The sequence below is a fragment of the Phascolarctos cinereus genome, unplaced genomic scaffold, assembly GCF_003287225.1.
Source record: "Phascolarctos cinereus isolate Bilbo 61053 unplaced genomic scaffold, phaCin_HiC Scaffold_2;HRSCAF=192, whole genome shotgun sequence".
Taxonomy (NCBI): domain Eukaryota; kingdom Metazoa; phylum Chordata; class Mammalia; order Diprotodontia; family Phascolarctidae; genus Phascolarctos; species Phascolarctos cinereus.
In genome coordinates this window covers 70,494,476-70,776,558 of record NW_027555625.1, presented here as the reverse complement: position 1 = coordinate 70,776,558, position 282,083 = coordinate 70,494,476, and the positions used below count along the sequence as shown (strand labels likewise).

The 282,083-nt window shown below is 38.1% G+C and overlaps 1 long non-coding RNA gene and 1 pseudogene across 1 annotated transcript; both read left to right on the top strand.

Moving 5' to 3' along the window:
- Positions 1 to 38,953: 38,953 nt before the first annotated feature.
- LOC110192156 (uncharacterized) lies at positions 38,954 to 167,885 on the top strand. Its single transcript, XR_013484541.1, has 6 exons — positions 38,954 to 39,476; positions 95,929 to 96,131; positions 96,686 to 96,803; positions 114,070 to 114,372; positions 115,941 to 116,051; positions 166,926 to 167,885. It is a non-coding gene; the product is annotated as an uncharacterized LOC110192156 (long non-coding RNA).
- Positions 110,155 to 112,207, top strand: LOC110192155 (small ribosomal subunit protein uS19 pseudogene; annotated as a pseudogene).
- Positions 167,886 to 282,083: the final 114,198 nt, after the last annotated feature.

Genomic DNA, 282,083 nt, shown 5'->3' with positions numbered 1-282,083 from the left:
ATATATGTTCCTTATTAGCATTTTTTTTTGTCCTTTCCAATTCAAAAGTCATTGTCTTAGGAAAAGAAAACAGACGCAAAATGAGAGTTCTATCTTCTTTCCATCAGTTATATCCTCTCCCAATAAATTTAGGATGAAAATCTCTGTTATCTTTAGCTTTCCTCAGCAGCCTTGGCTCATAATGATGAGCTTTAAAATTCTTGGCACTTTTCTTACTGAACTGTGCCATATTTCTGTGTTTATTCTTTATTTGTCCTTGCTTCCAGATGCCTTTTTAAAAATCTAAGTTTGTTGTTGCATTCCTCATGAAGTCACATCAGTCTCCATAGACACCTCTCTTTTTTCCTCTTTGTTGAAACGATTTATTTTCATGTCTTTGGAATTTGATTATTCAGAGTTTCCCAATTCCTCTTGATGTGATTTCCCTTTGAGATGTCAGGCCAAAGAATACTATGTATCCTTCCTCTGAACTCTTAGAAATATATTCTTCAAAAATCTAAGATACATGCTAGATTTTTCCCCAGATTTTCTCTTTTTTTTCTATCACAAAATCTCAAATACAGGGTACATTCTCCCTATTGTCCCAATTATTTCTACCTTAGTAACCAGCAGCCTCTTTATTAGTTAAAAAAAAACTGATCCAAAATAGAATATTTGCTCCTCAGTTCCTCTACATTTGAAATATGGGATTATCATGAAAGCAATTTGGGAAATGCTTAGTGTCTGTTTTGGGCAGATGTCGAAACAATTAAACTACCCAATTACTATAACACCAATGCTCTTTGCCAGGATTCTGATTTGTTTCTCAGTCTCCTAATCTATTTCCTCTTTCTGTCCAGGTGGTCTCTAGTTTATCCTAATAACATCATATTTGTTTCTTCCCTACTTTGATTCCTGGATTTTTTTGTATACATATTATTTCTTACTATACTAATATTAGTTTGTCTTCTTCATTAACTACTATTGTCCTTGTTATCTTGAGGAACAAGTACGAACTCCTCTATTAAAACTTTTATGATATCCCCCCAAGCTGTTTCCAGACTTATACATTATTCCCTTTAATTCATTCTATAGTACAGTCAAATTGTTCTTCTTGATATTCATTACAAAAATATTCCATGTAAGATCTTTGTGCTTTTTCATTGCCTGTCCTTCATGCTCTGAATGGAATCCTTCACCTTAGAATCCATTCTTTCCTTCAAAACTCAATTCAAGCACCCTCTTCTTTAGGAAGCCCTTCCTGATTCTCCCAAGTTCCCAGTAACCTTCTCCCCAGTCTTGCAATTTTACTTTGCATATATTTAGTATGTAGTTCAGGCTATGTGTCTATGAGCTACTTACCCAATTCCTATCTGTACTGGCAAGTTGGTTACCCAGAAGGTAGTTACTACTTCAAAGTTCTAGGGATGTAATTCCAAGAATCATGAGTCCCCACCAGTATGTTTACCCCCATTAACTTTTGGATTATATAATTTAGCCAGATGGACTTAGTTTTTCTTTATTATATTTTATATATATTTTACTAAATGTTTCCTAATTACATGTAAAACAGTTTTAACCATTGATTTCTCAAAGTTTTGAGTTCCAAATTTTCTCCCTCCTTCCTTCCTTTCCCCCCCCCTTGAAAAGGCAAGCAATTTGATGCCAATTATATATATGAAGTTATGCAAAGTATATTTCCATATTAACCATGTTGTAAGAAAGTTTTTTTTAAGTATGCTTCAATCAGCACTTGAGTTTATCAGTTCTCTTTCTCTGAAGGTGGATAGCATTTTTCATCATGAATTCTTTGGAATTGTCTTGGATGATTGTCCTGATCAGAGTAGCTAATTCTTTAAGAGTTGATCATCTTTACAATATTGTTATTACTGTATACAATGTTCTCCTAACTTCACTTTGCATCAATTCATGTAAGTCTTCCCAGGTTTTTTCTGAAACCATCCAGCTCATCATTTCTTAAAGCATAACAGTATCACTATTTATTCAGTCATTCCCAAACTGGTGAACAGCCGTTCCATGTCCAATTCTTTGCCACCATGAAAAAAAGAACTGCTATAAATATTTTTGTACAAATAGGTCCTTCTCCCTTTTTAAAAAATATCTTTGAGAAATAGACCTAGGAGTGGTATTTCTGGGTCAAAGGGTATGCGCAGTGTTGTAGCCCTTTGGGCATAGTTTCAAATTATTCCACGCGATGGTGGATTAGTACACATCTCCACCAATAAGGCATTAGTGTCCCATTTTTTTCTCATATCCCCTCCAGTATTTGTCATTTTCCTTTTCTATCATAGGAGCCAATATGATAGGTATAAGGAAGTATCTCAGAGTGGTTTTAATTTGCATTTCTTTAATCAATAGTGATTTGGAGCATTTTTTTATGTATCTGTTGCTAGCTTTGATTTCTTCTTCTGAAAACTATTTATGTCCTTTGACTATTTATCATTTGGAGAATGGTAAATATATATATACATATATATGTATATATGTGTGTATATATATATGTATACATATATGTATATATATACATGTATACATATATATGTATATATGTGTGTGTATATATATATATATATACATATATTATAAATTTGACTCTGTTCCCTATATATTTAAAGAGACCTTTGTTAGAAGAACTTAATATAATTTTTTTTCTCAGTTTCTCATTTTCTTTCAAATTTTGGCTGTTACTTCCCATGATCCTATCTCTTGTTTGATCATTCTCATTCTTTGATTCTTCCCTTATCCATAGATCTGACAGGTATGTTTTTTCAATGGTCTTCTAATTTCCTTGTGATAGTGCCCTTCATGTCTAAATCATTCATCCATTTTGACCTTATCTTGGTATAAGGTGTGAGATGTTGGTCTATGCCTAGTTTCTGCCAAATTGCTTTCCAGTTTTCCCAGCAATTTTTGTCAATTGCCCAAAAAGTTTTTATCTTTAAGTTTATCAAACACTAAATTGTTACCATCATGCAGTGCTTTGCATTGTAATCTATTCCACTGATCTACCTCTCTATTTCTTATTCAGTGCCAGATTGTCTTCGTTATTACTGCTTTGTAATACAGTTTGAAATCTGGTACTGCTAGGCCACGTTCCTTCACATTTTTTTTTCTATTCCCCTGATACTTGATATTCTTGGCCTTTTGTTTTTCCAGGTGATTTTTTTTCCTATCTGTATAATACATATGTATATATAAATTATATATATAATATATATATATATATATATATATAAATTATATATATATATTTATATATATTATATATATATATAAATTATATATATATATATATATATGTATATATATATATATATATATATATATATATATATATATATATATATATATATATATATACACATACATATGTAGTTTGATTGGCATGGCACCGAAAAAAGGAATTAACAGGTAGAATTGTCATTTTTATTATATTTGCCTCTGACCACTGCCTTTCTCTCCACCTTTTCTTTTATCACCCCTCATTTCTCTTATCCCTTTCCCCTCCTACTTCCCTATTGGGTAAGGTAGATTTCTATACCCAATTGAGTGTTTTTCTAATAAGATATTTCACATTTTCTTGGGGTTTTTTCCCCCATTCTTTTCACCTTGTTTTATTGCCTCTTGTTGTCCCACGGACTCATTATCTTTCACTCATCCAATTCTAATTTTTAAGTAATTATTTTCTTCAGTGAGTTTTTGTAGATCTTTTCCCATTTGGCCAATTCTGTTTTTTAAAGGATTTTTTTCTTCAGTGTTTTCTCTGTGTATGTGTGTGTGAGTGTGTGCACGTGCGCACGCCTCTTTAACCAAACCGTTAATTGTCTTTTCCTAATTCTCTTCCCTTGCTCTTATTTCTTTAATTTTTTTCTTCTGCCACTCCGATTTTAAAAATCTTTTTTTTAGCTCTTCCAGGGATTCTTATTGGGCTTGTGTCCAGTTCACTTTTTTTTTTTGAGGCTTTGCTTGTAGGTATTTTGACTTCATTATCTTGTGAGTTTCTGTCTTGATCTTCCCTGTCACCACGGTAGTAGTTTTTTGTGGTCAGATTCTTTTTGTTGTTGTTGTTTTCTCATTTTTTTTACTCTATTGCTTTCTTTCTTTTTTTAAAAAACAATATCTAGCGTATTTCTTGACTTTGAATTTATATTAAAGTTAACCTCTGTTCCCACCATGGGGAAGGTGGAATGGGCACAAGCCCAAGCTTCAGGCTTTTTCATATTACTATTTTTAGTTCTTGGGGTTTGGGAGTTTTCAGTGCTTCCAAAGAAGTGTGATCTGGGGAGAGGTGTAGTCATTGCTCTCCTGGTCTTTGCTCTGGTCCTTACCCAAGAAGGGCCTTTGATCTTTTGGGACTACAATTCCTATTCCTAAGGGCCCCTAAAGTGCTCCTCTTCACCCTTGATTTGTGACACAGAAATGAATATAGGCAATTAAGTTGTCAAATAGTACCCAGTCTTGAGTCCAGTGTAGCATAGGGGCCCAATGCAATCTCTTTCTGACCCTTTGCCAAGTTCCCTTACCACCTTTAAAACTCCTGATGCAGGTGCTGTTGCTATCACTTAGTTCTACCACTATTGTTACATCCATGTGGGCTCCAAGCCACTCTCAACTCCCATCTCACGGATCTCTCCTTCCAACTTCCTAAGTTGTCTTTAGGTAGAAGGAATGTCTCACCCTATCCTTTGGTTGGCTCTGCCACTCCAGATTTCTATCACCATTTTAAAGTTGTTTGGAGGGGAATGTTGGGAGAGTTCAGCTCTCTCTTCTATTCCACCATCTTAGCTCCCACCATGGATTCTATCTGAGGAGTTTGGCTATACTGCTCTCTCCTCTAGGATAACAAGGCAAAAGAATGCCCAGGTCTCAGATTCTGCTTCTATATACAAGTGCCCACCGAGTATGATGAAGTCTACTCAACCAATCTCAACAGACCTTTGTAGGGCTATTTTCTTTTATATGATGGCTTTCACTTCTTCCAAATGCATTAAAAATGTTTCACATCTATTTTGATGCCTTTTATTGATTGATTCAATATAGGTTGAAACAATAAACTGATAAAGCCATTGGGAAAAGCATCTTAAATAGAGGTGGGGGTGATTAATTCAATAAACCTACATTCTTACATATATGTATTTATATATGTATGCACAAATATATACTCTATATACACATATATAAACATACATGTTTATAAATATATGTATACATACATGCATTTTTTTCTTCTGAGTTAGAACGTATGTTCCTTGAAGGCAGGAACAGTTTCATTTTTGTCTTATATCTCTAGTGCCTACATATAGTAAGCATTTAATAAATTTCTTCTCAACTCAATCAGTCAACAAACATCTATTCTGTAGTGTGCTAAGCACTGGAGATACAAAGAAAGGCCAAAAAACAGTTCCTTTTCTCAGGAAGCTTATAGTCTAATGGTAGATTCAACATGCCAGCAACCATGCACAAAAGAAATATATACAAGATAAATTGGAGATAATCAGTAGAAGGAAGGCACTGGCATTACAGGGGATTGGGAATGGATTCTTATAGAAGGTGAGATTTTAACTACAACAAAGTAAAACAGGGACAGAAGAAGATGGAGGAGAGAATTCCACACATGGGAGATATGTCAGGCAATGGAAGATGGAGTGTTCTGTCCAAATAATTGCAAGGCTTATTCCTCGGAACACCACTATGCTTTATTTATACTTTTCCTTGGAAAACTACTCATGTTTTCAAGTATCACCTCCAAAATATGTCTTACACATACGAAATGTTTGAGGACTGAATGAATGAATGAATGCATTTAGATCACCAAGGTCCCTTCCAATTGCAATATCCCATGATTCTGTGAATCCTAACATGAAGTTTAGATTGTGTCTGCATGGGTAAGTTAAAATGGAGAATTACAGTCAAAACAGAGGTTAAAAATTTCATAGAAACATTTCTTTTTTCCCTGAATAATGTACGTGTGCCCTTAATTGTCTGTTTCATTTTTCTATATGAATCTCTCCCAGCCCTTACACTATTCCACCAACACAAAGAAGCCATTAGATACAGTATAGTATAGTGCAGAAAAAAAGAATCTAAGAAAATTTCTGTATATATCTTGCTTCCAGTGCTATACCAATAAATATTTAACAATCTGCTCTCTGAGGGAAAGAAAATGCATGACACACTTTTATATTCAATCTGCATTACTAACACTTTTTCTACCATTTTCTTAAAATACAGACAATCAATAAAACAAAACAAAAAAGAATCAAGCTCTGATTTGTAGCATTTACCAATTTCCAAAGCAGCTAAGGTAGCACAGTGGTTAAAATGCCAGGCCTGAAGTCAGGAAGACTTGTCTTACTGAGTTCAAATTTGGCCTCAGACACTTATTAACTGTGTGACCTTGGGCAAGTCACTTAACCCTGTTTGCTTCAGTTTCCTCATCGGTAAAATGACCTGAATAAGCAAATGGCAAACCACTTCAAAATCTTTGCCATGAAAAGCCCAAATGGGGTCACAAAGAGTCAGACACAGCTGAAATGAGTAAATAAGCAACAAAAGTTTAAATGCCCACACTGAAATTTTAAAAATTGAGCTTTCACAAACTGGTAAGAGTTGGCTTCAGCACCATGGCCTCCTTCTACCATTTTCTAGGTATGTGACCTTGAGCAAGTCACTGAAACAGTTTCAATGTTTTCATCTGTAAAATGAAGTTAATAACACTTCTATCTCTGCTCAAAGTTTCTTCCGAGGATCAAATGAAAACATGATGTGCAATATAAGCTATTATTATTTCTGAGAACTCTTCAAAGATGCCCTCAATTCTGATCATTATGGTTTTGGTGAAAACAATAATGGATCTAGAGACAGTGGACATCATTGTGCAGTTAAAAAAAAAAGCTAGCTTTGTAAGCAGAGAAACTAGTTTTGAATCCTGGTTTCATCACAACTTTCTAGCACACTCCACCTCCCTGGACCTCATTTCCTCATCTATAAAATAAGGAGTTCAAACTGCTGTAGATTATTTCTAAAGTCCCTTCTACATCTAAATCTATGTTTCAGTGACTTGGAGTTGAAACTCAGATTTGCTAATTATTAACTGTGTGACCTTGGTCTAGTCACTTCTCTCCGTGACAATATCTTTACTTATAAAATTAGGAACATACTAGATGAGCTCTAAAGCACCTTCCAATTCCAATTGCCATGATTTATTAAACTCTATAATGGAACTACTCTGGGGGTGATTAAATGGCTTCCAAAGCATTGGATTGGTCCTACTATTGTACAGGTCCTGGAGAGGGGTTGGTTTGTTATCACGTCATCTGATTAGGAAGGAGTAGACCCCCTGAAAGAATAACAGATACTAGAGTGTGCTAAAGAGTGCTCAGATCTAGAAGGAAAAAAAAATTCCATGCAGAAAATCACTTCGATTCTGCTGAAGCCACCGTATCTAGTACCTGCTGTACTTCATCTGTCTGCTGATGGCCTCCCTAGTGGGTTCAACAACCCTGAAAAATTAGAATTGGCTCAATTCGACCAACTCAGCAGTGCATGAGTACCAAGGGGCTTTTTCCTTTTTATTTGACTTGCAGGAAACCAACTTCAATGAGATTTTATAGTCTCTTGAAGCCTAGGGACCTTTTTTTTTTTCCTCCTTTCATACTTTTGTCTTATAAATTCCTGGTAAAACCATAGAACAAAAAAAATTGATAAATTCCAAACAGTTTGAGTTCATTCATTTACAATAACCTGATTGAGGGTGCTGGCCACAGCTCATTCTTAATGATTTTGTTCTAATTAGTATTTATAATTGTTATCTGAATTCCAGTGCTTTACAGTTAGAATGTGGAATTTATTTACTGATTCATGTGTGAACAAAATGACATGAAATATAAACATTGTGCAGATGCACACACATACTTTTTAATATTTCTTTCACATTGTTTGATTTTGATCCATTTTTTTCTCTTTTTTTGATTCATGCTGTGATAATGAGCCTTCTAAATTGCTATTTGTAATAAATTTTGAGTAAGATTATTCACTTTCCTTGGTACTTTTTATTTTCTGCAGCAAGTGGGGGACCCTACCGAGAACTACAAACTGAGAGAAACAAACAATTCTGAGAAAAACAGACCTCCAGAGCTTTTGGAAGGGGATAGGATTGACAGTTTGAAAGGTTTCAAGTGTGCCAGTGGCCATCTTAGCATGCCCCACATTCAGAGAAGGAAAAATATAACTCCAGATGCTGATTGTCAACAAACTCCTTCGTTCCCAGGGAATGTTTTCATGATGTTTTGGTTATAATTATTGTTGAGTTACTTGTTGTTGTTGTTTTTTTCTTTAGCCTGAGTTATGTGTTAGAGAATTTTTGAGTGTGGCCAGGGATCTCAGATCACCTCTGGTTGGTAGCAAGAGCCTTTAAAGATCATCTTGTTCAATCCCTTCATTTTATAAATGAGAAAACTGAAAATGTAGGAGAGGCAAGGACTTGCCCAGAGTCTTTCAATAAGCAAGAAAATTAGTGCTCCTCTTCTCCCATGCTTTCTTTCTTTCCAATCAACTTATTTACCTGCTTCACCTTCAACTCCACCCTCATAATCTCCTTTACTATTCCCTGTTGGCAGTACTTAATAAAAGTTTATTGACTGACTTACTAACTGGCTAAAAATTAAAAATTATGCGTGTGGGGGTATGACATTTAAGTAAACATTTTCTTGCTCTTTCATCTATCTGAGGCTCAGTTTTCTTCTCTGTAAAATGGGAATAAAAGTAGCAACTAACTCATGGGGTCTTTGTGAGGACTAAATGAGATAGTATCTGTGAAGTACTTTGCAGATCTTAAAACACTATATAAATTCAAGTCATAACACCTCACATTTTTATAGAAGTTTAAGATTTTCAAAGCAGGTTTCCTCATACTAACCCTGGATGGTAGGGAGTATGGGTATTATTATCCCAATTTTAAACATTAGAAAACTGAAACTCAAAGAGAAGCCAGACAGAGCAATATATTTATTCAATGTCAGAAAACCTAGAGAATACTTCTATCCTACTTATAGCCTTTTCCTTATTAGAAATCCCTTATAATGCTTATTTTTTCCCCATATGTACATGAGGGTAATTGGAGATTATTTAACCTTTTTCACTCAATGAGCCTATTCTCATAATATTAGTTGATTTGTCAGTCCGCTGACCAGTAAAGTTGGCATAGACCAGCATTTAAAATAATAGCTAGAGATTGAGGTTTTCAAAGTGCTTTGCATGTACTATCTCTTTCAGCCTCACAAAAACCCTGGGAGGTAGGAGCTATTATTATTCTTGTTTTCCAGATGAAGAAACTGTAGCAGGCAAAGACTGAGTCACCTGCCTAGGGGTACATAGCTATTAAGTATCTGAGATCACATTTGAACTCATATCTTCCTGACTCCTGGCGTGGTGTGCTATCTACTCTACCACCTAGCTTCCATAAGCAAAGTAAATAAATGGAATCTGAGAATGTGAGATGTGTTGCCTTGACATGTCAGAAAAACCTCCACTTTTAGGCCCCTTTTACTAATTTGTGACTTCCTGCCCAGACTCCATTTCAGGAAAGCATCACCCAAGTTCCATTTACTTTACAATCACTGGACTTCTTTTTCTTGGCCTTACCCCTATGCAGTTACCTGTCTCACCTCCCGGCTTTTCAGACCCCTTTTATGTGTTGTCTTGCCCCATAGAATGCAAATTCCTTAAGGGTAGAGGCTATCTCACTTGCCTGTATGTGGCTCACAGCTAGAGCAGAGTCTGGAACATGAGCACTTAATAATGCTCTGTTGTCTCTGTCTCTGTCTCTGTCTATCTGTCTCTCTGTCTGACTCTCTATCTATCTATCCATGCACTCACCCTTCCATCCATCCATCTATTATAAAAGGATACAGAGACAAGAAATAATGACACATCTTTTACTCACTCTACAAAACCGTAAAAACCACTTGCTTATTCAGTGAAATTTATATCATTACTTAGCATTCGCCAACATTGTTGGCTGTGATAGGACTTTTGAAAGGGTTGAACTAGATGATCTTTAAGTCTCTGTTGGCTTTGACATCTATGATGATAACCATAAGGAATCACAGAATGATAGAGCTGGAAGAGACATTATAGATTACCTTGCCAAAACCATTATTTTTACAGAAGTAGAAACTGTGGCTCAGATGTGGAAAATTACTTGCCTAAAGTCACCTAGCTATAAAGCTCACAGAGTTGTCATGAAGATTATGTGGGAGACAGTGTTTAAATTGCTTTACAACCATAAAGGGCTATGTCCATATTGTTGTTATTTTCACACTGCATACATAAAAACCTAATTTGAACTATGAACATAAGCTACTTCAAAGAAGGAACCGGTTACCTTCGGAAGCTACAATTACTCTGCCAGAATACTGCTTCCTTGTTTTTATGCTGAAGCTGAATCGACATGACAAACATTTGTCTGAAGATACATTACATATGGTTGTGAGCACACGTATTTGAATATGAATAAAAATTATTCTCCGGGGGCCATTATTTTTCCAAATGCCTGGGCCTAATTTTTTTTTTAAAGACAAAGCCTTTATGAAAGGGTCAGCCACCTGTAACTGCTTCCTCTTGAATGTCTTCTTTATTTCTTAGCTAGCACTACAGTGAGAGAAATGCATATATCGATTCATTTGATGAAATAAAATTTAGAAATTCTTATTTATTTCCTCATCTGTGGGATAGATTTGGACTGTGTTATCTCTAAATTCATTACCAACTCCAGCATTTTTGGTTCTGTGTTCTAAGATTCTGTGTTCTAAGGTCCCTTTCTTAATTTTTTTCAATGATGAAACATTCATTTTTTCTCTCTCACCACTTTCCAAATTAAAAAATAAAAATAAAGAAGCAAATATAGAACCTCTGTGTTACATAAACACAGCCAAGCAAAACATATTCCCATATTGGTCATGTCTATAAATTATCTTTTATTCTATATATAGAAACATAAAATGTCAAGAATCTCAAGGAAAATAATTTTTTAAAGTGAGAGCAAAGCTGTTCTAGTAGTGCCCAATCTCAATTTTACTACAAAGTAGCAATTCTCATAATAATTTGGTGTTGGTTAAATAAATAGATTGATCAATGCAGCAAATTAACAAACCTAATAGCTTTGAGTTCAATAAGCACAGAGATTCCAACTATTGGCATAAGAACTTGCTATTTGATAAAAATTCCCAGGAAAACACGACAATAATATATAAGAGACTGGGTTTAGACCAACCACTATCTCATACTTCCTACCAAGATAAGATCTAAGTGACCTAAAAATAAAATATCATATCATACACAAAATTAGAGAAACATGAAAGAAATGATCAGATCTGAGATCCCTTCCTACTCTGACATTCTATGTTGTAAAGTATTGTGATGCATTAGCATGTTATGATCTAACATTCTATGTGCTACAGTGTACTATAGTATATACATACAGTGTAGACAGGACTAGGCACAAGAAGCAGTTTAGCTTGTGGCTTGAAAAAAATAAAATTAGGGCTGAGCATCCTACCATACTCTTATAATATAGTTTAGGTTCTCAACGACTCCTTTATTTTATGGAGAAACACACACACACACACACACACACACACACACACACACACACACACACACACACACACACCCTACCTGTAAATGTTTTATTCCTTTGGGAAAAAGTTAAATGAAAGGAATAATAAGATAATTTGTCTAGCACCTGAAAGTCTGAAGGGGGTCTAAAGGAAGTAGAAGCACTATATAACTCTAAGTTATTATAGAACTTGGAGGAAATAATACATTTGGAAATGCAGGTGATTGATGAATAAAACATCACAAATCAAGCTGGCTGCAACTACATTTTGGCTTAATCCTGCTGGTTTAATTGGTTCATTGCATCCCAGCTTTTTTTTTTTGTTATCTGATGCTGTTTTCATATGGGGTGGTTAGATGCACATTATTCATGGAAAAAAAAATATAACATCATCCTGACAACATATAACTGGTGATAGAATTGTTGCTTACTACAATAATTCTGTTTTGTGGAAAGATAATCCTCCACCACCACCACCCCCAAAAAAAACTAATAAAATAAATAAAACTTTTAGCACTCAATTTAGAGTCAAGACTTCTATTCAAGTATCGAGTTCTCTGTCCAATCCAATCTAACCCAATTTAATGCAATCCAATATATGCATAAGGCACTGTGTTAGGCATTGGGAATACAAAGATAAGTGTGGTTGACTTTGTGACATTTCCTCTCACTGAGCCTCAATTTCCACATCAGCAAGATCTATGTGGTTCAAAGGATGTATACAAAGATAGTGGGAAAAGGAGTTAGAAGATCTGCATTCTGTTCAAGGCTTTTCTACTAACTGGCTGTGTACATGTCATAGGCTTCAATTCAATACCACAAAGCTAGATTATGTGCCTAATTTGTAAAGCTAATGAGCTTTACAGGGATACAAAACCAAAAAAAAAAATGTAGCTCCTCCTGTATATTCCCCCTCAAATTCAGAATCTGAAATATAGTGGACAAGTTACTTAACCACTCAGTGCCATACAGTATTCTGTCAAATTTAAATAGAAAAAGATGGCCATTAAAGCACACATAAGGATCTTTGCTTGCATATGGACTTAGAAAACAACATATTTGTTTAGTAGTTTTTCAGTTGTGTTATGACTCTTCATGATCACATTCGGGGTTTTCTTGGCAAAGACATCAGAGTGTGGGTTGTCATTTCCTTCTGCAGTTCATTTTACAGATAAGGAAGCTGAGGCAAACAGCATCAAGTGACTTGCCCAGGGTCACACAGCTAGTAAGTGACTGAGGCTAGATTTGAACTCACTAAGATGAGTCTTCCTGACTCAAGGCCTGGCACTCTATCCACCACACTACCATTATCTATATTTTATTATATTTTGATTTATTTTGATAATTATTTCCCAATTACTTTCTGCTCTGGGCATCTCTCTGAGATTATTAGATGGAGAAAAGGTGGTTACTTGCATTGGTAGAGAGAATTTTCTTCCTGAGGAGTTACCTATTAAAAAAAATCACAGGTATAATTCTTAGCCCCTCTTATTAATAATTAGGGCATCAGAAAAGATTATGGGTAGTAGCGGCACCTGGCATGAGTTTTGGAGGAAGTGAAGGCTTCTAAGTGGCAGAAGTGAGGAAGGAGAATATTGCCAGCTTGGGAGACAACTTGTGTGAACTCCTGGTGTCAGGAGATGGACTGAGTTCAGGGAACAGCAAATAGAACAGTTTGTCTGGATCACAGAGGACAGAAGGGGTTATCATGTGATGTAATTCTAGAAGGATATCTTGGAACCTTATTGTTAAAGATTTTAAATGCCAACTTATATACTTGAGGCAACAGGGAGCCACTCAAAATTTTTTGAGCAAGAACTAGTATTAAAAAAATTTGTCCACAGTGTAGGGGATGGGTTGAAAACAGGAGAAATTTGAGAGAGGGATATCAATAGGAAGATATTATATTAGATCTAGCAAGAGATGATGAAGGCTGAACAAATTTAATTAGCTGAAATTGTGCCTAAACAAATTCAGTTGGGTGTGTTGTGTCTGTGTCTCTGTGTACGTGTATATATGTGTGTGTGAGAGAGAGAGAAAGAGAGACAGAGACAGAGACAGAAAAAGAGACAGAGACAGTGAGAGAGAAACATAAAGATAGAGACAAAGAGAGAGACAGAAACAGACATAATGACAGACATAGAGACAGAGAGAAAGAAGAGAAGGGAGAGAAGAAGATGAAAGCACAGAGTATTCCCACCAAGGATATTGGAAATGATGGGGCATAGCAATGCAGAAAACTACCAAACATGTAAAGGAGAGTCCCAGAGGGTCGTCCCAGAGAATTCCAGTCCCCTCGATCTGATGGGGTATAAGGGCAAAGTGATAATCTAGAAAGGCTGTCAGAGCAATAGCTCTGCCTTAGAAAAATATACATTATGATTCAAGAGAATAATAGAATGAGGTAAAGGACAGTAGTCACTAAGAAAAAACAGAAGCTGTCATTCCTGGGAAGGAAATATACTGATCTTTTATTCCCCAAAGGTATCCATCATTCAACCAACCAAATTATGAAGGATTTATTATGGACTAGGCATTGTGCTATTCAATGGGAATAGTTTTCTTTCTTTTTTAAGTAAATTTTATGTATTTCATTATTTTCCAATTGCATCTTGAATTCCAATTACATGCTAAAAATTACAAAATTTTTAACATTATTTTCTTTCAAAATTTGAATTCCAAATTATCTCCTTCTCTCCTACCTTTTCAAAAGGCAAAAAATATGATATTGGTTATACATATGAAGTCATGCAAAACATATTTTTATATTATTCATGATTCAAAAGAAAACACACATACATACAAACAAGAAGAATAAGATTTAGAAAAATATGCTTCCATCAGGACTGAGAGTTCATCAGTTCTCTCTCTCTAGAGGTAGATAGCATTTTCATCCTGGGTCCATTGGAATTTTCTTAGATCATTGTCTTTCATAGTTGATATCTTTACATTGTGGTTGTTACTGTGCATAATGTTCTCTTGGTTCTGCTCACTTCACTTTACATCACTTCATATGAGTCTTCTGAGGTTTTTTTGAAACCATCCTGCTTGTCATTTCTCATAGTACAATAGTATTCCATCACAATCATATATCACAACTTGTTTAGCCATTTCCCAATTGATGGACATCCCTTCAATTTCCAATTCTTTGCCACCACAAAAAGAGCTGCTGTCAATATGTTTGTACATGTGGATCCTTTTCTCTTTTTTTTTTATGTCTTTGGGATACAGCCCTGGAAGTGCTGTTGCTGGGTCAAAGGGTATGCACAGTTTTATAGCGCTTTGGCTATAGTTCCAATTTGTTCTCCAGGATGGTTGGACTAGTTCACAACTCCATCATCAGAACATTAGTGTGCCAATTTTTCTACATCCCTTCCAGGATTTGTCATTTTCCTCTTCTGTTGTATTAGCTAATCTGATAAGTGTGAGTTGGTAAAACAGAGTTGTTTCAATTTGTATTTTCCTAAACAACAGTGATTTAGAATGTTTTTAATATAATTATAAATAACTTTGATTTCTTCTTCTGAAAACTACCTATTCATATCCTTTGACTATTTATCAGTTGGGGAATGGCTCATATTTTTTTTTTTATAAATTTGACTCAGTTCTTTATTTAAAAAATTAGGTCTTTATCAGAAAAAAAAATACTTGCTATATTTTTTTGTTTCCTGTTTTCCTTCTAATTTTGGCTGCATTCATTTGTCAGTACAAAAACTTTTTAATTAAATGTTATCAGAATCATCCATTTTACTTCTGATGAACCTCTCTATCTTTTATTTTGTCATAAACTTCTCCTTTATCCATAGATATGACAGGTACATTTTCCATGCTCCTCTAATTTACTTATGATTGCACTCTTTATGTCTAAATCTTTTATCCATTTTGACCTTATCTTGGTATATGGCATGAGATGTTAGTCTATTCCTAGTTTCTGCCAAACAGCTTTCCAGTTTTCCCAGCAATTTTTGTCAAATGGTGATTTCTTGCCTCAAAAGCTTTGATCTTTGGATTTATCAGACACTAGATTACTACAGTCATTTGCTACTGTATATTGTGTATTCTATTCCCCTGATTAACCACTCTATTTCTTAGCCAATACCAGATTGTTTTGATGGTTACTGATTTGTAATATAGTTTGAAATATGGTACTAATAGGCTCCCTCCTTTCACATCTTTTTTCATTGATTCTCAATGGGAATGTTTTGTATTAATAAAGTCCCTGTTCCCATGGAGCTTACATTCTAATGAGAAGACAACATAGACATAATCAGTACATACAAGATGGAGAGTAGAAGAAAGGTAGTCTTAAAAAGGAAGGTATTAGCAATTTCAGATGCCATGAATGGTTTCCTATGGAATACGGTGCTTTATCTTAAAAGAAGTCAGGGATTTTACAAGAGAAAGAGGGAGAGCATTGCGTGAATGTAGGATGGCTAGAGTAAAGGCGTGGATATGGAAAATGAAGCATAGAGTATGAGAAATAAGCAGGCTAATATGAAATACAATATAAATGTGAAATATGTATATGTGATAACAAATTCAAGGTTATGATCATCTCTTTGTATAGATGGAGTAGAGTACAAGATTAGGTCATGGTAGTTGTAGGAATTGAAGAATTGTAAATTTATCATATTTAAGGGAATAACCACATATTTGCTGAATTCCCTTAGAATGGGGGCAGCATCTTGGATGGAGAAGAAAACTGCATGCCAGTATCCTAGAGTAAAACTCCATTTGCCTCATTCTAAGTATAGGTGTAGAAATTTGGCCAATGAGTTGATGCCTTTCCTACTTAGCCATGTCATTATACCTGGAAGAATTGAGGCATTGTAGAAACACATAAATTTTCTTTCGAACAAATAAAAATGGAAACGCTTTTTCTCCTCTTGTATGGGCTACATTTTTCCATAGGAGAAAAGTGTGATATTTTAATGTCAGCTGGCCCTCACACCTGCAGAAATTATAAGCTTCATCATAAATCTCTTGGCATGTGTCTGTCATAACAAAGCAGTTTGAAGTGTTTTCCCTGTCTCATTAATAATAAGTGAGTGACAATAACATACTACTAGTTTACATTGCTGTCCCTCAAAATAAATAGCCATCCCCTCAACTCATGATGAAACTCAACCCATAGGAAGAAACAGCTGATAGGGGTTTTTTTTCTTTCTTTTCTTCTTTCCTCATAGCCAATACATTTCTGACAAACTGGTTCTTGCAAAGTACAGCAGGTGCTGGAATGTCATCCTTCCCAGGAGATTGTTTTACAGCACCTCCCCAGGCTGGATTTTCTTCTCATTTCCTCTCTACTCATCCATCATCCAAGTGCAGTCTACAGGGCACATTCTTGGAATGTTGTGAGACTTGAGTTCTAGGTATGGCTCTGCCACCAAAAAGTTCTGTGGCCTTGGCCGAGTTGCAAGCCATCTCTGATATTCAGTTTCCCCATCTATGAAATATAGAAGTTGGGTTAGATTACCTATGATCTCTTTTCAGTGCTAATATTCCTCAAGTGTTTTCAAGATCCCTTCCTTTTCTAACATTCTACATCCAAGTTGTATAATGCTCTATTATTTTAGTACTGCTCAACGATTTGATGTTTGAAAGACATTGTTAAGTGGCAAAGTTAAGGCTCAATAATCTAGCCTCTGAAGGAAAAAAGCATTTCATGTGTGTATTTTATTGAAATTGATTGTTCTTTAAACAACTTAGAATGCTCTCCCTCCTTACCTCTGACTACTGAGTTCCCTGGCTGCCTTTAAGTCCCAACTAAAATTCCACTGTCTACAGGAAGCCTAACCTGGCCCCTCTTAATTCCAGAGCCTTCCCTCTTTCAATTATTTCCTATTTATCCTGTGCTTAGTTTGCTTTGTATACCTTTGTTCCAATGTTTCCTCTCCTATTAGATTGTAAGCTCCTTGAAGGCAGAGACTTTCTTTTGCCTCCTTTTGAATCCTTAGTGCTTAGCACTGTGCCTGGCACATAATAGAGGCTTAATAAATGTTTATCCAATGAATTAAATGAGTGAATGAACATTAATAATAATTTGTTTTACGTTTTTAAAAATCTGCACAGCTGGGAAAACTGGAAAAGAGTATGGCAGAAACTAGGCAAAATAAAGCAAAATCTCATATTATATACCAAAATAAAGTCAAAATGGGTACATGATTTAGATATAAAGTCTGATACTATAAGCAAACTGGGAGAGCAAGGAATAGATTGCCTGTTAGATTTATGGAGAAAAGAAGAATTTATTACCAAACAAGGGCTAGAGAACATTATGAAATGCAAATTGGATAATTTTGACTACATTAAATTGAAAAGGTTTTGCACAAACAAAGCCAATGCAACCAAGATTAGGAGGGAGGCAGAAAACTGGCAAAGAATTTTTACACTGTCCCTGATAAGGGCCTCATTTCTAAAATATATAGAGAACTAAGTCAAATTTATAAGAATACAAGTCATTCTCCAATTGATAAATGGTCAAAGGATATGAACAGGCCATTTTCAGATGAAGAAATTAATAGCTATCTATAGTGATATGAAAAAATGCTCTAAATCACTATTGATTAGGGAAATGAAAATCAAAACAACTCTGAGGTACCACATCACACCTATCAGATTGGCTAACATGACAAAACAGGAAAATAAGAAGATGTGGAGAAATTGGGACACTAATGCATTGTTGGGGAGTTGTGAACTGATCCAACCATTCTGGAGAGCAGTTTGGAACTATGCCCAAAGGGCTATAAAAATGTGCATACCCTTTGACCTAGCAATAGCACTTCTAGGGCTGTATCCCAAAGAGATCATCAAAAAGAGAAAAGGACCCACACATACAAAAATATTTATAGCAGCCCTTTGTGTAGTGGCAAAGAATTTGAATTTCAGGGGATGCCCATCAATTGGAAAATGGCTGAACAAGTTGTGGTATAGGAATGTAATGGAATACTATTGTGCTATAAGAAATGATGAGCAGGAGGACTTCAGAAAAACCTTGAAAGACGTGTATGGACTGATGTTGAGGGAAGTGAGCAGAACCAGGAGAACTTTGTACACAGTAACAGCCACATTATGCGATGACTAATTCTGATAGACTTAGCCCTTCTCAGCAATGCAAGGATCTAAGACATCTCCAAAGGTCTACATAGTTATTTGCTGTGTTGCCCCATATAAAGGCTATCAAGTGAATCTTGGGCTGAGCTTCCTCTTCCGTAAAATGGGGAGAGGAAAAGTTAATATTTGACCTATCTATGTCACAGGATTGTTGTGAGGAATGTGTTTTGAAAGCCCTGAAGTGTTATAGAAACATGAAGTATTATTATGATGCAAGATCATAATTATGATAATAAAGTAGCATCTTATGCCATACTATAGTAATATCCTGAGGGGGATTAGTGAGATCTAGTTCTGTTTGCCATGAAGTGGCCCAAAATGCTGTTAATTTTGAGTTTCCCTGTTTGATTTTGAGTTTTTCTCTTTGGGCCCTCACTATCAATCAATCAATTAGCATATATTTATTAGATACTTAATTAGTGCTTGGCATGGTGCTAAGTATTGATTATACAAATACAATGATTGGAATCATTCCTCCCTAAAAAGATCTTATATTCTAATGGGAGACACAAAAAATATATATGTATATACATTTCACTCTCATATATATGTACGTATATATGTATGTGTGTATACATACATATATGTGCTCATATAAAATAAATGCAAAGAGATCAATACAAAAGTTATCAGTATGTGGGCATGCAGAAACCACTTCCCCAAGCACACATCGTACACCTGAGGCTTCCTAAGTTGTTGCTTGCGAGTTATAATTAGGAAACTAGATAACATGTTTAAATTGTGAGCAAAGTAACTAGTTCTAAGTAAGAAAAATTAGAAGAGATAGACATATTAGTATGTTTGAAATACTTAAGATCCATTAGAGCAATGACATTTAGACTATTTCTTCCTTAAGTCTTGGTTAAAGCTACAGACCTTCAGATATCCCAAGTACGATCACTGTTGTGGAACCTCTGGAGCCTTATTTATGCTTGATTGCCTTTGAAAGTAATGCTTTATTGTTAGTAAATTACATCATAGAAAGTAATTTGGGTTATTCTCAGGAATTAAAATCTACGTGAGGGAGAAGGGAATCCACAAGAAAAGGTCTGGACATAAATGTTGTTATTTCTGTCTCTAGAGATTCAGAAATTAGGAATCAATCCATTTCCCTCTCCAGGCATTCAATCACACTCTTCTCATGAACCCTGAGGAAAGCAAAATCAATTCCAGGAACATTTTTTTGAGCTTTCAATATTGAAGACATATGGGAAGATCCATAAATAGGGGTGACATGGAACCAAAATTATTAGTGCTTGTCAAGAGAAAACAATAATGTGATTGCATGTAAGAAACAGGAAATACAGTCTAGCAAGTAGATAAATTTTCCTCAAATTTCTTTCCCCTAATCCCACCCATAAGGAATAACAGAGTTCTTTCTTTTTATTTCAATTCTAATATTTTTGTCCTAAGTAAAATTATTTCAGAGATATCAGGAACATTTACTTATGGTATTATTATCCAAAGAAAAAAAGTTGTAAGCATGTTAGAGAGTCAGGAGAACTTGGTTTAAACAATAACTATCTGTGTGATGCTGGGCAAATTATGTCACCTTTCTAAGTCTCTGCTTTTCTATCTGTAAAATGGGAATGATGGTGCTTTTACTAAGCTTCTCACAAGGTAACTTTGAAAAAAAGCTCTTTAAAAATCTGAAGGTTCTCCCAAAAGGTTTTCAAGCCCCTTTTGCTAAAGACATGCCTCCCTCAAACCCACAATTAGTCATACCAATGCTTTTCTCTAACTAAAATAAGTGCATTCAATTCAATGATAAGTCAACGTCTGCATGCACATACACACACACACACACACACACACACACACACACACACACCCCATATGTTCTTTTAGATTCATTGTCATATTTAACTTGTGTAAGGTCAATATAACCCATTTCATCATTGATGGACAGCCATAGAAGTAAAAGAGCAAATCTAGGATTATGACTCATTTAATGGATCTTTTTTTTAAACCAAGTAATGTGGGTGGCACTCTTAATACAATCCATGCATGAGCTTTTTGATCTGAATCCTGCCACTCTCTCCTATGATTAAGTGGTTTCACATTTATTTGCTAAATTTGGTGATTGGGAGAGACATTTCTCTCAATTTTCCATTGTGTTTATAGCTCAGACTATTCATCATTACGGCATTCTGTGTCCTGCATGGTTCAAGTAGTTGATACTGGCAAATTTTACTGCCCAACTAACAAAGGGGATAACATTTTCAAAGTGCTTAGCACAGTGCCTGGCACATAATATGTGCTTAATAAATGCTTATTTCCTCTCTTCCCCCTTCCTCTTAACTTTAGGGTGTTTAGCCTGAGGGAGATAGTAATGGTAACATATGATTTGGGTTTTCAAATCATTGACCTTGGGACTTCATGCCCGAAAGTAGCTCCCAACAAAGATCTTCATTCAAAACCTGCTCTGCAACTTCCAGTCCTTGGAAGTTACTTGGGTCAACAAAAACTCAAGTGTCTTGATCAGAACCACACAACCTGTATGTGCCAGAAGTGAGTTTGGAACCTGTGTGTTCTTGTCTCTAAGGCCAGCTAGGACTAGTATCTGTGGATAGAAATTAATGGATGCTAGTTGTTACTCAGGACACCTTTCAAATTGTTTTGTATTTAGTTTCGATGTGTTTTGTACATAGTTAACTGTATGCATAAGCCCCTGGTAGATCAGGGACTTACTGATTTTTGTCTTTGTATCCTCAGTGTCCAGCACCTAAGAAATCCTCCATAAGTGTTTGTTGAATCAAATTGAGCAAAAGAAAGAATTTCCTGACTTTTCAAGTTGGCCAAGAGTGTAATTTTTCTGCAAGAGTTACATCTCCCTTTCTCAAGGTCATAGGATCACAGACTTGGAGGTATAAAGAACTTTGTCATTAGCTAGTGTATCCCTTTGAGAAAACTGAGGCCTAGAGAGATGAAATGCCTGTCTCCAGGATCAGGAGGAGTAGTTAGCACAGAAAATGATAATAGCTTCCATTTCTATAAGAAATGTAGTATTTAAGCATGAACACTACTTCACAAATTATTATCTCATTTGATTATCATAACAATATTGAGAGATTAGTGTTATTATCATCTCCATTTTACATTTGAGGAAACTGAGGCAAATAGAGGCTAATAACTTGACCAAGGTCACAAAGCTAGTTAAGTGTCTGAATCTAGATTTGAACGCAGGTCTTCCTTTCTCTAGGTCTAGCTCTCTATCCACTGTGCCATCCAACTGCCCAGGAGTAAAATTTAGGTCCTCTCTACCCTTGATCTAGCATTCATTCTTTCCGTTGCATCTCACTATGGCTTAGTCAGTGCCTAGATGACTAATTGTTGAGGAATTAATATAGGGTCCATGGTGATCCGAACCGTTTATCCTCATAATCTAACAGGCAGGGGGAGGTTGAAGATGAGCTAGCCTCTCTGATCCCTTCACATTCTGGAAGCATACTCTTTTGGAAAGAGTGTTGGATTGGGAGTCAGAAGAAGTAGGTTTGAATCCTATTTCTGTGGTCTTACTCACTAGGTGCTATAGGGTAAGTCACTTAAAATCCCTGGACCCATGTCTTCATTTGTAAAGAAGGAGACTGGGCTAGATGATGTCCTATAAGGTCACTTTTAGTTCTACATTTATGATCCTATAATGCTATTATATATGAAGGACCATGTAAGTAATAGTTTGGCTTTAGGTTGAATCTTTCTGATGAATGAATGACATATATGCCCACATACATACACACACACACACACACACACACACACACACATACACACCCTAGTCTGATCAAGAGAACTGATTGAAACTGCCTGCCTACAGCCATCCAGTATTTTGTCTATTCATTTGTTGTTCTTGTGTTCGGTTGTGTTCAATCCACTGTGACCTCATGGACCATACTGTCCATAGGGTTTTCTTGGCAAAGATACTGGAGTGGTTTGCCATTTCCTTCTCCAGTGGATTAAGGCAAACAGGTTAAGCGCTTTGCTCAGGGTCACACAGCTACTAAATATCTGAGGCAGCATTTGAACTCCCTTCTTTCAGACTCCAGGTCCAGGGGTCTATGCACTGAGACACCTAGCTGACTCCTAGGCAAACAGAGGTTAAGAGACTTGCTCAAGGTCACACAGCTAGTCAGAAAAATGGATAATGATGTCAAAAGTGTTGGAGATGAATTGTTTTTATTCAGCATTTAGATTATGTCTAACTCTGTTTTCAACTCCATGGAACAAGATGCCCCCAACAGGCATACCACATGGTGTTCCCATCCCCTCTCTACTGCTTCCTTTTGTATTTTGTCTCCTCAACATTGCATTATAAACTGCTTGGGCAGAGATTGTTTCTCTTTTTATTAATTGTATTCCCAGTGCTTAGCACAGTGCCTGAAACACAGTAGGCACTTAAAATGTTTATTGGATTGGATTATTGCATCAGATTGCACAAATACTGATCACTTAGGGACTAGAAGATTATTTGTGAGTGGATCCTGAAGCCTGGAATTCTATCGAGCCAGAATTCATGTCAGTAAGGGAAAATAACACACGCCTATGGGTGTGTACACACACAAACACACACACACACACAGAGATACACATATATACACACACTTTTAACATTCCTGAATTTTTCTTTTTTTCTGTAAAAACATTTAATCCAGATTTACAATCACCATTTTATTTTCTAATCATTTTTACATTGGTATAAGGAGTAAGTCTTGGAGTCTTAATTAGATTCCTGCTCTGTCCCTCAACTTTTCTTCTCACAGTAATGAGTCCTAAGGTTTTTAAAAAAGTCTTCCAGAACATGCTGTAATAGAAAGATATATATTTTAAATGACATTTAATCCACTCTCTTGATCACTTCTGACAAACAAGGCTTTCCTTTCTTAAAAACTTCTTTAATAAACAAGGCAGCTTTGTCCTTCTGGAGAATGATAAATGCTTAACTCACGGAATGAATGAAAGGAATGATTCAGCCTAACTACTTAAAGATAAGACAGATACACCTTTGATTATATTGTTAAAGGAAAGGGTTTTACTGGGCGCTAAGAAGGATTAAATAACTAGGAAAATCTCTCTTCTTTATCAAACACTGGGCACATTCCAGGTCAATACTACAGGTCATTAACAGAGCTCAATAGATCAAGTTGTGTTTTCTAATCTATATTATTCTTCTTGTCTCCATATCGAAGATTTGTTATTATATTCCTTTCTCAGGGTACATTTCTGCTTAACTTGCATCACCTCTGACTTTAATTGAGTTCAGAGGTAGAACCACATAGCTTATAGAGAAATGATTCCACTCAAGGACTTAGAAATTTTATTTTATTTACAATGAAATACAAAGTCAATTGCTGTTAATTTCAAATAGTGTCCAATTCAAATCACAGTGGGATTTGGCTGAGGCACTACTTAGAGATATCCCCTGGTCCCAATCCCTGTAGGGATGGTCCTCCATGGGAGAAATGATATGACCTATATTTATAAACTAGCTTGCTTTAGAGTAAAGCATCATAACCAGGTCATGCCTCAGAGAAGCTCACACATTCCTATCAACTGCATCCAACATGACTTTATTAATGCTTCTGAGTGCCTCCAAATCCAATTCTACCTAATCCCTTCTCCTGTCTGCTTTGTCCTACGTTCTTTGGAATAGCTGTAGAAACCATCCTGAAATTATATATGTTCATTTAAGTGCTCATCTTTCTGTGCCCTCTGATCAGATCACCAATTTCAGATTTACTTAGAACAATAAATTAAAATGCAATTGTATGAATAACTTGACCATTGCCCACTCTATCAACCAATTTTCTGAGAATTTGATTAAGCTTGAAATAAATATATTGAAATACTAGTGAAGAATACTGAGTCTGAGGATATGTATAAAAAGCATTTATATTATAATGAAGAGTTTTGCTTCTAGAGACTTTAGCATGCTAAACTGTTTGGTGATTTTAAAAGTATATAAAATTTTGATTAACTATATCTTGGACTTATTTTCAATATCTCTTATAAACAAGGTAAGGTGGGATAGAGAAAAATAAGTAGTTTATCTCCATAAGTACTGACTTGAGGATATCTGTCATTTTTGTAATGGAAGAATTTATCTTTTTTTAGCATGGGAGAATTTATCTTTTCCAGCTATGAACTTTTTTTTACCTCTTTTTGATTAAGTGCAAAATCATGGGTGGTTAAAGAAAGCTCGGTAATCAAATAATAACACATTAAAGTGGTGCTTGGTGGTTTAATGGATCCCAGGATTTAGAGATAGGAGGTCCTTTAGAGGATAATCCAGTCCAATACCCTCATTTTACAGATAAAGAAACTGAGCCCCAGATCGGTGAAGTGACAATTTAAATGGTAAGACAAGTATCCAAATGCATACTTCTTGTTCCAGATTCATTTCCCTTTCTACATAGTGAGATGTCTTACTTATTTCATCTGATCGTCCCATCAGCTAGTGGCACAGTGGGTAGAGTGCTGGGCCATTTTAGGAAGACCTGAATTTAATGTGGCCTCAAACACTTACTAGCTAGGTGTCCCTGGGCAAGTCACTTTACCTCTGCCTGCCTCAGTTTCATCAACTATAAAATTAAAATAATAATTGTACCTACCTATAAAGGTTGTTGTGAGAATCAAATAAAATAATATTTGTTAAAAATAGTAAATAAAAGTTAATTTCAAAAATAATTTAGGCCAGTGCCTGGAAATTAGTAGGTGCTATATAAATGTTTACTATTCCCTCTTCTGCCTCCCATCAAGCTTAGGAGGAAGATACTACAATTCTTTTCATATCCATATAACATGAGGAAATAGAGGCACAGAAATGTTAAATGACTTGACTAAGGCTCATAACTCTCCTGAATCACTGCCTTGTCATGGTGGAGGGGCTTTGTGCAGCTCAATGAAACTATGAGCTATGCCTTACAGAATTACCCAAGATGAAAAGGTCATAGTGGAGAGTTCTGACTCAGTAAAACAATTATCTAAACGTAAACTTCTTATTCCACTGGAGAAGGAAATGGCAAACTGCTTCAACATCTTTGCCAATGAAACCTCATGGACAGTATCAAAATGATAGAAGATGTGACACCAGAAGATGAGCCCCATGGGTCAGAAGGTGTCCAACATATTACTGGAGAAGTGCAGAGGACAACTACAAGTAGTTCCAGAAAGAATAAAATGTCTGAGCCAAAGCTAAAAGGAAATTGAGCTATGGATGTGTCTGGTGATGAAAAGGAAGTCCGATGTTGTAAGATCATTATTGCATAGGAACCTGGAATGTAAAATCTAAGAACCAAGGGAAGTTGGATGTGGTCAAACAGGAAATGACACTTGGGTATCAGTGAACTTAAATGGATAGGAATGGGTAAATTTAATTAAGTGATTATTGCATATATTATTGTGGGCAAGAATCCCTTGGAAAAAATGGAGTCCTCATAGTCAATAAAATGGTGAGAAAAGCAGTTCTGGGGTATATTCTCAAAAATGACAGAATGATATCTGTTTGAATACAAGGAAAATCATTCAACATCATGGTAATACAAGTCTGTGCTCCAACCACTGATGCCAAAGAGGCCAAGGTTGATCAGTTCTATGGATACCTACATCATCTTCCAAAAATAATACCAAAAAAAGAGGATTGGAATGCTAAAGTAGGAAATCAAAAGATAATTGGAATAACAGATAAGTTTGGCCTTGGAGTACAAAATGAATCAGGGCAGAGATTAATAGAGTTTTGTCAAGATGATTCACTGGTCAAAGCAAATACTCTTTTTCAACAACCAAAAGGTGACATTATACATGGACATCACCAGATAGAAAATCTAAAAATCAGATTGATTACATATTTTGCAGTCAAAGGTAGAAAAATTCTATTCAGTCAGTTAAAATAAAACTGGGAGCTGACTAGCTCAGATCATAAATCAGAAAAATTAAAGAAAATGGGGAAAACCATCAGACCATATATGTATGACATTATAAATATGAAGTAGAAGTGATTAATAAATTTAAGGGATTAGATCTAGTAGATAGAGTAGCAAAAAAAACTATGGACAAAGGTTCAAAATATCATACAGGATGCAGAAATAAACAAAAAAATATAACAAAGAAAAAGAAGAGCAAGAAAGCAAAATGGCTGTCTGATGAGGCTTTACAAGTAGCTAAGGGAAGAAGAAAGCAAAAGGTAAAGGAGAAAAGATATACTCAACTGAATTTAGAATTCCAGAGTATTGCAAGGAGAGAGAAGGTTTTCTTAAATGAGCAATGCAAAGAAATAGAAGAAAACAATAGAATGATAAAAACAAGAGATCTCTTCAAGAAAATTGGAGATATCAAGGGAATGTTTCATTCAAAAATGGGCATGATAAAAGAAAAAATGGTAGGGACTTAACAGAAGTAGAAGAGATTAAGAAGAGGTGGCAAGAATACACAGAAAAACTATACAAGAAAAATCTTAACATTGCCAATAACTATGGTGTGTTTACTGATCTAGAGCCAGACATCCTGGAGAATGAAGTCCAATGGGCCTTAGGAATCATTGCTAAAAATAAGGTTAGTAGAGGCGATGTAATTCCAATTGAGCTGTTTAAAATCCTAAAGATGATGCTGTTAAAATGCTGTCCTCAATATCCCAGCAAATTTGGAAAACTCAACAATGGCTACTGGATGGAAAAATCAGTTTCCATCCTAATCTTAAAAAAGGTCAATGCCAAAGAATGTTCAAATTACCAAACAATTACACTCATTTTACATGCCAGAAATCTTATACTATCTAGACTTCAGCAATATATTAACCAAGAATAACCAGGAAAGCAGTCTGGTTTTCAAAGAGGCAAAAGAACTATAGATTCAAACGCCAACATTTATCAAATTATGGAGAAAGCAAGGGAGTTCCAGAAAAAAAAAATCTACTTCTGCTTCATTGACTACACTAAAGCCTTTGACTATGTGGATCACAACAAAATGTGGCAAGTCCTCAAAGAGGTGTAAGTACCAGATCATCTTACTAATCTCTTGAGGAACCTTCATGCAGGTTAAGAAACAACAGTTAGAACCGAACATGAAACAATTGATCGGCTTAAGACTGGAAAAAATGTACAAGGCTGTGTACTGTCACTTTATGGATTTAACTCATACGGAGAATATATCATGCCAAATGCCAGGTTGGATGAATCAAAAGCCAGAATTATGGTTGCTGGGAGAAACATCAACCATCTGACATTATGCAGCTGATACTACTCTGATGTCAGAAAGTGAAGAATTAAGACACCTCTTGAAGAGGGTGAAAGAGGAGAGTGTAAAAGCTGGCTTGAAGCTTAACATCAAAAAAACTAAGATCTTGGCAACTGCTCCTATCACTTCCTGGCAAATAGAGGGAGAAGAAATGGAAGCACTGTCAGATTTTATATTCTTGGGCTCAAAGATCACTGAAGATAGAGACTGAAGCCATGAAATTAAAAGCTGCTTGCCCCTTGGAAGGAAAGCTATGGAAAATCTGGACAGCATACTAAAAGGAAAAGACATCATTATGCCGACAAAGGTCCTTATAGTCAAAGCTATGTTTTTGTTTCTTGCTGGCCTGTAAGTAAAATTGAGCTCTCAGAATCAAAGTTTTTAAATTGTGGTGCTGGAGAAGACTTTTGAGAGTCCCTTGAACCACAAGGAGATCAAATTGATCAATAATTAAATTAATTGAGACTATTAATTGATAGGTCAAATATTGAGGCTGAAGCTTAAATACTTTGGCCACATAATGAGAAGACAAGACTCATTTGGAAAACCTCTGATATTGGGCAAGATTAAAAGGCAAAAGGAAGAAGAGGACAGCAGAGAATTGGATGGATAGTGTCATTGAAGCAATGAATTTGGACAGATACTGAGAGATAATGGAAGATAGAAGCACTTGGCATGCTGTGGTCCACAGAATCATGAAGAGTCAGACATGACTGAATGAATGAACAACAAAGGATCATACAGCTACTAAGTAGTAGGGCCAGAATTTGAAATTATCATCTTGGCTATCTCCCTGCCATGCCAACCACGCTACTGCTACTGCTAAGCTCCTCAAGGGTGGAACTCATACCTTGGAGCTGTTCTGCCCTGATTGGTAAGACCCCATTTTGTCTATGCAGACCCCAGACAATCTGACTATGCTCCAGCTTGGCCATCATTCTGCCATAATACTCTGCTACTACTGCCACAGAACCCTCTAAATAGTACTTCTAAATATCATATCTTGGTAATAATCCACTGGACTTTGGAACTCCTGCCCTGGGGCCTGGCTGTACTTGTGGATGAGAGCCTACTATGTCTAGCAGATCCCAGATCCCCCTGCCTCTCTTCCCCCTAGGCGTTTTCCCCACCATGCATTCTGCATGCTTCCTTCAGCCCCAGCTTTCCACCAACATATTTCTTTGAAAACAGCATCAATCAGATTTATTACTGCTTTTTGGAAAGGGCATGACAGTGGACTATTCTTGGACTCCCTTCACCAATCCTGTGACTTTCCAGAAGAAAGCACTCTTCCCTAGCCACCACTCTCATATGTGTGTTGCCTCTATTAAATATAAGCTCCATGGGGGCAGAGGCCTTTGTATTTGTACTGTAGGTGTTTAATATAATGCCAGTGATATAGTAAGATGTTACTGAATTCTTTTTTTCCCCCATTCATTTATCCTAAATCAATATCTATTTTTCTTTCTATATACTGCTACCTCCCAGTATGAAACTTATTTGAAAAATTCCTTTACTCACGTGGACAACTATATAAAGGAGGTAATAATATTTTTTTTAATTGGGAAGCAACTTAATATCAAAAAGGAAATATTTCAAAGGCAGTACATCAATTATTGCTAAATGTTACTTTTTAAATTACATTTTATTTTTTAATTAAAAGAAATATATTTTCCTCCCATATCTACCCCAATGAAAACAAAAAGAAAATCTTTGTAACAAATATGCTTATTCAAGCAAAACAAATTCCTTCATTACCCTGCCAAATATCTATGTATCAATCTGCAGCCTGAGTCCAATATCTCTCTGTCTAGAGGCAAATAACATACTTCATAATCATTCCTCTAGAATTATGAATGGTCATTGTGTTAAAGATCTTACAGATTTTAAAGTTGTTTAGCTTTATAATGTTGTTATTGTATAAACTGTTCTCATTCTGCTCATTTCATCCTTCATCAATTGACAAAAATCCTCAGAACTGGTCATTTTATAATACTAATGTTGTAGTGTAAATCATTCTGGTCCTGCTCATTTCAGTATGAATCAGTTCATATAAGTCTTTTCATCTTTCTTTGAAATCATCTTTTTTCCTCATTTCTTACAATATCATATTACTCCATTATATCCACAGGATACAATTGTTCAGCCATTCCTCAATCGAAGGACATACACTTAGTTTCCATTTTTTTCTTTATCAATAATGAATATCTCTCTGATATCATCTCCCTTTCAAATCTGAAAGAAGGAGATAGAGAGAGGCAGAGAGAAATAGCAACAGAGAAGAAAAGGGTCAGAGAGACTAAGAACATTTGCTAAGCATTTTCTATATTTCAGACACTGTACTAACTGCCAGAAAGGCAAATATAAGCAAGAAAGACAGTTCCTAACCTCAAGGTGCTTATATTCTAATGGGGGAAGATAACATATAAATGGGAGGTAGAAACGGGGTAGGAAGGAAAGGGTACCTGCATGGTCCAGGTAGACAATTACCAATCAGGGAAGAAGAACATTGTGGGGCTAATATGTCTCCAAAATGGCAAGGAAGATAATAATAGCTAACATTTATTCATATGGTGCCTACTGTGTGCCAGGAGGTAGGTGCTATTATTATCCTTATTTGACAATTGAGGAAGCTGAAGCAAACAGAAGTTAAATGATTTGTCCAGGTCACACAGCCAGTAAGTGTCTGTGGCTGGGTTTTGAACTCAAATCTTCCTAACTCCAAGCCTAGTATTCTATGAACTGTGCCACTTGGATGCCCTAGCCAAAAAGAGAAAGTCCAGAGAGTAGAGTTGGGAGTAAAGCAGTGTATGGCTGGGGTCCCTTCAGAAATAGTGTGCTAGACAGTCAGCCACCAATCAGGAGAGCAAAGCCTCAGGGAAGAAGTTTACCCATGGTGGCAAGGAAGCTGGCAAAGAGAAGGGAAAAATAAAGTCTGAAGAGTACTGACAAGAGTGAGATGATCAGGTAAACTTCAGCCTATATTCCTATATAAAGAGTAAGAATGGAAATAGGTATTTAATGAATAATTTTCCCAGCAGGGTTTACTCCGTAAAGTGTTGCCTGACACCAACACTAAATACTCAACTTATTGTAGTCATCCTCCTGCTCCACTTACTGTATTTATACATTTAAAACCCATTTGTTCAATGTGATTTCAACAAGCAGAGGGATTTGGGATTTTCTGTCTTAAATGCCTAAGCATTGTGGGGAAATGGATCCTGAAGTTTCTTTTTTTGCTAGATGATAGAGAGTTTGCTAAAGGATTGCTGGAATCATGTCTGAATATAAAGCATTAATTGTAAACTATTTCTATTGGAAAGATTCTCCTTAAAGCAGTGCTAGGAATGGTTGGCCAATAGCCCTCATTAGATAGCTGATTAAGTGTCACATTATAGGACACTGGGCAGTGATAGATAAGGGAACAGTATAAAAAGGAACTGAAAAAGAACACTACAAAAGAACTGAATTGGAAAAGAAATGGCAAAGCAGTGAAAGATAGGTCAAAATATGATAATTTCCTTAATAGTTGGAGTTTCTAAGAGCCTGAGGTTAAGAAGCCAGGAAATCAAGCGAAAAACTTCATGGGATCATTGACAAGATCTTGAAACCAAAGGGACTTATGTCTCAGCTAAAAGTATTCTTAGACATTCCTATGAACCATACATATTATGAAGATTACTAATGGACTAAATCAGCCAGAATCAGTGGTACAAGTCTAAGATAATGGCAAGGTTTTGTTTCAAATTGGGTGTGAGTCCTGGATCAAAGCACAAATCAATCATTTGACCATGGTCAAGTCATTTTATCTTTCTAAGCTTCAATTTCATTATTGGTAAATTGGCATAATTCTTGGCACCACCTGAGTCAGAGAAATGTTGTAAGGAGAAGGTAAAACATAGAAAAACTTAAAAATGTGAGTTTTTATTGTTAGTGCCTTTACTATAAAATAACTTGAAGCTACAAGAGGTAATTTTATGAGAGGGTTCCCTGTTGTTCCTAGGAAAAAATACAGAATCTTCTACTTTGCCTTTAAAGCCCTTCAATGGTTGGTCCATTTTATGTTCCGGTCAAAGCAGACTATTTGTTGTTCCACAAACTAGCTTTCCAATTTCCCACCTCTGTACCTTTTCTTAGGCTGTCCTTCACACCTATAAGGAAAGAACTTTGAAAATATGTTGGAAATAGAAGATAATGGAAATAGGAGATAATGTTTGCAGGTTTTTGGTTTTTTTTCCCATTAAGATCCTCCTCTAAGGTACTAGAGACATGGACGTGATTCTGGATTCTTAATGGCTATGCCAAGGAAATAGGATCTAGCACTTTTTGCTAAACTAGAAAGGCTTTTAAGACCAGGCAGTGAGGTGGTACAGTGGATAAAATACTGGGACCTAGAGACAGGAAGATCTGAAGTCAAGTCTTGCCTCACACTCTCACTATCTGTGTGAATCTAGACAAGTCAGTAATGTCTGTCTGTCTCAGGTTCGTTATATGTGCAGTGAGGATGACGATAGCACCTAGGATTGTACAGCACTTTGCAAATCTTAAAGCACTATGTACATGCTATATACCCAATTCTCATCTGTGGCTCCAAGAAGTTGTAACATACACAATTGCACCCAGATGGACCAAATCAGGTTGAGGATAACCGACAGGCCTCAAACCTGTCAGTGGGTGAGGGGGATGTCTACCCCAAGCATCTGAAGGCTTCCTCTGACAGAATGGGAGGACCAGAATAATTTATTCCAACGGCCATGAAGGTGGCTAAAGCAAACACTGTAGATCACCTAGAGCTTGGTTAGATATCAAAGACACCATGGTTATCCACTGCCTCAGTCATCTTGACTTTTGTCTTGCCACCGGACTTTTATGACTCTGGAAGAGAGAGTGAGGCTGCTGATTTTGCTCCTCTGCTTCACTTAAATCTAATTCACACTCAAGTCAAGACATCACCCATGGCATCATGATGTCATCATCATGTCCTCTTTGAAAAGGAAGGGCAAATAAAAGCGTAGGCATTTAGGTATTACTAATTAACAATGTATCTTTTGTCCAAGGACTAACAGTTGGGAGGATCTCATTACTAGGCTGCCCACAGAGTGATTAGTTTTCTCTGCCACAGCAATTCTCATATGCTGTGAAGTTTCAGAGGGCTTTACAATCTGCATTGATTTAGAGACTATATAAAAAGACAAAATTAATAGTCATTAGTACATTCATTTATAATTAGCATTATAATTATTCAAAAATTTGAAGGCTTATCACAAATATGACAGTAGAGGGATTTTACTTTTTCTTTGTAGCTATGGACAGGAGATCAGAGATCAAAGGATAAAAGTTATAAGGAGGGAGATTCTGGTTCAATATAAGAAATTAAGAGGAATATAATATAGTGTAAAGAAGATTGGATTTGGAGTCCAAGTGACTGGGCATAGGCCTTGGAAACTCCACCCCACCCCTACTTCCCCAGAACTTTCCTACATGGCCCTGGCATTCACCTGAGGCTATAATCCTCTCACCCATCCTTACATTGTGGCTTTGACCCTGCCCCAATCTCCAATTCTCTGTTACCTCTAACCTAGCCCAGCCCTTCATTGTCTGTTACCTCCAGATCTTCCCCAGCCACATCCCCCCCCTTAATTCCATCTATTACCTCCCAGTCACCCCAAACTACTTGGCCTCCTAGATCACATCCAGATCTTCCCATAGTCTTCTGTATAAAAGGTCCATCTTGCCTCCACTAAAGTATTCAGATTCCTTAAAGAGTCTGGCCCTCCTGTCAATACAAGCATCACAAATTCATGGATTCTTAAAATCTTGCCCACCTCATTAGGTGTTTTAATAAAACTTGTCTCTGAATGAAAGAAGGCTTAAGTCTGATTCCTTCAAGTCATGACCCATGTTTTCTGCCCTTGAATTCTGAGGTTCCCAGCACCCCAGCACTCAAACACAAGGACCTAGGTTTAAATACTGACTTTTTTCTATTTATTCAATAGTAACTTTGGAGGAAGGCACTCTGTTTCCATTGCCTTATTTGCAAAAAGAGACAGGTGGACTAGATTTCAAAAAGTCCTTCAAAGTCTAAGTACCATGATAACCTTTATGATATGATAGGTTCCTATATTTTGAACCAAAAGAGACCTAGAGATTATTTAAAAGGCAAAAGAGGAGAGTGAAAAAGAGAGTGTTGAGTTTGGAATCAGGAAACCTAACTTTGAATTCTACTTACTGGCCCTGTGATGAAGAGCAAATTATTTAATTTGCATCTCATCCACCTTATCTATAGAGTAGAATTAATAATTGTTTCACTATCTTAAAGCACTACAAAAATGTGAAATTTTCATCCAGCCCAACCCCCTCATTTTACTGATTAAAATAATAGACTCAGAGAGATTCAGAGACTCCCGTAGGTTACACAGCTGGTTGATTAATTATATAACCAATGGCAGGTAAATAGAAAGATAAGAAATACAATTGAGGATACCCTGTTAAAACACATACTCTTCACACAGGTGTGGGTGGGTGTTATGACAGGAAGGATATCCCTATAATAATGAGTTCTATATGAAATCTAAATATAGTCATTACTTGTAAAAACAAATAAATAAAAACACTAGGGAGTTGCAAGGTTTTTTTCCCCTGATGTTAAAAAAAAAGTGCCATAAACACAGAAACAAACCTAAAAGCACCTGTTCCATGGTCACTGTTTCTAGGCAGCTTTCCCGAAAAAGAAACGCATCAGTGATACCTGCTTGTGTCATGTACTCACTAGGCAATATCCAAACAAGGCAGATGGAAATTTCTCCAATAGTCACTACTACAGTAAAACATACACATGGGTACTGTCTATACCAATCTTTGTTAAAAGATTACATAAATTTGGAGAACAAACATTTTCACTTTACAGCTATAAGACTTCATAATCGTAGAAACTCAGAATGATACTAATTATTTAGCCATATTCAAATAACAAGTCCCATCTAATTATTTTGGGGATTGTATAGATACCACCTTGTTCCCTTTTATTTTTTGTTAATTGCAAATACAAATTATAGATATGAAGATGTGTCCTAGTTTTACTTCCACAAAGCTAAAGATATAAAAGGGGAAAAGACAGATATTGAAGTGTAAGGGAAAAGGTCTTCAGACAAGCTTGAATAGCTCAATTGAATATGAAGAGGCCAGCCAGACAATAAGCTTTTCTCTAGGGTATAGACTGCATTAGCATATTTGTACTTAGCCACTTATCTGCATAACACTCTGAAAAGAGTCCAAGAAGAGAAGTGTTATTGGCTGAACTAAGACTGATCATCTGTCAGCCAAGAAAACATTTAGTAAATGCCTACTATGTTCCCGGCACTGTGCTAAGTAGTAGGGATACAAAGAAAGGCAAAAGGTAACCCTGCCCTTGAGGAGTTCACAGTCTAATGGGGAAGAAAACATGCAAACAACTGTACAAAAAACAATATACAGGACAAATAGGAAATAATCAAAAGAGGCAAGGCACCCAAAATTAAGAGAAATTCAGAAAAGCATCCTGTGGAAGGTGAGATTTAAGCTAGGACTTGAAGGAACCCAGAAGGTGAATATGAGAAGGGAAAACAACCACCAAAAGCCAAGGAAGAGTCCCTAACTTAGAGGACTGGCCACAAACCAGGAAAGGTTATCAAACAGGAGAGGCTAGACATCTTCCCATTTGGAGATGACAAATTCGATTTAAGGGTGTAAGGGGGAAAAAAAGAGGCAAGGCTTCTGCCAAACATAGGGTAAAGGTTATCACTGTAGTTGAAAGAGCCAGCCAAAGAGAATACTGTAACAATAGATGAAGAGAACATTACAACACAGCCAAAGCTACTGCCTTAAGGGGGGTGAGAGATCACAACCGCCCACTGAAGAACAATCCCAGGCAGTCCATTGAATTGAAGTTTCCAGCAGAGATACTGTGTCCTGAGAAGAGCCTGAGAACTGAGGAACTTGCCTGGCCCAGCTGGGTGACAACGTTGCTTCCCCACCAAGTTTACTAGCCATTCAGCTGCTAAGTGACCACCTATCAGAGCTCTGCAGCAAGGCTGAAAAACCAGCCTCGTCCTGCTGAACAACAGCCAATGTGGAGCTAGAGGTTATACCTACCCCTGAATCCACCAGAATTGTAGCTACTCCTGAAACTGCAGCAGTCTGTATATATTCCTTGTCCAAACTGACCTCTGCAGGGTTTCAGGACAACCAAGCCCGGGGCAAAATTAACTCAAACTTCCCTGGATCTGTTCCACATTGGTCTAGCTCACAATAAGTGTGTTTAGTGGTGTAGGAGGGTGTGTTTGAGTGTGTTGGAGGGTGGGGTGTTAACTCAAGCTGACCTAGGTGTATTAGTATTCTACCACACAAAGCAATAATACATCCAAAGAATAAACAAAATGTGAAAGAATTTCTAGAGGCAAAGTTCTCTTGGGGATCTAGCATCTGAGCTGGGCTTAAAAGGAAGATAGCAGTTCTTTGAGGCAGAGATACAATGAATACATTCCTAACAAGAGGGACCACTTTTAACAAATTTCACTTTTTCACAGGTCTTTCACAACCATTAGATGTTCTCATTGAAGAAGGGTAAGTGCTATCATTTATTTGACTGTTGTTTTTCAGTTGTTTCACTCATGTCCAACTCTTTGTGGACCCAATTTGGGGTTTTCTTGGCAAAGATACTGGAGTGGTTTGCCATTTACTTTTTTAGCTCATTTAATAGAAGGGGAACTGAGGCATACAGGGTTAAGTGACTTGCCCAGGGTCACACAGCTAGTATGTGTCTGAGGCTGGATTTGACTTTGGGAAGATGAGTCTTCCTGACTTCAGGCCCAGCACTCTGTCCATTGTGCCACCTAGCTGTCCAAGTGCTATGATAGTCTTCAATATTTCAAGAATCCCTCATTATGGCTACAACTTTCACCAATGCTAACCAAAAATGCTCTTCTATGCTTTGGTAGACCACTTCATGATTTGTGGTGGATGAAATATTTCATTACTCAGTAATCAATCCTCTGGCAATGAGTCTCTTCCATTTTAGCTATGTTGACCCTCTGGAGACAGACCACCCCAGCCCTGCCCATGAAGCTCTATTAGGTTCATACCTTAGTGTGGTGGAGTAACGACCAGAACCTTGGTTCAGAGCACCTGGTTTCAAAACTCCATTTGCCGTTTACTCTTTTCTCATGACTAAGTCATTTCCCTCCTGGGGACTGTTCCTTCAGTTATAAAATGAGGCAATCAAACTATATCATAGGATCATAGCATCACAAATTTTGAATGAGAAGGGACCTTGGAGGCCATCTGATCCAAACTCCTTATTTTTCAGATAAGGAAATTATTACACAGGTAGTAAGTGAGAAAGCTAGAACCTGAAACTAAATCATCAGATTCCAAATTCAATGTTTTTTTCTGTTTTTTTTTTTCATCACCCCTATGAGAGATTGCAATTCTTTTGGTTTAGTCTTCTGGAACTTACTGTGACCTTCATACTTAAACAAAGCATCAGAAAAGGGCATTAGTGAGGCAGCTAAGTGGATAGAGCACCAGCTCTTGAGTCAGTAGGACCTGAATTCAAATCTTGCCTCAAACACTTACTAGTTGTGTGACCATGGGCAAGTTACTTAACCCCAATTGCCTCTTCTGCCCCCCCCAAAAAAAGAAAAAGACATTGGCAGAAAACATTCAATTTAAAGATGAGGAAAAATAAGCCCAGGAAGGCTGTTACTTATTCAAGGTCGCAAAATTACGATAAGTCTTAGTCTGGTACTCTGCACACCTGGTACCATGCTGTCTTTGTAACATGGTGTAACATTGTCATCTTCTTGACTCATAAGTTGTTTGTCGTCAGCATGATAAAGACTGTAAACATATCATAGAGTTTGAGGCAACTCCAAAATCTTTCATTGGTGAGGAAGGCCCTTTGAAATGTGAAAAGTAGAGTTCCCCAGAGTAAATAACTCTACGCTCACAAAGATTCAAAATAAATGTACTAGTAAACTTGGCATCTATTTTTCTCCATAGAGAAGCTGTGAAATGTTTAACAGTCAACATCTCTTCGAATGTTTGGAATGTCTACCAAGCGTGGCTGTACCTATCTGGCAGAATTAGACCTCAGAAGGAATTAGCTTTGCAAACACCAGCCAGGAAATGTGCTGGTTTTAAGTGCTTATGGTGCAGGCATCTTTATACTGGCTAATTCAGAGTGTCACCAGAGCAAATTTAAAGGAGCAGGTAAATTAATTCATTTCCAGCCCAGAGCCAACTTTCGGTCTGGTTTTCCCTGGATGTTTGTATCTGAAAACCCTCTGAGGTTTCCAGCACAAGAAAGTCTATTAATTTTCCATGTACTTGTTGACGAAAAAGCTATCAGGATTATGGGTTGAATATTTCGAGTGTAGGAAAAGTAAGGGATGCAATTAATCTCTGTGAACTAAAATATACCTCTTTTCATTAATCTTTTATTGTAAATGAGCAAAGTAATTGAACCAGTACCACACTGTCAGAATGAATGCAATGCCAGTGGGATATGCATGAGAGAGCACATACTGATTGAGTATTAAATATCTAACGGCAATAATTTATGGTTCATTACCGCTTTTTGGAGTTTCTTAGTTGCATAGTGCTTGAATTTTAAGTAGTCAGACTTTCCGGGGAAACTGCTTTCAGATGCTGAAGGCTGTAAATGCACAAAACCCTCAGACAATCTACTTAATTTGGATAGTTTCATACTTAGTTGAACCAGGCTTCATGTTGAAGATTTGCAGTTTGGCATGATTTTATTCAGTATAGAATGACAGCTATTTCAGGCACCATCCATCTTATTCTCTCCTCCCCTTCAAGGTTATGTATGAGATGGTCTGGGGTGACTACTGCAAAGAGTGATAGGCAGGGATGTATTCATGCATGGACCTTCAACTCCCTGCACATTCTGTAAATTCCATTCCAAAGAGTTGGTTGCCATAGTCAAGAAGGCAGGTCAGTTGATCTATGGGGGAGGATGGCAGGAGCTGTTGCAGATGTCCCTAATCAGGACACCACCCTCTCTCCCATTTCAACACTTCTCATAAACAGTAGTTAAAATCAGGAAAAGCCTGAAGCCCTGGGGAGTTGTCAGACTGGCTTATTATGTAGTCCTTATTACAGGGGGTAAGCTGAGCATTTTAGAAGGAGGGATAATAAGAGAACCAGGTGAGATCATTGTTTTTCTTTTTCTTTTCTTTTTTTTGTTTATTTTTTTTGAGGGGGGTAGATCAGTACAGTTCTGGAGAGTCTAGCTATATGGGTGACTTCACCTGTGTGTCTGTTTGTGGCACCTTTGTTGTGTGTGTCCATGGGAGACGCTTATTCATTGGAGTATGCAGTGAGCTGCCTGAGATTATAGACATAGAGAGCACCAAAAGACTGAAAAATGATGACTCTGGAGGACAAAGTCAATTACAGCTACATCACTGGCACCATCTTCTGAGTTCTTCACTATTCTCTTAGGCCATCAACTGTCAAGGTATGTGGGAGACTTGCCTTCAGTGGTCTAGATACTCTTAAAGAATTGTCAACTTTGACAAAACTTTAGCTTTGACTCATCCTATTTGTCTCTAATTGTATCCTACGATCCCCTGGGATACATTTTTGTTTCACATGAAAATGGAAATTTTTCCTCACTGGTAACAAAATGTGGTCGATTATAGCAACAGTTTCAAAAATATGTATTTTGGAATCCAAGATTGGTTCTATTCAGACCTCATGGCGTTTCAAAACAAACAATGGAAATAAAAACTACACAAACCTTAAATCTGGAGCGTAAAGTAGCTGAGGTTGTTTATTCTGCTGTTGGACTCTTTTTTTTTTAATCCAGCCATTCTAGTTATATTGCTGCATCCTGAGGTTCAGCTGGTATTTTAGGCAAAGTTTAGATTTCTTTTTCATAATTGTGATACCCCCTCCTCCTATGAATTCAAACCATCAACACCACATAATTTTTCCTATAGCATACTTTCATATAGAATGAGGTGATATACACTTAGCTATATAATAAGATCCGAATTTGAACCTGGCACTTAGCACAATGCCTGGCACATATAAGGCATCTAATAATCACTAGTTTATTGAGTGAGTAATCTGTCTTTTTTTTCTCCACCAGAAATATGAGAAAGACAATCTTTCACTTTATTTTCCTTTACAATTTTAATACAATCTGAGCTCTGCCTAATGCCTTTAATTCATTACAAAAAGGTATCACATTAGGTGAAATAGTATGATAGAGGCAGTTTGTGTGGTACATAAAACTGAATTGAGACAATAGGGGTAGGGGCTGAGGGTTGTGCTGTATAGTTAGGGGAACTGAATTCTGTTCCTCAGAGTTAATCCTGAGAGGAATTAAGACTTCATTTTAATACTGACGGATCAGAGGGTTAGGGAGTAAGGACTGGTCTAATCTCAGGCTGACCTTACAGTAGTCTGCTGAAGTTTATTATGTTTTAACAATGTTATTGTTATTAAAAATAAAAGTGCATTAAAAGCTTTAACGTTTCTAGAATGATTTGCATATAAGCCACCAGGAAGAGTAATAGAGTGTTGGCACTGGAGTTAAGAAGACCTGAGTTCAGATTCTGCCCTAGATATTTACTAAATGTGTGACCTTGGGAAACCATTTAACCTCGCTTAGCTTGAGTTTTCTCATCTTTAAAATAGGTGTAATAAATAATAAATAAAAAATAAAACAGAGATAATAATAGTGCCTACTCACAAGGCCATTATGTGGATCAAATGAAATAATATTATTATGCCTATATTATTGCCTATATAGTATGTCTATATCTTTCAGGGGTGGGGAATCTGCAGCCTGGGAAACACATGTGGCCCTCTAGGTCCTCCAGTGCAGCCCCACATGTGGTCCCGAGGCTGCAGGTTCCCCAACCCTGCATCATTACCATCTGGTCATTATTATTAATATATTATCTGGTCTTGAAAGCCAGGCAGAAGAGTTTGAACTTTATGTAGCATGAAACAACAAAAGCAATAACAAAATAATTCATTTTATAGGTTTTTACAGTTTTAAAACACCAACTTTCCTTCTAATAGCATTATGGGTTAGACAGAGCAAGTGTTGTTGTTGATACTTTACAGATGAAGAAACCGAGGCTCAGAGAGTTGAGGGAATTATATTAACTCTAAAATCACATTATCTCTCTGGGTATCTGTTTCTTAATGTGTAAAAAAGGAGTGGGGTGGACTCTTAAGGTTCCATCTATCAATCAAAACATTTGTTAAGCACCTACTATACATCAGGGACTGTGTTAAGCTCTGGGGATATAAAACAGGCTCTGCTCCCAAGGAGTCTGTAATCTCTAAATCCTATGATCATGTATATTTCACCTTGTAATACATTTCTGTCACAACCTACCTGTTAGGGGCAAAGATATCACTGTAGAATATATATGTGTGTATGTATATATGTGTATGTGTATGTATATATAGACATACACATATACACATACCTATGCACATACACACACACACACACACACACACACACACACACACACACACAGATAGCAGAATTGAGATTTAAATTCAGGTCTTCTTGACCCCAATGCTCTATCTACCCTCTACTAGTCAGGGTGACAATATATGGAATATGCCTATTCTTTCTTTTCTTATAAAACTTAAATCCTTTTATGTTACAGTGTTTCTAACCTAAGGTCTCAGTCAATTATAAAAGTGTAACCTTTTTTTCATTAGCCTCATGTAAAGGACAGATGATGCGGGGGATGGGGAAACTGCAGAGAAGAAAATAAGTCTCATAAATAATAACCAAAGGTCAAACACCAGAAAGGATCAAAGAACTGTCTTTAGATGATGTGCTGCACATCATTCTAGACGTCATAAATGATACATTTTATCTGGTGAATTATGTCCAGTCTGTCATAACAGAAGACAGAATGAATTTGCCATTTGTCTTAAGACAGATTAATCCTTTTCCAATGGAAAAAATAATAAAACTAATTGAGAGAAAATTAGTCATGCTCTCAGTGCACATCAGTCAGAAGCCCTGAAGCCCATAGCCCTAGTGAGAGCTGTAACAAGAGCTGGATAAATAACTAACACTAGCTCTAATAGCTAACTCATGGAGATGCTGCAGAGGCAAGGGAAATGTGCTTAAAAATCAATGCAGCTAGAATAAGAAGAGATATTGTCAAGTTGGGGGTAAAATCTTTGTACCAAATATCTCAGATAAAATGCTGATGTCTAAAGCCAGAGAGAATTCACATGAATAGATGAGCCATTCAGCAGTAAATAAGTGCTTGAAGTTTATGACCAAGTCGTTTTTCCAAAGACAACATGAAAAGTAACAACAACCGTATGAAAAACTAATTTAAATTATAGATAATAAGAAAAATTCAAATTAAAACAACTCACCTCATGCCAGTGAAATGGGGGGGAGGGAATGAGAAATGAGAAAAATTGTAAATTATTAAGAGTTATAGGAACAGAGTCTCACTAACACCCTGTTGCTGGAGTTATGAATTGGTTCTGACTATTGCGGAAAATAATTTGAAATTATGTGAAGCAAGCTATCAAACTGTTTATACCAGCTTTGGCCTAGCATATACCCCTTCTTGTGGCTGTTAAGTCATTTCACCTATCTGACTCTCACACCACCTATATTGTATTTTAAGTGAAAGGGATAAATCACAGGAAAATAATCTTTTATCAGGATTAAAAACAACCCTCACAATGGCTGTATAGAGGTCAATGCAAAGAGACCAATCCCCTATCTCCTTTCTACCTCCAGCAACAATCAGCTTCAAGGATCACCCTGGCATTTAGAATCCTGACCTAGAATCAAGTAAGAGTTTCAATCAGCAAAGACAGATTTAAGTATATTCATTATACTGTACTGATTAAAGCAGGATAATGAACTCAGGCAATTTTAGGCGGATTCCAACCAACAAGAGTAGATGTAAAAAGTAGTCTATGGCGAGCCCTTGCATAAATGGATGATTAAATAAACCAGAACACAGTGCCCAAGACAGAGCCAGGACAAGGTTTCAAAACTGAGCCCTCTGTTTGAATCTGTTCACTGTGTGCTTTGAACAAACTTCCCTGTGAGGTAGAGGTTTCATAAAATGAATCTCTTTGGGCCACAGAGAACAGAATGTTCTGGGATGCAAACTCTCATTACGCTTACCTTCTTTATCCCCTACAAAACATCTTTTTACCTCAGGCAGCCTGACCCTTGTGCTGAACATTCTGGCTTATTAGGGATCATTGAGTTCATATAACATAGTTAATATAGATCAAATTAGAATCTAATTCAAAACATGTAAGATGTACATATATAAGGTATTTAAAATAACCATTATTTCTTTAAATACAATTTACACACTAACACATATACATAAATACATAATATATGTATTAGATGTGTTATATATACATATATGAATACAGAGTTAAATCTGTATATTATAAAGTACTCCAGAAACATTATTTGTCAGATATTCAGCACTTCCCCAATGTATCATGCTGCCTCTAATAATGGAAAGACATTCCAAAGAAGATTTTAAATAAACAAAACTTTCTCACTATTAGTGCTGTCCGAAAGTGGGACGTTTTGCTTTGCACGGTAGTCAATTGTAACTCCCTAGAGATTTTCCAGCAAAGATTTGTTGACCAGTTTATCAGTAATGTTGTAGAAAGTATTTGTGGGTAAAGTATAAGTTGGGCTAGATGGCCTCTGAGATTTCTTCTAACACTGAGATTCTGTGATCCTTAATACCTTGGGCCCACTGAGTATTGTTAAAGATTTATGCAAAACTGAATAGAACCTTCCTGTGGAAGACTTATTGGATTGCTTTTTCCTTTTAAGGATATTTTTCTCTACTCAGTCAACAAGCATTTATTAAGTACTTATTAAGGCCCAGACACTATGATAAGCACTAAGGATGAAAAGAAAGGAAGGGGTGGGGGAGAAGTATATTACAACAAAACTCCCGAAAATAGTCCTTGGTCCCAAGCTCACTGTGCAATGGGGGAGACAATATAAAAGCAAATATGTACAGACAAAACATATGCAGTTGATAATTACAGCAGGAAGGAGCTAATATTAAGTTGGACCAAGAGTGGCTTCTTGCAGAAGGTGAGGTTTTAGCTGGGACTTGAAAGAAGCCAGGAAAACCAGGAGATGGAGATATTATCAAGATGAAAATGAGCTAAATAGAGGGAGTGTGACTTAGTGTATAGTGAACTAACCTTGAAGCCAGGAAAACCTGGGTTCAAGTCTTAGCTCTGACCATATTGGCAATGTGACTCCAAATAAGTCATTTAAGCTCTCAGTAAACAAGACAACCCTCTGAGACTACAAAAGGCAGACCCACATTGGTAGAGGGAGCTCCTCACTCATTAGTTCTCCATGACAATGAAATCACAGATCCAGTCTCAATAGGTTAGGTAAAATCTGCCTTTTTCATTTATTGTTCTTAGTCTTTCCCTCTGAGGCCAAGCAGAACAAATTTAAGCCGTCTTCCAAAGAACAAGTCTCGAAAACCTTGATGAAGATGATTATATCTTCCCTGACTCTTCCCCCCCGCCTTTTTTTTCAAGCAAGGTAATCAGGGTTAAGTGACTTGCCATAGCTAGGGAGTATCATGTGTCCGAGCCGGAATTTGAACTCAGGTCTCCCTGACTCCAGGGCCAGTGCTCTATCCACTGTGCCACTTAACTGCCCCTAGCCTCTTCTCTTTTCAAAGATAAAGTAGAATCATAACATCAAAGGTTTTAAGTTGGAATGAAGCTTAAAGGTGAATTAGTTCTACTGCTTCATTTTACAGATAAGGTACTGGGTCCCAGGGTAGGCAAGTAACTTCCTCGATTCAATGAGGAATGAGGATTTGAATACAGGTCTTCTGACTCCAACTTTAGGGACCCAAATTCAAAAAACAAACACTATATCATATTTCTCCTATTGATGTATAACCCCATGAACGAAGGTTCCAAATCTTTGGGGCCTTCTTAGGTTCTCACCCCCTTGGCTCAAAGATTTGTAATAACAATATCATGCCCAATTATCTTTGCTGACTTTGTTAATCCCATTGTAGCTTAGCTTCTAATTTTAGCATCTATTTCCTTTTCTCCCTTCCTATCCTCATAGTTCCGCATTTCATATGATATTTCATTATCTGAGTTGGTTTGTGAGTCATCACAGCTCTGTAACAGAATGGACCATCATGATGGATGTCCACTAGCTTTATAAAAACATATTTCCTTTGTAACACAGCGTATTCTACGTCCTTTAAAACATTCTTTTGGGAAGGGATCCACAGGCTTCACTAGATGGTCAAAAGGTCTATGACACAAAAAGGTCAAGAATTCCTGACTCAGAATATTTCACTAGCCTCCTTTCCATTTCTAAATCTGTGAGCTTATGATTCTTTGAATCTAATTGGTCTCTTTGCTTCAAACCTTTCCTTCTTCAAGCTGTCCAAGATACCAGTTTCCTCCCAGTCACTTAGGTTGATAATTTTGGTGTCACTTTTCAAGTCTTACCACTTTTACCTTCAAATCATTTCCCCTCTATGTTCTCTTCTCTCCAGTCACAGTTAAGGCTATTTAGGCTCTTATCACTACTCACCTCGTATATTACAATAGCTTTCTCTTTGGCCTCCCTGCCACAAGTCTCTCTCCACTACAAGCCATACTCCATTCACTAGCCAGAGGGATATTCCTAAAGTGCAGGTTTGACCATGTCATTATTTCCTCCCCCATGTCAATAAACTTGAGTAGCTTTCAAGTGACTTCCAAGATAAAATACAAAGTATTCTCTTTTGCATTAAAAAGCTTTCAAAACCTGACCCCTTCCTGCCTTTTTAGTCTTATCATACCTTACTCCTTCTTCTACGTACTCTGAAATGCAGCCACACATGTCCTCTTGTTGTACTTAGAACATGAAACAGCACCTCCTGAATCCTCGCCTTTTAAATAAGTATCACTGGTACCTTTAATATAATCCCTCCTCACCTTTACCTCCTGACTTCCATTGTTGTTGCTGTCATTCAGTTATTTTTCAGTCATGTCTGACTCTTTGTGACCCCATTTGGGATTTTCTTGGCAAAGATACTGGAATGGTTTGCCATTTCCTTTTCTAGCTCATTTTACAGATGAGGAAACTGAGGTACGCAGGTTTAATGACTTGCCCAGAGTCACACAGCAAGTGTCCAAAGTCACATTTGAACTCAGGACGACGAGTCTTTCTCTCCAGGCCCAACATTGCATCCATTGCACCACCTAGCTGCTTTCCATGACTTCCATAGCTTCTTTTAGTATCCAACTCAAATCTCACGTTCTGCAAACAGTCTTATTCTCCATCTCTATATCCTTGTAGACATGTTGCCCATGCCAAGAATATACTCCCTATTCAATTCTGCTGCATAGAATCCATAGCTTCCTTCAAAGAACAACTCAAATACAATCTTCTCACCCCAGTTTCTAGTTCCTTCTCTCATAAATTCATTTGTATATATTTTATATTTAATAATAATCTATCCTTATGTGTGTGTTGTTTGCCTCAGGCAAGCTCTGAGTAGATACTATATTGTTTTTGTGTTTGGATCTTCACAACAACCTTGTGAGGTAGGTATGTAGGTAGGTTGGTGCTATGTGTCCCAATCTTACAATTCAAGAAACTGAGGCAGACAGAGGTTCAGTGACTTATCAAAAATCACAGCTAGTAAATGTCTGAGGTAGGATTTGAACTCAGATCTTCCTAGCTCCAGGCCTAGTGCTTTAGCCATGGCCTATAACTATGAGTGCTATAACTTCACTCTCATGTAATGTCTAAGCTATGTCACTCCCCCTACTCCTGACCCAACAAAACAAAAGGAAACAAAGACGATAAATGAACATCATATATATATAAAGTATATGTACAAATATGCATACATATGTATGTGTGTATGTATCAGTGTTCCCATTACTTCAAAAATTAAAACAATCCTAGTAAGAACACAGGCATCCCTAAAATGTACAAAAACACTATCCCTTCCCTTCCAGCAGTGTACCATGACCTTTCTCCTGTAGCAAAAGATAATCTGTTGCCTAAATTCTAATGAGAGCCTGACTATTATGTCATTCTCAATTCCTCCCAAAGCTGAATACATAAAGACTATATGTTAAAAAGAAATTGTGTGTTAGGGGGCCAGCATAACTTTAGACATAATTGAAAGTCTAATTTTCAATTAAATGCTAGCATACATGTTCATCCTGAAGGTTTCTTGGCATTAAAGGACCCGAGCATCTGGTATGACTCTTGGGCCAAATACAGACACTGAGATGAGGGCTATTGAAATTTGATAAATACCGATTTCATTTGAACCAGTGCATTTGGTTATGAAACACTATCATTTCTCTATGGGCTCTTTTTGTTCTTAGATGCCATTTGTGTTTAGAAAATGAGAGATTAAACGAAGTCTGCCAGAGGTCCATTCTGACCTCTTTCCAGGTCCACAGTTAGGGAAATTAAGGATATACTCTATATAATTCAAAGTCACAACTTGCTCCCACCCTCATTATCTAGCCTCATCAAAAGGAAATAAATTTGAGCTTTAACTATCCAGATAATTGTCTCAATTTCCCATCATACTTTCTATGTGTAGATGCAAGCCTTCTTGCTCAAAAAGGATTTTTTTTCCATTTCTCTTTTCAGTATTCTGACAACCTATTCATGTACTTGTTGGGCAGGTAGGCTTCTTTTCTAACTACAAATCTATGCTTATCTTCCCTTCAACTATTAGAGATCTACTTTTATTCCCCCAACGAGCATTTTTCAGTCTCCATCAGGCATTTCTTTATTAAGTCAACACTATGAGTCAGAGTTTGCACTTTTGGCTCATATGGTAACTTTTATAGACACAATTGAACCTTAGTTTTTTTTCCTTAATTGATATATTTACTAAGATCTAAAGTCTAATCTTGCTATAGAGATATGCATATCAAAGAGAATCTCCCATTTCAGAGGACAAAATTTCACTCTTTACCCTTTTATATTTTCCCTAGTAAAGCAGGCTTTGATATAGTTACCATTAGACAAGGGTCTGCCGAAGTTAATTCTGAACGATATTGAAAGGTCAGTGCACAAACTTAGCACTCATATTTTCATGCAGATAACACATGTGAACTAGCTGTTTCTTCCATTTAACATACAGTGACCTTGTCTTTGGATTTAATGAAGAAATTATACATGCTGTAGTTACCTATTTAACAAATGCCTCAGAATTGAAGGTATATCAAAGTGAAATGTCACCAGGAGAAGATGGTGGCAGCCTAACCATCTGGTACAAAGAAAACCAGAGCTATCAAGCCACTGACCTGTGGAGTCTTCGTGGTGGCATGTGCTAAGGGCTCATGAGAGGATAGCGACTGGCAGGAGGAGGGTGGCTGCCATGTTGCCAAAGGGTGCCCAGTGTATGATGGCCTCAATAATGCAAATCCATTTGCAGTATGTGTCCTTTGACATCCTGTACAAAATGCCCAGAATGTGTTACCCAATAGGATCAGATGAAACTGGGGAAAACCAGGGAGAGTACCTATTATCTTAATTACTGTCAGACCTGTTTGATCTGGTCTTGATATACCCATATGGCTGAGTGTTCAAAGGACTTCAGTAGTCGGCCACTCTCCTAATAAGCCCTGTTAATTTGGTAATGTGAATGCCTCTTTGATTGTGACAACAGAGGTTTCAAATCCACTCAAATTAAAATAGGCTAACCTTATTAAAACTTCTGAATCACAGGTTGCTTCTGAGAGCTCATACAGTGGAGGGAAGGAGAAAGGAGAGGGGAGGGGATTGAAGGTGAGGAGAGTAACCACATAATCTATGATTTGGGATCCTCGTGAGAAAATAGCATTGATGATGAAGCACCAATCTATAAATATCAATCTGTAAAGATGCATCGAAGACTACTCATTTTTCTGAAATGAAGAACCAGGGGAAACGGAAAATGAGCATAGCTAACTAAACATGTATGTAGCCATGCTCAAGGTAGTTCTCTCCCATAAAAGGTTAGATGTACAAGGGCTGAATTGCTCTTGAGAGGGGCCTGACTTGTATAGTCTTTTTTTTTTACACACACTGGATCATTGTTTCCACCCAGGAATTCCAGGGAAAATATCCTTTAAAAAGCTGAGGTCTGGCTCATTTCTAGGAGCTCTACAAAACAGGATCCCTTCTAGGAAAGTTTCTCAATGTGTAAAGTGTATATCAGATGAAGGATATCTATTTCCTCTACCATTAAATAAATGGTTAATATACAAAAGAGCCATAAACTGGCATTAGCAAAAATCAAAAACAAACTTGAAGCATAAAATAATAATTTATTACCGTTATTATAATATCCCTGAAAGGTAAAGTCATTTTAGGGGACTGCTACACAGAGATTTCTTTCAGACCTGCACTCTGAGAAACTCAAAATATCTTCATCTTTTGGACAGTAGGGACAGGGCTGAGGCTTTATTAGTCCATTCTGCTGGAGATGAGGAGTCATTTTCTCTCCTGTGAGAAATGGTGTAAACTCAAGAATCATCCCTCGACTCCACGAAATACCCAAGGATGGAAATGTCTTTTTTTTTTTTGGATTTCAGGTTGTTGGTTGTGAATTTGTATGTAGAAGAAAAGACAGAAGAAGACGGAAGACAAAGACAGAAGAAGGCAGTCAGGGACTCAGGCTTGCTTGGGCAAATAAATGTTGATTATCATTGTCAAATGCTCAGATTGCTAGGTACCATTGCTGCTGGAGTTGGGAGTGGGGCAGGTAAGGGAAAGAAATCTTTCCCCCTTCATTACTGGGAGTCTAAAGGAGAGGGAAGATGGATGCACTCCCTCCTTTCCCCAAAAGGCATGTCCCAAAGTGAAGTGAAACCTTTTCCCTCACTCCTCTTATAGCTTAACAAGGGTAGTTTTTTTTTCAAAAGACCCCATCCTCTATGATGCCCATCAGCCAACCTATTTGACCCATCTCCCAATGATAGGGACCAATAAGTAATTGTTATAGCATCTCAGCAAAGAATAAAGGCATGTCTTTTAGGACAGAGCAGTGTGCATGTCCGACTTTGGTCATCACCTCTGTTACATGTAATTCCCAATGTTTTCTATAATTCAGTGTAAGCCAAGAAGCATTTGTTTGATACCTATTATGTTAAAAAAAAAAAAAGCCTGGCTAAGTGCTCAGGCTATTAAACAAAAAAAGCATCTGACCTCAAGATACTTGCATTGTAAAAAGGATGACTGGTACCATAAAAATCCAAATGGCAGATGATTCATGTCAACTTCATTCATTCCATTTGGACCCCTAAAACATTTACTAAGGACTTAACAGAAGCAAGGCATTGTGCTGGTTTTTCAAGATACTGAAATGAATAAAATATGGTCTCTGCCTTCAGGGTGTCTATATAGAAGCCAAAACATTTCCCCCTATTAGTATATACCAATATGCAATATGTATTTTAATGGCTAAAAACACGTAGGGAGTGTATATGGTGGTAACTGAACGACCCCAGTGTTTCACTAGTCTCCATGAAATAATCTATGAGAAAATGTTCACAGGAGTTCTTAATTCGGGGTTCATAAACTTGTCTTTAAAAATTTCATAAGAGGGGCAGCTAGGTGGCAAAGTGGATAGAGCCCTGAAGTCAGGAGAACCTGAGTTCAAATCCAGCCTCAGACCAATCACTCAACACTTACTAGATGTGTGACCCTGGGCAAGTCACTTAACCCTAATTGCCTAAAAAACAAAAACAAAAACAAATTTCAAAAGAATGAAAAAAAGTAATTATATATGTACAAAATATGATGTGTTAATAAAGCACATGTAGCTATGTTATATTAATTTATATAAGTATATTAATGTGCTATTAAGACATATATTTGTTTCCTATTTATAGAATATATAATTGGTTTACTTTTAATTCTATGTATTTTATTTTAAAATATTATTGTAAGAATAGGCTCATATACTTCACCAGATTGCCAAAGGACCCCATAACTCTTCCCCCCAAAAAAAAGATTAAGGACTCCTTTTTCAAGAAAGTTTCCAGTGCATTGGGTGATCCTCAAGAGGGGATTTCTGGAAAGACATCGATAAGATTTACAGAGGATAAGGAGGTGTGATCAGATCCAGAGCCAGATTGATAAAAAAGACCACACATTCACTGACATATTGAAGTATGAATGGGTCATGTAGTCATAGCCATTTAGAGTTATGAGTCCTCTAAGATCATCTGGACCAGCTTCCTCAATTTACAGAGGCCCAGAGAGATTATGGTCCTGTTGCTAGTTGGTTTCAGACTCAAGACAAGGAACTGAATCTCCTAGCTGCCTCTTCAATGCTCTTTCCACTTCACCTGCATGTACTTCTTCTACAGTTATACCTCCCTAGCTGCTCACTCTATTCCTGAACACTTTCCTCATTTCCTCCCAGATCTAGCCACTTTCTGCACTGTCCTCTACTCTCACTGACAAACCTCCTTCGGGAATTTTTCCTTGTATAAACTCTCTGGCAATCATGTTAACCTTCTACCTGCTGAACTGCATGGGGTGGGGGAAGGAGGGAATAGGGGAAAGAGGATTGAAATTGGAGAAGAAAATGGGAAATTAGGATATCAATCCCTTTATAAACCCCTGCAAAGCATTCAGATTAATGCCTGAAATGAGGAAGCTCTCTTGACAAGTCACTGTGGGAACTCCTGCCTATAGGTATTTAGAAGCAGTTGCTATGTCTCCAAGTTACCACAGAGTGGCAGTGTTTTAGAGCATAACTAATGTCAGCATTAGTGTTATGTGTTTCCTGCCTTGAGCCTTTCTATTTTTTTTGTTTAAATTGTGATTCTTAACTTTTCCACTAAATTCCTCTCCCATTAGAACTATCCCAATTCCATTCCACAAGTACAGACAACGATTTCTACTTAAAGTCACTGATAAAGAGAAGTGGCTAGAAAGTGCAGCTCAACCTAATAGAAGTCAGGGGAAATTGAGTTTTTCCTTCCCACTTTTAGAGACAGAAAGAGTAAGGGCTGATTTTTCTTTGCTGCTAGTTCTTTGGCAAAGCCTAAACTCTAGGGGGTTCTCAGTGCATGACAATGTGTCTTAAACAGGCTAAAGTTTAATCCTGGTAAGCTGTGGAAGAGGCAGAAACACAGGGGAAAACACATTTCTTTGTTCATTTGTCTAGTGTAGGTGGAGGAGGTGGGGTAGAGGGAGGAAAGTCCAAACCCCAACCCCATACAGAAAGATTCTCTTTCTCGAAAATAAAATTAATTACATTTGCCGTTATATACAGAAAGGACAGTCCCAGGAAAGATAATCCAAAAGACATTTTCAAGGAGATATTTTATTGTTGCCCAGTCATGTCTTACTCTTCATGACTCCATTTGGGATTTTCTTGGCAAAGTTACTAGAATGGTTTGCCATTTCCTTCTCCAGCTCATTTTACAGATGAAGAAACTGAAGCAAAGAGGATTAAGTGACTTGCCCAGGGTCATACTGCTAACTATTAGTGTCTGAGGTTAGATTTGAACTTAGGTCTTTCTGACTCCAGGCCCAGGGCTCTATCCACTGTGCCACCTAGCTGCCCTAAGGAGGTATCTAGGTTCTTTTAATTAGCAAACAGACATGCAAAAGTAATTTATAATAGATAGAAAGGTCAGTGCAGAACCTCCATCCCCAAAATGTTGTTGCCATGTTTTAGAACCTCAAGCTGAGAGACATGGTCTGATGAAATTTTATTTTCTGATTTTCCCCATTAAAATCCTAACTGATCATAGTGTGGAAATGACCTTGGACTTGTCAAAGGTATAAACACTAGCAGGTACTTCCTACCAAGGTGGAAAGGGATGGAACCCAGTGCAAGCAATTAAATCATACCAGAACCAGGCTCATTATCAGAATGTCAGCAATCATGGGATGATTTTCTTCAGCCATAGTAACTTATTAGGATACAGAGAGATCTCAATTTATTTCAATAGATAGATCTCCCACACTGATGAAATTATGGATTTTCTTGATGATTTGAAATGAGTTAATTTATTTATAGGAATAGTTTTAGAATACAATTAAAAAAAACTAAATTGAGTTTATCCATACATGTAATGAACTGTTTTTGTTGAAAATGATAAAATGACAAAAAATGCAATATTTGGGTAAAAAAAAATAAGTATTGGATAATACTGTATTTACCTTGCCATTTTCATGATCCATCTTGCACTGAAAATGGAGATGGAGTGTTCTGTTCATAGCTGTTTGAAGAATTCAGTGCCAACTTTAATGTTAATAACCACAGGGCAGGATTTGAAGACTTTGTGGCCAGAAACTTGGAAGCCCCTTGTTCTGATCCTCTCCTACCCATGCTATGTTAGTAAAACTCACTATTTGGTATACATATACGGTTATAGATGTATATGTTTAGTGCACATCTTTTTATTTAAATTTTTTTTTTAAATCGACAACCATTTACCCTCATTCCTACCTCCTGTACTACTGAGGGGGGAAAAGAAAGAAAAACAAAACTCTCATAACAAATATGTATAAGTAAAGCAAATGACTATATTGGCTATACATGTGTTTTGTGAATAATTGCAACATTTCTTCAGTTTGTAAGTATCCATCTTCTGTAGTTCTCAGTCTTTTGTCATGCAAACATTCACAAGTATTTATAACTATACGTATGCATATGCACATTATACTATACAACACTATTTTACTATGTTATACTATTGTCATGTTATATTACATCATGTTATATTATATCATATTGTAATATAATCATATACATATATATATATATATTTAATGTTTACTTGATTCATTTTAATTCAGTTATTATTTGAAGAAAAGATTTACGGATTTTTTAAATGTTTATGGGGGAACAAAAGGAAAGAATATTTTAATTTGCAATGCAATTAGAAAACCCAAAAATATAGTAACTATTTCTTACAGAATAAGAAACTCAAATTATGATTTAGATTTTATGTCAAATGAAAAAATAAAGCTACTTTTATTTTTTTAATGTGATGCAGAAATATTCAGGCTCAAATTATTTGGAACTTGCATCTAAATTTTCAATTTTTATAATTATGCTTATAAATGGCATTTAAGTGTGTGGAAACCTGAATGCTAGCTACATATTAGAGACATTTTCATCTTCTATTAGTTATTTAAGGGTTCATGTGGTTCTTAACTGCATAATTTGAACTTCTGGCCTGATTTAAAAGTTCATCTTTCTTAAAGGGGTAGGGAGAAAAATTACATATCACTATTGCTACTAATTAAATCAGCTCCTAATGTGAGCAGGGCTAAATGGCTGGATTTGAATCTAGGTTTTCCTGACTGTAAGCCTAACATTGTTATCACTACAGCTGGCACATTGTCTTCATTTAATAAGTAATCATTAAACTGAATTGAATTTTTACCACCTTGAAACCTCTTCCATATGTAGGCTGATAATGTACCTTACCCCAACCTCACCTTAGAAGTAACTCTTCACTTCCCCCAAATCTTTCTTCCTCTGGTAAAAGTTTTGTTGTTGTTGAATCATTTCAAACTCTTCGTGACCCCTTTTGGGGTTTTCTTGGCAAAGATCCTGGAGTGGTTTGCCCTCTCTTTCTCCAGTTTATTTTACAGATGAGGAACTGAGGCAAACAGGACTACCCAGCTAGTAAGTATCAGAGCCCTAATTTGAACTCAGGTCCTTATGATTCCAGGGCTGCACTCTATCTACTCAGCCACCTAACTGCACTTCTGGTAAACGATGGCTTGGGGTAAATGATCATCTCAGTCCAACACAGGTTGCATGGGCCTGGGCAAGACATTTAACCTGTACTTGTATCCTTCATGGTCACTTATGTCCTCTGGGTCACTTGCTGGTAGCAATCTGCATTTGTGGAAGGAGTTCTCACATTACAGGAAACTATAGATCCTTCCAATATGCCTGTATATCAGACAACCAAGTGGCTCAGTGGATAGAACACTTGGGCTTGAAGTGAGGAAGACATTGTCTTTATTAGGTTGAAATGAGATAATATTTTTTAAAGTACTTAGCACAATACCTAGCTTACAGTAGGCACTTAATAAATGTTTATTCCATTCCAATCCCCCCCCCCATCAGGTGGCACAGCAGGTAGAGCTGCAGGGCTGGAAGTCAGGAAGACAAGATTTTTAATCTTGTCTCATGTACTCACTCAGTAGCTATGTGACTCTGGGCAAGTCCCTTTAACCTCTCTCTCTCTCTCTCATTTGTTTCATCTGCAAAACGGGGATAATAGTACTTAACTGACAAGATCGTTTTGAGGATCAAATAAGACATCATGAATAAAATGCTTCATGAAACTTAAAGCGCTATATAAATGCTAGCTATTGTATCTTCTAGACACATAAAACTGTGCAACCGTCATTGAAAGATGTCATGCTCCAAATCAGAAAGGGCTCTTCAACACTGAAATTTTGCCAGACACTTTTATGAGTTTTAATAAATTGTAATCTATGAGGCTCTATTAATACCCTGGCTTCCTCAAATTGTTTTCTTGATCTTGTACCAAATGTTTTCTTAAAAGTCAAACCAAGTAGCAGCTAGATTTCACAGTGAGGAGAGCACTGGACCTGGAGATTAGAAGATTCAAGTTCAAATCCTCCTTCAGACACTAGCTTTGTGTCATTGGTTTAAGTCACTTACCTTCTGTTTGCCTTAGTTTTTTCATCTGCAAAATGGGGTTGTGACAATAAAATGATACACTATTTGTAAAAGTTCTTTGCAAACCTTGAATCACTGTATAAATACTACTGTGATTATTACTATGATTATTATTATAATTAATATAAAGGAACAAACATTCTTTATGTACCTATTATATGCCAGATACTGTGTTAAGTGCTTTACAAAAATCGTCTCATTTTATTGTTATCTCTTACCTGAGATGTTTTTTCAACCCTTGCCCACCTCTGCTCTACTCTTGAATTAAATATATTTAGAGACATGGAATTTTAGGGCTGGAAAGGGAAACCTTAGAGACTATCTAGCCCAAAATCTTCCTTTTACATTTTATTTAAATACAATTTAAATCTCTGTACTGGCTATTTTTTGGAAGCATACTCAAATTTTAAATAATCATCTAGTCTTTCCTTGTTTCTCCTCTGAGTTTTGGTGGGGGGGGAGGAAATCAGGCTGGCCTTGTATTTGAACTCTATTTTCTTACAACTTTGACATTTTCCCTTTTTCTTCAAAAGATTAATAGGATCCTTTTTTGCCCTGAAATACCCCTTATCTTCTTCATAAACTTGATTAACATTTGCAAATATTCCCTTATGTTCTTTGGTCAATAACTTTTTGAAATTCCCTTTATTCTTTCTGTGTTGGTTCAAGTTTCTTTCCATCAGTTTATCCACGAAAAGTAGATTTAAAGAATGAGTCCCACATTTCAGAGACTTAAAACTGTCACTATTTTCATCGTCCAAGATGATTAATAGTCTTCCTTTTCCTTGATGTCTCTGTTTCCCTGGGCATATTTCTGTCTAATTCTTACAGCTGTGAAATTTCCATTCCTAGAAAACATCAAGGAAAAAAATGCTTCTTCCTAGGTGAAATAAAAGACATCCTTATTAAGGCTGTAAATTATTCTGGGAACATTTATTTGCATTCCTTTCTCTTACAAGAAATTCCTGTCTTTGAGATTATCTCCTTGCTTTTGGATTCATGTTCAAAAACTTCTGAAAAAGTTATAGGTTATGGGGAGAGTCTTATGTACTATTCAGTATCTAATGTAAGCGTCCAAGTAACTTTTATCTGTATGGTTTATATTTATGTTCTGTTTTAAAAGCTGATTTATCTTAAAGGGGTAGGCAAAACTCACACATAGCATTACTTCTCTTAGGTATATCCACTGCTGATGTTGGCATAGGTGAGAGGAGCTAATTGGTTGTTAAAACCTCACCTTACCTGGGATGTCATATATTTTTAATGTCCTATCCTTTACAACCACTACACTACTCAGCTACCATGTCCTACACGAAGCCTTCCCTGAATGACAAAGGCTTATATAGAATCATAGAAAATGAAGCCTGGGAGGCACTTTAGTTATCCTTTAGTCTAAATGCTTCTTTTTAATGATGAGGAAACTGAGTCCTAGAAAAATGAGCGACTTGTCCAAGATCATTGAGCTTATAATGGAATAAGTATCCAAACCTAGGGCTTCTGGCCTTTATGATTTTATTCTATCTTTGTAGTATCCCTAGAGCTTAGCATAATTCCTGGCATATAATAAGCATTTAATAAATACTTAACTGATTTATTAATTCCTATTATACTACCGTAAGGTACAGTGTTCTTTCCAGTATGCTAAAGAAGAACATTGTTGCCTTACTTTTGTGATGTTTAAAAAGTTTGAGGGAAATAATTTCTGGGTAATTAATCCTTTTTATTAATAATGCTAGCATTTTATTAGTAAAATAGGTCAGTGGCATTCTTGAATGCCAAAGACAATCATGGCAGCAGGCTCACGGCTTATATGCCCTTGGAAAAGTGAGTATTCCTGAGGGTGGCAATCAACTCTGATTTGTTAACAATTAAAAAGAGGATGAATATTACCAGGAGAAGTGGGCTCATTCCAACGAGGGGCTGAGAGAGCGATATCATGTCGCTCTCGGACAAAGAATGTATCTCTACACCGAGACTACCTCTGTAAGACAAAGGATCTAGAAAACAAGGGGCAGAAATTCACCTAAGATTAAAAGTTTAAACTAGTTGGGTGGAATAGCAATACCCAGAAGAAGGAGAATGTTAATCCAGTCTTCTTTCACCCCTGCCCTTGAGAGATTGGGTTTTGGACAAGGAACTAGGACCAGGGATAAAAGCTTGAGTCTCCTTACTTTTAATAATTGATTATTAATATGAGAGAGAAATAATCATTTCTCCCACTTTGCCTTTTTCTCCATCTCCAGAATGTCATTTCCTGAAAAGCAAAGAAAGAATGTGCTCAATTTCCCAAAGATTCATAGAACATTCTGGAAAACAGAAAATACAACGATAAAAAGAAAGAAGGGAAAATGTATCTATGTTTGCTTAATTTTTAAAAAATGTAAATTCAGGCAAGAATGTCATCTTGTGTTTAATCTTTCCTGCCATACACCACTCAAGACTTTTATGGGTTTTCAATAAATATTAATTAAGATAAAGAAGATGATGAACAGCCATGTTCCTTTTGAAAGAACCATCATGACGGTTCTCCCATTTGTAAAGAAAGATATCCCATTTGTAATAATAAGGGCACATAGTTCAGAATCTTTGCTCCTGAAGCAAACTCAGAGTTCAGCTTACACATTCCCTATCCTATTACATGTGTCGAAACACCTCTGCACATTAATCTTATTTTATTGAGCTTATTCCACTGCTCCAAATATTCTGTTTTCTGTCTTCTTTATATGTTAGAAATACTCACCTGGGCTTTCTTCCATACAATTATTTTAGACTTTTATATTCACATTTAAACTTTAATATTCAAGCAAGACAACAGAAAAGTAATCCCCATACAATTGTACTGTAATTTTGTCTCTGCTACTATTTTTGATTTTCTCTTAGGCAGAATAACGGTAATCGGCCACTAGGAAATAACTAGTTTTGCAATCCTTGGCTGCCTCACAACCTTATCCCTTTAGAGATAAACAAGGCTAGAATTGGAAGAGTCAGTAACCTACCTTAAAATTCATTCAACAAATATTTATGGAGTAGTGAATTGAGCAAGGCCTGGTGCTCAGAAATGGGTGACAAAAAGGTGAATAATACATGGTCCTCATGGTCCTAACTGAGCTTACCATCCATCTCGCAAATTATACGTGGTCAAGAAAAGAGACCTCTCATATCACTTGACAAGGAAACTCTAAGGCACAATGGAAAGAACAGAAACACTCACTCATCAGTCTGATTGGCCATGGACATAGAGGCAATGACTCAATTCAGGAAATGACTCAAGGAGTGCGGCCCTTGTGGCAGGAAAAGGATTTATGACAGAGTTAAACTATAATCAAACCCTAGCCATCAAGAGTCCAACTACAGAGAGGGCTTGATAAGTAGAGAGAGTACAGTGATGCCATGAAGTACAGGAGTTGTTAATTGCCTACGTATGCTCTATATGTATGTCTCATTAACATTGTATCCCATTCACGCCCTCCCATTCTCCCATGGATGCCATGTGTGTTTATGGGAAAGTGTGCTCCTGATTTATTGGGGATGGGGGATGGTTTGTGGCTCCATCTCAGTAAATGCCTTCACATTGAGCTAAATAGCCTCCTACCCAATTCTGAAAACATTTTGTAAACTATCAAAAAGTTAACCAAGGGAGGATTGCTCAGCAAAGATACAGCATTTATTCAGTTGGGTCTAGCTTCTCAGCCTCTGCATTGGTAAAGACTGCTATTCAAAACTAAGGAAAGGTCATTCCTACTTCCTCATGTGATTACTTTTTAAACTTAGGAAGCTAGTTACTTAATGGATAGAGTGCTGGGCCTAGGGTCAGGAAACCCTGAATTCAAATCCAGCCTCAGAAACTTATATCTGGGTGACCCAGGACAAGTCACTTCCTTTTTTTTTTTCTTTTGCTTTTTGGTGAGGCAGTTGGGGTTAAGTGACTTGCCCAGAGTCACACAGCTGGTGAGTGTTATGTGTCTGAGGCTGAATTTGAACTCAGGTCCTTTTGACCTCAGGGATGGTGCTCTATCCACTGAGCCACCTAACTGCTCCCATTTGCCTTAGCTTCCTTAATTGTAAAATGGGGATAATAATAGTGTCTCCTTCTCAGAGTAGTCATGAGGACCAAATAAAATAATAATTATACAATATTTAGCACATAAATTTATTATTAATATTTTATTGTTGCTATTACTTAGGCCACCAGTATGCCAATATCACTTGAGTCAATTAAGTCTCAAATGTATATTTTAAAACCTTTAAAGGGCAGGTGGACGGGGAGGGGAAACTGGAGCTAGCCTAATTTGTTGTTGTTGCTACTGTATAGTTGTTTTCAGTCATGTAGGATTCTTTGTGATTCCTTTTGGGGTTTTCTTGGCAAAGATACTGGAGTAGTTTGCCATTTCCTTCTCCTCCTGCTCATTTTACAGATGAGAAAACTGAGGCAAACAGGGTGAAGTGATTTGCCCAGGGTCACACAACTAGTAAATGTCTCAGGCCATATTTTAACTCAGGACTTCCTGATTCCAGGCCCAGAGCTCTATCCACTGCACTACCCCGCTGCCTAGCCATCTAACCTAGTTTACATGGCAGTATTTCTCATCACAAGTTCTGAGCAATAATTCAAGGCAGAACATAATAAATAAAATAAGACTGATATGAAGTTCTAGGGGAATTGAGAGGAGAGATTGGTAGCATCCAGTTGGAAGAAACAAGGGGACATCACGAAGGAGGTGCCATTTGAGCTTAGCTTTAAAAGATGGGTAACTAGGAAATAAACAAGAAGAACTGACTTAGGGTAAGAATTGGAGGAGGGAGGCAAGGAAACACAGGGCATGTTCAGATGAATAGGTCATTTTTTTTCCCTATAGTTTTGAATGGGTGAAGAGGAGTAAGTAGAGCTATTGCTGAAAGAAAGAGGAGGAGGGGGATAGGGAAGAGGCCTACAAAGCAGTATTTATGGAGAATGAATGATTTGGTAGCCAGTGATGGCCCTAGGGTTGTTGGTGCCCCAGGCAAAATAAACATTTGTTACTTTAAGATATACTATTTCTTTCAGATGTACGATGTTTGGCTCTGCTTAACATATGGACCTCCAGGCTATAGCCTTGGCTTGACAGAGCCTTGGGCTAGCCCTCCAAGCCCCTATGTGAAGTATGAGGGGAAGCTGGAAATAAGGAACATATAAGCCAAAATAAATCCCCTCCCTTTTGGGAGATTTGTTTTCTTTTTGTATCTCAAACAATTTTTTTAACCTATGATAAATATAAAAATATAAAAATCCATTCTGGGGGTGGGGGAGCAGGCAAGAATATAACTTTTGTGTAGGTAAATTTTCCTCTAAGAGTTTAGTATGTTTTTCCTTGATACATTTTTTTTTATCTATCCAATATAAGAAATAACTTGTTGAAAGGTTTCATACATGAATAGATAAGACACATGGGGTAATTGATAGAGTCCCAGAATTAAAGACAGCAAGACATGAACTGTAATTCTGCCTCAGATACTTTCTAGTTGCATGACCCTGAGTAAGTCATTAACTTCTCTCAATCTCATTTCTTCATTCTAAAAAATGGGAAGAATAATAGCACCTCCTAGTTGTTGTGAGGATCAAATTGTTAGAGTTAAACAGGCTTATGTTTCCACAGGTAGGATAATGCAGAGATTTAAAGAACAACAGCTCCAGGAAGTAGTACACTGTAGGTGGGCTCAGGCTTAGCCAATAAAAAGTAAGCTGATGGTTCCATGAAGACCCCCAAATCAAGATAAGGGTCAAGCCAGCTCAGACCAGTTAGGGTCAACCTGAGGACACCTGAAAAATGTTAGTGTGCCTGCTTAATGAACTTCATTACTATTATCTGACACACCCCGCATAAAATTAGAGCCTCATTAATGAGTCATGGGACATATGACCAAGGGAGAGGGAACATACTTGAGCATATCAAGGGGAAACACATAAGGAAAGGTGTAACCTGGGAACGGATGGACCAATCCCGGCCTGGGAGGTTTTGGGCTGAATTCAACTGCATAAAAGCACACTTGCCCTTGCACTCAGGGCCCACCCCTCCTGAAGAGGGGTGGAGCCTGCTTCTGGCCAGAAAAGTCTAAATCCTCTGGACTTTCTTTGTAATAAATTTTCTTGATACTAAATTTTTGGTGTCAAGCCTATTTCTACCAAAATGAAAAAAAAAGCATATGTACATAAATGTATGTGCATTATACATTTATGTGCATATAAATATATACATATTGTGCATATATGTGTATAGCATGTATGTATACATCTTATTGTGTGTATATATATATATATATAGCATGTACATGAAAAGCTTTCCTTCATATACATATATACAAAGTTTGAAAAGCTATGCATATATGTATATGTCTGTATAAATGGATGTATTCATACGTACACCCATAGATGCTATATACACATGTATAACTTTTCAAACTTCAAAGCACTATATAAATATTAGCTTTTTAAAAAACTGATTATTACAATACTTAACTCTGGTGCAGTGAAAGGAAGATCTGGGTTCAAATTCCAGTTCTGCCATTTACTATCTGCATTGCCTTAGGCCACTAGGTTTTTTGTTTGCCATAGTCTTCATCTGTAAAATAAGATAAATAAAGTAAATGACCCATAATTCTCCCTCCAGCATTAAATCTAGGATCTTCTAATCCTAAATAAAGAAATAAAGTATTGAGATTGCATACTGTGTTGAGTCAACTATCCACTCACATGGATTACAATCCCTCCTAGTAGATAATAAACTCATTGAGGGCTGGAACTATTCCTTATCTTTGTATTGACAGTACTTAGCACTGTGTCTAAGTGCCTAGTACTACTAAGTGCTTAGTAAATACTTGTTGGCCTGAATTAAATTGAAAACAAATTGATTTTCTGGTGGCCAACCTTAGGTGAAGAGCCTCCTTTCACACTGATCCTTATTCTTCAATGGCTGATGCATTTCCTGTATTCATATCCATATTTGAAGCCTTTATGCCTTTCTTCTTTGCTCCAGATAAAAATTCTGAGGTTCTACCATGGAACCCTGGCCTACCTTTGATAGTCTACCAGAGATCTGTCTTATCTAACAGGAGCAATTTCTGTGCTAACCAGAAAGATGCTGGGTGTCCTGTCAGACAAATCAAGCCATAAAGCTATTCTTAAATATTTATTTTGTAAATAGGAAACACAGTGAGCAGCCTTCTACTGTGACGTTTTATTGCCAGGTTTAGTTTAACCAAAGCTACCATTACAACTTGACTGAATGAAACAGCAAACACTTTTATACATTGGAGTTCAGTCTGAGTGAGTTCACCTGCCTGGTATAAAATGCATTTTCTATTAGTTTGTGTGGCCATCAAGACTATAAAAGGATTAACAGTCATCCCAGTAGAACGCTCACCCACTGTCACTCTCAGCTTATTATGTGGGAAGGAAGAACAAAAAATTCATAGTAACAATGCATTTTTAATAGAATCTCAAGCTGGCCTTCTCATAAAGAGCTGTGGCTAAATACAGATGTGGCTGCTGGGAGATTGTATATAGGTGGGCTGGCTGAACAAAAACAAGGCAGGGGGACATTTATCCAACACAAATATGTGGGTTTCTCAGGTATAAAACCTATTGATTTGCTACTGTGTTACGAGATCTGTTTTCTCAGAGTGCTACCTAAACTTCCTGCACAAAACACTTTCTGGAAAGCAGCACAGCAGATAATCAAACAGTAATGTTGGAGAGGAAGGAGGATGTGTAGGAGGAAAGATTAATTCACAGGGTATTATTGCAGAGACAAATGATAACATCACCAGAAAGCAAGAGAGCTAAGTTATAAATGTGATATGATAAAATAATGGAATATTTAGAATTTTTTTCCCCAGTCCATTTGGGCCTGAACTTAATCCTCTCAGCTGTCCCCACTTATACCCTACAGGTCTGGAATACATTGCAACACCCATTTTGCTTGTAGTGGCTATATTTTTCTATTCACAGACTCCTCAAACCAGCTAAGGACCAATCTCCAAGCAGCATCTGAGGTGATAAGCCATGCATGAGTGCAGAGGACCAGGTTGCTCATTCATAAGCTAATTGTTCAATAAACAATTGTTCAAGATACAATGCTTTTCAGTGGGGGGGGGGACCTTTTGAATTCATTTTCATGGCTGCCTCACAGTATCCTCGAGGATCCAGACAAATTAGGTACCCTTTAATCCCAACATTGCTGAGGGCTCTGAAAGCAGAACCAATTCAAATGTGGAACAGCTTCCAAAAGAAATTTACTGTTTCTAGTTGGTTGACATACATTTATCTATCAGTCTATTTATTTATTCATTCATGGGGTTTTGTTGATTTGTTAGGCTGGTAATTTTGTCTAGTGTCTGTTAATCATGGAAGTCAATGGATTCTGAAAAAACAAAACATGACACTCATACCTGCTCAATAGCTCTTGCCCCTCAAGACCCTCCCTCTGACTGGAGGAGGACATAGAAAAGAGCTCTTCCAGATTTTCCATTTAAAGAGGGCACCCAAGGTAGCCATCTCATCATTTCTCAACTAGCTTTAATCTGGACTTCATCATATAGAGGGGACATCTGCTACACAACATCCCTGACTACAAGTCCTCTGGCTTCTAACAGCTTCACTTAGTCAATAAACATTACTAAATGCCTACTAAGTTCCAGGTACTGTGCGAAGCAGTGGAGATACAAAGAAAGCCAAAGGATAATCCCTGCTCTCAAAGATGACCCAGTCTCATGACATGAAAATGACCAAGTATGACTATGTCAAGGTAGCTGGTGACGCAGTGGACAGAGCACGGGGCCTGGAATCAGAAGGTTTGCTGTTGTTGTTCAGTCATTTCAGCCATGTCTGACCCTTCATGATCTCATTTGGAATTTTCTTGGCAAAGATACTGGAGTGGTTTGCCATTTCACTTCTCCAGCTCATTTTATAGATGAGGAAACTGAGGCAAGCAGGGTTAGGTGACATGCCCTGGGTCACACAGCTAGTAAGTGTCTGTGGCCAAATTTGAACTCAGGAAGAATCTTCTTGACTCTATCCACTGTACCACCTAGCTACCCCTCAAGGTTGAATGACTTACCTAGGGTTACACAGACAGGGAGTGTCTGAAGCTGGATTTGAACTCAAGTCTTCCTGACTCTAGGCCCAACCCTCTATCTACTGTGACACCTATCTGCCAGAATCAGGAAGACCTGAGTTCAAATCCAGCCTCAGACATTTACTCGCTGTGTGACTCTGGACAAGTCACCTAACTTCTGTTTACCTAGTTTTCTCAGTTGTAAAATGGGAATAACAATGGTACGAACCTCACAGAGTTATTGTAAGAATCAAATAAAATATTTGGAAAAAACACTTAGCACAATGCCTGGCACACAACAGATTCTATATAAATGCATATTCTCTCCATGTACAAACAAAATACATCTATAGGATAAATTGGAGATAATCAGCAGAGGGAAGGCACTATGATTAAGGGGAATTGGAAAAGGCTTCCTATAAAGGATGAGATTTTAGCAAGGACTTGAAGGAAATCAGGAAGTAGAGATGAGAAGGGAGAGAATTCTAGGCATGAAGGATAGCTAGTGAAAATATCTGAAGTTCAGAGGAGTTTCTTTCCTGAGAGACAACAAGAAGGCCTGTGTTACTGGCTCACATGATATGTTGGGGTGTGTAAGGTGTAAGAAGACTAGAAAGGTTGGAAGAGGCCAGATTATGAAGGGATTTGAGTGCCAAAGACGGAGCCACTGGATTGATTAAATGGGGTGTGTGACATGCTCAGACCTGGGTTTAGGAAAATTAATCTGACAGTTGAGTGGAAGATGGGTTACAGTAGGGAGAGACATGAAGTGGGAAGACTAATCAGCAGTCTATTGCAAGAGTTCGGGAGAGAGATAAGGAAGACATGCACTAGTGTGGTGGCAGCGTCAAGAGGAGAAGAGGGTTATGTTAGAGATGCTATTAAGGTGAAATCAACAGGACTTGGCAACTGAGCGAAGATAGAGGGGAACAGAGAGTGAGGAACTGAGACAGCCTGGGTTGCTGGGAGGTTGGTGGTGCCCTCAACAGTAATAAGAAAGTTGAGAAGAGAAGAGGATTTGGGAGGAAAGATAATGAATTCAAACTTTGGACATTTTGAGTTTATTACATCTACAGATGGAGAAGGAAATGACAAACCACTCTAGTATCTTTGCCAAGAAAACCCCAAATGGGTCATGAAGAGTTGGACATGACTGAAATGACTGAACAAAAACAAATATCTACGGGACATCTAGATTAAGGTATCCAATACGCATTTGAAGATTTGCAAAATTAGAGTTCAGAAGACAGGTTAGGGCTGCACAGTACATTTGAGAATCATTAGCAAAGAGATGATAATTAAATCTATAGGAGCTGATGATATGACCAAGGAAAACAGTAGTAGGAAAAGAAAAGAAGGCCCAGAATAGAACCCTGAGGAATGTCCACCATTATAGAGAATGACCTAAATGATGATCCAGGAAAAGAGACTTAGAAAGTGCTGTCACATAAGTAGGGAGAGAGATTCAGGATAGAGTAGTGTCACAGAAAACTAGAGACAGGAGAATATTGAGAAGAAGAAGACGGCTGACAGGATCATAAGTTACAGAAAAGTCAATAAGGATGAGAATTAAGGAAAGGCCATTGGATTTAACAATTAAGAAATCACTGGTAACTGGAGAAAGAAGTTTCACTTCTAAATATTTGTAGTGTGCTATCAAATATGATAACTTTGGATTCTTTATTTTATTTTCTTTGAAGGGGTTCTAGATATGATTTTGTCTTTCGTCTTTCTTTGTAACAATTATCACAGTACCTAGGACATAGTAGGTGTTTAATATAAGTTTATTGATGGTTTAGGACTGATGTGATTTGAACAATAAGTATAAAAATCACTGATATAGATTTAAAGCTTTTAAAAGTGACTACTTTTTTATCTGTCAAATCTATCAAGAAGGGAAGAATTTATGACCAAACATTATGAAATGCAAAATTAACAATTCTGATTACATTAAATTTAAAAAGTTTTGCATGAACAAAACCAATGCAACAAAGATTAGAAAGCAGAAATCTAGAAAACATTTTTTACAGCCAATGTCTCTGATAAAGGCCTCATTTCTAAAATATATAGAGAACCGAGTAAAATTTATGAGACTACAAGTCATTCCCCAATTGACAAATGGTCAAAGGATATGAACGGGAAATTTTTAGATGAAGAAATTAAAGCTATCTATAATTATATGAAAAAAATGCTCTAAATCACTATTGATTAGAAAAATGAAAATTAAAACAATTCTGGCTAGGTGGCTCCAGCCTTGGAGTCAGGAGGACCTGAGTTCAAATGCAGCCTCAGACATTTGACACTTACTAGCTGTGTGACCCTGGGCAAGTCACTTAACCCCAATTGCCTCACAAAAAAAAAAAGGCAAAAAACAACTCTGAGGTACCACCTCACATCTATCAGACTGTTTACTATGACAAAAAAGGAAACTGATAAATGTTAGAGAAGATATAGGAAAATTGTAACACTAATGAATTGCTGGTGGAGTTGTGAACTGATTCAACCATTCTGGCGAGCGATGTGGAACTATGCTCTAAGGCCTATAAAACTGTGCATGCCCTTTGATCCAGCAATATCGTTACTAGATCTGCATCCCAAAGAGATCATACAAATGGGAAAAGGATCCACATGTACAAAGATATTTATAGCAGTTCTTTTTGTGGTGGCCAAGAACTGGAAATTGAGGGGATGCCCATCACTTCAGGAATAGCTGAACAAGTTGTGGTATATGAATGTAATGGAATACTATTGTTCTATAAGGAATGATCAGCAAGTGGACTTCAGAAAAATCCGGAAAGATTTACATGAACTGATGCCGAGGGATGTAAGGAGAACATTGTACACAGTAACAGCAACATTGCGCAATGATCAATTTTGATGGACTCAGCTCTTCTCAGCAATACAATGATTTAAAACAATTCCAAAAGACTTATGATAGGAAAAAAAGCTATCCACATCCAGAGAAAGAGCTATGAAGTCTAAATGCAGATTGAAGCATACTATTTTCTGTCTCTTTTTTTTTTTCGCTTTTTCTTTCTCATGGTTTTTCCCTTTCGTGCTGATTCTTCTTTTACAAAATGACTAATGTGGAAATATGTTTAATGTGATTGTACATATATAGCCTATATAAGATTGTATGCTGTCTTGAGGACAGAGGTAAGGAGGGAGGGGGAAAATCTGAAACTCAATATCTTATAAAAGTGAATGTTGAAAACTAAAAATTAATTAATTAATTGATTTTTGAAGTGACTACTTTTAAGAGACTCTTTAATTGAACAACTACATTTAGTAATCATTTGTAAGTTTAAGTAACAGTGCTAGGAAAGACCCACACTCGAGGAAAGGAGCTAGTCAACAATTACTGAGTAGTGTTCAGCAGGTACCAGAAAAATCAGGAGATGACAGTAGCACAGCATCCAAGAGAAGAGACAGTGTCTCAGAAAAGTGGGCACTCAGCAGTGTCAAACGATGCCCAAAGGTCAAGAATGATAAGGGTTTAAAAACAGCCACTACATTTAAACAGGTAAAAAGTCAACGGACAGCATTTGACAGAACAGTTTCAATAAAGTAGTGGGTCAGAAGAAAGTCAGATGTTAACAATCCATGGTCTATATACCAACATCTCCTCGTCACCCTACAACAAACTCCTAAGGTGGTACTACTGGTTTCATTATACTTTTGTCAACAATAAGGAAACTAAAGGTCAAAGATAGTAAATGATTTGCATAAGGTCCCATAACTTAGTGTCAGAAGTAGGATTTGAAACCAGGCCTTTCTGAATACAGGTCCAGCACATTCTCCTCTATGCCTTCCTTCCTCTCTTCAATATTAGTACCATTAATAAAAAATCACAGGATTAGCACTGGATGATGTATACTCCTTTAAACAGCTGCACAAAAATATTATTGATTCCTTCTGTAGGTAAATATTATTGACCTATTTCTGGTTCCATCCTCCAACTAACTTGTTCAACATTTTAATCAATAACTTGGATGTCAGTAGTGTCAAAAGTAATATATTTAACATATGTATGGATCACCCAAATCTCAGAGGCATAGTTAATACATTAGATGATAGTATCAAGATTCAAAAGCTCTTGGCAGGTGGACAATTGACAGGGATAAATGTAAAATCCCTCACTTAGGTCCAAAGTATCAACCACATAAGGATACATAATACCAGTTCATGTGAAAAAAAAAGATGGACTAGTTCATTATGTTAGTAAGACTGGCATAGTGGAAGAACGGCCTTGTAGTCAAGCAGACTTACATTCAGGCTGTGTCTTTGACACATGTTCTGAGCAACTTTCTAAGACTAAGTTTCAAAGAAGGTGCTGATCTGTGTTGCTTCTAGTCCCTGTGATCTAATTGAAACCACTTCTGGTGGGTGGATGAAAGACAGACATAGAAAGAGAAGAAAGGGGTGGGAGGAAGGAAGGGAGAGAGACAGAGACAGAGAGAAAGAGAGACACAGAGAGGCAAGAAGGAGGAGGAGGAGGAAGAGGAAGAGGATAGGACTTGAAATCACGTCAAATAAATAGGAAGCAAGGGATTCCTAGCCTGGACAAGAGAAAGCTTAAGGTAGACCTGATGGCTACCTGCAAATGTTGCAAGAGTTTCATCATGGAAGAGGAATCAGCTTTGTCGTGCTTTGCCACAGAGAACAGAACTCAGAGCTACGACTAGAAGCTACAGGGAAAGAAATTTCTGTCCAATAGAAGGAAGAATTTTGAAATCAGCAACAACAAAACAATAAGAGATAGCCAAGAGCAGGATGGCTTACTATAACATGAAATTGTGAGTTTCCTGCTACTGGAAGTGTTTTAGCAGACACTGGGTGTGAATGTATCTATATTTACATGCGTTGGGTGTATATGTTTAGCAAAGCCTCCTTTGGTGAATAATAATAACTCATTTTTTATACCATTTAAAGTTTTATAAACTACTTTCCATACAAAAAACCCTGTGAGTCAGGAAATAGACTTATTACCTCAAATTTATGAATAAGAAAACTGAGGTGAAGAGAAATTTAGATAATCAATGTCAAAGGCAGAATTTAAACTCAAGACTCCCAGCTGCTAGTCCAATAATGACTCTCCTTGCTCTCATAATTCCATCTTGGAAATAGCTCTGTTTTCATTAGGCAAAATGTGTAGGAAAGGTAGCATGAGGAGGTACATACATACCTCAGAGATATTGTGGGTTCAGTTCCAGACCATCACAATAAAGCAAATATAGCAATAAAGTGAGTCACAGAAATTTTTTGCTTTCCCAGTGCATATAAAACTTATGTCAACACTATACTCTAAGTGTGCAATAGCATTATGTATAAAAACAATGTGAATACCTTAATTAAAAATACTTTATTGCTAAAAAATGCTATCATCTGAGCCTTCAGTGAGTCATAAACTTTTTTGCTGGTAAAGGGTCTTGCCTTGACGTTGATGGCTGCTGACTGAATAGAGTGGCAGTTGCTGAAGGTTGGGGTGGCAGTGGCAATTTCTTAAAATAGGACAGCAATGAAATTTGCAAAATAGATTGACTCTTCCTTTCACTTAAACACTTAGAGGACATTGTAAGGTTATTCATTGCCCTCATTTCAATATTGCTGTGTCTCAAGGAATAGGGAGACCCAAGGAGAAGGGGAGAGATGGAGAAATGGTGGGTTGCTGGAGCAGTCTGAACACATAAACGCTTATTGATTAAATTAGGCCAACTTATATGGGCTCAGTTATGGCACCCCAAAACAATAACAATAGTTAACATCAAAGATCACAGATCGCCCTAACAGATATAGTAACAATGAAAAAGTTTGAAATATTGTGAGAATTATCAAAACGTAACAGAAATACATTGAGAGCACATGTTATTGGAAAAATGGCACTGATAGACTTGCTTGACACAGGGTTGCCACCTTCAATTTATAAAAACATGCAATATCTGCAAAGTGCAATTAAGTGAAGCACAACAAAACGAGGTAAGCCTGTATACAGGAAGCTGGTTTTGGAACCAGCAAAACCTGAGTTCAAGTCCCACTCCTGACACCTACTAGCAGGATCACTCTGGGCAATAATTAACTTCTCAGCACTTTGTGCAACTATATAAGATTATAAATTGTAGAGAAAGTAGCAACCTGAGGGAGTTTCCTCACCTGAGAGTTCACCAATGAAATCACAGATCTGATTCCTATTCCTTTCCAAAGTCTGGCATCTTTGGGAGTTATAAATACCTAATCACTACCATATACCCAGACAACCATGTTGCAGAGGAGATACTTTCACTAGGGCAAGCGGTATGGGATGAACTGAACTCTCAAGATCTTTGTAGCTATGCTGTAGTCAGTCAATAAAGTTCAATAAACATTAAATTCCTACTATGTTCCAAGCATTATGCTAAGTGCTGGGATATAAAGAAAGGCAAGAGGGAGTCCTTGCTCCCAAGGAGGTCACAATCTAACAGGGGAGACAACATGCGAACAATGATGCACAAATAACCTATTTACAGGTAAACTGAAAATATTCAAGAGAATTAAGGAGGACTGGGAAGGGCTTCTTGTAGAAAGTAAGATTTTAGCTGAGACTTGAAGGAAACTAAGAAAGCTGGGAGCACAGGATGAGGAAGGAAAGCACTCCAGCCATGAGGGACAGTCAGAGAAATTGTCCAATTGGGAGATCAATCCTTAGTAGATCATCGACTATAAAAATGACCAATCCTATCTCCAGGCTGTTTTTAAAAAGAAAATTTATTAGAATTAAAGTCAGATGCATTGCCTAAACTGTACAAGACTCATTTTATACTCTGTGAAAAATACAAAATGGTTGCCATTGATGGGCAGGCAAACTGTGTCTGAAGCCCAGCAGAATTGAAATGCCTACAAACTGTGAAAGGAAAATTCAATTTGCCTTCAAATGAAGTTTATAGATTGGTTCTACCATACCTGTAGCCCAAATTAAGTCATTTAAGTCTAGGAGTTAAAAGTTTTTTAGGAGTTAAAAGAACTGTACAATAACTCCATTAAGACCCTGTACTTAGAGGTGTGACTATGAGGCAGTGAAACTGACTTTAATGCACAGGTGGTATAAGTAATAATGTTACAGCCTACGCATAACTCATATAGTTTGAGTAACAGGGAGTTATCCTCTTAGCTACTCATGAAAGGGACCCTCAAACCCAGCATTCTGTAGATCACAAACATACACTATAAATTATAATGTTTTTTCATCATACCTCCTAAGGTTTTAAAAATAAACTTTCTAAACTTATAAAATGGATGTCTCTCTCCCTCTACACACTGCCCTGGAAAGTAATGGTAAGCACAGTTTTTATGGGCAAAAAAAATGTCACATGTGTATATATGTTTGAGTGTATGTATACATACAAATACACATATATACATATATGGTATATCTACTTATACACCCATATACGTATATATGCTTGTATATATGTATATCTGTGTGTATCTGTGTTTACTTCCATATTTTATGCCTCTGGAGTTTAATTGATCCTGGGGTTCCTCTATTGACTCAGATTGCATTCCCTTCAAATCTTAGTGGATGGTTTCATGAGTTACTGGGGCTTAAAGCATTTGTCCTTTGGTACTCAGCATTCTAGCAAGGAGACTACATTTAGCTAGGCTGGTACTCAGGTAGCAGGCCCACACTGTGGGCTTAGAACTGTAACTAGGGTACAGTGATGAGGACTTTTCCAGGGCAACATAATTTAGGAGGCACCAAAATATAATGATTTAAAAATACTGATTTTTAAAATGTATTATTTTACGTTTTGGTAACTCCTTCAACAAGTTAGCAAAATGTATTAGTCAGACTTAGAAGTTATCAGATGGTATACATCTAATGGCCTTTTCCCATGCCCTCTTTTTTTTTTTTAAACCTCTCTGTAGCCTTTGACACTGCCAATCACCATCTTCTCTTTGATAACAGTTCTCTAGGGCTTTTTTCTTTTTCTGTGACAATGATCTCTCCTGGTTCTCTGACCTGGTGGTAGCTCCTTCTCAGTCTCCATTGCTACAACTTCACCCAGGCCACACCCATTAACCATAAGTAACACTACCAAATGTTTAACAACCAGCTCTCTGAAGGGGAAAAAGCATGCAGGATACACTTTTAACTTTAAAATGCATTATTAATATATTTCTATTGCGATTTTTAAGACTAGACAATCTACAACACAATAAACTAAGCGCTGGTTTGAAGCATTTGTCTATTTCTGAAATAGACAGATTTGTCTATTTCTGATAAATGATCAAACTGAAAAACTTACCATCTGCTTTTATAATCTAGTTTGAGCTGGCTTCAGCACACCCCTGGGGGCCACCAAGCCTGTGTCCTTGGCCCTCTTCTCTCTACTATTTCATTTGGCAATCTTGTCAGCTCCTAAGAATCCAAATGTCATGTCCATGCAGATGATTCTCAGATCTTACCCAACCTAAACCTCTCTGCTGGCTCCAGTCTATTATCTCCAACTGCCTATCAGACCTCTCAAACTGAATTTTCATAGATATCTTAAACTCAACATGTCCAAAACTGAACTATTATCTTCTCCCCATACTCTCCCCTCACCTGTACTTTCAAGTTACTTCCTTCTTCCTTTCCTCTGTGCTCCCTCCCTTCCTTCCTTCTGTCCGTCTTCCCTTTTTTCCTTCCTTTCTTTCTTCCTTCTTTCCTTTCTTTTTTCTGCCCTCTCTCCCTTTCTTCCTTCTTTCTTTTATCTTCATTTTTTCTGTCCTTCATCCTTCCTTCTTCTCTTCCTTCTTCCTTCCAGTTTCTTTCTCTTTATCTCTTTTTATTATTATTATTATTATCTCTTTTTATTATCACAAATAGTAAGTATTGAAGCTAGGACTTGAATTCAGATCATATGATTCAAATGATTGTGCTTTTTTTTGTATCATACTCTACTGCTTCTCTCTCACATTCACATCTGGCCCTGTAGTTAGCTATGTAGGAGTTTAAAAAAAAAGTATCTGTGGTGGTATTGAAGTGTGTGTAGACTCGGTGTCACTCACTTAATAAGAAAAGGAAAGAAAGACTATAACCTGCCAATATCTATTGGGGAATAGAGCAGAAAGAACAGAGGTCACTTATGAGTGCATTTTGTCCCTTTTCTCAGAGTTCTCTATTGACTCATATTAAGCTCTCCATGGGATCTTGAGCTCAGCGAGAAGAATAAAAACACGTGCTTACTGGCAGTTTCTCCTTTTCCTTCTCCCAGTTGCTTTAATTTTGTGATCCAATTGGTGTTAGCAGGTGGGCCCATTCATCATTCTTACAAACTGACTCCATATGGTGCGGTCCTATTTCCTAGTTTCTGTGTGGGCGATGAAAGAACAGTGTTTGCTGTATTTTTTAAAAGGACCACTTACAACAGTGTCAGATAGTGTGTTCTTAGGCTCTAAAAAGGATGAAAGATTAAAAACACAAACAGCCTCCTTCTGCTAAATAACAGGTTAGGAATGAGGACAGAAGACATGACTCCAAGCCAGTAGGAATCATGTCTCATTAGTTCTTCTTTGTATCTATTTGATGTTTATTCTGTTACCTGCCCAAAGTTCTTTGTCAGGGTATACAGGAATGCATGGCTAATGTGAACAATTATGATGGAAACTCAATAACTCACTGGAAATTGAGCAATTCCATATGCATCCTGTGATGGGATCAATATCTACCACAGTTACGCATCCCTTCTTGCTCCCCCCCCCTTACAACATGACTAGTTCTTTGCTTAAAAGGAAAGTAAGCTATCCCAAGACTTGATTGAAAGGGCTTAAGTTGATTCCTGTTGGGCTCAGGCCATATTGAACTGCTTCTTGGTTACCTGAGGGAATAAAAGGTCTGCCTAGGGAGTCTTCAGAATTGGTAGATGAATCAAGGCCTTATGAGCCACCATACCCTTCTTAATTGTAGATACTGGTTACCATATAGAGAGGAGGAGTGGTCTCTTCCACTGGAGCTAAGCCCTGTAGCCTTATTAAATACCTTTACTATACTGCATCTAAATAAACTTCCTTTTTTTGTTAACTGTTGATGGATTTATCAGTTTCTAATTTTTTTTTTTAGTATCAAACTTAAAATTCCAAGGGACTGCCTTGAGTGACCTACCAACAACATGTACTTTGTACCTCTTTCATCTTTCTTTCCTTAAAAAAAAAACAATACCAATAGAACCCACTGAAGAATTTCTAACGTGTTTAAAATCACAACAGCAAAAACAGGAAACAAACTGTACAAGTTCATCAGTTACAGGTATTCCACCGACTGGTTTTTATTGGAATCCTACCATAGCATCTCATTTTGGAATTCTTATCCATTTTTTTCCATTTATTCTCCAAAAAGAGCCAATATATTTAGGAGATCTTCCTAATGTTCTTTGAATAAAGGGTATCACTGAATGTCATTCAGAAACTCCAAGGCTATGTAAATTCATTGCTCTGTCCAAAAATCACATATTACAAGTACCACAGTTAGATTAATTTGTATAGACAGCATAAGAGTTGTACGAATTCTAGGTTGCCGTGACACACATTCTACTATTCTTCAACCATCACTGTAAATGCCAAAGGAGAACTCACAGAAGTGAAAGTCACTTTGTATTTTTATGCCCCTTCAGAAATCACTGTGGCCCCCTAAATCCATTGCTTGGTGGCCAACCTCTGGTAATGAACCTCTGCACATTTAGCCAACATGGCCCTTTGGAAGTAAGCACATTCTGTCATTGGACCTGTACCATTTCAGCTTGGTAGGATCCACCAAAGATTTTTATCTTTAGTATAGCCATCTCTATGTCTGGAGAATATATCAAAGGAAGACTTTTATCTTTTATTTATCATTTCACAAATAAAATGGAAAAATGAGAAAATATTCTGATTGAGAGACCATTGTACTTTGTGGTGACTTTTATGAGAATTTACTTTCAGATTCTAGAAATAATGTGAAATAGAGCTATGGTTAGAAAAATGCTTCTTTGAGAGGTATGACATTCTATCATGAATGTTGTATTATTCCCTTGGTTGTAGCTGGTTATAGGGCATAGGGCAGTCTAGCCAAGAGATGCAGCCAATGACACTTAATGGCACACTTCAGTGTGAGTAGGCTGGCCAGGTCTGGAAGAGGGAAGTCTGTAGAGTGAATGTTTCCCTTGATGAGGAGCCAGAAGCAAGACATGGTCATTTGAGGCAAAATATCTGTTCTCAGAACAGCTTATACACAAAGAAAATTCTGAAAACAGACAGTGCCTCCAAGACTGGTAAGTATGGGGTGATGATGTTTGGCAGCATGATGTAAGTAGCCATACAAAATGTAGTCTGAAGTCAAGCAAAAATTTGAGAAACTAAAGAAGTTTAAGCATACAAGAATGCTTATAAGATGTCTCACAGTAGGTCCATTGGTTCCTTATGACCTCCAGGATCAACTATAAACTCCATTGTTTGATATAATCATAATCTAGCCCTTTCCTATTTTCCCAGCCTTCTTATACCTTCTCCCCTCCATGCCTGTAGTAAGTGTTTCATAAATATTTGACTGACTAATGGACTCAGTAGCAACTATGCGTCATAGGGTATAGAGTACTAGACTTAGAGTGAGGAGTTTGTTTTGAGTCATGTCTGACTCTCAGTGACCTCATTTGGGGTTTTCTTAGCAAAGATCCTGCAGTGGTTTGCTATTTCCTCCTCCAGGTCATTTTACAGATGATGAAACTGAAGCAAACAAGGTTAAATGGCTTTCCCAGGATCACATAGCAAGTGTCTGAGGCCAGATTTGAACTCACGAAAACAAGTCTTCCTGATTCCCAGCCCACTGTGCCACCTACCTGTCCCTAGGCAGGAATACTCGAGTTCAAATCCTGTCTCAGACACTTACTAACTGTATGACCCCAGGTAAGTCATTCATCTTCTCCCAAGCTCAATTTCCCCGTCTTTAAAATAGGAATAGCGACAATAATGACTATGTCACAAGGTTGTTGGAAAGATCAAATGAGAGGATGTATGTAAGGTGCCTTGTAAACTTTAAAGCACTAGGTAAATGCTAGATACCGTCACCATCATAAACAACATTTTCACAGTGATCACACTGGAACTCTAGTGGTTGTTAATAATAATTACATCAAATTCTATATCAAAGTCAGCTGTGAATATCCCTAACAACATCCTGCATTTCCTAAATGGAAAATAGATCCTTTGTTTGCAGCAGAGGAAGATTTGACTGCATGAATATTTCAAAAGATCTGAGATTTCATCAAAGCAGATCGCAGATTCTCCTCACCTGAATGAATGGATTCCATGAATTGTTATGGGAGTCGGAGAGATAAAGACAAAAAGACAGAGAGACAGAGAGAAAAGAAAGTCTTTAATGTTTTGTTTTCTTTTGTTTTCCCGCCTCCATGATTTGCTAAACTATGAAGTTCCATGGGCATATCATTTATCTCAGTTTTTTCATCAATAAAATGGAACTACCTTCCCCACAATCTGTTGTTGGGCCCAACTAAGAGATTGCGTGTTAAGTACTTTGCAAACCCTAAAATCGTTTGTATGATTATGAACTGTTCAGCACTCTTAACCATTATTAGTGTTATTGTTATCCTTATCACTATTTTAATTATGGGGGTTTACAGCCTAGATTTTAATTATGAACACAGCTGGGAACCTCTGGAATAATGAGATAGCACTAATGTGGATGAGAGGCTCAAGCACTTCTTACTGCCAGAAAGACCTGCCATTCGAGCACCACCAGTAACACACACTACCTACTGGAGCCTGGACAAGCCACTTCCCTCTTTGTGCGACACAACTCTCTAACTGCCTAAGTTACAGGGAAATTTCATATAATAATAATAATAATAAGCTACCACTTATATATCATTTTAATGCTTGCAAAGCACTTTGCAAATATTATCTCATCTTATTCTCGAAACAACCCTGGCGGATAGGGGCCATAATTATCCCCATTTTATAGATGAGGCAAGCTAAGCACAGAGAAGTCATGTCACACGGAGAAGCTCAGGTCACACCACTAGTCAATATCTGAGACAGAATCTGAACTCCATTATTTCCTGCTCTAAGTCTTGCACACTATCCATTACCCCAGCTTGGGCTGCTAGTGTTTGTTTACACATTGGAAATTTCCAACACCAAAAAAAATCACAAGTGTAGATTATAACACACATACACACACACACACACACACACACACACGATGTGGAAGAAGGCTGCTACCCAATCAGCTAATCTCCTACCCTGTGACCCCAGTTCTTTCCTACTGTGCTGTCATTCCTTACATTATTAATTTCCCTTGTATAATTCACATTTTATGCAGCACTTGAAGATTTACAAAAAGCACTTGTTCTCAGAACAGTCCTATGAGCCAGGTACTTTTAAGTTTCATCCATCCCCATTTCATGGATATGGAAACGTAAGCTCAGAGGAGTTCAGTGACTGGCTCAAGGTCACATAAGCAGTAAGTATCTGATTCCTAGACTGAGGCTCTTCTCCTTGCAGTGTGTAGTGCCCTCCTCAGTCATTGTTGGGGAGAGGTGGAGGAGGGCATAACAGAAATTGCTGTAGATAAGGAAGAATTTTTGGTTTCTTTTCAAGGCGAGAGGTAATACAGATGGCTCTCTCCATACTGCTTTCTAAGGCACATATTGTCTTGGCTCTATTAGGGACATTTGCCTCACACTGCATTGTTTTAACACCTGCTATGGATTTTTTTTTCCCTCCCAAGGTCCAGGGAAAAGGGGAAACACAGATGGATGGATAGATAGATAGATAGATAGATAGATAGATAGATATAGATACATACACACATATATATACATATACACACACACACATGCACACATACATACATACATGTATCTATATGTGTGTATAGGTTTAACACCTTTTTATTTTTTTTCCCTCCCAAGGTCCAGGGAAAAGAGGAAACATATATATGTGTGTGTGTGTGTGTGTGTGTGTGTGTGTGTGTGTGTGTGTGTGTGTGTGTGATATGTATATACATATATACATATACACACAGGCATACATACATTTTTTTTGAAAAAATTTCATGGGAGTCTTTAGCACATCCTTGTCAGACCATATCTTATGTTTCTTTGCCTATAAACCACAGCATCCTCTCTCTATTCCCCAACCACAGGATGCTAGTCTAACACACAGGGAGCCTGAGACTATAATCACATAAATAGTAGAAAAGCATAAATAAGGATGTTTGTGGAGGATAATAATAGTCACGTTATTAAGCAGAATCTCCCTAAGGTGTTACACTTTCTGACTTGCCATATTAACAGAAACCTAGTTAGATTCCTCCCATATGAGCGCCGTAATGGCAAAGGCCAGGTATTATTTATCATCATATCTCCAGCAATGTCTACGACAGTGAATGGCACATAGTAGGTACTTAATAAATGTCTGTCAAAATTTGAAGTTGGCAAACCACCTATGGGTCTGCTTGGGAAGAGCTACGGGCTAGGGGCAGGGCAGGGTGAGGGGTGGAGAGGAAGGGAGGATCCTCTAGAGAGTATAATTATAGTATCTACCTCACAGGATTCTTATGAGGATCAAACAGAATAATAACACATATAAAGTATTTTGCAAATCTTCAAATTCTATCAAAATGCTAATTGATCATCTTGTTCTCCTCTTTCTTATTATTTTGGTTATTATGATTATTATAATAATTATTATTTCCCCTTCCCAAGTAAAGGAACCATTAAAAACAGTGTCTGCCCTCAAGTAGCTTACATGCTACTAGGGATAGAATACATAAACAAAGAACCAAAACAAGATAATTTGAAGAGAGAACACTAGCAATAAGGAGGTGGAGGAAAGCTTCCTGTACAGAAGGGGTTCTGAACCTTTTTGGGTCATGGAACCCTCAACACTCTGGAGAGCCTATGGACACTTTCTCAAAATAATGCTTTGTTGCCTACATTCACAATTGAAGGAAATGCTAGATTTCAGTTAAAGGTAAGAGAAAAAGGAAGATGTGAACTATTTCAATCTAAATTCATTGGCAACCCTGAAATCTGCCCACAGACCCATTAGGACAGGTCCATACATCCCAATTTAAGAACTTACTGTAGAAGGTGCCTCCTGAGCTGAATCCTGAAGGAAGCAAAGAGTCCTAAGAAGGTGAGAAAAGTCCTTATAGTCTATTCTAGACATGAAAGCCAGCCTGGGCAAAGGCAGAGAGGTTGGAAATGGAAAGATCAAGTCAGAGAACAGAAAGTAAACCAATTTGTTAAGGGAGTAATGTGTAATAAATCTGAAAAGATAGGTTGGAGCCACATGGTGATAGGTTTTGAATGCAATAGTCAGGGATTTCTGTATCCTAGAGGCGATGGAGAGCTACCAAAGATTCTCAAGCCAGGAAGTGGCATGGTCAGACTCATTCTTAACAAGACAACAGGACACTTCAGAACAGTAAAGAAAGATACAGATTAATAAAGAGGTCACTGGTCTTGGCAATTAGGAGGTCATTGGTGACTCCTCAGAGTGCATTTTCAGTGGAGAAATTAGAACAGAAATCCAACTGCCCTGTGCAGAGAAGAAGGTAGATGGTGAGGAGAGGGGAGCTTTGAGTAGAGAAAACTTTATAAAAAAACAACAGTAACAAAAATTGACAGTCAGAGACATAGTAGGTGGATTCAGTAGAGGACTGACACCTCTTTTTTTTTTAAGTACTGAAAATTGTGCATATTTATTAGAAGTTGGGAATGAGCCAGCGGAGAAGAATAGATTGAAGATGAAGACAGAGGGGATGGTTATTGGAGAAAAGCCATCAAGTGGGCAGACTGGGGGGAATCAAGGATGCAGCAAAAGGAATTCACCTTAGAAAGCATGGAAATACTCCTTGCTCCATGAGTGGAAAGAAAGAAGAATCATGATTTTGAATTTCTTCTTGTTTTTATTTTACTTGATTAAGAACAAGACCAGGCAATTGAGCTCCTCTCAGATGGCCACACTTCTCTTGGTCATTTAGAGTCTAAGTCATCTGGTACAAGTGTCAGGATTGCTAGAGGCATGGTGTGGGGAACTTCTCCAGGGGAAAAGGATTTAAACCAGATATTGTGGGAAAAATAAACAGTGAAATGCTTCATTTTTAGGGGTTCCTTTTCATTTGAATTCTTTATTTTTTTTAGCAAAGAAATAGAGCTCTGTCTGAACCCTTCATTCTATTCCTTAGACACCTGCCGGTATTCAATCCAACAAACACTTATTAAGTGCTTACTATGTACAAAGTGTTGTGTGAGGAGCTGGGGTTACAAAGACAGAGAGGAAACAGTCCCTGTCCTGAAGGAAAGCATTCTGTTTGTTGGATATGATGGGCTGTCATGTAGAAGAGAGATGATGCTTGTTCTGCTTGGCCCTAGAGAGCAGAATGAAGAGTACTGGATGAAAACTGGGAAGAGAAAGATGCAGCTCAGTGAAAAGGAACATTATCGAAGAATTAGAGCAATTGAAAACTGGATCTGAATTTTCTTTAGGGGTTGGTAGTGAGTTCCTCATCATGGAAATTTTAAAGAATGATAGTTAACATGTATGAAGTGGGAAACTGGTCAATGAATGAGGGCTCAATCCTTATAGCATACCTGTTTGGTGAGCTTGCTTCTGAAAGTGGCCAATGATGTAGAATGGAAGGTCTCTGCTCTCTAGTTCAGAGCATATGCAAGTGTTCTATCCTTGTATTGGAGCCACCATGTAGTAAAGAAATGGACTTGATTGACTGCTGAGCCAGAACTGTCATTCAAATGCACTAACATGCCAAAGCAAACTCTCTCTTTGTCTCTGTCTCTGTCTCTCCGTCTCTATCTCTCTCTTTGCCTCTGTGTGTGTGTGTGTGTGTGTGTGTGTGTGTGTGTGTGTGTGTGTGTGTCTATATATCTCTCTGCTGGCAGTGAAGGGAGCACTGAGGAGATGATGTATGTTGCCTTGGGAATCTGACTTGCCAGTTAGAGTATTAGTTGAGATGAGAATCCCAAAGTCCATAGCTAGTTTTATAATGGGGCTTGACTTACAAGTCAGGGCAGAAATTAAGACACAGACCCACCAGAGGTTATAATAGGCAATGTTTATATAGCAATTTAAGATTTGCAAAGCACTTTACATACATTGTCTTAGTTGATTGTGAAAACAACTCTGTATTATTATCCTCATTTAAAAGAGGAGGAAACTGAATCTCAGAGAGGATGGGAATGGCCCAGGTTGTTGTTGTTCAGTCAAGTCTGACTCTTCATGGCCCTGTATATGATTTTACTGGCAAAAACATTGGAGTAGTTTGCCATTTCCTCCTTGCTAGATTAGGTAAACAGAAGTTAAGTGACCTGCCCAGGGTCACCTAGCTAGTGAGTGTCTGAGGTCAGATTTGAATTCAGGTCTTTCTGACTCCAGGCCTGATGTTCTATCCACTGAGCCCTCTAGAGGCCTAGGCACATGTACCTGGAAATTGCCTCAAGCAGAATTTGAACTCTTATCTCCAGGTCCAATGCTGTATTCCCTACACCACTTAATTGCTGAGTGTTCAAATGTAGAGTAGACGACCATTTATTAGCTGCAGTATTGAAGAAAGGATTCTTGCTCACATGCAGATTAGACAGAAGACTTGTAACTCTAAAATTCTACCCTTCTCTGACCCACCTGGAATCTATTTGGCAAGGTAGCAGTTCAGAGGGCTAAATTTTTTTTCCTCTGAGTTTGAGAGTGTTTTCCTCATGCAAGGTTCATTTTGGTTCGCTGCAGATGAAGGAAGAAAGAAATTTCTCATTCCAAAAGACAAATAAATTTGGTGACTTTAAAGTTTGAAATTTATTGTTTTACCTCCTGGGGAAACACAACAAACAAGTAGACACATTATTCTGTCGGAATAATTTGTTTGCACCACGAAATCCCCAGTCAACAATTAATATTGCAGGTTCCTTGAGAGTTTAATGTATTTGTAGATAATTTGTAAGGACTGAATTTTTAAGTGGTTTTAAATATCAAAGCAGGCAACGTGAGCCTGGAATAATCTACATGCTGATTTGCTAGACGATTTATGACAGAAAGCTTTGGTACATCCTGATTCTCTGTTTTTGTTTTATCGTTCAGGGTTCTGAATTGTTTTTCAAAATAATTGGAAAACTTCACCTTGTTCATTTGAGTAACTCTCTGTGGAATCACATAGGCACAAAAATAGTTATTGATTATGAAAAGAGCACTCCTTGATTAACCAGAGCTTGATTAAAAGAACCATTAGCTTCCTCAGTAACACTATAACCTCTCATCACTGAGACTTCCCTTGTTTATTTAGTTTGCCATTGCCTATTCCTGAATTCAGTCAGTCCACATACCAACTAATGCTCTTGTTGATATCTGATATTAAAAAAAAATTCTACTTTTGAGACCAAAGAAGTGTAAATGTCATCCTTCTAAATGAAAACCCACAGTAGATTGTGATTTGGAGAACAGATGGGTATACTAAAATAAGTTTGATTAATATATTTGAATGCCAAAAGGGTTCTGGTTCTAAAAAGTTTAGCAAATCAAAAGCATTAATTTATTCCATTCCTCCTCAAAAATATGCAATGCTCCAGATGCCCTTTCAGCTAGAATTGTTAATTCTGTGATAGCCTTGGAGATGTAATATTTTTATATATCCTGCTTGTCTCCATTAAAGTTGTGCCCTGTTGACTTATGATAGTATGAAGGAGACCTTGGGTTCTCAAAGCTATATGCCAGGCAGAGGACACAAGCTCTAGCAGATTATATAAAGCTCTGAAGGCTTAAAGGAGACCAGAACTGTATGATACCCAGACCAGTAAATTTCAAGAGGTTCAATTTCAAAGCCTTGGTCATTGGATGATGAACTTTTTGATCTTTTTTTTTTTTTTTTGCCATAGCAACTCACAGAACAGAGGCGTAGAGACATGTGCTCCTTCAATAGAGGCAACTATTTTGGTTTTATATTTGCAACTTATATATCCATTGCAGTATATTAAACATAGTAAATGGTATTTTATATATATATAAATATATTATATATGTATGTATACATATATTGAATTGAATTTTGGATCATTAGAGTGTGTTTCATCTAATAACAATACAACAATAATCACAACTACCAATTTTATTTATTTTTTTTTGGTTAGGCAATTGGGGTTAAGTGACTTGCCCAGAGTCACACAGCTAGTAAGTGTTGTGTGTCTGAGGCTGGATTTGAACTCAGGTCCTCCTGACTCCAGGGTTGGTGCTCTATCCACTGCGCCACCTAGCTGCCCCAAAAGGACAACCAATTTTTAAGCAGCAAACTAAGCACTGGGGATACAAAAAAAAATACAAAAACAGTCCCTGCCCTCAAAAAATGGAAGAGACAGCATGCAAATAACCGTTTACTAGCAAGATATACACATGAAAATTTGAAGGTAATCTCTGAGAGAAGGCACCAGCATTAAGGAGAACTCAGAAAAAACATCTTGCCTAAGTTAGGGTTGTAGCTGAGCCTTGAAGGAAGCCAGGCAAGCCAGGAAGGGAAGATGAGGAGGAAGAGCATTCCAGATATGGAAAACAGCCAGTAAAAATGCATGTAGGGATATCCTGTAGAAGGAACAGCAAGACCAGTGTCACTGGATGGCAAAGTATGTGGTATAAGATGTAAGAAGATTGCAAAGGCAGAAAGGAGTTAGATGATGAAGGGTTTTAAAAGCCAAACAGAGGATTTTATATTTGATCCTAGATGTCACAGGGAGCCCTGGCGCATGTTGAATGGGGGTGGGAGAGAGACATCTCTTGCTTTAAGATCAAGTCAATAGCTGATTAGAGGATGGACCAGAGTGGGGAGAGACTTAAAGAAACAGGGGATGAAGAGGGTCTGCAAAAAGGTAATGGTAGTGTCAAAGGTGAGAAGGGAGACAAAGGAGATTTTGCAAAGATAAAATCAATGGGACTTGAAAACTGAGTGGATATGGGAGTGAAACAGAATGAGGAGCTGAGAATGACACCAAAGATTCAAGCAGGAAAGATAAGAAGTTTGGTTGCATACCTGTTGAGTTTGAGATGTTTATGGGACATGCAGTTCAAGGCACCCAATAGTCAATTGGATATGTGAGATTAGAGGTCAGGAGGAAAGATAAATCGATCTGAGAATCATCTGTATAGATATGCCAATGGAATTCATTGTAGTAGATGAGATTACCAAGTAAAATAGTGCAGAAGGAGAAGAGGGATCAGGGCAGAGCTTTAGGAGACACAGTTAGCAAAAGAGACTGAGAAGTAGCAGTCAGACAGATAGGAAGAGAAGTATGAGAGAATGGTGTCATAAAAATCTAGAGTGAAAAAAGTATCAAGGAGAAGGTGACTGACAGTGTCAAGGGCTGCAGAGAAGTCAAGAATGATCCATTTTGAGAAATCCCATTAGACTGGGCAATTAAGAGATCTTTGGCGTATTTGGAGAGAGTAATTTCAGTTGAATGATAAGGTAAGAATCCAGAACACAGAGAAGAAAGGAAATTGAGGCATCAATTATACAATTTTTTTTCCCAAGGATTTAGCCACAAAAGATAGGAAAAAATATAGGATGATAACTAGGATCATAAAATATAGGAGATGGATGCATCAGGTGAGGGTTTGGGGTTTGTTTGGTTTTTTTTTTTTGAGCATTGAGAAGGCTGGGAAAGATTGAAAATTTGTGAAAAGGGGGATGATAGAGAGGGAACAATATGCTGAAGAAAATGTGATGAAATGGGATCACTTGGGTATATAGAAGAGTTTGCCTTGGCAAGAAGGGTCACCTCTTCATATATCATAAATGGTAGGTTTGGAAAGAATGATAATGAGTTCTGTTTTAGACATGTTGAGTTTGAGATGTCTCTGGTACACCTAGTTAGAAATGGTGATGTGGTATTGGAACTCAGAAAAGAGACTTGGGCAGATACGTAGATCTGAAAGTCATCTGCATGGTGATGGTCATTAAACTCATGGAAACTGTTGAGGTCACTAAGAGAGACTGAGTACCTGGAAAAAATACTCAACTTGGTTGCTGACATCTAGTAAGTCACATATTGTGTCTGTGAAAGCAGGTCTGAAGACAGTTTGGCATCAAATCAAATTAATTGGTGAGTACTTCTTATTACTTGGTTGTAGTTAGCTACCTATTCAATATAAAATGCAGTCAAATGGATTCTTTGGCTTCCTGGAGGTAAAACATCTGGATGATTGATTATATTATTAACTTACTAACCAGAGGTTTTGGCATCATATGGATGCAGCCTCAACCTGTAAAGTGGAGACAGATGGTAATGATTCAGGTTATTCTGAGCTTAAAAAAAAGGTATATAAACTCATATCCACAAAGAAACCACACATTGCTCCTGCTAAAGAAAAACAGGGATGTGGGTGGGTCTGATTTGCCCACATTGGTAGTCTACATCTTTTACATTCATTCTGCATCACCTTTGTCTGTCAAGATGCAGTTTAGATGCCAAGAGGATGTAAGTGACTTCCAGCCAGCTGTGTCCCATTATATGTCTTCAAACACATTTTTTTTTCAGGTTGAATTATAGGAAGAGGATTCACGTTGATGGTATTTACAGATGTTCTTCCATGTCTACAGGGACATATCTCAACATGTAATTTGTGACTTACCTGGTGAGCTGCAGTTCCCCTTCCACTTCCCTCCTCCTTGTCCCCTCTCCCAAATAGGTACAACTTCTAACAACAGAAATACATGGAATTCTGGGAAAGGGAATGAAACTTTTTGTTATTCTTATTCTTAACAACTGAACAAGATGAAAGAGTAATTAAATTTATAGCTTGTATGCAGATCCTTCTTGACATTATGGGACAGTATGATTCCGCTGGCATCACAGAAGTGCTGAAACATTCACACTATAAGCAAAGAAACCTCTCTTTCCTATATCAATGTGAAACAAGTGCCCTGTGTGTCTTTATGAAATTAACTGGAGAACTGGACTAATCATTTAATGCTATTCAACCAATAGGAGTTTTGCCTTTGTAAGGGTGGGTCTGCTGATTTCAACTCCACCTCACTTAAAGTAAACCATAGAATGCCCAGTCAATTAATCTTTCTTATAGGCTAAGTATGGAAAAGACCTTCAAATTTTAGTGATGTTATATAAGATTATGTTCAGAGAGGCTGAGGCAGCCTAGCTATGCCCCAGGGATCATCTATAAATTATCAAAATATTACAGGATCATTCATTCAAAAGGTTTGCAACAAGTGTAAAATTCTAACTCACTATTGAGCTTCGTGGGTAGTACTGAGCTTTGACAGATAAGGGAGATGTTGAGAAGTCATTGACTCCACAGGCCAAATGGCATTGGAATAGAAGACCTGGAGTGAGAGAAGTCCTGAGAAAAGGTTGACTGTTTTCCCAACTTTCTCTCCCAGTTTCTTTCTAGCCACAGACACTATAATTAAAATCACTACTAAAACATTTCCAGTAAATTAAAATTTTCCTCAACAACAAAGAGACGAGGGTTAACTAGAAATGGATATGAATGTAAATTTAGGTAGAGAGCTGAACCTAGGAATTAATGTTCAATTTTTTTTTTCCTAACTGGGTGTTCAGAGTAATCGTGACTGAATTCATGAAACTTTTCATCTGAAATAAACTCCCTAAAGTCAAAGACTAGGAAATTACTTGGACCTTAGGGGTCATTCTATTGCCCATAGACTTAAAATGATGTATTTTTTGTAACAAGGTTAACATTTATATAGTGCTCTCATATTCATAAAGCATTTTCCTTACAATAAAAGACAACTTGCCCTGATCTGCAAAAACAGTAAAGATTGGGATTTTAACTCAGGTATTCCCTTACCCCAAGACTACTATTCTTTCCCTTCCATGAGTTCTTTGTGCTAATCCAGTCCAGTGCCCTTCATCTCTATTCAATTCAATTTCACAAATTGAGTACAATTAAATAACTGCTATATTCAGAGCACTGTGTTCTCCTGGGTGAGATTCAAAGCCTAGATGAGACTCAGTACCTAGTGAAGGAAGAAATCACAATCACAGAGAATTCTGATGCAAAATATGGTATGATAAGGTCATTAAGGAAATCTTAAACAAAGGGCAGATCCTGAGAGACTGGGTAGTGTAGTGTATGGAGTGATGGAGTAAAAAAAATTGGGTTCATAATCCTGCCTCAAATAATCTCACTGTGTAACATACTACTTAACTTGGAGATCTCACCATCTCCCATACATCCAATTATAATCTATGTGTTGATGATTAGCAGATTCATCCCGCCTTAATCTAATGAACTCTAGTTTCACATCACCTATTCTTCATTGTACAATTTGGACTATATATTCCTTGGGCATCTCAAACTCAACACGTCCAAACAGTAACTGATCATTTTCCCCAAAAATCTCTTTCCTTTTCTGAACTTCTCTATTACTGCTGGGGGTACCACCATCCAGACTCTCAGTCACTCAGGCTTGCAACCTTAGTATTCAATTGATTCCTCAGTTGTATTCACATCACACATCCAATTTGTTGCCACGTCTTATCATTTTTACCTTCACAGCGTGTCTCCAATATGTCCCATTCTCTTCCCTCACAAAACCACTACTCTCTTGCAGGCCCTCATCTATTAGAGCAGGCATAATAATAACTGCACTATTCACTTGTTGTGAGGAAAGCACTTAGCAGATTCCAGATTGCTATGCATTGCTATATGTGTGTATTATAATTTTGTTGCTGTTTTCAGTGTTGTCAAAGTAGAATTCAAAGGTAATTGGGCAAGGCCAGGCCAGGAAAGACAAAGGGGAAGCCTAGAATACATTGGGCTAGTATTGGCTAGTGCCACGTCTGAGACAAAGGCCTAAAGAAACAAGAAGGCACCATGTGTGTAGGCAGAAAAGAGGTCAAGTGAAGTTTAGCTAATAAAATTTAAACAAAATTTATTGAGACTGATAGATACAAGGCATTGTGTTAGATGCTAGGGATACAAAGCCAAAATAAATAAATAATAAAACTAAGGAATGATGAATTTTTTTTTTAAAGATGGAGAGTGTACAGATGTGGAGAAAATAAAAATGAAATAAAATGAATGATTTATGGAACAAGCTCCTGAAGAAGTTGGGTGGGGCTGGGTTCTAAGACAAGTCTAGCAGCTGACCTTGGCCAGGACAAGGGAGAAAGGAGCAAAGGAGAAGAGGAGGGAAGATTCTGAAAGTGGGGGAGAAAAGAGCCACAAATAGCCTACAGTGTTGGGGTGTTTGGGGTTTTTTTTTTCAGTAAACAGGAGGGAAGGATATCTGCTGAGAATGATGATGGTTGAAGAGATATTGGGGGCTTGAGGAGGGAAATAACATAGAGTCTCAAGGGAGAAAACGTTTTGCTGTACAGCAATGATGAATCAGTTGAGACTGGATAACTTGAACTTATAGTGAACCTAGTCATCATAGAAAAGGAAGAAGAGTTTCAAATAGGATTAACTGGAATTTTAGACTACAGGAAGTGATCAAGAAAGGCAATAGCAAGACTGTTTGGGTAGCTCTAATCTCAGGGCAAAGACAGTCTTTTTGTTTTATATTCCTTGATGGTTGTAAGTATTTCTGGGCTCGTGTATGGAATGTGGTCAAGACTGTACACCATCGTATATTGGCCCACAGGAAAAAACAAAACAAAACAAAACAAAACTGATTCCTGATTGAATGAAGGATAAAAAGGTACATTTCTATCACAAGAAATTGTATAATTGTCTAAAATTCAAAAGACATTTCTATTGGGAGATCAGTAAATTTGTTACTCTTAGGAAGGCAGGAAGAAACTCTCCAACTTCTACCCAACCCCCTTTCCATCTTTGTTCCTAAGGAATGACTTTCAAGGTCCACAATTGGCATGACAGGAGTGGAAAGAAATTGAAAGGAATTTCTGTACACTGTCAAACATCAGAATGAGCTCAAAGAGTAGCAGCTCAGAAAAAATCAGAGGAGTTCAAAAGACAGACTTAATGCTGAAGGTCTTCCCTGGCTATTTACAGCTTATACCTGAATGACAAAAGATCTAAGCCAATCTCTGGGGCTATTGTGGAAAATTACTGATGGAATTCTTTCCCTGAGGGGAAAAGGCTTCATTGCAACAAAGGGAGACCAAGGGAGAGCAGCTGAAAGCAGCAGACAACCTCCAGAAAGAAACCTAGCTATGGAAGACCAATGGATTAAATGGGAAGATCTGTGGAGGAAGCAAGTGGTAGCAATGTGAAGTAGGGAGGGGTTCTTCTTGTTCCACAGGCTGTTGTTCCACAGGCTGAGAAGCACAAATTTCCCAGCTAGCTGTTTCCCTGCTCCTGCACCTTCTCTATCACGCAACTCCCTTCATTCACATTCCTCACTTCTGTCAGCTGGCCATATGCGTTACCTGTCTACATGTTGTCTCCCACCCCTAGTGTGACTTGCCCCCACAGAATAATTATGATTACTTTATTTGTTACAATTATTCTGGAAAGCAATAATGTTTCCAAAGTAACTAAAATGTACATAGCTTTCCACAGAACAAAACCACTACCAGATCAATACCCCAAAGAGATCAAAAGGAAAATCAACCTATCCAAACAAAACTATACTATCTCTTTTTGCAGTGGAAAGGAGCTGAAAATTAAAGCAGTGCAGATTAACTAGAGAATGGCTAAGCAAATTATGGTATATAAAGGTAATGGAATATTCTTGTGCTATAAGAAATGATAAAAAGTGATGGGGTATGGGCCTAAGCTGAGACCTTTGCCCTACACCCCAAAAAGAATTTGGGTCCCAAAACCCTTAAACTTTCTTTGACCTCATTCTGGTCTCAAACAGTTGCCTGAGGCTATACTCAGCTCAATTGGCCTTTCCTTATCTCTTATTCTTATTCTGATAGACCAGCTTTCCCTTCTCCTAGGCCTTATCTCCCTTTGATCCCCCAATGAAGAAGCCCAGTCTTTGACATACTAATGAAGAAGCCTCCTCTTTGATCTCACCTTTGATCTTATCCAGACCCCATTCGACCTCTTCTTTCCAGTTCTTTGTTACCCTAATAAAGCCTAGCCCTTCGTTTTCTACCTCCCAGACACTCCCATTCTACCTAAACTCCTTCCCCAGTCACCCAGATCCTCTTCCAGTCCCTCCTCTGGTCGCCCAAAATTACTTGACTGTACATAAGATCCATCCCGGCCCCCTTTCAAATGCTGAGATTTCCTCATACCTGCTTATGGGCGTCACTAACATTCAGATTCCTTAAGAGTCTGGCCTGTTTGGCTTATCTCTAATAAAACTTTGTCTTCGGCTAAAAGAATAGTTGAGTCAAACTCATTTGATAGGACCCACATTTTTGGGGGTGCCAGCACCCCTAACATGTACACCTCATCAAAAGGGACAGTTTCAGAGAAAATGGAGAAGACTGTGTATTAACTGATGCAGAGTAAAGTGAGCAGAACTGGAAAAAAACTATACTGTAAAAATTACATTCTAAAAGGAACTTTGAGGGACTTAAAAAATGTGGTCACAATGACCAAACATACTTCCAGAGAACTGATGATGAATTATACCACCCATCTCCTAACGGAGAGGTGATAAACTGAAGATGCTGAAGAATGAGACATACTTTTTGTGTGGCACAGCGACTCTAAATCAATTAAACTCAGAGACTTCTCAAGGTGGAAGCAAAGGTTACTTTTTATTTCAATCTCGCAAGAAGGGGCGTCTGCTCCTCTGGTAGGCTCCCAGTAGGAGAGAGGGGAGGCACAGAAAGTGAAATGAGACTATATACCCTAATGCAAACAAACCTCCACCCACCACTATCCCTTGTTCCCATTGGCTGGGAGGTGGGGTTACATTCTAGGCCCGAAAAATCTTTCCCAAAGACAAAGAACAAGGAAACACGGTATAGCCAATACAAACGTACATGTCCTTATTTAGTAAGCCTAATAGTAAAGTTACACAGGTTTTCCCAGAGACAGGAAAAGGCAGGACGTTTTGCAAGGACAAACAGTCCAGGTTGGAGGCAGGACTATTCTTTCTACTAAGCATTTAAAAAAAAACAGGCTCGGAGCGGGGGAGGGTTTCAATCAAGAAATATTGACAAGAGCCATTGATTCACTTCTGAGAGATCATCTCTCACACTTTTTTTTTTTTGGTATGGCCAATGGAGGAATTTGTTTTCCTTGACTTTGTATGTTATGAGCCTTTTCTTCTTCTTTTTAATTGTAAAAATTGAAGTGTGAGGCAGAGAAAACAAATGCTTATTAATTGGTAAAAAAATCTTTAAAAAAAAAGATCATTCCTAAATTTTGGAGACTAAGAAGACACAGACCTGGTAGGAATCACTATTTGCCCCCACAGTACTAACCATAACAACAAGACAGTTCAGAAAATCCAGGACGCAACATTTCTAAGGGTAGAATGTAGTTCTCTCACATGGCAAAAAGAAAGATTGGTTATCCAGATAGCCCAAGATAGTGAAGACTAAGAATTTAATCCAGCACCATTATATGGTAGTATGCCTAAGTGTGAGATATTCAACATCACGTGTGAGGCTGAGACCAATTCCAAAACACCAAGACATATCAATGAAAAGCCAGGGGGGGATTCTACAACCATTGTTAGTGAAGAGGTGTAGGACTTTTGGGGTGCTGCAACCCCAAAATCGTGGTACCGGGCCCTGCCTGAATGAATTCAACTGAAATCTTCTTCAAGCCAGAGTAAAAGCTTATTAATGATAAATCGCATAGGCCAGGTAAGGACGAGCGGGCATGAGAAGGTCTCAGCCTTTTGAGCATGAGGTTGTCAGCCTCTGAATGGGGGCCAGGGTGGATCTTAAATACTAAAGTAACTTTGGGTGGCCAGGGAAGGGGGTTGGGAAAAGAGTCTAGGTAAGAATTCTAATTGGGGAGGTCTGAGAGATTGAATAGACGAGGGGAATAGCTAATGGAGGGAACAGGAAGGGAGATAAGAGGAGTAGTTTAAGTGTTTTATGGGGCCTGTAATGGAGGGAGATGGAAGGCATCTGAGTAAGGCCAAAAGGTGAAGGCTAAGGCTTCCAAAGGGAGATAAGGGGAGCCGATAAGGAACAATTTGAGACAATAGTAAGGGCTTTCTGGGGCCCATAGACAAAAGGGAACCAGATTCTTTTAGATGGAGGGGCAAAGGCACATCTGAATAAGATTAAAAGGTAAGCTAAGGCTTTCAAAGGAAGATGAGGGGCTGGGGCCAGTAGACCAAGGGAGCCAGATTCCCTTTGGGGCAAGGGGCAAAGACCTCGGCTTGGGCCACACCCCATCATTAGGACCTTCTATGTAACTCATAAGAGATCTGGCCCTACTTCAGGAAAACACTATCATTTGTGTGGCCGTATGCCATGACTCCCAATCATATCGTGATTCTATGCCTCAAGCTTCATTCAACTCTTCAAACCACATGCTTTTTTTCTTTTTCTTTTTTTTAAAGGAGGGTGGTATGGTTCAACTGCACAGGTTTCTTGGGCAGGTTATTTTAAGTAGGGTACTCCTGTTTATTACCAGGATCCTGAAAGTACATACCCAAGAGGCTAGCAATTTAGGTATAGTTTACCAGTGCATACTACACTATCCCCACCCCCAGACTAATGGAGAGTTGAACAAGTAAATTGAGGCCCCAAATAATAGTTTCACTGCTTTCCAGCACAATTGAAACAGGACTGGGTTCAATTCCTGCTGATGGCAGAGTCTGCCAAAAACTGTACAATACAGTCTGTTCTTAAGAGCGCCACATTTAAAGTGGCTTATATATATTTCCCCACAGGTGTTTCTGGTGGATATATTCTATACACATAGCAGATGTTAGCTTTGCTGAACTGGAAATGATGCCTGGAGAAAGAACTTCAGGCTGTCCAAAAAGCACTGTCAGATACAGTTGTAGGAAGAAACAACAAATTCAGTAGGGAGAAGAGTCCCACTGTGAGAACACAGTGAATGAGTTTTGACTAGGTGCTAATGATGGAACCCACTGATGAATGAACTGAGAATACTATAAACCTGGAAGATGAATCACATGTTTCATATACCACAAGCCATAGAGTTCTCCTGAATTGTCACAAATCTGGGGTAGAGGAGATCCTGGGTTATTGGCAGAAATGGGGATGTTGGTAGTATCTGATTGATGGAGGAAATAGATACCGGAGGCTGTTACCTGATAAGTAGAAGAGAATTTTCACACCCCTTTCTTGGATAGAATGTTTCTATAGAAGTATTCAGAGTGTTCCTGAAAGCCTTCTCCTAGAAAAGAAGGAATGAATAGGAGAGAGTGCTGTTAATACTTTCAATAGAAAGCAGCAAGGGGACAATAAGCCTAGTGGTCTTTATAGGGAGAAACCTGTAATTTCCTCCCACTGAAACCATATTTCTAACACCCTATGTGATCAGTGCATTGTGGGAGATTTGGGGAGGAGGAAAAATGGAGTTTTTTACTGGTGGATCGTAGCTAGGTGCTGTCATGTAGACTTACTTTTGCCTTTTGTTTTGTTGGCTGACTTGGAAATGTAGCTCACACCTTATTGAATCTTTGGGGTTTAGGGTGGACCAGAGTCACCTTTTGATCATTTTCCTCTAGTCTTCAACTAGAAGTTTCACTCAAGATGCCAGCTTCAGGAAAAGAGGCCTAGGGAGCTATAAGATTTGCTGTGGCTGTGTCTGGAATTGCCTCACTGATTGGGACCATTCTTTATATGACAAGACCTTTTTGAGAAAGATAGGGGCTATATCTTTGATATGTATTGTTCTGAGAAATCATCAGACTAATCTTGAGCCTAACACAAAAGGTTATCCTCACTAAATCACTTCTAGAGTACCCAGGACTTTCTCAGGACTAGCCCCCACCAAATGACATGGAGGCTGGACACCTGAGATGTATACCCTAGATGTCCAAGCTAATACTAGCCCTATATGCATCTAATTTCTCAAATCTTAGGTTCTCTGCCTGAATTTCAAAGTCCATCTTAATATGACCCCCACCTTTAGATATATACATTCCATTAGTCCCTCAAACACAGCCTATTCTCCATTGAAGCAAGTTTACTTAATGTACCCTGTAGAGGGCTGATATGTAGAACTAATGATTAGGACAAGCAGAAGTGCTATAGAGAAGCTGTTTTCTTCTTGCATCAGAAAGGTGGAATTAAGTTAGAATACAAACAAATTTAAACCAGAGAGCCAGGCTAGATGGAGAGAAGAGTTCTCTCAGAGTGCTAAATTTTCTCAGAGTGCTAAAATCTAAGGAGTCCAGATAAGAAGGGGCCCCAGTTTCAGTTTCAGAAGTTATAGCTGATACTGGATCAGGAGGGAAAAAAGAAAGTTTTGGAGAGCTTTTGGCCTCAACCTGTCTTTCCAGAGTTTTGGCTTCTTGAAGTGGTTTTTGGTGTTATCACATAATGGGTTGGCCATATTCCCTCCTGATTTTGCCATGCCAGAAAAGTGATAGGCCCAGATACACATCGTATAGTATGCCCTGTCCTTCTTGGTAGCAAACTCTTCCTGGCATACCATTATCACATCTACCTCAAGTGCTACTGCTACTGATTCACCTGACAAGTCTATAATGTTCCCTGACACATTTGGGACCCAGAATTTTATTAAACAGTTTTGTTCTCAGACAAATTATCTCAGACATTAATAGAGACATTACTGCATTTTCTTAGGGCCTGAAAGAATAGGAAAAAATGGTCTTCATCTCGGAGAATGGTGAAATCTTAGAGCATTGAGTTAGTGATAAAAAGGAAAAAAAAAAGTAAAGAGCATACAAACCGGAAAGGTAACCACACTTTCTTGACGTTTAGCAACGCTTTTGTTCAGGTTCATTTCTTTGGTTGATAGTTTTTTATATCACCATTATAATACAATTACTTCCCCAGTTGGAGGTTAACATTCCATTCACTAGTTAATTTTTTTAAACCGTAATCATTTTCCCCCCTTCTTTTCTTGCCCATGGAATGTTGCCTATAGCTACCCTTTTGCTCATGAATTCCTTGTTCTCCAAATGAGCCAGAGAAGCTTTGTTAATATTCTTTTCTAATGAAAGAATTTAATCAATTTTTCCATTCTTTGCCAAGGTTCCGATACAGACTTGGTTTTTCCCCCCCTTTTCCCTATTTCTCATTGGTAGATTTGACCATCTGTGAGAAAGAAGTCTGATGGTATAGGGTGAAGTTTTCAAAGATGAGAGGTAGCTATGGTGGAGCAGGGAAAACAAGCAATTCAGACTGAAGAGACACACTGAGTCCCACCTTGGCCCTAACTCACTGTGCCACACTGTGAAACCTCACCTTCTCTGCTGGAATTCAATTTCTTTGTATTTTGTATGTAAAGGTAAGACATTGGACTAGATAATTTCTTGTGTCTACTCCATCTCTAATCTTACGTGTTCTATTTTCAGTATTAAAAGGTTAAAAAACAAGATAATGTGCATGAATCACTTTATAAACTTCTAATATAAATACCAGTTATCATTGTAATTGTTGTCATGGTCCCTCCATTAGAGCCCTAATCTGATGTCTCTGTGTGGTGAGGAGATGACCTGAACTCTTGAAGGCTATTCCTGAAGAGGGCAAGCTCTACTGGGTTCTACCAAATTAGGAAGCCTTTGAGTATGGGTCCAATGATGGATTGCACATCTGTTGTCCATGGACCAACCTAGCTAAGTACAGAAAGGCTCATCACCAAGTTAGCTGCAAGGTGCTGACTGTTTTGGCCACAGAAACTCTCAAAGACCATCGATTCAACTATAGATCTGCATTACTGTAGGGAACATTAACTCCAATGAAATTAGAGGTCCTTGAATTTTTAGTATATTAATGTCTAGTTATAAACATTGAAAGTTCTAAGGTCTATTCTAGCTTGAATATTCTATAATTTTGATACAGATGTAAGGAACTGGGAGAATGGCACAGCTGATCTTGAAGGCATTTCAATAAATCAGAGTCCCAGAAGAGTTAAGACACCTGCCAAAGATCACACAGGAAATACACAAATGTCATAGAGGTAAGACCTAAACCAAAGTCTTCTGATTCAAAACACTCTTTCCACTATACAATGCTGCCTCTCTAAATTCTCTACTTTAACAAAAAAGCAAGATAGCATTGAATGAATGCTTTTAATTTTTTTTTTAATTTTTGGGAGGCAATTGAGGTTAAGTGACTTGCCCAGGGTCACACAGCTAATAAGTATCTGAGGCTGAATTTGAACTCAGGTCCTCCTGACTCCAAAGCTGGTACTGTCTCCACCATGCCACCTAGCTACTCCAACAAATGCTTTTTGAACATCTGTGTGTAACACAGCTACCATCATGAAGCTTATGATCTATTAGGAAGTAAAACATATATGTATATGCACACGTAGATATACAGAAGAATCTGATGAAATGGTTAAAATATGATAAATATATAAGGGGATTATGAATTAAGGATCATGCATTCAGATGAGACAGAGACAACATTACCTTCTGGGGGTGATTTCCTGGAGGATATTGGCATATTTTGAAATATAGCCAGGATTTCATAGGAAATGATGTATGAGGGAAGAAGCCATTCCAGACTCAAGGATCTACATGAGCAAAGGCAGGAAAATGTGGAATGATAGAAGTTATGATGAGCAGACTTATTGAACTAGAATAAAAAGTAAATGCAGGAGAAAATGGAGGCAAAGATTGTAAGGTACTCAAGCATTTTATCTTCTGAACAACAAGGAGCTATAGAAGGTTTTGGAATATGACCAAAACTATGGATTGAGAAAATTATTTTGGTAGCCATCCATGTGAAGGATGTATTGAGTAGAGGAGAAAGTCAAGGTAAAGACTATTCAGGACACTGTGAAAATAGTCCAGATGAAACATTATAAGGGCCTAAATTAGGATGAGTTAGATAGGAGTTGTAAGTGGGGAGAAAATATGTGTGATAGTAATATAGTAGAATAAAATATGACTAGGTAACTGACTGAATAAGTAGAAAAAGGGAGAGAACAGTTCAAATTAGATCCTGAGTCTTTTGGAGGAAAGTGAATTACCTCCTTTAACAGAGATCTGGAAGTCAGGAGGAAAACTGAGTTTGAAGGGAAAGTTGGCATGTTTAGTGTTAGATTGAACACTTGGCTATACTAATTGCCAAGTATGTTTGTAACTAACCGCCCATGGAATAACTAATGGAATGCCCAATGTTTTCTGGGACTTTAAGTACTGCATTAACTTTCTTTACTGACATAAAGCAAAGCATGATGTTCATAAAGGCTCTTAAAATCTTTCATCTGGACTATTTTCATAGTTTCCTAAATGATCTTTCTACTTCCAGTTTCTCTCCTACCATTGGGGTGGAGCTGGAATTCACAAAGGACTATATAGTAATTAAAGGTTTACAAAGTGCCTTTCTTACAGGTCTTTCAGACCCTATGAGACAGACAGCACAAATAATAATAATAAATGAAGCTTAGGAAGGTTAAGCATAATGTTCACAATTACATTAGAAATATAAACCTCAGAACTAGAATATGAACCCCGTTTTCTTGACTCCCAGTTCTATGTTCCATCACTAGACTACCCATATCTGAAGAGGAAACTCTTCTAGAAAATGTCTAAAGAGTAACCCTCTGTCTTCTGCTTGAAGACCTCCAGTGATGGGAAAATCACAACCTAGGAGTCATCCTAAATTCCTCACTATGTCTCATACCCCATATCCAATCTGTTGCCAAGACCTGTCACTTTCACCTTTGCAACATTCTGAAAAATGTCCTCTTCTCTCCTCTGATTCTAGTGCAGGCCCCCATTACCTCATGCCTGAATGGTCATAATAACCTATTAGTGGATCTGCCTGCCTCAAGTCTCTATCCACTCCCATTCTTACTCCACTCAGCTACTAGTGATTTTCTTAAAGTGCAGGTCCAATCATGTCACCACCACCACCAACCCGCAACTCAATAAACTCCAGTGGCTTCCTCTTGCCTCCAGTATCAAATATAAAATGCTCTGTGTAGCATTCAAAGCCCTTCATAACCTAGCACCCTCCTATCTTTGCAATCTTCTCACACCTTACTCTTCTACATGTGCTTTTCAGTCCAGTGACACTGGCTTCTTAGCTGTCCCACAAATAAGACACTCCATCTCTTAGCTCATGACATTTTCTCTGGCTGTTCCTCATGCCTGGAATACTCTTCCTCCTCTACTGCAACTACTGACCTCCCTGGTTTTCTTTAAATCCCAACCAAATTTCCAGTTTCTATAGTTTCTAACCCCTCTTAATTTCAGTGCTTTCCTTCTGTTTTTTCTTATTTATGCTGGCTATATATCCTACTTTATATATACTTGTTTGCATGTTCTCTTCTCCATTAGATTGTAAGCTCCTTGAGGGCAGGGGCTGTGTCCCTTTTTTTTGTATCCCCAGTGTTTAGCATAATGCCTGGCACATAGCAGGAGCTTAACAAATATTTATTGATTTATTAATTACCTCCAAGAGTAGCAATTCACTTTTGGATGATTGTAATTATTGGGAAGACTTGTTTGCTTTGTTTTCTTTTATTTTTGCTAATATAATGGGAGATTTGGCCAATAGAGAAGGAGTTGTTGAAGCAGGTGCATATATTCACTGCCTCATTTTAGTATATAGAGCACATATGAATATTCTCTGTCTTGTTCCACCCCAATCATATGGGGAGGCTTGGTGATTCTACTTCTTGTCATAAGTGATGGAAGGGCTAGTACTTATATGGTAACAAAGGGTCTAAATGGTTTAGTCAGCAGAACTGATAACTCATGTGTCACTGAGCCAGATCTAAATGAGTGTGCAAAATGGGGGGAGGGGTTGTGGTGTCCTTCTACTGGTTCACTGCTCTTTTCCTCCTGGCATCTAGGGAGTGTGTGAGATATTTAGTGAGGGAGTAGCAGCAAACTACTTCTCTCCACTTTATGTGTCCACAGACAAAGGATGCCACTATTTCTTTTGGGTTTGTTCTTTCTTGATATTAGGTCAACATGGGTCCAGAGAGGAAATTAATCAGGTCCTTGTGCTCTTTGGAAAGGAAGACAAGAAAGTGAAGATCCTGCCAGTAACCAGACTCAATAGTAGAGTTCAAAAACAGAGGAAATACCTAGATGACCCCTAGGACCTGGAGGAGAATAGCAATTAACTTCCTTTTTGGGATCCTGCCAGTGCAAGTGGTAGTGAGGTAGTCAGCACAGAAGGAGTGGTAAACTTAATATTAACTTCAAATTGCTCTCTTTGAAATGTCCAACCTCTGAGTGTGTGTGTGTGTGTGTGTGTGTGTGTGTGGGTGTGTGTGTATAAAACCCATTTTAACCTAGGAAGTTGTCCAAGTTACATTTCATAGCTGCGATGGTGTTACAGATGTTGCTTGATAAAAGATGGACAGTGGCCAAGGTTTCTGTGTTTAAAGAGATCTCATCAGGGTTCATCTCTTCAACTATCATTCTACACCTAGTGGATTTGGAGCACAACCTTATTTTAGGGGCAAAAAGAAAAGAATATTTCTTCCTTCACTTGATATTAGGCAGACCCTCCATATGTGATTCTGGATGGCTGCTCATTAAGGATAATTCTATGCTACCAGGCCTAAATTTGTGAGGGACAGAGGACCTAAAATGAAGCTAGTTGGAAAAAATGCTATCTTAGAGGCTGTTACAGGAAATGTAAGAACCAAATTATAACGACTCTGTAATACCTGACTCTGGTTCTCTGCATCCCTGTCCTACTCCTTTATGCCACGATGCCATAGAATACAGTGTACTGAACAGTCAGACCCAACTCTATAACTTCACTTTCCTTTGGTGAGCAGAGAGATTTTCTACCTCCTCTAAAAATATTGAGAGTCAAAGAAGGGTCACCAAACTTTGAATGTGGAAAAGACTTTTAAAATAATCTAGTCCATCTGCCCTCACCCCATTTTTTTTTTTACAGTTGAGGAAACTGAGACTGAGAGAGACATTGTCCAGGGTCGCACAATGAATAAATAATAAAGACAGGGCTTGAACTCAGATATCTTGACTTACATTCCAGGGTTCTTTCCACTATATAAATGTGCCCCCCGCCCCATGTAAGTGGATTCTCTCTTTCTCTCTTGTTTATGGCACAAGAGAGATGAGAGGGTGGAATATGGAGAAAAAGGCCAACATCTTCCACTCTAACTTATAGAAATATCAGTTCAATTATGTGGTAAGTAGGCAAATGGATTAAGAGTTGGACTTGAGATCAGAAAGACCTGGATTTCAATTTCTATTCTAACATTTACTAGCTGTGGGACCATGGGCAAGTCACTTCCTGTAGCTGACCCTCAGTTTCTTCATTTGTACAACAGGATCAAAAATAGTGGTCGTATATCCCTCACAGAGTTGTAAAATTCAAATGAGGTATTGTAAATGGAGTTGGGGCTGAAGAAGAGAAAAACTCCAGGAGCATTCATGAGCATGGGCCCATGGAGCTTCCTTGGAAACTTCTGGGGACTCTAGGGCACATGTGAATAGGTGCAAAAAGCACTCATGTTTTGAAATGATGAAGCAATTCCCTTTTTGGCCACTGACTAAGAAGAACAAAAGAGTTGATAGATTTTTCTTAAGAAATGAACACACCCTTAATCTCTTCTTTTCTATTCTAGTTTGCAAATGCTCTCAGCACTTTCCAAGTTTTTTTTTTTCCTGGAAGGGTAGGGGAGTACATTCATAAGGTGCTTCACAAACTTTAAAATATCAGGTAAATGTCAATTATTATCAATATTAATAGTCCACCACATACTACAATATTCTGGCCCTTTATTGATCAAGTATGCTTCTTAGTTGATAACCTATGTACCTAGAAATGTACTCAATCTTAGGGGTACATTAGAGTTTGGGTCTGAGATAGGAACAAAATAACTTGAGCTTATACTCTAAATATTTCTTCCCCCAGTTTCTAAAATCTCTGTGCTTCGATACATTGATAGAGCCATAACTTCATAGATATGAATATATACCACTAATCTAGATCATTAACACCTCCCTCCTAAACTTTCTTATTCTATGATATCCCTATCTATATCCTTCCATAAATATTCCACATAGAATTCATTTTAAAAAAATATATCCCAGTTGTACCAAAGTAGAACTTAGGCTATCCCTTTATTGAGCGTCATTATTAAGATATGAATGACCAATCCATCCCTTTTCCAATTCTATGTATCTATTGCATATTAATGTCTATGGCATCTTTTAAGCCACTTTTCATGGACAAGTTATTATTAATAGCGTACTTATACCCATCATACATATTTTCCATTGTCCTTAAATTCCCTTGCAATTTTTTTTCCTGGAGTTAATATATGAATTCTTTCAATAGATATTTCTTATTCTATGTGCAGAAGTTCCGGGTAGTTTTCTTGTATTATTTCTTGAATTATGTTTTCAAGTTTTTTGTCCTATCATTTTTTTCTGGGAAACTTATGATCCATATGTTGTTTCTATACATCCTTTTTCAAGATCAGTATGTTCTGATTGGATAGTGAGCATATTTTCTTTTAAAGTTATTGTTTTTTTATTTCTATTCTTCTAGATTGTTCTTCATTTCTGTGTATTTGCATTCCCAATCTATTGTTCTCGCTTTTGTTTCTTTGGTGTGACTTGCCACTGAAGATTCAATTTTTTTCTGTTTTGCCCATTATTTTTGCTTTGTAGGCCATAAATTATACCCTTATAATTTTCTGTTATTCTGGCAAACACCTTTGGCAAGAATATGTTATGTTTCCTATTTTATGCCTGGATTGTCAGTACTCAGTCCATCACTGAAAAAAAATCTCTCATCTCATTGGTTACACAATTTTGTTTAATTTTAAAATGTATACGGGAAACACATTGTTTGAGAGGAGCCCTCAAGGCTCCATTATGTCCTATTCAAATTGAGAAACTATAGGAAAATTAATATATCCTCAACATAAGTAGTTGTTAACATCTCGCACGTGCACATGCATGCATGTGTGTGTGTGTGTGTGTGTGTGTGTGTGTGTGTGTGTGTTGGATGCCTTTGGCATTCCAGTGAAGCCTGGGGACTCTTAACAAAATAATGTTTATTACCTACGATCCTAATTGAAGGAAATGCTAAATTTCAGTTAGATTTCAGTAAAAATAAAGATGCAATTTTTTTTTTCAATCAAAGTTCACAGATGCCTGAAATCTATCCATAGACTCCTTGGAGGTCAACAGATTCCAGGTTAATAACTCCTACTCTCCACTTTTCTCTCACCTAAAATATACCATATCAAATAAGGTTAAAATAATCAGACAGCCTCCACAAAATAGAAATATCTATTCCCTGAGTTTCTCACTAGACAGACCAAATATGGAAGATGGAAAATTCTCCATTATTAGTTAAACAACCTTTTGGTGATGGTGGCTTAAATAGCAAGGTTTAGATACTAAGCTGGCTAACAGATTTTGAAATGCAGATTATTTACAATGAGATTCCAAGAGTTCAAAGTATAGGTGAGTAAACATATAAAAATCTCTCTATTATATAATAAGAATATTGGACTAGAATGAATTCTTAGGTCCCTTCCAACTTTAATTATTATGATCAGATGACATGAACAGCATTTTTGTTTAATAAAAAGGCAGCACTCTGAGCCAGTCAATCAACAAGCATTTAAGTACCTACTATGTAGCAAGCTCTTTGCTAGGGACTGGAGTACAAAGAAAGTTTAAAAAAAAACAGATAAATCCCCGTGCTCAAAGAGCCCACAGTCTAATGACACTATAAGAAATCAGGGTTCCTACAGGAGATTCGGTTTGCTTCCACCTACTTTGTTTATATTATTGTACATCAAAATAAAAATTCTTGAAAATTCATTTTAGGAAAGGTATTTGAAAATGTTATTTACATGTTGAGGAGGTTGGATTACTGCAAGAGTTAAATCCATCCAATCCAAAAGGAATTACAGAGATATGAAACCAAACCATGATTTTCTTCTTTAGGAAAAAAAAAATAGACAGCTTCATGCAAAGAAAAATTGCCCTCATGAACTCACTCTTTTTGGTCATTTTTTTTCTTTTTTTCTTTTTTTAACTGCCAAAGTGCCTTTTTGTTAATAGAGATCAGCAATGGATCGTAAATCCGACGATGAAATTCTAATGAAGATGAATCTCCTCTTCTCTCAAAAAGGTTTTTTGGATGCTATCCCTGCTTCTGCAGCTGAAAACAGTTGCCAAGTTTGTGTCACAAATTAGACATCTGAGAAGCAGGCAGCAAGTTTGTTAATTATTGGGATTAATTTAATGAACTTATTCTCATTAGACTTTATGAGCCATGCTGTACACAGGAATGTGCGAAAGTCCACAACAACAAGATAGTGATGTCAGTAGGTAATTAAGGGCATTGATGAGAAATTTTGCAGAAAAAATGAGGCACGGCAAATGTTTTGTGTACAACAGCATTATTAGATGGAATTAAGGAGAGCTAATTAAATAGAATTAAGTAGAGATCATTTTAGTCTCAACAAATTAAGAGCAAAGTCAGTTTGGCTCTAAAAACAAATGTTGAATATACACATAAATCATATTTTGCAGCACGGCCTGTCATTCTGGGTGTGATGAGCTACATAATAGGATTTTTCTATGACTTGATCTGGAATTGGTTGTTTTTTGTCATCAGTAGGATATGAAAAGTGTTGATCTTTTTTCATGTAAAAAAAATCCCTCCTTTAAATGACTGTGATAAAAAAAATGCTCTTTTTTGTTCCCTCTAAGCATTTCATTTTCTAGAGTGGAAGAAAACCAGAAGTGATTGAAAACTGTTGTGCCTATATTCAGACACCTTCATCCCTAACGCTCAATATCTAGTGATCATAGTGGACCAGAGGCTGGGCATAAGATAATGATATAATTCTATCATTTAAAAAAAACCAAAATAATATAGAATTCTATTAACAGCCATGTGAAATAATGGACTTGGACAGATTACAGAATCATATATCCAATGGATGTTAGAATCAGACAGTGTATGTTCTTGTCTAATCTTTACTATTAGAAGTCATTTATAACCCTGCTTGAAGTCTCATATTTAAGTATTCCTAATGAAAGCTCTGCGAATGTCCATTGGAAAATATTGGCTGAAAAACTAGGAAATGGAATTCAAGATACATGACGAATGGAATTGGATTTATTGAACATAAAATTGGTTATAACATACTTCCACAGAATAAAAATTCCAGCATAACTGAACAAAGAACTATAGAATTATCCAGTTCAACCTCATTTTACAAATGAAGAAACTGAAACTCTGAGTTGTCTTACCTACCCTTACAACAAATAGCAAATAACAAATCCAGGATTTGAACCCAGGAATTCTGAATCCAAAGCCTCTGTTCACATTCAAAATACTCAACCTATAGACATACCATTTTCCTGCTTCTCCTCTTTCTGAGAAAAGTGAAACAATAAGACCAGATATTTGGTTAATAGTAATGAATTTGCCTGATACTTATAAATACTCTACTGCTGCTATACAAAGGGATCCTCAAATTGAAAATGTCCTTGGAGAAGGGATGACCCACTAAAACCTGTCTCTCACAACTTCTCTACATGAACGCAATGATCATAACCAATTAAATCGAATTAATTCCATTTGGTTTCAGGCTCTCTTAAAAAAAATCTGGCTAAGAAATACTATCTTCTCATTTATATTCAAAAGCAATTATAGATTTGAAAGTCAAGCACCTATCAATGTCATCAACATCATCTAATGGAAAGAACACTGAACTGGAAGTAAAAATCAATGAGTTCCATAAAGACCCTGATCTTCCATTTCCTAGCTTTGTGACCTTGAGTGTGTCATGTCAATTTTCTCTGCCTTAGTTTTTCCATGTGTATCTTATGATATCTATCTCATGAAGTTATTCTGAGGAAAGTGTTTTGGAAATATAAGAATACTATTGTGGCATTTAATAAGGTTTGAGAGACATAATTTCTGGATAATTTAATCATTTTATTAATAATGCCAACATTTTAGCGCACTGGATAGAGCACCAGCCCTGAAGTCAGGAGGACCTGAGTTCAAATCCGGCCTCAGACCAAACACTTGACACTTACTAGCTGTATGACCCTGGGCAAGTCACTTAACCCTAATTGTCTAAAAAGGCAAAAAAAAACCCCAAAAAACCAATGCCAGCATTTTAATAAAAGGATGTTCATTTTACTGTCTCTCAGACCAAAGGCAAACATGATGGTTCTTATGACTTATATACCCATTGGAAGAGGGGTGTTCCCAAGGGCGGCAATCAACTCTGATTGGCTAACAATTAAGGAGAGAATGAATATAACAAACAGATGCTTGACCTGAACTTTGACTCTCATTGAATTCCAAATTAGCCCCAGCCTTAGTCAATCTATTCAAAGAATATATTCCCAACCCAAGTGAGTAGAGCACAACAGCTGCCCCTCCTGGGTGGGGCCTGGAGAGAAGAGAAAGTTAGCTCAAACTTCAGAGACTGAGGTCTTGGGGAAAGGGGTGTGGAGATTGGGAATCTGAATTGCCCCAAATCATTGGTTATTAATAATCATTTCTCTCACTATAAAATATGAAGGAGGAGTATGAGGAATAAAACAAAAGAGCTAGAAAACATAATTTCTAAGCCCCTTCCACAATTAGGTTCTCTGGTTCATTCTCATCTTCTTCAAATCAATTTTTTTTTTAAGTCTGTTTGGTATACTTAAAGCTGTGTGTGGTTAGGCATCCAGTGTTAGATTGTCTTGAAAGGCTGTCAAGTGGAAGAGGGTTTAAATATTTTCTGTTTGGTCACTAAGAGAAGAACTAGGGGAAATGGGTAGAATTCTGAGGGAAATAGATTTTGGTTCAACATGAGAAAAAGACTACACACCTACACAGAGAGGGAGAACAACATAATTATCATTGCTAAAGAAAAGTGTCTTGGATTTACTTTGGAAGAGCGTGAGTTCCCTTTGACTGAAGGGATTCAAGAAGTGACTGGATATTATTAGAAAAAGCTTAAACCTAATTAATTCTTTGAGTCACAGTCAGAATAGAATAGTAGATGACCTCAAAGATTCATTTCAGTATTACAATTACATTTTGGTGAACACCAAACTTACCTTACCAACCTATGTATTAGTTGCAGAAGTTATTGTCATGGGGAAACTGGATCTTGCCTAATGAGGAAAAGGAAGGACTTCCAAGATTTATTATCTGAAAAGGATAATTCTAGAAAGCATTTATTACAATTCACCTTAGTTGATTATTTGTAAAAGTTTTGGTGTAATAAACAACAATTGATAGTATAGCCTCGGGCAGATATTAATTATTCTCTTTTAAAAAGTGAAAATCAGGATGTATCTAGATAGATTCCCCCACTCCTATATGAAGGTCTGGGTTGGAAGTGTACATGAGCATGTATACATCCATCCAGTCGAATGCAACTGATTGCTGCCAGTGGTGATACAGCATCCTACTAGGCAGAGCACAGGGTCCCCATGCCTGCTAAGAGACCCCAGTTCTGGGATCAGTCCTTAGGTAGGGAGGGGAAACAAAATCTCTAAAAACTGGGATTGAGGTTTTTTTTTTTGGTAGTCTCTGACTCTTTTACACACACACCCCCACCACCAAAGAACTAGAAGAAAAATATTACAGGGTTGTCTTGGGGGACAGTTCTAATCAGCTTTCCAGAGAATATTGTTAAATGTTCAGTGTGAGCATTCATTACATTTGGGGAATTGGTAAATGGTACGAATCGTGGCTCATGCTATCATTTTGTTAATTTCTAGACTTAAGAATTTGATTCAGAAAATGTTAATAATCTAGATTAAAACTGAATGTGTGTCATACATACTTTTTCCCCCGAAAGCTGGTTGTTAAACATTTACCCGCACACCCTTGATTATGATTGACGTTGGGATCTCCCACAAAGTGATTTCCCAAGTAGGTCAATCAAAGAACAGCTATTCTTTCTATGCAAAAGAAATGCTTAAAACTCAAAAAGCCTCAAGGATGCATATAGACAACTTAGAACAAAGAACAGTAATCCAAATATGGATAGTTGAAGATCATATAGATAACAACAAGCAGAATTAGGTTTCCAATCCTGGGCTTTTGAATTCAATTCTAGTAAGGTTTTCACTATACCATGCTGCTTCATTTGGTGTCAGTTTCCTATCCTATTTTTAAAATATGCACTCTCTCAATTCTCAATGGCAGTATAACGGGCAATGACGCTAGACTCAGTGTTGTCAAATCCAGTTGTTTCTACCTTTGCATCTTCTCTCTTATACATCCTCTTGTCTCTGATACTGCTGTCACCCTGGTGTAGGCTTTTCTTTCTTGGCACCTAGACTATTGCAATGGCTTGCTAGTTCGCCTCTGTCCCAAACGTCTCCCTACTCCGGGCCATCCTCCTTTCAGCTGCCAAGGGATCTTCCTAAAGCATTTGTCTGACCATGTCACTCCCCCTCTTGATAAACACCAATGTCTCCCTGTTACCTTCAGGATCAAGTATAAAATTCTCCTGGTTTTTTAATTCCTTTTCCAACTTCGCTTCCATCTTTCTGTCTTCTTACAATTCATTCCCCTCCATACTATGATACAACCACACTGGCTTTCTTGCTATTACCACACATGATACTTTTCCTCCTGGTTGGAATGTTCTCCCTACCCACCTCCACGTACTTGCTTCCCCTGCTTACTTTAAAGACTCTACTCATGTCCCACTTTCTGGAATAAGTCTTTTCTATCCCTTTTACTGCTAGTCACTGCTAGTGTATTTCCTGTGATATTCTTATGTATTCTGTATGGCCATGGTTTTTATATTGTCTCTTCCCCATTAGAATGTGAGCTCCTTCGGAGCAGGGACTATTTCTGCTTTTCTTTGTATCCCCAGTGTTTAGTATATTGCATCACACATATGTGCTTAATAAATCCATGTTGGCTCACTGACTCTGTACCCATACCCCCTCAATCACCACAACCAATTTCCAATTTCTTCAGGCTTGCTCTGGTGATAACCACCTAGGGGTTCTACCAGATTTAAACAAGTAAACCCATCCTTCCTAATGTGCTCTCCAGATTCATTTATGCTTTATTTTATTAGTGAGAACTGTTAACCCAGTAAGTTTTTCATTTTAGGTCTTAGGAAAATCAGAAGTAAAGTTAATGTTCAACTGTAGTAGTTGGTCCAAATACCATTTATTTTTCTGCCATTTTGAATTGCTTTTGATTCTGCTTTTAATCACTCCATTTTAAATTTGAAATAACTTAAGCTGCCTATTTTTGTGTGTGTGTGTAAGTGAGATGACAATAGTTGACATTTACATAGAACTTTAAGGTTTGCAAAGCATTTTACTTACAATATCTAAATTGAACCTCTCAGCAACTCTGGGAGGCAGCTGCTATTATCATCTCCATTTCACAGGCAAGGAAACTGGAGATTGGAGACGTTTAATGACCAGGGTCAGGGAGCAGATGTGTCACAGGTGGAATTCTAACCTTGGTCTACCTGATTTCTAGTATGGCATTCTATTCTCTATTACATACTGCTGTTATGGATATGTGGATGCGTAAAGAATATGTAAGCTAGCTAACGTGTGACCTCTTCAAGGTAAAGTCACACCCTAACCATGAAAGTGCCAAAACTATAGAAAGTAACTGGTGATGGGGACCTTAGAACAAAGAATTTAGAATGTGAGCACTGAAATGACCTTAAAATATAAACTGCTAGACTGTAAGACAGCAGGGGCTAAATGGAAGGGACCTTAGAGATCATGAATTCAAAGTTATCAAACCACTGAGCAAAAATCCCAAGTACAGGAACCAGATTAAATTGTAATTGAAAAATGTTTTAAAAAATAAAGATACAATACTACATGATGTTAATTTGTGGATTTCTAAGTCAATATATGGCCCACAGAGATCTGTTTCTATTTGAGTTTGACATCACTACGGTCCAACACCTCCATTTTAACAAGAAATTAAATGAGGCCCAGGGGCAGCTAGGTGGTACAGTGCATATAGCACTGGGCTTGGAATCAGGAAGACTCATCTTCATGAGTTCAAATCTAGTCTCAGACACTTATTAGCTATATGACCCTAAACAAGTCACTTAACTCTGTTTGCCTCAGTTTCCTCATATGTAAAATGAGCTGGAGGAGGAAATGGAAAACCACTCTAGTATCTCTGCCAGGAAAACCCCAAATGGGTCCCGGAGGATCAGATATGACTGAAAAATGATTTGGCAACAACAACAACTGAGTCTCAAAGAGGGGAAAGGATTTTCTCAGGTATCAGCCAACTTCTAGTCTGGGTTCTCTTTTTGCTTCATCAGAGCTCTTGTCAAAATGAAAAGCATATCTACTTAGAAGACCTTGTCGCTTTTCCTGACAGCAGACAAGATGGCGGAAGTGGAGCAGAAGAAGAAGCGAACCTTCCGGAAGTTCTCCTACCGTGGCGTGGACCTGGATCAGCTGCTGGACGGGTCCTGTGAGCAGCTCGTGCAGGTGTGCGGTGCTCGACAGCCGCGGTGACTCAGCAGGGATCTTTGGCGCAACCAGCCTTCCCTCCTGAAGCGCCTGAGGAAGGCCAAGAAGGAGGCGTCCCCATGGAAAAACCCGAGGCTGTAAAGACACACCTTCGAGGCACGATCATCCTGCCAGAGATGGTGGGAAGTATGGTGGGCGTCTATAACGGCAAGACCTTCAGGCAGGTAGAAATTAAGCCCGAGATGATTGGACACTACCTGGGCGAATTCTCTATGACCTACCAGCCTGTGAAACACGGCTGGCCGGGTATTGGAGCCACCCACTCCTCTCGTTTCATCCCTCTCAAGTAACCTGGATCCTAACAATAAAAATAAGAAGCTTCTTAGTGGGGAAAAAAAAAAGGCCTTGTCACGTGAGCTGTGAAAATCCTCTCGTTGTCATTATCAATACTAATGAGATCAGTCATCACTACCAGAGTTCCGACCCTGACACAATCCACCCGCACCTTCTCTTCCTGTTTGACTCTTTTCCCATGTCCTCCCACAGAGTCACCAGGACTCCACCCAACATGCCAGGACCGACCGTAACATCAGGGGCTCTTACACTTTTTTTGCAATCTGGTAAAACCTGTGGACTCTCTTAAAAAATATTTTTTCAAAGCAGAAAATAAAATACATAGAATAACAAAGGAAGCTAATTATATTGAAATGCAATTATCTTTTTTTTTAAGTATTTTAAAGTTCACAACCCTCTGTTTAAGAATCCCTGCCTTTGAGGTCTTGTTACTACATGGATTTCAATGGGGGAAATGAGGTCTCCATTATTTATTCCATTAGTTTGCTCTTGTATATGACCAGCACAACACCTTCTCTAGTCATACAGCTCTTTGGTGACATCTTTTCCAATGTTAAATTTTTCAATGACAATGTTCTGTAACTTACTCCCACACACCATGCCTTCAGACAACCTTCAACTTCAGCTTTTCAGAGACTATGATATTCTATGACTTGCAGTCAGACAGCATCACTGGAAGAATATTTATATTAAAAACACAGGAGTTTTCTTTTTTTTCCCCAAAGAAAATCCTAACATCACTAAAAACATTACATAATTTCCCAGAGAAAATGGAACTTATTCTCTTCCTGCTTCTCAATTCTGGGCCTAGTTCATTGTCGATTTGAAGTTTTCATCCAAGATTATAATGTCACAGATTTTAGAACTAGAAGAAACCATAAAGACCATCTAGTTCAACTACCTTATTTTACACATGAGGAAACTGAGGCGACCTCCATTCATGTGACTTTCCCAGGGTCACAGAATCAGTCTCCAGCTGAAATAGGATTTGAACTCAAGGCTTCATGTTTCCAACTTCACTATGCAACCCAGATGTTTAAATTAGCATGTGTAGACTGATAAATCAGTTCTATCATACTCTGTATCAATCTGGATAACAGACATTTTTCATCAACTTGGTTTTTGTTTTTGCTTTTTTTTCTATGTGGATAGTTCAGGCAAATTCCTCTAAGTGATTGTGAATATCATTTGAAAGGGTCCACATTGTTCTGAGGCTTAATGCAAATGATACGATATTATGTGCAAAAAAGAAACATCTGGGAGACTTAATCATCTATAATGAATCTTTCTTTTATTTGGACTCTGTGACATACAATCTCTGTGAAAGTGGAAAACATTTTGGCAAGTATATATCCCCCATTTTAATGCCTCGCTCAATATTAATAATCAAAGAACTGTCTCTTGAATTTATCCTTGTAGTTAGGTCTTTGAAAAAATATTGTGTAATTTGTAAATATACTCCAGTTGAAGGAGAGATCTTAATGATGCATTTTGCCCAACCAAATCAGTATATTTTTAGTAGTCAACAAACAATGTTTAATGGAACCTGGTATTCTTTACCCTTGCTGTCAGTTTCATGACTAAAGATCCACTGTGCTCTGTTCTGCACTGTCATTTACAGAAAGTTTAGCTTTTTCATTCAGATCTTCATCTAGAATGCCTAGGTAGACTATTCTTGTGAAGATTTTGAAGCTGAGTGAATAGACATACATGGATTATTGGCATTTTCAAAATCGTCTTTATAAAAAAAAAAGTCTGGTTTTTTTTGCTAAGTGTTTGGTATTGTTTACTTTTTCATATGGAGAACTGAAACTTCAATATATTCAGAGTTGTGTTACCTCCAGCATAGATCCACACACAAGTGAGTATGTATGTATATGTGCCTATATTGTGATATATTCCATGTGTTACACATGTGTGTACACATATGCATATAATATATAATGTTAGTATATAATTATACTGGACATAACACAAGTCAGAGGGCACTGAAGGATCAATTCTCAAGATATAGCTATACAGCTGTATCTATCTATAGCTTTATATATATTCACACATACATTTATTCATACACACATGAATATGTATGCATACATACCTGCACATATGCATATATGTAAACATACAGGTGAATTAAGAAACTCTCGTTTCCTGATTCTAAACCTCTTTTTTTTTGGACACACTCTTTCCTATCTTCTATGCCTACCTTTGCCCTGAACTAACCTAGTGTTAGGCAATAATTTGATTTAATCTAGAAGGTCTAGAGTATCTCTCAATTATCATCCTCTATAGCAATTTTTGGTGCACAAACTGCAGTGGCAGACCTTTTTTCCCAAAAGAATCTTATCAGATCCACTATTTTTCAAGATGAACAAGTGTTCTGTAACAAAGATGTTTCTTGCTCCCTTTAGATATGTAGTAAAAACAATTCTACCAACCACTTGTTGCCACTCCAAGGCTAACCTGGAAGTATCCACCCTTCCATTTACCAGCATCTTCCTTGTCTATCTGGGTTTCCTGTATAATGAAGGAGAAAGGGGAGGAAATAAGCATTTATGTAACACTAACTATGAACCAGGTACAGTGCTAAATATTTTATAAAAATTATCTCATTTGATCCTCACAACAACTCTGTGAGGTAGTTGCTAATTTTATTTCCGTTTTACAGTTGAAGAAACTGAGGCAAATAATGGCTAAGTGACTTGCCCATGGTTACACAGATAGTAAGTACCTGAAGCCAGATTTGAATTCAGGTTTTCCTGATTCCAGGCCCAGCACTCTATCCACTGTACCACCTGGTTGACTCTATAGCATGTATTACACAGGTTATAATTTCCACCCTTTGGTCCTAGCTTTACCTTTGGGAGCCATGCAAAATAAGTCAAGTCTCTTCTCTACAAAATGTATCTTACAGTTATAATTGGCAGGTCGATGTTCCCTCTAATGTCTTTTTAAGTCAGGTTAAATGGCCTTAATTCCTTCACTTGTGCCACAGATGGGAAGGCTTTGTTTTCCTATGTGCGTCTTCCAGGTGTTTTTTCTTTCAAGTTCCTTCCTATAATGTGATGACAAGAATTGAACGCAGGGGCAGCTAGATGGTGCAGTGGATAGAGCACCAGCCCTGAAGTCAGGAGGACCTGAGTTCAAATGCGACCTCAGACCAAACACTTGACATGTACTAGCTGTGTGACCCTGGGCAAGTCACTTAACCCCAAATGCCTCAAAAGTAAAAACAAAAAACAAAAAAAAAAGAATTGAATACAGAAGCAATTTGATTAAGGCAGGATACAGTGGGACCACTACCTATCTGCCTTGTATTAGAAGAACCTTTCACTTGCAGTCAGAAAATCAGGCTTCCAGTGTTATCTTTCATGTTTACTCATCTGTTTAAACAAGATCAAGTAATTTCACAACTCTGATTTTTAGGTAACATATATGTAATCTCACCCACAGGTAAATTGCCATGGAAAACTAGTGAGCCAAGAAGAGGTTCCCATTTGAGGGATCCTGCCTTTACCCAAAGATCCCCAAGCTTCTGATGGTTTTTAAACCAGGAAGAATTTCCAGGAAGTCACATGTCTGAGAAGCAGATAAGAAAAGTGGAAAGAAGGAAGAGAAGGAAGTCTGGTATCTGCCTCTACACCAGAAAACAGGCAAAGCAAATAGACCTTAGGTCTTCTGGGATGGCAGAACATTTATGAAGCTCCATGGGAAGTCCTAGACTGGAGGGCTAATGAAGAACCAGCAGTTCCAATGGTTAGTGAGATTATAAGAATCTGGGCCATAGCATGTTCTTGAGGTCCTTCCCAAATCCTATCACCTTTGTCTGGATGTGCTTCTGAATGTGTCAATGTCCTTCCTAGAGAACTGATCAAGAAAGAAGACAGTGGGACTATTTCTTTGTTCATTCTGTATGCCATTAGACTATGAGTTCGTTGAGGGTAGGGATTATTTTATGCCTCTTTTTGTTCTCTAGTGCTTTGTACAATACTTGGCACATAGTAGGAGCTTAAAAATGCTAGTGGCTAACTATTTTCTTATGGTAACATAAGATTGCATTAAACTTTTTCTTTGCTATCTCACACTGTTGCCTCATATTGATATGGCAGTATGATAAAGCCTTCCATACCTTTTTTTCACTTTTTTTACATGAACTGCTATCTAGTCATGGCTCTCTTATCTTGAATTTGAAAAACTGATTTTCTGAACTCAAGTGAAGGTCTTTGAATTCATCTCTATTCCAGTTCATCTTATTTGATGTTCAAGTTTGTAGATTTGTAGATTATTTTTTACTTTTAATTCTGTCATCCAATATATGAGCTATCTATACCAGCTTTGTGCTCTCTATAAGTCTAATGAATATATCATCTGGCCCTACTACCAAGTCAGTGATAAAAGTCTTAAACAGAATAGCACTAGGGACAAATCATTGGGACTATCCATTATTGGCCTCCCACTACATCAACATTATCCCTTTAATGACTATTCTTTGGATCTATTCATTCGAGTAGTTAGTTAAATTCAGCTGCTATACAATTAGTATTTAATGCTTTTAATTAATGGTTTTTGTATTTGTATCCACAGAACTTAGCACAGTAGTTGGCAAATAATTAGCACTTCACAAACACTTTTTCATTCATTCATCCTTTGAAAAATAGTGATAGGACAAATTCAGAGTAATATCTAAGATGGCAAAAGGACTAGAGATCACCCTATATGAAGATCAGTTGTAAGAAAAGTGAACCTTTAGCCTGGAGGAGAGAACACTTTGGGAGGTATATATGATCATTACCTTCACCTAACTGGAGTGGTATCTTGTAGAGTATAACAGGAATTAGATGTGTTTCTTGGTACCAATGGACCTAACTAGGAGAAATGGATAGAATGTAAAGAGGAGGAGATTCAGGTTTGATGTGAGAAAATTTATCTAACAGAGAGTTGGGAAGGTTGGATGGGTATTTGTTGGACCTATTGTAATAATGATTCATATTCAGAAATTCTTTGGACTATAATGACTTTGAAACCCCTTCCAAGTCTGAAATTATGTGATTCCATGAATTGCCACCAAATATGAGAGTGACCCTGTACTCCCGGGTTCTTACGGTCTTCTTATGGTCCCCTTATGGACCAAGGCATGGTCGTTATAGTCCTATTACTTGATTAGCATGAGTCAACCAACATAGTCACTGGGTACCTGTAGGTTAATGGTAATAGATGCATCAGTACATTAACTCGAATTTTGTCTTCAGTAAGGTAACATTTGGGTGAAATGGATCATTTATAATTGCCAGTGTTTAAAATGAAATTCTGCATTCTAACTTCAGGGTTCTTGAAAGCAAAGCAACACTTGTTCTTGCCAGTGGGAAAATGGCACCAGTAAATCCACACTGGAGAAATTCCCTATTTCCCAAAGATTTATGGACTTAACAACTGAGGTAAGGCACTGGCAACTTGGCTCTCTCCCAAAATTTCCACCCATAGATAAAGTAGGTACATGAGGGGAGCCTCCCACTGGGGAAAGTCATATGGGTAAGGAATTTCAGGCTTGCTCTAGCTCTAATTAAATTGCCTTAATCCGTTTAATGCTTTCGGCAGTGCATAGAAGTCATCTCACAGGAAGCCTGTAAGCCTGCTATTTAAGTGGCATGGCTCTTTATTATTATTTATTTATTTTTAATTTATTAGCTGGGCCCATTGCAGTAGCCTCTGGGTGTACTTATCTATAAGTTTAATTAAGAAAACAGTCCCTGGCATTATCGCCTGCGATCAAACATAAATGACAAGAACATAAACACAGAAAAGATGCGCTCTCACATAGGCACAAACACACACACACACACACACACACACACACACACACACACACACACACACACGCCAAGAAAATCAATCTAGTCCATAGTCAAAGTAACAAAAATTACAGTGTTATGAAAGGAAATATGCTTGAGTGGAGGCAGATTTAACCTGGGAGGTAGAAGACATGACTTTGAGTCCCAGTTCAGCCCATTAGAGTGTCTTGTATGTAATAGGTATTTAATAAATATTCAATTGAATTGAATTAGATTAATACCATGGGTGACCTTGCAGCCTGGCTCAGTTTAAAGTTTGCTGGATGTGAAGTCAACAGACTTGAGATTGATTAATAATACCTATGTGACCTTGGGCAAATCACATGAGTCTGAGCAATAGTTTCCTTATCTGTAAAATGAAAGTAATAATAGTACCTATATAACGGGTTTCTTGTAAAGATAAATTTAGATAATGCATAAAAACATTTGGCAAACCTTTAAGCACCATGCAAATATTAACTATTATGTTGTTGTTTCTTCATCTCTAAAATAAGGGCATTAAATTATGTGAACTTTAAGATCCTTTCTATCTCGTCTGTGATACTCTGAACTTTGATTCTCTGCATCTCAGTTTTCTCATCTTTAGCATGAGGGAGGGGGTAATGCTATTTGTTCTATCTAACTCCCAGGGTTTGGGAAGATAAGTACTTTGTAAACTGTAAAGCATTATAGAAATGTGTGATGTTGTTACAGGAAAACCTATGTTGAGAGATAACTACATTTGAGTATTGAATTTGAGAAATTTAGAATTCTGCAGAGAAATTAGGTGGTGATTAATAAAATGAAGAGAGATTCTTCATTGTTTAGCAGGTCTTCATTTTCAAAAAAGTAAAACTAGAAGGAAAAATGCCAAATGAGGGCATATGAGATTGTCGACTATACATGTTAGTTTCCTTAAATAAGGAAGGGCAGAAACTGTAAAGAGGTAGATTTAGACTTGGTGAAAAGAGAGAAAATAATCTTTCATAAAATTAAACCAGTTCAAAAACGGAATGAGTTACTTTGGGAGGTAGTCAATTGTCACTCATTGGAGGTCATTAAGTAAAGGTTGGATAACCACTTGTTAGGCTGGTGGTAGAAGGGATTCTTACTGTGGTTTCCTTTAGAATAAATGATGTCTGGATTTATGTATTTTTGTGACCTACACCACACTCAAGTTATGGTAAGAATTCTTTTTTTTTTCCTTTCTATTCAATAGGAAGACACCACCTGTCCAAATGTATTTTTTTTTTCATTTGCATTTTTTGGCTTCTCAGAATTTGCCTCTATTTGGATAGAAAAGCTTGACCTAATCAAGGAAAATAAAAATACATGAACTAATTAAATACTAGGCAATTAGTGCTTTTATAATTGATTCTATAGTAGTGCTTAAAACTTGGTCAAAGACTAAGAGAAGTAGTTGTAGTAAAACAAAAAAAGGATCTTTATTTGGAATCAATAAATCTGAGTTCAGATTCTGACTCTTCCACTTATTACCTGCTTAACCTTGTGTGAGTTACTTATTTTCTCTATCTTTTGAATGAATAAGTTGGACCAGATGACCCCTTGGTTTCCTTCCAATGTTAAATCTATCATCCTATGAATTCTTCGTTCAATATGAGGAAACCCAAGAGATCATAGATTTCCTGACCTTCCTGGGCTTCAGTTTTTTTTTCCTGTGTAAAATGGAAACAATAATTATTTTTTCATCTACCTCACAAGATTGTTAAGGGCCATATGTCTTGTAAACCTCCCACTGCTTTGCGAATGTAATTTGTTAATTATTAGGAATCGCACAATGCCACCTCCTCCATGTCATGGATGAAAAAACTGAGGCATGGAGAGAAAGAATTGACTAGCCCAAGATCATATAGCTAGCTAATCTGAGATGCAATTGGGACTAGAACCCAGGTTTTTATAGGCTCATAAAATGTCAGAGATAGAAGAAAACTTGTAAACTAGTCATTTAAAAAAGAGGAAGCAAGGCCCAGAATGAAGAGGTTTCCTTGATATCACAGAGCTAAGTTGTGGCCAACTCAAAACCCAAGTCTTCGGGCTCCCAATCCATTGCTCTTTCTACATCACAACACATGAAGCCTAATAAAAATTGCCAAACTTTTTATAAATTTGCCAGTGTGTCTATACCCTTTCAACAGCTTCAATTGTGCTGTTACATTTTATACAGCTATTGTAAAGCAATCTGAATCTTGTATGCAGTTCAGCAACTTCAGGAATTTAAAGGATGTAGAGATTCTCCCAACTTTAATGAATGGAGGCAAATGAGTGGAAGGAAAGATTTCATATGAAATAAGTGCTTTATGAGCATGCTCAGTGGGTTTTTTGGCCCTCATTCATCAGGCTTTGAGGCCAGCCAAAGTAAATAGACACAATAAATAGAAATTCCCTTATCCAATGAGCTTAGAAAGACATTGGATGGATTTTCATAACTTTTATCGCCATCAACTCCATCAATTTATCCTGGGATTCTGAGCTGGGATGACCTCATCCTTTGCCAAAGGTAGCCCAAAAGGGTGACCAGATCCCTTTTTAAAATTTAACCTACTGATAGAAAGCATCCTTCAGTTCAACCGACACAGGGTTGGAATTTATCAAAAGGAATTTTTCATGGGAAATACACGACATGATCTTTGCTTTTCAAAATTATATAATTTTCTTCGACTCTTCCCTTTCCCTCACAGTCTAAAGACACTCACTGTTCCCTATTCTATATCCAGACTTTTAGTTTGGGGATATGATTTAGTCCTGGTGAATCCTGGCCTTTAACAAGGAAGATTAGGCTCACCATTTTCACATTCATTGCCTTGTTGACACCCAAGCATCTTGGGGACAATACTAAATATGCTAAAATTATTGTTTGCAAGTTGATAGTTTCTATAATTTCACCCCAAAAGGGGAGAGTTTAAGAAAAGAGAAAAAAACTTGATATATAAACATGGATTAGGGACAGGACTGGCAATTTATTCCAACAGAGAGGTGGGGAAAAAAAAGAAATTCAAAGGAAAAAGAATGCCAGCACATATACCAGAATGACTAGGACAGAATTCAATGACTTTGCTTTCAACTACTGTTACTGTTGAGAGTCTAACATTTGGGCTTCACAAGGGCATAAAACAATTTACAAGAAAACTAATTAATCATTTTGCATTTCATCTTGACTAGACACTTGGCAAACTACATCCAACACATTTTCTGGAGAAATGAGCCATGATGCACCAATCATCTTGTTGGTTCCCGTTCTTTGTGATACAGACTTTATGATGTTAGTCACTGCTACTCTGGAAGCACCATAGCCTTCATACTCACAGGCCTCTTCTGACATTTAACCACTTTAGAACTCTCAAAGTCCCTGCCAGTCCTGCTTATGTCCACCATGAAGTAATCGTTTTCCTTAAGATCAGGAGAGAACAAATAACAAATGGAGAGGTGAAGCTGTATTCATGACCACATGGAGGCTTTTTAGGAGGGAGGGCAACATTTTCCCATCTGACTTGTAGGATGAAGGAAACAGACTATATGATTTACTTCCAGAAAGGAGAGATCAGGCAAAGGTTCTCCATTTTGTCCATCTCCTGAGTCATCAGCTCTTCTGGGTCAGAGTAGTGGCTTAGGGAACTCTTTTTTTGTTTCCATCGCAAACTCCTTAGTCACAAATGGCTGGAAGCAGGCCCCCAAATCTCCTACGTGTCTAACTGGAAGCAATATTTTCACATATACTCAACCATGCATGTTTCACTCATGTAATCAGAATGACAACACATTGTAATTTGGTTGCTGAGATAATATTGTGGACTAGGAGTTAGGGAGGTGCAATCATGGCCTTGGAACTTCACCATTTTGTGAGAGTCTCAAATAGTGATGATCATTCTTCACCTGACAGAGTTCTGTTATGATTTAACTAGAAGGAACCTTACAGGTTCAGTACATTTTTATAGATGAAGAAACAGAGAAGTTAAATAACTTGCCCAGGGTCATTCAGCTTCTGTAAAAATGGATGAGGTGAGATTTGAACCCATCTTCCTGACTCGTGCCTTATTTACTACACTAGTCCCCTCATTTTACAGAGCAGAAACTGAAAGGCCAGAAATCCTTTAATAACTTGCCAAAGGTCACCTCGGCAGCAATAGAGCAAGGATCTGAACTCTGTCCCTCAGACTTAGAACACAGCAGTCTTTTCAGTACTACATAGGACCATGTGTGAGGCCCATTTGTTTCAAAGCTACTTGTGGAGAAAAAGGAGTAGAGAGGTTCAATAAGGTTCATATTTTGTTTTTGTTATTTAGTCATTCTCAGTTGTGTCCAATGTTTCAGGACCCCTTTCAGGGTTTCCCAGGCAAAAATACTTGAGTGGTTTGCCATTTCCTCTTCCAGCTCATTTTACAGATGAAGAAACTTAAGTGACTTGACAGAGTCTTACAGCTAGTAAGTGTCTGAAGCCAGATTTGAACTCAGGTCTTTCTGACTCCAAGCCTAACACTCTAGGTTCATATAGGTAGTATTAATGGGAAACTAGAGCAAAACTGTAGGACACATAGAGATCAGACTACAGGAAAATCAGGTAAGGCCCTTTCAAAGCCCGTGTACAGGATATTCTTGTTTGAAACAAATACTGGTGCCCAATTCTTACAATCCTCACTCAATTTCTTCTGTTAGTCTGCTACGTCTGATGTATCTAGAGTCATTGACAGAAATGGAAAAGGCTGGATTGCATTAATTTGTCAGATCCTGCCAGAAGGCAAACTTTAATAGAAGGATCTTGGCTGCAAATGGGTAGAGGATGACTTACTAAAGATAAGCTTGACTGAGTAAGGCTGTATTCTGGGTATCTCTAGGTAGCAAGGGGACAGCATAAAATCTCCAAGTCTTTTAGGAGAAAGGCATAAAAGAGGGAACTGAGGAGAGCTGATGCAACCTATGCTGGATTCTGGTTTTGCTAGAGGCTGGACCCTTTTGGTGGAATTGTAGCGTGCTGATTACGACCCCTTATTTTTATCATGAAACTCATGCTTCAGACAAACTAGTCTACTCATTCCCTAAACCTATGACCGTGATTTCCCACCTCTGTGCTTTTGTTCACACTCATCTTTCTTCCTGGAATTCCCTTGCATGGCATGAACACCCACCCCAAACTTACCCACTGGCTGTGAAAACTGCCATGTATAAAACAAATGAGACTCTTTAGAAATGGCTTGATATTCAGCTGGGGAATAAATTATATTAGCCATAGGGCTTCTATGTAGACTGCAGTTTAAGGCTAATTACTATTACTTTTGTTGAATCCAGCAATTAGGACCACATGTTTTTAAGCAGTGTTTTATTACTATGTTTTCAGTGGTGACATTAAAGAATCGAAAGAAGGCTGGGATAATTCTTCAAAATGGTGGCCTCTGGAGAAAGGAGGAGAAATCCCCCTACCTTGCATTATTTAGCCAATTTCTGTCATAAATTAATGAATGATGCTGTTGGTGCAGGCTATAGGGAACTGGTATGTCTCTAGGTCTGTTTTTTAATTAGCGTCTAAGAGCTAAACCACTTGATACTTGAAAAAAGGGGAAAAAAGCTAATCACTAAACCTGTAAGGTTCTTTGAGAGGCCCCTCAGTGGAGAGACAAAAGTATGGATTTGGGTATCTGAGTACTTGAGTTCAAATTTGACTCTGGTACATATTAGCTGTGTGACCTTATACAAATTACTTCCCCTCCTGGGCTTTTCTTCAGGAGTAAATTAAGAAGGTTGGAATAAAAGAGATTGTTGTTGTTTAGTCATTTTTCAATCATATTCAAAGATACTGGAATAGTTTGCTATTTCCTTCTCTAGCTCATTGTACAGATGAGGAAACTGAGGCAAACAGAGTAAAGGGACTTGCCCAAGGTTACACAGCTAGTAAGTATCTGAGGCCAGATTTGAACTCATGAAGAATCTTCCTTTCTCTCAGCCTGGCACTCTAACCACTGGGCCGTCTAGCTGTACCTGGAGTAGATTAGGAGTCCTTAACATGAGATCCAGGAATTTGTTCTTTTAATTTTTTTATGTATATTTCCTGAACTGTTTCCTTAGTGACCCTACATTCTCTATGTAGCTAAAAACCTTATTCTGATAAGGGGGTCAATATGCTTCACAAAACTGCCCAAATGGGTCCATGAAGCAAACAAACAAAAAAGTTAAGAACCCTTGGAATAAATTATCTCTAATAAGATTTTTAACTAGAAATCCTCTGATCCCCTAAACAACCTTAGGACCAAAGTTAATTTTCAAGTTGATTATGTTACATATGGTTAGAGCCTAGAATGATGATTGGGTCAGTGTTTGGAATGATCTAATATTCAATCAATGAGATTTAGGAGGCAGCATGATACATTATAGACAGCCTTTAATTGGAAGTCAGAAGACCCTAGTTCAAATTGGGGCTTTTATCTTTACCACATACTGCTCTTCCCCAGAATAAATGACTTCACCTTTCTGAGTCTCTTTTTCCTCATCTGTTAAATGAAGATTATAAGACTTTTGCTCTCCCCTCCGACAGTTTTTTTTTTCAAGTAAAGCACTTCATAAGGCATAAAATGTTCTGTAAATTAGACCTGTAATAAAACATGATTTCCTCCACTACAGTCCTGCTCTAAGACTTCATTATGGTATGGACCTGACCTAGGTTCTCAAAGGCTATCCACCAAAGGCCACACTCAGCAAGGTCCCATTATATTAAAAAGGCTTTGAGAATAAACCCAGAAAAGGACTTTGTATGTGTTGTCCAATGATCTGCACAGCTAAACGCAGACAGACTAAATGAGAAAGCACTGGGCTGGATTGGACAGGAGTGAATTTTTTTCCCACAACAAAGATTCTTAAAGACTGTTTCCAAAGGTCTAAGCAATGTGATCCCCTATCTTGTCTTTCTTTAACTTTGCCTCTCTCCCTCAATTCTTAGCACATCACTGGGCATACAGTGTGTACTCAAGAAATTTTTGTTAAATTGTTTTGAGTCACCAAAGCTTAGGCATATGTTAATAATAGCTTACATTAGTTTATAAAGGGCTTTATTTACATATGCTATCTCATTTGATCCTCACAACAGCCCTTTGAGGTAGCTACTATGCTATTATTATCACCCATTTACAAATGAGAAACCTGAGGCAAGGTTAGTAAGTGACTCTAACTTTACAAAACTGTTGTGAAGTAAGGTGTAAACTCCAACTGACTCCAAGATCAACATTCTGTTTTGCCACTTTGCTGCCTCAAATAGGTGATCCTTATGGGTGGAAGGAATATTCATATTGATGAAATAACAGCCATTTTGAAAAATTAAAGCAAGCATTATTTGGTATGAGGGAGAAGCCCCCTTTTCCTTCATCCACAAAGGGGATTTAGCAGCATGAAAGGAAGCAGTACTGGTTAGAATTGCCACTGCATCAAAATTCTTCCTGGGAGCAAAAGACAAAATTATTCTTTCCCTTAGGTGATTTCATTCCTCCTTTCCCTCTTCCTTGGTATGTGAATGCAGATTGGCAGGAAAAGTGAAGAGAATTCTTCTGTTTCTTAAGGCTGATCTCCTTTATCACTTTCCCTTGAAAGGTTTCCCATTCTCCAGTGCACTTTCAAACTACATAAATGAGAGCTGATAAATCAGGAGTAGGTCAGACAGGCAACACTGAGACAACACCAGATGGGACAGGATCAGAGAAAATGAAACTAGTTTAGATGCTAATTTGTCTCTCTTTGCAATAGCTGCAGTTAAAAAAACTAGTTTCTAGGAGGAGGAAGAAATTTAAGAAAGGAAGGAAGAAAGGAAGGAAGGAAGGAAGGAAAGAAAGAAAGAAAGAAAGAAAGAAAGAAAGAAAGAAAGAAAGAAAGAAAGAAAGAAAGAAAGAAAGAAAGAAAGAAAGAAAAGAAAGAAACTAAAGAAAAAAAGAAGGAATCAGGTGGCTTGATGTAGTTGTAAGAGTCCAAGATTGGCAGTCAAAGATCCAAGATTCAAATCCCAGACCTACTACTCACTACCTGTGTGTTCTTAGACAACACTTTTAAAATCTCTGGGATTAGATGATCTCTGATGTTTCTCTAAGCTTTTGACACTAGTATCCTATGAACAGGACAGCTTCCTTGGGATAGAGGTAATATGTACAAGTCATTTAGGAGACATAACTGATAGTATTACTTCCAAAAATAATACAATCCGTTTGTAAACAAGAAGGAAAGCGATTTCTTCTTTTTTATTTCATGTTTTGCCATGGCATTACAGACTGCTTTCAAAAGATTTCTGTTCAAGCCATAACTCTGCCACTTTCTCAATTTAGGTAAGCTACTTCCCTAACCCGGGATTCAATATCCTCATCTATGATTACTAGTCAATCAATCAATAAATATTTATTAAGTGCTTATCATGTGTCAGGCACTGTACTAAGCACTGAAAATACAAAAAAAAAAGGCAAAATGTTCTTGTGTGAAAGAGCTAAAAGGGTATAGGCTCCATAACAATCAAGCTATCTAAAAATGGAGTGGCTGCCTCAGGAAACGGAGAATTTCCTATCAATCAACCAAGATTGTCAATAGTGGCTAAATGATAAGATTATTGTATGAAGGATTACTGCCTCAGTATAATTGGATTACATAACTTCCGAGGATCCTTCGAACCCTAGAATTCCTTGATTGTATGTCTATCATTCTATAACATTGAATCTTGAACATCTCTTTCGGTCTAATTGGATTCTTAGATACAAAAAGATACTCACGTTAGGGAGCTGGCATTTTTATCACTCTTCACTCTGGGCTGCAATTGTTCATACCAATTATAAACTAGCAAACTTTCCCCCCAGTGAAATAAAATCAAGTCGAGTTATTCTGTTGTTGTTCAGCAGCTAAGGAGATTATACATGTTATGGGTTTCCTGTGCAGTCATGAGGGTCATACTGAATATCAACATGCCAACTGGAGATATGGCTTGGCCCACAGAATAAATAAGTATATGGATAGTAAAATGCTTTATAGTTCATAGTGAAATTTTGCTCTAGTTTGTGGGCATGAGAGCTGTTCTACTCAAAACCTCTTAATAGGAAAAAAAAGCCTCATGATATTTATCCTAGATGCTTCAACACTCAGAAGATCTCATGAAATGGAACTATTATTTCATCCTAATCATCACTGTTACCATGATTTCATCATCATTACTACTACCACCACAATAGTTATGTTGCAATAGAAAGAGCATTGGGTTGGAGTTAGAAGAAATGATTTTAATTCTGAGTTGATTACGCATATGTTATGTTATCCCTGTATGCCTTAGTTTTGCCTTCTGTAAAATGGGGGTAATAATATTTGCACTATCTCCATTATAGGATTGTTGTGAAGAAATTGATGTGTAAGCAAAGTGCTATGTAAATGAGAACTGTTATTATTATTATTAACTCATCAGTCATTGCTACCATTAGCCAGCATTATTACCATGCTCCATCATCATTATCATTGTGTTATCACAACCATCTGTAAAATGAGAATGTTGAACTGGGTGACTTAAAGATCCCTTCAAGCTCTACATTCATAATCATGTGATCCTATAATCATTTTCACATCATCATACTCATCATTAGAAACAGGGACAGACCAGACACTCTTTAATCAAACAGCAGTAAATAGTGTAGTACTTTGGCCACAATTTTGAGACCATTTAATATACTTGACCAGTAATATACTCAATGGTACCCCTAGTTGCCTAGTAGAGTTAGAGGAGCTTCTCAAAAACATATGTAATACAAGGGATTTAGCATGGGAGAGAATCTTGCTCAATAAGGTCAAATAACTGTGAAAATGCTATTGCTTCGGGCAGCTGTAAGTAAAAGATATCCATCACGTGACCATGAGCGTATGTATTACTGGTAAGGCATATTAGCCATTTTTATAGTGTGGATGGGGGAAAAAATCAAACAATCTGTTAATGAGCATTTGGTGCAGTGAAATGAATACACTATAATTCACTAATTGGAGCTCATTCCACAACTCTCCACTAATAAGCATCTTAATGTGCTAAACTGCAAGTGTCCAAAATAGTTATTGGAAAGTATGGAAATTACCAATCTGTTTGGGAAATCTTGATAATTTTGTGGTTTGATTAATTGTTAGAGAGTGTTTCAGTAACAAAGAAGAAAAATTTTAAATGGAGAAAATTATGTGATTCAATCTTATAAAAATGATTAAAATAGCAAATGTGAAGATTATCAAAACAGGCTGAGCAAATAAAATAAAATAAAAGTCTGTGGCTACAACATCTGCCACAAGTTTGAGGCTGACCTCGGTGGCAAAGAGGGTATGTCTCCACAGCAGTGAGCTGAGATTTAGCATTTTTCCAGTTAATTAAATCAGTGTTGAATGAGATAATTTGGGTTATTTAAAAATCAAATTTCCAAGGTACTTTTCTCATCCCCATGAAGGGACAGGAACTTTGATAAATGAAGTATGGATAAAAGGAAATAAGGATCTTGTTACTTTTATTGATTATTAACTATTCTTTCACTAAAGTTCTCCAAGGTCTTCTTAATAGCTTGGAGGTGACTCTCAACTCTTCAGTGAAACATATGACAATCCTATCCAAAAAGGAGAATTCACGTACTGACTTAGAGACGGCTAGTGTCTGTCTTCCAAGAATGCAGCTAAATGTGAAGAGATTCACTACTGAAAGGGTTACTAACATGGGATAGATATTCTGGTTGCAGATAACTCTAATGACAGTTATAGTCTATTTTGGTAGTGGGAGGGTGGGTACCCATATTAAGGAAATCCTGAATCTTTTGTAGATTAATTAAATCAAGATACAGATCAGTTTTTACTTAGTGATAAGTTTTGGCTGTGAATTGCCATTTTAAACAATAATATGTTTTCCCCTTGGCTACTTCCATCCATTGCTTCTCATTCTATCCACTGGGAGCAAAGACGGTAAATCCTATTCCTTCTTCGCAGTATAGTCTCAAATTCTTGGAGAAAGGTAGTGTGTCTTCCCTGAGTCTTCCCTTCTTCATGCTAAACATACCCAGTTCCTCCAACTGATCCTCAAATGACATGGACTCAAGGACCTTCACCATCATGGTTACCCTACTTTGGACACTCTCCCCATTATCAATGTTCCTATTGATCTGTGGTGCACAAACCTGAAAATATGGAGTCCTGTGAGATTACAGTACAGTCAGACTACCACTTCCTTTTTACTAGAACCTAGACCTTTTTAATGCAGCCCAAGACTGTGCTCACTTTTGTGGCTGCCACATTACACTGCTGTCTCATATTGAATTTTAAGTCTACTACAGTTCCTGGAGCCATTTTTGATCAATCTTCATTCCTTTGTCGTCTTGTATGAAGTTGATTTTTATGCTCAAGTGTACAGCATTTCATCTTAATAGATTAATAATATTAATTAATATTAATAATAATAATAATTTTAATAGATTTCTCCAGACCAAATTTCTAGCTTATCAATAGTTTTGGGGATCATGACTCTTTTATATGTTATGTTAGCTATCCCTCCCAACTTTGTTTCATCTGCAGTTTTGATGAGCAATACATCTATTCCTATCTCCAAATTATAATTAAACACTTCAATAGCTGAAGATTAAGCACAGACACCTGGGGTCCGGCTTCTTTAACATTAAACCGTTATCAACCATGTTTGAGTCCAACCATAAACAAGTTCTTAACAGATGTTGTAGTATCATCATCTACTCCATATTTCTTCCTCTTCTACACAAGAATAGTTTGAAATACTTAATAAAAAGCATTGCTAAAATCTAAGTAAATATGTGTTTACTAAGTAAACACTAATACTAAGTAAATATGGGATTACTTCACTTGTAATAAAAAGGAAGTAATAGTTACCTATCTCTTCCTCTATATTACAAGTGAAGTAATCCCATCCAAAAAGAGAAAATAAGGTAAGTCTGGCATGACTTCTTTGTGAACCTTATTGGCTTATTATAATTATAATCACTGCTTCTCTTTCTAGATAGTCTGCAGCTACTTCTTTAATGATTAATTTTTGAATTTCCTCAAGAGTCATAGTCAAGTGCACTGGTCTATGGTTTGCCATCTCTGCTTACTTGACTCTTTTGAAAATCAGTACATCTTATCTTGTGGTACTTCTCCAATTTTCTATAATATTTGAAATTACTAACAATGGGTTGGCCATCACATCATTACTGGAGGAAGAAGTTCTTCTAGGCCAGGGGACATGACTTCATCAAGGGCAACTAAAAAATTTCTTACTTTCACCTCACTTCTCTTAGATGTCAACTCATTTGTTGGTTTTGATCTAGAGTTTCAAATACAATGGTTTTATCACTGGCATAAAAAAAAGGAGCAAAAAAAAATTGAACAACTCAACTTTTAGTTTGTGCTCAGTTAGCATTATCAGACCCACCCCAGGCAAAAGTCCTATATCTTCTTTGAGCCTCCCCTCCCCCCATTTTAGTGAACAATGGCAGCAGCATCCACAAGAACAATGACAACAGAAACAACAGCTTTCATCTATTACTGTCTTTAGTTTTCCTCTCTGGCCTCAGTTCATTCTGGGCTTTGGTAGCCCTGACACTATTTTTACAGAACTGTAATCCATCTATATGTTTTACCTGTCTTTGTTACCATCTTCCAGACAATTACTTTTTACACATAAGGTGCTGGGTGAGTTTCCTCTTCGTTTGCATTACTCTCTTTTGACACCCCATTTTTCCTCCTCCCTGAAATTGTTTCTCTTTGTGTCATCATAATTTCACTTTTGAGGCTCGTTCATACCTCTGTGATTGACTTTCCCAGTAGAATGTTGGTCCACAAGATTCTACCTATCATTTTCTGAAACCTTTGAAATCTATTTCCTTAAAACCTAGGGCACATTTTCAGACTATGCTCATATTTCCTTTCCTTCTTTATGACAAATTCTAGAAAGGAGAGGTCGCTTTCACCCAGACTTCCAATCATCTCTGCCCCAGCAATGAGTTCTTTCCTGTTACCAAGAATCAGATCCAGAAAAGTTTTCCTTTCATTGATTCCTCCTTCTTCTGAAGGATAAAATTATGTCTAAAGTATATAAAAAGGTTACTACCTATTCTGCTTATGACAGAGATCCAACAGATGTCCAGATATTTGAAGTCTTTTATCATTAGTGTATTAAACCTTAGTGCTAAGCTCGTAATTGTTCCCATATTTCATCTGTTTCCTATTTATTTAGGTGGTTTGCAGTATCATTTAATGGCAAAATCACCTATGTTCCTCCTTCTATTGATTTTCACTGTTATCCTCTCCACCATACTTCTTTCATCTGGTTCCTTGATTCCTTCATGTGAGCATATCTTCTTTTGCTTGTTTGTTTTATTCCTAGTTTTATTGGAAGGCATTATAATTTATACCATTACGTATAGATACATGTTAGTTGCCATTTTAAGGAAAAATTCATTTATCCCTATGTTTTCTAGTGTTATTTTTCCCTCACCAAGATTCCAATTTTTTATCATTTATTTATTAATTATCTTTTCTTTTTACATTTTGAGCTTTAAATTCTCTCTCTTCCCCTCACACTCTCACCCCCTGAGAAGGCAAGCAATATATCAATTATACATGTGAAATCATGCAAAACATATTTCCATTATATACATATGTGTGTTTATATAGACATATACATACATACACACACACACACACACACACACACACACACACACACACACACACACACACACACATATATATATATAAACTACACGTTGTTGGATTTTGGTTTCGAATCCATTCTGCTATCTGCTTCCACTTTATAAGTAGCTCATTCCATTCATAATCACAGTTATGATCACTAATTGTGTATTTTCCTCCATCCCATTATTTTCTGGTTCTTCATCTCTCTCTTTTTATTGAGTCCCTCCTCAAAAAAATTTTTTATATATATGTATGTATGTATGTATGTATATATACATACATACATTTGTGTGTGTGTATAAGCAAAAAAAAAAAGTAAAGTGAGAAAATTATACTTCAATTTGCACTCAGTTCTCTCTCTAAAAGTACATAGCATTTTTTCATCATGAGTCCTTTGGGATTGTCTTGGATCATTGTATTTATTAGAGTAGCCAAGTTTTTTCAATTAATCACCCTTACAACATTGCTGTTACTGTGCACAGTGATCTCTTGCTTCTTGTCACTTCACTTTGCCACAATTCATATAGGTCTTGCCATGTTTTTGTGAAACCACCCCCACCTTGTCATTTTCCACAGCACAATAGTAGTCTGTCACAATTATATGCCACAACTTGTTCAGCCATTCCCCAGTTGATGAGCATCTCCTCAATTTCCAGTTCTTTGCAACTTCAAAAAGAGCTGCTATAAATATTTTTGTACATATAAGTCCTTTTTCTTTTTCTCTGATCTCTTTGTAATACAGTCCTAGTAGTGGTATTACTGGGTCAAAGGGTATGAGTAGTTTTATAGCCCTGTGGGTGAAGTTCCAAATTGTTCTCTAGAATGATTGGAACAGTTCGCTGCTACTCCAACAGATCATTAGTGTACCTACTTATCCCTCATTCCTTCCAACATTTGTCATTTCTGATAGGTATGAGGTAGTATCTCAGAGTTGTTTTAATTTGCCTTTCTCTAGTAAATAGTGATTTTGAACATAGATAGCTTCAATTTTTTTTCTTCTGAAAACTACCTGTTCATACCCCTTGGCCATTTATCAATTGGGGAAAGGCTATTATTTTTATAAATTTGACATAGTTCTGTTTTCAATATATGTTTGAGAAATGAAGCCTTTGCTAGAAAAACTTGGTATAAAATTTGTAATATTATTTCATTGTCTAGAGTAGCTTTTAGCAAAATATAGTTTCTCCTTGATTATCTCTTTTAATTAGGCCTATTTTTTTCTTTTGCTTTGTATGAGATCATAACTGCTACCCCTGACTTTTTATCTTCAGCTGAAGCATATTAGATCCTGCTTCAGGTCTTTATTATAACTGTGTCTGTGAATTTCTGTCTCAAGTGTGTCTCTTTTAAACTACATGTTGTTGGATTCTGGTTTCTAATCCATTCTGCTATCTGCTTCCACTTTATGGGTGAGCTCATTCTATTCATATTCACAGTTACGATTACTAATTGTGTATTTTCCTCCATCCCATTATTTTCTGGTTCTTTGTCTCTTTCTCTTTTTATCTAGTCTCCCCTCAAAAACCTATTTTGCTTTTAACCACTGCCTCACTTAATTCATCCCCCCTCCTTTTATCTTCCCTTTATCTTCTCTTCCCTTTTCTTTATCCTATTTCCCTATTAGGTAAGTTGCATTTCTTCTACCTCTGTTATTTGACTTTTAAAATCCTTCTTGAACTCTTCCAAGAAGGCTTTTTGGGCTTGATACCAGTTCACATTCCCCTCTGAGGTTTCAGATGTGGGCATATTAACAATGTTATCCTCTCCTGGATTTGTGTTTTGATCTTCCCTTCACCAAGATACTTTCCTATGGTCGTTGTTTTTCTATGTTGCTTCTTGCTCGTGTTGTTTGCCTTTTTCTGGCTTTTATAGTTGATCTCTGCTTCTGGAGCACAGGGGGCACTGTCCCAGGCTTCTTGTGCTGGGGGCTAGGGGTCTGGTCACTGGTTTGCTGAGGTGGGGCTTGCCACTAGCTTGCTGGGACACCTCCCTTCTTGTACTGGTCCCCTTCAGCCTCAGCAAGAGGGATCTTTCCCGTTAGTCTCCCGAACTAAAAGACAGCTGTATCTAGTCTTTCTGCTGACTGTACTAATTGAGGATTTTTCCTGGACAATATTCTCTAGGTTTTTCAAGGTCAATAAGGGAGGGTGAGAGCAACTTACTGCTTACTCTGCCATCTTGGCTCCCAGAAGTCGAAATAGGTGACTTTTAAACATTCAATCTGTGGGCCAATAGCTCCAGGAACAGCCACTGCTGCTGCTACTGCTGCTGCTGCCGTTACTGCTTCTGATTCAGTCACTCCCAAGGCTTACTCCTGGTTTGGGCTGTATTGGAACACCCTGCAGCCCTGTGCTGGGCCACTTTTCTGTTTCACTCAGTTCCAACAGCTGACCTTCTAAGTTGTCTCTGGTGTCTGTGGGCTGACAAGACTGGAACCCACCACTGCTGCTGGTGATTCAGTCCCTGACTTTGCTTAGGCTGGGTGAGGTGCTGCGCCCTGTGTACTGGACACTCCTCTCTCAGGCCAGTGCTACAGACCTTTCCTGCTGACTTTCCAGGTTGTCTTGGGCTGGGCTCTGCCACTCTAGGATTTGTTACTTTTTAGAGGTATTTGAAGAGATTTAGGGAGACCTCAGATGAGTCCCTGCTTTCATTCCACCATCTTGGCTCTGCCTCCTAGTAAGTTACATTTCTATACACAACTCAGTGTGTGTGTGTGTGTGTGTGTGTGTGTAGTTTTACTTCTTTAAACCAATTCTGACAAAAGTGAAGTTCAAGCATTGTTGCCCACCAATTTCTCCTCCTTTATAAAAGCTCTTCCTTGTATGCCTACAAGTGAGATAATTTCCCCCCTTCTTCCTCTCCTTTCATCCTTCTTCCAGTGCATCCCTCTGTCTCACCCCTTCATTTTTTTGGAGATCATCCCAACATAATCAATTGAGACCAACACACTCTGTCTATACAGATTCTGTTTAACTGCCCTAATAATGAGAAAGTTCTTAGGAGTTACATGTATCATCTTCCCATATAGGAATGTAGACAGTTGAGTCCCTTATGATTACTCTTTCATATTTATTTTTTGATGCTTTTCTGGAATCTTTAGTTTGAATGCCAAATTTTCTGTTCAGCTCTGGTCTTTTCATCAGGAATTCTTGAAACTCCTCTATTTCATTAAATATCCATTTTCTCCTCTGAAGAATTACACTTACTTTTGCAGGGTAGGTGATTCTTGTTGTAATCCTAACTCGTTGACCCTCCAGAGTATCATATCCCAAGCTCTCCACTCCTTTACATGGGAGCCACTAAATTTAGTGTGATCCTGACTCTAACTCCATGATATTTGAATTGAAATATTTTCTCATTGACCTGGGAGCCCTGGCATTTGGCTGTGATATTCCTGAGAGTTTGAATTTTGGGATATCTTTCAGGAGGTGATAGATGGATTCTTTCATTTTCTATTTTACCCTTTGGATCTAAGATTCAGGACAATGTTCCTTTATAATTTCTTGAAATATGGTATCTAGGTTTTTTATTTGATCACGGTTTTCAGGTAGTCCAATACTTGATAACTTAACTCTCCTGGGTATATTTTTCAGATCAATTGTTTTTCTAATGTGATATTTCACATTTTCTTCTATTTTTTTTGTTTGTTTGACTTTTTATTATTTCTTGTTGTCTCATGCAGTCATTAGCTTACACTTGACCAATTTTAATTTTTAAGGAATAATTTTCTTCAGTGAGTTTTTGTACGTCTTTTTTCATTTGGCTAATTCTTTTTAAGGAGTTCTTTTCATTAACAAATTTTTGTGTCTCTTTTGCTATTAGACCAATTTTGTTTTTCAAGGCATTGTTTTCTTCAGTATTTTTTGTACCTCTTTTACCAAGCTGTTAATTCTTTTCATAATTTTTTTTATCACTCTCATTTTTTTTAAGGCAATTGGGATTAAGTGACTTGCCCAGGGTCACACAGCTGGTAAGTGTAAAGTGTTTGGTCTGAGTCCAGATCTGAACTCAGGTCCTCCTGACTTCAGGGCCAGTGCTCTATCCACTGTGTCACCTAGCTGCCCCTCTCATTTTTTTTTCAATTTTACTTCTACTACTCATCTCTTTCTTTAACTCTATCAGGAAGTCTTGTTGAGTTTGAGCCCAGTGAGCATTTCTGAGGCTTTTTTGGTAGCTATTTTCACACTGATGTTTTCTTCTGAGTTTATGTCTTGCTCTTCCCTGACACTGTGATAGTTTATATGGCCAAATTCTTTTTTTGTTGTTTGCATATTTTTACAACCCATTTTTTAACTTTGAACTTTATGTTGGGCTCTGCTAACCTGGGGGTGGGGAGGCACTGTCTCAAATTTCAGGCTCCTTTGTGCTGCTGTTTTCAGACCTAGTTCTGGAGTTCTGTAAGTTTTCAGTGTTTCCAAAGTGGTGTGATATGGGGAGAGGTATGGTTGTTGCTTTCCTGGTCTATGCTCTGGTCTTTATCCAAAAAGGGACCCTGGTCCCCTGCAGCTGCACATGTTAGCACACCTCTTCATCTTGGTATTGTGACCAGGACCCCTGCTCCCAATGCCTAGCACTTCTCTCTGTCCTAGGACTGAGACTCAACACTATGTATGGGCAATGGAGTTGCCAATCAGTGCCAGCTGTCCCCAGTGCCAGAAAAAGGTCCCCTGTAATCTCTTTCTGAGTGGTTGTCTGGCTCCCTTGTGGCCTCTGGGCTGAAAGTGCTCAAATCTGCTGCTGCTCATGCTGTCATCACTGTTGCCTCCTCCCCGTGTAGAGTCTGGACAGACCTCCACCCCAGTATCATAGACTTCTCCTGCTAACCTCTCAAGTTTTCTTAGGCCAGAAAAATGTCTCATCCCAATTTTTTCTTGGCTCTGCCCTCCAAAATCTGTTTTGAGACATTATTTTAAAGTTATTTGAATGTGAATGTTGGAAGAGTTCAGCTGGGTAACTGCCCCTAATTTGCCATCTTGGCTTTGCCCTAACAAAACTTCTTACTATTTAATGCTGCCATTCTCTTATACATATCCTGTTTCATTGGAATGAAGGATAGCCATCCAGACCTATAGACCAATCTCAGTGAAAATTATGAGGTCAAATTTATCTCTGCAGTTTAGGGCTTCTAGTTTTTCTAGATCAGGAATTCTTAACATGGAGTCCATGGATCCTTTAAGGAGTCTGTGGATAGATTTTCTGGGGCCAGTGAACTTAGATAAGAAAAAAGAAATTATTTCAGTGTAATTAGTTTCCTTTGTAATCCTATGTGTTTTATTTTGTGTATTTAAGAACATTCTGAGAAGGGGTCCCTAGGCTTGACCAGTCTGCTGAAGAAGTCTATGATTGACAAAAAGTTTAAGTTCTCCTATTCTAGATGATTATGTGAACTCTAGACATTTGTTTATACATATTTAAGAACTTTAGTTTGACCACTGGGTTCAGAGCCTGCCACTAATTGGCAATTCTATTGTCCCTATGAAATTCTGGGTCATGGTTCTAGGGCAGACAGGAGAACAAGGGCTTGCTGCTGTGGGAGAGCAGGAGACATAGACATAATGCCAGGGCAAAGAGAAGTGCTACTACTTGTGGCTGCAGAGTAGCAGGAGACCCTCCTGGGTAAAAACTGAAGCATAAACAAGCTTAAAGCTTGGGACAGTACCTACCCCCTCATAAGCAGAGCCCAACTCTGCTTAGAGCAAAGGGCAATAAAAGAACTTGAGTAAAAAAAGCTACTATGGCTGGAAAGATCAAGACACAAGACACAAATTCATAAGATGACAACATGAAAAAGCTGCAACCAAAAGCCTCAAAGGAAAAATGCCAAGTGAACACAAGCCCAACAAGAATTCCTGGAAGCATTCAAAAAAGAAATGAGTGGTAGAGGAAATATTGGGAAAAGAAATGAGAGTAATATAAGAAAATTATGAAAAGAGAATTAACTGTTTTAACAGGATTAAAAGAGGTACAAAAACATTGAGGAAAATGACACCTTAAAAACATAATTGGAATTATGGTTTTTAATTTTTTTTTTAAAAGGCACAAAAATTCACTGGAGAAAAGAACTCTTTAAAAAAGCAGAATTGGCCTAACCACAGAGGTTCCCAAACTTGTTTGGCCTACCACCCTTTAATAAAAAATACTCAACACCCCCCTGGAAATCTACTTTCTTTAACATTTTAACAGTTTTTTTTAAATTCATGTAATTTCAAAGTACTGCTGCCACCCCTGGATCATTCCAGCACCCCTCTGGGATAGTATTGCCCACTTTGGGAACCTACAGATGGAAAAGGAAGCATAAAAATTAACCAAAGAAAAGAACTCCTTAAAAGCAGAATTGGCCAAATGGGAAAAGGTGTATAAAAGCTCACTGAAGAAAAGAGTTCGTTAAAAATTAAAATTGATCAAGTGAAAGCTAATGACTGCATGAGACAGCAAGAAATAATAAAAAAAAAGTTAAAAGAATAAAAAAAAGAAAATGTGAAATATCACATTGGAAAAACAATTGATCTGAAAAATAGATGCAAAAGATATAATTTAAGAATTGTTGGACTACTTGAAAGCCATGATCAAATGAAGAACCTAGATACCATATTTCAAGAAATTATAAAGGAACATTGTCCTGAATTTTAGATCCAGAGGGTAAAACAGAAATTGAAAGATTCCACCTATCACCTCCTGAAAGACATCCCAAAATGAAAACTCCCAGAATATTATAGCCAAATGCCAGAGCTCCAAGGTCAAAGAGAAAATATTTCAAACAGAAAGAAAGAATTCAAATATGGAGCCACAGTCAGGATCACACAAAATTTAGTGGCTCCCATGTAAAGGAGTGGAGGCTTGGAATATGATATTCCAGAAAGCACAGGAGTTAGGGTTGTAACCAAGAATAACCTACCCAGCAAAAGTCAGGGGGCAAACTGGATATTTATGACATAGAGGAGTGTTAAGTATTCCTGATGAAAAGACCAGAGCTGAATAGAAAATTTGACATTCAAACAAAAGATTCCAGAGAAGTATCAAAAAATATATAGTTAAGCTGTCTAAATTCCAATGTGGGAAGATGATACGAGTAACTCCTAAGAACTTTATCATCATTATTAGGAGTCTATATAGATAGAAGGCATGGGTCAGTCAATTATATTGGGATGATCTCCCAAAAAATGAAGGGGTGAGAAAGAGGGATGCACCGGAAGCAGGGTGAAGGGGAAGGAAGAATGAGGGAAATCATCTCACAAAAAAAGAGGCATGAAAAGAAGAGCTTTTACAGTAGAGGGGAATATGAGAAAGTAGGCAATGTTTGGCCCTCACTCAATTTGTTCAAAGAAGGAAGGCTATATCTATAGCTATATCCATCCATCTATCTATCTATCTATCTATCTATCTATCTATCTATCTATCTATCTGTCTATGTAATACTTATTTAAGTATAGAACCCTATCTTACCCAGCAGGGAAGTAGGAGGGGAAAAGGAAGACGTGGTGATAAAAGGCAGAGTGAACTAAGGGAGGCAGTAGTAAGAAGCAAAACAGACTCTTGAGGAGGAACAGGGCAAAATGAGAGAGAAAGATAAACAGAACAAAATAGGATGGAGGAAAATACATAGTAATCGTAACTATGAATGTGAATATGATGAACTCACCCATAAAATGGAAGTAGAAGGCAGAATACTATAGAAACCAGAATCTAACAATTTGTTACTTACAAGAGACACACTTGAAATAGAAAGATTCACACAGAAAATAAAGGGGATGGAACAGAATCTATTATGCTTCAGCCAAAGTGAAAAAAAGAAGGTAAGGATAGCAATCATGATCTTAGACAAAGCAAAAGCAAAAACAGACCTAATTAAAAGAGATAACCAAGGAAATTCTATTTTTTTTATAAGCTACCATAGACAATGAAGTAATACAAAAAAAAATTTACAGGAAGTTTCTCATATAAAACCTCATTTTTCAAATACATAAGGAACTAAATTAAATTTGTAAAAATAAGAGCCAATTCTCAATTTATACATAGTCAGGGGATATGAACAGGCAGTTTTCAGAAAAAGAAATCAAAGGTATCTGTAGTCATATGAAAAGATACTTTCAGTCAAGTCATTATTGATTAGAGAAAGACAAATTAAAATGACTCTGAGGTACCACCTCACATCCATCACAAATGACAAATGCTGGAGGGGATGTGGAAAAATTGGGACACTAATGATCTGTTTGTAAAGTTAACTGATTTAACCATTCTGGAGAACAATTTGGAACCATGTCCAAAGGTCTATAAACTATACATATCTTTGACCCAGCAATACCAATACTAAGCCTATATCCCAAAGAAAACAAAGAAAAAGGAAAAGGCCCTATATATATATACAAAAATGTTTATAGCAGCTCTTTTTGTAGCATAAAAGAATTGGAAATTGAGAGGATATCCATCACCCTGAAGTTGTTGTATGTGATTGTGATGGAAGAGTATTCTGCTAGAAGAAATATAACAAGGGGTGGGGCAACTAGGTGGTGCAGTGAATGGAGCACCGGTCCTGGAGTCAGGAAGACCTGAGTTCAAATTCAGCCTCAGACACTTAACACTTACTAGCTGTGTGACCTTGGGCAAGTCACTTAACCCTATTGCCTAGCCAAAACAAACAAACAAACAAATAAATAAATAAATAACAAGGGAAATGGTTTCAGAAAGACCTGGGAAGACCTACGTGAACTGATGCCAAGTGAAATGAACAGAATATTGTATACAGTAACAGCAATATTGTAATGATGATCGACTATGAAAGACTTAGCTACTCAGAACAATGCAAAGATCCATGACAAGTCAGAAAGACTCATGACGAAAGCTGCTATCCACTTCCAGAAAGAGAACTGACGAACTCTGAGTGCAAATTGAAATATAATTTTCTCATTTCAAAATATATATGTATATGTGTGTATACATATATACCTATACACATACATATATACATGGAAAAAAGATATACTCGTTTAAGAGAAGATTTGAAATAAAGCTACTCTAATGCACATACGTGTTAATATATTGTAATTTGAAAGTATTAGTGCTGATTAAATAATGTCTCCAAATGAAATTTCCTGTCAATTAATCAACAATGGGATGCTTGTTTTTCAAGATACTGAGCTGCCTATCATTAGCAGTAAACTGGGTGAACTATTTGTCAGAGTAGTTCTGCAAGGGATTCCTGCATTGTATGGGTACTTGAATTTGCAGACCTCTAAAGGCTTATGATTCTTCCTGCCTAAAAGCTTATAGTAATATAATTAAGTACTTCAAAAAATAAGGGGTTTCTTTGGCCTAAGCAATCCTCTTCATTGACATGGATGGGTCCCAGCTCCTTCAAATCTTGGTAGAGATTTCCATTAGTTGTTATATCTTCATATATACACTCTCTCTCTCTCTACACACACACACACACACACATATATTATATATATATACACACATACACATACACACATGTATATATACACATACAGACACATGTGTGTCGCATTTATATATACATATGTGTTTAGATGAACACACATTTAAGATTGTTATATGTGCAGGTATATTATGCATGATTTATACACGTGTGTAATACACACTAATATATGTATATAAATACACACATACAAATATGTGTATATATGAATATACATGTGTGTCTATGTATGTTTGCATGTTTTAAAACTCTTAGCATTCAATCTTCAAGAATATGCCTATTCTTGTTCACACTTAGCTAGGCTAGTCTTTACCTCCAAATATATTTGGCCTTGCTGCTCCTCTGTCTCTATTTCTTAAATAAAACCTCAAAAATGATGTTCAGGTATGAACTCTTGCCTTGAGATTATGCTCCCTCTGCCTACTTCTTTCCTCATCTTGTTCTAGAAACTAAAATTAATCACAGCCATACTTTTCTACCTACCGTTCCTTCTATGTAAATTGTTTCCCTTATTAGGATAAGAAATATATTGCTCTTATATTTGTATACCTAGTATATAGCACAGATCCTAGCATGTGGGAGATAATAGGTAAGTAGATAGATGGATAGAGATGGATGGATAGATGGATAGATAGATAGATAGATAGATAGATAGATAGATAGATAGATAGATAATTTATTAAGTACATGCTATGCACCATTTCCTGGGAATACAAATACAAGAGCAAGACAATCCCAGGCATTATAGAACTAGTAACCAGTTACTAAATGCATTTCCATTCACTTATTCATTCATTTATTGCTGACTAAATCCCGTTCAGTATCCATTATATGCTACACCACCTCTCTTTACTTCAAAACAATTCTACTAGACAAATAAAAGGAAAAACACCCCGGAGAGAATTCAACTAAAATGAGGAAGCTGGCAAGGACTTCTCTTCCTAACCTTACATGCTAGACTCTATCAAATTAGAGTTTTAGAAAGTCCAAATTTCAATGCCAGCAGCGTGACTAATAAGGCAGAGAAGTGGATTTATGTCGCCTGCCAGAGGATCTCTTATACCAGCCTGACAGTTCAAAAATCCACAAAGTGCCCCCTTGACACTCAATCTAGCCCAATATTTCCATTCCTGTTAATAGTCACAAGATGTTACGATCCATTTGGTAGGGCTTCAAACCCACAATAGAACAAATTATGCTCTGTTGCTTTGTTTTCATTTTCCAAAGAAGCTACTTTTTCTCAAAAAGATGAGGGGAAAAGAGCCAATCATTCCTCCTCTACAGGGTTTCATTTACTCTCTATTTCTTGTCCCCTGATGGAATCGAAGTCTGAGAAATTGTGGGGCCATTACAAACAAGTCACAAAAAAGAAATTATCCTTCCCAAGTTAATATGTTGTCACATGGAAATACTGAAGTTCTTTTTTCTCTCCCCTTCATCTAGCAAATGTGACATAATATAGATATTAGAAAAAAAAACACCCATTACTTGCTTTAGTGTTGGACTCTCATGACACTGATAGACTCCCACTAGTGCAACCAAAAGCAAACACTGATTATTGGAAGAATATTCAGCAAATGCTTCGCATCACCCATTAGAGTCATTGGAGAGCAGTTCTAGAAGGTTGAGGAGAATATTGACATTTGTGATATCATGATGCATTAAGAGGTAATGGTGTGTTACTACTCCCAGGCATCATGTGATATATTTGCAGAGTCCTCACTATCATTAGATAAATAGATTGCATGAAGTAATTGGGCTGAACCGGAGGGGCTGTGCTGTTTGCCCAGTGAGATTGGACTCTAGGTAAAGTGGCCTGGCTCCATGATAATATCATTCATTTGTATTACAACTTCAAAATGAGAAATTTCAGAGTCACTCTCTTTCACTACTAAAGGAATCTTTAAAGGAGCCCAACCCACTCATTTTATAGATGAGGACATGGAGGCTCAGATGGTTATGTGACTTGCCCTGGATCACATAGGTAATAAATAGCAGTGCCATAAGTGTCAAACATTTTTTGACCAGTGCCCACCCCATTCAAGGTACCATATTTCAGAATAATAAATATGATGCTTTATTTCGGAAATCTTTAATATGAATCAATGGTATAACATTTTTAAAAGTTAATATGATCTTAGACTGTGTTAACAAAAAAGGGGGGGTAACATCATAAAATGTAAAGAACCCTGATTCTGGGGGCAGAGAACATGGGTTCAAATACTGACTCTGACCCTACTATTTCAATAGCTTCAGGCAAATCACTTAACCTGTGTGGAGCTCAATGTCCTCATCTACAAAATTAAGGGCTTGCACCAGTTGACCTCTAAGGTATATTAAAGCTCTATATCAATGATTCATACAAAAGGAAACTAAATATAAACATTTTGATGACACATTCTTCCTTCCCTGCCTCATTTTTGATTTTATATGCCAAGCGCCTTGCACATAAAAAGAACTTTAAAATGCATGTGGAATTAAAGGTGAGTGTCCTGCAGTTCTGCTCAGACTCTGCCTAGATATTAGCGATGAGTCCTGAGCACCGTATTTTGGAAAAGTCATTGACAAGGTGTAACACTGATAGAAGGTAACTAGAATGAAGAGACTTGAAACTATCTCATATAAGCTTTCTTTGAAAGAACTATAGATACCGAGACTGAAGGAAAAAAAAGGTATATGATTGTTATGATTCTGATTGGTCGCAATGGGCAGTACTATGTGAAATATGTAGTAAATTTATCTTTGATATAAGGAATCATATAAACATAGTTTAACTGCACAAAAGTTTCTTTCTGTGTTATGTAATAGTTCGTCATCACCATATGTAGCAAATAATAATTGAACGGGTCAAATTAGGAAACATTGAGATACAAATTCTAGAAAAGGTGGAGAATCACGTAATGAAGAAACACAGCAATTACTGAAGATAATATGGAGCACCATATGGAGCAGTGTAGCTTAAATGTCTCATTGTCATGGCAATAGCGTCCTTCTTTGCTTTTTTCATTTGAAGTTTGATTTATGTCTTTTGTTTAACACCAGAACCATTGCCCAACATACCTCTCCAACACTGAATCCTTCCCCTGTAACAAAGAAAAAACAGTCAAGGAAGATAGACCTAGAGAAGTACATCACACAATGTATTCCATACCCACAGTTCAGTGGATAGAGTCTGGGCCTCAACTCAGGAAGACCTGATTTCAAATTTGGCCTCAGACATTCACTACCTATATCGTACTGTGTGAGTCATTTAACCTCAGTTTGCCCCAGGTTCCTCATGTAGAAAATGGGGATCATAATAGCCCCTATGTTCCAAGGTTGTTGTGAGGATCAAACGAGATAATAATTATAAAACACTTAGCACAGTGCCTGGCACATAGTAAGTGTTATGGAAATGTCCATTCATTAATATTGCTGTTATTGTTATTGTTGTTGTTGTTCCTCTATTTTCTCCTGCAAAGGGGGAATTGGGTTTTATCATCTATTACCTGGTATCAAGATCAATCATTGTAACTTATCCAAGTTTGGTTGCTCTTTAGAGTGGTTTTCCTTTATAATATTATAGTCATTGTGGGTTTTGTTCTCCTGGCTCTGCTTACGTTCTCAGCATCAGTTTATGCAAGTTGTCTCATATTTATCAAATTCTCTATAATCACTGTTTCTTCCTATGTAATAAATCTCCTATATATTACAATTTGTTTAGCTATTCCCCAATTGACAGTCGTTCATTTCATGTCTAGTTTTTTGTTATCACAAAAATGATGCTATATTTTCTTATATGACCTTTCTGTCTTTGAGGGCCTTAGGATATATCTGACTTTTACTTTCCTAGCCATTAGCCTTCCTTCATTCCATTTCCCCAAACATATGTGTTTATATACTTTGTTTATATAAAAGGTCCTACAATTTTTCCAATCAGATTTTGATTTAACAAAGTTGATTTCATCTCAGAAAAAAATACTATGTATATTACTCTGCTTTTACTGACACTATAGATATAGAGAACACATTCTACAAAGCTGTTAAGGGTCAGGTGATTAGATACAACTATCTGCTCCTCAAAGATGCTAATCTCACATATTTCAGTTCCTGGGAAACTGTTCCTTTTGGGGATGGCAAAGGCAAGTATAGTCATATATTGGCATAGTACCAAGGATCAGAAGACTCTGTTCAGCATTCTTTCCTTTATATGACACTGGTTCTCACTGGAGTTCTTGAAATGGGTTGGATGTCCACACCATTTCATTAGAATGTTGTAGATAACATGGAGTTCTGATATGGGCTGGCCCATAAATGGCTGCATGCTTGTGGTCCTTCTAGATCTGCATTTCCATGAATCAAACTCTCCTGTTTAGTAATGATTCTCCAGCAGTAGCATCGGATGGTCCTCACGTGACTAACACAAACAATTATAGAATGTCTACTTGGAAGAGACATAAAAAGTCATCTTGTCCTGACCATGACTGAACAGGAATTTATATTTGATTCAGGACCACAGTCTTTGTGCTGAATTGAATTAAACAGAATGGAACAGGAATCTTGCTTAATTCAGCAACACAGATGACTCCTACTAAAAAAAAATATGTTCGTTAGAGAGTTCCATGACGTGGAGAATCAGTGAAGCTCCCAAGATTATGTTTTGGAATACAAATGTGATTTCAGAAGTTTAAGTCCAGTTAAGTTCAATTCTCAATGTCCTTAAATCAGATCAGAATTAAATTGTGGTTGCAGTGAATGAGAGTTTTCATTTGGAAGGACAGAGGAGAAAAAAAAGAGTCATTTTAAAATATCATTGGCATTGTGGATAGAGAGATTGGGCATCAGGAAGATCAAGATTCCAGTTCCATTTCTTAAGAGCATGTGGAAATAGGTTACATTAAAGTAAATTAAGCAAAAAATAATTGCATGGACAAAGTAGGAAGGAAACAAGAACAAAATCCTAAGTCATGTCTCAACTTTGGTTCCAACTGGCTGTGTGACTCTGAGCAAATCGTGACTCTGAGCAAATCGTTTAACCTCCCAGGGCTTCCACGCAATTCTTTAATATTAGAAGTTGTAGAGTTAAGTGCTAACAGTCTCTACACACTAACGAAATCAATGATTTTTTTTTAAGTGTTAGCTCCTGAGGCAGGATCTCAGGTAAGATCTAGTTTAGAAGGCCACAACATTCAGCTTACCGTAAGTGTGTCTAAATTCCCAAAGATGTCCCTCTTACATTTTAGCTCAGTATCTTTCAATCCCTCCAGTGAAGTCCCCCAGTGAAGTTTAATCCAGCTACTAAATTAGAAATTCCTGTACAGAATTCTTATCTGTCTATCATTTATCAATCATCTATCTCTTCTCTATAAATCTATCATCTATCTAGAAGGGCTGCTAGGTGGTGCAGCAGATAGAGCCCGGGGCCTGAAGTCAAGAAGGTGAGTCTTCCTGAGTTCAAATCTGGCCTCAGACACTTACTAACTTTGTAACCCTAGACACGTCACTTAACCCTGTTTGCCTCAGTTTCCTCATCTGAAGATGGAGAAGGAAATGACAAACCACTCCAGTATCTTTGCCAAGAAAACCCCAAATGAGGCCATGAAGTCAGACATGACTGAACAACAAAACTCATTTATTATCTGTTATCTATCTATCTATCTATCTATCTATCTATCTATCTATCTATCTATCTATCTATTTATATCTGTCATTTGGGAACCAGCCTAAGGACTTAAAAGTCTCATTAGTAATTGGCAACTAACAAATACCATTCTGCCCTAATAACAGCAGCTCAAGAATACTAGAGCATGTGAGCATTCTTTATGGGTACCGAGAGAGAAAAGGCAAGCAAAAGAATTCACTTCATCAGAAGACTCGGGCTCAAATTTCATCTCTGGTGCTTGGTACCTGTAAGACTTTAGACAAGTCACATGATTTCTTTGAGTCTCAGTGTCCTCCTCTGGAAAATGGTGGGGAGGAGGTGCTGAATTGATGATCTCTGAGGTCCCTTTCAGCTCTGGATCTCTGATCTAGTAAACTTTTTCCTCATTTCCTTGTCTTTGTTCCTCTGGGGAGAACAGGAGGTAGAAAGAGGAGGGAAAAGAGACATGCACTACCTATCTCAGAGGATAGGAAAGAAGCACTTCTCACTGCTACTTTAACATGGCACCATGCCCCTAAGATTCTTCTCCATAAATCATGCTATAGAATATGATTACATAGTACTTCAATGTCTACAAAGCTCTTTACATTATATGTTATATTGTTTGACTTTCACAACAGTCCTGAAGGGTAGTTAATATAACCCCTCCTTCCTTTTACAGATGAAGAAACTCAGGTACGGAGAAATGTACTTGACTAGGGTCAAGAAGCTAATAAGTCTCTAAAAGGCAAGATACAAATCCAGGTCCTTCTGACTTCAAGTCTACACTCCAGGCAGCCTCCCCTATTGCTGGGGAACTCTAGAAATGATCCTCACTCTTCCTCACATTCCTCAGTGCCTAGGACAATGCTATGTGGTCAGCAAATGTTTCCTGGATTGATTTAAATATTCCTTTGAATGTTGAGCTTCATGCTTTGTTTCAGGAAGAAAGGAAGGAAGGAAGGAAAGAAAGAAAGAAAGGGTTTTTCAGTTGCGAGTGACTCCTAATGACCTATTTGAGAACTTATTGGCAAAGACTGGAGTGGTTTGCCATTTCCTTCTCCAGCTTATTTTAGAGATTAGGAAACTGAGGCAAATAGAGTTAAGTGACTTGCCCAAAGTGACACAGCTATTATGTGCCTGAGGCTGGATTTGAATTCAGGAAGATGAGTCTTCCTGACTCCAGGACCATCGCTCTATCCACTGCACCACCTTACCTATTATATACCAAGTACTCATTACAAATATTATATTTCATCTTCACAACTCTACAAAATAGGTGCTATTATAATCCCCACTTTACAATTGAGGAAACTGAGGCAGACAGGGGTTAAGTGAATTGCCCAGGATTGCAGAGTTAGTAAATGTATGAGGCTGGATTGGAACTCAGGTTTCCTGATTTCAGGCCTTATTCTCTGTCCACTGTACCATCCCAAATTGAAAGTGTTTTCTATCTTCTCAAATGGCTTCAGAGAATTCAGTATGAGTCTTCCTATTGCCCTCATGGAAATCTACTTTTTATTATGTTATTTTTGTTAGTATTTATAAAATGAACCTTTAAGTGATATGCCAATTCCATGAGAGGGGAGACTATGGTTTCCTAATTCTTTGTACCTAACAGAAACTTAATAAATGTTAGTTTCATTTAATTTAACTTAATTATTTTTCTATGAGAAGAGGCAATTTGTCAATGGGGATAGCATGCTGGGTTTTGAGTCGAGAAGATCTGGATTCAAATACTCTCTTACACTAGCTCTTCTATGCACCTGTGGCACATTTCTCGGACTTATGTACCAAGACATACAAGATACGTGGGTTTTAACCTGTATTGATGTAGTGAATCCTTCAGGAGCCCAATTGTTATTGCTAAAATATGTGACATCCTCCAAATAATTTGTATTGCCCTTAATAACTTCCCTTCTTATTCAAGAGATAATGAATGTATCAAATTATAGGAGAGAAGTAGATCCCTTAGCTGATCTCTATGCTGACCTCCCAGGGAAATAATTTCTACCCTGGAAATGCTAAGGCTCCTTGCCATAATCCTCACCACTGAAACTGGGTAGATCTATCTCTTAGACACATATTTAGTACTCAGTAGGTACTCCTTGTTGGAACAATCCCATTTTACCAATAAAAAAATAATGATCTCTACTTATGTAATGACTCATATCAATCATGCTAACAACTTCAGCAAAAGGTTATCTTGGCAATTTATCTGTATCAGTTCTTTCTCACTGTGACCCAGACATTTAGAGATGGAGTTGCAAATGTGTGATTATAACAATTTGGAAGAAAGTGATTACCTTGGTAATACAGTTTCAGTCAGAAAGGAGGGAGGAGAAATGTTTGTTACAGGAGGAAAATACCATGTTGTTTCTGCAGTTCAGTCACAATCACTTTCCCACTATAACTGCATTTTCTTAAAGTCCTAAGACCCCATCTCTCAGACTAGTGAATACAGGTCCCCAGGTGTTCTAGCAGGTATCCAATTGTCGAACATTGAATTTAGCATATAAATAATTAGGTTTGAATCTTGGTTTTTTCCAGTTATTAACAGCATGACTTTGAATATGTCTCTTCACTTTAATTTTTAAAAGTCTCTGCTAATGACCTGCCCAGAGTCACATAGCCGGTGAATTTCCGAACCTGGATTTGAATTCGTCGTTCTAACTCCAGTCCAGTGCTCTTACCCCTGCTCTATCTAGCAGTGATAACATAAAAACTTAAAATAATTTCTCACCCCTTCTACACTATTTTGCAGGAGATGTCCCTAGTCTAAATGGGTAATGAAGGTTATAATCTCAGGAAAGAACAAAGTAGATGTGAGTTTTAAAGTAGGGAAATATTTCATGGGCATTTACTAAAGCTCAATTCCACATAACTAGAATTATTTTACAATCAGTCTCAAAGTTGAAAGAGACATCTAATATCATGTAATTTAATCCCTACTAAGTAAAAACCACCCTTACAACTTCAAAAATAAGTGATCATTTAGCATTTGTTTCAAAACCTCCAATGAGGAGGAGCTCATTCCCTCTTAAGAAAGTCCACACAACTTTGGGAAAATTCTCATTCTTGGGAGGTTTTTGTTAGTTTGTTGGTTGTTTATTTCTTTATTTTGGTTCATTTTTACTTTTGGCTTCTTCCATCAAGGCTTGATCTTCCTGTCTGTAACTTTTACTAATTAATCTTTAGTTCCAAGGCTAAGCAGAAAAATCTTTCCTTCATGCAGTGATCCTTTACATGTTTGACTATCATGCTACCTCTAAGTCTTCCCTTCTCCAAGTAAACATCACTGCTTTCTCACATGAAATTTCATGTGCCACTGTTTCCACTCTTTCTTTTCCTCGCTTCACAGAATGGTGGCAGATCGGTGTTCTCTCATCTATCTGACTTTCCTGTAAAGTAAAAATAGTCACAAGGGGAAAAAGAAAAAAACTCCCACAATTCAGCCCAAAGCATAATAAAAAATACAAAGCAGTCTGGTCCTTTTGGTTGTAGCCCTCAGAGCAGCTCAGAAGTCAATCCGTCTTCTTCATGAAGTTCATTAGGTGTTCATTGGAAGTCTATAGTTCTTTAAGTACAGTACTGCTCTCATTGGCTCCTGACTAGCTTCAGGTTTTACCTGCTGTGAGCAGGCAGGAAAGTTTTCTTGCAAATGTAGTGTGGAAGCTCTCTGACTCTGCAGGGCTGATTGAGAATCAACAGCAGGAGACCACACTTCTCCACAGGTTTGCCCATTCCATTGGTGCTTCCTGAAAGTTTGTTACATTTAACTGAGCAACTATGAACCTTCCCTTGCTGCATTAACCTTTTGTGTGAATTATCCAGTTCTTTGGAAGGTGAGGGTGGTATCCTGGGAAAAATAAAAATAAAAACAGCAGTGTGAGAACCAGGAGATGTGTATTCTGTTTTAGGGTCTATGGTGGACCAACTGTGTGACTTTGGGCAAATAATTTCTAGTCCCAGTGCCTCAAATTTCTTATTCCATAAAACAATTGGACACTGGTCTCTAAAGTCTCTTCCAGAGCTGTCATTTTCTGTTCTCTATGGTAACATCTGTTCTAAAGTCTCTCTAATTCTAACATTCTATGTCTTTAAAACATCTATGTTTTAAGTTTCTCTCAGCTCAAACATTCTTCTTTCTAAGTTCCCTTCTAGCTCTCACATTATATGTTCTTAATACAGTATGCTTCAAAAAGTGCTTGAAATATAGTAAGAACTTCATAATGTTAGTTGACTGACTGAAGAAAATATTGCAATAGTGTATACAGTTATCCTTTCCACATTGTGAGAATTAAGGGTGCAGCATTTCTGCAATCTGGAAAATCCACATAAAAAATTTTGGCCCTCCCTTTGTGTTTTTTTTTAATAATTAATTGTTATTTTTCAACATTTACTTTCATAAGATTTTCAATTTTAAATTTTCTCCCCCTTATTCTCCTCCCCCTCCCCAAGACAGCATGCAGTCCCATATAGGCTCTACTTATATATTCATATTAAACATATTTTAACATTAGTCATGATGTAAATAATAATTAGAACTAATGAGAGGAACCATGAGAAAAAAGAAACAAAACAAAACAACAAAAGAAAAGGAGAGCAAATAGTATGCTTCCTTCTGCATTCACACTCCAAAGTTCTTTCTCTGGATGTGGATAACAGTTTCCATCATGAGTCTTTTGGAGTTGTCTAACATTCGTGCATTGCTGAGAAGAGCTAAGTCTATCAAAGACAGTCATCACACAACGTGGCTGTTACTATATATGATACTCTTTTGGTTTTGCTCATTTCACTCAACATCAGTTTCCAGGTTTTTAAACAACATATTGTAGGATTATGGTACTTAATCCGCTCTGCTATCTGCTTCCGTTTTATGGGAGAGTTCATTCCATTCAAATTCACAATTATGATTACTTTTCTTCCCCTTTACCCTAACTATTTCTTCCCTCCCTTCTATTCACCCCCTCCTTTTTCTTTCCCCTTTCCCCATTTTCTGTAAAATCTGTTATAGTAAGGTTCAAAACAATGCTCATCTCCCTCCCTTCTTTCCCTCTACAATAATAGGTTTTTGTGCCTTTTCATATGAGGTAATTTACCTTTGTCTGCCTCCTCTTTTCTTCTCCCAGAACAATCCCTTTTCACCACTTACTTAGATTTTTTATCATCACATCAAAGTCAACTTATGCCCGCGGCCTCTATCTGTACCTCTTTTAAATGTCATATAATGATAGAGTTCCTAAGAGTTACAAGTGTCATCTTCCTTTGTAGGGATGTAAACAATTTGCCCTTATTAATAACATGTTGTTGTTATTTTCTTTCCTATTTACCTTTTTATGCCTCTCTTGAGTCTTGTATTTGAACAACAAATTTTCTGTTGAGCTCTGATCTTTTTATTAGGAAGGTTTGGAAGTCCCCTATTTCATTAAATATCCATCTCCTCCCCTGAAAGATTATGCTCCATTTTGCTGTGTAGTTGATCCTTGATTGTAATCCAAGCTCCTTTGCCTTACAGAATATCATATTCCATGTCCTATGATATTTTAATGTAGACCCTGCACAGTGCTGCATAATCCTGACTGTGGTTCCATCGATATTTTAATTGTTTCTTCCTGGCTGCTTGCAGTATTTTCTCTTTGACCTGGTAATTTTGGAATTTGGCTACAATATTTCTTGGTGTTTACAATTTGGGATCTCTTTCAGGAAATAATTGGTAGATCCTTTCAATGACTATTTTACCTTCTGGTTCTAGGACGTCAGGGCAGTTTCCCTTGATAATTTCCTGAAAGATGCCGTCCAGGCTTTTCTTTTCATCATGGTTTTCAGATAGACCAATAATTTTTAAATTCTCTCCTGGATCTATTCTCCAGGTCAGTTGTTTTACCAATGAGATATTTTACATTTTCTTCTATATTTTCATTCTTTTGTTTCTGTTTGACTGATTCTTGATATCTCATAGAGTCATTAGCTTCCACTTGCCCAATTCTAATTTTTAACCAATTGTTGCCTTCTATTAGATTTTGTACCTCCTTTTCCATTTGGCCAATTTTATTTTTTAAGGGGTTGATTTCTTTAGTATACTTTTTTCTATTTGGCCAATTGTATTTTTTAAGGATTTGTTTTCTTTAGTGTACTTTTTTTTTTGGACCAAGTGTATTTTTAAGGACTTTTTTTCCTACAATCATTTTTTGTCCTTTTTTCCAAGCTATTGACTCTCTCTTGCATACCTCTCATTTCCTTTCCCAATTTTTCTTCCACCTCTCTCATCCTATTTCTCTATTAGGTAAGTTGCATTTCTTCTACCTCCCTTATTTGATTTTTTAAATCCTTCTTGAGCTCTTTCAAGAAGGCTTTCTGGGTTTGAGACCAGTTCACATTCCCCTTTGAGGTTTCTGATGTGGGTATATTGACAATGTTGTCCCCATCTGAATTTGTGCCCTGATCTTCTCTGTTCTAATAATAAGAATCTAAGGTGATTGTCCGTTTCTGCTTTCTGCTCATGGTGTTTGCCTATTCCCTGGCATTTAAAGTTGAGCTCTCCTGCTGTAGCTCAGGGGGTACTGACCAAAGTTTCTTGTTCTGGGAGCCTGGGACCTGGTCACTGGCTTTGTGTGCTGGGAACTCAGGTACTGGCAACTGTAGGCTGTAGGTGTCTGGCAGCTTACTTGGTGCTGAGCTGGAGTCAGCAACCCTGGAGCTCTCGGGGTGCAGGTGGAGAGTCTGGCTCTTAGGGAATGCATTCTCACCCAGAGTTCTTTAAAACACTCGAATGTTTGGTTGCTGGAGAATGTCCACCAGCTTGGAGTTTGCTGAAGCGCTGGGAGAATTGGCTGCTGGAGATTGCCAGTGCATGTGGTGGTTTTCTGAGCTGGTGTTTGCCAGTTCCCCTGCCTGTGCTGAGTCACCTGGGGAGTCCTGGTGTTGGTACTTGCCTGCTTCACCACCCTGGGGCTCAGGACAACCCCTGGTTTGTTGAGGTGGGGCTTGCCACTGGCCTGCTGGGACACTTCCCATCCTGTACTGCTCCCCCTCCCCCAGAGTGAGAAGGGCCTTTCCCATTAATCCTCCACACTTCCTACGCTACAAGACTGCTGCACCCCATCCTTCTGCTGGCTCAGCTGTTCCAGGGATTTTTCTGGGGTGATTGAGGGAGGATGGGAGTGATCTATTTCTGACTCTGCCATCTTGGCTCCCAGAAGTCCCGGGCCTCCCTTTGTACCAGATAATAAGTCTGAATTTTTTTTCTTTGTCTTTTATGAGGTGTTTATAGAATCTTATTGTAAAATTTGGATTAAGTATTTGGTCATAGGCTCTGTGTCATCTGCTGGACTTTGCATGTTGTTGTAGCTTCCACAAAACTCCCCAAAATTTCTTTTTAACTTTCTTGTGCTGACCTATGATATGTCAAAACTGAGATGGAGAAAGTAGCAAAGTGAAGGGGATAACTGTAATTAATAATCAATAAATATTTTAAGCACCTACTATGTGCCAGGCACTATGCTAAGCACTAAGGATACAAATATAAAAACAGACAGCCCCTTCCCTCAAGAAGCTTACAACCTAATGAAGACAATACACAAAAGAAAGCTGAAAAGCTAGGGGTGGGAGGATAATCAACAGGAGAAGCCAAGGATGTCCTAGAATAGTGCAGCCAGATAGGAAGTAAAGAGATGTTCTGAACTGAAATCCCCCTTTAAATGAATGCTTTGAGTTTTGTGGTTTCAGCCTTCAATTAGAGAGACAGAAGCTAATGATGAGATAGAGTACTAGAGCTGGTGGAATTTTGTAGAATGATGAGTTTTTCCTCAATAAATGAGCTTCCTGGGGCATGACTGAGAAGTCAGACATGTCCCAGAGTAGTGCAGCCAGGTGAGAAATGAGAAATAAAGAGACTATTTATTGGAAGTGTATTTATGCTGATATTTTGCCTTCTGTATATGAGATCTGATGATACTAGTAAGTGAGGCAAGCTGAGCTGTCAATCATCCCTTGAGCCAAAAAACCTATTTGAGTATGCTGGAACAAATCACTCCATCCCACATGTTCATAAGTAGAGCTTTCTTACTCCCCTTCACAGGTGATGGTTTTCCTTTTCCAGGTAACTCATTCCCTTTCTTTTCATGGGAAGGTGGCTGTCACTTCAAACACTGGAGTGTCAGATTGTAACAGACAAGTTGAGGGGCAGGAAAGGAAAAGAAAATTTCCTTGCATTACAACTTTGCAAGTTGCACCCTCAGGCTTATGCCAGCCTGAGGCATGTTTAAACTTGGCATGTCTTTATACCAGGTCCTTCACAGATATGCAAAGTATAATACTGACCTCCCTACTTTTCCACACTATTCTAAGTTAGCACCAATTCAAATCATCAAGAAGCATTTGTTAAGAGCTTACTATATGACAGACACTGTACAAAGTGCTAGGAACACAAATGTCCCTGTTCTCAGGGAACTTATATTCTAATAGAAAAAAGACAATAAATATATGAAAACTAAAAAGTAGGAGAGAGGAGGGAGGAAGTACCTGCAAAGCAACATGGTAGAAATAATCTGGACAGTCAAGGAGAAGAGCCCAGAATGGAATGAAGACATGGCTGGCCTGGGAGCTTTCTTTTTTTTTTAATAGTATTTTATTTTTTCCCAATTATATGTCAATGCAATTTTTAACATTCATTTTTACAAGATTTTGAGTTCTAAATTTCCCAATTATATGTCAATGCAATTTTTAACATTCATTTTTACAAGATTTTGAGTTCCAAATTTCTCTCCCTCTCTCCCTCCCCTCTCCTCCCCTCTTCCTAAAATAGTAAGCAATTTGATATAGGTTATATATGTGCAATTATATAAAACATATTTGCTTATTAGTCAGTTACAAAAGAAGAAACAGATCAAAAGAAAACAAACACAAAAGTAAGCGAAAATAGTATGCTTTGATATGCATTCAGAGTCCATCAGTTCTTTATCTGGATGTGGATAGCATTTTCTATCTTGAGTCCTTTGTACAAAGTACAAATACTTGTCTTAGATCACTTTGTTGCTGAGAAAAGTTATTCATAGTTGATCGTCTCACAATGTTGCTGACACTGTGTACAGTGTTTTCTTGGTTCAGCTCATTTCACTTCAACATCAGTTGATACAAATCTTTTCAGGTTTTTCTGAAATCTATCTGCTGATCATATCTTATTGGAAAATAGTATTCCATTACATTCCTATACCACGACTCATTTAGCTGTTTCCCAACTGAGGGGCCTCCTCACAATTTCCAAAATTTTACCACCAAAAAAAGAGCTGCTATAAATATTTTTTCACATGTAGGTCCTTTTCCCTTTTTTATGATCTTTTTGGGATATAGACCTAGTGGCAGTACTGCTGCCTTTTGGGCAGAGTTCCAAATTACTCTCCAGAATGATTAGGTCAGTTCACAACTCCACCAATTGGGCATTAATGTCTCAATTTTCCCACATCCTCTCCAACATTCATAATTCACATTTTTTGTCATATTAGCCAATTGATAGGCCTATGGTAGTACCTCAGAGTTGTTTTAATTTACATTTCCCTAATCAAAAGTGGTTTAAAGCACTTCTTCATATGCCTATAGATAACTTTGATCTCTTCATCTGAAAACTTCCTGTTCATATCTTTTGACCATTTATCAATTGTATTCTTATAACTTTGACTAACTTCTCTATATATTTGAGAAATGAGGCATTTAGTAGACACACTTGCTGTAAAGATTGTTTCTTAGCTTTTTGCTTTCCTTCTAATCTTGCTTGAATTGGTTTTGTTTGTGTAATTTTTTAAAATTTAATATAATCAAAATTATCTATTTTATGTTTCATAATGCTCAGTATCTCTTGTTTGGTCTTGAATCTTTTCTTCTCCATAGATCTGACAGGTAGACTATTCCTTGCTTTTCTAATTTACTTGTGGTGTCTACCTTTATGTCTAAATCATGCACCATTTTAACCTTACCTTGGTGTAGAGTGTAAGATGTTGGTCTATACCTAGTTTGTGCCCTAACATTTTCCAATTTTTCCTAGCAGTGTTTGTCAATAATGAGTTCTTATCCCAAAGACTGGGGTCCTTGGGTTTATCAAAAACTAGGTTACTAAGGTCATTGACTACTGTGTCTTATGTACCTAATCTATACCACTGATCCACTATTCTATTTCTTAGCCAGCACCAGATAGTTTTGTTAATTACTGCTGTATAATATAGTTTGAGATCTAGTATTGCTAGGCCCTTTCCTTTGTATTCTTTTTTCATTAATTCCCTTGATATTCTTGACTTTTTGTTCTTCCCAATGAATTTTGTTGTTATTTTTTCTAGATCTATCAAATAGCTTTTTGGCAGTTTGATTGGTGTGGCACTATAGGGCAAAATTGTCATTTTTATTATATTGGCTCAGCCTATTCATGAACGATTGATATTTTTCCAGTTGTTTAGATCTGACTTTATTTGTGTGAAGAGTATTTTATAGCTGTGTTCATATAGTTCCTGGGTTTGTCTTGGCAGGTAGACCCCTCAAGTATTTAATATTGTTTGCAATTATTTTAAATGGAATTTCTCTTTCTATATCTTGCTGCTGAGCCTTGCTAGTCCTATAAAGAAATGCTGATGATTTATGTGGGCTTATCTTATATCCTGCAACTTTGCTAAAGTTATTAATTATTTCAAGTAGTTTTTAGTTAATTCTCTGGGATTCTCTAAGTATACTATCATATCATTTGCAGAGTGATAGTTTTGTTTTTTCATTGCCTATTCTAATTTCTTTAGCTTCTTTTTCTTTCTCTTATTGCTATAGCTAACATTTCTAGTACTATATTGAATAGCAGTGGTGATAATGTGTATCCTTGCTTCACCCCTGATTGTACCGGAATGGCTTCTTGCTTATCCCCACTACAGATAATGCTTGCTGGTGGTTTTAGATAGATACTGCTTACCATTTTGGGTAACGTTCTCTTTATTCCTATGTCCTCAATTGTTTTTAATAGGAATGGATGCTGTATTTTTCAGAAATAATCATATGGTTTCTGTTGGTTTTGTTATTGATATGTTCAATTATGTTGATAATTTTCCTAATATTGAACCAACTTTGCATACTTGGTATAAATACTACCTGGTCATAGTATATAATCCTTGTGATATATTGCTGTAATTTTCTTATTAGTATTTTGTTCAAAATTTTTGCAGCAATATTCATTAGGGAAATTGGTCTATAATTTTCTTTCTCTGTTTTAGCTCTTCAATTATCAGTGACATATTTGTGTCATAAAAAGAGTTTGTCAGGACTCTTTCTTCATGTATTTTTCCAAATAGCTGGTATGGTATTGGAATTAATTGTTCTTCAAATGTTGGTACAATTCACTTATGAATTTATCTGGTCCTGGGGATTTTTTCTTAGGGAGTTCATTAATGACTTGTTCAATTTCTTTTTTTTTTTAAGGCAATTGGGAGTAAGTGACTTGCCCAGGGTCACACAGCTAGTAAGTATCAAGTGTTTTGGTCTGAGGCCGGATTTGAACTCAGGTCTTCCTGACTTCAGGGCCAGTGCTCTATCCACTACACCACCTAGCTGCCCTTTGATTTCTTTTTTTAAGATGGGCTATTTAGGCATTCTATTTCTAGATCTGTTAATCTGAGTAATTTATATTTTTGTAAACATTCGTTGATTTTGGTCAGATTTATTGGCATATAATTAGGCAAAATATTTCTTAGTAATTGCTTTAATTTCTTCTGCACTGGTGGTGATTCCACCCTTTTAATTTTTGGTGCTCTATATTTGTTTTTTTTTCCTTCTTTTATTAAAATCCATTTAAAGGTTTATATATTTTATTGTTGTTGTTTCATAAAACCAGCTCTTAGTTTTATTTATTAGTTCAATAGTTTTCTTACTTTCAATTTTATTAATCTCTCCTTTGATCTTCAGAATTTTTAATTTGGTACTTAATTGGGGATTTTAATTTGTTCTTTTTTCTGTTGTTTTGTTGTTGTTGTTGTTGTTGTTGTTGTTGCCTGCCCAATTCATTGATCTGTTCTTTTTCTATTTTGTTGATTTAAGAATTTAGAGAGAAATTTTCCCCTAAGTACTGCTTTGGCTGAATCCCATATATTTTGTTATGTTGGCCATTCTCTTTAATGAAATTATTGATTGTTTTATGATTTGTTCTTTTATCTACTTATTCTTTAGGATTAGGTTATTTAGTTTCCAATTTATTTTTAATCTATTTTTTCACTGCCCTTTGTTGAAGATAATTTTTATTGCATTATGCTCCAAAAAGAGTACATTTAGTATTTCTTTCTACATTTGATTTTGAGGCTTTTGTGCCCTAACACATCTTCAGTTTTTGTGTATGTGCCATGTCTACTAATAAAAGGCATATTTCTTTCTGTTCCTGTTCAGTTTTCTCTAAGGTCTGTCATATCTAACTTTTCTAATATTCTATTTACTTCCTTAGTTTCTTTCTTGTTTATTTTTAATGGATTTATCGAGTTCTGAGAGGAGACAGTTGAGGTCCCTTACTAGTACAGTTTCGCTGTCTATTTCTTCCTGTAACTCACTTAAATTCTCCTTTAAGAATTTCGATGATATATCAGCTGGTGCATATATCTTTAGTATTGTTATTGCTTTATTGTCTATGGCACCTTTAACAAGATGTAGTTTCCTTACTTATGTCTTTTAATTAGTCCTATTTTTGCTTTCATTTTGTCTGAGATCAGGATTGCCACCCCTGGTTTTTTTTGTTTTGTTTTGTTTTGTTTTTACTTCAGCAAAATCATAATAGATTATGCTCCAGTCCCCTACCTTTATTCTGTGTGTCTCTCTACTTCGAGTGTGTTTCTTGTAAACCACATATTGTAGGATTCCGGTTTTTGATCCACTCAGCTATCTGCTTCTGTTTTATGGGAGAATTCATATCATTCACATTCACAGTTATGATTACTAACTGTGTGTTTCCCTCCATTGTATTTTTCCCCCTTTTTGTCCTCTCTCTCCTGTCATCCTTTCCTTCACCAGTGTTTTGCTTCTGTCTACCACTTCCCGCAATGTACCCTCCCTTCTTTCAGTCCCCCCTCACCCTTTACTCAATCTCCTTCCATCCTAATTCCCTATTGGGTAAGATAGATTTCTATATTAAACTGATTATATATATATTATTCCCTCTTTGAATTTGACTTTGATCCAATACTGATGAGAATAAGGTTCAAGCAATGCCCATCACCCACCCTTCCATCTTCCCCTCCACTGTAATAGGTCTTTCATGCCTCTTCATGTGAAATGATTTGCCCTATTCTACCTCTTCCTTCTTTCTGCACCAAGTGTACTCCTCTTTCTCATTCCTTAATTTTTTTATGTCATTCTCCCAAATTTACCTTATACCCACACCTTCTATCTACTTTTATTCCTTCTAGCTGTACTATTAGTGATACAATTTTTAAGAATTCAAGTATCATTTTCCCATGTAGGGATGTAAACAGTTCAGTTCCATCGAATCCCTTATATTTTCTTTTCCCTTTTTACATTTTTATGCTTCTCCTGGGTATTGATTTTGGAGATCAAATTTTTTGCTCAGTTCTGGTCTTCTGATCATGAAAACTTGAAATCCTTTTATTTCATTGAATGACCTTTTTTTTTCCCCTTGGAGTATTATGCTAAATTTTGCTGAATAGGGGATTCTTGGTTGTAGCCCTAACTCCTTTGCCTTCCAGAATATTATGTTCTATGACCTCCAGTCCTTTAATGTTGTAGCTGCTAAGTCCTGTGTAATCCTGATTGTGACTCCCCAATATTTGAATTTTTCTCTTCTAACCACTTGCAGTATTTTCCTTGACCTGATAGTTCTGTAATTTGTCTATAATGTTCCTTGGGGGGGTTATTTTGGGATTTCTTTCCTGAGGTGATCGGTGGATTCTTTCAGTGCCTGTTTTGCCCTCTGGTTCCAGGATACTAGGGCAATTTTCCTTGAAAATTTCTTGAAAGATGCTCTCCAGATCCTCCTTTTGATTATGGCTTTCAGGTAATTCAATTATTCTGACATTGTCTCTCCTGGATCTCATTTCCAGGTCAGTTGTTTTTTCCATGGAGGTATTTTAATATTTTCTTCTCTTTTTTTTCATTCTTATTAATTTGTTTGATTAATTCTTGATGTTTCAAAGAGACATTAGCTTCCACTTGCCCAATACTAACTTTTAAGGAGTTGTTTTCCTCAGTTAGCTTTTTACCTCCTTTTCCATTTGGCCAATTGTACTTTTCAAGGAGTTGTTTTCTTCAGTAGATTTTTGTATCTCCTTTTCCATTTGGCAAATTCTGCTTTTTAAGCAGTTGTTCTCTTTTTCCAAGATGTTGACTCTTTTTTCATAATTCTCTTACATCACTCTCATTTCTTTCCCCAATTTTTCTTTTACACCTCTTATTTGATTTTAAGCTCTTTTTGAGCTCTTCCATGAGTCGTTCCTGGCCTTGAGGCCACTTCCTGTTTTTCTTTGGGGTTTACCCATAGGTGTTTTGACATTTTCGGCCTTTTCTGAGTTTGTGTCTTGATCTTCTTGACATTTTTGGCCTCTTCTGAGTTTGTGTCACCATAATAATTTTCTATGGTCAGATTCTTTTTTTGTTATTGGTTTTTGCTCATCTTTTCTGCCTTTTTCCTTTCTTTTAAATTAGCTCTTCTCCTGGGTAGAAAGGGCACTGTCTCAGGCTTCTTGTGCTAGGAGCTTCAGGCCCTAGCTATTTACCTGGTGCTGCACTGATGTTGCCTCGAGGCCTACGGGGGAACTCTAGTGTCAGGTGCTGTGCTAAGGGGGTGAAGTAAGGGGTGGCTGGCACTGCTGGAGGCCATACAGGTCTAGCAGCTCACCTGGTGTTGAGCCAGTGTCCCAGTGCTGGTGTCTGGCATGCGTTGAGGCCCATTGGGTGTTCCTGTGTTGGCTTCTGCCTGTTTTTCTGAGCTACATTGAAGCATGTGGTAGTCCCAGGGCTGGTAGCTACCTGTTTGCCTAGCTATGCTGGGTTATGTGTGGGGTCCTGGAGCTGGTGTCTGTACATTTGTTTAGGCTCCTGCAGGGTTGGAATCTACTTATTTGCCCAGGGTTAAGCTGGTGCACATGGCAGTCTGGCACTAGAAGCTCCCTGCTTGCCCAGGGCTAAGCTGAAATATGTGGCAGTTCTCGGAGCTAGAGGCTGCCCATTCACCTGGCTGTGCTGAGACATGTGGGGGGTCCTGATGTTGGCATTTGCCTGCTCCAGCACACTGGGGTTTAGGATCTCTGGCTGGTTTGCTGAGGTGTGGCTTGCTGTGGCCTTGCTGTTCTGTACTACACTGTACAACACTTCCTGTTCTGTACTACACTCCTGTTTTACCTGAATGAGACAGACCTTTTGTGTGAATCTTCCAAGTTTCTTGAATTAGAAGACTATCTCACTCCATCTTTTTGTTGGTTCCATAGTTCCAGGATTTGTTCTGGGGTGCTATTTTTTGGTTGTTTGCAGGTGAGTATAAGAGTTATGGCGATTTCATGCTTATTCTGCAATCATGACTCCTGGAAATCCCCTAAGAGATATTTTAAAAGGCTGGAAACTTTCTTAAAGTGAAGGTCCTGGGATGACCTAACTGATTAGGGGAAGTAGCCACAGGGAACAGAGTTAACTTGCAGGATGAGGAAATTGCTGTGGCATAGTAGAGAAAGTCTAGAAAGTCAAGGCTAGAGCTTGATGAATAATGAAGCCAAATCTCTAGGACTCACAAGAATTAAATACAACTGAATCCTTTCCTGTGTGGACTCTAAAATAGCAGTTTAGCAGTTCTGCCAGCCAATAGGGCTTTATGGGAGGTAAGCAAAATCTAAATAGAATGTAATGGTTAAAGAATTAACAAGCAACCACAAAAGGGACAAGAGACTTTGCTATAAGGTGAAAAGAATCCCAAATTCAGTCCTAACTCTGGGGCCAGCTCTCACTACTATGGAGCTATAGGTTCCTGACACTTGCCCTCTTGTTGATGGCCAATTACATCACAATTACATCAATTCTGATTTTCCAGTAGGCCTTTGTGGCTTATGTCTCAGAAGCTTTTCCCAGCGATGGTTTGTAGGTATCTCTCTGATTGTCATGCATGGCTTTCTCCACCATTCACCATTCTGCTCACCTTCATCCCACCACCACCTTCTCTCTGTTGCTTGGTTTTTCTGGTTCTCCAAGATCAGGGCCCCCCAAAAAAGGCAGCAAAGCTAAGCCCATGGAATTCTGGGAAAGCTGTCCAGCTACAAGTAGCATGCTGGCTCCTTCTGTGTGACCAACCTAGATTCAGATATGGAGAGAGAGAGGAGAAATAGAGAGAGACAAAGACAGAGAGACAGAGAGAACAACAATGCTTCTGTGCATTTATATAATGCTTTAGAATTTATACAACACTTTTATGTCCATCTTCTCATATGATGCTCTGGACAACCCTGAAAAGTAAACAAAGTAGCCATTGCTTCCCATTTCACAGATGAGAAAATTGACTCTACCCACGAATAAGATACTTAGTTTTGTTTTGATTTGATGTTTCTTTCCTTTCTCTAGTAATGGGGCTATGGGTTTACCCTGAACCATCCATAGTTTCTCATCTGGTTGGGTGTAGTTTGTGGTCAATGAGAAGCACTAAATTGAGTAGCTTAGTCAAACCTATAGCCTTAGTTTCATTAAGGAAGTGCAGCAGCAAAGCAAACTATTGATAAGTGGACAGAAAGATGTGCCATGCTAGGATCCAAAGTTTAACTTTGGTTTGTTTTCTTTTCAAAATTACACATTAATGTGACTGAACATTAAACATTATACAGTGCATTTAAACAGTTCTTACTAACAGCTCGAGTACAGTTTGCTGAGAGCTCAGTGTGAGGCAGATATTTTTGTGTTGTCATTTTTATTTGTCATTTTCTCAAATCCATTACTAAAGCACAATAGAAATCTGAAGGATACTGGGAAATACCAGAGGATCTGAACTGAAGCAGCTCTTGCCCAATTTAGGAAGTTAAGGAATTCTGTCCATAAGATGCAAATCTTAGAGAGCATTGAGTCTGATCCCCCCTACTTTATAAACCAGAATACAGAAAGCCTATAAGAGAGCTCAGATTCAAGCTCTTTAAGGGCAGAGATTCTTATTCATATTGTTTTGTTTGCTTGTGTTGTTGACTCCAAGCACCTAGAATAATGCCTTGTACACAGTCTAACTTTTGGTTAAATTGAATTGAATTAAAGTGAAATGAAGTTAATTTTTCTGGCTCCAAATCCAGCATTCTTACCTCTAAGCCATTCTACCAGTGTAGGTATCAGAGGATGATTTGCAAGAGCTTAAAAAAAAAAAAGCACTTCAATTCAGCTAAGATAGGTAGAGAATAGAAAAGGACTTGAGTTGAGGACCAAGGAGCATAGTAAGTGCTATTAGGCATTGCTCACTTGTTATTATATAATAACAGATCAGTTCAATAGTACTTTGCAATTTACAAAACATTTTCCTCACCACAATTCTGAGTAGATAATGAAAGCTATTATTATTCCCATTTTATTGATGAAGAAAACAAAGTTTAGAAATAGGATGCTTCTAATAGAAGGTAAACCCATTATGTTGATTTCCTATTGCCTTTTATCTTTTATAAACATCTTGCTCTTTCCAGGCTTACCTTAGTTTTTAATTTATCCTAAATTTGATATGAATCATCAATGCAACCAAACTTACTTTGCAACTATTTGTGTTTCAATAAATTAAACGTCACAACTGCTTTTGAGAAATTCCCTCTAAGTCAATTTGGGTTACGTTTGTCTGCTCATTTTCATTCATATTTGCATTTATGTACATTGCATACATTCACTTTTCCTTTCAGCTTTTGTATTTTGCTTTGCATTATTTCAAAAAAAAAACTTGTGTAGATTTATCTATATTCCTTGTTCCTGTTAATCTTAATTGCATTATGGTATTCCATTATATTCGTGCACCACAATTTTTTGATGCATTCTCTCATTGTAGGATATTTGGGTTGCTTCCAGTTTCCTGTAATTACAAATAATGCTGCTATAAAAAATCTTTAAAGGGATGGTTCTTTTTATTTTCTTTGTGATAATATTCTCAAGGTATATTCCCAGCAATGTAATTATTGACTCAAAGGGTATGGTTATTTTAGAAACTTTTACTGTGCACTGTCAAATTTCTTTCCAAAATGAGTCTATTAGTTTTCAGATCTGCCACCATTAAGTCACTATCTCTTTCTCCAGCGGGCATATTTCTTAAAGATGCAAGTTTCGCATCACTTTTCAATGTCCTCTCCTCCGTCTATATTTTCCTCTTCAGGTGGCTGGTGCTTTCTGTTCTTCCTTCCTTTTCCCTTGCCCAAATCTGCCTAGAGAAAAGGTCCTGATGAACTTATTTACACTACAATGTAAGCAAATAAGGCTCCAAGCACTATCTTGCCCATAGGCTATTTGCATTTTAACAGCTCAGAAATAAGGTTTTTTGGCTGGTGCCCCCATTTTTCCATAGGAAGCTCGGAGGAGGAGGATTTACCTCAAACTGGGAAGAAATAGCAGTTGAACTGTATAGGCACAAAGCAACAACTCAAGCCAACAGACTGAAGGTTCAAGGTCTATCACACACACACACACACACACACACACACACACACATACACATACACATATATACAGAGAGACATAGAGAGAGAGACACACACAGAGAGATACAGAGAGAGACAGAAAGAGAGAGAGAGAGAGAAGAGAGAGAGAGAGAGAGAGAGAGAGAGAGAGAGAGAGAGAGAGAGAGAGAGAGAGAGAGAGAGAGAGAGAGTTACCAACTGCGAGTAAATGTTAGCCCAGAACAGGAAGATTTCTTTGAAACAGCTAGCTGGCTCAGTAGACAGAATGCTAGGCCTCAAGTAGGTAGACCTGAGTTCAAACGTGACCTCAAACACTTACTAGCTGTGTGGCTGTGTGGCCCAGGGTGAATCATTTAACTTTTCTATGCCTATTTCTTCATCTGTAAAATGAGGATAATAATAGCACTACCTTACGGGGTTAATGTAAGAATCAAATAAGAGAACATTGGTAAACTGTCTAGCACATAGTAGGTACTTCAAAATATTTGTTTCCTCTTCTCTTCCCTGCCCCTTTTTGCTAGTGTTTAAAGGCTAGTCCATCCTACTAAAGTTTAAAGTCCTCGAAGAAGGGAGAGGTAATGAACCAAGTAATGGTAGAGTGTGGATGCCAGAACTTAGCTTTCCTTAGCTGCTTTCACTAAGTGTCAAATTGGGTTTGTGCCACTATTTTGTTTCCAGGAGAAGCATGGTATTCCCCTTGGAGATCTTGGGCGCAGAAAATCAGGCAATTAGGTGGTTCAGTAGTTAGAGTACTAGACTTGGAGTGAGAATTCAGTTCAAATCCTGCCTCTGGCACTAAATAGCCATGTGACCCTGTGTAAGTCACTTAACCACTCTCAGTCTAAGTTTACTTATTTGTAAAATGGAGGTAATAATGGCACCTGACTTACAGATTTGATGTAAAGCTTACATGAAATAATACATGTAAAGTACTTTGGAAACCTTTAACAAGGGATTGGATGGTAATGATTATCTCACAAATCCTGTCAGAGATACATCTTTGACACTGTTTTTGGAGCAATCAGGATGTTTGGATGTCAGGAGCAAAGTGGGAGACTGTCTCTCCCAGACATTCTCTCAAGTTTATTTTCCTTAATTTAACTCCTCTTTCAGCCTGAGACTATCTCTAATTCAAGTTAACCTTATCAGACATTGAAAACATATTGCACATTACATTACTCAGACTAATTCCTATTTTAGATCAGGAACAGTTAAAGGAAAAGTTAAGGTACTTATTAAAGGGAGTGAAGAATGATTTAGCTGCACAGGAAAGTTAAGGAGAGGGCTGTCCTTGGGGGAAAAAAGTCTCATTGAGGAGATTTAGATAACTAGAGGGAATCAGGATTCTGATAGTAAATATTTAACAGAATGACACACTTTTAAATTTTAATCTTCAAGATTAGCATTTTCTCCATCACTTTCTAAAATCTAGACATTCACCAAAACAATAAATCAAGTCAGATTTGTAGTATTTTCCAATTTCCAAGGTGTGAATGCTCACACTGAAAATTTAACAATGGGCTCTCTCAAGATGGTCCCAGTACACACCTAGGGGGAAGCATCAAAGAACTGGAAACCTAAAAGGGTCTCAACTTTGCATCTGCTCCTCTACTCCAAGGAATAGGATTGCCCTTCCAGCATAAGCTCATCACTTTTAATCTCATGGTTGTAGGGCGGTTGTTTTTCAGTTGTGTCCCACTGTGACCCCATTTGGGGTTTTCTTGGCAAAGACACTGGAGTGGTCTGCCATTTCCTTCTCCAGATAATTTGACAGATGAGAAAACTGAGGCAAACAGGGTTGTGATTTGCCCAGGGTCACACAGTTAGGAAGTATCTGAGGCTAGATTTGAAATCAGGAAGATGAGTGTTTCTGACTTCAGGCCAGGCACTCTATTCACTGAGCCACCTAGCTGCCCCCATCACACTCTATTATCTGTCAATTTCATCGGGAAGGGAAGGGAAGAGAAGGGAAGGTTAGGGAAGGAATGGAAAGCCAAATGGTAATACTTATCTCAGGATATACCCCTGCAAACCCATTAAAACATATATAACCCAATGCTCTGTGAATGACTATGCTACCTGTGGTACCTTATGAAAATTCCTTATCTATAGAATGATGGGGTTGGTCTTCATAATCTTGGTAATTGCTTCTAGCTTTAGAATATCAATCAATTGGTCAAAGATATTTATTAAGTGTTTACCATGTGCCAGTCCCTGGGCCATATGTTGAAGATAAAAAGAAAAGCAAAAGAAAATCTCTGCTCTCAAGGATCCCATGTATGTTCTTCTGTCATTATTTGTCAAATAAAGAAGTTGGACTAGCTAATAATAATAATAATGGCTTGCATTTATGTAGCAGTCTGAGTTTTCCAAAGTTCTTTACACAGATCTCATTTGATCCTCACAATAACCTTATGAAGTAGTTGCTATTACTATCCTTATTTTACTTATGAGGAAAAAGGTCAGATGCCCGGGGTCACACACCTAAAAAGTGTCTTGAACTCAGGTCTTCCTGACTCCAAGTCCACTGTACCACCTAGCTGGCCTCTGCTGTTTCTTCCCAAGCTAGTCCTATTGTTCTCTAATTCTATTATCCTAATATTATGTAATTATATGTAACTACTCTAGGCACAAATGAAAAGGCCTATTTATTCGCAGACTCCCTTTAAAGGGTTATTCAAAACAATGGCCATGCCTAACTTGCCATCTTAAAAGGAATACAAGTTTTTCAACAGAGATCCTGGCATACTTACCTAGACTTTTGCATCCACTCCCATTTATTTTAAGAACACTAGCCTAGAAGGAAGAAGATGCGAATTCTATTCCTACTTCTACTAAGTGATCTTGTACAAATCATCTGTCTCTGGATCTCAGTTTGCCCATCTGTAAAACAAAAAGCTTAAACTGAATTATCTCCAAGGTCTCTTTCTAGTTCTAACTTTCAATAATATGATTTAGTATTCTATGTTCTAAGCCTCAGTCCAGCTCTTACACTGAGATATTCCATGTTTTAAAGTCCCTTCTGGCTCTTACATTCTATCTTCTAACATGTATTTTGGGTGCCATCCATACTAAATCCTCTATAAACCTAATTATGGTACTTTTTTTTTTTACAGAATTTTACCAATGTATAGTTTTCTGTCATGCACACGTCATTCTAACCCACTCGAAGAAAAAAAAAAGAATTCCCACAAAATGAGGGAAATGCTGTGAACCTTTAATGATTGAAAAATTCACAAACCTACGAGCTCTTGGAATGGGATTTATCAGATGGTAAAATAATAATACATTTTCCCCTTTACTGATTAATGTGTCTGTCATACTGTGAAGGAAATAGTGAGGAGAGTGAAATGTGACTATTTGGTATCTCTATGCTATGTGTGTTGGTGTGTGGACAGAATGACGGGGAAGACCTCCAGGGATCTTAGCCATATTCCTCCACAATAGAATATATTACATAACTCTTCCTCATTGAACTGTGATTATAACCAAGTCACCTTCATAAACAGGAATACGGTGAAACTAATTAGGTGCTGACAAAAAGCAAATATTGTACTCCTAATTAGAACTTCTCCTGCTTGAAACCCTGCTTTGTTACTGATATTCCAGTGTGAATGATGTGTGAATCATAACAGCACCTTACAGAGCAGGCTCTGAAGGATGAAAAAGACAGGCGCAGTGTCACAGTTGATGAATACCTTTGGAAAGCTCTCCTAATCTGGAGTCAATGAAATGCAATCCCCCAAACAGCTGCTTTGACTGATTTGTATACTGGCATAATTAGGCACAAAAATGGTCCGTGGGCACATTCTCCACATTCGTTTGTTGCTATAGCTCTCAGATCACTCCCTCTTTCTACTTAACAGGTTGCTTACCCCAGTGAGGTCTGAATATTTAGCAGGACCAGAGAAAGGAATGCAAAGGGCAACTGGAATTTGATCATTTGGTAGCCTTTGGTCAGTTACTGCCCTAATTCCTAAATAGATTAATAGAAAGATAGATATTGATATAATAAATATAAAAATATGTAACGTCTATAGATATATAGGCATTTGCCGAACAAATATATATTTATGTAACAGACATCTATTATTATAAGATATGTTTTATTTTAATATGATGATTGTTTATACTATAATATTTGTATAATAAATATCTATATAGATCTATCTTTGCTGTCTAATTCTATCTAAAAGACAGTGTGAAATAATAAGGGACTGGGCTTGGGAGATGTGAAAGGGATGGGGGGAAGGGGGACTACATAGGGTTATGCTGGGTAAGTATCAATAAGCTATTGGAAAAAGGGAATGGGTTACTGGTATGTATCTTTCAAGAGAATATTCAGTGGGTACGTGAAACAGCTCTTCCCCACACATACACATACACATACACACAACACCAGATGATAATATTATTTAGGCATACTAGCTTACCTGTTGCTCCTCCAAAATAATATTCCATCTCTTGTCTTTATGTGTTTACACTGACTTTTCTATGCCTAGAATGCTGTCCACTTACGTCCATCTCTTAAAATTGCTGACTTTTTTTAAGACCTAGCTCAGATGTCACCTCCTGTAGGAAGCCTATCCTAGTACTAGCTCAAACTTCTCATTTCACTGTTAAGAAAACTGAGGCCTAGGCACTGGACTTGGGATTTGTGGGGAGGCAGGGAAAGAAGGGGACTGTATAGGGTTATAAACTATTGTTCATGCTTCATTTTTGAGACTAATGACATCACTAGGTGATGACTTGTGAAAGAATTGGATTAATATGGGGCAGAGTTGCTCAAAGTCATCAGCCTCACTCTCTCTTCCAGAGTCATGGAATTTCAGTGACAAAATAAAAGTCAAAATGACTAGCAATGACCTGGGATGCAATGGATGACCTTGACATCTTCAATGTATGGCCAAACTCTAATCATTCTACAAAGCCTGCTTCAGATGCCTTTGAGACCATTAGAAGAAAAATGTTCTCATCTGCCCATTCCACCAGGGGAAATCTTCACCTGCTTGGGGTAGGCTTCCCCGTAATTCACCAATGGGTCTGAGGCATGTCGGTTACTTTCAACCTGATTTAGCCCATCTGCCAAGATGGTTTTACTAGAGTGTGGCCACTGCTCATGCTACAGCTTATTGGAGTCACAGGTAAAAGAGCCAGACTAGCTAAATATAGATGCCTAAATCACTACGTTGGCCATAAGGGTAACAAAATGTTTGGACTTTGCTGGTCAATTTCAGGATTTTAGAGAACATAGACAAAGTCTCCCATTGAGTAGCTCTAACTACAGAGTTTAGAATGATACACAAAACACATGGGCATTCTCCCTCACACATGATGGTTGGAGAAGACATGTGTGCATTTTGGGTCAGCTTTACTTCCACTGGATCGGTCCCCATGCTTGGCTGGGCCAGGAACATAAGGCTGCAGAGGTAACTGGTTCCAGAAAGTGGGCTTTCTCCAAACAAGAATGGAAAGGATGATGTGTAGATCTTGTAGGTGACCATATTTTATTCTGAGAAACACAAAGGAAGCTAGAGGCTTTTATAAAATGTAGCAATTTCAAGCAAGTCAGATAAGGCTAAACAACAACATTGGTAGAATTCTTTGGAAAGAGACCCTATATTCGTGGATATTCAATAGGCATTCTAGCTGTCTCCATATGGATGATTCCCCTGCCCCTTTCTTTTTGAAAGAGCTAATCAAAGTGCCCTGCACTACTGACCATTGTAACTCTCAACTACTGTCTACCAGATGGAGCCCCCGCCAATGAAATCACAGGTCCCTGAAGTATGGAAGCATAATAACAGCAATAATAATAGCTGACATTTATACAGCAGTTTATAGCAGGAACAAAGGCAAAGAAAATAACTCAAATGGTAAGAGCTCATGTTCCTAATAGTGCTTTATGGTTTTATATAGTGTCTTCCCCACGATAAAATGCTTGCCTTTGTTTATTCACCTTGAAATGGGAAACCTCCCCAACGACTTCTTATGGCCTGGTTTTCTGCATACTTCTGCCCTTCCCACTTCCAAATAGTTTAGTAATATCTCACATTTGTATGCGTTTTATAGTTTATATAGTGTTAAATTACAAGAGCTCTGTGAGCTAAGTAATATTGGCAAGCAGTTGAAAGAGCTCTGGATTTAGAATCAAGGACCTGGATAGAAATCCTTATCTTCTCCTTGCTTGGGCAAATCATTTCTCTTTACTTGGATTTAGTTTCTTCATCTAGAATATAAGTAGGTTCTATCAGATAATTTATAAGATCTCTTTCACGGTACTTTACTGTCCTCACTTTAAAGATGAGGAGACTGAGTGCCATCCAGGTAAATTGACCATGGGCACACAATCTAATAATGAGAAGGACCACGTCTCAGACCCAGGTCTTATAGTCCCAAACCTAGTGCACCAAAGTTGTGGAAAGAGCACTGAATATAGAGTCACTGGACCAGAGTTTGAATTACAGCTCTTCCATTGACAGAATCCTTTGGAATGAGATCCTGCTTTAACAGATGTTCATTAGTCACTTTAGCTGTCTCTATATGCATGATTCATCTACCCATTTCTTTTGGAAAGAGCTAATCAAACTGACCTGCACTTTTGGCCATTGCAAGTCTCAAATACTGTCTACCAGATGGAGCTCCTGCCAATGAAATCACAGGTCCCTGAAGTATGGAAGCATAATAACAGCAATAATAATAGCTGATATTTATATGGCAGTTTACAGGATGAATAAAGACAAAATGTGTGATCTTCAACAAGTTATCACTAGGCATCAGTTTCCTCATTTGAAAAAAAGAAAGCAATTGACTAGATGTCCCGAAGAGATCTAGTTCTATGATGCCCCTAAGCTGAGAAGCCAAAGCCTCTGGATTATGTCGAAACCAAAGTTTGGAATGTTAGGATGGTGGTATGTTCAGCATAGTACTCTCTTTTTTATTTGTATATTCAAATTTAGCTTCTTTTGACTCTCTTTTTAAACTACCTGTTTTCTCTAGCTTTGTATTTTCACAATGTTTTCACCTTTATATTGTCTGACATCATTTATTATGAGAGAGCCAGACATTTCTATCCATCTGTAGATTCTGGACAGCAGACCTCCACCATTTCCTTCCATTGTGAACTCTTGCCAGACACTGCTGTGTCTGGCTCCTGTCATTGATATCCAAATCAGGCTTTATCCCTTGAGGAGCTCATCATTTGCACCCCCATGTGCTGATTAGTCCTTTGTACAGTTCTACTATATATCAAATGCTTTTTGAAATTTCCTGAGAAATTATGTCCACACTTCCTCTACTCAGCTCTTTCTGTTATTTCTTTGAAAAATTCAGAGAGCATTGTTAGCACAAATTTACAAAAGAGAAATCATGCCTAACTGTCCATAATTAGATCAGTACTTCCCAGGTGTTTCTCTATTCTTTGGCTAAATGTTTCCACTCATTCCTGCCTGCTGTGGAGGTAGATATTTTAAATCTGCAGCCTAGCAGGGCATCTCCATAACCCTCCTTCGGGACAGACCCTTAGGAAAGAATATCAAACTTGGTGACAGAAGATTAGGGTTTTAGTCAAATCGCTGTCATTTACTAGCCATGTGACAGCAGGAAATTGATAGAATTATACATAGGTCTTCAGAGATGGAAAGACCCTTAGAGATTACCTAGTCTAACACCTTCTGTTAAGGATAAGGAAATTGAGTTACAGAGAGGTTAAGTGTCTTTCCCGAGATTATAGGACTAGTAAGTGGAACAGCGGGAATTCAAACTCAGGGCTTCTGATCCCGAAGCCCAGTGCTCTTTTTACTATAACTTACAGCTTTGAAATACTGAACCTCAAGTTCCCTATTGGCAAAATGAGAAAAGTAATAATTACATTACCTTCTTCATGGGAATGTTGTAAAACATACATCACATAGATATAAGCTATTTGTCTTATTTTCTTTCTACTTTTCCGTCAATTATGTCTTTAAAGTCCATGGCATGCATATGCTTTAAGAAATGTTTCAATATATTTTCTCCTGCTCTTACTCCTGGAAACTATTGGATAGATCACTGAGCCTGGAATCAGGAAGACCTGAGTTGAAATCTTGTTAGCTATGAGACCTAGGAAAGTCATTTCCCCACCATCTGCCTCAGTGTCCTCATCTATAAGATGGGGACAATAATAGCACCTGCACCACACCACCACCACCCCCAGGATTTTTGTGAGGATGAAATGTGATAATATTTGCAAAGTACTTTGTAAATGTTAAAGCTCTATATAAATGCTTTTTGTTGTTGTTGTTGTTTCTTATTTCATCAATTTTTAAAATGCAAGTGAAAGTAACAGTCATCTTAAAAAACTCTTTTTTTCCCCCAGAAATCACTTTGAAATTTTTTTAATAGCCTTGTTGAAGCCTACAGTGGCACAATGAATAGCAGCACCCTATGCTGGGAGTCAGGAGAACTTGTCTCTCATTCCAAAGAAGAGAAGAGAAGGTTTAGAACAGCTGCTCTAAGTGAAGATGAGGATAGAGGATCAATTAGAGCAGAGTTAAAGAATTATCTTTCTGCAAACACACAACTCAGTCAGTATAATTACATGATTTCCTCTGGCTCCATTCAGCAATTCCTAAGTAAGAGTGGAAGAAGTGGATGGTTTGGAAAGTCATGATGATAGGAGGAAGCAAGAGATGCAAGAAAAAAAGGATAGTGTAGAATTGAACTGGGTAACTAATGGGTCAAGATTGGGAAGGAAGAAGAGTGTAGCCAGAATAGGAGTGTTAGCCTATGAAAAGACTTGGAGCAGAGGGACTGGAGGCCATGGAGACCATGGAGAATAGCCTTAGAAGGAGTAACAGCGTAGCAAGAGATTCAATGTAGGAGATTATTATGGAATAAATGAATAACAGAGCTCTTCATCGTGGAAGTAGAACACTAGATGAGAGCAAGATCAAGCATTGCTCTCCTACTCAACTTACCAAACCACAAATGAAGTCTTCACTTGAACTATCCACATACCTTGCACACTTTCATGTCCCTTACTCTTATGTCCCAGATCACATCGCTGCTTCTTAGATATCTTCTCCTCTGGGCAAGAAGAAACAATGCTGAGTCCTTGAGGTGCAGTGCTTCTTTAGCCTGTGGGTCTTAACAAACCACTGAATTCCCTTCTTACCAACAGAACCTTTATTCCCAGATGTATCTGGGCAGAGGGATTAACAAAGACAACATTCAAAAGGGACACAATAAAGACTACAATACCTATCTCACAGGGTCACTGTGCGCTCAAGTGACATAATGCATATGAAATGTGTCCCAAAGTTTAAAGGTAAGGTATATCTGAGTGATAAGAGATGAGGAAGAAGGGAGAAAAAAGAAGCTCATGGAAAGTTGCCCCATTTTTTTCAGTAAAATATGAGGTTCTCAGCAGAGAGAGTGAGTGGGGAGAGGGCGTGCCATGGGAGGCTTTGAAGGGTTAAAGATGTTTGAAAGAATGTTGTGCTGAGCAGGATAGTAAATTGATAAGGGAAGTATAGTAGGATTACCGAACAGCAGTGAGGATACATTTGAGGTCATGTAACAAATTTGTAGTGGACTCGTTCAGAATGGTTGCATGATTTTTCTCCACCTTCATCCAGTAGCACAGGTGAAGAAGCAAAGGGTAGGCAGAGGCTTGGCAAGACATAAGGGGCAAGGAATCAGGAGAGAAGCATCATATAAAGCTGAAATGGTTCACCAGAGTGTCAAAATAGTGAAAAGAATAAAAAGTGGCTAGTACAAGGATGATATCCTAGGAGAAAACTGAGAGGTTGAAGGATTGGAGGTTATGGTGTAGGAAAAGAAGTAGGGTTTGGTATGAGAAGGCAGAGGGAGAGAAGGAAAGCCAAAAGTTTATGGCTGGATGAGTGGATTTCAAAGATCTCTAATTTGGAGGTAATATATTTGTGGCTTCAGGCAAAATCTGGAGTACAATCATTTCCATTGTTTTGTTTGTTTTGTTTTGTTTTTAGCTTTCGCCTATTTTATTTAGAACTGTTTTTCCAATTCCAAATGAAAGTTAAATATAAATTTGAAACAGATAAGAATTAGTTTTTACCCCAAGAAAGCAGTCTTATACAGATTTTTTCCCAAAAGTACTTAACTCTTAAGCAAAGCCTTCTTCAAACAAAATAAACAAACAAAAGCCCTATAGTCTTCCTTAGGTAGTGTGGGGTGTGTGTGTGTGTGTGTGTGTGTGTGTGTGTTGTGTGTGGTGTGTGTGTATGTTTGGGGGGGCAGGGGGAGGTGTGTTAGGTTGGGTTGAGGAGTAGATTATAGGAAGTGAGTAGATTGAGGAACTGAAATGTTGGGGTATTTGAAGGAGTTTCAATATGTAAATTGAAGTCCACTAGTAAAAAGGTAGGATTTGGGGAGAAAAGAAAGATAGTGAGCCAGGTTCTGGACTTGTTGAGGAAGGAAGGGGAATCTATAGAAAACAGCTATCAAGATTTTGATTGGGTAGAAGGTATGGATTGTATGGGTCACAAAGAAGCAGAGAGATTGCTGAGTGATCAAGATAAGGGAGATCCTGGAAGTGGGCATTGGGAGTATGGAATATTCTGACTTCTCTGCCTTGACCAGTGAGCTGAGGAGAATCAATCATTAAACTTTATTAAGCACCTACTAGGTGTCAGGCACTATGGTAAGTGCTGGGGTTATAAAAATAGGCAAAAGACAGTCCATGCTCTCAAGCGGCTTAAAATTTAATGGCGGGGGGGGGGAGAAGAGAGAGACAGTATGAAAACAAATTTTTACAAAGCAAGCTACATATGAGATAAATAGGAAATAATTAACAGAGGGAAGTCCTCCAGGAAGGAATGGGGTTTTAGTCTGGACTTAAAAGAAGTCAGTAGGTAGAATTGAAGAGGGAGGCATTCTGGGTATAGGAATGTCAAAGAAAATGTCGGGGGGGGGGGGGGGGGGGGGGGGGGGGGAGGGGGGGGGGGGGGGGGGGGGGGGGGGGGGGGGGGGGGGGGGGGGGGGGGGGGGGGGGGGGGGGGGGGGGGGGGGGGGGGGGGGGGGGGGGGGGGGGTGCAATCAACAATATGATTATGGGGCCAGTGATTTAAAAGAGGAGAACCAAGTAGAATGGAATTGGTTCACCAGTGGATCAAGATAGGAAAAAGAAGAGAGGGTGATTAGTCCAAGAGAGATGCCCTGAGGGAGAATTGAGGGGTAAAGGGATCAGAGATCATGGTGATTAGATGATCTTAGAGTTGTGTAAGGGAAAGGGAGATGTGAAAAGCTAACAGATCATGATTGGATAAGGGGATTTGGGAATTCTTGAACACAGAGTTAGTACATTTGTGGGTGATTAAAAGATCAACGGTAGAATCATCTTTGTATGTACCAGAGTTGGGATGGAGGCACAGACCTGGGGAAGTGAGTAGGTTGAAGAACTGAGTGGAAGGGAAGTGACCTGAGGGGGTCCATAGACAACAAATACCAGTATTTTGATTGGGTGGTGGATAAGAATAGCATGAATCTCAAAGGAAGAGAGGTTATCAAGTGATGAAGCTAAGGGGAGAATCTGTAAGTAGCAACATGGAGCAAGGAGTATTTCAAGTAGTATTTCAACTCCCTCACTTCAACCAGTGAGTTGAAGATACGGAATGAAGATGAAGCTGGTACTGTAAATGGTGACCAGGGAGGCTATATCATCAATAGGGAGCCAGGTTTCAGTAATAGCTAATGGATGGAAGGAGTGAGAGAGGAAAAGATTTAAGACGAAGAGAAGTTTCTTGTCTAATGGAACAGACATTCTGGATGGCATGATGGAAGGCCTAGGTGGAATAGGATTGAAATTTGGGGGAGAGAGGGCTGAGGGGGATAGGAATATAGAATTAAGTGGTGGGGATGGGGAATGGGATTTGGTTGATTATCTCTAAGAGTTTGGAATCACTTAGATGTGAAGGGTATGACCAGCTATGAGAATGTTCATCACTGAGTGGAGGATGAGTGAAAGTGCATCCAGTATCAGAAAAGGTGACCAACTAGGCTGTATCCTCAGGGAGAAAGTCAGGTCTTAGTGATTGCAAGAATTTGAAAGAAATGGGTGAAGAAAAGATTTAAGATGAAGGAAAGTTTGTTGGCTATGGAACAGGTAATCCAGAGGGCACAGTGGAAGAGGTAGATTATTTGGGAAATTGAGATACATTGAAAAAGAGACTAAGGAATCATGGTGGATAGGAAAAGAAATTTGGATGATGACATTCAGGAGTTCAGAATCACTTGGATGTCATTCTATAGGGCATGACCAGGTATGAGAATGTTCATCACTGAGTAAAAGGTACCTACCACTCATCTTCCCAAAGGAGACTGAAGTTCAGGCAGGAGACAGTGGAGTAGGAAATGGAAGTTGAACCAGTATAGCCGATGGTAGTCCTACTCCCCTCAAACTTGTCTCTTTCTCTTCTGTTAGGGTACAAACAGAAGGAGTACAATCAGAAAGATGGCCATTCCTCTTTGAACCAGAAATCAAGTAGAAGACCAGGCAGATGAGGCAGGAGGTAGAAGCTGCACTCTGGCCAGTGAATATTCTACCATATTCTGCAGTTCTCCCACCATAAAGCAGACTATTGGGAGAAATATAAAATGTGTGCACTAATAACCGTAAGACCAAGAACAACATATTAAGTGATTAAAAGAGATATAAATGAAAAGGGAAGGGAATAAGCATTTATTAAGCACCTACTGTATTCCAGGAATTGTGTGTCAAGTGCTTTACAAATATTATTTCACTCAATATAAACTAAGAGTTACATGCTTTGTGAATGAAGACCATTTTTGACTGATGTGGAACTCTTTGGAGGTGTTAGACCAGGAATGACAGGATATCAGGGGAAATTGGATAGGAAGACAGCTGCACACTGATGTATTAGGAGAATTGTTTGGTATTTCAAAAAAGCATAGAGCTGAAGCCACACATTGAGGGCACCAAGACAGAGATGAGGGGAAATTATGAGGGAAAGTGGATCTCCAGACAGATAGCAGCAGGCAGCAGCTGTCTCACCATCCTGGACAAATCTGTGACCAGAGCCATTCTTGGCAAATGACAAAGAGGAGGAATGGAGAAAGTAGGCAATAATCAATAACAGAGAAGGAGAAAGGCAGGGGAGACAAAGTATGTAAAGTTCTAAGAAAAATTAAATGATGTTTATGATAATGTTGATGCTGATGATGATGACAGTAGTGTTTATACAGCCTGTTAAGGTTTATAAGGCAATTACAAAAGCCTCATTTTATCCTCACAACAATCCTGGGAGGTAGGTGTTATTATTATCCCCATTTTATAGATGAGGAAACTGAGGCAGAAATTAAGTGATCTGCTGAGAATCACACATCCAATAAGTGTCTGAGGCAAGATTTGGACTGAGGTCCTCTGTGCCAACTATCTGCCTCCTGTGTAAGTCTCATAGATATAATGTGGGTCATCAGAACAGAATTAATCAAAGCGTAAATTTAGAATTAAATTGACACTTCTAATAATCTATGTTCTAAGGTCCCGTCCACCTCTAAGATGCTATAATTCTAATGCATTGAAACATTTGCTCAAAGCTATATCTCCATTTTCTCTTTGTGAAATTGGATCATAATGCCTGCTCTGCCCATCTCACAGAATAAAAATGCTGTGGGAATGTGAAACTAAGTGAGTTAACACATGGGAAAGAATTTTGAAAAAGTTAAAAGCTTTGAACAAGTGCAAGGTATTATATCAACTGAGTGGTAAACGACTGCAGAACACATCATTAAACATTGTCATAAATTCCCTGAGAACCACAAAATTATGGGACACTCATCCTGCAGTTCTGGGCCTGGCATAACTATAAAATGTCACGCATAGCATGGCAAAGGAGAACTCGGAGCCAAAAGTGGTCTAGAAGACATAAGGTTGAGCTATAAATGTTACATGTCTCAACTCACAGAATGCCTCGTCCCACTGCTCCCGGCTGCTCTCTTCTATTTTCCCATTCTTCAATTCCCTTGTGCTCTCCAGCTCATTCTTGCATTCCCATTCCCCCTTCGCCTCCTCCTCACCTCCTGTCCAAAACACATGGATCTCCGTGGTCCTTGGGTGAGGGATTTGAAAAAATATGATCACAGAAAAAAGGGAGGGATATATGGGTAAAGCAGGAAGTAAAAGATTGTACCTTGAAGGGGGGTGGGGGCAGAGAGGGGTGGGAGTGAATGAGACTTAGAATTCAGAATAAGAGAATGAAGTAGTTAGAACCAAAATTACCGTAAAACCTAGAATGTTAAAACATAGGCCATAGCTAGCTGGAGCAGACAGTCACCTTGGAGCACAGTTTATTAAAGCATGGAATGCAAGAGAGGGAATTGAGGCCCGAAGAAGCAAAGGAAATTTTCTGTGGTCACTCAGAGAATGGCAAAGCTAGGATATTATTTTCAGTCATCTGATGTCACTCTAGTCATCTTTCCAAGACAGCATGTCATTTTCCCATGTTCATTGCTCCATTACTAATGCCATATTGCAAAAAGGATTTTAACTGATGGCATCTTCAGTACAGTTTTGATAGAGAAGCATAATTTCCATTATCAGCTTCTACAAAAGATAAACAATAAAATACAGAAAAGAACACAAAAAAGGAAGATTTTTTAATCCTTATAAATTTATCCAATCAGGCAGATAATTCAGCTTCTGTCCATAAATAATCACAAAAAATAATACCCAATTAGCATGAATAGTTCACAGGTAGATTATACAACAGAACAAATGTACACAAATAGATTTATTCAGATGTTTCATAACTATTTGAAAATATTGGTCTTTTGATAGTACTTTCTTTAATGGTTGGCACGCTTGAATGTTTGACATTCGAAATGGAATTACAGAAGTACCACAGGAAAAAGGGGGAAGATGGTACAGAACCACTGACCCTCTGAGTTGGAAGGGAGTTGAGTTTGTCTATATCAGGGGTTCTTACAATTTTTTTTAGTCATGGACTCCTTTATGAATATGGGAAGGTCTGGGGACTTCTTTTCAGAATAATGTCCTAATGCAAAAAAAATAAAATATATGAGATTATAAAGGAAATCAATTTTATTGAAATTTAGTTATCAGGTTTTCTTTTTACAGTTCCTAGACTCCAAGTAAAGAAGCCCCGATTTCAACTCCAATCTGAACAGAAAGCCTCCCTATAACATCTCTGAGAAGAGCTTATCTATCCCTTCTTTGAACTCAGCTGTAAAGAAAGTCACTACCTTCTAAGGAAAACCATTACATTTTTTAGCATCTCTAATATTGGGAAATTTGCTTCTCTGTTTTTCAGAAACTTGCTTGTATTTCTAAATTCCATCTACTTCTCCTAGCTCTGCACTCGAGTCTAAATTCCCTTTTATACAACAGCCCATCAAATATTTAAAGATCACTTTTATGTCCCCACTGTAAGAGATAGTGTTGGACAGCAGTATGGAGATCTGGGTTCAAATTTGGAATCTTTCCTTACTAACCCATGTTGTTTATATTCACACCCATGTTTACTCACAATGATAGAAAATATCTGTAACAGCATCCAAACCCATGTCTACTGACTTCAGGCTTGCTTTTTTTTTTTTCTACAACGCTGAATTAGCTCTCTGTTTATACTATGCAGAGAACAATTTTGAAAGTACAGGATTACATGAGTCCTATGGTTCTTTCAGCACTCCAGGCCTATGACTATATAGTTTTATATTATATAGCATATTATCATCTATAATATCCAGTTCTCCCTCAGTTCCAGGTCACTCGAAAATCCAGTTACTAAGCTTGCCATCTGGTTATATAAAGAAATAATGAACATGAGCAAAAGTAGTCAGAAGTAGCAGCATCATAGAAAACAAACAAACAAAAAACCCATTTATTAAATGCTTACTATATGTAAGACTAAGTGCTGGAAAATAAAAAGAAAGGCAAAAATACTGCTAGGATTGACTACATAGGGAAAATGTCTTTTGGCCTTGTTATCTGTATGCCATAGTACAGTAAAGTATGATGGGTTGGCTGGTTGTGGTTCCTTATTCTCAAAGGGGACCAAACTGACATCACTATGTTAGAGTCAAGGTACAGTGTGCCTGACTGTGGCTAATCAGAACAATATAAACTCAGAATGCTCTACTAGGGGTCAGATACAAATAGCCCATGTGAAATTTGGGGTAGATTCTCTAAGTGTACACATCAGTTTTTTTGAGCTATTTTAATTCTGCTTTGCTCACAGAGCACAGCACTTTCTCTGATGAGGGCACACCATGCTGGGCAGTCCTGTGCCAATGTCTCCCATTTCACACAATCAGTTCCAAAGTTCTTAAGAGAAACCTTGACAGTGTCCTTGTATCTTTTTCTAACCACTGTGTGAGTACTTGCCCTGTATGAGTTCTCCATAGAACAGTCCTTTTGGCAAGTGTAATTTGGCATTTAAACAATGTAGTCAGCCCATCAGAGTTGTACTTCTGCAATAGAGTTTGAATGCTTGGCAGTTTAGTTCGAGAAAAGACCTCAGTGTCTGGTATCTTATCCTGCTAGGTGATCTTCAGAATCTTCCTAAGACAATTCAAAGGGAAGTGATTCGGTTTCTTGGCACAGCACTGGTATACTGTCCAGGTTTCACAGGCATACAACAATGAGGTCAGCCCAGTAGCTCTCTAGACCTTCAGTTTGGTAGTCAGTCTAATACCCCTTCTCTCCCACACTTTTCTTCAGAGCCTCCCCAACACTGAGCTATCTCTGATAATGAGTACATCAACCTCATTATCATGTGTACATCCCTGGAAAATATACTGCCAAGGTAGGTGAACTTATCCAGAGTATTCAGAACTTCTCCATTTGCTGTTACTGATGGTTCCACATATGGAAGGTGTAATGCTGGCTGATGGAGCACCTGTGGTTTTTTTATGTTAATTGTTAGGCCAAAACTGGCACAAGCAACAGAGTATTGATCCATATTTTGTTGCATCTCAGTTCCAGAAGCTGCATTGAGTGCACAATCATCTGCACACAAAAAATCAGCACCAATACTCCCTCCACTTTATTCTTGTTTGCAGCATTTTCAAGTTGAAGAATTTACCATCAGTGGGGACGCTGACCTTGATTGACCTTGAGTTCATCCTCATTGAAGGCATTCGACAACATGGCTGAAAACATCATGCTGAAAAGCATGAGAGCAAGCACACAGTCTTGTTTCACTCCACAGGTGACCAGGAAAGAGCACTGTGCATTATCCAGAACCTGGGGCTGGCACGCTGTTGTGAAATTGACGTACAATATTGATGAACTTCTCTGGGCAACCAAATTTTGACATAATTTTCCATAGGCCCTCACAAATGACAGTATCAAGGACCTTGGTCAGATCTACAAACATTGTATACAGACTTCTGTTCTGCTCCTGGCATTTCTCCCGGAGTTATCAGGCAGCAAACACCATATCAACCATTACTTGGCCCTTCCTAAAGCCACACTGGCTCTCAGGTAGATGACCATCTTCCAACTGAAAGATCAGTCTATTAAGAAGGACTCTGGCAAGAATGTTGCCAGCATTGACTAAGGGAGAGACCCTCCTGTGATTGTCACAGGACAATCTATTTCCTTTACCTTTATAGAGACGGACAGTGGAGGCATCCTTGAACTCCTGGGGGATAACCTCTTCTTTCCATATAACCTGTAAAATTTCAGTCAGTTTTGTATGAGCAATGGACAACCCCCCCCTTGTAAATCTCAGCTGAAATAGAATCAGTACCAGGTACCTTGTCATATGATAGGAGCCTAACGGCACTCAAAACCTTTTCTTCAGTTGAAACTTCAGATGAGGAGGGATTGACTTCAACCTGAGGTAAACAGTCAATGGCTTCCACATTGATTGATGATGGTCTGTTGAGAACACTATGGAAGTGTTCAGCCTATCTCTCTAGGATTACATGCTTATCACTAATCAATGTGGCTCCATTAGCACTGAATAGTTGAGATGCACCACAGGTCTTTGGCCCACAAATTGCCTTCAGGGCATCATAAAAGTGCTTGTTACTGTCAGCTGAATTTCATCTACCTTCTTACTGAGCCAAGAATCCTGAATCTCTCTAAGCTTTGCTTGTACTTTACTTTTGATGGAATTAAACGCTGCCTTCTTAGAGATGGATGAACTATCCTGCTGGTAAAACCTGTGAAGTTCTCGTTTTTCATTTAGCAGCTTCTGAATTTCCCCATCATTTTCATCAAAACAATCTTAATGTTTGTGAATGTTCTAATATAGATGAGCACACGCAGTGTTATATAGCAAATCACTGAAAGCTGCCCACTCTTTTCTACTCCACTGTTGCCACCTGTGTGTTGCTCAACTTTCTCTCCAAGTTAGCAACAAACTGTTCCCACTTAGAGAAGTGCTCTAATCTGTCGACATTAATGCTGCTAGTAGTTATTTTGCCTTGAGGCCACTGCTTTTCTGGAATGTGAATATTTAGCTTGGAGAGAATAAGTCTATGATCAGTCCAACACTCTGTGTCTGCCACATATAGCCTTCACTCTCAGATCTTATCTGCCTCTTCTCCTTATGATCACATAGTCTATTTAATGTCAATTTCTGCTGCAAGGGTGCATGCATGAAATTTAGGTAAATGGAAGACAGTGTTGGTGATGACAGAGCAAGGGTGTCTAGGTAAATGGAAGACAGTGTTTGTCATGAGGTTCACAAGTCTTCAGTAGTAAGTAACGATTGCTGTTGCTGTTTTCAGCTCCATTCCTCCCGAGGATTCCCTGCCTCGTCTGAGCCTCTTCTAGCATAAAAGTCACCCAAAGTTATAAGCTTGTGCTCTTTTGGCATATTGATGATAAGGGTCTCCAAGTCTTCACACAATTTTTCTTTGACTTCATCAGAGTTTGTCATGGTGGGAGCATAGGATCTGAAGGTGGTGGCATGGAGTTTTCCTGGAAGTGGCAATCACATTGTCATAAGCCTGTCATTTACTGCTTTTGGGAGGCATACAAGCTTGTTGACTAAGTTCGTTTTGATTGCAAAATCTATACCAGCTGCATAGTGCTCCCCTTCACTGTGGGGAATGTATATCCTGCTCCAACTTTAGTGAACTGGCCTTCATTTGCCACCCTTGTTTTACTCACAGCTGCTATTTGGGTGCATACTTCCTGAGTTCTCTCACAACAAAATCTGTTCATCTTTCAGGTCTACTGGATTTTGTGCTGTCTATAAATGTGCACACATTCCAGGTACTGATGGTGAGTGGAATCATCTTTGCAAAAGTTTGTGTGCATTGTGTGTGTGTGTGTGTGTGTGTGTGTGTGTGTGTGTGTGTATGTGTGTTTTGACCACAAGGTAGGATTCCCATCTGCCACAGTAATCAGGCAATGGTTGGGTAAGCAGACAATTTTTAGGGCACCTTTTCTAGCTCCTTCTTCACACCAGGAGTTGAGTAGTGTAATCTTTAAAAAGCTACTCAGCCACTCAGGGGTTCCCAAATCCCACTGTTGCTTCCAGTGAGAAGGCAACCCTATAGCCTGGACCATTTGTGTGCAGGGTTGTGGCTACAGCTCCCAGTGTATCCACACCTGCTGCTTTGTCACTCGTCTGTTGCCACAGGACTTTGAGATAGGTAAAAATGGTAAAATGGTATGGCTAATATCTTTTGATTCATGCATAAGTTGAATTTAAGTGTGGCAAAATTGCCCAAAGTTGTTGGCCTCACTCTCTCCTACCGCATCATCACAGTCCAATCTCAGGACAGAGTCAAGACAACTGGTCATGGCTCAAGAACTAGTGGATGACTTTGGTGTCTTTGATGTCTAACCAAGCTCTGAGCACTCCACAGCACCTGCTTCAACTGCCTTCATGGCCATTGGAACAAATTGTTCTCATCCTCCTCTTCCACCAGAGGAAGTCTTCACATGCTTGGGGTAGACACTTCCCAACTCACCTACCAGTTTGAGACCCCTCTGTCACCCTCAATCAAGTTCAACCTATCTGCTGAAACAGTTTACTGGGTTGTGGCCACTGCACATGGTACAGCTTCTTGGAGCCACAGGTAAGAGTTAGGCGGATCAGGTAGACGCCAAAGGTGGAAAGCTGCCCTGAAAGGGCTCAGCAGCCCTCGTGCCAGAGGTACTAGTATTCCTGTACACACCCTATACCCCATTGAAATATATATATGAAAATTAAAATCTTTGTATTCATCAAGGTTTAATTCAAGTATCACCTTCTTTATGATTCTTTCCATTAGAAGTCATCCCTCCCTCCTTGAATCTCTCATTTCACTCTATCTGCCCTTTCCTACACACAAAACATGTAGCTATAGTGGAAAAAGCTATGAGTCTAAAGTCAGAAGATGTAGGTTTTAATTCTGTTGTTGACACTTAACTAGCTATAAGTAACATAGCCAAGTAACTGGACCTTAGTGTCTCAAATTTCTAACATGAAATGGAGATGATAGTATTTGTACTCATTGTATTATTAGGAAGTATCTTGCAAAATCAAGAATATAGAAATGTGAGATTTACTTTTAAAGCTGTTTTAAAAATTAATATACACATTTATAACTGTATTTCTCCTTTCAATATAGTCCTCCTTTATTCTTTAAGTAAAATATTTCTATGTTTTGAAGGCTTGTGAGCCTGAAACTTATTTTTAAAAAAAGCTAGATGGTATCCTTTTGGGGATGGAGGTACTAGAGTACCAGATATTAAAATTCCCACAAAATATATTCCCAGATGAAATTCTTATCTGTTGGATGCAAATGAGGACCCTTTAAATACTCATCACATTTCACAGGTTTGGGGGAAGCTGTGCCCTGTTCCCTCTAGAACCCCAATGGGATGCTCCATTCCACCCAAGTCCCCAAAAGAGTACACATTTCTACTTAGGGACCAAGAGGACTTGCTTCCATCATTTTCTCTGATGTTGTGTATTATCTCTACCTTGCTTTCCTATCTACTAGTGAACTCTGGGTTTTCTTATACTGGGCTTTAGGAATCTAATACTTCCTAAGCCTGCATTTAGAGACACTCAAATATGAACCTTTGTTTCCAAGTCCAATGCATTTTCCATAATCCATCTTTTTCCCACTACAAACTAATGGTCAATGGTTGTGGTGCCTAGACTGTTCATTAAGTACATTGACTCTACCTCTTATAAAAGCCTAGATTTGGAACTAGATAGGAACTACAAGGTCATCTAGTCCCACTCCCTTATTTTATGAGAAAACTGAAGCCCAGTGAGGTTATGACTTTCCCAAGGTCACACAGTAGGAAATAGAAGAGTTAGGATTTAAACCAAATCCTCTGACTTCAATTCATAATTAAAGTTTATAAACCAGTTCTGAAGGCTATTCCCCAAAAGATGTTCTAACCATATTCTGAACCTTGGTGGCCCCTTTGGAAAAAGGACCTATGTGTACCAGATGTCATTGTGGGATCTAGGAATATAAATATGAAAAATAATAGTCTCTCCTTTCAATGAGTCTATAGTGTAAACTCCCTTCTTCTCTCCAGGGGAGAGAGGGCATATGCATAAACATATGTTGAAGGCTGAAGAAATGGTCATATTTAGCCTAGAAAAGAGAAGACTCAGGGGAGAAAATGACAGCTGTGATGAAATGTTTGAAGGTCTGTCATGTGAAAGAGGGATTAGACTCATTCTGCTTGGCCCCAGGGGACAAAACCAAGGAGCAATGTGTGGGAGCTGCAAAAAAGTCAATTGGGACTTAATGTCAGAGACACCTTCCTAAGGACCAGAGCTGCCCAAAAGGAGAATGGTTTGCCTCTAGAAGTGGTGAGTTTCTCTTTACTGGAGATCTTTAAGGAGAAACTAGATGACCACTTGTTCCATATATCTTGTTGGGTCAGGCAGTGAGGTAGTTCAAGGCCCGGAGTCCAGAACACCTGGGCTCAAATCTGGCTTCAGACACTTACTAGGTGTGTGATATTGGGCAAGTCACTTAACTTCTGTTTGCCTTAGTTTCCTCATCTGTAAAATGAGGATAAAAATAATCTCTATTTTTACTTCTCAGGGTTACTATAAAGACCAAATGAGATAATAATTATAAGGTGCTTAGTGTAGTGCCTGGCATATAGTAAGCCTTATATAAATGATAGTTATTATTATTATCTTATGATAGGGATTCCTTTCGTATTTTAAGTTGTATTAGGTGACTGCTTTTAACTTTCCTTCTCAACCATCAAATTCCATGATTCTGCGAAATGTGATACAATGTTGTGTGTAGTAATGACAAAGGAGATCTCTAAATAAAGGTGGGAAATGATCATTTCCATTAAGGAGGCATAGGAAAGACACACATAAAGACACCTGAGCTGTGTGCTGCAGGAAGAGAAGACTGTCCGTAAATAGAGAGACATCAAAGGAGTATGTCCAGATATAGAAGAATATTTTATGCCGGTGATTCTCAGAGTACTATCTGGGAGCCCTAAGGGGCCCATGAGGTCAAACTTTTTCATAATGATGTGTTAATTTTAAATATAATAAATATCACTAGCTACAACCCACATAAACCAAAGTTCACTGGGTGGTCTCAATAATTTTTAAGAGTGCAAAGGGGGCCTTGAGATTAAAAAAAAAAACTTTGAGAAATTGTTGGTCTATACAAATGCATATAGGTAGGAGAGGTCTAGAAGAGATCCAGGAACAGCTAATATACCAGCTTGTCTGGAGTGTTTAGTGTGTGAAAGGAAGTAGGAAAAAAAAATTTGGAAAGGTAAATTTGAGCCAGAGTATGGAGCCCTCTTAAATGCCAGGTAATGAGTTTCTATTTTTATGCTATAGGCAATAGTGAGACAATGTTAGTTTTTGAGAGGAGAGCTACATAGTGAGGTCTATGAATTAAGAAAGATCACCTTGGTAGCTGCATGAAGTGTGAATTAGGGAGAAGAGAGGCAGGAGTCAGAAAACAAGCTAAGAGGCTATTATCACAGTTTAGGTGGTACTCTCCTGAAATGGCAATGGAGCGAAAGCAGGAATAATGGCAAAAGAAGAGCACTGCTGAATTCTTCGTCACAAGTTCCCATCCGTCATCATGCTCCATATCAAAATAAAAATATCATGTAAACCCCAAATCAGCACCAGCTGTAACTGAATTAAACTCAATAGTCCCCAGTGTTCACAAGAACATCCTCACTTACAATTACCCAAACAAATCTATTCACTTAAAAGCTCTAAGGGCTTTAAAACCAAAGCAGCACATTTCTTAGGGGCCTCTTAAACTACCTTTATCGCTGTGTAAATTTTATACACAAGCAATACCACTTACATACTTCTGAGACACTCCTGCCTCTTTGTTTTCTTTAGACCCTTACACAGTCCTCTGGAAATGATGAACAATAACATAAGATCATAGGGTTTTTTGGTTGCTGGTTTTTTCTTTTAGATAGGTCCTAGAATTTTAGCTTTTTTTTTTAAAAGAAGATAGGTCTGTTTCCTCATTCCTTACACACACACACACATACACACCCCTCATACAGAAAATATCCTTTACCTGTTAAATTTTGACAAATCAAACATATTTACTCCTTTAGATCAGTCCCTTTGCAATTATTTGTATATTCTTCATGTTGGAGGCAACTAGATGGCTCAGTAGATAGAAAGCTGGGCCTGGAGTCAGAAAGACTTGAGTTTAAATTCCACCTCAGACACTTGCTAGCTGTGTAACCCTGGGTAAATCACTTAACTTCTGTTTGCCTTAATCATGGAAGAAAAAAATGGCAAGCCACTCCAGCATCTTTGCTAAGAAAACCCCATGGATCATATTGGCATGTAATGGTCTATAGAGTCATAAAGAGTCAGATATGATTGAACAATGTGTTGATAGAAGTCATCCTTTTCAATTTTTAAGCACAAAGGTGGTGCAGTAGATAGAACGCTGGACTTGGAATCAGAAAGAACTGAGTTCAAATTCTACTGCAGATACTTACTAGCTATGTGACCTTGGGCAAGGCACTTAGCCTTTATAAGCTTAACTTTCCTTTTCTGTTTAAAAAAAATAGAATAATAATGGCATCTAATCCACAGGGTTATTCAAAGGACTAAATGATATAATATACGCAAATTACTTTGCCAAGCTTAAAGCACTATGTAAATATAATGATGACAATGACAATGAGGATGCCCATGATAGCTTCAGGGTGTGGAGATGATGCCAGTCCTCACCATCGTGCCAGTAGAACAACAGTTCTTACCAGATTAGAAAGGCTTTGAGGACACCAGGTAGTGGATGAAGCTAGTGATGTACAGAGAGGCTAGATGTCAATCCTCAGAGAGTTGGCCACCAGGTAAGGCTTATTATTCTTGTTGTGGTGGTCATCATCATCATCATCCTAGTTGTTGTTGCTGTCATGACTCATGATGTTGTTATCATGATGACTCATGGAGATCTATCTGCTACGTCTAGGAGCAGGGAGGGGATTGAAATCTGGATTGATGGAAGGGAGGTCTACAACAGTGCAATGACAGATCTTCTGAAGTGATGAAGATGGCATTCTTGTTTCTTATAAGAATAGAAGTTCCACAGTGGAATGTGGAATGACACAGAAAGGAGAAAGCTGAGATGGTTTGTTCTGGTATATAATAGATATCAGGATGGGTCACTCACTTTCCATGTAGGACTATAATTTAGAGTCATAGGGTTTAGATATGGAAACAAAATTAAGAATCATCTAATATCTTCTCATTGCAGTTGAGGAAACTGAGGCTCAGAGAATTGAAGTATTTTACTCATAGTCACAACTCATGTAAAGGTAGCATGGTGTAGTAGGCATAGATTACTACATCTACGTTAGATTGAAATCTGACCTCTGATACTACCAGTGTAACCCCAGACAGCTCAATTAATCATTCTGAGCCTCAGTTTCCTCACTTGTAGTTATACCTCAGTCATTAAACCAGTGTATTAAAAGTCATTAGAAAGTCTGTTAAACCCTGACTGTGTGCCAGGCACTGCGCTAAGTGATGGGGATACAAAGATAGTTAAAGACAGTCTCTACTCTCAAGGACCCCCCAAGTCTAAGGGGGAGGCAATATGCAAACAACTAGGTACAAACAAGCTACGTAGAGGATAAATTCTATATGTCCTCAAGTTTTCTTTATCACCTCCTCTCTACTGCCTTTCATGAGAGGACCTGACTACCTACTTTACTAAGAAAACAGAGACTGTTCATTGTAAATTTTTTCTTCTCTCCCATTACATACCTCAAAACCACTATACGTCATTCTCTATTTTCTCCTCCTTCACTACAGTCTCTGATGAACAGGTGATATTTCTCCTCTCAAAGAACAAAATTTCTATTCCTGTCCTTAACCCAATATTTTCCACATCCTTCAGGCACACAGCCCTTTTTTCATATCCTTTTTACCTCTCATCTTCAGTCTATCCTTCTCTACTGAGGCCTTCCTTCTTCCTACAAATATGGCAGGTTATCTTGTACTTAAGAAACCTCAGCTGACCATCTCATGCTCACAAGCTTTTGTTGCATATCTCCCTTCCAGTTCGCAGCCAAACTCCAGAAAAAGTGATACATACTTCATTTTCATTTCCATACCTCCCATTTGTTTCTCAATACCTTGAGATCTGGCTTCTAATCCCACTACTTTTCTAGAACTACTCTTTCCAAGATTGCCAAAGTTAATTACTAATTCTGATTACCTTTTATTAGTCTTCATCCTTCTTGACCTCTCTGAAATGTGTGACTCTTTCTTGGTGCTCTCTTCAGCTTCTATGGTCCCATTTGCCATCTATATCCAGGTGCCTAGACTGTGAGATCTTTGAGAGCAGGAGTTGGCTCTTACCTTTCTTCGCATCCTCATCACTTAGTGGATCACACAGTGGATGGCACGTAGTAAGAGCTTAAAAAATATTTATTGACCAACTGCAGTGTCTCCAAAATCCATATGTCTTACTTTCACTTCTTTTCTGAACACTAATACCACATTAATCATTTTAATTAATAATTAGACATCTCCACCAAGATATCTCATATGCATCTCAGCTTCAGCATATCCAAAAGAAAATCCATTATTACCCTCCTTCCCAATCTTTCCTCCTCTAAATTCATTTATTTATCTATTTTTCTAATCACTTAGGTCTGAAATCTCAAATGTCTGACTTCACTTATCACTATTCTTCAACACTGTCCCCACCCCCAAACAATTGGTTGTTAAGTTGTGTCTATCCCTCATCTGTCTACCTACCAGGCCACCACCTTTATTCGGACCTACATCATCTCTCACTTAAACTAAGCAATAGTGCCCTAATTACTCTCTGCTCTCTAACTCATCTTCTGTGTAGCTGCCAAAATAATCTTTTTGTAAGCACTCTTCTGACCATGTCATTCCGCTGCTCACGAAGCATCTATTTGTCCCCTATCGCCTCTGCCTCTAGGATGAAAAACTAATTTCTCAGTTTGGCATTAAAAATTCTTCACCATAAGGATCCAACCTCCCTCATCAGGTTTGTTTCACGTTTCTTCCTGCCCCACCCTCTACTCTTTACTTTCCAGATAAATAAACTGGCCATCTTGATATTCCCCAAATCAGCATTCTATTTCCTCTTTTGTCCCCTTGCATAAATTGCCCCCATTCCTAGAAATCACTTCTTCCTTCTTTCTAACTACTAGAATCTCTAGCTTCATTCAAAGTTCAGCTGTTTCACCATATCCATATGGAAGTCTTTCCTGATCTACCTAGATTTTAGTATACTCTTCCCTCTCCAATTACCTTGTATTTACTTATCTGTGCAAATATTGTATTTCTACCCCCACAGGCCTCTAGAATACAAGTTCACTGAGGGCAGAAATTATTTTTTGTTTCGCATATGTACACCCAGCACCTATTATGATCTTATACCCAGCTTGCACTTAACAAATGCTTCCTTAATTGAATTGAATCAAGAGTTGATTATGACGTTTTCATCTCTGGGCCCTGACCACTACGCTATGCTACAAATTCTATAATATAACTTGGTTGTCCTGTCTTGGCTAGACAGTAGTATTTTCACATATTTATAGGACGTTTGCAAAGCACTTACAACCTAAGAGTATGTAAATTCATACTAAATAATGCATAATGCTCACAGGAATCTGTTTTCTAACTTGCTGCAACAGCCACAACACACAAGTAAGAGAAAGATGATTAGAGCAACAACAACAAAAAACTGGATGCTTTTAAAAGCTAAAATAGATGAGGTGCATTTTAATATTATAGAACAACTGATGTAGCTAGAAGCTGTATTTATATTATTTAGCTCACTTAGCTTATGTCTCCATATAAGCCCAAAAACATGCTTCAGAACAAAATAGTCACATTTTGATGGCTATAGATGGTAAATGTCTTAATGGTTAAACTGGTACGGCCCAACCATAGTATGGAAATGTGCTATTGAACTGGTCTATTCAGTTAGAGTAAGGGGAAACCTCCTGATAAATAATTGATTTATAGCGAATCAAAATAGTCATTTGGCTTAATATCTCATCTGGAATCTGGAGAGTGTGTGTGTGTGTGTGTGTGTGTGTGTGTGAGAGAGAGAGAGAGACACAGAGAGACACAGAAAGAGATAGAGACAAAGAAGAGAGACAAAGACAGAAACAGAGATAGAGACAGAGCAGAGGGAAAGAGAGAGAAATTTTAAAAGTTTGTTATAGAATTTTGAAGTTGCAAAGGAATATATAGTTTATCTAATCCAAATGCCTCATTAGAGGTCCCAGAGACCCTAACGTGGAGGCAGCTGGTCCAAAGCCACACAGCTAGTTAGAAGCAGAGCCAAGACTTGAAATCAAATCTCTGCATTTATAACCTATTGCTTGTCTGTGCTAATGGCAGTGTGCTGTCAATGGACGGCATACAAATCAAGAAATAAAATTACAGAACCATAAAATCCTAGAGCATTATTTGAAGGGAGAGGCATATAGATGACCCAGCCCAAGCCTATCATTTTATACAGAAAGAAATCATAGAGAGAGGAAATAACTTGTCTAAAGTCATATATAAAATTATCAGAATGAGGATTAGAACTCATATTTGCTGACTCCTAAGCCAATGTTATTTCCATTGCCTCACACTTGTCTAAATCAGGTAGGATTTTCAGGGTCCATAATTTTAAAAAAATACATAAATGACTATCTGCTTTGAAGCAGTGTAAAGTAGTGGATAGAGTCTTAGAAAAAGCCATCTTTATAAATATTGATGCAAAATTTTAAATACAATGCTAGCAAGGAGATTAAAGCAATATATCACAAGGATCATATACTATGACCAGGTGGGATTTACACCAGGAATTCAGGGCTGGTTCAATATTAGGAAAACTATCAGCATAATTGACGTTATCAATAACAAAACCAACAGAAATCATATGATCATCCCAATAGATGCAGAAAAAGCCTTTGACAAAATAGAAAAACCATTACCATAAAAAAAAAACTACAGAGCATAGGAATAAATGGAGCTTACCTTAAAATGATAAGCAATGTTTAGCTAAAACCATCAGCAACTATTATCTGTAATGGGGATAAGCTAGAAGCTTTCCCAATATAATCGGGGGTGAAGCAAGGAGGCCCATTAAAACCCTTATTATTTAATATTATATTAGAAATATTGGCTATAGCAATGAGTTAAAAAAAGAAATTAAAGGAATTAGAATAGGCAATGAGGAAACAAAATTATTGCTTTTGCAGAGCGTATGATGTTATACTTAGAAAATCCTAGAAAATCAACTAAGAAGCTACTTGAAATTATTAACAACTTTAGCAAAGTTGCAGGATACAAAATAAACCCACACAAATCATTAGCATTTCTATATGTTACCAACAAAGTCCAGGAGCAAGAGATAGAAAGAGAAATTCTATTTAAAATAACTGTAGACAATATAAAATATCTGGGAGTCTACCTGCCAAGACAAACCCAGGAACTATATGAACTCAATTACAAAACACTTTTCACACAAATAAAATCATATCTAAACAATTGGAAAAATATTAATTGCTCATGGGTAGACTGAGGGAATATAATAAAAATGGAAGTACTAACTAAATTAAGCTATTCAGTGCCACACCAATCAAACTATCAAAAATTATTTTATCAGCTAGAAAAAACAATAACAGAATTCATCTGGTGGAACAAAAGCTCAAGGATATCAAAGTAATGAAAAAAATGTAAAGCAATGTGGTCTAGCTGTACCAGATCTCAAACTGTATTATAAAGTGGTAATTATCAAAACACTCTGGCATTGGCTAAGAAATAGTGGTGGATCAATGGGAAAGCACTAATGATGAAGCATATTATTTGCCTCCAGAGAAAGAACTAATATCATTTGAATACATATTGAAATATGCTTTTTTTCATTTTCTTTCTTTCTTTTTTCTTTTATTGTAATCTTCTTGTACAAAATGACTGATATGGAAATGTTTTATATAATTGCACATGTATAACCTATATTGCTTACCATCTCAGGGAGAGAGGGAGAGATCTAATTTGAAAGTCCAAACCGTAAATAAAAATGTTAAAAAATTGAAAAAAAAAATGGTACCTACCTCACAAAGTTGCTGTAAGGATCAAATCAGATAATGTTTGTAAAGTGCTAAACACAGTGCTTGGAACATAGTTGGCTCTTAATAAATGCCTATTCCCTTCCTTAAAAAAATAATCTTCTTGTCCTACATGATTCTGGCCCATATTTTCTCATAAATCTGCCATAGAGAATCTAATCAATATTCTGAGAGCTTATCTCTGGTTCTTTAGTATTTCAGGCATACCATTTGTTTAGTTTCTCTGGTGATGTGTTTCTGATAAGGTATGAATTTCTTATAAATATGTTTCTTTAACCTTGGTCCAAAGTTTGTGAATATGGTTAAAGGCAGTGGAAAATAAACTCTGACTGCTTCAGTGTTTAGTCCAAGATACTGCTTATTGTCTAGGTCAGAGGTCAGCAAACTACAACTCACCGGCCAAATCCAACCTGCTGCCTGTTTTTGGATGGTCTATGAAATAACAATGATTTTTAATGTGTTTAAATAAATTACATTTAAATATTTATTATATTATATATGATTATAGACCATTTTAATAAAATTGATTATTCAGTAAATTGCATTTTTTAAATGTTAAAGCCATTCTTAGCTTGCGAGTTCTACAAAAACTGGCAGCTGGCCAGATTTAGCCCTTGAGTCATAGGTCTGCCGACCTCTGGGGATCTATTCTGAAACCATAGGTATTCAGGCAATTTATTAGAATCTAGACTCCCCAATAGGTTATAAGTTCTTTGAGGGCAGGGTGTAGGGCCACTTTTTATCCTTGTACTATTAGTTCCTAACAGTGCCTTTTGTTCAGTTGTTTCAATTGTGTCCCACTCTTCATAACTCCATTTGAGGTTTTCTTGGCAAAGATGCTAAGTGGTTGGATATTTCCTTCTCTAGCTCATTTTACAGATAAGGAAACTGAGTCAAACAGGGTTGAATGACTTTCCCAGGGTCACTCAGGTAGTAAGTGTCTGAGGCCCGATTTGAACTCAGGGAGATGATTCTTCCTCACTCCAGCCCTTGTATTCTATCTACTGTGCTACCTAGCTGCTCTAACAGTGCTGTACCTAACATAGATATGGAATAAGATCTTATTGAATTAAGTTCATTTTGTATGTAGGTATGTGCAATGGGACCAGTTTAGGCATAATGGAGTCTAAAAAGAGCTATGGTGGGAGTCTTACCTTTGTTACTTATTATCATTGTAACTGTGTGGATGACACAGAGATTCAAAAGGGACCACAGAAGCCTTACGGTCCAATACTTATTTGATAAGATCTTTCCTAAAATATCCTCATCAAGTGGTCATCCATTTTTCACTTGAAGATCTGTAGTGAAAATGAACTCACAACTTCATGAAGCAGCATATTCCTTCTTTTCAGGAAGTTTCCTTCCTGCCTCCCCTACCCCCTTTATATTGAACTGAAATATGGGTCTCTATAATTTATCCCATTGAAGCCAGATGTGGTGGTACATGCCTGCAATCCTTGATAATAGGTAGACTGAGGCTGGGGGATCGCTTGTGTATAGGAGTTTTGAATTGTAGTATACTGAGCCAAATGGATGCCTGAACTAAGTCCAGCACCAATATGGTGAGCCAACGAGAGCCTGGGCTGCCTAAGGAAAAATGAACCAGTCCAGATCAGGTCAAGAATTGAACAGGTCAAAACTCTTGTGCTGATGAGTAATGGGATTGGACCCATGAGAGTCTGCTCTACTACCAGCCTGGGTGAGATAAACAGATCCAGACTAAAACAAACAAGAAACCAACTAGCTAAAAATCCTTCTTCCACTCTTCCTATTTCTGTCCTTTAGGATAAAGTAGAAACATTCTGATCTCTCTTCCACACAACAGCCCTTCAAAGAATTAAAGCCAACATCCTAAGTTCCATCAACTAATTATCATGTGGCAAAGGCCCCTTACAATGATGGTCACCCTCCTCTGTGTGATCTCCAGATTATTAATACCTGTCTTAAAATGTCACACTTAGAACTAAACATAGAGCTTTAGATATGATCTGACCAAGACAGAATAAAGCAAGATTATCACCTCTCATTCAGGCAAGGGGTATCTTGCCATTTTAGACCATGGTGCCCCATTGCTGACACTGCCTATCGTTCACAAAAACCTTCATGAACTTACGTCATGCCATGCTTCTACCATCTTGTGATCATGAACAATATTTCTTGAAATAAAATATAGAATTTTCAGAGGGAAGCAATCAGAACGCTGAAGGACCATGATTCCATGTCATGTGTCGATTAGGTAAAGGAACTTGAATGTTTAGTCTTGAGAAGAGAAGAGGGGAGGGGCATGAAAGCCGTTTTCATGTATCTGAAGAGCAGCCAAATAAGAGAGGGGCATTGATTTGTTTGATCTCAAAAGGGAAAATCAGGAGCAGTAGGTAGTAGTTGCAAAGAAGGAAATTATTCTTGATGTCAAGGGGGGAAACCCTCGGCAGTTAGAACTGTCCAAATATCATATGGTTTGCTTGGAAGGTGGTGGTTTCCCCTTCCTTAGAGGTCTTCAGACAAGATTGAATGACCACTTCTGTGTATGTTACAGTGAGGTTTCCTTTCTTATCACTTAACCTCTGCCTGATTCAGTTTTTTCATCTGTAAAATCAAGATCATAATAACATTTCTCCTCCCATATCTGTTGTGAGGATAAAATGAGATAATATTTGTAAAATACTTTGCAAATGTTAAAGAGCTATAGAAATTTTATGTCTATCTATATACCTATTTGTTTTATTATTTATTTACTACTTATTATTTTATTATTATTATCATTTTTTATTATGCATGGATCAGACTAGATGGTCATTGAGGGCCCTCCCAACTCTCAAATTCTGTGGCTTTAAATTTATCTGGATTACATTTTTTTTTTACTCAGCCCATTAGTTTATTAGTTGAATTCATTTTGCATTCTGCCTCTTCCAACATGATAGCTATACCTCCTAGCAATGTGACATCTGCAATTTGTTTTGCATGATATTGCTATCTTTTTACAAATCACTGAAAAAGAATAGAACAGGGCTCAGGATAAAATCCTAAGCTTCTCCACTAAAAACCTCTTTTCAAGTTTACATAAAACCATTAATGACATCTCTTTCAGCTTAGTCATTCAACCAGTTCTCAATCCTCCTAAATGCATAAGACTTTCTCAAATATTTTTAAAAGAAATCTGGGTAAAACTTCACATAGTATTCCACTTTTCTATCAGTCTGGCCCCTCTGGCAAAAAATAGAAAGCAAGTTTTATTTGGCATTGCATGGTTTTGATGAAGCTATGCTGATCCTCAGTGAGCACAACTTTTGTTTTTAGATGTTCACAAACTATCTCTTTAATAATACATTCAAGTATTTTGCCAGAATTCAAAGTCATGCTCACTGGTCTATGGTTTGCAGGATCAAACCTCTTCCCTATATTGAAAACTGGGGTAAAGTTTGTCTTTCTCTAGTCCTGAGGCACCTCAACCCTTCTCTATGATCTTTCAGAGATCACTGATAGTGCCTTAGCAATCACATCCACCAGTTCTTTCAGCACCTTCGCACAGTCAATCCTCTGGCCATTATTTGGGTTTTGATGGCTCAGAGTGAGTATGAATAGCAGTTGTTTCTGTTTTGGACAGAAACCCTGAGAGTTTTTCCCTCCCATATTGATTTTGGTTTTTTTTTTTAACCAGGTGAAAGAGGCCATTTTTTTGCCTCATTTCTTACCTAACCTTAATCACTGAATGGGTGTTGCCTCAGACAAACTGAGACCTGGGAAAGACCTTAGCTTAAAAAGGCCAAGGTCTCCCACTGCATCTGGAGCCATCTCCAGCTGTCCTGACCTACGTCTTGCCACTGGACCCAGATGGCTCTGGAGGAGAGAGTGAGGCTGGTGACTTTGTACAGCTCTGCCTCACTTAAATCCAATTCACTTGTAAGTCAAGACTTCACCTTCCTGATGTCATTGGTCCTCTTTGAGAATGAAGGACAAACAGCAAACAGTGTCAAGATATTTGGAGACATCCTGTTCCCCGGAGCTAAGGCCCAACAAGTAGGCTATGCCCTGAGTTTGGCATAACAACAATCCTTTTTGTTCTGGATGATCTTACCCTCTGGCAAAGTGTATTACTTTGACCAGCACCAAATGTTCACTGAGAGATTTATGATTTTCATATTAATCAATAGCTGTTTAGATTTGTTGGAGCTCCCTCTATTTCCCAGGGACCTGAGAGCCAATGTGCTATAGCCTAAAGCTATCTATGACATCTCTTGACTTGCTCACAATCCCTGTTTCTTGTAACAGCCAACTGAACCAAACCAGGTTCTACATTCCTGTTCCCACCACACTAACTCTGGTTAATAATAATTAGTTACTGAATAATCACAAGGTTTAGTGACCCTTAAGACTTGAGACAATCAGCCTGGAGACTTTGTTCCCACAGGACCCATTAATGCTTGCAATTGTCCATGACAGTTCGGAAGGACTCATAATGAAAACTGCTATTCACTTCCAGAGAAAAAACTTATGAACTCTGAGTGCCAATTGAAATATAATTTTCTCAGGCACCTAAAAATGATTGTGTTGTGGTCCAGCCCCTTGGTGATTTTTTATGTATATAAGCCCTGCCTTTGCCCCAGTCTGTTAAGCCCTCCTTCTTAGAAGAGGAGGGTGGGGGTCGGGGACTTCTGCTTGCAAGAGTTGTCCTCACTCTAAAATTAATTAAACTTCTGTTTAATCCCTGACACACCTGCCTTTGGCCTGCTCTGTTTGGTCTAGCCATTCCCAGGTTAGAGGCTGGTTCTGGTACAGTTGACAACAGTCAGTCCTCCATTTTTCCCGGGATAATGTTCCCCAAAAATGATGGCCCTAAAGTAAAAAAATGCAAATTTGATACATTAAACCTATGGGAAAGAGGGAGCTAGGTTCCTGCAACCACTAAAAACTGTAATATTTTGCTAGAGACTGATGAAAATACATTTTTCTACATATAATCTTTATAACAAAACATTAATTCTGATTATATGTACTTTTCCTAACACAGTAACCATGAAATAATTCATGAAATGCAGGGAAAAAGAGAGGCAACACAAGATGTGTGGGGAGGGACAGGGGCAGCAACGTCAGGAGAAACTTAAGGTAGAAAAAGGAAAGGGGTAACACCTACCATCTCTAATCTCTCCTTTGGCTCTATGGTTGAACTGTTTCCTTATGAAAAGCACATACCACAGAGTAAGTCCCAGCCCACCTGGAGAACTCCTGCCAGACTGACAGACTCTACTATTTCTGCTCCTACTGCTGCTATTGCTGCTACTACATACACATATGTGTATATATGTATATATGTGTATGTGTGTGTGTGTATACATGCACACACACATGCCAGGCATACAAATGCTTTATAATTATTATTTCGTTTGATCTTGATAAATTTCATTTATCCTCACAACAGCCCTAGGAGGGAGGTACTGTTATCATGCTCATTTTGCAGATGAAGAAACGGAGGCAAACAAAGGTTAAGTGACTTGCCCAGAGTCCCATAGCTAGTATATATCTGAGGCCATGTTTGAACTCAGGTCTTCTGACTCCAGGCCAGGGACTCTATCCACAGTATGACCCAGCTTCTCATTACCTCATATATTCATTTATCTCAGTACCTGTTAAGTCCTCCTATAGTGCCAGGCCTGGAGTTCAATTCCAGCCTTCAGACTAATTATGAGATTCTGGACAGTCATTTAACCCTATTTGCCTCAGTTTCCTCATCTGTAAAATGAGCTAGAGAAGGAACTGACAAACTACTCTGGTATCTTTGGCAAGAAAACTCCAAATGGGGTCAGGAAAAGCCAGACATGACTGAAAAATGACCAAACGACAATACAAGGAAGATTATGTCATATATACACAAATTATTATTACAGTAGCATTTATATAGCACCTACTGTGTGCTAGGTACTTAAAAATATTATTTCATTTCATCCTCACAACTCTGAGAGATAGGTGCTATTATTAGCTAAATTTTACATATTAGGAAAAGGAGGCAGAAACAGGTTAAGTGATTTGCCCAGGGTCACACAGCTAGTAAACATCTGAGTCTAAATTTGCACTTACCTCTTAACTTGAATCCAGGCCTAGCACTCTACCTGCTGTGCTACTTTCATTCCTCTGCAAGTGATATGAAGCTAAGACTCTAAATAGTCTTAATAAGTCTGGAGGATGGATCATATTTAACAGAATGAAATTGACAAATTCATCTTGAGGACTGAAGCAGTTGCAATCTGCTGGTGTTGATGAAGGGGCAGCCCACACCAGCCCAGCAACAGATCCTTGAAGTATTGAAATGAGAACTATTACTATTATCACTATCCTGGGAACAGAGAGAAAAAGCTCTGTTTGCATAGGGTAACAGAGTTCCCAGGAACCATGAAAGGAATTTTGTTGCTAGGAACAAGATTGTATTGGTAGCTACCTTATGAAAGCAAGTTAGCAAATTGGGTACAGGAGATTGCTTAGGCATTTTGTGAGACAAACTGGAATAGAAGCATACCTCTATTTTCAGTGATAACTCCCTTTTTTAATAGCACTATAAGCCACTTAACTCTCCTCAACCATATGATGCAGGAAATGCAGCTACCATGAGCCTCATTTTAAAGATGAGGAAACTGAGGCTTTGCCTAGGGATTTAAACCCAGGTTTTCTAAATTCAAGCTGAATGCCATTTCCACCAGATTTAGCCGCCTTCTAAACCCAATGCTGCCTCAAGACAGACTTGAGAATATGACCTGACAATAGAAGAGTCAGTAAGTATTTGCATACTAATTTGATCAATACAGAATGATTACAGAGAAGTGGCAAGCACTGCTGCATTAAAACAATATAAAAGAAAAAACCAGGCTCAGTTATGTATTTGGTATGAGCTTTAGATAGTGACATGTATAATAAAGGAAGTTGACTTTCTAAATTCATTAAATCTGTTTAGCAGCATTTGCACATCTTTATTCCTTAACTGATTCGTCTGCCTCCATTTCCCGTTCTGGTCAATTTACAGGTAGGGGGAAACTATGGCCTTGAGGCCACATGTGGCCTTCTAGATCCTCAGGTACAGCCTTTTGGCCGAGTTCAAGTTTTCCAGAACAAATCCTTTTATTTAGGGGATTTGTTCTGTGAAGTTTGGATTCACTAAAGGGTCTCATGTGGCTTGAGGCCGAAGATTCCCCACCCCCCGGAAAGCCATATGGGTAAGCTTTTATTTCCAGTGACTGTGAGAGCCACTTTTTTTTCTTTTTTTCTTTTATTATTCTGAATTTGACAAACAACAACAACGGTCATCTCTGTATAGGAAGAAAAATAGCACAAAAGGAAAATTGCATATGAAACTGTAAATCTCTATTACACAAAGCTTGGTGTTTTATTTTGGTGGGGGTGAGGGGTAAGGTATAAAACAAATTCAACAAAGAAGTTCCAAAACTATCCTGCTTTTCTGCATTTCACTCTGAACCTATTTCTACTTTCTTCTGTGTACTTTTTCAGTGTTTCCTTGGAGCCTTTCCTTTCTTCTCCCCTCTCCTTCTCTCTCCTTCTCCCCACTTTTCTCTGTTTCTCACCTCTCCTTTCTGATCACTGTCGTCACCCGCACCCATAACTCATCCCTTCTAACAAAGAAAGTAACAACTTATTAGTACCTGTGTTGGGCTACTTGGCCAATGTGTGTGGGAGTGAGTGTTTTTAATACAGGGTTATATAAATTCAAAATTATTTGTCTTCTGAGCCTGCAGCCAAATTTCAAGAATATTTAACTCAGGTGTATGTGTTTAAAAACAACAACAAAAGTATCCTATCCACCTGTGACTGCCTGCTGGGCATTTTTCAAGTTGCAAGTAGACCCAGTGAGCTTCAGAAGTAAGTGAAGGCAGGTGGATTGTCACTTCAGGGGCAGATGAGACTGCATTGTGGAGAAAGTAAGTAAATCAGCCCTGTCTCCAGAAGTTGGCAAGATTATTAAAAGGGACTGCTCAAAATGAAGGAGGGAGAAATGATTTCATTCATTTTGGAAAATATCTGACTCAGCTGGCATGTGGAACTCTGAAGGGAAAATGAATGTCCATCAACAATGAGAAGATGAAAAGTAATTGGATTTGATTTAAAAAATAAAAATAAATAGATACAGACAGAGATAGATAAACACCCCAGCTGTCCTGGAAAAAAAGATTGTGCATCCTTTCTACCCCGATCCAGAATGTTTTCTATCTGCAAGGTGTCTTGTCCCCTTTTCCTGGGACTCAGAGCATCATAGGTTTAGAGCTGTAAAATGCCTTAAAAGACAGATAGTCCCAATCACTTCATCTTGTGGAAGGGGAAATATCATCCCAAGAGGTTTCCCAGGGTCTCACGTAGGCAATGAGTGGTAGATCCTGGAAGCAAACTGAGGTTCTCTGAGACCAAACTTACGGCTCTTTTCATTACACCACACTGACTCATTCCATGTAAGGATTGGGTGAAGAAACCATTTAGTCTGCAGAAGAGAGGATATAGTGGAAAATGTCACCATCTTTCAATGTTTGAAGAGCTGTAATATGGAAGGAGTAGATATATGTACCACCCCTAGCCCCAAGAGGACTTCACCACCACGCAGTCTCATCTGCTTCCCCTGAAGTGGCAATCGACCTGACTCCACTTATTTCTGAAGCTTAATGGGCCCACTTGCAACATGGAAAATACCCAGCAGGCAATCACAGGTGGATAGTTACTTTTGTTGTTGTTTTTACATACACCTGAGTTAAGGATGGAAGAAGGCAAATTTCAGCTCAACAGACAATTGGAATATTCTGAAATTGAATGGGCTACCAGGAGGGGTAATAATTTCCCACATCATTGGAAGACTTCAAACGGAACCCAAATGACCCCATGTCACGGTTATTATTGAGGGTATTCCTACCCAGGTACAGGTTAGACTAGGTGGTATCTGAGGTTCCTTCATGTTTTAAGATTCTGACATCTACTGCCCACAACAAATTGCTTTTCACATTTTTTTTCCTAGCTTCCTTCAATCTTAACTAAAATCTCACCTTCTACGATAAGCCTTTCCTGTGCCTCCTTAATGTTATACCTTTCCGCTGTGACTTTCTCCAAATTATCTTATATATATTTGCTTGTATTTAGTTGTTTGCATGTTTTATCCCTCATTAGAATATCAGCTCCTTGAAGACTATCTTTGATTGAATTGAAGATTGAAGATTGTCATTGTCTTTTTTTTTCAATAGCCACAGTGCTTATCACAGTGTACCTGACATGTAGTAGGTTCTTAATAAATGCTTATTGACTTGCTTTACAATAGGATTGTAGTTTCTATTTCTCTAAACCTGGAAATCAGCAACTTTGCAATGTCACCCCACAGTAACAACAGTATCTAGTTCATGTTCCTGTGGCAGTCTCTAATTACTAAGAACTTTACATACATGGTCTCATTTTAATTTTCATAATCCTATAATGTAGGTAGTAAAAGTGTGATTATCTCCAGTTTATTGACCCAGAAATTCAGTTTCAGTGAAGAGGAGAAGAGAAGATTTTGGGGTGGGGAAATTACTGTAGCCTTCCTATCTTTGAATTGTTGTCATATGGAAGAAGAATTAGCATTGCTCAGCCTAAGGAGGTGCAGTAGGTATAAATTTCAGAGAGAATGGTGTTTTGAAAATCTGTAGAGAGCAGAGAATAAAGGGAAAGAGGAGTGATCAGCAATACCAAAGGCTGCAGAGAGGTCATGGAAAATGAGTATTGAAGAATCATTGGCTTGGCTATCGAGAGATAATTGCTAGATTTGGAGAGAGCAGTTTCAGTAAAATGATGAGATCACATCTTAGATCTTCTGATTTTGATATCACTGATCTTTCCATTACTCCTCATTGCCTCTTAACAACCGGAGTATCATTGCACTGCCCAAATCAACTATTTGTATTCTTCAGCTTCCTCAGATACTGCTCATTGCTATTACAGATCACTGCCTATTATTTTCAGATCTCATAGACTGAACCTGGGATCTCATAGATTGAACGTGGGAGCTACAACTACCCAGTATCTCTGATCACCTTATTGAGTAGGTAGACATTAAATAATAAGACTAAATCTGCTTAGACAATTGTAAGTTTCTCTTCAGGGACAATTGGTTCTGGGTGGTCCTTGGATGTAGAGAAGCAAGTGTTGATGTGACAGAGGAAGTAGGATAAAAATATCAGTCAAAGAATTTCAGAAGTATAGAATAAAGGAAGATCTTATGACCCAGATTTATTACATGATACAAACTGAGACCCAGTCTAGAAGGAATCTAGAATTGGCCCATTTTATTTTTGTCATCAATTTTCATCTCTGATAGTGCCAACACCATCAGAGAATGGTGGCATTGAGAGAGACCTTAGAATATATGGTAGAATCTAGAACTATTGGAATAGAGCTTGTAAGAACCTAGAACCTAGGATGTTAGGGTTTGAAGGGACCTGATAACATTATTATAAAACAGAATGTAAGAGCTGGAGAGAACATGAGAACACAGAATTTGCAACTGAAAAGAGATGTAGAATTTAGAATTTCAAACGCTGAAGGGACTTTAAAAGCTAGAATGCTGGCACTTGAATAGAACTTAGAACAGATAGTAACAGAATATAGAAACAAGGGGGACAGGGAAACCTTGCCATGGAGGCAACAATATCCACAGAAGCTCTTAATTTGCCCCCTTCTCTTCTAGTGTTTCTAATTCTTAGTGGAGGTTAACAGAACTATAGAGTCATTCAAAAGGCTGAGCTAGAGACTAAGGAAATGATCAAAGTTGAAAGGACATTTGGAAACATACAAATGTTTATTTCCAACTTCAGAGAGAATCAGTAGGAGGTGTTGACTAGGAAGGGAATAGGGGAAAACATGCTGCCATGACCCCAAGGTGGGAAAAAGGTGAATAGAGTTAGGAATCCCTAACTTTTCTAAGAGAAAAAGACAGGAGACCTGATAAAAGACTCCAGTAATCGGAATCTGAGACTGCCTGAAGAGCCCTTTTTGTACACCAGCTAGAAAGAGACTGTGAGGATATTTATGGGCCGAGGTGAAGATGTGTTGATTAGCCCAAGGCACCTGGCTCTGGTGGATTTACTTGAGAATAAGGATACTTACCAAAGGCTGCAGCAGCAGGAGGAAGGAGGAACAGGACAGATCCTAAATGGATAGCAGGTATGAAGTCTGAAAACAGCCAAAGGGAAGGATAGACAATACCAGCAGAAGCATAATTTTAGCACATGGCATCAATGGCAAAGGATAGAACAATAGAGCTGCAAGCTTCTGGCCTTATTTTATTCTGTCTTTCAGACAGAAGCCAAGTATATGGTGGAGCTGAGAGGTTGTAGAAGCCCTGAACCATTCCAAAGAGCTTGAAAAATAAGTCCAAACAGTCTTAGGCAAGAAGAGGTGATTCAGCCTCAAAGCAACACTCCCAGGTCAGAGGCATAAACCTTTCCCACCTTGGAATACAAGTTTCTATCATAGCATACCCTTCCAAACCAGTGTGCAAATCTGTAGGCAATTGTACCAGGGTGTGTAGGGAATTAGGATGATTTCATTGCTTGATTTCCTCCGACTTTTGTTTTGATATACTCTCCCGAATAATTACTTTGCTATTTGAACTATAGTTCCTGTGTATTCTGTTGGCAGAGAATGTACTTCATTGGGGTATGAGCCAAATATTAACTTCATGGTGAACACAAGTATTGAAGCAATTCCAGAGTTGAGTGACAGACGTATCACAGGACACCTTGGAATGAACAATATTACAATGCAGAAACCTCAAACCATTACCTCCATTCCCACTCCAGCTGAAAGTTGGACTCTGTCTCTGGAATCTCCTAGGCCTTCCATAGGCCAGCTTTGGCCTAATCTTGCTCTGTCTCAGACTGCCTTAGCACTCTGGTCTTCTCTAGTCATAACACCACTCCTGCTATCCCTTGTTAGCTCCTCTATTAGAATGGAACTGTCTAGCATGCTTGTATTTGTGTTTCCAGCTCTTAACATAGTGTTTGTCATACAAGAAGTAGTTAATTGATACTCTAGATAGCTACTTAGCCTCACAACAGATGTTGGTATTTCTAGAAGAGACCTAGAATATAAACTCTCTTAGAAAATAGAATATCATGCCTGGAAGGTATTTGAGACCTAAAATGCCCAGGAGAGACCTTAGAACATAGGATATTGGAGCTAGAACCTAGAAAGTTTGAAAATGAAAAAGGACTTCAAAGTCCTATTTTTGAGGCCCCTCATTTTATAAATGAAGAAATTGAACTGGTGAAGGCCTAGCCTCTGTTTCCTGGCTACGTGGTCTCTAGATAGAAGGGAGACTGACCTTAGTTTTGCTCATGCATAAATGTGTACCATCTCTCCTCTGTTCTACTGAAATAGCTAAACAGTAAATTTCCCAACACCCTCAAAACCTGTCCCCTGGAAATATCCACCTGGGATATTGCCCCAAGCAAGAGCTTGTTCATCCATCCAAGCTTTTTATAAATTCCAAAACTGAGTTTAAAAAGGTGTGAGTGAGAAAAAATAACAGTCAAAAAATAGAACCAAGGGATAGCTTTTTATGTGATTAATACAGGGACTGGTGCAAAAAAAGGCAGCAAGGAGAGCTTGCAAGCAGCCTACCCGCTTAACAAGAAGCCACAGGCCAGCTTTCAGTGCAAATCCCCTAATCCTATTGATCCTGGACTGAGAAGCAGTGGAGCCATTCCACCACGCAGAAGGTTGGCAATATACAGTAAGTGTACATGGTGGGCACTGTATGCTTCAGGAAACTTAATCGTATAACCTCCTTCATTACTCACAAAATCACTGCTGTCAATACGCCAGCGCCTCCCTGACTGCCACTGTTTAAGATGCTGTCAATCTTCTCATGGATTTTGTGAACCAAATAAATTCCAAGCCATTTAAAGGTGTTATTATCTCAGCTGATAACATTATCCCATTCATTAATCACAGACATAGGAAAATAAAACTCATTTCTGCCCTTTCATTCTGCGGTTTCTTTCATCTCTGAACATAAGAAACAATGGGGGATTAGACTCCTTCTACTTTGGCCCCAGAGGACAGGAACTGGGGAAGCTGATTTAAAGTTGATGTGAGGAAAACGTTTCTTAACAATTAGAGCTATCCAAATGTAGGAAAGGCTTGTTCAGGAGACAGCTGATTGCCCACTTCTAGAGATGTTTGAACAAAGGCTGGGTGCTTTTTCTCAGAAATGGTGTAGGCAGAGGATAATCATACATGTGGATATAGTTTGGAGGCCCATATGACTTCTGAAATCACTTTGAATTCTGAGATTCTGTATTAATAAAAACAACTCGATTCATATCACAACTTAAGATCTACAAAGCTCTTTCCTCACAGCAGCCCTGTGAGTCAGAGAAAACAATTCTAACCACATGTTAGAGATAAGAAATAAGATACAGAGTGATAAAATGATTTGCCTAGAGTCACACAGGTAATTAGTTTATATTTGAATGAAGGTCCTTTGAATCCAAAAGCAGTGTTCTTTCTGTTATACCATTCTATTTCCTTTTCTTAACCTGGGATGTGTGGACTTTAAAATATATATATATATATATATATATATATATATATATATATATATATATATATTATATATATACACACACACACACACATATATATTTGATGACTGTATTTCAATTTAACATTTCCTTTGTGAGCCTTTTAATTTTATTTTATTCATTTAGAAGTAATATTCTGAGAAGAGATTCATAGATTCTACCAGATTGCCAAGGAAGTCAATGATACATAGTAATAATAATAATAGCAATAACAATAGTAATGATAATATGGCATTTCTATAGCAGCTAGGTAGTTCAGTAGCTACAGCACTGGAGCCGAAATTGGAAACACCTGACTTTAAATCCGACCTCAAAAAATTGCTAGTTGTGTGACTCTGGACAAGTCACTTGACTTCTGAATGCATCAGTTTCCTCATCTATAAAACAGGGTTAATAATATAATATCCAACTCCCTGGATTATTTTGAGAATTAAGTGAGATAATATTGGTAAAGTTGCAAACCTTAAGTGCTTTATAAATGCTACCTATTAAGAAACACTTAAGGTTTGCAAGGCACTTTACAAGTATTATATCATTAGATTCTCACAGCAACCCAAGGAGGTAGGTATTCATATCATCCCCTTTTTGCATATGAGAAAACTGAGACAAGCAGAGGTTAAATTACCCAGTTAGTTAAGAACCCCTGTATTTTGACAAAAGACTTCTTTTAGCCTGGAATGGTAAAGTATGAAATTTTTCTCATACAGTGAGTGACTGTCTCCTGCCTCACCTCACTCCTCCAATCTATCACAACTGGGTAGAAACCCAACTGCTACCAGTGATTTTCCTTTCCTCCAGGCCTGACTCTACTCAATAAATTCCATTGACTCCCTATTGCCTCTAGGATCAAATAGAAACATTTCTGTTTCAAATAGCAACATTTTAAACTTTTTGAAAACAGGGGACATTTTCTCTGTATCTCCAGGATCTAAAATGATACCTCCTATATAGTTAGTGCTAAAGAAGTGCTGTTGGTTTACTAAGTGATACATGAAAGGTATTTTCATGTATTTCCAGGGCAGTCATGTGGGAAAGATTGGACCTGATCCATTTGGCCCGAAAGGACTGAATGTAGAACACTGTGTGAAAGGTGCAAAAATTTAGGCTTGATATAAGGAATAACTTTCCTAACAATCAAAGGGTAAGCTCCTTGAGAGTAGGGATTATATTTTGCCTCTTTTTGTATCCCCAGCATTGTGCAATCGGCTCTCAATAAATGTTTATTGACTCATTAATTGAATGGATTGTCTTGGGAGCTAATGGGTTCCCCTCAGTGGAAGTCTTCAAACAGAGAGAGGATGACAGCTTTTCTCAAATGTTGTGTTGGGGATTCGTTTTCAGTATGTTTCAGAATAAATGGCCATTGTGTTCTGACTCTAATAGCCCGTGATCATGTTATTTCAAGGGAAAAGTTGGTTCTTGATGAGTAAGGGAGTGGGGGACATAATCAGTAACTGCAGGGTGGTGGAAAATGATTTAAATTAGGAGGAAGAATTTGTGTTCTAGTCCCAGATCTTTCCATTTTAAATGATGCAGATTTGGGCAATTCACTTAAACTCACTGATTCTCAGTTTTGTCATCTATAAAATCAGGATAATGATGCTCGAATTATCTATTTCACAGGGTTTTTGAAAGTTTTGTAAATAGTAAAATGTTATAAACATATGAAGTGTCATATATTAGCCTTGTATTTTCTGGGAGCAATCTCCCTGACAAATATGGTCCAAAACTCAAAGCTCATTACCTTTTTTTTTAACTCTCAAGAGAACAAAGAATGCTCGCCAAATCTTTGAGAGCCACAAATTACCATTAACCTATTACAGCACAGCAAAAATAACTGTAGCTCACCTCTATCTCACTCTTGCCAGTCATGACCACTAATAATTTTCTATTTATCTCACAAGTCTTGTTGATTCTATATGCTCAGTATCTTTTACATTTCTAAAAGACTCTATAGTGGATGAAAGGAAACTGTTCCCAGTTGCTAGTGTTGACCAGTGTCCAAGAAGCGACTTTAGGGATATAATTAATTCAATGAACCAAATAGCAAAAGCAAGTTTGGGCAGCCTACATCTGGCACCAATGAATTTTTTAAAAATACACATAGAAAAGATTACAGTTACCTCTGTGGAGGATAGAGAACATCATAATATAAAATAAGGTGTGAATTAGCCACAATCTACACTGGAATTGAGAATAACCATTTTAATTAAGTTATAGATCATTTGTGATTGAAGAAAGTAGTGAAATAATATTAAAGTGGTGTTGTGAACTTCTAAAAAACCAGAAGAAATGATGACTAAGATCCAGTATGACTTTATCAATAATGGATCCTGTTAGACTGACTGGTAGATCAGGAAAATGCCTCCAATTTTATTTTCATAGACTTCATCATCTTATGTTATCCTATGAACAAAAATGGAAAGATGTGGGTTAGATGCAGTGGTATGCCACTAAATATTTAACAACCAACTTTCAGAGAAGGGGGGGATTACCTCTAAGTATAATCTACATTATCAACATTTTCTCCATCACTTTCTTAGTCTAGGCAACCTAAAAAAACAATAAATCAAGCTGATTTGTAGTATTTTAGGATTTCAGAGATATATATGCTCATATTGAAATTTTAACTATCAGCTCTTGTGAGCCAATATGAGCTAGCTCTAGCATTCCCTGTGCTAGATGATAATATAGTAATGTAGGTAAATTCAGACCTGGTGGAATGATTGAAATGAATGGGTCAATGCAAACTGGAGAATATGTTCTGCTGTATCCTGAGGGCCTGCTCTTGACCCTGTGCCATTTAAAATTTTACCAGTGAATTGAAATAAATACAAGTACCAGACTTATCAGATTTTTCAGATAATTAAAATAAAACAAAAACTAGGAGATACAGTTAACAAGGTGAAGGGTAGAGTCAACTTACAAAGTTATCTCAATAGGCTAGAAGGATGGGATGAATCTAATAAACTGAAATCGAATAGATAAAAATAAAGTCTAGTGTCTGAGAGAGGAAAAACCTCTACAAGTGCAAGATGTGAGAGAATGGAAGTTCAATGCCAATCCACACTACAACATGGAAGCCAAAAACAAAAACAAAACAAAACAAAGCCAAAGTATTGTTGGGCTTCATTTAAGGGTAGAAGAATGTCCAGAAAATGATGGAAATGATAGTCCTGTTGTACTCTTCATCAATCATACCATATATGGAATACTGTATTTATTTCTGGACACTATATTTTAAGAAAGACTTTGACAAGCTTGTAAGCATGCAGAGGAGGGCCACTAGAGTTTTGAATTTGGTGTCAAAAATTCCTGAGTATAAATCTGGGCATTGAAACTTAATAGCTGCTTGGCTGCGAGCAACACTCTTCACTACTTTGAGGTTGAAAGTTCACTCATGGTGAAATGGGAATAATCATACTGACCTTACCTATCTCACAAGGATGTCATGAGGAAAATGCTTTATAAACCATGTAGGGCTCTAAAAAACGTGAGCTTTTTGTAACTATGAACTTGGAAGAGTGATACTTTTGCAGCTTCCTTTGAAGCACTGCTTCTCAGCAGGTGACTGAGTTGTTCCGTGGGAAAAGGCTCGCCACAAATCCCAGGTGTTGGCTGTTCCAGGTAAAGCAATGTTAAAGTTATCATCAATACTGTTTCACAACATACAGTGTTTCACAGTCTCTGAAGCTATTACCCAACACTTGCACTAGCTAGCTTGGTTCCCAGAGCTTGGCTAGCTACTTGTCACCCTCCAAGTAGAAGGGGTAACCCAGAGTGACTGGGGAATTACTACAACTCATTGCGTCCCACTGGTTTTCTTTCTCCCATGATTATCAGTTGAAATCAACTATCCAACTAGACTTAATCAACTTTTAGAAACTAAAAGAGCATAGTATAAGGTTGATATGAAATATTATCCCCCCCTCAAAAAAATCCCTCCAAGTCTGGGACACCTTTTTCCATAATCACATATAGAGACCAAGGGGAAATGGGCACAAATATAAAGCTTGTGTGGCAAAGGGGCCAACTCAGTCTTGGAAGTCTTTTGGAGTCCTCAAAATGTTTTCCTAAGGAATGTTGTAGTTTTCTGCCTCGATCACTGTAGAGTACTGAAGCTGCCTTACTTTAATGCATCTAATCTGTCCCTGGCTCCTGATGCAGAAACTGGCACCAATCCCAGGGCATACAGAACAATTATGAGAAGTCCAAATACCTCAACCATCCCAAGTTCACAGGGTCATGCTTTAGTTAGGAGATACAGGAGATATTTCTCCCGAAGTTATTTCCTTTCAGGAGCTTGGTTGAAACTGTTCTCTCCCCTAACCTGTCAGACTCCTGAATCTTGGCTCAGAATGAGATTATTTTATAGAAAAAACTGAGGGCATAATCGAGTTTCTCCAACCAATCCCAAAATACTTTTTGTCACACCTATTTGAAGTGCTTAGGATTGCTTAATTAACTTAATGGAGATGTCTAGGCACTAGTTATACTTAATTCATGCATCTGATTGATTCAGTCAATAAGTCTGTATGAACCCCCATCCTTATAATAGTATTATGGGAAAGAATTGGCCTAGAAGTTGAGTCTTAGATTCTGTTCCAGGTTCTGCTACAAACTGTGTAACCATGGATAAGTCACTTCCCATCTTTAGACCTCATTGTCTACATTGTCCTTAAAGTGCTATATCAGCTGTGGTTGGTAGAATGGAATGAATACTCTCCTGGGAGACAGGAGACCTGGATTTAAGGCCTTGCTCTGAAACTCAGTAGCTATGCAATCTGGACAATGTCATTAAGTTTTCTTTACCTCAGTTGCTTCATGTGTAAAATAGAGATAATAAAACTGGCACTCCCTACTTCATAAGGCAGTTATGTGAGTCATTCATTTTTTTTTTGCTTTATCTCTGCCTCTAATTCCTTATTATTACCTTGAGTAAATCACTTTTGCTCTCTTGAACTCAGTTTTCTTATCTGGAGAAGGAAGAGAATAATTTACACAGCCTCAAAGGTCCCTTCTAGCTTTAATGATCTTGAATAATGCAAATTGTTTTAATAGCATTTTATATATTAAATATATGTATATATAATATTTTTTAAAAGTTTAATATATTATATGCAGCAAAGTATTCAACCTAGCATAAAAATAATATAGAAAATCCCTCAAAATATAAAGAACACTACAATTTTAGTTTTCATTCACTACATCATGTACTCATTTATTCATTCATAGAATCATAAAATCTCAGAGTTGACAGGAAGCCCAGAAGTTATCTAGTGCTCCTACCTCTTATGTTAGAAAGGTAGATTCAGCAGGATTTTACACCTGATAAGATCTGGAGGATGAGATAAAGGTAATAGTAAAAAAGGGCTCCAAGGTTGCAAACCTAGGAGAGATGGGAATTTAGATGTCTCAGACCTTTAGGAAGGAAGCTAACGAATTTAGTTTTGGGTAAGGTGAATTTGTAATGTTGATAGAAGATCCAGGTGGAAGTGCCCAGCAAAAAGCTGAATGTATGTGACTAGAACTCAGGAAATAAATTATAGGTATATATCAATCAATATCGATTTAAGGGGCATCAGTGTAGAGGTCAAAATCTAAACTATGGGATCAGATAAGATTATAGAGAGAGAATGAAGGGGAGAAGAGGAGAGGAATGGAGGGGAAATGAATGGAGGAGAGAGGTGGGGAGGGAATAGGAGGGAACAGGAGAGGAGACAAAAAGAAAGGAAAGGAGAGAACAAGGATAAAACTTTAATTGGCATCTACACTCAAAGAGTTAGAGATAAATAATGAACCAACAGAGGAAGCAGAGGTATAGTGGTCAGACAGGTTGTGGTAGAATAAAGATAGAGCAGAGTCTTCTAAAGCCAAGAAGACTGGATGGTTGACAATGTCAAAAGTTGGAGACAAGTCAAAAAGGAAATAGAATGAGAATAGACCACTAGATTTAGCGAATAAGGTAACCTTTTAGAAATTACTAGCTATAACCTGATGACCACACATGCTTTAAAAAAAAAAAGCAGGTATTGCTGATTTTGCCATACAGATTCATCACTGCTTAAGCACCTCCATCTTTGCTGTTGTGAAGACCGTAGGAATCTCAAAGAATTGCATGATGAGGCAAACAGATGAATCTCTTCCCCCTGCCTACTTGTTCCAATTACCCTCATTCCACTAGCTTCCCCTGGGGCATACAAAGCATAAAAGAAACAAAAATATAGAACATAGAGGAAACAACTGACCCCCAAAGCAGCATTGTTCCACCAAGAAAGAAATGCCTCCTATCTCTTTTACTCCATCACTTCCTCAAGAATAGAGCTGTTATTTCTATGGAGTAAATGGGGTGTTGTTCAGGGTATCAGCATCTGGTACTGGAAGTTAAGAGTGTGTTTTGCTTCCTCCCTGGGGGAAACAGATGCTTCTTCCAGATAAGTTGACTGTGGTCTTGCCACTACATCTCATGGTTCTCCACTAGCCAGTACTCCTATAAGGTGTGCCACCCAGGGTCCCATCACTGTGGTAGCTCTTTCCTATTCCCCACCTACCCCTCCCTCAACTCTTGCAACAGAGAGAGTCAAGCTGTCTGAGGCCATGCTGTTCCCTCTCCCAGTATAACTACACCCAGAATCAGACTGGTCCCTGACTTAGATACTTGATTCTGTGAACCACTATTCTACTCGTGTAACCCCATCCCCACAAATGAGATTTTTTTCTCACCTTCCAGTTAGATTTCCTAGTTACTTTTTTGTTCAAGGACAACCAACTTTGAAACATAAGTTTTATGGGCTAGCTTTAAATACCAGTGAAAAAAGGGCCTGATCTTAACTTACTTTTATGTACTGATTGCAGGAAGCCCTGACCTGTGAGAAAGGCTCATATGTACCCTCAACAAAGCTATTGGTAGCAGTCACTGCCTTTCTATCCCTATCCCTCCTTGCCTCCCAGTTGAAGTACCAGAGTTGGACAGAGGAAAAAGTACAGGAGTCCATAATAATTTCCCTCTGGGTTGAGACCTTGGATGTTGCTGCCTATACACTCTGTTCCAATCTTTTATTTTATATTTTTTTCTTTTTAAATTGCTTTCTAAGTGTGGACCTTGTAAACCAAGTTTTTGCCCTAAGTGAATCTCTCCTGCAGAGTTATAAACCCCTGAAAAATGGCACCTCTAATAGAAGTCCTGACAGCTGGCTCCTTGCTGTAGCCATGTTCCCAGCCACTGCTAAAATATAGTAGTCTCTAACTACTCTAATTCTGATGAAAAGTTACTGTAATACAGGTACCTATCCATACGCAGCCACATCATTTTTCTTATTTATGGGCTTCATTATGGCAAGGAAAATGCACAGTTCCCCTAAGGAAGCTGATGGAGGGGGCTAAGTAGAAGTATGCATTCTCAGTGCCTGTGATTCAGCCATATTCTGGCCATCAGCCTGAACAGCCTAATATGCAAACTCCCCTGAATCATGAGAGCTATGAGATATGCAGGACCAACTTTGGGATAGTCCAACATGGCATATGTCAGGTTGTTTTTTTTTTCTAACCTGAAGGACCCACAAACATTAGATGGATATTTCATAAGTAAACTATTAGTTACTCCTGAAATTCAGTTGACGCTGGAGAGGAGACAAAATTCCTTAGGGCAGGGTTCAGGAGACACAATTGTTAAATTTGCATTATGAGCATTTACATGTTGGAAATAAGCAAAGACTAGAAATTAGGGCTTGATTTTTGTTTGTTGATTATCTAGATTTAAGAAAGTAAAAAAATAAAATACTAATAATGCAGATTAAACTTAAATATATGTCCTGTATGTTTACTTTTTTTTTTAGAGAGAGCCAATTGCTAAACATTTGTGTTTATTTATGTATGCATGTGGCTGTGTGTTATAAGGATTGCCTTCAGAGTTCCATTAAGTAGCAAAATGATGAAGTTTAATTTAACAAATGTTTATAAAGGACTTATTATATAAAGAATGCTATTCTCTATGCTGAGGGAAATTAAAAATTAATGTATCAATAATACTAGTGACAATAATCATAACAGAATACAGCACATACAAATATTTTGTTCACAACGACTCTGAGAAGTTGGTAGAAGATAAGGTATGATCCCTGTTTGGACTCATGAAGCTTACAGTCCAGTTGGGTTATGAAACACATTCCCAAATAAATATAAAATATAAACTTCTATAACAAATAAATTAGAAGGTTATGACAAGAAATGTGAAGTCTAAGAGGGGAGTCTATTATTGAAATAAGGGATCAAAGTTTTAATCAATCAACGAACTTTTATTAAGCAGCTACTATATGCCAGGCACCATGCTGATCGCTGGGCTACAAAAAAAGGCAAAATACAATCCTTGCCCTCAAGGATGTTACAATCTAATGGGGGAGACAGTGTTATTGTTATTCAGTCATTTTCAGTCATGTCTGACTCTTTGTAACCAACCCTATCTGGGTTTTTCTTGGCAAAGATACTAGAGTGGTTTGCCATTTCCTTCTCCAGCTCATTTTAGAGATGAGGAAACTAAGGCAAACAGGTTAAATGATTTGCCCAGGGTCACACAGCTAGTAAACGTGTGTGCCTAGATTTGAACTAAGGTCTTCCTGACTCCAGGCCTGGCACACTATCGAATTTACCACCTATACACAAAACAAGGCAAATATAGGAAAAATCAGAAATAATTAACAAAGAGAAAGCATTGGAATTAAGAAAGGTTGGGGAAGGCTTCCTGTAGAAGGTGGAGTTTTAATTGGTACTTGAAGGAAGCCAGGGAAGCTAGGAGACAGAGATGAGGAAAGAGAACATTCCAGTCATGAGGGACAGCCAATGAAAATGCCTGTAGTTGGGAATGGAGTGTCTTGTTCGAGGAATAGCCAAGAGGTCAGTTTTACTGGATCCGAGAGTATGTGAGGAGGGAGGTGGAAAGAGAGCAGTGAAGTAGTTATTTTCCAAGATTAGTTAGAAATTCAAGAGAAGTTGAGAATATTCCAGGCACAGTGAAGTGAGTAAACAGTGGAATGTTGGATATTTGCTCAATTCAATTCAAGGCTTTATTAAGCACCACAGTATACATGGAAACTATTGCCTAGGTATTGAGGTACACAAAATTAAAATGGAAACAATCCCTGCAATAAAGAAGCGTATTTTCTACATAGGAGGAAAATCACATCTATGTATATAAGTACATACGAAACAGAAATGGAATAAATGTAAGGTCATTTGGGCAACAGAGTTAGGGAAAAGCACTAACCACTAGTCAATTGGGAAAAACCTTTTGTAACAGCTGCAGTTAAGATGAGTCATGAAAGAAATTGAAGATTCCAAGAGAAATAGGTGAGGACAGACTGGGGGACCTCCTGAAGGCATGAAGGCATGAGATAAAATGCAGTCTGTTGGGAGCAAGTAGGCCAACTGAGCTGGAAGGTATATTCCAGAAGAGAGTAATTTGTAAATCACATTATAAAGATAGGTTGGAGTCAGATTATGAAGGTCTTTAAATGCTGAATGGAAAGGACAGAGACATTTATATTTTCTCCAAGAAAGAACAGGGACTCACTGAACCTTCTTGAGCTTCAGAATGATGTGATCAGACCTGATATGAAAACCCAGAAGTAAGAAAGTATAAGAAGGCAATGAGCCCCTAAACTAGCGTGTTGGCCACTCAAGTAGAAGGACCAAATATATGTGAGGCTATAGAAGTTTTAAGATTTCACAAATAATTAATTGCATGTAGGAGCGAGAGGGTGAAGAGTTAAGGATAACTGAACCTGTGTAACTTAGAGGATGGGAACAGAGACAGGGAGACAGAGACAGAGAGAGACACAGAAAGACAGAGACAGAGAGGGGGAAGAAAAGCTTGAGAAGAGAGGGGAGGAAGGGAAAAGGAAGGGAGAATAGGAAGGAACAGGGGGAGAAAGAGAAAAAAGGAACAGGAGAAGAGAGAAGGAAAAATGGAAGAAAGAGAGAAAAAAGAGAAACAGGGAGAAAGAGAGGGTAGAGAGAGGGAGGGGAAGAAAGGAAAAGAAAGGGAGGATAGGAAGGGAAAGAGGGAGAAAAAAGGGAAAGGTTAAGAGGGGAAAGGGAAAGAGAAGGATAAAAAAAGAGAGAAAGAGTTTTTCTTTTTATCTTCTATTCCTTAGCTCAACTAAGTGTATTACTGTTGCTAAAGCTAAGTCATGCATGGGCACAAGTAATCTCAAGTTATTGATGGCTGAAGGGATAATAGGGTATTAAGAAGCTCAACGTTTATGGTTGTGAGGTGACTGAAAAGAATATTTGAGATCCCCTTGGTACTGGAAACACTGCCAGTATATATAGCAATGGGTCAGAAGCCTTTTGTAGATGTGTCTTTAAATGTTCAGCTTTCAAAACAAAGAAGTTGATAGATAAGACTATGGACGATAAGGAGAGCTATTCATCTCACTCTGCAATTTAGCAGATTGTACCCTTTTTGAGGATAGGAACTGCTTTTTGTTTGTTTTGTTTTCTTTGATCTCTCTCTCTTTCTCTCTCCCTCCCTCCCCCCCTCCTGTTTGTTTTGTTTGCTTCATCTAGGAGCACCTAATTTGGTGGCTCTTTGCATAAAGGTCCTTAATAAATCATTGTATGATTGTATTGAATGTTTCAGAATAATATAGATCCAGTCACTGGGGAGAAGAAACCTCTGTCATTTGGACAGTGTGTATTTCTGAAACTTTGAATGATAGAAAACTTCCAGGCTCAAGAATTATATTAACCTCAACTTAAAGGAAGAGGTAATGGATTCTTGCTTTAGTTGGTCTCTTGATAGTTCTTTTAAAAACATTCAAACACTTAAAAGAGTCCTTTATATTCCTCTTATTTTTCTTAAAGGATCTGTGATTGTCAGTGTGAGTATTCCCTTCCTTGATAAAGATCACAAGCCCTAATTTAGAAGAAGGACCTTGAGAGTTTGCTGTGAATGGCAACCTGGGGAATGAGGCTGGTTCTCAGGCAATAGATGCCTGGCCCACTACCCTCCCACCTTTCTGTAGGGTTTTCATTATACATTTCTTCTGCTTCTTGTCCTACCTATGTAACTCTCCTCTGTTTCTCTTGCTGACTTACCGTGTGCTTAAATGTGGGGTATTCCCCAAGTCTCTATCCTGAACCCTCTTTTCCCAATGTTCTTTCACTTGGGGTCTTCATCAGATCCCATGGATTTATCATCTCCGTACAAAGCACTCTCAGATCCATATATCCAGCCACAGTCACTCTATTATGCTTCACTCTCATATCACATATTCTCTAGTGGTCTTTTTACATTGTATGTCTTAGACATATCACATTCAACATGTCCAAAACAGAAGCCAATATTTATTTTTGCTCCAATCTATTCCTCTCCTGAATTCTAACCCTACTTCTGTCAATAATACCCCCAGGCTTCCAGTCTCCTCTGGCTCACAACCTTGGCATTATGCCCCACTCCTCACTCTCCCTCACCCTATAGCCCATTGTTTACACTGCTACAAAATCTCTCATATTTATCCTTTTTCTCACCTTAGTTCAGGCCCTCATTGAGTATTGCCAGAACTTATGCAAGGATGGCTACGTTGGTCTCCCTGCCTCAAAACTCACCCCACTCCAATCCATCCTTTACATAGCTGCCAACCTATTTTTTTTTTCTTTAAACAAAGTCTGACCATGCCACTTCTCTACTCACTATGCTTCTGTGGTTCCCTATTACCTCTAGGATCATGAATAAACTACTTCTATTTGGTTTGTAATAACCTACCTGGCCCCAACCTACCTTTTCAGCATCTTTGCACTTTTCTTAAGCACTTACTATGTGTCAGGCACCGTGCTAAGCATTTTGTACAAATACTATCTCACTTGGTCTCCACAACAACGCTGTGATACAGGTGCTATTGTAATCGCCATTTTACAGTTGAGGAAACTGAGGCAGAAAGACAATAAGTGACTTGCACAGGATCCCAGAGCTAACAAGTGTCTGAGACCAGATTTGAATTCACGTCTTCCTGATTCCAGACTCCATACTCTATCTGTTGAGACATCAGCTGCCTCTCTAGTCCCAACTGGCTTTCTTGCAGTTTCTCACACATAACAATCCATCTTCCTTCTCCACACTTCTTCAATGATCATCCCACATCCTTCCACACCTTTTCCTTTTTAGGATCTTCTTCAAGACTCAGCTTGTGTTCTTCACTTCATCTAAAAGCCTTTCATGACTCAGCTGGACTAACTTCAAGGGTTCTAAAGGAAACCTTCTCTAATGCCCTCTACTATTAGTGCCCTCCCTCCTAAACTACTTTGCATTTGTCTTGTCTACGCTTATGTGTGTGTATACATATAAATATACATATATGTTGTCTCCCCCACTAAAATGTAAACACCGTGAGGGCAGGGTATGTTCCGTCTTTGTTTCTGAGAGAGTAAAGTGGCCTAGCGTATAGAACATCAGATTTAAGATCAGTAAAACCTGAGTTTAAATCCTGACTTAAATCCTCACCAGATGTGGAACCCTGAGCAAGTCACTTAACTTCTTTCAACTTCAGTTTTTCAGCTGTAAAACGGGGCTATTAATTGCAGCTACCTCACAGGGCTGTTGTAAGAATTAAATAAGAAATTTATAAATTTTTAAAGTATTGCATAAATGATATCTTTTTATTATTAATATGTTTAAGCTTAAATACACAATAAGAAAAAGAAACATTATAAACTTAAATACGAAATAAGACAAAAAAAGTACTGCCATATGCATAGCAAAAGGTAAGAGAGCATTCGAAATATACGATAAATTTCCATTTCAAGAAAGTTTATATAATAAATACTACTCATTGTGTTCAAAATTGTCCATCTTTTCTTTGCTTCCTTGTAAGTTTTCTTTTGTTTTCTGCTGTGTACTTTTTATTTTGCTCTTCTTTTCCTAAACAATAGCTATCATAAAATGATTTATATAAATGATATTGTTGTTGTTCTTGTTGTTGTTAATTGTAATAATAGTACCAACAACAACAACAGTAATATTGTCGGATCCCCAGGACCTAATACAATATCAATCACATAGCATTTGCCTAATAGGTGCTTCTTGATTGATTGAATGATTGGGATGTTACTTTCCCCAACATCACAATTAGAAAATAGTAACCAAAGCTGTTAACATATCTCTTACAGAAGAAAAGAGGATTGGGTTAGGTCAGGAGTGGGGAACCTGTGGCCTCTAGGTCCTCAAGTGATCTGTTCTATGAAGTTTAGATTCAATCAAAGGACAGCACTTGAGGCCCTAGAGGGCCACATGTGGCCTGGAGGCTGCAGGTTCCCTGGGTTAGGTGCTTCATAGAAAGTACATACGTATGGCAACATACTGAAATGAATTCATAATACCTAGCATTTACAAATATTATCTCATTTGATCTTCATAATACCCTCAAAAGTAGGTGTTATTACTATTCCCACTTTACAGATGAAGAAACTGAGGCATACAGAGGTTAAATGATTTGCCCAAGGTCACACAATTAGTAAGTGTCTGTGGCAGGATTTGAACTCAAGTCTTCCTGACTCTAGGTCCAGCATTCTTTTCACTAAACCGTCTAATTGCCTCCAACAATCCTACTGTGTTGGGTTTTGCTTTAAGCAGCTAATTTTTTTTTAGGGTAAATCACACTGGCAATACTCATTAATGGAGGACGTATCCTATGATAGCAAGGGTCCTGGAATTGGAATCGCAGAGGTAGCTGAGTTCTGATCCTGGCTTTATCAGTGTGACACTGGCCAAGTCACTTAGACTCTCAGTCTAAACATTAGACTCTCGGTTCATGAAACTGGGCTAATAATTCCTGCTCTACTTCAGAGAATGGCTGTGAGGAAAGCCATTTGAACATCTCAAAGCACTAAAGAAATTTATATCATCATTTCTTCTTATCTGAGGGTCACAGAAACCCAGACTATCTGAGCTGTAAGGGTCTTAAGAGGTCATTTGTTCAACCAGTACCTGAGTAGTATTTCTTCAGCACAGTTCCTGACAAAGGTGCTTCTGGCCTGTGCTTAAGGGCCTCCAGCGATGACACAGGTAATTGAGCATCAGAGCCAGGATTCAAAGCCAGAGGTTTTGATTATAATAACGCAAACCTCAAAGCACCGTTGTGAGTGTGTAAAACACTTTGCAAATGTGCTAAATAAATATTGTCTATGTCGGTGGTAATGATGATGGTGATGACAACAAGGATGAGGATTCCACATCTGGTCCTCTTTTCACCTTACTGCTATTCTTTTCCAGGCTTATAGCATCAGGGAAATGTATCCTTTATTCCAAATAAAAAAACATAAAGGACAGTGATCACTTTCATACATGGAAATTAATTATTGTTATTTGTCCTTTGTTTTTCTAAGAGGACCAATGACATCACAGGGTAATATGTTGACTTGAGCATGAGTTGGATTTATGTGAGGCAGAGTTGTGCAAAGCCGCCAGCCTCAATCTCTTTTCCAGAGTCATGGAAGTCCAGTGGTGGGACAAAAGTCAGCATGACTGGCAATTGCTCAGATTGCAGCTGATGACCTTGGCATCTTCAATGTCTTGCCAAGCCCTAAGCGCTCCACCGTACCTGCTTCAGCCTCTTTCATGGCCATTGGAACAAGTTTTCATCCACCCGTTTCAACAGTAGAAATTTTCACATGCTTGGGGTAGACATCCCCTTAACTCACTAATGGTTTTGAAGCCAGTCAGCTGCCCTCAACCTGGTTTACTCCTTCTTTCTAGACTATTTACTATGATGTCTGGGATGTGGACACTCAACATGCTACAGCTTCTTGGAGCTGTAGGTGAGAATGGAAATGAATAGGGAGAGGTACTAATGATTCCCTTAACAGTGAAGTAGGATGTACTGAACCCAAAACACAGATTTGGTTTTTTTCCATTTCTCAACCAACATTGAGAAAACGCAAAACCAGCGAATGCAGCTGATGTATCATCTGTCTTATTTCATTACTGTACACCACTGCTTTGACCAAAGAAGTTTAAGCTTACAGGGATTTGCAGCAGATTAGATATGATGTTTGGAAACTACAACTCTTTTAGTGACGGACTAGGCTGCATTTACTTCTAATGCCAAAAGCTCTGTTTTGCACAGTGATACAGATACAGGATCTCAAAACTACAAGATACTTCAGAAGACTTTGTGTCCAGTGACTGTTCAAATAACAAATTCTACCTGTAAGACTGGTTGGACATGTTTGAAGACTTCCTGTGAAGGGAACTCACAACATCCTTATGTGGTCTATTTCATCTTGGGACAGGCTTGGGACATTCTGCTTTCTGTTCATTTCAATTCAATTCAAAAAGCATTTATAAAGTGTCTACTAGGTACAAGTTACTATTCAAGCCACGTAGCCAACCTGGTGCAATGACTTCATTCTTACCTTCAAAACATCTCTAATATACATCTGTGCCCTCTTGAGTCACGCTTCCCCTACCCTAGTGCAGCCTTTCATCACCTCTTATCTCCACTGTTTCAGTAGTCTTCTTATTAGCGCCCCGCGTCTTTCCTCACTCGAATCCATCCTCCCCTCAGCTGCCAAATGATTTTCCTCAATTGCAGATTTGGTCACGTCACTGACCTGTACCATAAATTCTGGTGTCTTCCTATTCCTTCCAGGATCAAATGTATAATTTCCTGTTTGGCTTTTAAAGCCCTTCACAACCCGGCCCTCTCCTCTGTCACTAGGCTTCTTATACTTTATTCCCTTTCCTTCCTATATGTTACAGTCCTTCCCCACTGGCTTTCTTAATGTTCCTCAAACAAGACACTTTTCCCAACTCCAGTTATTTTTTCTTACTGTCCCCCATTCCTGGGGTGCTCTCTCTCCTCATCTCCACTGCCTTTCAAGAACATTTCAGATCTTATTTTCTGAAGGTCCTCACTTGGTCTGTTTCCAGTGCTAGTGCCTTTCTAATAATATTACTTTCCATTTACACTGGAATAGTTAGGTGGCATACTAGATGGAGCACTGGGCCTAGTGTCAGGAAAACCCGAGTTCAAATCTGGCCCCAAAAACTTATGACTTGTATGACCCTGGGCAAGTCATTTAACTTCTGTTTGTCTCAGTTTGCTCATCTGTAAAATGGGGATAATTATAGCGCCCACTTCCCAGAATCAGCTAGGCTAGGTGCTATCCTTGCCTGGAATCAGGAAGACTCATCTTCCTGAGTTCAAATGTAGCCTCAGACCCTCACTAGCTGTGTGACCCTGGGCAAGTCATTGAATCCTGTTTGCCTCAGTTTCCTCATCCATAAAATGAACTGGAGAAGGAAATGGCAAATCTCTCTAGTATCTTGACCAAGAAAACACCAGTTGGGGTCACTAAGAGTCTGGACTGAAAATTGACTGAACAACAAAGACTACTAAGTATACAGTTGTTTGCCCGTTGTCTCTGCCATTCAAAGGTGAGCTTCCTGAGGGCAGAGATGTGTTTTTGCCTTTCTTTGCATCCCTAGCACTTAGCACAGGACCTGACACATAGTAAAAGCTTAACAAATACTTATTGACTTAACTGATTCTGCTAGGTATTCAGAATGCAAAAAGCTAAACCAAAATAGTCTCTGACCTCAAGGTATGTTTATTCTGCTTGGGGAGAGAGGTGGTATGGTGGCCTGAAATCTTTTCTGCCACTTTTCTCTTTGACCCTGATTCTGTCTATTTAACTACAAAGAGCAAGGCCAATGTACTTCCCGCTTGGAAGACCTTCAAGTGTTTGAACACAGCTTTCAGGCTCGTCTCTTCTCAGGGTGATACACCCTTGACATCTTTAACTCGTATTTTCATGCTATGATATTCAGTACCTTCACAATCCTTGTCTCTCTTCTCCAGACTATTCTACCTTGGTGGGATCCTTAATAAAATATGGTACTCAGACCTGAACAGTATAATCCTAGAGTTTACTGGAGTCCAATAAAGAGAAAATAAATGTCCTGGACTCCAGAATGCCAGCAATTAAGTGAAAAAACTCTGTGACCTTCTCAAACTGGGCACTCATGGAACCATGCCCACCACACAGGAAGCCTCAACAGAGCAGACCATCATAACACCGAGGCTGAATAAAGGAGAGTGCCGGCGCACAGCAGGGGAAAGGCAGTCTTGTAGGCTGTGTGGATTTACTAGCTGTATGACCTGGGAAAAGTCAAACTCTCCAAGTTTCAATTTCCTCATCTATAAAATAGGGATAAGCATAATTACATTTCCTTCCCTGCAGGGTTGTTGTGAGGAAAATACTTTCCTAACCTTCACAGAATCAGAGATTTAAAGCTGAGAGGAACCTTAACAGTCATTTAATCCAACCTCCTTATTTTCTGGATAAGGAAACTCAGATCCAGAAACCATCTCACTAAACTCAAGGTCATACAGGTCAAGACAGGATTGGAACCAAGGTCCTTTGGCATTACATGTAGCACTCTTTTCACTACCCTGAACTGCCTCTTATTTGCATAACATTCCCATAATGTGCAATATAAATATAAGCTATTATTATTAATAGAATCATCATCATATTCTCATCAGCTGTTGCCCAAGCTGGAGGCAGTTAGCCTTGGATAACCTCAGTGACTCCTAAAATGCTGGTGATCTGATTAGAGGCATTTCTCAGCCTAACTAAGAGCGGTTCTACAGAGAAGAAACTCTGTGATTTCAAACCTAGCTTTTAGCAGCTCCAGGGAGTTTCCATGTGACCTGATGCAGGAGCCTCAAACTTCTCACAGCAGACTTCAGAATCTGTATTTCTACTGTGAGCACAATGCAAGCCAAATCAGTGAATGAATTATATTTTCTTCGTGTAGTAGAAATCAACACTGGGTCTTTTGACCTGGCTTATAAGTCCCAGATATGACATGGAAAAGCTGCATGACACTGGAGAAGCCATTTTATCATTTTAAGACTCAATTCCCTCATCTGAAATATCAGAAAAACAATCCTTGCTCTAACAAACTTGCTGGATTGTTGTCAGGCAAGCACTTTGTAAATTGTAAAATGCATTATTTGGGAACTGTTATGGTTATTTTAAATTAGCATTGGTACTGGGAGTTCTCTTTGCTGATGTAATTATAAGAGCAGAGATTGAGTGTGACCTTGAAGGTCATCCAGGTCCTACCCCTTCATTTACTCCAATCCAATTAATGTTTCTTATGCATCTACTATTTTCCAAGTGTTCTGATAAACTCTGGGAATACAATTAATAAAAAGAAACATATGTTCTCAAGAAGCTTAAAATCTAAAATAGCAGACAACATACAGAAGGGGGGGCCAAAGGGGAAGGTACATCAGGAGGTATCTTATTCTGTAGAGTTGAAACCAGGCAGAGGAGCAGATGCAAAACGGAGTGAGGAGGAATAGAAGAGGAAAATGAGGCAGTTAAATGACTTGCTTAAAGTCACACAACTAATAATTGCCTGAAGCAGGATTTAAAAACATCTTATTTTCTAGTCCGTTCCCCTCTCCACTACATCTTAAACTGTTATATGTGTGTATATGTATGTCTATTTATACATACACATTTATGTGTTATATGTATTTGTGTAATATGTGCATATTTATATAGATACTCCAGTCTTCACCATGTCACACAATGGTGTAATGACAGTTTTAGAAACAAATTTTATATTTCTCTATTGATTACCCAGCCAAATGCATAAGTACAGAATGGGGAAACATAGAGATATAGCTTGTGTGGAAAATATCTAGAGGTTCTAATGGTCTAAAAGTTCCATATATCCTTCATGGGATGTGGCAGCCACATAAACTATCATTAACTTTGGCTGCATCAATGGAGACTAAGGGTCCAGAATGATGGAGGTGATATCCTACTATACTTGACTTTAAGCAGATCACACCTGAGGTGTTGGCTTCTCTTTTGGTTGTTACATTTTAGAAGTAATAACCAGACCTCAGTAACCAATGAGTAGAAGCACAGAGTAATCAGACCACCTAGTCCCCATGAGAAGAAACCCAGCAAAGTCCAAGCATGTGGCCACTGAGTAGAAGCCCAGCCTCCATGACAACCGAGGTGCAATCACAACTGGTGTAAGATTAGTCCCGGTGATCTTGAGACTACCATGACAATTTCCCCTTGAGGGAGGCTGTAGCTTACAAAATCTATGCATGGAAACCATTGTTATAAGATTTGGCCTGATGGTTCTGAGGCAATCATGACAGCTTCCCTTAAAGGGAGGTTTTAAGATTATAGAACATACTCATGGAAGAATATTAACAATAATTTTTTTTGATGATTAGTACAGTTGTGTCCCCTCCAAATCACATTTTGTCTACCACCAGTTCGTTTTTCTCCCCTGATAACAAACCCCTCAAAAATAATATTTTGCTTATAGGCAACATGGCCGGTGTTGAGGGGCCACCCAAAATCATAGTATAAGAACTCCACCATCATTAAGACATTTTAGAGAACACCATCACCTCCAGCAGGAGCACACCTTCCTGCTGGAATATCCCCTTCCTATTGAATAGACTGGAGTCTGTGTGCTCCTCAATGTACTCCCCAGTGCAGTGCTGCCCTTATGTGAGTTATACTCTATGTAAGCGTGCAAGCCTGAGGGATATGTTGAGTCTGCTTTTCCTCTTTCTCTCTCATCTCTTTCCCCATCATCCCTTAAAATAAAGCTTTGCATTGAACTGATTCTCATTGTTTTATATACTATTTTCAGCACTGAAACTCATTAAGTTGTTTTCCCTGATGTCTCTGACTGACCCATGGGCCTTTCCTTACACGTAAACTGGGTACCTGGACAAGAACTTAACTTATTGACAGCCACACCTACATTTGGGGCATATGACACTGTGATCCTAATTGTAGAGAGCAGAGATAAATAGGGGGATACTATATCCTCTCAGGAAGAACTCCCCTATGCCAGAGGACTGTCACAAAACAGTAACAATTTTTTAAATTGTTATTTATTTATTTTTAACATTTTTTTAAAAACTGAATTACAAATTCTCTTTTTCTGTCTAGCCCCTTCCTGACCCATTGAGAAAATAAGCATTATGATATTAATTATACATGGAAATCATGAAAAAACATATTGCCATATTAGTCATGTCACAAAAAGTGAGAAAAATGAAGTGAAAAAAGTTATACTTCAATTTGCACACAGAGTTCAACAGTTCTCTCTCTGAAGGTAGATAGTGTTTTCCATCTTGAGTCTACCATAATTGTCTTGGATCATCATATAGATCAGAGTAGCTACGTCTTTAATAGTTGATCATTGTTACAATTTCATTGTTATTGTGTACAATGATCTCATGGTTCTACTCACTTCACTGCATAAATTCATATGAGTCTTTCTAGATTTTTTCTAAAACCATCCTGCTCATCATTTCTTATACTACAATAGTATTCCATCATAATCATATACCACAGGTTTAGTCATTCCCCAATTGATGAGCATCCTCTCAATTTCCAATTCTTTGTCACCACAAAAAGAGCTGCTATAAATATTTGTGTACATATAGGGCATTTTCCTTATTTTTTAATCTTTGTAATATAGACCTAGTAATGGTATTGCTGAGTCAGATGATATGCACACTTTTATAACCCTCTGAGCATAGTCTCAAATTGTCCTCCAAAATGATTGGACCAGTTCACAACTCCATCAACAATGCATTAGTGTCCCTCTTTTTCCCCCCTCCAGCATTTATGTTTCTCTTCTGTCATGTTAGCCAATTTGATAGGTATGATGTGATACTTCACAGTTGTTTTTAATTTGCATTTCTCTACTGAATGGTGATTTAGGGCATTTTTTAAATATGATTATAGATAGCTTTGACTTCTTCTGGAAACTACCTGCTCATATTCTTTGACCATTCATCAATTGGAGGATGGTTTTATTTTTATACATTTGATTCAGTTCCCCATATATTTTAGAAATGAGTCCTTTATCAGAGAAACTTGCTATAAAAATCTTTCATTATTACATCATTGTCTTTTGTACCTTATAGCAAAATTTAGCTTCTCTGATTATCTTTTTTAATTGCGTCAATTTTCACTTTTGCTTTTTTTGAGATTCTGATTGCTACCCCTGACTTTTTTTTTTGCTTCAGCTGAAATATAATAGATTCTGCCCCAGCCTCTTATTTTAACTGAATGTGTGTGTGTGTTTCTCTCGATTTCAAGTATGTTTCTTATAAGCAACATATTGTTGGATTCTAGCTTCTAATCCATTCTACTATCAATTTCTGTTTTATGGGTAAGTTCATCCCATTCACATTCATGGTTATGATTACAAATCGTTTATTTTTCTCCATCCTATTTTCTCTTGTTTCTTCTTCTCTTTCTTTTTATTGTCCCTTCTCAAAAGTCTGTTTTGCTTCTGACCATTGCCTTTCTTACTCTGCCTTCTTTTTTATCTCACACACACACACACACACACACACATATCCCTTTCTCTTATCCCCTTTACCTTCTATTTCACCATTGGGTAAGATAGATTTTTATATGTAACTGAGTATATATGTGTGCATGAATGTATCTATTTATGTATATAAATAGGTTCAAGTTTTGCCCACTACCCTACCTCCTCATTTTCCTCTCTGCTATAAAAGTTCTTCCTTGAGTGCCCATTTTATTTGAGATAATTTTCCCCATTCCTTATCTCCCTTCCCCCTCCTCCCAGTGCATTCCTTTTTTTTCAATCCTTCATTTTCCTTTGGGCAGGGTGGGATTGGGAATCATCCCAACATAATCAACTTACTGTCCTTTGTCTATATAGATTCCTTCAAACTGTTCTGGTAATGATAAAGTTCTGAGGAGTTGCATATGTCATCTTCCGTTACAGGAATATAAACAATTTAATTGCATTAAGTCCCTTATGATTTCTGTCTTATTCATCTTTTTATGCTTCTTTTGAGTCATATTTGAATGCTAAATTTTCTTTTTAGCTCTGGTCATTTCATCAGGAATGTTTGAAAGTACTGTATTTCATTAAATATCTATTTTTCCCCCTGAAAGATTATGCTCAATTTTCTCTGGGTAAGTTATTCTTAGTTGAATTCTATCTCCTCTGTTTTCTTGAACTTTATATTCCAAGCCCTCTGTTTCTTGAATGTGAAAGCTACTAAATCGTGTAAAACCCTGACTGTGGCTCCATGATATTTCAATTTTTTTGTTCTTGTTCTTGTTTTTGTTTTTTCCTGGCTGCTTGCAATATTTTTCCCTTGACATGGCAGCTCCGGTATTTGACTATAATATTTTTGGGAGTTTTCATTTTGGGATCTCTTTCGGGTAGTGATTGGTGGATTCTTTCAATTTCTGTTTTTTTCCTCTGGATCTAAGCTATCAGGGCAGTTTTCCTTTATAATTCTTGAAATATGATATCTACACTCTTTCAGTGATCATGACTTTCAGTTAGTACAATCATTCTTAAATCATCTCTTCTTACTTTGTTTTCTAGGTCAGTTGTTTTTTTGCCAATGAGATATATCACATTTTTCTTCTATTTTTCATTCTTTTCCGTTCATTTTATGGTTTCTTTATGTCTCATGAAGTCATTAGCTTTCACTTGCCCAATTCTAATTTTTGAGTAATTATTTTCTAAAATGAGCTTTTGAACCACTTTTCCCATTTTGCCAATTCTGCTTTTTAAGAAGTTTTTTCTTTGGTGAATTTTTATGCTTCTCTTACAATTTGGCCAATTCTAATTTTTTATGGTGTTAGTTTCTTCAGTATTTTTTGTGTCTCTTTTACCAATTTATTAATTCTCTTTTCATATATTTTTTTGCATCACTTCATTTCTTTTCCCAATTTTTCCTCTACCACTTTTAGCACTTTCTTTAACTCTTCCAGGAATTCTTCTTGGGCTTGTTTACAAATTCCATTTTTTTTCTTGAGGCTTTACTTGTACTTCCACATTGTTGTTTAGTTTTGAGACTGTGTCTTGATCTTCCCAGCCCAAGACAAATTAGGAGGTTGGCAGGACAGGAATCTATTAGTGAAAAGCAAGGGAGTTCATGAATTTATACAGGAAAAAATACACATACATGTATTCCTTAACTACTAACTGAAATTTAGAATTTCCTATAATTATTTTAAAATAATCTAAGAAAGTGTCAATAGGCTTCACCAGACTGCTAAAGAGATCCATGATACAAAAAAAAAAGGTTAAGAACTCTTTATTTTCCAGCCCCCAAGTCATTCTCCCACCTTTCTCAAGGAGTTCAGTATTTGCATCACAGCCTTCCTCCCCATCACAACTCATGCTTTTATATTAGGGGACTTCATTATACATGGTGATATTTCCTTAAACATCCTAACTTTCCAGTTGTTCAATCTGCTCAGCTCCCATGACCTACTCCTCCTGTCTGCTTCATCTACACACAGAGATACACTCAATACATTCAACCTACTCAATCTTGCCATCACCCACAACTGTTGCACTTGGATGACCAACCACTCCAAAATTCCTCCTATCATTCTACCTTTCCCCCTGCCTTATTCCTCTTAAACCCATTCTTTATTCTCACTGTGACCTCTAGTACCACCACTCCTTAGTATATTCTCAGGCTATCACCCCTACTCTGGCTTTACTTTGCCCCTTTCCTAATGCTGATCTTTTAGATAACCAATTTGACTTTATATTTTCCTTTACTTGATCCCCGCATACCTTGTCCTATCATCAGTCACCAAGCATTTCTTAAGCACCCAGGTGCTGGGGACATAAAGAAAAGCAAATTTAAAAAGCAAATTCCTTACTCTCAAGGAAAGCGTGCAAGTTGAAGAGATAATATGCAAACAATTGGTAACAGACAAGAATAAATTTCAGAAGAAAAGCACTGGGATGAAGAAGTACTAGAACAGTGAATGGCACTTGTTTGTTTACTGATTGATTAATATATTGAACACAGACAACTTATAGCATTTTTAGAGAATGGTGACCAGGATGGAGAGAGGATTGGAGATCACACCATGTAATGATTGGTTGAAGGACCAGGGTTCCTTACACTATGAGAAAGAACTTAGAGGGAAATGGTAGCATTCTCTCTGTTAAGACTGAAGTGACATTGAATTCTGAGATTATATGGTTCTATCAGTAGATTACACCCCTGAAACGTAAGGCAAAAGACACTTTTAGTGTTGTCTTCCAGTCAGAAGATTGGCCAGAAATTCCATAAATAAGCTAATATTTTTACTTAGTAAAATAAGAAATATTTGTTATAGTTATTGCAGTAAACTTTATTGCCATACATCTCCAAATTCCAGAAAGGAGATGGTTCCATAACAAAGAGTCTAGTAATGAGGATAGAGTGTATGCAGTAAAATGTTTAAAGCACACAAAATGTAATGAGATCTTGAAGATGTCATAAAATATCAAGTATTAGTTTAAATGATTTTTAAAAATAAAATTTCTGCCAAGAGGGTTTCCTTCAAGGCAACAGAGATACAATTTGCTGAGATCCTGGCCAGAAAATGCCCATAAATATACTGTTGCTTTAAAATAAATGCACATAGGCAATATTTAAGGCCTTGAATACTTTACATTTATTAATAAATATTTTATGAGTTTCTACCACTGATGCTATATAAGCATGTGATAAACCTGAATAATAATTAGTCTGCAGCCCATAATGTGAGGAAGGAAGGATTATCTGAAAAGCATAAAAGTGCATACCTTGCATAAGTTATTAAGCAAAAGTCTGAGGTGAAGCACAGAATTTTCAATATCCTCTGTTGAGTTTACATGAGGCAAATGACTGGCAATATGGGGTCACTTGCAAACTTGTTCCCTTATCATCGTCTTTATCTTAGACTTAATTTCAACAAATGAAATTTTAATATAATTTTTGTACAGGCTGACAATTTCCTAATAAAGGGAGTATCAGGATCACACATGTGGGCTCTCTGCATATAACTAAGAAATTGTATGAGATAATTGCAAAAGTACTCGGCCTTGAGTCAGAAGACCTGGTGCTGCTACTTACTAGCTATGTGAGTCATGGGCACGTTACCACTCTAAGTCTCAGTTTCCTTATCTATTATTGTTCAGTCATTTTCAGTCATGGCTGACTGTAATCCCATTTGAGGTTTTCTTGGCAAAAGTAGTGGAGTGGTTTGCCACTTCCTTCTCCAGCTCCTTTTACAGATGAGGCAACTGAGGCAAACAGGGTTAAATTACTTGCCTAGTAAGTGTCTGAGGAAGTGAGTGACTCAGGAAGATGAGTCTTCCTAACTCCAGGCCTGGCACTCAAACCACTGTACCACCTAGATGTCCCTTCCTTATGTATAAAATAGGAATAATAAAACCTACACCCCTCAAAAAATCCTATACCAATGCTTCATTATGGAGTGATGGTAACACTGATTTCTTTAAAAAAAAGAAATCAGTGAAGTGCAAAATAATACATGCCCAACCAAATCGGAAAGACCTTGATATGAAGATTGTAAAAGTGTATAGACCTGCTGTCTAAAAACCAACCTAATGCGTTCAGAACATGTCATCACCATGTTTGCTTATGAAGTGGTGAACTTTTTGTACACACAGCAAGTTGCAAAGACTATATACTAGGTCATAGAGAAGTTTCTATCTAGAGCAGTGGAGGGAGAACCCAAGCTACCAAAATCACAACTGTTTGCAACATTAAATAATCCTACCTACCTCTCAGGCCTGTCAGGAGGAAATCACCCTGTAAACTCTAGACTGGGCATATAAGCTACATTTCAATAATCCAAGGAACCATAAAAACTCACTGGTGGTGAGAGAAGGGTGAAGATAATTTTTCCCAAATTCAGATGATACTGCCTTTTTACATTTGGCAGTGCTTTCATGAGGTATTTATTTTTTTAAGTGATAAAAATTAGCCTTAGCTAGGCTTCTTCTGAGCCAACAGGCTTATTATCTGTTGTTGGATAAACTGAGGCCTCTTCCCTACTATGATAGAGCATCAGAGTAATACTTTAATAGACTAATGATGATGAGGGTGATGATGATGATGATAATCAGTCCCAGTATTTATTAAGACCCTATTATGTGTCAGGGACTGTGGTAGGCCTTGAGAATATGAAGACAAAACTGAAACGAGGCAGGGACCTATCAAAGGAGATAATGTAAGAATATACAACATACACACAAAGCAGATGTGGTAGCCTAAGATGGGAAGGTACTAACAGCTGGGGGATAAACAGGAAGAGCTTCCTATAAAAGACTGCATCTCAAAAGAAACCAGAAAATCTAAGAGGCACAGCTAAGGAGGGAGAGCATTCCTGGCCTGGGAGACAGCCAATTACCTATGCAGGTAAACAAGTAAGTCAATGTGAATAAATTTCAGAATGTAAGAAGGTAATAATATATGAGAAAGATGTGCAACCAGGAGTTCAAGTGTGAGCATTTTGCATATGAGTCTCCATATTAGTAGAAAGAATAGTTATTCAATACTTCATTCTGTAAGAGGTAGCATTTGCAGCAGTTTGGGAAAGGAGACATGCAGTTCCACATTTTCTTCAGAGAGGTACCAGAAGGAGAGAATGTGGAGAATGTATTTAGGGAAAAGACAACATGTAGAGGGGCCCAACATGTCAAGCATATTCCTATTTCCACTGTGTCACAGTAGAGACTAGGGAATCTCTTTCTCTCTCTCTCTCTCTCTCTCTCTCTCTCTCTCTCTCTCTCTCTCTCTCTCTCTCTCTCTCTCTTTCTCTCTCTCTCTCTGAATATGAGATATCTTACTCCCAGTGGGAGAGCTCATTTACTCTATATATTTTCTGGTATATTCTAATTGGTGTGTCTTCTGTAGATTTCGATTTTCTATTGGTCAGATAAATGGATTTATTTATTATTCACTATTGTGATCTGGCTTTTAGTGGGAAAGGAGTCAAAATTTTGGGTATAATTTGGGACACTCCTTCCCTATTAAGAGAGAGTGATCAGGATAATGGCTTGAACCTAAAAATCACTTACCCTAGATTAACAATATTTAGTGGGGCAGATAGATATAATTCTACTCCAGTATCTCTACTCCAAGGAGAATAGATTGGCCCCACTCTCCTTCTCCCCTTCTGGAAGTAATAAAAATCTCCCTTGGTGAGACAGGTGAGATTCCAGAGACTATCTAGAGAATATCTCACAGCCTCCCTGTGAGTTGCAATTAGGCAAACCCATATAAACATGCCTATAACTTATGTGGACATCATGCACACATACCCCTTGCAAATGGAAATACAGGAAGGGGCCAGGTCATGAAGGACTGTGAATCACAAACAGTTGGATATGGTCTTAGAGGAAATGGGGAGCCACTGGAAATTGTTGAGTAGGGAAGTAGCATTGTCACACCTATGTTCTAGGAAAAAACTTTGGTAGCTAAATGGTGAATAAGAATGAGAATGAAGATGATTGTACTGATGGTAATAGCTTCTCTCTTGAATTATCCACATGCCCATGGTGGATCTGAAAAAATTACTGTCAGGAATGCTGCAGCTCAGGATGAAATGAGGGAAACTAAGGACAACAGAAAGGGAGTTTACAGCTATACTGGGAGGAAAATGGAGGATCAGAAAAGGGATAGGGTCTTTGCTTGGGGTAGCTGTGAAAATAATTGGCAACATATAGAAGGCAGTTCTTGTTCATCTGTAATTGTCTGTATCAAGAAAAGTTAGTGTAGGGGCAGCTAGGTGGCGCAGTGGATACCGGCCCTGAAGTCAGGAGGACTTGAGTTCAAATCCGGCCTCAGACCAAACACTTGACGCTTACTAGCTGTGTGACCCTGGGCAAGTCACTTAACCCCAATTGCCTAAAAGCAAAAAAAGAAAAAAGAAAAGAAAAAAAGAAAAGTTAGTGTACATTAGAAATGACAGAACAAAATTGGATAACAAGGAGTTGATACATAAGATAACAAAAAAGCACTGAGTTGCCCTGGATTCATTCAAGTCACCTGATCCAGGTCAACTGTGTCCTCAGGTACTGAAAGAAAAGACAGATGTGATTTCTGAACCATTGTGGGTGAGTGATATTTGAAAGCCCAAGGAAACTAGGAATAGGACCATAAGATCAGAGATGGACAAATGTCCCAGTTTCCAAAAAATGAGAAGAGAAGAGAATCTAGACACAGTGAGCTTACCTTTGATTCCTAGGAAAACTGTAGCACCGATTAAAGAGATGGTTGGTGAATACCTACAAAGGCAAGCCATAATTATAAAGAACGACCTTCATCAAGAACAGTTCATCTCAGACTAACCTCAATTCCTACCTGTCTGCTCACTCTTTCTCAGTCTCTTTTGTTGGATTTTCATAAAGGATGTAGCAATTAAGCATAAGTATCCCATAAGGGTCTGCCCTGGACCCTCCCCATTCCCTCTGTACTATTTCACTTGGTTTCATTAGTTCCCATGGCTTTGGTTATCATCTGTACAAAGATGATTCCCAGATCTATATATCCAGCTCTAATCTCACTTCTGAGTTCCAGTCTCATATCATGAATCGCCTTTTGTACATCTCACACTGGATGTCCCAGATGCATCTCAAACTCAAAACATTTGAAATCAAACTCATTATTTTCCCATTCAAACCCTTCCCTCTTCCTAACTTTTGAGAGTATCACCATTTTCTAAGGCACCCAGGCTTCCACTTGTGCTATCCTCAACTCCTCACTCACACCCATCTCACATATCTAATCTGTTTATAAGCCTTGTTTCTACCTTCACAACATCTCTCATACATGTACCTTTCTCTCCATTCACACAGGCATCAATATGATATAGGTCCTCATAACCTCACATCTGGACTATTGCTTCTTCAGTTTTTTCCCCACTTCAATCCATGCTCCACTCAGCTGCCAAAGTGATTTTCCTAAAATGCTAATGCCCACTAACTTCTCAATAAGCTCCAAATGGTTTCTTATGACTTCCAGGATCAAATCTGTTTGGCATGTGAAGTGCTTCACAACCTGGTCCCTTCCTACCTTTCTAGTCTTCTTATACTTTACATTCCCCCTCCTCCCTATACCCTAAAATTCAGCTACAATAGCCCAGTTACTATGCCTCATACACCAGGCTCCATCTCCCAATCCCATACCTTTTCACTGGCTGTTCCCAATGGTTGGAACATTCCTCCTCTTCACTCCCACTTCTTGGCGTCCCTGACTTCAAGACTCAGCTCAAATCCCATTTTCTAAATAAGGCATTTCTAGACAGGTTCTCTTCTACTCTGGCCCCAGCCCTCCACTATTGGTACTTTCCCTAATTGACTTTCATTCACATTGTATATATCTTATATGTGCATACTTAATTTCATGTTATCTCTCTCATTAGATTATGAGTACCTTGAGGACAAGAACTGTATGTTTTGCCTTTTTTCCTGTCCTCAGCATTTAGCACCTTACCTGACACATAATTAGCACTTAATAAATACTTGTTGACAGCCTGAATAAATTAGTAAATGAAAGAGTAATTCAGTAGCCATAGTTTACCCTTTTGATAAAATATCTTATGGTATTTTTGTTTCAAAGACTAGATGACAATTTGTTATCGTTCAGGCATTTTCAATCCTATCTGAGTCCATGACCCCATTTGGGGTTTTCTTGGCAAAGATACTGGAACAGTATCTCCAGTACTTCCCCAGCTCATTTTAAGGATGAGGAAACTGAGGCAAACAGGGTGAAGTGACTTGCCCAGTGTCACACAGCTAGTAAGTACTTGAGAACAGATTTGAACTCAAGAAAGTAAGTCTTCCTGACTCCAGGCCCAGCACTCTATCCACTGAGCTACCTAGCAGCTCCCTAGATGATAATACAATTAGATTAATTAAGAATTATTGGGATGGACAAGATCAAACAGTGGTTGTTCAATGGAGTTCTCAAGTGGAGTGTCCTAGGCGCCTGTGCTTTCACATTATTTTCATGACTTGGAAAAATGCATAGATGTCATACTCTTCAAACTTGTGGATGACGCAATACTAGGAGCGATAGTTTACATACTGGATGACAGTCAGATTCCAAAATATATTGATAGGTTAGAAAAGGAGTCTTTAACCTGGTCCTTGAACTTTTTTTTGCTGTTTAATTTTGATAACTATATTTCAATAAAATTATTTTCTTTTGTAATCCTATGTATTTTATTTTGTGTATATAAATGTATTACTCTAAGAAGAAATCTATAGGCTTTACTAGATGACTTTTAAGGGGTTTCATGACACAAAAAGAAGTTAAGAACCTCTAGGCTAGAGCAATAGGGATAAATACAAAGTGTTGTACCTGGGTACAAAAAGTCAATTTAAAAATTCAAGGTGGGGGAGAAATGTTTAGAGAGCAGTTATTCTGGGGAAAAAATATCTGGTTAGTGGCTTTCATTGGATTGTAAATTCGATTTGATTTAGGAACATGAGGTAGAATCTGAAAAAGGTAATGCAACTTTAGGCTGTGCTTACAAGGCATAACTTCCAAGAAAAAGGGGATGAAGGTCACATTGTACTCTTTCTTCATCATACCTCTTCTGGTGTATTATGGATGTTCAGTTGAGGGCTCCATAATTTAAGAAAGACATCAAGAAGGAGGGAAATATCCACAGGAAGGCAGCCAGAGTGGTAAAGAGCTTTGAATACATTTCATAAGAGAATCAATTTTTAAAAATTGCGAATGTTTAACCTGGAGAAGAGAAGACTCCGGAGAAAAATTAATTCTCTTCAAGTATTTGAAGGTCTACCTCATAAAAGAGGGATTAGAATTATTCTGTTTGGCCCTAAAGAGGCCAAAAGAATTAGGTAGAAGTTATTTTTTAAAAAAAAAGATATTTGTGCTTTGTGTCAAGAAAATCTCCTAATAATTAGAGCTGCTCAAAAGAGGAATATGCTGCCCCAAGAATTAATGAGTTCCACCACCACCACCACCACTCCCTCCCCCCTCTGAGGTCTTCAGTCAGAGTCTAGTAACCATTTGTTAGGGATATTGTAGTGAGGGTTTCTTTTATGTATGGGTTGGATTCAATGGCTGATGAGTTCCCTTCAAAATCAGATTCTGTGGTTCAGTTATTTGGTGTCATTCTATCAGCAAAATTCTTCATCTATAGCACTAAGTGCCATACCTTGGCAATGTTAATGAAAGAGTTCCAGGTCAATCATCTCCCACCACCCTGGTTCTTGTTCTTATTGGAATCAAGGACTGTGACAGGCTGATATGATTACAAGTGTGTTTTTCCTCCTGCCTTTTTAAGCTTATCTGTAAAATGCACTGACTCTAAGACCCTGAGGTGTTTAGAGCAGACTGAGAAACATCATCTTGTATTGACTGATTACTCTTTCTGCTAGGTATCTGAAGTGATCAATGAGTGAATGGTCTTGTCAAACAGTTCTTTAGGATCTTCCCAGTGGAGTAAGAAAAATCTCTAAAAGAAAATAAAGGCTCCTTAGCTTATTATGAACCCCTATTCCACCCTTTTCCATATAAAGGATTTTAGGGGGGAGAGTTCATACTATGGAAGCATAACATGTCTATTAATCATATTAATTCATATTTTATAGAAGTCTGTATTTTAAAAGTGATTTCCTAATAACAACCCTATAAAGTAAGTAGTGCAAGCATCAGAATCCTCATTTTACAGATAAAAGAACTGAGGCTCATATGTTAGGGGGAAAAAAAACAACAACTTGCCTCCAGTCACACAGATCAAGGACTTGAACTCAGAGTTCCTGTGCCTAAGCCTCCTAGTTATCCTTCCAAGAGGCATGTCATCCCTTATTTCTAAGAGTAATAATAAATTTCATTACATAGTGTTTTGTATACATTTCCTCTTTTGATAACCACTACAATCCAGTCATGTGGGGGCACTTAGATTATTATCCTCATTTTCCAAGTAAAAAGGCTGAGGGTGGGAGAGGTTGGGTGATTTATTTGCCTAAGGTCACAGAGTAGTAAGTGTCAGCTGGGACTCTCTCAACCTATATAATTTAAGTCTAGAGTTCTATCAATTATGTTATGGCACCATTTAAAATATGGTTCTTTCATATCTCTTTATTTAGAATTTTCTCAGGGAACATTTGGCCAAGGAGGCAATGGTGGTTGAAAGAGTGATGGACTTAGAGACAAGAGAGCTCAGATCAGATTGTAGCTTTGCTCCTTCCTCTATGTGCTTCCTTGAGCAAGCCACTTGTCTTCTCTAATTCTCACTTTCCTAATCTAATATATAGAATGAAGAGATTAGATTAGATGATCTCTAAGATCCCTTGTGTATCTAAATCTACGATCCTATGACTTCTCCCAGTGAAGACCTTTTGCTCAATATTAATGGTTCAACTTGGTTTATTTTCTTTTGTGGCTTTCTTTCAGATATGTTAACATTTAATGTTCTTTAGACAAGATTTTTGTCTCTAAGTCCAGAAACATTAATACAGCCTAACCAAACTTGGGAGGAAAACAAAAGAGAAATCTTAAGAAGCTGTGTAATTTCCATCCCCTACTGGGAAAATATATGTGCCGTTGGGGATGTGGGCTTTAACAAGTGAAGGAATGTGGAATAGACTAGGGATAGGGAGTGAGCCCAAGTTCAGTAAATTCTGAAATTATAAAATAATATAACTTCAGAGTTAAAAGATAATATGGAACTCATCTAATCCTACCTGATAATCAGTGCAAAAATTCAGCAATTCCTTGACATATGACCATCCAGTTACTACTTGAATGTTTTCAGTGAAAGCACTCTCAAGATTTTATGAAACAGACTATCTATCCTATTACTGTTCAGATAACATTGTTAGGAATTTCTTCCTCATACTAAGCCCAAAATATCTTCCCTGTATCTTTCACTCTATTAGTCCTAAATCTTCCATGTAGAATAGCTAGTATTTATATAGCATTTTAAGGTTTGCAAAACACTTTACAAATTTGATACTCACAACAATCCTGGGGTGTATGTGCTATTATTATCTCCATTTCACAGATTTAAAACTGAGGAGAGAGACAGTGGTCAAGTGACTTGCCCAGGGTCACACAGCTAGTGAGTAACTGAGGCTGGATTTGAACTCTTATATTCCTGACTCCAGGTTCAATACTCTATCCATGGTGCCACTTAGCTTCCTGTATTTAGCTCTAGGAAAACACCAAACAAGTTTCTTTGTCTTCTCTGCAATAACCCTTTCAATACCTGAAGCCTGCTAATGTGTCCTCTGTATCTTACCTTCTCCGAGCTCATCATTCCCTGTTTCTCACCTCTTCCTCACATGAAAGTTTCCAGACCCTTCACTATTCTAGTCACCCTCTTCTGAATAGTTCACAAGTTGTTTTTTTTTCCTTTCAGTTTTCTGTTATGGAAAGAATTCCTGCCAGCGTGTTCAAGATAGAATTTCTAAGGCATTTATAAGTTTACTTGGTGTTGGTTCTAGGAATAACAGCCAATCATATTTAATTTTCAAGGAGCCTTCCAGACATGACAGAACACCTATATGACAAAGATTTCCTACTCAGATTTGATAAAAATCCATCTAAACCTCTTTTCATTTATTTTATAAGTAGAGTTGAGAATCTATTCATAGATTCACAGATTGTTAGAACTAGAAAGCACTGTAACAATCACCTTGTTATCCATTTCTATTACTGTTGCAGAAATAGAGTAATAAATAATGGACATTTGGAGGGGGTTATGTTTATGGATCAGTCATGTGATTTCATTGATACATGGAACTGTCAATGAGAGAACTCCTTCTCTTCCTCAACTTCGAGTCTTATAGATTTGCCAGGACCCCTGAGAGGCTTGTTAAGGGTCATACAGCCAATAAATATTGATTTATTTATTTTATTTCTTTATTTTTATTATCAGATTCAGAACTTGAACAAAGGTCCTTCAGACTCCAGGGCCAGCTGACTAACCATTGTGCTATACTTCCATGCTGTCCCAAGTTGGAGGGACATATAAAATGGAAATACCAGTCTCACACTACAATCAATCTGAAGCCACCACAAATTTCCTAGTCACAAAAAGCAGAGCATTAATGAACTTCTAAATCACACTGGCTTCAGGAAGTAAATGAGTATTGTCAGACTCAGAAATGTGTTTAATAGAGAGGCAGAGTCCCATACCACCAACCACCTTCTGGACATCTCAAATTAGATGTTCAAATAAGTATCTCAAACTCAACATGTCCAAAACAGAACTCATTATCTTTTCCCCCAAAACATCCACTTTTCCCAGCGTCTCTTTTACTGTCAAGGTCATAGACATCCTTTCAGTAAGGCTTGCTACCTTGGAGTCATCCTAGAATCCTAATTCTGATTCACCCCAAATTTTCAGTCTGTACTCTCTCTCAGAGTCTTTGACTTTCTGTCTTGTCTTTGTCTCTTTCTGTCTTTCTCCTCTCTCTCTGTCTCTCTGAGACTGTCTATCTGAGTGTCTGTCTGTCTCTCACACACACACGCACACACACACACACACACACACACACACACACACACACACCCCCTACTCAGTAAACTCCAGTGGCTCCCTCTTACTTGCAGGATCAAATATGAAATGCTCTGTTTGGCTCTTAAAGTCCTTCATATCTGGGTTTCTTCCAACCTTTCCAGTCTTCTGACACTTTGCCAGTCCATGTACTCTATGATGCAGCTACTCTGGCTTACATGTTCTTCCTCACACCATCTCCAAAATGCCTTCATTTCACTGATTGGCCCTTATATCTGGAATACTTTCCCTCCTCACCTTTGCCTCCTGGCTTGCCTGTTTTCCTTTAAGAGAGTTTCTATAGAAAAATCATACTTTCTGGAAGTGGCCTTTTCCACCACCCCACCCATTGGACTGTGTTTTTGCCTTTTTTTTGTATCCCCAATGTGTAACACAGTGCCTTTGTTATTATTAAATCCCTAATAGACATTTAACAAATGCTTGTTGACTGACTAGATAAAATGCCAAACTTGGTGTGAAAAAAAATGGGTTTCAGGCTGATTCTTGATTTCCTAATTGTAAGATGGGAATAATATTTAGAGTCCTTTAAGATTTTTTCCCTAAATTTCAAAGCGCTGCATAAATGTCAATTCTTATTACTTAAATTCTTCAAAGATCTATTCTGATGTATCAGCTGATATACTAACTGATAGACCAGTGCAAATGGCAACTCCTCTTAGCCTGGCAATCGATCGTTATGGCTTGTTGAGGCTGAAAAAATATATCCCCTGATAGCCTTCTGGTGATTTGCCTCTCAACTCCATGCTAGACTGGTCTTCAGACAGAAAATGTAGTCTCCCAAAGAGTCTGTATTTGATAGGATCTGAGAAGCTTATTTTCAAATGATGGCCTTAAACAATCCAGAGTTGTAGAGACTATGATAAAGCATCAGAGAATGATTTTATTGGAGTATGAACTTTCAATCTAAGCAAAATGTGCTGCCTCAATCTCTGAATTCTCATCTTCATAATCAAAGATATCATGGAATTATAATTTAGTAGGAATTTAAAAAAATCTGACCACAAAGCAAATTTTGAATATGCCCCCTATTTTTTCATGACAAATGTAACCTGGTATAGGGGAATATGGGGGGGAAAAATTACCAAGACTGAGAATTGCTTTGTATACTTAATTGTAATAACTGCCATTTTTATAGTACTGGCAAAGCACTTTTCTTCACATCAATCCTGTGAGATAGACAGAGTAAGTATTACTATCCCCATTTATAGATGAAGAAACTGAGATGCATGGAGATAAAATGACTTGTCCAAAGATGCACAGTTAGGCATTTCTACCATTTCTTGCTGCATCTCAGTGTTTTTTTCATGAACAATATGGACAAACACATACATTATTTAGAACTTGAAGGAATTGCCAAAGCTAGGGATGTGTGGGATGTAAAAATAGCTTTTTCAAGTTATATTTGGCTCTTTGATGTCAGTTTGACATGAAATAATAGTGTGATATGCGTGGTGGGAGGGGAGCCTTCTAATGAAAGTATTTCTCTTTGTTGCATATCCTTTGGTCTTTCCCCACACATACCACCCCTCAAATCATCCTTTTGCAATCTGATCCATCCTTTAAAACAGAGTAATTTAGTGTCTCTTGTTCTCAGTTTATTGACCTTTATAATGAAGTCAATACTATTCGGCTACATGACTACTAAGGTTACTTTCAGCTCTGTCATCAGAATACTGAACTTATTGAGAGAAACCTTTTTGCGGAATCTGGCATTTAATGCATCAATCAATGCTCCAATATATAGCATGGGGGGTGGGTGACAAGGATAAGGATAAGTTATAATACGTGTCATCAAGGAATTTATTCCTTTACCGGGAAGACAGTCAATAAATAATCCTACTATGTGTCAAGGAGTGTTTTAGGCACTAGGGATACAAATTTTAAAAAAATTAAATAATTTCTATTCTCAAGAAACAATTGGGGCAGATGTGTGTACAATGTGAGTGTATACAGAATAAATATTTACAGAATAAATTTAGAAAAACAAAGTACTTATATATAAACTATCTGGAGAAGATTTTGTGGGGAGAAGAGATCAGGAAAGGCCTCATGTAGGAGATGGCTCTTGAACTGAGTTTTGAAGGAAATGTGAGATTCCAAGAAATGGAAGTATGGACTAGATACAAGGGACAGTCAGTTCAAAAGTTGGAGATGAAACGTAATGTGTGAGGAACAGTAAGATCAGATTGAAGTGATTATAGAGTATGTGAAGGATAGGTCAGGGTAAGGTTGTAAAGGATTTAAAATGCCTTATTTTATTTTAGATATGATAGGAGGCATAGGAGATTATTGAGTAGAGGAGCGATATGGTCAAACAAACCCTTAAAGAGGGATAACACCAAAACACTTGAAACAATTAGAGAATAGTTCCAGGTTTGTTAAGCTCTGACTCCTTTAAGAGAGTGGAGTTGGAGAAAACTATTCTATTTCATCAAACAGATCCTATGGATGTCTCCATATGTCTTTAGACAATTTGTTGTCGTTCAGTAATTTTCAATAGGACTCTTTGTGACCCCACTTGGGGTTTTCTTGGCAAAGATACCAGAGTAGTTTGCTACTTCCTTCTCCAGCTCATTTTACAGATAAGGAAATTGAGGCAAACATGGTTAAATGACTTGCCCAGAGTCACACAGCTAGTAATTGTCTGAGGTTAGATTTGAACGCAGAAAGATGATTCTTCCTGACTCCAAGCACAGCACTCTATCCACTGTGCCACCCAGCTGCCCCCTTTAGATAATTAGCTTTAGTCATTGCCCACTCACAGAATTCCCATCTAACTTTGTGGTGTGTGCTGTCTTCCCCTTTAAATTGAAAGCTCTTTGAAGGAAGGGACTGTCTTTCTTTTTATTAATTGTATCCCTAGGGCTTAGCACAGTGCCTGGAACATAGTAAGCATTTAATAAATGTTTATTGGATTGGATTGGACTGGACTGGATTGGTGATTCCAATCCAGGCTCTCTTGGGCTCCTAGTTTTTACTTTTGCCATTTGTACAGAATGCTGTAAGGAAATACCATCTCTCAACATTATGGGATCATGCTAATGAGTACTTACATCAATTTAGCTTAAGCTCATTGTCTGCCTCCTCCTCAGATTTTCCTGTCTTTCCTGCACTTGACCAGATATCAAGGAATTAATTATTATACACTAGTAACCTACACCCCAGTAACCTAGATGCTAGTAACAGGCAGATACATGACACAGTGTGCTAAATTCAAGTCAGGAAGAGTTAAGTTCGAATTTTGACTCAAACATTTACTTGACCATGAGCAAATTACTTGACCTTTCCAAACCTCAGTTTCTCCACTTGTAAAACGGGGATAGTAAAAGAACCAATTCCGTAAGGTTGTTGTGAGGATCAAATAAGCTGATACGTGTAAAGCATTTTGCAAACTTTAAAATGCTATATATAAATGCTGGCTACCAACTTTGTTTTTATCTCCAGACCAGCTGTCCAACCCACTTTCCAAGGAGGCCACACTGACTACTCAGGGTTATTTTCAAAATCAGCCCACCTGGAGTGGTAAAAGTAGCTCGTTTTATGTAATGTTTTAAAGTTTGCACAACAATTTACATGTATTACCTCTTTTGATCATCATAACAACCTCAAGTCCTATTGTTAAGTCCATTTTGGAGATAAGAAAACTGAGACTCAGAGATGCCAGGTAGCTTGCCCATGGTTCCATAATTAATAAGTGCCTGGGGCAGGACTTGAAATCCAGCTTTCCATAGTCTCCAAGTCTAATGATTTGCAATCAAGAAAACTGAGTCCAAAGTTTATCTCCAACATTCATTAGCTACAAGGCCTTCATAAAGACATTCCCCCTTCTCTCAGCCTTATTTTTTTTTCAATTTTAGAAAAAGATTAATAATAATCAAGTACCTCACAGGGTGCTTAAGGGGGAAGTGTTTTGTAAACCTCAGAAAACTATAAAATGTGAGTTATCATTATCATTATTATTATCACTAAGAGGATTCTACAATTCCATGGAGTGAAGGAGATAGAGGAAAAACCAGTTCACTGGGCTGTTAATATCGCAATTTCAAAGAATGGGATTTTGTTCTTTGAGACAAAAATAATATGATGGTCACAGCAAGCAGCAATAAAAACTACTGTTTGTGTATTTGCCATCTTTGAGTGATGGGGTGCTCTTCAGTGTGTAACACAGTAACCCCCTCGATGGAAGTGAGATTCTGAAATTGTCAGCAGGCCTGAGTGGATGAGTCAGTTAAAGCTGGCTGAGTTTCAGTTTTTGCAAACTATGCTTTAAACGCCCAAGGGCTGTTTAGTTTGCTAGAATTGAAAGACAACAGGGACCCTGCTTTTTTCTCTACAGTAGCTTCTTTCTTTCAATTGTGTCTCCAGCTTAGAGCAGTTACCTTCAGTTTCTCATAAGATCATAGACCTTTTGTACTGGAGACAGCCATGCGCTGGTAAGTGTTTAACAACCAGATCTCTGCCAAAAAAAAAAGGTAGGATGGACATACTTCTAAGTTTAATCTGTTACTAATATTTGCTTCATCATTTTCTTCAGTCTATACAATCAAGTGAACAATTAATTAAGCCCCAATTTGTAGTATGTGATGCTATCTGAGGGATAAATGTTCACACTGAAAATTTATCAATTCTCAAAGGCTTATTAGAGACGGCTCCAGAACATCTCTGGTTTGATGGATCTTAGAGGTCATGTAGTGTAACCTACTTATTTCACAAGAGATGAAATAGGACCAGAAAGAAGTAATTTCATATATCTGAGCCTCAGTTGCCTTATTTGTAAAATGATGATAAGAATGTTTGCACTACCATCCTCATAGCTTTTAGGTTTGTCCTAAAGGCAGCACCTTCTGTGTGAACATTAAAATCTTACAGAAATGTGAGCTGCTGTTTCTTACCAAAGGTCTCATAGTTAATGATATTTTTTAAATGAATTCAACAAAAACTTAAACATCTACTATGGGCAAATCTCTATGTTAGATTCTGAGGATACAGAAACCAAAAATGAACAGTCTATGACCATCGGAGCTGTCATCCTTTTTTTTTTTTACATTTTATTTTTAACCTGAACTTAAGGAACACCATCGGCTTTTCTATGTACATAGTACAACAGAAAATGAATATTGTACATGAAACTGAAGATTTCTGTTACGTAAAGCTTGATTTTCTTTTTAAGTATATGAGTTCAGCCTGAAGCTTTCAAAGCTTCTTTCCTTTTTCCCTCTCTCCCTTCTTCTCTTCCTCTTTCTTTCTTTCCTTCTCCTTCCTTCCTTCCTTCTTTCTTCCTTTCTTTCCTTCTTTCTTTTTCTTCTTCCTCCTCTTCTCTCTTCCTTCTCCTCCTCCTCCTACCCTGGTTCTCCTCACTTCACTCTCTATCAGTTCATATAGGTCATCTCAGGATTCTCTGAAACTGTCTCTTTTATCGTTATTTTTGGCATAATACAATAATATTCCATTACAGGGGCAGCTAGGTGGCACAGTGGATAGAGCACCGGCCCTGAAGTCAGGAGGACCTGAGTTCAAATCTGGCTTCAGACCAAACACTTGACACTTACTAGCTGTGTGACCCTGGGCAAGTCACTTAACCCCAATTGCCTAAAAGCAAAAAATATATATATACATATATATTCCATTACATTCATATAAGATGGTTCACTGAGCCATTCATCAAAATTTAATTTAATTTCCAGTTCTTTGTTACTACAAAAAGAACAGCTATAAATCATGATGTACATATAGGGTCCTTTTCTACTGTCTTTGATCTCCTGAACTGATCCAAAAAGAGGCTAAGGACTTAAAGAAATGAAAGTAGAAAGGGATGACATTCCAAATATATAGTTCTGCATCTGATGGACTAACTCCTGTCCTTATAGAATATACACTTGCCCTTTGACATCTTGTTAAGAGGAAAAGAGACAAACTTTGTTTAGGTTTTGGTAATTAGGCCTCCCCACAACATAGCTGATTTAGCAATGGCTCTTGGCAGGACAAATTCTCCTCTGTATTGGTATATGGAAGTCCACTAGTGTAAACGTGGGAGATAGGACACAACTGTTTAAGACCAGCAAGTAGGGCTGTTTAGAATGTAGCAGACAGAAAAAGGAGTCATATGAAATAGATTTGTAAAGGTGGACTGGAATCAGATTGTGAGGAGCCTTAAATATCAAGCTGAGAAATTTGTATTTATCCTAGAAACAAGAAGGAGCCATAGAGATGTTTGAGCCTATTTGATTGTAAGCTCCTTGAGGACAGGGACATTCTTATTCCTCTTTTTGTATCCCCAGTGTTTAGCACAGTGTCTGGCACAAAGCAAGAGCTTAAAAATGTTTATCAATTGATTATTGATTGGGTAGCCTTGTAAGAGCTGTGCATTAATTAGCTCACCAATATGTGGAAGGTGGTTTAGGGAAGGGACAGACTGGAAGCAGGGAGACTAATAGGGGAAGGAGCACTATTATAATCATCTAGATGCATGTGTGTACTTGGCCAAGTCATTTACCCATTTTGACCTCTATTTCCTCACCTGTGAGGTGAGGCTGAGGAACTTTCTGGGGTACCTCAGTGTCCTATGATATTTTGTCACGGAGCCTGTACCTGAAGTGTAGGCCTCTAAACCCAAGTGCAGCATGCTTCCCACCACAATGAGCCTCTCTCACAGGCTACGAGAGAGCTGGCTCTGGGTCAGCCAGAACAAACTGGGCATTCAGATTGGAATAGGTTCAGTTTATTACTTTGCAATGAGGTACTCAGAAATTCCTATGAAGTTCCTATTTCCATATGCGCCAGATTTTCTCCTACTAAAATGTTTCTTACAGGAACATGAGAAAACAGTTATAATTAAACTTAAGTAGAGTGACTATATTTAACACATTCCGTAGGAAATCTTCTTCGGAAGATGCCCTGAGGTAAAAGACTACATTAGCAAGTAACCTGAAATCCCTGAATCAGACAGCCCTCCAGAAACTCTCTGTTCTTAAGCCTCCAGGGAATAGAACAGAAATGTTTATCCTGGATCAGAATGGAGAAATCAGGACCTTTCACCTGGGTCCACAGTATGTCGTAATTGTTCAGTCTTTTTTTTTTTCAGTCTTGTCCGACTCTTCATGATCCAATTTGGGGTTTTCTTGGCAAAGATACTGGAATGGTTTGCCATTTCCTTCTCCAGCTCATTTTCAGATGAAGAAATGAGGCAAACAGTGTTAAGTCAGGATCACACAGCTAGTAAGTGTCTGAGGCCAGATTTTAATTGACAAAGATGAGTCTTCCTGACTCCAGGCCGGCACTTTATCCACTGCATCACCTAGCTGCCCAGGGTGTTCACATTATGCTTCTATGTGATACATAATTTTTTTGGGGGGTGGAGTGGTCAGATGAGTGGAAAAGGAATATGTAGAAACAGAAATGGTCTGATGGAGAAAAGGAAAACAAAAACAAAAACCACTAGACTTGGAATGAAAATATTTAAGTTTAATCCCTGCTGATCGGCTTCCAGCTTTGTGCCCCTGGAGCAAGTCTTTTCCTGTCTCTAAACATTCATTTTCCCATCTGTGAAAGGGGGTTAATTATACTTGTCTTACACTATCATTTAGGGTGGTTTTAAGAAAAATTGTGTGTAAACTTTAGAGAGTTTTGTGAATATAAATTCATTATTATTAGTAAGTTTTAAAGTTGGAGGCAGTATGGTACACTAGAAAGGGCATACTGGTTTTGGAATCAGAGAACCTATGTTTAAATTCCACCTCTGGGGCTTACAGACACTCTGTGTGACTTCCCACTCATCATATGTAAAACAAGATAATTAGACTAAAAGGCCTTTGAGATCCTTTCTTGTTCTAAATTGAGGAGGTTGGCTTTCCTTTTCTACCACCATCCTCCTGGCTTCCTTCAAGCCTCAGTTAAACCTTTCCCAGGCTTCTGTAATCTTGATACCTCCTCTCTGAGTTTATCCTGCATGTATCTTTTTTTTGTACATAGTTGCTTGCATGTTGGCTATCCCACTAGACTTCGAGCCCTTTGAGAATAAGAATTGTTAGACAGACAGATAGATATAAACATATATGTTACATAAATATTCTTATTGTGTATATATGAAACAATTCTTGTTTGTATGTATATATCTATATCTATATTTATCTATGTATCTATATATGTCTGTCTGTCTTTGTATACTCAGTGCTTAGCAAAATACCCGGCATACCGGTATATAGTAGGTATTCGATAGTATTTGACTGACTGACTACCTTCGTTCCCACTTACTTCTCAAACCCTTGTGATGTAGCTTCTGATGCCACTGCACAATGTAATTGCTCTCACCCAGATCACCACTGATTTCTGAATTGTTAAATCCAATGGTCTTTTCTCAATTCTCACTCTTCTTAACCTCTTTTAAGCTGTTAGCAACCGATTAGCAACTCTCTTCTCCTAGACACTCTCTAGTCCCTTGGCTACTATGCTACTATTTTTCCTGGATCTTCTCTTACATGTCTGAATGCTCAATCTCGTTATAATTTTTCAGGTTCATCATCCAACTCTGCCTCCCAACTATTCACATACCCAAGACTCTGTTTTGGACCCACTTCTTGCTATGTTCCCCCCTTTTTGGAAATCTCATTAGCTTTAATAGGTTCAATAATTCTTTCTATGTAGATGCCACTGAATACTTAGTTCTAATTTCTCTTCTCAACTTGACTTCTATGTCTCTAGCTGCCTATTAGACCTCTCTACTTATATGTCATATAGTCCTCTTTTACTGAACATGTCCACAATATGTGTCATCTATTCAACTAAATCCACATGCCTCACTTGAGACTTCCTTATTTCCATTAAGGACATGATGTAGCAACCAGCATATTGTCAATTGTCTATATTCACAAATTCAATCATTCTCAATTCTTCCTTCTCCCATACCCCCAATATCCAATTAGTGCCCAAGTCTTTCTGATTCTACCTCTATGTTTTTTCTCCTTTGCTTTCCTTTCTCTCTACTTGAGAAGCCACCACCCTACTTCAGGCCTTCATTATTGCTCACCTATACCTCTATTTGCCTTGTAGTTGTTCTTCCTGTGTCTAGTCACTTCCCATTCCAATTTACCCTCTGTACAACTGACCATAGTCTTCTCAAAACTCATGTAATGTTACTGCTCAAATATCCTTAGTGGCATTCTATTTTTTTCTAGCATAAAATAAAAATTCCCCAGCCTAGCATTTCAGGTCTTTCACAATCTGGCTCCAGATTACCTTCACAGACTTTCACTTTGCTCCCTATCACATATTATACATTTCACCCAAATTGCTATACTTGTGGTATACAAAATCTGCATTCTATTTCCTACCTTTCTGCTTCCTCTGTGTCTATTATGTACTCTGTCCACACCTCAGCATCTGAGAATCCTTAGCTTCCTTCAAAGCTTAGCACATGTCCCACTTTCCACGGGAAGGCTTTCCTTATCTACCTTATGTTAGTGTTCTCTCCTGACTTCAAATTATCTGGCATTAATTTCTATGTTTGCATGCCGTATCCTCCAGTAGACCCTTAGTTCCTTGAAGGTAGGGCCTGTTTTTCATTTTTGTATCCTCAGCACTGAGCATAATATCTTGATCAGAATAGGTAGTTAAGATGTATTTTTTTAACTGAATTGAAATTCAAGGAAGGAGGAATCACTTACATGGGGAGAGAATAAGGGAGAGCTTCATGGAGGAAGGTGGAATCTAAACTGGACTTGATGGAGAAAGATGCTACTACTTAGAACTTGGTGGTACATTCAGTTTCAGATAGAAGTTCTGGCCTGGGCAAAGTCTCAGAAGGGAATGAAAGCTTCATGAGTTCAGGGAATAACTTTTGGTCTGATTCGGCCTGAGAGTATATTGTATGAAGAGAAGTAGTATATGACTAGGCCAGAAAGGAAAGGTAATCACATAACTGATATCGAGAGGGGCTTTGAATGTCAACATAACAAGCCTGTACTTTAACTGAACTAGTATTCAGAAAGAAGCCTTCCATCCTGATATCAGAAACTATTCCCATGCTATGAACTCCTTTGAAGAGAAGAAGGACATGGTCAGACCTGTACATCAGGAAGATAACTAAGGTTTTATGAAATGCGAAAATATAAATTGCTATCCAAATGTCATCATTAATATTTTTGTTTTTCTTATTATTTGCTATAGCTTTAAATAGGTCTACATGTTAACATGGGCCCAAATGTTAACATAGGTCTGTTATTCATGTAACAGGGACCTGACCAATTAGAAAACATAGATTTGGGGGGAGCCTGCTTCCAGTCATGTGTAAAGAAGAGTCCTAGCTCATCATTTTAGAGTATGCACAGGTATTCTATGACTATTTCCTGTTTACTTACTGTGTGTCTAAGAGGGTTTTCTTGGTTGGCTACTGAGTTCCAATAAGCTCAGTCTTGGTCCCTGCTCCTTTTTCTGTCAGTGTTCTGGTGAGGAGACAATAACTGCTCTAAGTTTCCAGGTTAGGAGTACCAAGTGTTTAGTCTCCCCATTCTGGTCAACATGAACCAAGTTGTGTCCATCTCTATTGTGTCTATTATTTCATGCTTTTAGATGTATGGGAGCATGGGAGATGACTGTCCCCTTTTGAACTTTACAAGGTCAGAAGTCAATACTAGAGTTTTATGGCAGCCAAGCCTAGTAGCCACCAGAGACCTGCTTGAAGAGGGAGCTGTCAAAGGTCTAGGAACTGGAGTCCATAAGAATGTTTTCAGATAAAAAAGTCAAGTGAGGTATCAGTGAAGCCCTGAAGAATGACAGGCATAGCTATAGAATGAGGAAATGACCCATCCAGTAACCATGCCACAGTCAGACATGAACTTAGTGGAAGGATTGTTTGTAGAAACCACCTTAAATCTGAGCCCACTCTCCACAGAGACCAAAGAGGCAATGGGGAATGATGCCCTCAAATAACTGAGGATAGGGTCCTTTCTAACTTCTGTTCTTGCTATATCTTCTCAAGTAAATATACCTTTGTAAATGTTAATTGATAATAATTAATTAAATGATAATGAGGCACTTAGCAATAGTATCAACGATATTGAAGAGATATTAAATAGCACTGTAAATTGATTTTATTGAACATACATTGGAAAAGTAGCTGATACTATTAGAGAAGAACTCCAAGCTATGAAAGGTTTCCCCTATAAACGTGAAGGAAAACTGTAGTCTTTCTCTAGAAACCTGGCTTTTAAGTGAGAATGCAAGTTTGGGTAAGGACTCTCAGAATATATAGGGCTATACTGGTGGCCTAGGTAGTACCCTGTCCTGCCCTGGCTAAAAGCAGCCCAGTCTAGACTTAGGTTCAGTACTGGGTAAGTCTGGCCACTAAAGAGAGGGGATTCAGGTTTTTTTCCTCAAATTTCCTGGGTCATTATGCCCCAATCTGGAACTGTTACAGCTAAATCTCCTTAAACAAAGCTGAGGTTTGACTCACTGTCTAAACTCTGCCCCATTGTAAGGAGATTAAGAGAGTTCAGTTTGAATGTACAAAATAATAGACAATGAAGTAGAATGTGTGTTAGATTTGGAGTCAGAAGACCGGAGTTTAAATTCTAACTGTTACTTACTAGCTGTGTGACTTTGGACAAGTCATTTAACATTTCGGAGCTTCATCTATGAAATAAGGAGCTTGGACTAGATGACTTCTGAGGTAACATTCAGTTCTATATCAATGATCATATGATACCAAGCATATGACAGCTATTGATTTCCTCTCCCACAAAATAAATTATTAAAACACAAAAGACTTATAAGCAAAAAACTGCCAATATTTAAAACATGAAGTAATAAGCTATAACTCTTATTGTATTATCCTATGCAAAAGAGACTACCAGGAGACTTTTAGGATTGCTGAACAAGCATTTCACTTTTACCTTAGTTGCACTGTGTGAGCAATGTACCCAAGATACATATCTTCTGACCAGCCCAGTATAAATGATTCATCCTCCTCTTTGTGGTCATGTTCCCACCCAATAAGTGGTACAGCTGTAGAAGTTCTGTTCTTCTGGTAGCATTCGAATCTCCCAATGACAGTAGCCCTCTTGAATTGTCATAGCTAGAAATACCTCAGCACTGATACTCAATTGCCTCTGCTCAGAGTAAGGGGGGGAAAAAAAACAATGCAGAAAAGGCAGCTAATAACTTGAGAACTAATCTCAGGCTCACTTAGACAAACACATGCTTTATCTGCCATGTACATGTGGCTACTCTAGTGGCTACCAGAGAAGACAATGGGAAGGGAAGGCTCCAAGATTCCTAAACTGGGAAGTCTGAAGGAGCAATAGGAACAAAAGAAGAAGAAAGAGAAAAGTACAGATGTTGCCATTTCCTTTTAATGACTACTGAGTGGGCAGCTCTTCTTGGCTTAGTCCCCATTTCTCTTTGGCACACTACCCCTCCTCCATCCCTCCAAAAAAGAACCAATCAGAATCCTCTAGTTATGAATGCTCTGCAACAATGGTCCAGAGTACATGTCATTGGAAGTCACCTAAACACATGCTTTAGCCCGTCACTCCCCATTACACCTGATTACTTCACAAATATTTTCTAATGGTCTTCTTGTTTCTCAGAACTGCTTGTGCATTCCTCTATTTCTTACAAAATTTCATTTTTTAAATACCTATCATTTCTCACAGTCTCCATGTCAGCTACTCCATTCCACTTAAGGAAAGTTTTGGGGAAAGTTCTTCTTTCCTCTCCAGGTGTAGTCTAATATCGTGGAGTGCTAGAGTATCAATTATCAGGCCAAAGCATGTCATTGCTTTGTTCTGTTTTGGAGAAACCAGTCTCTGTCACTGGAAACCAAAATACCATTCCATCAAGTTATTGTCTCATCTCATCATTCTCTGTTGAGAGAGAAAGAGAAAATGTCTTGCTCTTGGGAGAAAGTTTTCTTTTCTCATTCTCTTAACTTTGTTCCCTCAGCGTAGGATAAAGGGAGGGGAAAGGGGAAAGAGGGCAACAGAAGAAAAAGAGGAAAGGAAATGAAAGAAGGAAAGGGGAAAAAAGAATTATTTCAATGAATAGAGAGTTCCTCATCTCTGTAGATTTTCAAGTGGAGTATGGGTGACCTTTTGACTGGGTTTATTAAAGAGCAAATTTTTCTTCAGGAATGGATTGGTCTAGGCCTTCAATAACACTGAAATTCTATGATTCTTAGGTTTGTATGTTGACTTTTTAATTCATTTTAGTGGATGCTTAAAAATGTTTCCTGAATGTAATCATTCAATAGAATTCTTACAAAATATATGACACTTCAGAGAGCACAAGTGTATTACAAGAGGTAATTGAGTATCAGTGTTGAGATATTTCTAGCCACGGCAGTTCAAGAGGTCTAGTGTCATTGGGAGGCTTGGATGTTACCAGAAGAACAGAACATCTACAGCTGTACCACTTTTTGTGTGGGAAGATGGCCACAAAGAGGAGGATAAATCATTCATACCAGGCTTGTCAGAAGATATGTATCTTGGGTACATTGCTCATGCAGTGCAAATAAGGTAAAGGTGAAATGCTTGTCAAGCAGTCCTATCAGTCTCCTAGCTGTCTCTTTTGCATAGGGCAGTATAATAGCATTTATGGATTGTTGTTTCATGTTTCAAATATTGGTCAGTATTTTGCTCATAAGTCTTCTGTGTTTTAATAATTTCTTTGTGGTAGAGGAAATCAATAGCTGTCATATGCTTGGTATCATATGATCATAGATACAGAACTGAATGTTATCTCAAAAGTCATCTAGTCCAGGACTTCATAAACTTTTTCCACTCAGGACCCCTTTTCAAGCATTCCTTGGTGTTGTGTATAGTCTGAGGGCATGTGCAGTGCAAAGTACTCATGCCTTATGTTCAGAACCAAGGCTGCACAAGATGCAACATGGGCCTAGAAATACCTTGGATTCATTACATGTTTGATTTTTAATTAATCTTTGGTCATTGTGCATTCAGAGACCTTTCACTGTTGCCAAATTTTTCAAGGTTGCGACCCATAGTTTAAGAAGTGTTATCTAGTCCAACCTCTTCATTTTATAGATGAGGCTCAGAAAGGTGAAGTGACTTGTCCAAAGTTACGCAGCTAGTAAGTAACAGAATTTAAACTTAGGTCTTCTGACTCCAAATCTAACACACATTCTACTTCATTATCTATTATTTTATACATTCAAACTGAACTCTGTTAATCCCTTTACAATGGTGCAGACTTCAGACATGAGTAGTATGCTCAGATTTGTGCCTTAAAAGAATTATTTAGCTACCTAACAGATGGTGGATCGGACATAGTACAGACTAGAAGTAGGAGAAAATTAGAGGCCGTTAGAATAGCCCAGCTAAGAAATAATGAAGGCTTGAAATTAGGTGACGGAAAAGTGGGTGGAAAAAAAGATGTAAGTAATAGAATTATTGTGGAAGTACAGTTGATAAAACTTAGCAAGTGATTAGATATGAAGGGTGTGGGAGTATTCTAGCGTGGTATGTTATAATATCTCTTCCAGGTTCTATATTCTGTTTTACAAATCTATTTTCTAAATTCCATTTCAACCTTAACATTCAGTATTAGTTTTAGTTTTTAAGGCCCTCTTTGGTCTAACATTCTATAAACCAGTGATTAGCAATGAAAAGTTTAAATAAAAATAAAAAAGATTCCAGAAGTCATATATGTTCCCAACTGGTACTCACATTTGTGGTTTGTGGTACATAGAGGGCAGGTGACTACTCTCAGGTCTCTAGTGGTATTTCTTTGGGTTGGTATTTATAATGCCACAGCACCTGAGTGCCCACCAGTGTGCTTCCCAATAACAATAATCTGGTACACTTAATTACTTTTCAGCAAGACATTTAAAAGATAACGTTGTAAAAAAAGGTTTATTCAATACTTGCCCAAAAGCTTTCCTACAAATACATATAGGTTCATGGTAAGCATGGTGTCAATACTTAGAGTACAATGGTTGTCATGTGTAGCACATGTGTAATGAACATATGTGGCAAAAGAGTAACTCACAACTCTAAGTAATGGACTGCTCTGGACTTTCCCATCATGCCCTCAACTGCCTCCTCACTCTGGAACTTCCTCAGACCCTCAGAGACTGGGGTCTTTTCACCCTGAAACATCCTTCTGACACATTGACCCCTTTCTCCCATTGGTAAGTGCCTTCTGGGGCCTCCATTTTAGGGAGATGTTCAAGCTAGCCATCCTCAATAACCTTTCCAGCTGTGCTTCTGACTCTCTATAGTCTGCTATCATGTCACCATATAGGTACCTTCTCTTCAATATCCTCAGATTTCCATTTCCATTTTATATGTTGTCCTTCACTAAGTATGAAGGATGCTGACTGCCTTTGGGTGGGATATTTTCATGCCCCTAGATGACTGGGAAGCCATGTCAAACTAGTCAGAGGGCACCAGGAATCCATGTCAAGGGAAGTACATCTTTAGCTTCCTCTCTTCTTCAGGCCAATAAAGTTCTGGCTTTATCACTTTTTAGGGTCTGATCCAAGTTGCCAGGGCGTATGTGGGAAAATTTTGGTAAATACTGGTCCTGGTATCACAATGAGTCATATGCTTGAGCTTGTACCAGAGGGCAGAAAGGGGAAGCAAATGAGACCAGAGCAGGTATTATGTTCCCTACCCTATCCATTGATCATGTCACTGTAGATAATAAATCTATGACAGATCATATATCCATTCAGAAGCCAAGAGACAGCAAGAATAGACAGCTATGGAGTGAGAGCCACCTCAACTGGAAGGTAGCTTCAGGAAATATGACCCTTCTTGGCAGAGAGAAGTGGCAACTACAGGTATAGGCTCAAGAAAGGAGTTAATCCTGGAGCCTGCCCATCATGTACACAAGGGAAGATTCATGAAGACTCTAAAAAGAGATTAAGTATGTTGAGTACCAGGAATTGTGAGTCATTCTTTGTCATAAATGTTCTCTGCACGTATGTCTCCCTATCATTATAGTCTGAAGTACTGACCTCACTGTTCTGGTAGACTTAGGGGACAATGTAGGCTTTTTTTTGGCGGGGGAGGTATTTTGTGCCAACTTTCATTACTTTGTTATCCTAGTAAACGCCTTTGCTAAAATCTAATCCAGCCTACTGGCTGATTCTTAATGGATAGCACTCTACTGGGGTTTGGGAGCAGCAATGTCAGAAAAATAGCCACACAGGATTATCCCTAGAAACATAAGTCTACGGGAGCTGTTGGTATTAGAGATACAGCCACACAGGGTTACTTCCAGAACCCTAAGTCACCCTCTGGGAAACCAATCCCAAATGCAAGTCCAGATTGGGGGAGTAGTCCCAGAGTGAGTGTTTCACATGTATGTACAAAATCCCATAGCATGACAACTATAAGATGTCATTTTCCTAGCTATGAATAAATAACTCTAGTCCCCTATAAGTATATAGTAGTGTTAATGAAGATTGAAAAATTGTACTCTTTTTAACTTGGAGCAAATTACTTGAAGCTATGCTGGTATTTGCCCAGTTCTACATGCTCCATCTGGGTTCTCTGGCAGTTTGAGAGTTACTCCAGGAAGATTCTAATAAAATTTGATCAAATATTTTGTGTGAAACAGATCTGAGATTAGTGGCTTCCCTGCACATAGAGACACAGGAGAGAGCTTGTTTAAGCTTTCTGAATTCTAAAGGTCAGAAAACACTTCACTGTTTAAAGGGATGCAATTTTCTTTAGTCATGCGTCCTCTCTCTATTCTGCCTTATCATTTGACTCTGGACCTGTCTTTCCCAGTTAGTAAGCATCAATAAGAGATGGCTAGTGGTGGCCTGTAAATATGTTCCAGATGTCACAATTTTTCCCCTCCCATGATTAATTTTGCTATTGTTTTAGGATCCTGAATAATGAGTGTGTGAGGTTTTCTTTGTGTTTAATGTGTAGGGGAAAAGAAACCCCACAGCTTGCTACCCAGTGCTAGAAAAGTAGAGCCAAGAGTAAACACATTCATTGTCTTTCAAAGGAAAAGCATTTGGTGGTGCCTGAGGAATACAAGGCTGAGATGAAACTGAGGCTGTGAGGGAAATTGAATGAGAAATAGGTTTTGCTTCTGGGCAAACACTGCAAACCTATCAGCTGCCTACCTGGATTGCTGCTACTCCTAAAACCCTGACCCAGAATCACAGCATCTCAGATCTGGAAGGGGCCTCAGAGAGAAGTGTCATGGCCAGAGCAGAGGAAACTGGGTCAAAGCAAAGGAACTGGGTTCAAATCCTGACTCTGACAATTCTAATCTGTGGCACATTGGGCAAGTCACTTAACTGCCTGGTCCTTGTAGATTTAGAGCTGGAACAAACTTTAGATGTTTTTCTAGGCTAAACCCTTCGTTTTACAAATGAGGAAACTTAAGCTTAGAGAGGTAAATTACTATTCCAAGGTCACACAGCTAGTAAATGTCAGAGGCAGTATCTGAACTCAGCTCTTCTCAGCTCCAAGTCCAACACAACCAATTAACTATATCATGCTCCCTTAGTTTCCTCATTTGTGGATGGAGGGGATTGAATTCAACTGTCCTTAAGGTCCCTTCCAGCACTAACCCTATTCTCCCACTGATCATACAGTCTCAGCACACATGAACAGGAATTTCTGTCACCAAAATCTGATACAAGTGATTATTTTGTTTCTCCCTGAAGGGCTCCATCATTGAGCAGCTAACAACCTCCCAAGGTGCTCTATTCCATTTGGGGATAAGTTTATTGGAAAGTATTCTCCCTTATATCAAGAAGAATCTGTGCTTTCTCTTTCTACCCATTGTTTGACATTTTTGTTTTTGTTTTTCTCTTCCAGAGGCTAAGGGAAATAAATCCAAACTACTTTTTCACTTGGCATCCCTGCAAACACTTGAAGACAATCATCATGTTTCCTCTGAGTCTTCTTTCTTCAAATAATCTTCATATAAAGTGGTCTCTGATTTTCTTGCCATCCTGGTTGCCCCTCCTTTCTCTTGGGAGGGCCTAACACTGCACTTCCAAAGTATGAGACCTGGAACTGAAGTCAGTTCTCCAGAAGTGGCCTGGCGGGGGCAGAGGCAAGCTCACTGACTTCTTCTGTCTCTGTTTCTGGCCTTTGTGCTTTTAGTGATGGAGTCTAAGATCAAATTAGCTTAGTTTGGGTTGCCTTGTCACACTGTTGGCTCATCGAGCTTGACCACACTATGAAATCAAGAATGAACAACAAGGGAAGTAAGACAAAGGGAAGGAAGGAGTCATAAGAAATGAAGCTAACAAGGAAAACACAACAGATTTTTTTTTTGGCAAAGGTCAGTGCTATACAGGATTAGTTTGAACTAAGCCAGTACCATAGTGTAATTTGCAATATTTTCAAACACTTCAGAACAAGCATTTCTAGTTCTTCCTAATACCATCTCTGAGCCATGACTATCTAAATAGACAGTGGGCATTAAAGTTCATAGGGCTTGATATTGCTTGTAAAAAAAATGGAGCTGCTGCAGGATCTTATTTTATTATTGGCCTTTATTAGGACCATGGCCAATGGCGATTAAAGTATTGTGGCATATCTGTCAGCATGCATGGATGCATGGGGATTATTAGTAACAGAATTTAAAAGTCTAGAAGCCAAAGAACTCCAGACGCAAGGCTAGAATACTAATTTTCCCAATACTTTCCTTTCAATCAGTTGATTCCTCTATGTATTAAGAGATGGCCACCATAGCGAATCTTTGTGATCCATATTTATTTTCAATGGTTTACTAACCACCTTATTTAACAGGACTATTCCCTAGAATAAAAACTAGCAATTGCTTCTCTATTTAAATACTGATAAGAATATTTTTGATCTGCCAGGATAATTTTTAAGGAAAAAACTTTTAGAATTATGCATCTTATATAATTATACATTCTGTTATTATTCCAAGATCAAAATCAAATTCACTGGATTATATTCTGAAGATTTCATTCTCCCCTCCTCCTATTAAAAAAAATAAGCAGGACATTTTCCTTTTGGCTCATTTTTCATTCTCAGTCATTTTCTATCTGACAGATCTTTCAGGACCCTCCAGTGTAAGTTTATCTGGCTCAGGTGATTTGAACTCACCAAAGGCAGCGAGGTATTCTCTAACAATCTTTCTTATTATAGACAGACATTCTCTTAGCCATTTTTATTCTTTCTTTCGCACTTCAAAGCTCATTCTCACGGGCAGGTAAAACAGGAAAACAAACAAACACAAGAGAATTTAACACTTCTGCCTTCTCTCGGAGTCATTTACCATCACCCTGTCCACCAAGAGCAAGAGGTCTTCTTTGATATGACTCTTTTCCCAAATATAGCTAAAAGTAATGGGGTGGGAATGAGGGTATGCATCTAACACCTCTCCCTTAGTGTAATATCAGTGTGAAGGTGATGAGGGAGATAAACATGATGGGTCACACACTGTGAACTTATTCTAATGGCTAAGAATGAAAGAATTGACTGGTTAACCATACCTCTAGAGGGGTTAAATAGCTGAGGAAGAATTTCAGCATAAGTTTAGGTATGAAGTAGTCAAGAGATAGAGGACTCCAGGCTCAGGAGTCCTGTAAGGAGACAGACTCTTGTACCTGTAGCAGAGGGAAGCAAAAGCTGAGGGCCTGGAGAGTGAGAGGAAGAAGATGAAGGGGAACAGTGAACAGAGGTGGTTAGGTGGGATGATGGAGAGTGCCGGATCTGGAGTCAGGAAGACCTGCATTTAATTCTAGCAGCAAACACTGACCATGGGCAAACCATTTAACCTAAGTCTGACTCAGTTTCCTTAACAGTAAAAATGGGGATCAAAATAGCACTTACCTTTCAGGGTTGCTGTGAGATTCAAATGAGATATTTGTAAAGTATTCAGCATAGTGCCCACCACGTAACTGAAACTTAATAAATGCTTGTTTCCTTCCTTATGCATGGGGAAGTTGTATTTTTTTAATCACCAAAAAAATCTTTATGTGGCTAGCTAAGAGTCCTGACAAATTTCCTATTAAAAAAAAATCAAGCTGTGGCATATCAAGCTCCAGTTTTAGCACTGGCTTGCTCAAGTATTTGCTGAGCCTGTTTTCTTTTCCTTCCTTGATGGCAGGCATAATCCTGTTTTCTTTCTTTCTTTTTTCTGAGCAGGTGACCTTCCTTCCTTCCTTCCTTCCTTCCTTCCTTCCTTCCTTCCTTCCTTCCTTCCTTCCTTCCTTCCTTCCTTCCTTCCTTCCTTCCTTCCTTCCTTCTTTTCTTCCTACCTCCTTTCCATCCTTTTTTCTTTTCTTCTTTCCTTTCTGAAGTGTTCTACACCCTTCCCCACCCCACCAATGACTATGTTATTGGAAAGACTTGATCAATAGCAGGTCCAGTTGAGAGCAGTCAAGGTCTCATGGAGGACACATATGGCCACAGATGGATATGGAAGGATAGCAGCAGAGGAGAGGAAACAAATTCAGGGAGTGTGACCCTTCTTGACAGAGAGAATGTTGGATTGGGACTCTAGAAAGCATCTATCCGTCAGGCCTCAGAAGAAAGATACATCTAAAGCAAACTTGTTGAGGACTGTGTGAAAGGAGAGCAGGACTTCTAGTAACCAGGAGTTATGAGTTATTCCTTTGACACATGTATTCTCTTGCAATAGATGTCATTACCTGTATACTTTGAGTTTGAGGCTACTCTTACTAAAGCCCTGTTATGTGCATGAGGAGAGTGATCCTTTAATCTCTGTTAACCAGAATTCCTATAAAAATGGGAATAGTAATTTTTGTATAGGAAGGAAATGGCAACTGTGATTGCCTTTCATTATATTGCTAGCACTTAATATGTGCCTGACACTTGAAGCTTTTTGTTTGTTTTTTTAGGCAATTGGGGTGAAGTGACTTGCCCAGGGTCACACAGCTAGTAAGTGTCAAGTATTTGGTCTAAGACTGGATTTGAACTCAGGTCCTCCTGACTTCAGGGCCAGTGTTCTACCCGCTGTGCCACCTAGCTGCCCCCTGACACTTGAACCTTAATAAATGCCTATTGACTGACTGAATGATTGCTAAGCTACTGTTAATGATGTTTAGAAAGTTTTGGAAAATTTTAGAGGTTCTGCAGGACTGGCAAAAAGCAAAAAGTTTCCATTTTCAAAAAAGAGAGATTGACTTCTATTCCTACCAGAATTTTAAAGGGCTTTATTAAAGTTCTGGGTCTTGAGCTTTTATAAAGGGAAGTGAAGCAATGGCCATTAGAAGCCAGCATGCCATTGTCAAGAACAGGTCGTGCCAGACTAACCTCATTTCTTTTTTTTTGACAGGGTCACTAGATTAGCAGATAAATGGAATCCTGAAGACATAGTAGACTTAGATTTCAGCAAAGTATTTCAGAATGTCTTTCATGGACAGGAAGGACAATTGCTTTCTTCATGATTGCATAGTTGGGTTGATTTTGAAATTGGCTGAATGACTGGACCAAAAGAATAATCATTAACAGTTTAATGAAAATGTAGTTGCTAGTCTCTATTGTAGGGCCCCAGGGATCTATTCTTGGCCCTATGTTCTTAAGTATTGTTATTAATAACTTAGATGGAGCCTTAGAAGGCATGTTTATCAAATTTACAAATTACATGAAATTTGCAAGGATAGCTAACAGAGCAAAGATCAAAGATCTTGACAGTCTATGGTTCTCAAACCTTTTGGTCACAGGATCTCTTTACACTCTTAGAAATTATTGAAGATTTTTATGAAGTATAATTTAAAGTTGAAGACACTGAGGCATTCAGAGCAATGACTTATTCAGGGTAATACAGGAAGTGTCTGAAGTTGGATTTGAGCTCAGGTCTTCTTGACTCCAGATCCAGTGCTCTATTCAACATGCCATTTAGCTAGAAATACACAAATGTAAAAGGGGATGTTTTGGATGGTACTTGTCCTTCTCAGCAATTTAAAAATCACTTAGTATCAATGTTTTAGAAGGAATTTTTGGTCAGATACATATTGGACTTGATGACTGTTAAGGTCCCTTTTATTTTTTTAATCTCCCTGCATTGCATCATCAGAGTATATTTCTCTCTTCCTGGGTTTGAGGAAATCAGATTTGTGGATTTATTTCTAGAAAAAGCTGCCAACATTACAAGGATGTAAAACATCACCACCTACATCAGTGACAGTTGAATAAATCTGTATATTGGAATAAGTGCTGGGTTTAGACTCAAAAAATCTGTTTTTATTTCCCTGTTCCAGCCTCTCCTATCTATGAAGGCAAGGGCAAGGCAAGGCGATCAACCTTTCTGAGCTTTAGCTTCCTCTATATAAAATAGAGATAATAATGTTTGCACTCCTACTCAGCTCATAGTGTTGTCATGAGGAAAGTGCATTATAAACCTGAAAGTACTAAGAAAATGTGAAGTATTGTTGTTGTTGTTGTAATAACTCTAAAACATTGAACTTGTTTTCAAATGTGAGATGTGACAGTGTACCCCTGTCATCTACATAATATATGTGGTCATTTTTATTCCCATCTCAGAGGTCTTTTTCTTGAAATAGTCAAAATTGGATTTCAGTAATAATACCACCTATGTACTGTCATCTGTTAGATTGTTCAGTATTTTGGATATACTTTTTGAGAAACTACCTGTGTGAAGGACCTTTTACAGTTTTGTAGGCTTAAAGGTATAGCTCAGTTCAAGGATTGTTATTAAGAACTGTATTTTGAAAGGGCTCCACCTTTTCCAGTTACAATATTCTAGGTTCATTATTGAAAAGAATGGTGTAACTAAGGATCCTACCACCTCCCCCCCCAAAAAAAAACCCCCAACAACTAAGAAAACACTCTAATATTATTATCTTAGACTGCATTACTAGAGGCATACTATCCAGAAGAAGCAGTTGGAGGAGGGAGGAAACAAGCATTTATTAAGTACCTACTATGTGGCAGATACCGTACTAAGCACTTTCCAAATACTATCTTATTTGACGTAGTTGACAGAGTTTCCACAGCCTTTGTCAGACCACATCTGGAGCATTGTTTTCCGTTCTGGGGACAACATTTTAGGAGTGACATTGTTAAACTAGAATAGATCTGGAAGATGACAACTAGGATAGGGAAAGTATTGGCATATAGAAATCAGTTCAAATAACTGAGGATGTTGAGCTTTGAAAATAGAAGGGTTTGGGTGGGCCAATTGAAGAATTGTTGTGTGGAAAAGGATTAGACATTCTCTTTTGACTTGTGTCCCAGTCTGTTCCTAAAATTTGAGGACTTAACAGTGGTTTTCACATAAGTCAGAAAAGCCAGTTACACATAAAAGCAATAAGTCTTTATTATTGTATTTCTTAACTTATACAACTGAAGTGCTGATGCCTAAAATAAAACACCTGGGATAGCTGATTTTTAAAATTATTTCCATTTTACCCAAGTTAACTGGGGCTCTGAGAGGTTAGGTGACATGTCCCTGGCCACATATCTAGAAAATGTCAGAGGTGAGATTTTATCTATGTTTTTCTGACTCTAGTTCCAGGGTGCTATATCTGCCACATTGAGTTTCTAGGAAGGAAAGAAGACAATCATGGAGGCTACCAAAACCTGGCATATAGTGGTGTTCAGGATATGAGAGAAAGAATGATGGGAGTCAGTGAAGGTCCTTCAGAGTCACTACTCTTGAACTGGAAACATCCAGGCTTCACTAAGTTCCTGCATCTCTTAGTCAATTTATGAGACAGATGGGTCCTTAATCAACTCCACAGGACAACTAAGGGAAGACCCAAGGTCATGGAACTTGTCTCATGCAGATGTATTTGGTTGTATCTCTGATGTCACAGGCAAGGAGATGCTAAGAATGGGCTGATGACTCGCATCGGAGAAGAAAGCATGAGTGATAGAAGTTGATAGAAAAGGCATAAAGGTGGGGGTGGGGGATTAGACAGAAGATAGGGGCATGTCAAGAATAGAAGAAGCCTTCTGCATTTGGGCCTTGTGGATTTCAGAGAGGCCAAAAACTTCTTCCCAAAACAGATGCTTTCTGACTATTACAGCCCCAGAGGACAAAACCAGGACTAATGGATAGAACTGTAGTGAAGCACATTTTAGCTCCATAAAAAGAAAAATGTCATAACAATTAGAGTTGTTTAACAATGAAATGGACTGCTTTGAAAGGATTCCCACTCCCTGAGTACCTTCTAGCAGACCAACTTGTTGGGGAGAGATGCAATGGAAGATGTTCCCATCCAACTGGATGACCTCTGATGTCCCTTTCATCTCTGAGATTCTGTAATTTAAGGCCTCGGGAAAATTGCATGGCTCAACTTCTTATAAAAAGAACCCTTGAAACTATTCCTTCTGTGATATTTTTCATTCCAATATGCTCACATAAATTTTGCCACTGACAATAAACTGTGACTTAAAATATAATGAATTCATGAATGCATTCTAGGGGATTGACTGACCATATAGCTTATGAAAAGTCATTGAATACATTCTAGAGGATTCGCCATACAGCCTATGGAAACTGTCATTTAACCAATTAGCTGACCAAACAAATTTTTTTTTAAACCAATGATAATCAGAAGATTCACTTGCAAATGTGAGGGACAAGAGGAATAGCTAGAGAGTCCAGAAAGTTCCTAAAATATGCTTGCAATTTGGTCTCTCTTTTCCACACAAATCTATGGGGAAGTAATGAACTGGAGCACATTTGGGAAGTGCTGCTGGAGAAAGGATTTTGCTGGACTAATCCTCGGATTCAAAACTCCTCAATCCCTGAAACCAATATGTTCAGCAGGGTGAAGTCTTTAGCTTTCTAGTTCCATTTTCAGATTTTAGAAATCAAGTGTATGCCAATTCACAATGAATGTTATCAATCATGTGTAACATTTCAAATGGACTTCGTTCTGATTTCACATCGGTATTGCCATGGAAAAACTAAGTCTTCTTATTTCCTCCCAAATTCAATAAATTACCTTATTTTTTAAAGCATATGTTCTTTTTTTAAAACTTTCAAACTTTTGAAAATGCTGTTATTCCACTGATTTAAAAAAAACACAATAACTAGATTTAAAATACCTTGAACACCTACATGAAGCTGGAAAACTCAGATTCACTGCTGTTGAGGCTGTTGAGAAATGTGTGTGTGTATGTATACATAGGTATATAAATACATACAAATATATTCTGTTAAAAATGTCTCTCTCTCCCTCTCTCTGTATATATACACACACACATATACATATACATATATATGTGTGTATTTGTGTATATACATGTATGTATGCATGTATGTAGATATTTAGTGTAGTTGTTGCGTCATTTCAGTTGTCTCTGTCTCTTTCTGACCCCTTTTGGAGTTTTCTTGACAAAGATATGGAGTGGTTTGCCATTTCCCTCTCCAGCTCATTTCACAGATGAGGAAACTGAGGCAAACACGGTGAAGTGACTTTCTCAGGGTTACATAGCTAGTAAGCGTCTGAGACCACATTTGAAATCAGTTCTTCCTGACTCCAGGACCAGTGCACTATCCCATGTGCCCCCTAGCTGCCCCCCATAGACATATCTATCTATATCTGAATAGATATATGCATTTTTTAATCTAAATAGTGAAGGGGAACATTGTGGGAGATGTGACATAAAGAGCCCTCAGTTTTGGAGCCAGAGTTTGAATCTCAGGTTTGCCGTTTATTAACAAGCATGATCTTGGGATAATTATGTAACCTCTCTGTTCCTCAATTTCCTCATCTGCACAATTAAACTAAAAGCGATAGTTTTAAAGTCACTTCAGGCTCACCAGGTATTAAAAACAAGGGGAGGAGATACCATGATTATTGGTTGGTTAATGTTGTCAGTCAGCATCAGGCCACCCAATCACGGGTTTTCATGGGTTATTATTGCAGTTATTGGCTAGTGTGATGGTAATTGACAGCACGTCCAGCCAGTGACAAAGGGAGGCGGGACAACATCGCTACTATAACCCTTACCCCTCTATCTTTGCCCTCTCCACTCCCTTTCAAACTGGGTGCAAAGTCCTCGCAGCCTGGGGATTCAACTATGGGCTGAAGGCAGCGGCTAACATTGGGACCTCTTTAATGGATCTCCCCGTCCACCTTGTAAGTAAGTGGGTTTTGAGGCTGGGATTGTGGGTAATTTCCTAAGGGGGCCAAGTTGTTTCCGCCGGGGGTGATAACCCCTAAGGCTCCCTCTGGGGTCTTAATTTATGGCTCGTGGATGCATCTCTTTACATGCAGTGAAGGGTCTAACTAAGGGGTGGAGAGCCTGCAGCGTTTCCCACCCCTGTAAAAGTCCCAGGATCCTAGTTCGAATATCAGCCCTGCCACTTAAAGGCTGTGACCTTGGACAAATCAATTAACCTCTTTAGGTCTCTGTTCCTTATCAATAAAATAAGGAGCCAGATAGATGACCCACTAAGGCCCCTTCCAGCTTTAAATAGCTACGATAATGTGGGCGAGGTCATTCATAGATAATGGGATTTGGATCTCTTTTGCCTTTACTGTTGATTCATTCTTTGCACTTGTATCCCCTGGGCATATGTTGTTTGTCCAAGTAGTTTTCAGTCGTGTCAGACCCTTCATGATTCCATTTGGGTTTTTTTTTTTTTGGCAAAGATGCTGGAATGGTCTGCCATTTACTTCTCCATTTACAGATTAGAAACTGAGGCAAACAGGGTTAAGTGACTTGCCCAGAGTCCCCACCTCTAGTAAGTGTCTGAGGCTAGACTTGAACTCAGGAAGATGAGTCTTCCAGACTTCAGGCTGGGTGCTCTAATTCACTGGGCCATCTAGCTGCCCCACCCAGCCATGTAGGAGATGCCTTTTGATTGATTAATTTTATCCAGGTGTAAAAGGGGCATCCTGGCATAGTGGGCGGAAAGTGGATTTTTGGAGCCAGAAAAATACTATACCAGAAAAATACCCGTACGAGCTGTGAGACCTTGGGCAAGTCACAAACCTTGAAAGGTCAAAAATTGCAGAGAAGTTGCAATTTGATCCGTATGGTTCATTTCCTAAACTAGGAGGGGCAGTCTCTATCCCTTTCATGGTAGGCTGTGTAACAGTTTGTCAACCCCTCATTTTTTTACAAAACCAGATTCTTTGCTTCTATAAGGATCAAATTAGATAAAGGCAATCAGTAGGTAAAGTATAAGCGCTTTATCAACCTAAAAGCCACAAGAATGCTGGTCGTTGATGTCCCTGCAATATAGAGTGTCAGAAAGCCCCGTGTTCATGCCTTTTTGTTAAGTGCTGGCTGTCTGATTGAGCAGGTGCTGATCTGCAATGGAAGAGAGAGTTAACTTCTTCAGTGTGTGTTCTGTCTGCCATTTACATCACGGCTCTGGTCCAGAGTTAACCACAAGCTGTTTACTTCCTCACTGGTGTGGACTTTTGCCACTGAAAAACAGGAGCTGTTTCCTTTGAGGAAAGGCTTCTGGAAGAAATCTCACCAGAAGACTCCCTACACCATTAAAATCTCAGTGATAGACCAGGTGCTAGTTTCCTCCCTTCCAAAATTTTACATTGTGTTCCTTTTGTTTCTATGCTGTAGAGAAACAGCTCTGCTACTTACAAGCTGTATGACCTTTGAAAAGTCACTTAGAATGTCCCTGGGCTTCAGTTATAAAATGAGATATTGGACTAGTTGACCTCCAAGGTCCCTTCCAGCTCCGGGTTTATGATCCTAGGATCAAAATGAAGGGAAGGAGATCAGGTGCTTATTGGCTGACTGAGCTGTCAGTTAGTAGGAGGCCATTCAAGCATGATTTTAATTGGCTATTATACAGTTAGTTAGGTATCTGAGGCTAGATGCATACATGAATCTTAATGACTCCAAGATCAGTATTCTGCCCCCTGCTCTGCTGTTTCTGCAGAGTCCAAGCTATGGATGCCCCATAGCCAGGAAACCTGTGTCTTGGTCACTACTTCACTCCCAACTCATACCCTGTGGCAGGGGTCAAGTCAGGGTCAGTAGCCACTAGGTAATGTACCAAGCATTGCTTACCCTGTCTCCAGTCCTACTTTTCTCATTTATAAAGTGGGGGTTGGAAGCCAAAAGTTTCTCAGGTCCTGTTCAGCTCTGAGATTTCCATGATTTTTATATTAGACTAAATTCCCCACGGAGGCTTGGCAATCTTATGCCTTGGTTATCATCATTTATAAGATAAACAATAATCTGTCTGGGATGCTTTGCTCAAGTCCTCTAAAGGTTATTTACAAGAATGTCTAGATGCCTCATTTACAGAAGGAGATACTGCCTGTTTTTGAAAATCAATTTCCATTTTTATATCAGTACCAAAGCTGCGGTCAAGCTGGTGATATTTATGCCCCTTCTCACAGACAGGGTCTGGATTGCATCTTCGTGTTGCTATTTTGCTGAGTATTCTCAGAGGACCCTTGGTCTCAGCCATTACTTACCATGTGTACTCTCCTCTCGCCTTTTGCTTTTACTCCTTCTGAAGTTGATTTCTTACAGCCCCTGACACCTGCTCCAGCCTGATAAACTGACAGCTTCCACTGTAAATCTGGCCCCGATGCTGTCCTTCCCCCAGAATGAGAAAAATGCCTGTGCCAATGGGTTAGAATACTTTAAGAACTATCAGACTTTATCCCAACCTTTGTTCTCACTAGTCCGCACTTTGGAAGTGACAGCTAAAGTTGAGGGTATCAACAGCCACAAGAAACGGAAGAATTACTTGGAGAAAACGTTCATGGGTTCATCTTTCAGGAGACCAAGCTTTAGTTTTGAATGTCAGAGAGCAGGGATGCACAAGAACGGAGAATGTAGGTGGGTGCAAATCTTTGTATTCTTGCTGTACACATCCATATCCTCTTTGGCAGAGGCCCCTACTTTGGACTCTGACAATTTCTATGAATATTCTGATCATAAAATCATGGCTTTGAGAAACCAGATGTCCTTAGCAGATTCTACCCAATTTAAGTTTTCAATTTAAATCTCCTTTGGAAGTTTCAGCATTAAATTATCATGGATATTTCTGCCTGAAGGGAATTAAGGTCCATTACGTTGTTGGAGATGAAGGGCAGCAGTTGGAATAAGTATCAGATACTTAATTCCAGGCTTACTAAAGAATTGTTTTCTTTCTTTTCCTTTTTTTTTCTTTTAATTTTGTATACTGTATTCTTTCCTTTCCTCTTCTTTCTCCCCCCTTGAGGAAAATGAGTTCTTGGCTGTGAATGATACTGACAATTCCATTCACCTTGCAGATTTCATGTTCTCTTAAAATAAGTTTGCACTGGGGAAACGATTTACTGTAAGGGCTGACTAAATTCCTGTTCTATAATTTCATAGAATAGCAGACTCTCAGGGACTTCAGGGTCATTTAGTTCAATGGTTCCTGTGTATCTTTTTATTCTCTTCTCCAGTATTCAGCTTCTGCTTGAAGAAGCACACGCTGTGATTATTTTTTTTTCCCTAGAATCTTAATAATCCCAGGCCCCACACCTTAGAGCGCAGTTAGGGGAGTTCTTAACATTTTTGTGTGTCAGAGACTCCTTTCTTTGGCTGGGCTGGTGAAATCTACACATTACTTCTCAGAATAACATTTTTAAATGTATGAAATAAATTATGTAGGATTACCAAGGAAACCAGTTTACTGAAATGCAGTTATAAAAATTAAAAAAAAAAATATAAGGCCATAGAGCCTAGTGTAAGTGTCCCAACTTAGGGAGACCTCAGGCTGCATCCCAGGGAACCAGCATGACTTTTCATATCCTTTAAGTATAACCAAGATCCCATATTTTTTAGAGATGGCATTGGGTACCATGCCTCATAGAGACAGTGGCTATACCCACTTAAGACACCACTGGGTTCACCAACTGAATTCTAGCCTTTATCAAGGATGAGATTGGATTGAACACCCCCTAGTACTAGAACTGGGCCCTATAACCCCACACTAGGGACAGTCCTCAGCTTAGCACTCCCTTGAACTAGACCTGGGCTTCATACCGTGCCCTAGAGATTTGCTCCCTGTGTTTTAATGACAAATCTATCTCTGTAAGCTTGTTTTGCCCTGTTTATGAGACTCTCAAAGTGTGTAGGTTACAATCATTCCAGTCCTTCTTACATTGCTGACTTTTTTTTTAGAAATGAGACATTATTGTTCATCTAAAGCCTTAGCAGAACCCAGAAAAGGGAGAGCCACTGTATTGTTCACCAAGAGAATTTTAAAGATGGAGATAAGAGTTGGTAAGAATGAAGGTCTAGAAGAATTGATTGAGATATGATGGAGCTTTTATGCACAGCAAGCTTCACCATATCCTTCATAGTGTTCAACTAAAGTGCAGGGGATCAAGTCCTTTGGTTTCTTAATTATCTTACAGAAAACATGTAGTTTCTTTCTGTAGATAGTCAGTAGTTCATATTTGTAAAGCCCTTTTCAGGTTATAAACACTTGCTCATGAAGATGGCATTTCAGGATGAGACTCTCTAAGAATTAATATGAGGAAAGATCCGGGGGGGTATCAGTGGATAATAAGCTAAATATGACAGCTTCAAAATAGTAATTACATACTGAGCTATGTTATTTACAGTAAGGTGATAGCACTGCTATACACTGCCCTGGTCATCTCACGTTTGAAACATTGGTTTCATTTCTGGGAGTCACACTTTAGGAAAGACATTTACAGATGGGAACCTGTTTGGAGAAGGGCAGCAAGGAGGAAGAAGAGTCCATTAAAATCATGAGTTTGAGGTTGAGGCGAAGAAAATAGTGGTTCTAGTCTGGGGAAGAAGATACTATGGGGAGACATGATAGCTATCTTGAAGTAGCTGAAGAGCTAACATGGAGAGAAAGGATCAGGCTGATTTAGATTTTTATGAAGAAATTATTTCAGAGTTAAACCTTGTTTCCTTTTTGTTCACAGTTACTAAATTGGTATATTAGAGGCTATAGATAGGGTACTAAAGCAAAGGTCTTGACAGAGTCTCTCATCCTATGCTCGTGGATAAGATGGAGAAATGTGGACTCTCCACTGTGCCATCTTGCCTCTCAACATAATGTCAGAGAGATAAATAGAAGGTCCTGGAGTGTTTTTGTTTGGTTGCTACTGCTGCTGCTCTTGTTTTAATTTCCCTGTCTTGTGATAAGAGAGGAGTGACTTAACTTCGGTTACTGTGAGGAATATCTGGGACTCTAGAGCTTCATGCGTCCTTCACATTGAGAGTGAAAGCTAATTCATTTGGAGGCTGCATTGAGAGGCATAGTGTCTGGTCCAAGGAAGGAAATGGTCTTGCCTTCCTTCACCGGATCTCAGAATGAATATTGCATTAAGTTCCTGGTGACACATTTTAGGAAGGATATTAACATGCTCAAGTCAAGTCAGTTAGTGTTTATCAAATGCCTACTGTGTTCCAGGCATTGTTCTAAGCCCTGAAGATACAAAGACAAAATCAGCCCTTGCTTTTTTTTTTTTTAACATATTTTTATTTATTTTGTTAAATAATTTGTTAAATATTTCCCGATTATGTTTAAAAATTTTTTAACATTCATTTTTTAAAAAATTTGAGTGCCTTTCCCTACTGCTTTTCCCCAACCTTTTGAGAAGGCAAGTAATATGATATCGATTATATGTGTGAAATCAGGCAGAACATTTCCATATTAGCCATGTTGCAAAAGAAAACACACATACATACACAAAAACAAGAAAAATAATGAAAGTTTAAAAAAAATATGCTTTAGTCCGTACTCAGAGTTCATCAGCTCTCTGTGTAAAGGTGGATAACATTTTTCATCATGGGACCTTTGGAATTGTCTTGGATCCTTTTCTTGATAAGATTAGCCGAGTCTTTCGTGATTATTCTTACAATATTGATATTAACTGTGTACAATGTTTTCCTGATTCTGCATCAGTTTATATAGGTCTTCCTAGGTTTTTCTGAAACCATCCTACTTGTCATTTCTTATAGCATAATAGTATTCCATCACAATTATATTCTACAAGTTGAGTCATTCCCCAATTGATGAGCATCCCCTCCATTTCTAATTCTTTGCCACCATAAAAATATTTGCTATAAGTATTTTTGTACAGATAGGTCCTTTTTTCCTGTTTTTGGATCTCTTTGGGATACAGACCTAGTAATGGTATTGCCGAGTCAAAAGGTATGCACAATTTTATAGCCTTTTGCATATAGTTCCAAATTATTCTCCAGAATGGCTAGACCAGTTCACAGCCCAACCAACTAGTGTCCTTGTTTTTCCATATCTCCTCCAGCATTGTTATTTTCCTTTTCTGTCAATGTTAACTAATCTGATAGGTGTAATGTGGTATCTAGAAGTTGTTTTAATTTTCAATTCTCTGATCAGTAATGATTTAGAACATTTTTTCATGTGATTATTGATAGCTTTGATTTCTCTTCTGAAAACTGCCTATTCATATCCTTTGACCGTTTATCAAATGGGGAATGACTTGTATTCTTATAAATTTGACTCAGTTGCCTATATAGTTGAGAAATGAGGTCTTTATCAGAAAAACTTGCTGTAAATTTTTTCCCCCTGGTTTCCTCTTTTCCTTCCAATTTTGGTTATATTAATTTTGTTTATACAAAAAGTTTTTGATTTCATGAAATCAAAATTACCCACTTTACTTCCTATGATACGCTATCTCTGGTTATCAACTCTACCTTTCTCCATAGATCTGATAGGTAAATTTTTCCATAGTCTCCTAATTTACTGATACTATCACCCTTTATGTATAAATCATTTATCCATTTTGACCTTATCTTGATATACAATGTGAGATGTTGGTTTATGCCTAGTTTCTGCCAAACTCCTTTCCAATTTTCCTAGCATTTTGTCAAATGGTGAGTTCTTGCCCCAAAAGCTTGGGTCTTTAGGTTTATCAAACACTAGACTACTGTGGTCATATACTACTATGTATTGTGTACCTAATCTATTCCACTGATCCACCACTGTATTTCTTGGCTAGCACCAGATTGTTTTCATGATTACTACTTTGTAATATAGTTTGAAATCTGGTACTGCTACAACTCCCGCTTTGAAAGAGCTCACAGTCTAATGGGGGAAACAGCATGCAAACAAACATGTACAAACAAGCTATAGACAGGATAAATTAGAAAAAAATCAACAGAAGGAAGGCTCTAGAATTTAGGAGGATCTGGATAGGCTTCTTATAGAAGGTAGAATTTTATCTGGGACTTGAAGGAAGATAAGTAAGCTAGGAGTGGTCATGGAGGTCAGAAAGTGAAAATGTTTAGATGGGAGAGAGGGTTTTGTGCAAGAAAAAATAAGGATCCCAGTGTCCCTGTAGATCCTCTTTTTCCATAGAGAGGAATGAGATGTACAAAGATTGGAAAGATAGTTAGGGAACTTGATTATAAAGGACTTTAAAAGTTAGCAAGAACATTTTAAATTTGATCCTGGAGGTAACTGAGAGCCGCTAAAGTTTATTGACTAGGAGGGTGGGCGATATGATCAGACTTACACTTTAGGAAAATCAGTTTGATTTTGGAAGATAGCCTAGTATGGGGGGAGACTTAAGGCAGGGAGACCAAGAAGCTATTGCAGTAGTGCAAGCATAGGGGTATGGGGGCCAGCACCAAGGTATTTGCAGTGTAAGAAAAGAGAAGGGGGCGACTGTATGGGTGTGATGAGTGAGGAGTCAGTGATTTATGACACCTGCGTTGTGAGCCTGCAGGACTGAGAGGATGCTGTTACCTACCCCCTCTTTATTAACAGAGAAGATAGGAAGAGAGGAGCATTTTTGGGGAAAGAGAAGTTCAGTTTTGGACTGAACAGTATTCAGGAGAGGTTATTCAGGGTGGTGAGGGGTGTCAAGACCATGCAGATATTTAATCTAGAGACAGGATGACTTAGGTTTAGTCAAGAGCTTGAAAGCTCTCTTCTAATATTTGGACTGTTATGTAGAAGGCAATTTCTACATTTCTGTGTTGTCCCAAAGAACAAAACTAAGAGCAACGGATGGAACTGAGAGAGAGGCAGATTTAGTCTTAATATAATTCCTAGCAATTAGCTGTCCAGAAGTGGAATAAGAATCCCAGGGAGCATGTGGATTCATGCTGACTTGAGGTCTTCCTGGAAAGCCTGGAGGATATCACTGGGGATGTAGCAGAGTGAATTCTTATATAAGCACAGCTTGTATCAGATGCCCTCGGGTCTTTTCTAACTGTGTGACTCTGTGCTGCCAATGAATGGGGGTTGTAGAGAGAGACAGGTTTCTGCTGGATATAAGGGGGAAAACAACAACAAAACTTCTAACAATTAGAGTTGTCCTAAAGGATAATGAATGTGCTGTTTTGACAGGTAGTGAGTTCCCTGTCAATAAGAGTATTCAGCTGGAAGCTATGTGACCATAAGGGATGTTGTAGAGAAGATTCCTGTTCAGTTTGGGTTGGACTAGATGATCTGTGAAGTCCCTTTAAAGGGACTTCTCTATTCTGTGAAAATATGTAGAGGTTACAGACTTTAAAGAAAACAGTGATTTCATCAATGTGAGTACTCTGTCCAGCAACACGGATTTTAATTCCTAAGGCTATGGCCAGTAAATTAAACCCCATGGCGGCCAACACTCTGGGGATGGGACTTCTGTCATTTAGCTTGTCTGGTTCTCAGAAGTACACCCAGGTATATGCACTTGTGCACATGCGCGCACACACACACACACACACACACACATACACATACATACACACATGCACGCACACAGAGTCCATTGTCAGGTCTGTATCTGAAGACTTTCTATTCTTTGACACATGTCAAGAACTAATATTATTCAAATATTGACTTTGAGAAGCCTGGGTCCCTTCCCTGGTGCCAGGACTCATGGTACAGTAGAAACAACATGGACTCTGGAGTCACAAAACCTAGGTTCAGATCTCACCTCTGATGATTATTGCCTGAGTAATATTGGACAAGTCACTTAAACTCCCTTGGCCTCAGATTCTTCATCTGTAAAATGGGGTGAGGGGGAAGGGTTTCAACTAAATAGCCTCTAAAGTGCCTTACAGCTGTGGATCTATGATCCTATGAAGAAGTAAAATGTAGGTGTTTTTGAGACATTAGTGCGTAGTATATGGATGGTTCAGAGGACAGTCTAATCATGTACTGTCATCCTGGGGTATGGAGAGGCTTCCCTTTCCCCAATGAGTCTGGCAGAGCAGAGTACTGTAATAATGATGATAATGATAATGTTAATAATGACTGCAAGATGGAAGGTAGGGGGAGGATTGTAATAATAATAACAACAAAAATAATGATAACTGGCATTTATATAGTGCTCTAAGGTTTGCGGAGTGCTGTATACAAATCTATCATTTGATCCTCACAATATCTCTGGGAGCTAAATGCTATTATTCCCATTTTACAGATGAAGAAAGTGAGGCAGACACAGGTTAAGTGACTTGCCCAGGGTCATACAGCTAGTAAGCGTCAGAGCCTTAGTGTATAGAGAGAGCTCTCCCTTCCCAGTGTACTCCAGTTGCCACATGCTGGCTGCCCCTAGGTGAGTCCTTGAGTAACAGTTCGTACTCAGCTTATGTCTCCAGCAGCCTGCAGGATCAAGTTGACATGAAAGAGACAGCATTGCACTTGGGAGGAAGAAATGTTGAGTTTGAACCTTGACTCAGACAGCTTCTGGGTGTATGAATGTGAGCGTGTCACCTCAATTCTTCTGCTCTGATTTCCTCTGTAAAATGAGGACAATAATATGTGGTCCTACCTCTGGGGCAGTTGTGAGGAAAGTGCTTTTTAACCTTAAAGCCCTATAGAAATAGGAGATGGGACTCCTCATTTGTGAACCAGGGTTTGAAAGCTGTTTGTCTGCAGTGCCATTACTGCTAATGTATTTGATAAAACTGATTTGGCCATAAAGCCAGTTACACATATCTATCTCTTTTGTGATAGCTGCCTTTGTGTTATTTTGTTAGCTTGTGTAAACAGAGAACATGGAGACAGGAAATTAATTTGGAGAAAACTGTCAGCTAGTGATTCTCTCTTTTTTTTTTTTGGCTAGGCAGTGGGGTGAAGTGACTTGCCCAGGGTCACACAGCTAGTATGGGTTATGTATCTGAGGCCGGATTTGAACTCAGGTCCTCTTGAATCCAGGGCCAGTGCTGTATCCACTGCACCATCTAGCTGCCCCTCAGCTAGTGATTCTCAGAGTCATAGAACGTTAGAGTTGGAAGGGACCTTTGGACACCGAATGAGAACGGTGGAGGGGACCTTCACAACCATTTAGTTATTAGAAGATCTTAGAATCACAGATTTGGTATTGTGCTATAAGAAATGATGAACAGGCTGACTTCAGAAAAACCTGGAAAAACTTATATGGCCTGATTGATGCTGAGTGAAGTGAGCAGAATCAAGAGGACTTTGTACACAATAACAGCCACGTTATGCAATGACTGAGACTGTTAAACTGAACCCTTCTCAGCATTACGAGGATCTAAGACATCTCCAGAGGCCTCGGGATGGAAAATGCTGTCCGCATCCAAAGAAAGAACTATGGAAGTCAAATCGCTGTCGCTTATTTTTACCTTCTGTTGAGTTTTGTTTCATCTTTCTGATGGTTCCTCCTATTGGTTTTAATTTTTACTTACAACTTCACTAAAGTGAAAATATGTTTAATGGGTATGTAAATGTAAAGCCTATATCAGATTGTGCGCCATCTTGGGGAGGGTGGGGGGAGGAAGGGGAGAAAAATTTTACCTCAAAAGCATATGGAAGTGATTGTTGATAAATCAAAATAAATTAAAAAAAAAAGAATCACAGAGATAGGAGAGACCCAAAAGGTAGTCAGGAACAGCATCTCTCTGCAGTATCCTCACACATGGCTCCAGCAGCGGTGGCAAACTCCCTGCCTTAGGAGGTAGGGTTATTTATTTATTTATTTATTTATTTATTTATTTGTGCTTTTTTTTTTTTGTGAAGCGGGGTGGGGGGGTTAGGGAGGTGGGGGGGCTTGTTGACTCAACTTGCCCAGAGTCACATAGCTAGTGAGTGTTATGTGTCTGAGGCAGGTCCTCCTGACTCCAGGGCTGGTGCTCCATCCACTAGGCTATCTAGCTGCCTCTGTAGACACTTCCTAACAGGAAGGATTCTTCCTGCTGGTCAACTGAGATTTGCCTCTCGGTAACTCCCATCCATTGGCCCTAATTCTGTCCTCTAGGTTACAGTAGAGTACTTATTACTGTAAGTCTAATCCATCTGCCTTATAACAATCATTCAAAATATTTGAAGACAGAAATTATGTCCCACCTAAGTAATTTCTTTCCTGTACTGAAAATCCCCAGTACCTTTAAACTGTCATCATATGATACTGTTCCAGGTTTGCTTACCATCCTGTTTGATCTCCATTACTGGCACTCCTGCTGCCCCCCCCCCCAATTTCCCAAAAGTCTTAGTGTAGTTTTAAGCTATTAAAGCCTTCCAAGGATGAGTAGAGATTGCAGTAGAGAACCACAGAGTTAGAAGGAACTACAGATGCTAACTGATGCAAGTTGGGTCTAAACAAGATTTATTCAGCTACATCCCCAACGAGGTGACCTCTGACCTTCACATGATGACCTCAGGTTGACAGGAACCTACTCTCTCATTGGCCTTCTTACTCCACTTTTTTTATAGCTTAACACTGCACTGAGATGTTTGGGACACCCTATATGTATGCGCGGATGAATATGTACATGTGATATATATACACACATACATTTACACACATATGTATATATGAGTGTATGTGTATATGTGTATCTCTCATAGAACATTTATGTAACACTTTAAGGTTTTCAAATCACTTATCTGTCAAAACCCTGTGTTAGGAAGTAGAATTATCCTTTTCTATAGCTATGAAGACATGGGCCCAGAAAGCTTTAATAACTTACTGAAAGTCACCTATGAATTATTTAGAGCTATAAGCCTAAACTCGAGTCTTTGTGTCTCAGATCCACAGATGGCAAGAGGATATGATTTGGAGCTCTAAATATGTGTAGGGATGATGATCTGGTTAGGAGGCTATGCGGTACCTTGGAAAGAGTGTTGAAACTGGAGTCTGAATCCTAACTCTATTTCTGTGACCTTTTCACCCACTGGACCTCAGTTTCCTTCTCTGTCAAATGAGGGGGTTGGACTAAATGACATCTGAATGATCCTCTGAATCCCCTTATTTTATAAGTGAAGAAACTGTGACCTTGAGAAGAAAAGTAGCTTCTTCAAGGTCAGCAACTAATAAATTAAAAACTAGGATTTGACCCCAGGTTGTATGACTACAAACACTATTAGACTGCACTGTCCTAGAATATTAGCTCTAGCTGGATGGATTTTTAGAGATATTCTCCATCTCCTTCTGAACATAAAGGTGCAGAGACATTTCTTAATTGCCCACAGTCAAAACTGTAGGTCATGCCAATCCCTGGTAACAAGGGTTCTGCTGACATCTCTTTTCCTACCACTTGCTTTTATGAATGTTAGAGGAAGAAAAGGACTCACTGATAGAACTCCCTCAGATTTTCCCTTTATTATTGAAAATATCTGTGCATACAATTAAGTTCTTAGTATTTAAAGGGACTCTGATTCTGTTAGTCTGCCACTTCTTTCAGATTAGGACCCCTTCACACTCTCCATGGGCTATCTAGCCAAAAGTATTTGTCCCCTGGTGGCCACCAGCACTCTGGTGATGATCTTCTCTGCTCTTAGCATGGGCTGGTTCTTAGATGATAGCCACACAGTCCATCACAGCAGAGTCCTTTCTTCTCAGGCTTCAGTCTTCTTAGCATGGCAGAACTTAAAAGAGCTGGTACTCTGCTAGCAGAGAATCTAAGACTCTGGGATCATTATTGCCACAATGAAGGATTTTGACAGGTACGGGGAAAATAGATCAGTATGTCAAAGAAAAATCTCTATTAGGAAAAGTGGTATTTTGCATGAAATTGGTCTTTTTGCATGGGATTATTTAAAGATAATTTATGGCCCAATCCCTCTCCCAGAGTGAGCTGGGCTACATCTCTTCTTCAGTATTCTAGGAGTCTCTTAAGGGTTTTGAGGTATCTAATACTTTTTGCCTGAAGCCCTGATTCTAGTTTATTTCCCCACCCCCACCCCTGTTCCATTTAACCAGTTAACATTAATTGACCTTAACAAAGGGGTATTTACTTGGAAGTTTTAGCAAGAACCTGAGTAAATATTGTTCCTCCCAACACCTCAGGGCAAACTCTCGCCCATACCACCAGTCTTCTGGGAGTGTGGGTTTCAGATTTATAGCAGTCTCTGAACAGACTTACAGCAGTCACATCAACTTCATGTCCAAATGCTGCATACTGAATGAATCCTTGAACAATAAACATAAACTGTTTGCATACTGACTTTTCTAGCTGGATAGAGCTTTACCAAATCTGTGAGTATCAGAGAATCTAGGGTCACATCATAATATGATGGGACTTTTAGAATAGGACTTTTATGGGAAAAGGAATATACACACACACACACACACACAGAGCACATATATAGTACATATGTATACATATATATAAGTATACACACATACACATATATATATATATATATATAAAATCTATACACATGCATATGTGTGTATACACTCACACATAAGGCTGCTAAGTAGTTGTAGAGTGCTGCTAATGAGTAAATTGTTAGTCTTGGATTCAGGAAATCCTGAATTCAATTTGCTGTGTGACCCTGGGCAAGTCACTTAACTTCTCTCTTCAGTTTCCTCATTTGTAAAATTGAGAATAATCATAGTATCTCTCTCTCCCCTGGTGGTTGTGAGGATTAAATGTGATCTACAGATAACAGTTACAACAATTTGCAAACCTTAAAGCTCTATAGAAATGCTAAGTCATATAAGTGTAAACTTTATCTTACAATCTTAGATTTGTGTTTTCTTACATGGGTTTCTCTTTTTAAAAAAATGTTCTGATGGAAACATGAAAAACATCAAACAGATTGGTTAGGAAAGTTTGTCAAAATATGAAATCATTCACTCCTGGAACGTTTGAATTATCTTAAAATCAAGTCCTATGTTCACTTGATATTCTGAAGAACAAAGTGGGAAAGATATTGATGGAGTGCTTAAGTGGGCGTGGGTAGCCCCCTGAAATCTTCTTGCGTTCTAAAGAAAAAAGCTCTTTGTGCATTTATCATATTCAAATACAGAAGCAACAAGGGGATTAGGAAAAATCATAATTTCCTACATTTCAAAACTATTATTATTAAAACAGGGTCTCCCACTGTGACTTCAGACCCATATAGCAGGACTAACTTGGATTAGGCAGGAAAAATACCTCTCTTTTCAAGGTAATGAGATGACACTTAAAAAGAGCCTTTTCCTAAAGTTAACCCCACAGTAAAAAAAAAAAAAAGTTTAGACTGGGTAATGAACTTGGGGTCTTGACCCCTTGAATCACATCTTAGCTCTGCTCCTCACTTGCCCTTTTTTATGACCTTGGCCAAGTAACTTTCCCATCTGTGCCTCATGATTTTTTTTTTTTTGGGAAGGCAGTTGGGGCTAAGTGACTTTCCCAGAGTCACACAGTAAGTGTTATGTGTCTGAGACCGGATTTGAACTCAGGTCCTCCTGACTCCAGGGCTGGTGCTCTATCCACTTCGCCACCAAGCTGCCCCCTCATGATCTCTTAAGGCTCCTTCCCAGTACTAAGAGTGCATTTTTTATTGCTGAAAATGCAGCATGAAAGCAATGGGATGGAGGTATTAGTGGAAATATCACTGGCCTGGGAGTTGAGAGAGTTCAGGTCATG